The 288,358-nt window shown below is 45.3% G+C and overlaps 1 protein-coding gene across 1 annotated transcript; it reads right to left on the minus strand.

Annotated features, from left to right (window-relative positions):
• Nucleotides 1-3,436: 3,436 nt before the first annotated feature.
• Nucleotides 3,437-136,156, minus strand: PPP2R1B (protein phosphatase 2 scaffold subunit Abeta). The gene is made up of 15 exons (XM_069225003.1): nucleotides 135,986-136,156; nucleotides 110,577-110,667; nucleotides 108,785-108,885; nucleotides 104,852-105,084; nucleotides 104,367-104,514; nucleotides 102,465-102,620; nucleotides 102,197-102,311; nucleotides 92,224-92,294; nucleotides 91,768-91,902; nucleotides 90,714-90,887; nucleotides 81,385-81,445; nucleotides 49,001-49,155; nucleotides 6,034-6,176; nucleotides 5,417-5,508; nucleotides 3,437-4,426 (listed from the first exon to the last, which is right to left on the minus strand). Exons 1-15 carry the CDS (start codon nucleotides 136,061-136,063, stop codon nucleotides 4,410-4,412), a joined length of 1,770 nt encoding a protein of 589 aa, XP_069081104.1. The 5' UTR covers nucleotides 136,064-136,156; the 3' UTR covers nucleotides 3,437-4,409.
• Between the last annotated feature and the right edge of the window lie 152,202 nt (nucleotides 136,157-288,358).

The raw sequence follows: 288,358 nt of genomic DNA on the forward strand, positions 1-288,358 counted from the left end.
ATGATGTGTAGAACTGGCTTAGTCTTCCCCCCACTGGTGTTGTGTGAAGGGGTTGTGTGACTTGTGAGTCACTGTTTATTTTGAGGGGTTTTGGGACCTTGAAATTTTTCCCTGTTTCTTGCGAATTGGCCCCCTCTGTATTGTCCCCGAAAACCTCCCCTTTGATATTGTCCCTGGTAGGTTGGTGGTCTGGTTTGTGAGGTGCTGGTTTCTGTGGGTTGACCTCGAAACCCTCCCCTAAAAGTTGTTATACGAAATGTGCCAAATGTGCCTCTGCCCTGCGGGGAGTAGAGTGCGCCCATGGCTTTGGCTGTATCGGTGTCCTTTTTTAATTTTTCAATTGCAGTGTCGACCTCCGGCCCAAACAATTGCTGTTCGTTAAACGGCATATTGAGCACAGCCTGTTGTATTTCGGGTTTGAACCCAGATGTGCGCAGCCATGCATGCCTCCTTATGGTGACTGAAGTATTTATTGTCCTTGCAGCTGTATCCGCTGCATCCATGGAAGATCGTATCTGATTGTTCGAGATACTTTGTCCCTCTTCCACCACCTGTTGCGCTCGTTTCTGGAACTCCTTGGGGAAGTGTTCGATGAGATGTTGCATCTCATCCCAATGAGCCCTGTCGTATCTCGCCAGAAGTGCTTGCGAGTTGGCGATGCGCCACTGATTTGCTGCTTGTGCTGCAACCCTCCTTTCCGATGCATCGAATTTGCGGCTCTCCTTGTCCGGAGGTGGTGCGGCGCCTGATGTATGCGAGTTGGCTCTTTTACGAGCTGCCCCCACAACAACTGAGTCTGGTGTCAGTTGTGATGTAAGAAAGACAGGGTCTGTGGGCGGAGCCTTGTATTTTTTCTCCACCCTTGGAGTTATGGCTCTGCTTTTAACTGGCTCTTGAAATATTTGTTTTGAGTGCCTTAGCATTCCGGGAAGCATGGGAAGGCTTTGATAATGGCTATGGGTGGAGGATAGGGTGTTAAAGAGGAAGTCATCCTCAATCGGCTCCGAATGTAGCGAGACATTATGGAATTCAGCTGCCCTAGCTACCACCTGTGAATATGATGTACTGTCCTCAGGTGGTGTCTGTTTAGTTGTGTACGACTCTGGGCTATTGTCCGATACTGGAGCGTCGTAGAGGTCCCATGCATCCTGATCATCATGGCTCATTGTGGTATGAGCTGGTGAGTGTGTTAATGGTGGAGTTTGTGCCGATGATGCATGAGTTGATGGTGGTGGAGTTACCTTCTTTACCACCTTCGCTTGTGGTTGCTTGTCTCCTTGCTGGAAGTCAAGTTTCCTTTTCCTTTTGATTGGGGGGGAAGAGTGCCAATCTTCCCTGTATCCTTTTGAATAAAGATCCGCTTTTGCGTGTGATCTGGCTGAATTGGTTGTAATTCCTCCTCAAACCTGTGTTTTTTTAGTTGAGAGGACAGTCCCTGTTCCTCTGAGTAGGAACCAGGTTTCGGTTCGGTTGCCGGGCGTTTCGGCACCGAAACCGTTTCTTTTGATTTTTTCGGCTCCGACAAGATCTTTTGTTTTTTCGGCGTCGTGCCCTCTCGGTGCCGACCAACTTCGGAGCTGCTGTGTCGGTGCCGAATTTTTTCGGCGTCACTCTCTCGGTCCCGAGAGTGCTGCGTGCCTGTATCTCGGCCGGAGTCGGATGTCTTCGACAGCAGCTCGCCCTTTTTCACCTACTTTCCGGGTTAAGCCATGGCCTGTTGGCGGTGGCGTCCCCTGGGCTTTGTCAGTCTTTTCGTGTGATGTTTGTTTCGACGTCTTACTCACGGTTGGTTGTTCTTCGACGTCGAATTCTTCGGAATCCGACTCGTGGATGGAGAAAGATTCTTCTTCCTCCTCCTCGAACCGTTGTTGTCCTGTCGGCGTGGACGCCATCTGCAACCTCCTGGCTCTTCGGTCTCTGAGCGTTTTCCTCGACCAAAACGCGCGACAGGCTTCGCACGTATCCTCCTTGTGCTCGGGGGACAGGCACAAGTTACAGACCAAATGTTGATCCGTATAAGGATACTTATTATGGCATTTAGGACAGAATCGGAACGGGGTCCGTTCCATCAGTCTCGATGTTGCACGCAGTCGGGCCGACCAGGCCCCGACGGATGTTCGAAATTACCCCGAAGGGCTCCCGAAGCTTTTCAAGATTCGGTGTCGATTGGTTCTAACTACCCCGATACCGAACGAAACAATACCGACGAAGTTTCCGAGATCCTGACTAACTTTCCGACCCGAAACACGGAGCGAAAAGGAACACGTCCGAACCAGACGGCGGAAAGAAAACAATCTAAGATGGAGTCGACGCCCATGCGCAATGGAACCGAGGTGGGAGGAGTCTCTCGGTCTCGTGACTCGAAAAGACTTCTTCTAAGAAAAACAACTTGTAACACTCCGAGCCCAACACCAGACGGCGGACTATGCACAGCATGTGTATCTGCAGCTACACATGCCACCGAACCTATGTTTTTTCAGAAATCCCTGCCCTTGCTACAGTTTCCTCTAATGGTGCAGGCATTGTTAATACTGGTGCAACTCAGGCTGGACTGGCCAAATAGTGTCTACTTAGGCACTTACCTAATTGGAACAGAGTTGGCTACAGGTTTCAGCTGTATCTTAGCCACCAGGACCATAAGCCCCCACAAACAGCGCCTCCCACGAGATCAAACTCTGCTGATGGATACGTTTTGTAAGACCAGTTAAAAGTAATGTCGTCTTACAATCATTGATGCAGGGGAAAATAGTTCAAATGCAACACTGTGTATTGCAGCGATTAGTCTCCAGGGAAGAAAATGCTGAACTATGAAAATGCAAAACATGCCAGTTCTTCCAATTTGATTACAGAGCTAAATTTGAGTTTAAAAAAAAGTCCGTATCCGTCACTGGACCAATAAATAGGGGAATTTTGACAACGAACAGCCCAAACTCAAACCCTTCCACTTAATTTCTAGTATTGACTGTAGACACTGTCTCTTAAGAGTGATAGAGAAACCTCTAAAAATAAATTTCAGTAAACCATAACCCAACTGCGTCTTTAAAAAAAAAAAAAAATAGCACTTAAACATCCCACATGAATCTTCACAGATTGTGTAAAAACATTGCCCTTTGATCTCAAAGGGCATTTACCCTCAAGACAAATTGAGATGGTTACAATTACACACAAAGCTTGCTAGTGTATACGACTGGCCACAACTGTAAGTCAAGACTGGCATGCTCTACTTACACCTTTAAAACCTACACAGCGAGAGACGACGGACTCCAGAATGAGCAAATTTAGGCTACATTCAAAACCAAGGTATCAGATCAGTATGCAAACGTCAAAACGACTGCTGAATGTTTGTGTTTACCAATGCAAGTCAAGACACTCCGTAAATAAATTGTTTGGCCTGTGCACATCAGAAAGAACATTAAATAAGTTCTACTACTCAATATTTACATACGCAATGGCAATTTTATTTCATATATTAATCAAAAACCTACTAAACCAATTGACTTTAGATTTGCTAAGGGTCCCCAACACAGCTATCGTCATCTATAGGTTGACACGTGTGTTACAGTGGAAATTTCTGAGTACAAAGACAATAGTCATGCCTGCATGAGAAACCAAGGACAAGGGGCTAGTGACACTATAGGTTCATCAAATGTTAGGGTATTTTATTTAAGAAAAAAAAAAAAAAAAGAAACTTAAAGGACGTATCCCTTTTGGGGGAAAAAAAAGTGCTGCCACCATATAAAAACATTTGGCACAGTACTGATATCTAAATGACAGAACTTTAAGTATTATTCAATAACTCTATAAAACAGGTACAACAATTCACATTGATTGCATGAAATGAACTTCTACTGAGCCACCTCTTCTTTTTAGGGCATGAGAGCCTTTTCCACACCAAGATAACCTGCGACAAATCCTGGGATAAACCAAGAAGTTTAATTAATGAGTAATTCACATCTTAGAGGACCTAAAAGGTTAATTTATTCTTTCATGTGTTGGGCATGCTAGCGAACTGAAAATGGCAATATAAAAAAAAAAGCCAATAAAACTGCAACTCATAATATACATACATGCATCCGTCACTATTCCTCGTTCACCTGAATGCTTCAACAACAAGCCACCTGTTACCCTCCAGCAAGAACTATAGGTTAGCATACAGCATGTAGTTCAAGATTCAGGGTGGCCGAGATGCACATGATCCTAAGAGCTTAAATAAAGGTTTTTTTTAAAAAGTCTTTAGAAGAACAGCATCATTGGGAACGGAGTTCTTGTAACAGTAGTTGCCATTTGTTTCCATGAGCTGTTCAGGGGTTGGGAGGGTGGAGGAGGGCGGTGGGAGCTGCAAGTTGAGGTCTTCTCCAGAAATCCTCAACAGGTTTGGAATGAGAAGATGTAATTGCACATCCCATCTGTTACGCCAAAACGAGAACTACAAAGAACAAGAATAATTGATCAAATTTACAAAAGCTTCAGCACCAACTACAAACGCCTAAAAAGGCAGACAGTCAATTAGACAGCATTGGAATATGAATATGTACAGGTCAAAGAGATAAACAGCCCATAATACTGTACAAGTTCCAATAAGAAAAAAAAAAAAAAAAAAAAAAAACTTTAAGACAGCGGAAGAGCTTCTGAACATCGAGAAAATCATGGGGTAAGAGGGGCATAAGAGGAGAGAGCAGATTTTCATCACTTGGAAAATAGAGCAGCAAGTAAAACAAGCCTTTTCCTACCATACGACTGGAAGTAGTTATTTAATCCCTGTCAAATCCATGAAGAAAGTTACCATAGTGTAGTGGTGACTTGTGGGAGGAGAAAAGGGTCTGGCTAGCGCAGCGACAGAAAAAGGGGGTTGAGAGAAATGTAATACAATTATAAAAAAATTAAAACACAACACAAATTTGTTTAAAAACCACAACCTTAATTCCATGCCAAGCTGATCTGCTCCTCCGTCCTCTCGTAGACTGCAGGCAGAGGCTCCCAGCCTGCTTTACGGCCAACCCAGACAGTAGGGCACTCCCAGGAACACTGGGAGCCTGTGCATGCTCTCTCCAGCCCGGCAGCACAGTGCCAGGTTGGAGAGAGCGCGCGCACACACTGCACTTGTGCATTTGGCCGGCGTGAGACGGCTGGCCAAACATGTGCTCTGAGGGGAGTACACTGCACTCCCCTCAGTGCTCATCATAGTCCGTGGCTTGCCCCTTTTAATACAAAATGACAATAAACTGTTTTGTATTAAAGGGTTTGCAGGGGCAGGGGGAGGAGGGGGGGGGGGGGGGAGGGGGAGGGAGGGAGACACTCTACTCCACCCTGGTGGATGACCAGCCCCTGCCGTAGTGCATGTCACTATGGATGGGAAAATTACCAATTTGTGCGCGTACACAATATCACAATCTTTAGAGCTATGTAGAGTACTCACCACTCATTGCTTCTTGCGCAAAGTATTTGACATCCATGTCTTCGTCCTGCCCCAACTTCTGCAGCACTGGTTTCACCTCTGCCTGCAGTGTACTGTTAGAGTAAAAAAAAAAAAAATAACACAGCAATAAAGACAATTTACCACACAAAGAAAGATTAAGAAATATGCAGTTAAAAACAGAACAAGCTATAAAATGTCTACCTGGCTGCTTATAAGAGCAAGAAAAAATTTATTTAAAAACAGACAGCAATGTCAGGAAATTCTAATGCAAAAGAAGTGTGCACTATTAAAGATGCAGTTTTACAGAAAGAAATATCACACTGCAGGTAGCGTGAAGTTTTGTAATTATTTCATATAGGGAACAAAAATACCTAAACAACCTTAAAGAATGGCTTTAAATGGTTGCAAATAACACTCCCAAAAAAAAGTGTACCCTACAGCAACCACGATGGTAGCTGCCTTCCACAGATGTCCCTAAAATAGTTACTTGTAGGCTTTTCATATCCCCCTATGATTCCCCCCGCCCCCTAAAACACTTTAAAAAAAAAAAAAAAAAAAAATAGAAACATGCATGTCACCCTAAAGAAACATGGCTTTCAGCTTAGTGGAAAGTTTACCTGCCATCTAGTACTGGCCCAATTTTCTGCAGTGATTTGGCCACGTTGAAGCGAACATTCGCTACCTGGTCTTCAGCCATTTTCAATACAATGGGCAGCATCAGCTTGGTGGTTATGTCCTGTCCACAAGTTTCAGACAGTGCCTATAGAATATATAGATGAAAGGTTACAGACTGGATGAAAGTCACGAGTCCCACTCAATGAAACGAATGGGAAAAAGCAGGCTAAGTCATCCACCAACATACCTAGCTGTTGGATCCCCGCTCCCTATGTTTACATTGCAAAAACAGTTCAAAAGGCCCAAATGCACCCTTTACCTCAAACATTACACTCTGAATCGGTCACTAACATCTGACAAGGCTCTAAAAGTGATTGGCCCTTTGCAGAGAAAAAAAAAACAAAAACACAAAAAGAGTTTTTACTGACTTTCTGTATCTAGTTACATATCAAGAAGCAACGTAGTTTTAAAGTCTAAGCAACGAATGTAGGTGAACCTAAGAAATGCATTTTTAAAAAAAATAAATCAAAGAGTTAACTAAAGCAAAGGCGAACGGAATGGACTAGACACTTGCATCACCACGCTAGGTTCTTCAGTGTTTCACTCGTCACTGGCTTGCACTGCTATCGCAGTCATTTGACTCCCAGCACTTCCCTCCCATGCACAATTTTAGCCCATCTCTACTTCATCATTAACCCCCTATACATGTGTCACAGCAATCTTTCACCACCCCACCCACATGTGCTCTTGTTTCACACTTAAGCCTTCACCCAGGGGCGGCACCTCCGTTAAGTCTCTTCCCTACCCCCCCTTACCCATCAGCAGCTGCAAAACCTTTACCAAAAAATGATAAATTGAATTTATTATCGTTATCTGGGAAGGGGGGCACTGGGTGACGGGCATTGAGGGGGAGAGGTGAGTGGACATGTATGTTTGGACGGCCGTCCCATGCATAGTAGGCTCTCTACAGCCCAGCAACACAGTTGCCAGGCTGGAGAGAGCAGGCCCAGGCTCCTAGTCTGCCTGGGAACACCCTGGTTGGGCACTCCCTTCCAATCCTGACACTGCTCTCAGCAGCGTCCGGATTGGTTGCAGGGCAGGCTGGGAGCCTGGGTCTGCAGCCTGCGATGGAGGAGATTGGCATGGCAGCGAGTTAAGGTGTTCTTTTTTAAAAAAATGTATCCTCCCGCGCGCACCTCCCCTTCCGCACCTAGGTACTGCCTTCACCCTTTTTTTCTTCATGCAGCGACATTCGGCCACAGAATATACACATGGAAAACCCATTATTTAAAAAAGTAGGATGCAACATTAGCAGTTCATAAAAGCATATGCGTTTGCGAAAGAATGTTTAATTATGTCACCACGAGCAGAACATTCATCTGGATTTGTGGTGTCGACTTAATGGGGTTCATACTTTGTTTTGTGTCAGTTCTAAATAGGAAAAGCCGTTTGATCACCGAGGACCGTTTGGCAATGAAAATGAGTGCATGCGTACCCTTTCTTAACTTTTGCAGTAGGCTATCACGCTCAACCCACTGGCTGGAAAATCAATAGGGAGCTTTGGGATATAAAGATTTATGGAGATTACTTCAGTAAACTGGTCATCTGCAGACATACATAGTTCAATTATTAAGGATTTACATTTAGAAGAGCCCATGCAGCTGACCTAGGAACATTTAGCAACTTTTTTCTCCATACGTAGGCAAAGTCAAATCAAAGACTGTTTCTACGCACTCTCTATGTAAATCGACTTGCCTTACCAGTTTACTATCAAATACAAATAACCTGAGGGGCAAAATAAGAAATGTGCAAGTCAGTTTACTCATTACATCAAACAGTTTCGTATTACAGCCTTCGACGTTGTCCTGTGCAATGCTCCATCCAATTTTTTTGTATGAAAATCATAGGTCAACATGAAGCAAAACCACACTGATCGCTTCTTCAGGGCAACCCTAATTGTGTTACAGTGCCATATAAATGGTGATCTCCACAAGATCATACATAGTGTAAGACAAAAGATACTTTAAATTAAGTTGCAGATGTGTTAATACCGTTCCTAAAAAATAATGACAGTTTTCCAATTTGCAAAATTACGACACCCTTCCTTTAAGGCATCATAAGGCCACTCAAAGCTATACGGGTAATTACATCAAGCTGGCTATATTTTTCCATTATGCTAATCCAATTGTAATAAAAAAGAAATAAAAAAAAATTACGATCTTCTGGTTAAATGCTCATTTCCCCAGTCTGCAGGAGCAGTAAAGAAATGGCAAGTGCAAACATTTCAGACAAAAAAAAAAAAGCAAAAAAAAGCAAAAGGTTTTTATTCTGAAAACACCATGCTACACCACGGGTCACATTTAGAACTCTCTGAATTAGTTATGTACCAGTTAGTTTATATGGTAATTAGATTGGTGTACAGTATACCTTATTGGTAGCCACACTAGAGACAAACATTCTCTTTAAAGGGTCCTACTTTGCTCACATATGGGGTAACAAATATTTAGTAGTAACCGAAACAAAATCATATAGATTGCAGTAGCATGGTCCATACACCAAAAGCAATCTCACCACTGACCGGTTTCTCACAGTGGGAATAAACTGGAACAGAACACCTGGGAGACGTCTGGATTGTACAATTTGAGGTCCTCTTCCAAGAATACAAGTTGGTAGAGTCGGATAAATTCAGGTACCTACAACTGGGACATGCCCCTAGGAGTCCTATAGTAAAGGGAGAGCAACTACCAGAGTTGTCGCCTCTGGAGGACCGTTTACTCACAGTGCCTATAACCGGCAAAGCGATCGCTAAAAGCAGGAAACTGGACAACAACTTCCCTGTTCCGCTGGTGGTGCTAACAGACGACTGGACTAGTGACCTAGGCAACAGACGACAAGGTGGAGCCCACGGTAAATTGTGATTCGTGCCAGTATCAGGCTAGTTTAACTTCGGATTCTGCATAGGTCCTATTACTCTAGGACCCTACTCCCACAAGATAGGAAGAACACAAATATAATTATGCCTCCAGGGGTGTTCCCAGGAGGGCACATCCTTCCATATCCTATGGGAACGTCTGGTGATATACAAGTACTTATGGAAAGTCACAGAGAGTGTCCCAAGTTTTGTATTTGGAGGTTCCCATGGATGCAAAACAGCTTCTCCTGACAATATCAGGGTAGAAGCCCTGGCCCAGATATCGGAGGATCTGGTTAGTGGCAGCTGCAGGGGTGGGCAAGCACAATACTGCAAGAGCATGGGGCAAAGCTGTTTCCTCAAGATTTGAAGACTGGGAGAAAATCTTCGATTGCTGCCAGAAGGCAGAACAGGTAGTTTAATAGTGCAGGGGTGCCCCAAACAATGGGAGAAAGTATTGGAGGCCTGGCGTAATTATAAAGACTACCGACAGGGGGGTAATGTTGCTGGGAGAAAAGATAACTTGTGTGGAGCAGATGTTGGTGAAAGTCATATGAATTGTAATAAGCTGTAAAAGCGCCATAGGTGCGCACCCACGTTCAGCCTTGGCAATGTCGATCTGCATTGCTTTGTAGGACACTTGATACTCCATGTCCATTTCCTATACATTCTGTATGATGAGCAATGTTTCAATAAAACAGAAAAGAATCTCGCCAGTGTATTGTAATATTTAAACAAGGTTTACTATCCTTAAATGGAGGTGCTTAGGCAATTGACCACAAAGGTAGCAAACAGAGCTGTGTAGGGTTCGAAGGTTGTGTTCTTGTTTTGATGATCAAAGTGTGGCTGTCTTATGGGATGCAGCACTTAGTGGTGTGATGCCTGAAGGGGTATGAGAGACAGACACACCTTTATGGTCAGCAGCATGCTGCCAGTCTGGATTGGTTTTGCTGTGCCCACTATGATGTTCTTGTATTTTACAGTCCACCTTAATGGTTATCACACAAGGTTGTCGACACCGAGGTCTTATGGATCCAAACAGCCAATGGTGGAAGGGGAGAAGGTCCAAAATCTGCCAGAATATACTGCATTAATATCATTGTTTCTGTGAATGTAATTAGAAATTAAAGAATGGTCACAGTGTCTAACTAGTGAGGGTTTTCACTGGTGGACCACGTTAGGAGTTTTACAGGTGACCAGCAGTGAGTGGTAGATCGTGTAAAAAAAGATCCCCTTTTGCTGTCCAGATTAGGGGGTAGACTGATGAAATTCTGTGAACGGGGAAGGTTACTGAATTATAAGCGAGGACTATTGTGGATCTGATCGCATTTGGTGTACAAGATCTTTGTGGCAAAGTGTATTATTATGCAATCTGTACTAGTTTAGGGAAAACAGTAGGACCACTGTCATTAGCCTGGTACAGGAAGGGGGTAGGAATCCGAGTGATTTAGCTCACGTCTGGACTGAAATGGAAAAAAAAATGCATAATAAACAGATTGTTTGACAATCGTGTTTGAATGTGCTCTGTTTGGTTATGTTCTTGAGCAGGATGTCCATGTCTTATGAGGATGATCAGAACCAGCTGGCAGGGCACCTATATTGTCATAAGGCACAACTCATGGGTTTAGAGACTGCAGAACAAATGCATCTATACTGGGTTTCTTAGTGCCAAGTAAGAGTAACATTTGCATGAGTAAATCAAGCTGCTGACTGGCATATCTAGAAAATGGATGGGTAGAGTGTTTTTTACGCCTTTTTGAAGTGAAGGAATCCTTTTCAATGGAATGACATTCAGCATGTTAGTTTAATACTCTATATATAGGAGATAAGAGGAAAACTGAATGTTCAGCAAGGGTCCATCTTGCAACTAAGACATGACAGTGGAGGGCATTACAGCACTCCTTCACGAAAGGCAACTTTATGGGTCTTCAATATCACCCCCTGAAGCAAAAAAAAAAAACAAAAAAAAAATAAAACACAATAGAGGGTATTCAAACGGATAAATGAGATAAGACCCAAGGCACCAAAGACAACATTTAAAATATATAAAATAAAGTCTCATTTTTGTTGTGAACGCCTCCATCTGGTCTATCTACTCTCCTCACAAACAGCCTGAGCATAGCTTCATAGCTTAATTACCCAATGAATAACCAGAGTCAAAAAAAGAACACGTTCCTGGAGTCATTCAGATGTCGGATTGCTCCAGACAGGCTATTGTGGTGATCTGAAAAGGTCATCCCAAATGATCATGAAGAATGTTATTGGGTGGAATATTTGAACGAGAACACTAGTCATCTTAAAAACGATTCAAGGTTGGGTTTCCGGTTAATTCTTTTTTAGAAAATTTGAGAATATCTTCAACTACTCTTATTCGCATGTTGTCAAGGACTCTTCCTGTAATAGTTAATTTCATGATTTCTTCATGATTATTTCAGGAATGCTCTTCTATTACTTCACAATGACTAAGCGTTTCTGATTAGCCATTTGACAGGCGGAACTCCAGAACAATTCCAGAATGGTTGCTTCAAGAAGGTCATTTTCTTTGCCTGACAAATTTTCCTCCCAAGGGCATTCCGCTAGACTAACAGTACTGGCAGGTGGGATGTTAACTAGAGGCTCCCATTTAGAGTATGTGTAAGGAAATGCCTCCTTGGCATGGTTACCCCCTGACTTTTTGCCTTTGCTGATGCTATGTTTTGAATTGAATTGAATTGAAAGTGTGCTGAGGCCTGCTAACCAGGCCCCAGCACCAGTGTTCTTTCCCTAACCTGTACTTTTGATTCCACAATTGGCACACCCTGGCATCCAGATAAGTCCCTTGTAACTGGTACCTCTGGTACCAAGGGCCCTGATGCCAGGGAAGGTCTCTAAGGGCTGCAGCATGTATTATGCCACCCTAATAGACCCCTCACTCAGCACAGACACACTGCTTACCAGCTTGTGTGTGCTAGTGAGAACAAAATGAGTAAGTCGACATGGCACTCCCCTCAGGGTGCCATGCCAGCCTCTCACTGCCTATGCAGTATAGGTAAGACACCCCTCTAGCAGGCCTTACAGCCCTAAGGCAGGGTGCACTATACCATAGGTGAGGGTACCAGTGCATGAGCACTGTGCCCCTACAGTGTCTAAGCAAAACCTTAGACATTGTAAGTGCAGGGTAGCCATAAGAGTATATGGTCTGGGAGTCTGTTTTACACGAACTCCACAGCACCAGAATGGCTACACTGAAAACTGGGAAGTTTGGTATCAAACTTCTCAGCACAATAAATGCACACTGATGCCAGTGTACATTTTATTGTAAAATACACCACAGAGGGCACCTTAGAGGTGCCCCCTGAAACTTAACCGACTATCTGTGTAGGCTGACTGGTTCCAGCAGCCTGCCACACTAGAGACATGTTGCTGGCCCCATGGGGAGAGTGCCTTTGTCACTCTGAGGCCAGTAACAAAGCCTGCACTGGGTGGAGATGCTAACACCTCCCCCAGGCAGGAGCTGTAACACCTGGCGGTGAGCCTCAAAGGCTCACCCCTTTGTCACAGCCCCGCAGGACACTCCAGCTAGTGGAGTTGCCCGCCCCCTCCGGCCCCGGCCCCCACTTTTGGCGGCAAGGCCGGAGAAAATAATGAGAATAACAAGGAGGAGTCACTGGCCAGTCAGGACAGCCCCTAAGGTGTCCTGAGCTGAGGTGACTAACTTTTAGAAATCCTCCATCTTGCAGATGGAGGATTCCCCCAATAGGATTAGGGATGTGACCCCCTCCCCTTGGGAGGAGGCACAAAGAGGGTGTACCCACCCTCAGGGCTAGTAGCCATTGGCTACTAACCCCCCAGACCTAAACACGCCCTTAAATTTAGTATTTAAGGGCTTCCCTGAACCTAGAAATTAGATTCCTGCAACTACAAGAAGGACTGCCGAGCTGACAAACCCCTGCAGAGGAAGAACAGAAGACACCAACTGCCTTGGCCCCAGACTTACCGGCCTGTCTCCTGCCTTCCAAAGAAACCTGCTCCAGCGACGCTTTCCAAGGGACCAGCGACCTCTGAATCCTCTGAGGACTGCCCTGCTTCGAAAAAGACAAGAAACTCCCGAGGACAGCGGCACTGCTCCAAAAGAACTGCAACTTTAAATCTGCTCCTTGTAACAAAGACCCCTGCAATTCCCCGCAAGAAGCGTGAGACTTGCAACACTGCACCCGGCGACCCCGACTTGACTGGTGGAGAACAACCAACTCAGGGAGGACCCTCCGGCGACTCTACGACTGTGAGTAACCAAAGTTGTCCCCCCTGAGCCCCCACAGCGACGCCTGCAGAGGGAATCCCCAGGCTCCCCCTGACCGCGACTGTCTGAACTCCATTTCCCGACGGCTGGAAAAGACCCTGCACCCGCAGCCCCCAGCCCCTAAAGAAACGGAACTTCTGTGCAGGAGTGACCCCCAGGAGGCCCTCTCCCTTGCCCAGGTGGTGGCTACCCCGAGGAGCCCCCCCCCCTTGCCTGCATCGCTGAAGAGACCCCTTGGTCTCCCATTGAAAACTGAAGGAAACCTGACGCGTGTTTGCACACTGCACCCGGCCGCCCCCGCGCTGCTGAGGGTGTACTTTCTGTGCTACTTTGTGTCCCCCCCCCGGTGCCCTACAAAACCCCCCGGTCTGCCCTCCGAAGACGCGGGTACTTACCTGCTGGCAGACTGGAACCGGGGCACCCCCTTCTCTCCATTATAGCCTATGTGTTTTGGGCACCTCTTTGACCTTTGCACCTGACCGGCCCTGAGCTGCTGGTGTGATAACTTTGGGGTTGCTCTGAACCCCCAACGGTGGGCTACCTTGGACCAAAAACTGAAACCTGTAAGTGCCTTACTTACCTGTTGAAACTAACAATAACTTACCTTCCCCAGGAACTGTGAAAATTGCACTAAGTGTCCACTTTTAAAACAGCTTATTGTGTTTTATGTGAAAAGTATACATGCTAAAGTAATGATTCAAAGTTCCTAGAGTACTTACCTGCAATATCTTTCAAAAGAGCTATTACATGTAAAATTTGAACCTGTGGTTCTTAAAATAAACTAAGAAAAGATATTTTTCTATAACAAAACCTATTGGCTGGATTTGTCTCTGAGTGTGTGTACCTCATTTATTGTCTATGTGTATGTACAACAAATGCTTAACACTACTCCTTGGATAAGCCTACTGCTCGACCACACTACCACAAAATAGAGCATTAATATTATCTCTTTTTACCACTATTTTACCTCTAAGGGGAACCCTTGGACTCTGTGCATGCTATTCCTTACTTTGAAATAGCACATACAGAGCCAACTTCCTACAGTATGGCAGACACATATTAAACTATTTAAATCCAGACACTGCACCATAACAAGTAAATTGCAAATTACCACAAATTGCGCATACCATTTTGTTTGAGTTATGCATCTGTTAGTGTGAAAGGGTGAAACCTCTCTCCAGATCCATGGTGCAATGAAAATAGTGAGGTAAAATGCACATCCTATTTATATGAGCGGTGACAAGGTGGTGTGTGCGTTCGAAATTGGACACTATGATCAAAACATGGCATCTGCCACTTGTGTATAGCATCAGATGCCTAGGATTAATGCATACATAACAAAAGATGCCCGTCTTTCTGTGTTGAACAATAGCAGCCTTAGTGTAAACAAGGTAGATAGTGCCACATTCTATATCTGATGTTATGTAAGATGGAACCTTTGACAAAAGTCAAACATGACAAAGTTATAGCACAAGACAACACCAGATTAAAAACTGGTTCGTTTATTATAGTTAAGTTAGAGTACTGCTATGTACCATGGTATGATTTCAACACCTAATTAAATATATCCAGTTGATCCTCTACCACTGAACTCTTCATATACACAGCCAAGTCATGTTGAATACTCTCCTTAAGCCTATGGTGCGCCCTAAACTACTTCCAGAAAGGGTGTCCTGATTCTACAAAGAATTACAATGTGATACTTTAAGAAAGTTTGTTCATTTCTAACTGATCTCATATGGTCTTGCAAAAAAAGGAAAAGGTCACTTACCCAGTGTACATCTGTTCGTGGCATGAGACGCTGCAGATTCACATGCTGTACACATCCCGCCATATAGTGTTGGGCTCAGAGTGTTACAAGTTGTTTTTCTTCGAAGAAGTCTTTTCGAGACACGAGATCGAAGGACTCCTCCCCTTTCGGCTCCATTGCGCATGGGCGTCGACTCAATCTTAGATTGTTTTCCCCCGCAGAGGGTGAGGTAGGAGTTGTGTATATAGTAATAGTGCCCATGCAATGGAGTAAATATGTATGTACATAATGTGGTTAAAAGTGATATATTTACAAATTTACAAATGTACAAGTCAAATTTTTCTTAACTTAAAATGGCTACAGGCTCCCGGGGAGGTGGGAGGGCGCATGTGAATCTGCAGCGTCTCATGCCACGAACAGATATACACTGGGTAAGTGACATTTTCCGTTCAATGGCATGTGTAGCTGCAGATACACATGCTGTGCATAGACTAGTAAGCAGTTCTCTCCCCAAAAGCGGTGGTTCAGCCTGTAGGAGTTGAAGTTGTTTGAAATAAAGTCCGTAATACTGCTTGTCCTAATGTAGCTTGCTGTGTTAACACATCCACGCAGTAATGCTTGGTAAATGTATGAGGCGTAGACCATGTGGCTGCCTTACAGATTTCAGTCATTGGTATGTTTCCTAGAAAGGCCATGGTGGACCCTTTCTTTCTAGTGGAGTGTGCCTTTGGTGTAATAGGCAGTTCTCTTTTTGCTTTTATATAACAGGTTTGAATACATTTAACTATCCATCTGGCAATGCCTTGTTTGGATACTGGATTCCCTGTATGAGGTTTTTGGAAAGCAACAAACAATTGTTTTGTGAATTTGTTTTGTTCTATCAATGTAGTACATTAGTGTCCTTTTGATGTCTAATGTACGTAATGAAAATGTCACTTACCCAGTGTACATCTGTTCGTGGCATCAGTCGCAGTAGATTCGCATGTTCTGCAATAGCTCGCCATCTGGTGTTGGGCCGGAGTGTTACAAGTTGTTTTTCTTCGAAGAAGTCTTTCGAGTCACGGGACCGAGTGACTCCTCCTTTTGTCTCCATTGCGCATGGGCGTCGACTCCATCTTTGATTGTTTTTCCCCGCAGAGGGTGAGGTAGGAGTTGAATTGTAGTAATAGTGCCCATGCAATGGAGTGACTAAGTATGCACCTATTTAAGGTTGAGATGATACATATATAAATAATTGAAGGTAACTTCCAAACTGCTACAGGCTCCCGGGGAGGCGGGTGGGCACATGCGAATCTACTGCGACTGATGCCACGAACGGATGTACACTGGGTAAGTGACATTTTCAGTTCGATGGCATCTGTCGCTGTAGATACGCATGTTCTGCATAGACTAGTAAGCAGTTATTTCCCCAAAAAGCGGTGGATCAGCCTGTAGGAGTGGAAGTAGTCTGAAATAATGTTCTTAATACGGCTTGACCTACTGTGGCTTGTTGTGCGGATAACACGTCTACAAAGTAGTGCTTGGTGAATGTGTGAGGCGTAGACCATGTGGCTGCCTTACATATTTCTTGCATTGGGATGTTTCCTGGAAAGGCCATGGTAGCACCTTTCTTTCTGGTTGAGTGTGCCCTTGGTGTAATGGGCAGCTGTCGTTTAGCTTTAAGGTAGCAGATTTGGATGCATTTAACTATCCATCTGGCTATACCTTGTTTTGAAATTGGGTTTCCCGCATGAGGTTTTTGAAATGCAATAAAGAGTTGTTTAGTCTTTCTGATGTTTTTGTTCTGTCAATGTAATACATCAATGCTCTTTTGACATCTAATGTATGTAGTGCCCTTTCAGCTACGGTATCTGGCTGTGGAAAGAACACTGGAAGTTCCACTGTTTGATTTAGATGGAACGGTGAAATAACCTTTGGCAAAAATTTAGGATTGGTCCTTAGGACGACTTTATTTTTGTGTAGTTGTATAAAAGGTTCCTGTATTGTAAACGCCTGAATCTCGCTTACTCTTCTTAGGGAAGTAATGGCGATGAGAAATGCCACCTTCCAGGTTAGGAACTGTATGTCGCAGGAGTGCATGGGTTCAAAAGGTGGACCCATAAGTCTAGTTAGGACAACATTTAGGTTCCATGAGGGAACAGGTGGTGTTCTTGGTGGTATAATTCTCCTAAGGCCCTCCATGAATGCTTTAATGACTGGTATCTTATATAGGGAAGTTGAATAGGTAGTCTGCAGGTATGCAGATATTGCTGCAAGGTGTATTTTAATGGAAGAGAAAGCTAGGTTAGATTTTTGTAAGTGAAGCAAGTAACCCACTACATGTTCTGGAGTTGTGTGTAATGGTTGTATTTGATTAATATGGCAGTAGCAAACAAACCTCTTCCATTTACTTGCATAGCAGTGCCTGGTGGATGGCCTTCTGGCTTGTTTTATGACTTCCATACATTCTTGGGTAAGTTGTAAGTGCCCGAATTCTAGGATTTCAGGAGCCAGATTGCTAGATTCAGCGATGCTGGATCTGGGTGTCTGATCTTTTGGTTGTGCTGTGTCAACAGATCTGGCCTGTTGGGCAATTTGATGCAGGGTACCACTGATAGGTTTAGCAGCGTTGTGTACCAGGGTTGCCTTGCCCAAGTTGGTGCTATCAATATGAGTTTGAGTTTGCTTTGACTGAGTTTGTTTACCAGGTAAGGAAGGAGAGGGAGAGGAGGAAAAGCGTAAGCAAATATCCCTGACCAGTTCATCCATAGGGCATTGCCTTGGGATTGTTCGTGTGGGTATCTGGATGCGAAGTTTTGGCATTTTGCGTTCTCCCTTGTCGCAAACAAGTCTATCTGAGGTGTTCCCCAGAGTTTGAAATAAGTGTTCAGAATTTGGGGATGAATTTCCCATTCGTGGACCTGTTGGTGATCTCGAGAGAGATTGTCTGCGAGTTGATTTTGGATCCCTGGTATAAACTGTGCTATTAGGCGAATTTGGTTGTGAATTGCCCAATGCCAAATTTTTTGTGCTAGCAGGCTTAACTGCGTGGAGTGCGTCCCCCCCTGCTTGTTTAGATAATACATTGTTGTCATGTTGTCTGTTTTGACGAGAATGTATTCGTGAACTATTATTGGTTGGAAAGCTTTTAGTGCTTGAAAAACTGCTAGAAGTTCTAGGTGATTGATATGCAGTTTTGTTTGATGTACGTTCCATTGTCCTTGTATGCTGTGTTGATCGAGGTGTGCTCCCCACCCTGTCATGGAAGCATCTGTTACTACGTATTGTGGCACTGGGTCTTGGAAAGGCCGCCCCTTGTTTAAATTTATGTTGTTCCACCACAGAAGCGAGAGGTAAGTTTGGCGGTCTATTAACACCAGATCTAGAAGGTGACCCTGTGCTTGAGACCACTGTGATGCTAGGCATGGTTGTAAGGGCCTCATGTGCAGTCTTGCGTTTGGGACAATGGCTATGCATGAAGACATCATGCCTAGGAGTTGTAATACCATCTATGCCTGTATCTTTTGTGTTGGATACATGCGTTGTATGATGGTGTTGAAATTTAGAATTCTTTGTGGACTTGGAGTGGCTACTCCCTTTGATGTGTCTATTATGGCTCCTAGGTATTGTTGTACCTTGCGCGGCAGAATGTTGGATTTTGTAAAGTTGACGGTGAACCCGAGTTTGAAGAGGGTTTGTATGATCGGATTTGTGTGATTTGAGCACTGTATGAACGAATGGGCCTTGATTAGCCAGTCGTCCAAATATGGGAACACATGTATTTGCTGCCTTCTTATGTGTGCAGCGACTACCGCTAGACATTTGGTAAAGACTCTTGGTGCGGTTGTTAATCCGAAAGGCAGTACCTTGAATTGGTAATGTATTCCTTTGAATACAAACCTTAGGTATTTCCTGTGCGATGGGTGTATTGGTATATGGAAATAAGCATCCTTGAGGTCTAAAGTTGCCATGTAGTCGTGTAGTTTTAGCAATGGCAATACTTCTTGTAGTGTGACCATGTGGAAGTGGTCTGATTTGATGAAAGTGTTCACTACTCTGAGGTCTAGGATTGGTCTCAGCGTTTTGTCCTTCTTTGGTATCAGAAAGTACAGTGAGTAAACTCCTGTGTTTATTTGTGTGTTTGGCACTAATTCGATTGCATTCTTTTGCAATAGTGCCTGCACTTCTATCTCCAGGAGATTGGAATGGTGTGTTGTTAAATTTTGTGCTTTTGGTGGTATGTTTGGAGGGAATTGTAGAAATTCTATGCAATAACCATGTTGGATAATTGCTAGAACCCAAGTGTCTGTAGTGATTTCCTCCCATGCTTTGTAATAATGACCTATTCTTCCCCCCACTGGTGTTGTGTGGAGGGGGTGAGTGACATGTGAGTCACTGTTTAGTCGCAGGGGTTTTGGGGCTTTGAAATCTTCCTCTATTTCTAGGGAATTGCCCTCCTCTATATTGTCCCCGAAAACCTCCTCTATACTGTCCCTGGTAACTGGACGGTGTGGCTTGTGAGGTGCTGGCTTGTGTGCTTTGACCCCGAAACCCCCCTCGAAAGGGCGTTTTACGGAATGTGCTGTAATTCCCTCTGCTCTGCGGGGAGTAGAGTGCGCCCATGGCTTTGGCAGTGTCCGTATCTTTTTTGAGTTTCTCAATTGCTGTGTCCACTTCTGGACCGAACAGTTGTTTTTCATTAAAAGGCATATTGAGAACTGCTTGTTGAATCTCTGGTTTAAATCCAGACGTTCGGAGCCATGCATGCCTTCTGATAGTTACAGATGTATTAATTGTCCGTGCAGCTGTATCTGCAGCGTCCATGGAGGAGCGGATCTGGTTGTTGGAAATGGCCTGTCCCTCCTCAACCACTTGTTTTGCCCTATTTTGTAAGTCCTTGAGCAGATGTTCAATGAGATGTTGCATCTCGTCCCAGTGGGCTCTGTCATAGCGCGCAAGTAGTGCCTGGGAGTTCGCGATGCGCCACTGGTTTGCAGCTTGTGCTGCGACTCTTTTACCAGCTGCATCGAACTTGCGGCTTTCTTTATCTGGGGGTGGTGCATCTCCAGATGTGTGAGAGTTGGCCCTTTTCCTAGCTGCTCCTACAACGACAGAGTCTGGTGGCAGCTGTGTAGTGATGAAAACCGAGTCTGTAGGAGGCGCCTTATACTTTTTTTCCACCCTTGGTGTGATTGCCCTACTTTTGACCGGCTCCTTAAAGATGTCTTTTGCGTGCCGGAGCATACCAGGGAGCATAGGCAGGCTTTGGTATGAGCTGTGGGTGGAGGAGAGTGTGTTGAATAAAAAATCATCCTCGACCTGTTCTGAGTGGAGGCTTACGTTGTGAAATTGTGCTGCTCTAGCCACCACTTGAGAATACGCGGTGCTGTCTTCTGGTGGAGATGGCTTCGTAGGGTATGCCTCCGGACTGTTATCTGACACTGGGGCGTCGTATAGGTCCCATGCGTCCTGATCTTGGTCACCCTGGCTCATGGTGGTGTGAGCTGGGGAGTGTGATGGAGTTTGTGTTGGTGAGACGTTAATCACGGGCGGAGGAGAGGGTGGTGGGGTAACTCTTTTCACCACTTTTGGTTGTGGTGTCTGTTCAGTCTGGAACTCCAACCTTCTCTTTCTCCTAATGGGGGGGAAGGGTGCTTATTTTTCCTGTCCTCTGCTGTATGAAGATATGCTTTTGCGTATGGTCCACATCAGTTGCTTGTAGCTCTTCCTCAAACCTATGCTTCTGCATTTGGGAGGTTAGCGAGTGCTCTTCTGTATAAGAGCCTGAAGCTGGGTCGCTTGCAGTTTGTTTCGGCATCGAAACCCTGTCTGCGTGTTTTTTTCGGCTCCGAGGTGACTTTTTTCTTTTTCGGGGCCGAAACCTCTCGGCGTCGATCTGTTTCGGTGCCGCTGTCTCGGCGTCGAGCCGTGTCCACACCGGCATCTCGGTGTCGAGGCTTGTCTCCAGCACTTTCTCGGTCCCGAGAAGGCTGCGTGCCGGTGTCTCGACCGGAGTCGGACGATCTCGGCACTGTTTGGGCCTTTTTCGGTGCCGACGGTCGGTCACCGAATTTATGGGTGGAGCCATGGCCGGATGGCAGTGGCGTCCCCTGGGCCTTGTAAATGTTTCTCTGTGTGGTTTTCGACGTCTTACTCACGGTTTGTGTATCGTCGAATCCTTCGGAGTCTGAGTCTTGGATCGAGAAGGTACCTTCCTCTTCCTGTTCCTCGAACTCCCGTTGGGCTGTCGGTGCGGACGCCATCTGAAGTCTTCTGGCTCGACGGTCTCGGAGTGTTTTTCGGGACCGGAACGCACGACAGGCCTCGCAGGTGTGTTCGCTGTGCTCAGGTGACAGGCACAGGTTGCAGACCAAGTGTTGGTCTGTGTAGGGGTATTTATTGTGGCATTTGGGGCAGAAACGGAACGGGGTCCGTTCCATCGGCGTTCTTCAGCACGCGGTCGGGCCGACCAGGCCCCGACGGAGGATCGAAAAACTACCCCGAAGGGCACCGGAGCTCTTCGATCTTCGATGCGGTGTGGAATCTAAGTACGCCGATCCCGAACGCAACAATACCGACGAAAATCTTCCGAAATTAGCTAATTTTCCGTTCCGAAACTCGGAGCGACAGGAAAACGTCCGAACCCGATGGCGGAAAAAAAACAATCAAAGATGGCGTCGACGCCCATGCGCAATGGAGACAAAAGGAGGAGTCACTCGGTCCCGTGACTCGAAAGACTTCTTCGAAGAAAAACAACTTGTAACACTCCGGCCCAACACCAGATGGCGAGCTATTGCAGAACATGCGTATCTACAGCGACAGATGCCATCGAACTGCTCTCTCAGCTACAGAATCTGGTTCTGGAAAGAACACTGGGAGTTCCAATGTTTGATTTAAGTGGAACGGTGATATGAATTTAGGATTTGTTCGTAGAACTACTTTGTTTGTGTATTTGAATAAAGGGTTCTTGAATGGTAAAGGCTTATATTTCACTTACTCTTCTGAGAGATGTGATAGCTATTAGAAATGCTACTTTCCATGTTAAGTACTGTATCTCACATGAGTGCATGGGTTCAAATGGTGGACCCATGAGTCGTGTTAATACGATGTTGAGGTTCCACGAAGGAACTGGTGGTGTTCTTGGTGGGATAATCCTTTTCAGACCCTCCATAAATGCTTTTATGACTGGGATTCTGAATAATGAAGTTGAGCGCGTAATTTGCAGATAAGCTGAAATTGCAGTGAGATGTATTTTAATGGATGAAAAAGCGAACTTGGACTTTAAGTGTAGTAGGTAGCTTACGATGTTTTTAGCAGATGAGTGTAATAGTTGAATTTGATTATTATGGCAGTAATAAACAAATCTTTTCCACTTATTTGCGTAGCAATGTCTTGTGGTTGGTTTCCTAGCTTGTTTTATGACCTCCATGCATTCTTGTGTAAGGTCTAGGTGTCCGAATTCTAAGATTTCAGGAGCCAAATTGCTAGATTGAGCGATGCTGGAGTCTGGTGTCTGATCTGTTTGTGTTGAGTTAACAGATCTGGTCTGTTTGGCAGTTTGATATGAGGCACTACTGAGAGGTCTAGTAGTGTTGTGTACCAAGGCTGTCGTGCCCAAGTTGGTGCTATTAGTATGAGTTTGAGTTTGCTTTGACTCAATTTGTTTACTAGATACAGAAGGAGTGGGAGAGGGGGAAAAGCGTATGCAAATATCCCGGACCAACTCACCCAGAACGCATTGCCTTGAGTGAGCCTGTGGGTACCTGGATGCAAAGTTTTGGCATTTTGCGTTTTCTTTTGTTGCGAATAAGTCTATTTGCAGTGTTGCCCATCTTTGGAAGTAAGTTTTTAATATTTGGGGATGAACTTCCCCATTTGGAGATCTGTTGGTGATCCCGAGAGATATTGTCAGCTAACTGGTTTTGAATTCCTGGTATGAACTGCGTTATTAGGCGAATGTGGTTGTGAATCGCCCAATGCCAGATCTTTTGTGTTAAGAGACAACTGTGTCAAGTGTGTCCCTCCCTGTTTGTTCAGATAATACATTGTTGTCATGTTGTCTGTTTTGACAAGAATGTGTTTGTGGGTTATTATAGGTTGAAATGCTTTCAACGCTAGAAATACTGCTAGTAGTTCTAAGTGATTTATATGAAGCTGTCTCTGCTGAGTGTCCCATTGTCCTTGGATGCTGTGTTGGTTGAGGTGTGCTCCCCACCCTATCATGGAAGCATCCGTTGTGATTACGTATTGAGGCACTGGGTCTTGAAAAGGCCGCCCTTTTTTAAATTTATAGTATTCCACCATTGAAGCGAGGTGTATGTTTGGCGGTCTATCAACACTAGATCTTGAAGTTGACCCTGTGCTGTGCTTGTGACCATTGTGATGCTAGGCACTGTTGTAAGGGCTGCATGTGTAATCTTGCGTTTGGGACAATGGCTATGCATGAGGACATCATGCCTAGTAGTTTCATTACTAATTTTACCCGGAACTTTTGGTTTGGGTGCATGGCCTGTATTACGTTTTGGAATGCCTGTACCCTTTGTGGACTTGGAGTGGCAATCCCTTTTGTTGTGTTGATTATTGCTCCTAAGTACTGTTGTACTTGACACGGCTGTAGGTGTGATTTGTTGTAGTTGATTGAGAAACCTAGCTTGTGAAGGGTTTCTATGACATACTTTGTGTGTTGTGAACACCGTTCTTACGTACTGGTTTTGATTAACCAATCGTCTAGGTACGGGAACACATGTATTTGCTGCCTTCTGATATGGGCTGCCACTACGGCAAAGCATTTTGTAAAAACTCTAGGCGCTCTTGTTATTCCGAAAGGCAACACTTTGAACTGTTAATGTATTCCTTAGATTACAAACCTTAAGTACTTTCTTTGGGAAGGATGTATGGGTATATGGAAATACGCATCCTTGAGGTCTAGTGTTGTCATGTAGTCTTGTTGTTTCAGCAATGGGATCACGTCTTGCAGTGTCACCATGTGAACGTGATCTGATTTGATGTAAATATTCTGAGATCTAGGATAGGTCTTAGAGTTTAGTCTTTTTTGGGTATGAGAAAGTACAGGGAGTAAACCCCTGTTCCTTTCTGATGAATTGGTACTAGTTCTATTGCATCTTTTTCCAACAACGCTTGGACCTCCAGTTGTAATACATCCATGTGTTGTTTGGACATGTGTGTTTTCGGTGGGGCATTCGGAGGGAATTGTAGAAATTCTATGCAATAACCATGTTGGGTAACGGCTAGGTCCCACGTGTGTTATTTCCTCCCAGTTTTTGTAAAAATTGGTTAGTCTTCCCCCGCACTGGTGTTGTGTTGGGGATTTGTGACGCTGAAGCCACTGTTTATTTTGCGGTGTCTTGGGACTTTGGAACTTCCCTCTAATTTTAGGGAACTGTCCCCCTCTGTATTGTCCCCGAAAACTTCCCCTGCGATATGGACTCTGGAAAGTGGGTCTTGTTTGTGAGGTTGAGCGTTCTGTGCTCTGTCCTCGAAACCCCCCTCTAAACTGATTTACGAAATGTGCCTCTGCTCTGTGGGGAGTAGAGTGCCCCCATGGCTTTGGCCGTATCTGGGTCCTTTTTAAGTTTCGATAGCAGTGTCCACCTCCGGCCCAAACAACTGCTGTCCGTTAAAAGGCATATTCAGCACCGCTTGTTGAATTTCCGGCTTGAATCCTGAGGTGCGTAGCCATGCGTGTCTCCGTATGGTGACCGCTGTATTTACAGTCCTAGCAGCTGTGTCAGCTGCATCAATTGCCGACCGTATCTGATTGTTAGAGATACTTTGGCCTTCTTCCACCACTTGTTGTGCCCTCTTTTGGAACTCTTTGGGTAGATGTTCTATGAAATGTTGCATTTCATCCCAATGAGCCCTATCATATCTAGCCAGCAAGGCCTGTGAATTGGCAATGCACCATTGGTTGGCTGCTTGTGCCGCGACCCTTTTCCCCGCTGCGTCGAACTTGCGACTTTCCTTGTCGGGTGGTGGTGCATCTCCCGAGGTGTGAGAGTCCGCCCTTTGCGAGCTGCCCCTACTACCACTGAGTCCGGTGTTAATTGCTGTGTGATGTACACAGGGTCTGTTGGGGGAGGTTTGTACTTTTTCTCCACCCTTGGAGTGATGGCCCTGCCTTTCACAGGCTCTTGAAACACTTGCTTTGAGTGTTTCAGCATTCCCGGTAACATAGGGAGACTCTGGTACTGGCTATGTGTGGACAACAGCGTATTAAACAAAAAGTCATCTTCTATTGGTTCTGCGTGCAGGGTGACATTGTGAAACGCGGCTGCTCTTGACACCACCTGTGTGTAGGCAGTACTGTCCTCCGGTGGTGACGGTCTCGCTGGATAACAGTTGGGACTGTTATCGGATACTGGCGCATCATAAAGATCCCATGCATCAGGATCATCCTGACTCATTCCTGTATGAGTTGGAGACTGCATCATTGGTGGAGTGGCTACCGGTGATGGTTGTGGTGAGCGTTGCGGAGTTATTTGTTTTGCCACCTTTGCTTGGGGTTGCTTGTCCTTCTCTTGGAAGGCAAGTTCCCTTTCAATTCAGATTGGAGGGAGAGTACTGATTTTTCCTGTGTCCTTCTGAATGTGGAGCCTTCTTTGAATGTAATCTGGCTCCCGCCCTCTAGATCCTGTCCGAATCTGTGAGGACAGGCCCTGTTCCTCGGTGTAGGAGCTTGGTTTCAGCTCCGAGGCCGAAGTTTCGGTATCTAAACCTTTTCGAATTTCTTTTTTGGCTCCGAAGACACTTTTTTGCCTTTCTGTGTTCCGATCTCTCGGTGCCGACTCGTTTTGATGCCGCTCTCTCGATGTCGAGATTGCTCTGACCCGGTGTCGAGTCTGTTCTGTGCCGGTATCTCAACCGGAGTCGGATGACTTCGACACGTGTGCCATTTTTCGGTGACGATGGCCGGTCACCTAATTTTCGGGTTAAGCCATGGCCTGTTGGTGGTGGCGTCCCCTGGGCTTTAGTGAATTTTCCCTGAGTTTTGGGCAGGGACGTCTTACTCACGGTTCTCTGTGTCTGTTAGGAATCGATCTCGTCCGAGTCCGAATCCGCGATGGAGAAGGTTTCTTCTTCCTCCAAGTGTTGGGTGTCCTGCCAACGCCATTTGAAGTCTTTTGGCTCTTCGGTCTCTTAGCGTTTTCCTCGACCGAAACGCTCGACAGGCCTTGCAGGTATCCTCTGTGTTCGGGAGACAAAACACAAATTACAGACCAGATGCTGATCTGTGTAAGGATACTTGTTGTGACATTCGGGGCAGAAGCGGAATGGGGTCCGTTCCATTAGCCTTGAAGACGCACTAGGTCGGGCCGAGCAGGCCCCGCCGGGGAATCGAAAACCCCGAAGGGCCACCGGAGCTCTTCAAAATTTGGTGTCGATCTGTTTTAACTAACCCGATACCGATCGCAAACAATACCGCCGAATTTTCCAAGATTTAACTAACTTTCCGAACCGAAACACGGAGCGAAGAGGAACACGTCCGAACCCGATGGCAGAAAGAAAACAATCTAAGATGGAGTTGACGCCCATGCGCAATGGAGCCGAAAGGGGAGGAGTCCCTCGATCTCGTGACTCGAAAAGACTTCTTCGAAGAAAAACAACTTGTAACACTCCGAGCCCAACACTAGATGGCGGGATGTGCACAGCATGTGTATCTGCAGCTACACATGCCATCGAACAAATATATATACATATATAGAAGTGTGATCTTCGTACTATAGATGAAAAAATTCTACTTAACCTGTAACCATGCACTCGTTATTATGTAGTGCTGTAGATTCAGATGTTCCGGCTCCGACTACCTTTGTCTATAATGCAACAGCACATTGGCTCCACCTCAGATGTTTTTCCCAGCTCTGTAGACAACTGTGAAATGGAGTGCAGTGTTGAAGACAGAGTGGTGTTCACAGCAAAGAACGCTAAAGTTCATGGTATGAAATCTGTTGCTTTCAGGGAAGAGTAGGCACATGTGAATCTATAGTAACTGAATGTACAGCACTACACACTGCGGATTGCAACTAAAATGTTTACTACATAGCAAGAATGGTAGTAAATACTGCATGGAATGTAAAGCAGTCCCTCTCCAAAGCGGTGACTAGTGAGCTGATGATGCAAATATCTAAAAATCATTTCTGAAAGCGACTTAGCTAGCCAAAGCCTGTTGAGGTTGAAGGACTTCACCACAATAAAGATTGTGGTTAGTATGTAGTTGTAGGAAGTTGGCTCTGTATGTACTATTTCAAAGTAAGAAACAGCATGCACAGAGTCAAATGGTTCCCCTTAGAGGTAAGATAGTGGCAAAAAGAGAGAATTCGAATGCTCTATTTTGTGGTAGTGTGGTCGAGCAGTAGGCTTATCAAAGGAGTAGTGTTAAGCATTTGTTGTACACACACAGGCAATAAATGAGGAACACACACTCGGACAATTCCAGGCCAATAGGTTTTTGTATAGAAAATGAAAATGTCACTTACCCAGTGTACATCTGTTCGTGGCATCAGTCGCTGAGATTCACATGGTATGCATGAGCTCGCCATCTGGTGTTGGGTCGGAGTGTTACAAGTTGTTTTTCTTCGAAGAAGTGTTTTCGAGTCACGGGACCGAGTGACTCCACCTTCTGTGCTCATTGCGCATGGGCGTCGACTCCATCTTCGATTGTTTTCCCCGCAGAGGGTGAGGTAGGAGTTGTACTATAGTAATAGTGCCCGCGCAATGAAAAATGTAAGTATGTACCTATTAAAGGATTAAGTAATATATATACAAATGTACAAAATTGAAGGTAACTTCTGAACTGCTACAGGCTTCCGGGGAGGTGGGTGGGTCCATGTGAATCTCAGCGACTGATGCCACGAACAGATGTACACTGGGTAAGTGACATTTTCAGTTCGATGGCATCTGTCGCTGTAGATACACATGGTATGCATAGACTAGTAAGCAGTTAGTTCCCCATAAGCGGTGGTTTAGCCTGTAGGAGTAGAAGTTGTCTGAAATAGAGTTCTTAATACAGCTTGACCTACTGTAGCTTGTTGTGCGGATAGCACATCTATACAGTAGTGTTTGGTGAATGTGTGAGGCGTAGACCAAGTGGCTGCCTTACATATTTCTTGTATTGGGATGTTTCCTAAAAAGGCCATTGAAGCACCTTTTTTCCTTGTTGAATGTGCCCTGGGAGTAATGGGCAGTTGTCTTTTTGCTTTAAGGTAGCAGATTTGGATGCATTTAACTATCCATCTGGCTATACCTTGTTTTGATATTGGGTTACCTGCATGAGGTTTTTGGAATGCAATAAATAGCTGTTTAGTTTTTCTGATGTTCTTCGTTCTGTCAATGTAGTACATTAATGCTCTTTTGACATCTAATGTATGTAGTGCTCTTTCAGCCACAGAATCTGGCTGTGGGAAGAATACTGGTAATTCTACCGTTTGATTTAGATGGAATGGAGAAATAACTTTTGGTAAAAATTTTGGATTAGGTCGTAGGACGACCTTATTTTTATGTATTTGTATAAAAGGCTCTTGTGTTGTGAACGCTTGAATTTCACTTACTCTTCTTAGAGATGTAATGGCGATGAGAAAGGCAACTTTCCAGGTGAGGAATTGTATTCCGCAAGAGTGCATGGGTTCGAAGGGTGGGCCCATGAGTCTTGTTAGAACCACGTTTAGGTTCCATGAAGGAACAGGTGGTGTTCTTGGTGGTATAATTCTTTTAAGCCCTTCTATGAATGCTTTGATAACTGGTATCCTATACAAGGAAGTCGAATATGTAGTTTGCAGGTATGCAGATATTGCTGCAAGGTGTATTTTAATAGAAGAGAAGGCTAGCTTTGCTTTTTGTAAATGGAGCAAGTAATTTACTATATGTTTTGGAGTTGCCTCTAGTGGTTGTATCTGATTATGATGGCAGTACCAAACAAATCTTTTCCACTTACTTGCGTAGCAGTGTCTAGTGGATGGCCTTCTGGCCTGCTTTATGACTTCCATACACTCTTGGCTAAGTTGTAAGTGTCCGAATTCTAGGATTTCAGGAGCCAGATTGCTAGATTCAGCGATGCTGGGTCCGGGTGTCTGATCTGTTGGTTGTGTTGCGTTAACAGATCTGGTTTGTTGGGCAGTTTGATGTGTGGTACTACAGACAGATCTAGCAGTGTTGTGTACCAGGGTTGTCTTGCCCACGTTGGTGCTATTAAAATGAGTTTGAGTTTGTTTTGACTCAATTTGTTTACTAGGTAAGGAAGGAGAGGGAGAGGAGGAAAAGCGTAAGCAAATATTCCTGACCAGTTCATCCATAGGGCATTGCCTTGGGATTGCTTGTGTGGGTATCTGGACGCGAAGTTTTGGCATTTTGCGTTCTCTTTTGTTGCAAATAAGTCTATTTGTGGTGTTCCCCAGAGTGTGAAGTAGGTGTTCAGAATTTGTGGGTGGATTTCCCATTCGTGAACTTGCTGGTGATCTCGAGAGAGATTGTCTGCCAGCTGATTCTGGATCCCCGGAATAAACTGTGCTATTAGACCAATTTGATGGTGGATAGCCCACTTCCATATTTTTTGAGCTAACAAGCTTAACTGCGTTGAATGTGTTCCTCCTTGTTTGTTTAGATAATACATCGTTGTCATGTTGTCTGTTTTGACAAGGATGTATTTGTGGGTTATGATTGGTTGGAAAGCTTTTAGTGCTTGAAAAACTGCTAATAATTCTAGATGATTTATATGCAGTTTTGTTTGATGTATGTTCCATTGTCCTCTTATGTTGTGTTGATTGAGATGTGCTCCCCACCCTGTCATGGAAGCATCTGTTGTTATTACGTACTGTGGCACTGGGTCTTGGAAAGGCCGCCCTATGTTTAAATTTATACTGTTCCACCATAGAAGCGATAGGTAAGTTTGGCGGTCTAGCAACACCAGATCTAGAAGGTGACCCTGTGCTTGAGACCACTGTGAGGCTAGGCACTGTTGTAAGGGCCTCATGTGCAGTCTTGCGTTTGGGACAATGGCTATGCATGAGGACATCATGCCTAGGAGCTGTAGTATTGTTCTTGCTTGTATTGTTTGGTTTGGAGACATGTGTTGAATGACCCTGTTGAAATTGTGGATCCTTTGTGGAGTTGGCGTTGCTACTCCTTTTGTTGTGTCTATTATGGCTCCTAGATATTGCTGTACTTTGCTTGGCAGAATGTTTGATTTTGCAAAGTTGACGGTGAACCCTAAATTGTAGAGGGTTTGTATGACTTGATTTGTGTGGTTTGAGCATTGTGTGAGCGAACTGGTTTTGATTAGCCAGTCGTCTAGATACGGGAACACATGTATTTGCTGCCTTCTGATGTGTGCAGCGACTACTGCTAGGCACTTTGTGAATACTCTTGGAGCGGTTGTTAAACCAAAAGGCAATACTTTGAATTGGTAATGTATTCCTTTGAATACAAACCTTAGATATTTCCTGTGTGATTGATGGATTGGTATATGGAAATATGCGTCCTTGAGGTCTAGGGTTGTCATGTAGTCGTGTTTTCTGAGCAATGGTAACACTTCTTGTAGTGTGACCATGTGAAAGTGGTCTGATTTGATGAATGTGTTTACTACCCTGAGGTCTAGAATTGGTCTCAGTGTTTCGTCCTTTTTTGGTATCAAGAAGTACAGTGAATAAACTCCTGTGTTTATTTGTGTGCTTGGTACTAATTCTATTGCATTTTTTTGCAGTAGTGCTTGAACTTCTATCTCTAGAAGTTGTGAATGGTATTTTGATAAATTTTGTGATTTTGGTGGTATGTCTGGAGGGAATTGCATGAATTCTATGCAATAACCATGTTGGATAATTGCTAGGACCCATGTATCTGTAGTTATTTTGTCCCATGCTTCGTAATATTGATGTATCCTCCCCCCCACTGGTGTTGTGTGGGAGGGGTGAGTGACGTGTGAGTCACTGCTTGTTGGTAGTGTTTTTGGGGCTTTGAAATCTTCCTCTATTCCTAGGAAATTGCCCCCCTCTATACTGGCCCCGAAAACCTCCCCTGTACTGTCCCTGGTAGGTGGGCGGTGCGGACTGTGAGGTGCTAGCTTGTGTGGCCTGACCCCGAAACCCTCCTCTAAAAGGTGTTTTGCGGAAGGTGTTATAAGATCCTCTGCTCTGCGGGGAGTAGAGTGCGCCCATGGCCTTGGCAGTGTCAGTGTCCTTCTTGAGCTTTTCTATAGCTGTGTCGACCTCCGGACCGAACAGAAGTTTCTCGTTTACTGGCATGTTAAGCACTGCCTGCTGAATTTCTGGCTTGAATCCAGACGTTCTGAGCCATGCGTGCCTACGGATGGTAACCGACGTATTAATGGTTCTTGCGGCCGTGTCTGCTGCATCCATGGAGGAGCGTATTTGATTGTTGGAAATGTTTTGACCCTCCTCAACAACCTGTTTTGCTCTTTTTTGCAGATCTTTTGGGAGATGTTCAATGAGATGCTGCATCTCATCCCAGTGGGCTCTGTCGTATCGCGCTAGCAGCGCTTGTGAATTTGCGATGCGCCACTGGTTTGCTGCTTGGACAGCAACCCTCTTCCCGGCTGCATCGAACTTCCTACTTTCTTTATCTGGGGGAGGTGCATCCCCAGAAGTGTGTGAGTTTGCCCGTTTTCTGGCAGCCCCTACCACCACAGAGTCTGGTGGCAGCTGAGAGGTGATGAAGACAGGGTCCGTAGGAGGCGCCTTATACTTTTTGTCCACCCTAGGCGTCACTGCCCTACTTTTAACTGGCTCCTTGAAAATGTCTTTTGCATGGCGTAGCATGCCTGGGAGCATCGGCAGGCTTTGGTAGGAGCTGTGGGTTGAGGAGAGGGTGTTAAATAAAAAATCATCCTCTACTTGTTCCGAGTGTAGTTCCACATTATGGAATAGAGCTGCTCTAGCCACCACTTGTGAGTAGGCTGTGCTGTCTTCCGGTGGTGATGGCCTAGTTGGGTATGTGTCTGGGCTGTTATCAGACACTGGTGCGTCGTACAAGTCCCACGCATCCTGATCTTGGTCGTCGTGGCTCATGGCGGTGTGAGCTGGCGAATGTGACGGGGTGTAAGTTGGCGAAGCCGGAGTTACAGGTGGAGGCGAGGGAGGAGGTGTTACCTTTTGTGTTGTGTCTTGCTGAGGAGTAAACTGAAGCGTTCTCTTTCGTTTGACAGGTGGAAGGGTACTGATCTTCCCAGTCCCCTGCTGAATAAAGATACGCTTTTGCGTGTGATCCACGTCAGTGGATTGCAGTTCTTGTTCAAATCTATGTTTCTTCAGTTGAGAAGACATAGAATGCTCTTCGGTATAGGAGCCAGAAACAGGGTCTGATGTCGCTTTTTTCGGCTCCGAAAGCCCTGTCGATTGTTTTTTCGGCTCCGAGGTAACCTTCCTCTTTTTCTGTGCCGAAAATTCTTGGCCTCTATGGTCTTCGGCGCCACTGTCTCGGCGTCGATCGGTGTCGACACCGAACTCTCGGTGTCGATGCTTCTGTTTAGCACTCTCTCGGTCCCGAGGAGGCTGCGTGCCGGTGTCTCGACCGAAGTCGGACGATCTCGACACTGAATGGGCCTTTTTCGGTGCCGATTGTTGGTCACCGAGAATTTGGGTGGAGCCATGGCCGGTTGGCAGTGGCGTCCCCTGGGCCTTCTTTCCTTTTTTAAGGTTTGATCTCGACGTCTTACTCACAGTTCTTGTAGAGTGTAGCTCGTCGGAGTCTGAATCCTGGATGGAAAAGGATTCCTCCTGTTCTTCTTCTGTCTCGAACTGTCGACGCTCTTTCGGCGTGGACGCCATCTGCAGTCTTCTCGCTCGACGGTCGCGCAGAGTTTTTCGGGACCGGAACGCCCGACAGGCCTCGCAGGATTCTTCACTGTGCTCGGGTGACAGGCACAGATTACAGACCGAGTGCAGGTCCGTATAAGGATATTTGTTGTGGCATTCGGGGCAGAATCGAAACGGGGTCCGATCCATCGGCGTTGTCCTCCACGCGGTCGGGCCGACTAGGCCCCGACGGGGTGCCGAAATCTACCCCGAAGGGCACCGAAGCGCTTCGATGTTCAACGCGTCGTCGTATGTGTCTATCTCTAACCGGATCGCAACGATACCGTCGAAAATCTTCCGTCTTCAGCTATCTTTCCGTTCCGAAACTCGGAGCGACATGAACACGTCCGAACCCGATGGCGGAAAGAAAACAATCGAAGATGGAGTCGACGCCCATGCGCAATGAGCACAGAAGGTGGAGTCACTCGGTCCCGTGACTCGAAAACACTTCTTCGAAGAAAAACAACTTGTAACACTCCGACCCAACACCAGATGGCGAGCTCATGCATACCATGTGTATCTACAGCGACAGATGCCATCGAACATATATTTTCTTAGTTTATTTTAAGAACCACAGGTTCAAGATTTAAATGAAAGTTATTTCATGTAGGTACTTTGAATTAGAAAAATAGCATATACAGTTTTCACATAAATGACATGGCTATTTTAAAACTAGACACTTAGTGCAATTTTCAACAGTTCCTGGGGGAGGTAAGTATGTTAGTTTTTGCAGGTTCAAGATTGGGCCCAAGGTAGCCCACCGTTGGGGGTTCAGAGCAACCCCAAAGTTACCACACCAGCAGCTCAGGGCCGGTCAGGTGCAGAGGTCGAAGTGGTGCCCAAAACACATAGGCTTCAATGGAGAAGGGGGTGCCCCGGTTCCAGTCTGTCAGCAGGTAAGTACCCGCGTCTTCGGAGGGCAGACCAGGGGGGTTTTGTAGGGCACCGGGGGGACAAGTCCACACAGAAAGTACACCTTCAGCGGCACGGGGGCGGCCGGGTGCAGTGTGCAAACAAGCGTCGGGTTTTCAATAGGTTTCAATGGGAGACCAAGGGGTCTCTTCAGTGATGCAGGCAGACAAGGTGGGGGGGGGGGGGGGGGGGGGGGGGGGGGGAGGAGGGGGTGGTTCCTCGGGGTAGCCACCACCTGGGCAAGGGAGAGGGCCACCTGGGGGTCGCTCCTGCACTGGAGGTCGGATCCTTCAGGCCCTGGGGGCTGCGGGTGCAGAGTCTTTACCAGGCGTCAGATCTTAGAAGCAGGCAGTCGCGGTCAGCGGGAGCCTCGGGATTCCCTCTGCAGGCGTCCTTGTGGGGGCTCGGGGGGGGGGGGGGCAACTCTGGCTACTCACGGTCTCGCAGTCGCCGGGGAGTCCTCCCTGAAGTTCTCCACAAGTCGAGCCGGGGGCGTCGGGTGCAGAGTGTCAAGTCTCACGCTTCCGGCGGGAAACGCAAGTTGTTGCAAAGTTGCTTCTTTGTTTCAAAGTTGCAGTCTTTGGTGAACAGAGCCGCTGTCCTCTGGAGTTCGTGGTCCTTCTAGATGCCGGGCAGTCCTCTGAGGCTTCAGAGGTCGCTGGTCCCTGGGGAAAGTGTCGCTGGGTACTGTCTTTCGAAGTGGGGAGACAGGCCGGATGAGCTGGGGCCAAAGCAGTTGGTGTCTCCGTCTTCTCTGCAGGGTTTTTCAGCTCAGCACTCCTCTTCTTCTTAGGTTGCAGGAATCTGAGTTCCTAGGTTCTGGGGAGCCCCTAAATTTAGGGGTGTGTTTAGGTCTGGGAGGGCAGTAGCCAATGGCTACTGTCCTTGAGGGTGGCTACACCCTCTTTGTGTCTCCTCCCTGAGGGGAGGGGGGCACATTCCTATCCCTATTGGGGGAATCCTCCATCTGCAAGATGGAGGATTTCTAAAAGTCAGAGTCACCTCGGCTCAGGGCACCTTAGGGGCTGTCCTGACTGGGCAGTGACTCCTCCTTGTTTTTCTCATTATCTCTCCTGGACTTGCCGCCAAAAGTGGGGGCTGTGTCCAGGGGGCGGGCATCTCCACTAGCTGGAGTGCCCTGGGGCATTTTAACACGAAGCCTGAGCCTTTGAGGCTCACTGCTAGGTGTTACAGTTCCTGCAGGGGGAGGTGTGAAGCACCTCCACCCAGAGCAGGCTTTTGTTTCTGTCCTCAGAGAGCACAAAGGCCCTCACCACATGGGGTCAGAAACTAGTCTCTCAGCAGCAGGCTGGCACAGACCAGTCAGTCCTGCACTGAACAATTGGGTAAAATACAGGGGGCATCTCTAAGATGCCCTCTGTGTGCATTTTTTAATAAATCCAACACTGGCATCAGTGTGGGTTTATTATTCTGAGAAGTTTGATACCAAACTTCCCAGTATTCAGTGTAGCCATTATGGAGCTGTGGCGTTCGTTTTTGACAGACTCCCAGACCATATACTCTTATGGCTACCCTGCACTTACAATGTCTAAGGTTTGGCTTAGACACTGTAGGGGCATAGTGCTCATGCACCTATGCCCTCACCTGTGGTATAGTGCACCCTGCCTTAGGGCTGTAAGGCCTGCTAGAGGGGTGACTTACCTATGCCACAGGCAGTGTGAGGTTGGCATGGAACCCTAAAGGGTGTGCGATGTCGACTTAGTCATTTTCTCCCCACCAGCACACACAAGCTGGCAAGCAGTGTGTCTGTGCTGCGTGAGGGGTCCCTAGGGTGGCCTAAGACATGCTGCAGCCCTTCGAGACCTTCCCTGGCATCAGGGCCCTTGGTACCAGTTACAAGGGACTTACCTGGGTGCCAGGGTTGTGCCAATTGTGGAGACAATGGTACATTTTAGGTGAAAGAACACTGGTGCTGGGGCCTGGTTAGCAGGGTCCCAGCACACTTCTCAGTCAAGTCAGCATCAGTATCTGGCAAAAAGTGGGGGGTAACTGCAACAGGGAGCCATTTCCTTACACAGGCTATTACATGTAAAGTCACAAGCCCACATCTCACCTGTCTTGAGAGCACTACACTGGTTACCCGTTGCCAGAAGATCCACCTTCAAGCCACTTTGATTCACCGACAATACTATACATGGAACATGACCGCTTTTTATCAGAAATAAAATAACCACATACATTCAAAGAAACCTGCGCTCAAGATTGCCCCCCGCCCCCCCCCCCACGTTAGAACACCACCATACAAGACTATTAGTGGTACATCCTTCCTTGTTCAAGCAGCCAAACTATGGAATTCATTACCCCCAAATATAAGCTCCACTGATAACTATCTTATCTTCAGAAGACTACTCAAGAGATGGCTCTTTCCTTCATAACCACTATATTCAAAACAGCAATGGACTACATATGCCTGTGCTGATAAATATTTTTAATCTGATGTGTATATTCTAGATATGAATAGTTCTTTAAGAAATATGTCTCACTATGTCATAACAATAAATTATACACATGCTCTTTAAACCGGTTTAACAAATGTATATTTACTCAAATATATACCTGTATGTATGTGTGTGTGTGTATATATACATGTGTATGTTATTCTATGCTTAACATGTTCATAAGGTCATTGCATAGCTTCTAGATAAATTGCTCTATTATATACTTATGAATCCCTGCTCTCGTTTTTATGGCACACTGATCAAATGTTTTATTACATAAGCATTTCGCTATTAAAAATTGAGGAAAGATAAATTTTAGAAAAGTACACTTATTACCTTCAAATATTACAAATCGTAAGTCTGTTTATACAATACTACTTTTCTTCTCATATTATAGCCATTATTTTATTCCTTGAACATATATTCCCTTACTATGTATTTACATATTACTCTAATCTTATTGTACTAGAGAAATTTTAAATAAAAATAAACATCTATAAATAAAATTCAAATTATAAAGTTAAAGTACAAAATTATGAATACATAAATTAAAAAAAATGAATAGAAAGGATTTAAAAATGTATATATAAATACATTTATAAATGAAAATATAAAAACGTACTCATGTAAGCTTTACTTTGTCTACCCATCACCCTATGTCACGTCTATTAATCTATCCTCCATCCCCACTCTGACTCATCCCAAACCCATTCTACTACTTTTGTCTCCAAAATAACCCTGCCTAAGCTCTTCGCTCCTCTTCCACATCTAGCTCACCCCAAACCTGTTTACTACCATGATGTCTCAAACAATCCTTCTAAATTCTACCTCATTTATCTCACCTTTGATTCATCCAAAACAATTCCTGCTGCTATGATCTCCCTAGTCCTTTCCACAGACTCTTCCCTCCTCCATCTCTCCTTTACTCACCCAAGCCTCATCCTATTTCTATAAACCCCCAATTAACACTTCTGGATTCTTCCCTCCTCCATTACTCTAGTCAACCCCACTAACAAACTCACATATCCTCCGCTCAAATTAACTCATAATATTAAAACTGTACTCGTATTTCCCTATACTAACCCACCACTAATTCCTCTTGGGTTCCGGAGTAGTGTGCTACTAGCCGAAAAACGCCGACACTTTGCCAGGGGTAGTAAGTGCTATATAAGCAAAATGTCACTTACCCAGTGTACATCTGTTCGTGGCATGTTGTGCTGCAGATTCACATGCTGTGCACTGTTCCTGCCATCTAGTGTTGGGCTCGCAGTGTTACAAGTTGTTTTTCTTCGAAGAAGTCTTTGAGTCACGGGACCGAGCGACTCCTCCCTTTCGGCTTCATTGCGCATGGGCGTAGACTCCATCTTAGATTGTTTTCCCCGCACAGGGTGAGGTAGGAGTTGTTAAAGTAAGGATACTAGAGGTGCCCATGCAATGGAGTAAATGTGTATGTACATAGAGTATTAAAGTCAACATTTTTACATATATACAATTTCAATGCAACTAAAACGGCTACAGGCTCCTGGGGTGGTGGGAGGGCGCATGTGAATCTGCAGCGCACCATGCCACGAACAGATGTACACTGGGTAAGTGATATTTTCCGTTCAATGGCATGTGTAGCTACAGATACACATGCTGTGCATAGACTACAAAGCAGTAATCTCCGCAAAAGCGGTGGTTAGCCTGTAGGAGTTGAAGTTGTCTGAAATAATGTTCTTAGTACAGCCTGTCCTACTGTGGCTGTGCTGCTAACACATCTACACAGTAATGCTGAGTAAATGTATGAGGCGTAGACCAAGTGGCTGCCTTACAAATTTCTGTCTTTGGTTTATTACCAAGAAGCGCCATTGTGGCGCCTTTTTTTCTAGTGGAGTGTGCCCTTGGAGTAATTGGTAACTCTTAGCTTTTAGGTAGAAGGTTTGTATGCATTTGAAAATCTATCTGGCAATACCTTGTTTGGATATGGGGTTACCTGCATGTGGTTTTTGGAATGCTACGAAAAATGGTTTTGTTTTCCAAAATTGTTTTGTTCTGTCAATGTAATACATTAGTGCTCTTTTTATGTCTAACGTATGTAATGCCCTTTCTGCTACTGTGTCTGGCTGTGGGAAGAAGACTGGGAGTTCTACTGTTTGATTCAGATAAAACGGTGATATGACTTTTGGTAAGAATTGTGGATTTGTACGGAGAACCACCTTATGTTTATGTATTTGTATAAAGGGTTCTTGAATAGTAAAGGGTTCTTGAATAGTAAACGCCTGTATTTCGCTAACTCTAAGTGAAGTGATGGCTATTAGAAAGGCTACTTTCCATGTTAAAAATTGTATTTGACAAGAATGCATGGGTTCAAATGGTGGGCCCATGAGTCGTGTTAACACAATATTAATATTCCACGAGGGCACTGGTGGTGTCCTTGGGGGTATGATTATTTTTAGTCCTTCCACAAAGGCTTTAATAACTGGAATTCTAAGAAGCAATATTGAATGTTTAATCTGCAGATAAGCAGATATTGCAGTGAGATGTATTTTAATGGAAAAGAAGGCTAGATTGGACTTTTGTAAGTGTAGTAAGTAACTTACAATGTTTTGTGTGGAGGAGTCTAGTGGCGTAATCTGATTAGCCTGGCAGTAACAAACAAATCTTTTCCATTTGTTAGCTTAACAATGTCTGGTTGTGGGTTTTCTTGCTTGTTTAATGACCCCCATACATTCTTTAGAAAGGTTAGATATCCAAATTCTAAGACTTCAGGAGCCAGATTGCTAGGTTGAGCGATGCTGGATTCGGGTGTCTGATCTGTTTGTGTTGTGTTAACAGATCTGGTCTGTTTGGTTGTTTGATGTGGGGTACCACAGATAGGTCCAACAGTGTGGTGTACCATGGTTGGCGAGCCCACGTTGGTGCTACAAGTATTAGTTTGAGTTTGTTTTGACTCAGTTTTTTGACCAGATAAGGAATGAGTGGGAGAGGGGGAAAGCGTAAGCAAATATCCCTGACCAGCAGATCCATAGAGCATTGCCCTTGGACTGAGGGTGTGGGTACCTGGACGCAAAGTTTAGACATTTTGCGTTTTCTTTTGTTGCAAATAGATCTAGGTTTGGTGTCCCCCAGCGGTAGAAGTGATCTTGTAGAATCTGGGGATGTATTTCCCATTCGTGAGTTTGCTGTTGATCTCGACTGAGATTGTCGGGCAACTGATTTTGAATGCCTGGTAGGTATTGTGCTATCAGGCGAATGTTGTTGTGAATTGCCCAATGCCAATTTTTTTGTGCTAAGAGACACAGCTGTGACTAGTGTGCCCCCCCCTGTTTGTTTAGATAATTCATTGTTGTCATATTGACTGTTTTGACAAGAATGTGTTTGTGGGCTAGAAGTGGCTGAAACGCTTTTAATGCTAGAAATACCGCTAGCAGTTCCAAGTGATTTATGTGAAGTAGTTTGTTGATTGTCCCATTGACCTTGTATGCTGTGATTGTTGGTGTGCTCCTCACCCAATCATGGAAGAGTCTGTTGTGATAATGACGTGAGGCACTGGGTCTTGAAAAGGCCGCCCTTTGTTTAAATTTGCAGTGTTCCACCATTGAAGCAAAGAGTGTTTGGCGGTCTAGCAACACTAGATCTTGGAGTTGGCCCTGTGCCTGCGTCCATTGTTTTGCTAGGCACTACTGTAAGGGCCTAATGCGTAGTCCTGCATTTGGGACAATAGCTATGCACGAGGACATCATGCCTAGTAGTTTCATCACAAACCTTACCGTGTATTGTTGGTTTGGTTGCATGCTTGATCTTACATTTTGGAACGACTGAACTCTTTGTGGACTTGGAGTGGCAATTGCTCTGTGTGTTGAGTGTTGCTCCCAAGTATTGTTGTATTTGGGATGGTTGTAAATGTGTTTTTTGGTAATTTATAGAAAACCCTAGTTTGTGTAGAGTATCTAGGACTTATTGCGTGTGAAATTGACATTGTTGCTGAGTGTTGGCTTTTATTAGCCAATCGTCCAAATATGGGAATACGTGCATATGATGTCTCCTTATATGAGCTGCTACTACGGCTAGGCATTTTGTAAATACTCTGGGGGCTGTTATTCCAAACTGTAGCACTTTTGATAATGTTTGCCTTGTATTACAAACCTGAGGTATTTCCTGTGAGACGGATGGATGGGTAAGTGAAAATACGCATCCTTGAGATCCAATATTGTCATGTATTCCCCTTTTTTTAATAAGGGAACTACGTCCTGAAGTGTTACCATGTGAAAATGATCTGATTTGATGAAGAGATTCCGTGTTCTGAGATCTAAGAAAGGCCTTAATGTTTTGTCCTTTTTTGGAATAAGGAAATACAGGGAGTAAATGCCTGTTCCCTTCTGGTGATTGGGTACTAGCTCTAGGGCTTGTTTTTATAACAGTGCTTGGACCTCTACTTGTAATAGGTCTAAGTGTTGTGGAGACAATCTGTGCGCTTTTGGTGGAACATCTGGAGGGAATGTTGTGAATTCTATGCAATAACCATGTTGGATAATTGATAGGACCCACGTGTATGTGGTAATGTGTGTCCAATTGTGGTAGTATTTGGTTACCCCCCCCCCCCGATGAGAAGTGTTGGGGTAGTCTGACATTGAAGTCACTGTTTGCTAGGGCTTGGTTTGGAGGGCTGGAATTTCCCTCTTGGGAATTGTCCCCTGTAGGAACCACAAAACCCCCATCTTTGGTATTGCGACTGGTAGGTGGGTTTTGGTTGGGAGGTGGATGGTTCAGATGTCTGTTGTCGAACTCCCCTCCCCCCCCCCCCAAACTTTGGTTTCCTGAATGTGCCTCTGTACTGTGAGGAGTAGAGCGCGCCCATGACTTAGGCCGTGTCCATGTCTTTTTTCATTTTCTCGATCGCGGTATTCACCCCCGACCCAAACAACTGATGTTGATTAAACAGCATATTTAGTACCGCCTGTTGTATTTCTGGTTTAAATCCAGAACTTCGCAGCCATGCATGCCTTCAAATTGTTACAGCTGTGTTGACAGTCCGTGCTGCTGTATCTGCAGAGTCTAAGGCAGACCGTATTTGATTGTTCAATATGGCCTGTCCCTCTTCAACTACTTGTTGGGCACGTTTTTGGTGTTCCTTGGGCAAATGCTGGATGATGTCTTGCATTTCGTCCCAGTGTGCCCTGTCGTAGCGTGCAAGTAGGGCTTGCGAATTTGCAATTTGCCATTGATTGGCTGCTTGTAATGCCACTCTTGCCCGCTGCGTCGAACCTTCGACTCTCTATCAGGTGGTGGAGCATCCCCTGATTGTGAGTTTGCAGCCCCTACAACCACTGAGTCCGGAGGGAGCTGTTGCGTTATAAACATTGAGTCTGACGGGGGTGGTTTATATTTCTTTTCAACCCTGGGCGTGATAGCTCTCCCCTTTACAGGCTCTTGGAAGACCTGTTGTGCGTGTTTGAGCATGCCCGATAGCATTGGCAGGCTTTGATAGGATGCGTGAGTGGATGCCAGAGTGTTGAAAAGGAAGTCATCCTCCACTGGTTCCGAGTGTATTGTTACGTTGTGGAACGTAGCTGCCCTGGCTAGTACTTGCGTATATGCTGTACTGTCCTCTGGTGGTGAAGGCTTGGTTGGATAACACTCTGGGCTGTTGTCCGATATAGGTGGGTCGTATAGATCCCAGGGATCCGCATCATCCCAGTATGTGTGGGAGACTGCGCCATCGGTGTACCCACTAGTGACAACTGTGGTGGTGGTTATTGGTCTCTAACCACTTTGGCTTTCGGTTGCATTTCAGTTTCTTGAAAGGCTAGTTTTCTTTTCGATTTGAGTGGAGGGATGGTTTGTACCCTCCCGGTTTCCTTCCGGATCTGTACCCTTTGTTGCGTTTGGTCATGTTGTTCTACATCCAGATCTTGCTCACATCTGTGCCTTTCTTTGAGCTGCATAGAAAGCCCTTGCTCCTCAGTGTAGGAAGTGCGTTTCGCCTCCAAAGCTGGTTTTTTCGGTACCGAAATTCCTAATGTAATTGTCTTTTTCGGTTCTGAGGAGCTTTTTCGAGGCTTGCTTGACTCGAGAACTCGATGCTGAATTTTTTCGGTGCTGGAATGTCGACCGGAGTCGGAAGTCTTCAGCAAATCTTTGGCCTTTTTCGGTGCCAATGTTATTTGGTCACCTTCCTTTCTATGGGTTGAGCCATGGCCTGCTGGCGGTGGCGTCCCTGTGGCCTTGAATTTTTTGGTGTGACCCTAGGTTTGGGACAGGGCAGGTTTACTCACAGTTTGTTGCACCGTCGAGGGTCGCTCACAGTCGGATTCATCAGAGTCCTTTTCTTGGATGGAAATTCTCTCTTCCTCCTCGACGTCGAGATCTTGTTTTGGCTTCGAAGCCATTTGTAGTCTTCTTGCGTGTCGATCTCTCAAGGTTTTCTTCTATCAAAACGCTCGGCAAGCTTCACAAGTATCCTCTCTGTGTTCGGGCAACAAACACAGGTTACAGACCCGGTGCTCGTCTGTATAAGGATACTTGGCATGACACTTAGGACAGAAACGGAAGGGGGTCCGGTCCATTAGTCTTGGACGACGGGTGTGGTCGGGCCAACCAGGCCTTGAAGAGCGGAAGCCCCGAAGGGGCGCTGAAGCGGTCTTGATGTCGGTGCCGTAAAACGAAACCGGTACCGAACGAGAACAATACCAACGAATTTGATACTTAGCTAACTTTCCCGATTCAAAATACGGAGCGAAGAGGAACACGTCGGAACTCGATGGCGGAAAGAAAACAATCTAAGATGGAGTCGACGCCCATGCGCAAGGGAGCCGAAAGGGAGGAGTCACTCGGTCCCGTGACTCGAAAAGACTTCTTCGAAGAAAAACAACTTGTAACACTCAGAGCCCAACACTAGATGGCAGGAACAGTGCACAGCATGTGTATCTGCAGCTACACATGCCATCGGACATACTATTACAATCATAAGCATAGCTTAAAAATTGGACAAGAGAAAGACCAGACTATTATGGGCTGCAATGGTGGATCAATCTTATATGCTTGTCCCTAATAGGAAATGCTTGCAATAGGTTTCGTCCCTGGCAATTGCTTAGGGTAGCATTCCAAATCCATTGTTCTTATGCCCACTATGCCACTTCAGTTTGGACCTACCCATATGCAAATCAGACTTGACACTGATCCAATAGGATCAGTCCAATCTAACATATTAGGGCAGGTCCTCTTCTGAACCAGAACACAAGCAACCAAGACGGATTTCAACCAGATTAGAGCTCTTCAGTCGGTGTAGCTTGGTTCCAGTGGTACAGTGAGCAAGGGCATAATTTGCATATGGCTGGATGCAAACTGAGGTGGCATGGTGCACAAAACGACTGGGATGCAGTCTCAAGTTGTAAGGAAATGCCTCCTTGGCATGGTTACCCCCCTGACTTTTTGCCTTTGCTGATGCCAAGTTATGATTTGAAAGTGTGCTGAGGCCTGCTAACCAGGCCCCAGCGTGCTTTCCCTAACCTGTACTTTTGTTTCCACAATTGGCACACCCTGGTAAGTCCCTTGTAACTGGTACCAAGGGCCCTGATGCCAGGGAAGGTCTCTAAGGGCTGCAGCATGTCTTATGCCACCCTGGGGACCCCTCACTCAGCACAGACACACTGCTCGCCAGCTTGTGTGTGCTAGTGGGGATAAAACGACTAAGTCGACATGGCACTCCCCTCAGGGTGCCATGCCAACCTCACACTGCCTACAGGTATAGATAAGTCACCCCTCTAGAAGGCCTTGCAGCCCTAAGGCAGGGTGCACTATACCATAGGTGAGGGCATAAGTGCATGAGCACTATGCCCCTACAGTGTCTAAGCAAAACCTTAGACATTATAAGTGCAGGGTAGCCATAAGAGTTTATGTCATGCACGAACTCCACAGCACCATAATGGCTACACTGAAAACTGTGAAGTTTGGTATCAAACTTCTCAGCACAATAAATGCCAGTGTACATTTTATTCTAACATACACCCCAGAGGGCACCTTGGAGGTGCCCCCTGAAACCTTAACCGACTATCCGTGTAGGCGGACTAGTTCTAGCAGCCTGCCACCCACCAGACATGTTGCTGGCCACATGGGGAGAGTGCATTGGTCACTTTGTGGCTAGTAACAAAGCCTGTACTGGGTGGAGATGCTCATCACCTCCACCTTGCAGGAACTGTAACACCTGGCGGTGAGCCTCAAAGGCTCACCCCCTTTGTTACAGCACCCCAGGGCACTCCAGCTAGTGGAGTTGCCCACCCCCTCCGGCCACGGCCCCACTTTTGGCGGCAATGCCGGAGGAGATAATGAGAAAAACAAGGAGTCACTGGCCAGTCAGGACAGCCCCTAAGGTGTCCTGAGCTGAGGTGACTGACTTTTAGAAATCCTCCATCTTGCAGATGGAGGATTCCCCCAATAGGGATAGGAATGTGCCCCCCCTCCCCTCAGGGAGGAGGCACAAAGAGGGTGTAGCCACCCTCAGGGCTAGTAGCCATTGGCTACTAACCCCCCAGACCTAAACACCCCCCCTAAATTCAGTATTTAGGGGCTCCCGAAAACCTAGGAAACTAGTTTCCTGCAACCTAAGAAGAAGAGGACTGCTGAACTGAAAAACCTGCAGAGAAGACTGAGACACCAACTGCTTTGGCCCCAGCTCTACCGGCCTGTCTCCCCCCTTCTAAAGACACTGCTCCAGCGACGCGTTCCCAGGGTCCAGCAACCTCTGAAGTCTCAGAAGACTACCCTGCATCTAGAAGGACCAAGAACTCCAGAGAACAGCGGCTCTGTTCCCCAAAGACTGCAACTTTGCAACAAAGAAGCAACTTTGAAACAACACACGTTTCCTGCCGGAAGCGTGAGACTTTGCACTCTGCACCCGACGCCCCAGGCTCGACTTGGAGAACAAACACCACAGGGAGGACTCCCCGGTGACTACGAGACCGTGAGTAGCCAGAGTTGACCGCCCTGAGCTCCCACAGCGACGCCTGCAGAGGGAATCACGAGGCTCCCCCTGACCGCGACTGCCTGCTTCTAAGAACCCGATGCCTGGTAAAGACGCTGCACCCGCAGCCCCCAGGACCTGAAGGGTCCGACCTCCAGTGCAGGAGCGACCCCCAGGTGGCCCTCTCCCTTGCCCAGGTGGTGGCTACACTGAGGAGCTCCCCCCCCCTTGCCTGCATCACTGAAGAGACCCCTTGGTCTCCTATTGATTTCTATTGCAAACCCGACGCTTGTTTGCACACTGCACCCGGGCGCCCCGTGCCGCTGAGGGTGTACTTTGTGTGGACGTGTCCCCCCTGGTGCCCTACAAAACCCCCCTGGTCTGCCCTCCGAAGATGCGGGTACTTACCTGGCAGACTGGAACTGGGGCACCCCCTTCTCCATTGAAGCCTATGCGTTTTGGGGCACCACTTTGACCTCTGCACCTGACCGGCCCTGAGCTGCTGGTGTGGTAACTTTGGGCTTGCCCTGAACCCCCAACGGTGGGCTACCTTGGACCCAAACTTGAACCCCGTAGGTGGTTTACTTACCTGCAAAAACTAACACTTACCTCCCCCAGGAACTGTTGAAAATTGCACTGCCTAGTTTTAAAATAGCTATATGTCATTTATGTGAAAACTGTATATGCTATTTTGCTAATTCAAAGTTCCTAAAGTTCCTACATGAAATACCTTTCATTTGAAGTATTACTTGTAAATCTTGAACCTGTGGTTCTTAAAATAAACTAAGAAAATATATTTTTCTATACAAAAACCTATTGGCCTGGAATTGTCTCGGAGTGTGTGTTCCTCATTTATTGCCTGTGTGTGTACAAATGCTTAACACAACTCCTCTGATAAGCCTACTGCTTGACCACACTACCACAAAATAGAGCATTAGAATTATCTCTTTTTGCCACTATCTTACCTCTAAGGGGAACCCTTGGACTCTGTGCATACTATTCCTTACTTTGAAATAGTACATACAGAGCCAACTTCCTACACAAGTAATTACCAATGGCCAAGATTAATTCAAGCATTCCACCCATCACTTTTTTGTATACTTCAATGTGACAGGTATACCCAGATGTGGGTCCTGTATTCACTGCACCACTGAAAACAAGCTACATGTGACGGAGGTTCCCCAATCTGAGTGAAAGCGGTCTTGGTTTACTTGTGTTCTGGTTCGGGAAGGAGTTTCCTTGTTTGTTCAGGATGGACTGCTCCTATTGGAACAGGGTTTAAGACTCAATTAAATACCGCTGGGTCGAAACAGTAGGATCTTGTGTGAAAAACTAAGGATGGACTGGGATGCAGCCCCCCCCCAATTAATTACCAGTGGGGGGGGGGGGGGGGGGGAGATTAATTCAAGCATCCTATCCATTACTTTTTTGTATACCTGGTTATCATGGGCATGATGTTCCTGTTTTGGGTTTATTTTGTGACCCAGGGCATTCATTGGGGTGTAGTCCTGATCACCTCAACTGGCCTAAAGGTGTAGATTTCAGCTGTCTGTGAAAGGGAAAAGGGGCTGAAACAATGTCATTTTTTATCAATGAGGTGGTACAAGTTTTGATAGCATGCCAAAACGATGCTCCACCCTGTGCGCTCAGAAAATCCCAATTCTTCTTTTTGCAGATGACTCTCTCCTTATTTCCAAATCCCCAATAGGCTTCCAAGCTCTTATAGACAGATTTAAAATATTCTGTCAGGAATATGGTCTGGAGTTGAATCACAAAAAAAACTAAGCTAATGGCATTTCGCTCTGGAGTGCGGAAAAAATGCACTATTCGTTTAGATGGCGATCTACTGGACAAGGTCAGCTTTATTGACTATTTGGGTGTTAGGCTAACTGACAATTTGCACTGGGCACAACAGGTTAACAAGAGTGCTGGTCTCCTGCAGCACAGTGCTGCATCTGTCCTGTGCTTTTATAGGGGTACGACAGCAAAAACTGTCTCCCCAGCAATTAAGCTCTATGTTGCTAGGGCACAGGGAGCTGCTGTCTATGGTGCAGAGGTTTGGGGCTTCTCCGATAGTAACAGGCTAACAATTGGAGAGAACAATTTTGCGAGGTCTCTATGTGCTTGCCCTTCTAGCACTCCGTTGATTCCATGGCCTGAGAAGGATAGCCGACCTAATTACTTTAAGACCACTTTTATATTGGGTAAGGCTATGGACTGTCCCAGAACTGGATGTTTATAAGACCTCACTTTTAGATCTGCTAAAGTGTTCCAATTCAGCCTCTATCCCCTGGGTCAAACATGTATCCAGTTGGTTCAGTTACTTGGGCCTAGGAGACTTTTGGGAGAAACCCCACACCAAAGTGTTGAAGCGTACATACTGGGCCTACATATGGAACAACTATATCAGCTGTAGATCTCATGGTAGCCTAACAAATCTTTTTATTGACATCAAATGGTACCCGTAGTTTGAATTATATCTAGACATCATACCTGATATTCTAGGCAAAAGCTTATATGCTAGATTTCGCTTTGGGACCTTGCCGCTGAAGACTTTGATGTGTAGATGGGGTGTAAAAACAGTAACTGATATCTGCCCTGTTTGTGGTACAACTTCTGAAACAGTTGAACATTTTATGTTTTTATGTTCAGCATACTCTTCTCCTAGGTCCAAGTGGATTCGTAACATCTGCTGGGAAATGGGAATAAGGAAATGTGCCTTTGCTCTGAGAATCTTAAAAAGTCATTGTTCTAAAGTTTTAATATATGCGGTTAGTAAGTATTTGCTGGCGGCATGGCGTATACGGAATTCTTTTATCAGTAATGTGTCTTAATCATGACTGGACGAGATGAGTAGCGGGGGGGTTGCTCTTTTATTGTTAATACGGGTTTAAATTGGAACTGTATTTATACTCTGATTTTATTATGTATTGTGTATTGCTTTGATGATCTATTGATCGAATAAAGCTTGTGTTATTGGAATGTCATGGAGTCATCTCGGAGCTCAACTAAAGATGTGTTCTCAAAGTGTCATTGTCTAAGCAGACAATGATAAAATGATGCACCAATCAAGTGGCAAAGATCAACAGAGAAATTCAGAAAAATGATAAAACGAAAGATAACATGACAATGAAGAGGCCCATAGCAAAGTGCATAGAAAGCACTGGTTTAAATAAATAAATAGAGGCATATCAGTGTGATGGCCTGTTACTATAACTGAATATGCGTGGTGCTTATTCATGCCTTGCAGTACTGTCCTACATAAGCAGAAAATGGGCATTGGCAACGAGAAGTGAGATAGTTAAATGTATGATTGCAATCTTACTAATAAGCAATCGTGATACCACAGTACAGCATCAAAATTTGGAGCAGGGGCACCAGGTTAGAGGCTTCACACAGTATACTAGATTCCAAGCTCTTAACACTAGTCTCAATACCCCTGCCCCCCACTCACACACGCACTGCCCGTGGGTCAAGGCTTAGACACTGCCCAATAATGGGTTTCAGGCCTCACATTCTTCATCCCCACAACAGTGCTTGCAGTCAGGCTAGAGGATACGCAGACCCTGTCCCTCCCCCACTCTTTAACCTCTTAAGTAAAAGGAGTTCCATTCCCCCTCCAACATTCACCCAAAATCCATAAAACCCAAGTTATATAGCCATAACTACAAGGCCTGCACGCAAAATATTTGAAATAAGGGTGAAAATGAGATATTACCCAGACATGCCACACACCATTTAAAAGGCACAATAAAGTAGGACACTTCATGGGAACCTAGTGTATTCTAGGTACAAAATGTATAAATAGCCCTTCAATTTAAAAAAAAAAATAAAGTTTGACAATACAGAGACAATAAAAGCAAGCCTTGTTGCAGTAGTGGTCTCCTTCAATCTAGGTTCCATAACTTGACTCGATACATACATTAACACAGAATAACGTGGTCATCCTGTGGAGGTAGTTTGGATCGTTGGCCATGGCTAGCACCTTCGGAACAATGGTGTTCTGAGCCCACTCTGCGCCAAACTTCTCCACCAGCTTCATGAGGTTGTTGGTGGCTGCTTCGCGTATTGCGTACACTGAAAAATGCAATTTGGAGACCTAATTAGTATGACATACTGAAAGCGTGTGTTTTAAACCAGCTTAGGCCTTGCCAAGTAAAACTATCCATACATTTTTACCTTATGCTGGAAGCAAGAGTCTCAATACAGTAGTAAACACAAAATAGCCCAGCCGCACAAAGATAAGGCAAAAAACCTTCACATCATTCCACACATGCATAACCAGTATTCTTCTGTTGAGTCTTATGCTTTTTCACAGTGCACAGAAACAAGTCAAAGCACGGAAATTCAGAAGTAAGGTAGTGGTGATGGTGGGGGCAGTCTGGCAGCGTCTTATTAAAAGAATGCACAAAATGGAAAGTGTTCTTGATTCAAGTCTGCCTCCTTACAACACGAACATCTGTAGCCATGGGCAGCCAAATGTGTTTAAGGAGAGTGCAGGGCTTTGATTTAAAACCAAACAGCAAGTTTCCTTTACGAAAAATACACACAAAACAAATAGTTCATTTTGTTGAGTAACAGATTTGTTGAAGAGCTGGAACATCATACACCACTAACTTGCATATAACTGTGGTGGACAGAATATTCTTGTTGGGGGAGGGGGGAATCTTAGTTTATGATCTTCTAGATCAGAACGCCAGCAGGACAGATAGCTCAAGTTGGTCTACTGTTCAATACATAAGCGTGTGAAACCGACGGGTTACTAGTTCAAAACTAATCAGGATTGTGTCAATTTTTTTTCCCAAGACGCTGGAGATTCATCGAGTTGGCTACCTATTTACATGATATGGGCTTGTTCAGACGAATGTTCATCATGCTGTCATTTGCACACGTGACCTCCAAGTAGTTTATTTCTTGCGTGACTTTTGTGGTCTTGCTCTCCAGAGATTGTTTTGTTTTTTTATTGTTACTTTCCTTCAACTTGAAAACAAGCAAAAATGAAAACGTTCGCTTTCCTTCAGCAGAAAAAAATGTTCCTCCTCTATTTAAGAAGATCGTCGGCCATCCTGCCTGCACAGCTGCGTTATACACCTTTGCTGGTGTCCAGGGCGTGTATAGTAATAACTTTTCAAATTATGTCATTTTAGTCCGTGATGGTATGGATCCTTACGGTACTCCTTGTCAACCTCAAAATGATTGGAGGATATAACATAACTGATATAGAAGAGCATGAGATCTTAGGGGTGATCTTCTGGTTGGGTGTATATCGCACTCAGATCTCAAAACAAACTAAAATGTACCTTACAGGTTTCCAAGACAACAGAAATGCCTCTAGGCGCTATCTAGCAGAAATAAATTAGTGTGTTTTCGATATGTAGCAGCACATGCCTGCTGTCCAGTCTAATTGCAAGCACACCCAGCTTTAGGAGAATGGGGTGACCAACTGCAGAGTTAAGAGATTCTGTGATCATGCGTTTTCTCCACTGTGAATCCAGCGATTACACCACTGGTCGCCCGAATTCAGTTGGCAGTGTGCTCAGTAGACCAAAGCTCTTGACCGTTTTGGTATAATAAAGGTTGATAAAAAAAAAAAAAAAAACACGGTGAGGTTGTGGCCACACCGGGTACCTGTCAATCGCAATAAATATTTGGTTAATAAGTGATCCAAAAATGAAAAATCCACCTGCAGCTAAATAATAAATAAATACAAACCCCAACTGACTACCAAAAATAGAAGTGTCAAACAAAAAGGAGTTTTGCAAGATTTACTGTTGTTAAATCTGAAAGAGAAACCCCATACACCGCCCGGTCTGTAAGAGCTGGAAAAGTAATGACGTATGCAACCACAAAGAGGTCAGAGCACACCTTCGGAAACTGGCAGAGAAGTCAAACCTGACCCGCACAGATCAGGAAGTTCATGGGAGGGCTCTTCCAAAGAGCACATTGCAGATCTAAACCCTTTCTGGAATCAGGCTCGAGTACCCTGAACGTTACGTTACCTTTCAGAACATATGTGAAGCTAGGTAGGTTTCTGCACCCATGGATCGATGGGAAGCCACGAATAACAATCGACAGCAGTGCTCACCAATGTGCTTCACGCCACCCCCAACAAGGTATAGGGTTCTCTATCCTCAAAGTCCATTCAAGTCAGGCCCCAAACTCGAAAGGCATAGATATATTTTTTTTTCTTAAAGCACGTAACCTCGCCATTGATCATGAGAGCACAAGTGTGCACAGTCATGCGCAATGAGTCCAACTGCCTGCTAAGTGTACCCAACCAGTGCACAACCCTTGACCAGTACAGCACAAGCTCCTATGATCAATTCCCTTCATGTCACTCTTAAAGCTTCATTGTAGGATCCTCGTGGGCCTGTTGAGATTTAAACAGGCTTCAAGCATGCACACAAATATGAAAATTGTTTTAACAACTGCCACTCCCACCCTTGGAAGAAGAAAAGAAGAAAAAAAAAAAAAAAAAAAAACACAAGCATACACTCCTTAGTGCAGGAGACAGAAGTCTGACAGTCGCTGCACCTTTAGGCAGTTGGGTAGCAGGTGTTGGAAACCTCGGCTCCATGGTACCTACTGAAAGACACCCGTAAAACTGGTGCCTGGGGTACTGGAGGTGTGGGGGTGGCGCACTGCAAATTAGTGTGCTTCGCAAGACCCCCACACCCCCCTTCCTTCTGCTCCTATATCAGTAATGCTGCACAGGTGCAAGGGCTAAAGTGTTTACTGATTTAAATAGAACCACATACTCATGCAGATAAGGCACCACCAACTGTCAAGCTCCAGAATGGGCTATATTAGTCTGGGTGCAAAAGCCCACAGACCTCGGTGGTCCAGTACAAGGAGAGTGGGTGGGTGTGGCAGGCTCTGTGGGTGCAGAACATAAAATTGCTTGACCATCATCTTTTAACACATGTAGGCTTGCCCATTCTGTACCGTTTGAGCCTTGTGATCCTGTGCAAGACCAATTCCTCGTCTGGACCATCTGCCAAAACTGAAAAATTAAGCAAATCTCTTCCACTGAGCATTTCAAAAATTTGGTCGCCGAGATCTTCAGTGCGAGCGATGAACCTCGGGCTCTGTAAAGTGCAATCTGCTAAAGGAAAGGTTTGTTTTGCACCAGTCTTTGTATTCAATGCAACAATGACAATGCACTTTTAAAATAGATTATGAAACCAGGTAGTCTACCGATGAAGTAGTGTGATGTTAATGGGATGGGTTAACGGCTATATCGGATCACTGAATTTATGAATAAAACGTTCGAGGCTGTAGTGAGTGATCGGCAGAGCAGCTTGGGCCTCATCGTCAGCATGCGAGTTCCAGGACTGGTGTGCATACCCTTCCCCTTCGACACGGACACACTGGAGTCAACTTAAAGAATAGCTCTCCTTTCCATACGATAAGAGAGCGCAGTAACATTTTCTGTTAGGCAAAATATGGTGCAAAATTGTCAAAATGCATAAAATTAAGTCCCAATGGACAAGTCACGACAAAGTGCACAAACAAAACTTTCAGGGGGCAGCGAGGCGTCCAGTAAACGCATGGGCAGCCCCCGTCCGCACGAACAAGGTTATCCTTTGGTTTACATCGCATTGGCCTGCGCGCGCGCCGCTAATAGCCACATCTTATGTATGGAGATTGTGTTACTAAGTACATGGCTGGCGCGGGTCCCAGCGGCAGCCGATGCCAACAAACTCCCCAGTCTGCGGGTCATCAGCAGCGCTCTACGCGGGTAGCAGGTACGCAATCATCAAGTACATGATCTACGGAGAAAACACGAGTCTGTGCCAGAGACCACGTCGCGCACGGCGGAGGACGGAAACCACCGCAGGTGCCAAGATAGAAGAGAAGCGCGCGCAGACGCGGTAGGTGGGGTTTATCCAAGCCCAGAGTCCTGCGCGTAGGCAGGAGGTCACGGGACACAACACTGATGGAGACAAAACAGGTTACAGTACACTGCATTAGTGCGAATGACTAACACTACATCGGTTCCACGAGGTGCAAAAGTACGGCCAAGCATCTGTTCACATGTGGAATCCGTGAGAGGTCCACGAGTTGGGTACAGAGAAGGACCTCTGCGCTTTCCAGACTTATCTCCTTCATTAGGAACCTTGTCATCTCAGATGCCCTGGTCATTGATTAAAGACCACCGTAAGCCAGGGTGGGGTGGGTAAACATTGAGGTTCGGCAAATAACTTGAGTTATACCAGATCAGATATAGGACTAGTGCAGTGTCCATGAGCTTGGGACTGAAAGTAATCACATTCAAGGCAGGAAGCAGAGAGCTTCGCTCTTGTAGGAAAATTGGGTTAGGGAGAAATTTGAAGGATGTTGTGAGAGTAATTTGCGTGCTCCCCATCTTACTCTTCCACTGTCTGCTTATCAGTTTATACTAGGGCCTGAGAAACGTAGTCAAGGGCAGATGACCAGAGCGCATCCTACTGGGGAGTCTAGACCAGGAAGGAGTATTGGCAGTAAATCGGTAGGTTTTAAGTGGGGCATGCCGCGCTATTGCTCAGCAACGGCAGTAATTAAAATAAATCTCACTTTCAGGGTCTTACATTAATTCCTTTACCTTTGCAAGTTATGACAGGCCCTCGACAATGTGTACCGGAACCTTCGAGGTAAATCAAGTCGGTGACTTAGTACTAGTTAGATTTGATATGTTTCACTTTTAGCTGTTTTGCATTTGTTATTTTTTAAAAGTTTTTTTTGTTTTATTTTCTGCTGTTACGTTTCCGTTTTTGCAATAGTTTTCACCCACTATAAGCATCTAATGCAACGCATACAGCTAAGTGAGGTGATCCCAGGCATTTGGATAAGTTCAGGAAGTGAATGGGTGCTAAGAGCCCTGGAGATGAGGCTAAAAGCAGGGTGAGTTTCTCAAAGTGCCTCTCACTTTGCCATAAAGGTATTCAGACTACATACTCATCCAATCGTTGGCCTCTTGTAATTTTAACGCTAGGGTGAAGTTGTGGGAAAGCGGTATAAAGCAACAGTCGTAATAAGGACAGTCAAAGGAAAATAAATTATGTGAGGGGAGGATAATGAAGTGGAGGAGACAAAAGTAATTTTAAGAGTGAAAAGACAGACAGAGGAAAATGAGAAGCAACACATGCTGATGGGAAGACGTTCCTAAGACAGCTGTATGGAGGAAAATGGCATAAGTGGCTACTTCGAGCCTGCAGCACTAAGTGATTAATTCAAGAACTGGATATGATATTAATTTATACGTACAGCGAACTGAAAAAAGTAAAAACAAAGTTTAAAAAAAGCCAAACCACTGGCGACAACAACAGGTGTGGCTTTAGTAGAATGTGGTCGTCGATGCGTGATTTATTGAGCTACACTGACAGAAAACGCATACAAGCACCCAAACACTGGAAGGTGGCACGAATAAAAGCGAATGATTCTAGACCACGTTCGAGGCCAGACCCCATGATTACTTACGTCACGCCTCTTGTAGGCCATTACCAGTAACTCTTCTATGGTCTCAGTTCTTTTAGAGAACCCTCATTCTTTTCATCCCACTTGGAGCACCGAAAGGAGGCCATCCCACTCTGCTGCCTATGTTACCAAGGCACTACATCCCTCTCCTTCACCTGTGTGATGCGAATACTGCTTATCCTCCACTCCAAGGGCCTTAAACAACCTCAGACTCTTTGCATTGTTACAAGGGTTCTACCTCGCCTTCACTTCACCTTGTGTCAAGGGCTCTGAGGCCCAGCCCTGGCTCTGACAGCTGGACTTCCATTCCCCTTGTTACAAGGCTTCTTCATTAATCTCCTTTGGCACAAGGAAAAACAGCATCTTTGGGAGACTATACTTACCCTTTGACACAGAGCACTAGTGCCCACCTCGAGGATACTATGTGGACACTTTGATATTGAGAGCGCGTAGATTATATAATCCATATTAACATGAAATGTTTATGAATTCATGTGAGACAATGCTGCATAGAAATTAGAATAGTGATTTTGCTTAATACGTGCACCTGAAATGTGACCACAGGGAGTGGCCGCCAATGTATATGTAGACTAATAATACTGACTAAAAGGTTTATATGTTTAAATAACTTTGTACTAATGATTGCGTTATTGAATCTGTGCTGAAATCCTCATAGGCCTTAAGTTAGCATGAGCTGAAGCTTAGCTTCTTGGCTCATATATTAAATGCATTTTTCTATTTTTCAGTATGCTGACTCACAAAGGGACACGACCCTGCGTGTTTTTTCTTCAAATTAGAAGACAAATGTAACCATGTTAGATCCGTTCTCAAGCATTCACCACTGTGTGCAGAGTAAATGTTATAAGCAAATTGAAACAGTGTAGATTAATGTAATGTACAAGGTCATTCAAATCGGTGAAGACAATGAAATTGCTGACCAGAAGATGTGCAAAGAATGACAGAAAGATGAAATCATACCGGACGTGCCACCTCGGAAGACGTCAATTATGAAGACAAATCAAAGACTTGTAAAATAATATGGGGTGAAGAGTTGGGTTACCTAATGTACTTTCTGATAGGTTAAAGATAGTGGGGTATAACAAATGTCCAATAAAATTTTGGGGGAATGTACAACGGAAAAGGGATAAAAACCCATGTCACGGGGAGTCACTTAGAATTAGGTAGGGAATGCTATTGATTTTATCCAGAAACTGTCACTCTGGTGACTTGGTGGTTTACTTAAAACCATCCTTTGCCTTAGATTTGTCCATGTTACACTTTACCTCCTTATGAGGAAAGTGCCCTTTTGCCCCGGAGCAGGGTTTTGACTGATGGAGAATTGACTGATGTCCTGAAGACGAAGACTGAACCTGTGTGCTGACCTAAACTTTGGAGGGTAATTATGACAATGTAATTGTGATTGGGCTGTTTGCTTTTCCTTTCTAGGTACCAACTGCTTACTTTTGACAGAGACCTTCGATAAATGTTTTCCAAATTAGTGTTCTAAATTGTTTGCATGAAGCCCAACATGCGAATGCTAATCTAGGTTAGGACAGGTGTTCACGAAAACTGATGCAAATAGACAAACGACAGAGATTATGCTTTGTTGAACTGACGCGTTATTGACACTCTGCTAAACTTGATCTATGTTCACGCCGTGTTATGTTCTGATGTTTGTGATTCTCGCTTTAATGAAATCTTATCAAAGTTGCCATATCGTGACTATGCTATTATGTTTCTTGGTGTTGAGATTAACGTATCTGCTTATAGACTGTAATTAATAGGGAATAAAACTAATACAATTCTACTAATCAAGGTGTGGCTATTCATGGCTGAGAGGTCATGGTAGTGTCTTTGAATTGATTAATGACTGACTAAAGTAAAATGCATTGTCGTGATAAATATTGAGGACATTATTGATGTATTGATTGATATATTGATTAGCTATCTCATCCTAAGGTGTCTCTCAACTGGGCCAAAAGATTCATCGGCCTAAAACGAGTCCTGATGTGTAATAAAATATCATAAAGGGACACGTTAGCAATATCAAATTGTTGTATCAAAGGGGGTTTGTATACTGCTGCCTGGTTTACGTGAGACTAGCACTTTCCAGTTTTTGGGAATCTTTATTTCCATGTCAGTGTCAAAACAAAATACATTGCTGCCCAGCAGAGCATACACCTTGGTATCTGCTTGGCCACAGGTTCAGGGGCTGCTCACTGCTTAGCCCTGATTTACTTAGATTTGTGGCAAGTAATGGCAAAACAGTATAATGATCCATCTTTGTTTGGTGGGTACAAGATCCCAATGTCAAATGAGGGGGTACATTAATGGCAAAAACCCAACAAGTGATCCCTGCAAAGGGAATTTATGTCAAAAGGCCAGTATTAGATTTGAACACATGGAGTAAATATGATAAGGATCAAACAAGAGTTTTGTCAAATGGAGCTGTTCTGTCCAGAGCTAGGCAGTTTGACAGATGTTTCTACAATTAAGTCAATCCTATGTGAATTACAAGATTGAACAACGCTAGAACATGCACTGGAGAAATTGAAACCATTTTAGTTCGTCACCTCCTTAAATTTTCACACTTATGTACTCTGGTTTCAAAAATCCATTTAAGCGAAGGCTTTGTGTTGTGCTCTGAAGGATTCCAGGTGCACAGCAAAAGGTTTCAGGATTTGGCCGCAATCAACGAGAAATCTTTCCTGCCAAATGAGACATTTTCCTTAAGGCACCTCCAACCGGGCAAGGTAAGTACAGCACAGAGCCCATCAGGGAGTATGAAGTCCAAGTTCAGTGTCAAAGTCTGGGTTTGCTTCATAGGTAATTCTGTGTATAATTGCTTGGTACCTGGATAGCACTTAGGAGCCAATGCAGGGCACAGAGGATGGGACTAAATTGGTCACAATGAAAGAGATACAAAATGTGCTGCCCTGTGCATTTTGCACAGCTGTGCTCTTAAGAACTTAATGTAGGACTCAAGTTAGATAAAAATAACAGTAATCATGTCTGCAGTGGTTAAGATAATTTAAACAGATGTGTTAATATTAATTAAAAAAAATATATTAGCTGCAGAAATCACATAGTGGAGACGGTTCACTGGACAATCTAGAGAAAGTTTGGTATCAATATGGACTGCCAGATTACGGACCTTTACTGGTTCAAGTGACAGGTCTATTAATCTAGGCCGCAAGTCTGGAATCCATTAGGAGACATCATCTGCCATGAGAAGTTCTATTTTGGTGGGATTTCAATTCGGAATGCGACAGATCACCATCTAACCAGGTAAAGAGATTGTGCTGTAAACTAGATGACTAGGAAATTACATATGCCTTAAAGAGACAATGGTTTTATGATCATTTGGGCTGCTCTCTTTAATTACACCAGAGAAGTCAATAGCTATACACTGATGCAATGCAGATACGGCATACAACGAAAGGGTACTTCGTGTGATACCAAGAAACTTGAGGTACCCTTACTTGTAATATATTTGATTAAGGTTGGTTTGGATGGGAGGGGTGCTGAAATGGAACAATGACGAGTTCCAAACATTATTTAAAAAACAATTGTTGATACACCTGTTAGTACGTATGTTAAGGAGATGAATAATACCCTGGATTACCCATGTATAAGAATATTACACCTACGTGTCTAGTTGGGTTAACTGGTCCAGGTTTCCTTTTATTTATTAACCATTGGAAAATGTTTAGCAATGTTATTCCGAATGATGATTCAAGTGCTCAATGAAGATCCTGGGACGCCTCCCCTTTAGGCTCCATTGCGCATGGGCGTCGACTCAGTCTTAGATTGTTTTCCACGCAGAGGGTGAGGTAGGAGTTGTGTATTATAGTAATAGTGCCCATGCAATGGAGTAAATATGTATGTACATAATGTGGTTTAAAGCGATATATTTACAAATGTTCAAGATCAACTTCAAACTGGCTACAGGCTCCCAGGGAGGCGGGCGGGCGCATGTGAATCTGCAGCGTCTCATGCCACGAACAGATGTACACTGGGTAAGTGACATGTTCAGTTCGATGGCATGTGTAGCTGCAGATAACTGCTTACTAGTCTATGCAAAGCATGTGTATCTACCCAAAAGCGGTGTCTTAGCCTGTAGGATTTGAAGTTGTTTGAAATAAAGTTCGTAGTACTGCTTGTCCTACTGTGGCTTGTTGTGTTGTTAACACATCCACGAAGTAATGCTTGGTAAACGTATGAGGCATAGACCATGTGGCTGCCTTACAGATTTCTGTCATTGGAATGTTTCCTAGAAAGGCCATGGTAGCACCTTTCTTTCTAGTTGAGTGTGCCTTTGGTGTTATAGGCAGTTCTCTTTTTGCTTTGAGATAACAGGTTTGAATGCATTTAACTATCCATCTGGCAATGCCTTGTTTGGATATTGGATTCCCTGTATGAGGTTTTTGGAAAGCAACGAACAATTGTTTTGTTTTTCGAATTTGTTTTGTTCTGTCAATGTAGTACATTAATGCTCTTTTAAGGTCTAATGTATGTAGTGCTCTTTCAGCTACAGGATCTGGTTCTGGAAAGAACACTGGTAGTTCTACTGTTTGATTTAAGTGGAACGGTGATATGACTTTTGGTAAGAACTTAGGATTTGTTCGTAAAACTACTTTATGCTTGTGTGTCTGAATAAAGGGTTCTTGTATGGTAAATGCTTGTATTTCACTTACTCTTCTTAGAGATGTGATGGCAATTAGAAATGCTACTTTCCATGTTAAGTATTGTATCTCACATGAGTGCATGGGTTCAAACGGTGGACCCATGAGCTGTGTTAAGACAATGTTGAGGTTCCACGAAGGAACTGGTGGTGTTCTTGATGGGATAATTCTTTTCAAGCCCTCCATAAAAGCCTTTATGACTGGGATCCTAAATAGTGAAGTTGAGTGCGTAGTTTGCAGATAAGCTGAAATTGCGGTGAGATGTATCTTAATGGATGAAAAAGCTAGCTTTGACTTTTGTAAGTGCAGTAGGTAGCTGATGAGGTCTTTAGCAGATGCGTGTAAGGGTTGAATTTGTTTATTATGGCAGTAATAAACAAATCTTTTCCACTTCTTTGCATAGCCATGTCTTGTGGTTGGTTTTCTAGCTTGTTTTATGACCTCCATACATTCCTGTGTACGGTCTAGATGTCTGAATTCTAAGACTTCAGGAGCCAAATTGCTAGATTCAGCGATGCTGGATTTGGGTGTCTGATCTGTTGTTTGTGTTGAGTTAACAGATCTGGTCTGTTTGGTAGAGGTCTAGTAGTGTGTATCAAGGTTGTCTTGCCCAAGTTGGTGCTATTCGTATGAGTTTGTTTGTTTTGACTCAATTTGTTTACTAGATATGGAAGGAGTGGGAGAGGGGGAAAGCGTATGCAAATATCCCTGACCAACTCATCCATAACGCATTGCCCTGAGACTGATCCTGTGGGTACCTGGATGCGAAGTTTTGGCAATGCCATATTTTCTGTGCCCGGAGACACAACTGTGTTGAGTTTGTTCCTCCCTGTTTGTTCAGATAATACATCGTTGTCATGTTGTCTGTTTTGACAAGAATGTGTTTGTGGATTATTATAGGTTGAAATGCTTTCAGCGCTAGAAATACTGCAAGTAGTTCTAAGTGATTTATGTGAAACGGTCTCTGCTGAGTGTACCATTGTCCTTGGATGCTGTGTTAGTTGAGGTGTGCTCCCCACCCTATCATGGAGGCATCCGTTGTTATTACGTATTGAGGCACTGGGTCTTGAAAAGGCCGCCCTTGGTTTAAATTTATAGTGTTCCACCATTGAAGCGAGGTGTATGTTTGGCGGTCTATCAACACTAGATCTTGAAGTTGACCCTGTGCCTGTGACCATTGTGATGCTAGGCACTGTTGTAAGGGCCGCATGTGCAATCTTGCGTTTGGGACAATGGCTATGCATGAGGACATCATGCCTAGTAGTTTCATCACCATCTTGACTTGTATCTTTTGTTTTGGGTGCATGGCCTGTATTACATTGTGAAATGCCTGTACCCTTTGTGGACTTGGAGTGGCAATCCCTTTTGTTGTGTTGATTGTCGCTCCTAAGTATTGTTGTATTTCACACGGCTGAAGGTGTGACTTGTAGTTGAGTGAGAAACCTAGTTTGTGAAGGGTTTCTATGATACTTTGTGTGTTGTGAACACTGTTCCTGCGTGTTGGTTTTGAATAACCAATCGTCTAGGTACGGGAACACATGTATTTGCTGTCTTCTGATATGAGCAGCCACTACTGCCAGGCATTTTGTAAAAACTCTTGGCGCAGTTGTTATCACGAATGGCAACACTTTGAATTGGTAATGTACCCCTTGGAATACAAACCTTAAGTACTTTCTGTGTGAAGGATGTATCGGTATATGGAAATATGCATCCTTTAGGTCTAGTGTTGTCATGTAGTCTTGTTGTTTGAGCAATGGGATTATGTCCTGCAGTGTCACCATGTGAAAGTGATCTGATTTGATGTAGATATTTAATGTTCTGAGATCTAATATAGGTCTTAGAGTTTGGTCTTTTTTGGGGTATGAGAAAGTACAGTGAGTAAACTCCTGTTCCTCTCTGATGAATTGGTACCAACTCTATTGCATCTTTTTGCAACAACGCTTGGACCTCCAGTTGTAGAAGATCCATGTGTTGTTTTGACGTGTGTTTTCGGTGGGACATTTGGAGGGAATTCTAGAAATTCTATGCAATAACCATGCTGGATAATGGCTAGGACCCACATGTCTGTTATTTCCCCCCAGTTTTTGTAGAACTTCGTTAGTCTCCCCCCCCCCCACTGGTGTTGTGTTGGGGATTTGTGACGCCGAAGTCACTGTTTATTTTGTGGAGTTTTGGGACTTTGGAACTTCCCTCTACTCTTTAGGAACTGTCCCCCTCTATATTGTCCCCAAAAACTTCCCCGCTGGTATTGGCTCTGATAAGTGGGCCTTGTTTGTGAGTTTGTGGGTTCCGTGCTTTGTCCTCGAAACCCCCCCTCAAAACTGATTTCCGAAATGTGCCTCTGCTCTGTGGGGAGTAGAGTGCGCCCATGGCTTTGGCCGTATCCGTGTCCTTTTTATGTTTTTCGATAGCAGTGTCCACCTCCGGCCCAAACAACTGCTGTCCGTTAAATGGCATATTCAGCACGGCTTGTTGTATTTCCGGCTTGAATCCTGATGTACGCAGCAATGCATGTCTCTGTATTGTCACTGCTGTATTTACAGTCCTAGCAGCTGTGTCTGCTGCATCCATTGCTGACCGTATCAGATTGTTTGAGATACTCTGTCCTTCCTCCACCACTTGTTGTGCTCTCTTTTGGAACTCCTTGGGCAAATGTTCTATAAAATGTTGCATTTCGTCCCAATGAGCTCTATCATATCTCACCAACAAGGCCTGTGAGTTGGCAATGCGCCATTGGTTGGCTGCTTGTGCCGCCACTCTTTTCCCCGCCGCATCGAACTTACGACTCTGTCTGGAGGTGGTGCATCTCCTGAGGTGTGTGAGTTCGCCCTCTTGCGAGCTGCCCCTACTACCACTGAGTCTGCTGTTAACTGTTGTGTGATGTACACAGGGTCTGTTGGTGGCGGTTTATATTTTTTCTCCACCCTTTGAGGAGCCTGTGAAAGGAAGGGCCATTACTCCAACACTTGTTTGGAGTGTTTAAGTATTCCAGGTAGCGCGGGGAGGCGCTGGTACTGGCTATGTGTGGACGAGAGTGTTAAATAGAAAGTCGTCTTCAATTGGCTCTGCATGCAGGGTGACATTATGAAACGCCGCTGCTCTTGACACCACCTGTGTGTAGGCGGTACTGTCCTCAGGTGGTGACGGTCTAGCTGGATAACAGTCGGGACTGTTATCTGACACTGGCGCATCATAAAGATCCCACGCGTCTGGATCATCCTGACTCATCCCTGTATGAGTTGGGGACTGCATCATTGGTGGAGTGGCTACCGGTGATGGTTGTGGAGATGGTGGCGGGGTTATTTGTCTTGCCACCTTTGCCTGTGGCTGCTTGTCTTACTCTTGGAAGGCAAGTTTCCGTTTCATTCGTATCGGAGGGAGAGTACTGATCTTCCCGGTCTCCTTTTGAATGTGGAGCCTTCTTTGGGTGTAATCTGGCTCCATTGACTCTAGCTCCTGTCCAAATCTATGTGTCTGCATTTGTGAGGACAGGCCTTGTTCCTCTGTGTAGGAACTTGTTTTCGGTTCTGAGGCCGGATATTTCGGTAATGAAACCTTTTCGGCTGTTTCTTTCCGGTTCTGACAACACTTTTTTTTCTCTTCGGCCTACTGATCTCTCGGTGCCGACTTGTTTCGGTGCCGCCCTCTCGGTGTCGAGATTGCTGACCCGGTGTCGAGTATGCTCTGTGCCGGTATCTCGACCGGAGTCGGATGACTTCGACAAATGCATGCCCTTTTTCGGTGCCGATGCTCAGTCACCTATTTCTTGGGTTAAGCCATGGCCTGCCGGCGGTGGCGTCCCCTGGGCTTTAGTGGTCTTTGCATGAGTTGTGTATCGACGTCTTACTCACTGTTACTGTTTTTGGCGTCTGTTCAGGATCGACCTCTTCAGAGTCCTCGATGGAGAAGGTTGTTTCTTCTTCCTTCACGTGTTTTTGTCCTGTCGGCACAGACGCCATCTGTAGTCTTCTTGCTGTTCGGTCCCTTAAGGTCTTCCTGGACCGAAACGCTCGACAGGCCTCACAGGTATCCTCCTTGTGTTCTGGAGACAAACACAAATTACAGACCAGATGCTGATCTGTATAAGGATACTTGTTGTGGCATTCGGGGCATAAGCGGAATGGGGTCCGTTCCATTAGCCTTGAAGACGCACGTGGTCGGGCCGACAAGGCCCCGCTGGGGAAAATCGAAAACCCCAAAGGGCCGCCGGAACTCTTCAAAATTCGGTGTCGATCTGTTGTAACTAACCCAATACCGAACGCAGACAATACAGTCAAATTTTCACTAACTTTCCTAACCGAAACGCGGAGAGAAGAGGAACACGTCTGAACCCAATGGCGGAAAGAAAACAATCTAAGATGGAGTCGACGCCCATGCGCAATGGAGCCGAAAGGGGAGGAGTCCCTCGATCTCGTGACTCAAAAAGACTTCTTCGAAGAAAAACAACTTGTAACACTCCGAGCCCAACACTAGATGGCGGGATGTGCAAAGCATGTGTATCTGCAGCTACACATGCCATCGAAAACATATATATATATATATATATATATATATATATATATATATATATATATATATATATATATACATACATACATACATACACACACACACACACATATATACATACAGGGAGTGCAGAATTATTAGGCAAGTTGTATTTTTGAGGATTAATTTTATTATTGAACAACAACCATGTTCTCAATGAACCCAAAAAACTCATTAATATCAAAGCTGAATATTTTTGGAAGTAGTTTTTAGTTTTAGCTATGTTAGGGGGATATCTGTGTGTGCAGGTGACTATTACTGTGCATAATTATTAGGCAACTTAACAAAAAAAAATATATACCCATTTCAATTATTTATTATTACCAGTGAAACCAATATAACATCTCAACATTCACAAATATACATTTCTGACATTCAAAAACAAAACAAAAACAAATCAGTGACCAATATAGCCACCTTTCTTTGCAAGGACACTCAAAAGCCTGCCATCCATGGATTCTGTCAGTGTTTTGATCTGTTCACCATCAACATTGCGTGCAGCAGCAACCACAGCCTCCCAGACACTGTTCAGAGAGGTGTACTGTTTTCCCTCCTTGTAAATCTCACATTTGATGATGGACCACAGGTTCTCAATGGGGTTCAGATCAGGTGAACAAGGAGGCCATGTCATTAGATTTCCTTCTTTTATACCCTTTCTTGCCAGCCACGCTGTGGAGTACTTGGACGCGTGTGATGGAGCATTGTCCTGCATGAAAACCATGTTTTTCTTGAAGGATGCAGACTTCTTCCTGTACCACTGCTTGAAGAAGGTGTCTTCCAGGAACTGGCAGTAGGACTGGGAGTTGAGCTTGACTCCATCCTCAACCCGAAAAGGCCCCACAAGCTCATCTTTGATGATACCAGCCCAAACCAGTACTCCACCTCCACCTTGCTGGCGTCTGAGTCGGACTGGAGCTCTCTGCCCTTTACCAATCCAGCCACGGGCCCATCCATCTGGCCCATCAAGACTCACTCTCATTTCATCAGTCCATAAAACCTTAGAAAAATCAGTCTTGAGATATTTCTTGGCCCAGTCTTGACGTTTCAGCTTGTGTGTCTTGTTCAGTGGTGGTCGTCTTTCAGCCTTTCTTACCTTGGCCATGTCTCTGAGTATTGCACACCTTGTGCTTTTGGGCACTCCAGTGATGTTGCAGCTCTGAAATATGGCCAAACTGGTGGCAAGTGGCATCGTGGCAGCTGCACGCTTGACTTTTCTCAGTTCATGGGCAGTTATTTTGCGCCTTGTTTTTTCCACACGCTTCTTGCGACCCTGTTGACTATTTTGAATTAAACGCTTGATTGTTCGATGATCACGCTTCAGAAGCTTTGCAATTTTAAGAGTGCTGCATCCCTCTGCAAGATATCTCACTATTTTTGACTTTTCTGAGCCTGTCAAGTCCTTCTTTTGACCCATTTTGCCAAAGGAAAGGAAGTTGCCTAATAATTATGCACACCTGATATAGGGTGTTGATGTCATTAGACCACACCCCTTCTCATTACAGAGATGCACATCACCTAATATGCTCAATTGGTAGTAGGCTTTCGAGCCTATACAGCTTGGAGTAAGACAACATGCATAAAGAGGATGATGTGGTCAAAATACTCATTTGCCTAATAATTCTGCACTCCCTGTATATATATACATACATACATATACACACACATATTATATATTGAAAATGTCACTTACCCAGTGTACATCTGTTCGTGGCATTAGTCGCTGCAGATTCACATGTTTGGCCCAGTCCGCTGCCTGGTGTTGGGCTCGGAGTATTACAAGTTGTTTTTCTTCGAAGAAGTCTTTTTTGGTCACGGGACCGAAGGACTCCTCCCTCTTCGGCTCCATTGCGCATGGGCGTCGACTCCATCTTAGATTGTTTTCCCCGCAGAGGGTGAGGATGGAGTTGTTTGCTATAAATAGTGCCCATGCAATGGAGTGAATATGTATGTACGTTAAGAGTTTATAATAATTATTTACAAATGTACAAATGTTTAAGATTTAAGATCTACTTCTAAACGGCTACAGGCTTCCCGGGGAGGCGGGAGGGTACATGTGAATCTGCAGCGACTAATGCCACGAACAGATGTACACTGGGTAAGTGACATTTTCAGTTCGATGGCATATGTTGCTGCAGATACACATGTTTGGCATAGACTATAAAGCAGTTACCTCCCCTAAAAGCGGTGGTTTAGCCTGTAGGAGTTGAAGTAGTTTGGAATAATGTTCTTAGTACAGCTTGGCCCACTGTAGCTTGTTGTGCATTTAGTACGTCTACACAGTAGTGTTTAGTAAACGTATGAGGCGTAGACCAGGTTGCAGCCTTACATATTTCGCTCATAGGAATGTTTCCTAGAAAGGCCATTGTAGCACCTTTCTTTCTGGTTGAGTGTGCCTTTGGTGTAATAGGCAATTCTCTTTTGGCTTTAAGATAGCACGTTTGAATACATCTGACTATCCATCTAGCAATGCCTTGTTTAGAGATTGGATTTCCTATGTGTGGTTTTTGAAAAGCTATGAACAGTTGTTTTGTTTTCCTGATTAGCTTTGTTCTGTCAATGTAGTACATTAGTGCTCTTTTGATGTCTAATGTATGTAGTGCCCTTTCAGCCACGGAATTTGGTTGTGGGAAGAACACTGGCAATTCTACTGTTTGATTTAAATGGAATGGTGAGATTACTTTTGGCAGAAAGTTTGGATTTGTTCTTAGAACTATTTTATTTTTGTGTATTTGAATAAATGGTTCTTGTATGGTAAATGCCTGTATTTCACTTACTCTTCTGAGGGATGTGATTGCAATGAGAAATGCGACTTTCCAGGTTAGATATTGCATTTCACAGGAATGCATGGGTTCAAAAGGTGGACCCATGAGTCTTGTTAAGACGATGTTAAGGTTCCATGAAGGAACTGGTGGTGTTCTTGGTGGTATAATTCTTTTTAGCCCTTCCATGAATGCTTTAATAACTGGTATTCTAAATAGAGACGATGAATGAGTAGTTTGTAGGTCAGCAGATATTGCTGCGAGGTGTATTTTTATAGATGAAAAAGCGAGATTCGCTTTTTGCAAATGTAGTAAGTATCCTACTATGTCCTTTGTAGAGGCATGTAATGGTTGTATTTGATTGGTATGGCAGTAGTAAACAAATCTTTTCCACTTAGATGCATAGCAGTGTCTAGTGGAAGATTTTCTAGCTTGTTTTATGACCTCCATGCATTCTTGTGTGAGGTCTAAGTGTCCGAATTCTAGGATTTCAGGAGCCAAATTGCCAGATTCAATGATGCTGGGTTTGGATGCCTGATCTGTTGTTTGTGTTGTGTTAACAGATCTGGTCTGTTGGGTAGTTTGACATGCGGTACTAGTGAAAGGTCTAGTAGAGTTGTATACCAAGGTTGTCTTGCCCATGTGGGTGCTATCAGTATGAGTTTGAGTTGGTTTTCACTCAACTTGTTTACTAGATATGGAAGGAGAGGGAGAGGGGGAAAAGCGTATGCAAATATCCCCGACCAACTCATCCATAGAGCATTGCCTTGTGATTCGCGGTGTGGGTACCTGGATGCGAAGTTTTGGCATTTTGAGTTTTGTTGCGAACAAATCTATCTGGGGTGTTCCCCAAATTTGAAAGTACTTGTTCAGAACTTGGGGGGTGAATTTCCCATTCGTGGACTTGTTGGTGGTTTCGCGAAAGGTTGTCTGCTAGTTGGTTTTGTATTCCTGGAATAAATTGTGCTATTAGGCGAATGTTGTTGTGAATCGCCCACTGCCATATTTTTTGTGTTAGGAGGCACAATTGCGTTGAGTGTGTTCCTCCTTGTTTGTTTAAATAATACATTGTTGTCATGTTGTCTGTTTTGACAAGAATGTATTCGTGTGTTATTATGGGTTGAAAGGCTTTTAACGCTAGAAATACTGCTAACAGTTCTAGGTAATTGATATGAAATTTTGTTTGGTGTATATCCCATTGTCCTTGAATGCTGTGGTGATTGAGGTGTGCTCCCCACCCTGTCATGGAAGCATCTGTTGTTATAACGTATTGAGGCACTGGGTCCTGAAATGTCCGCCCTTTGTTTAAATTTTTGCTGTTCCACCATAGAAGCGAGAGGTATGTTTGGCGGTCTACCAACACCAGATCTTGAAGTTGACCCTGTGCCTGTGACCATTGTGATGCTAGGCACTGTTGTAAGGGTCGCATGTGTAGTCTTGCGTTTGGGACAATGGCTATGCATGATGACATCATGCCTAGAAGTTTTAGCACAAATTTTGCTTGTATCTTTTGGTTTGGAAACATAGCACTTATTACCTTGTGGAATGCCTGCACTCTTTGTGGACTTGGAGTGGCAATTCCCTTTGATGTGTTGATGGTTGCTCCTAGATATTGTTGTGTCTGACACGGTTCTAGGTGTGATTTTGTATAGTTGATGGAAAACCCCAGTTTGTGAAGGGTTTGTATGACATATGTGGTGTCGTTTGCGCATTTTTTTACTGTGTTGGTCTTGATTAGCCAATCGTCTAGGTAAGGGAACACATGTATCTGTTGTCTCCTGATGTGTGCTGCTACTACTGCTAGACATTTTGTGAACACTCTTGGTGCAGTTGTAATTCCGAATGGCAACACTTTGAATTGGTAATGTATTCCTTTGAATACGAACCTTAGGTACTTTCTGTGAGAAGGGTGTATTGGTATATGAAAGTACGCATCCTTTAGGTCTAATGTGGTCATGTAATCTTGCTGTTTGAGCAGTGGAATGATGTCTTGTAGTGTGACCATGTGAAAATGGTCCGATATGATGTAGGTATTTAGTGTCCTGAGATCTAATATTGGTCTTAATGTTTTGTCTTTTTTTGGAATTAGAAAGTACAGGGAGTAAACTCCTGTGTTTTTTTGTTGTACTGGTACTAACTCTATTGCATCCTTTTGCAGTAGTGCTTGAACTTCTAGTCCTAAAAGTTCTAAATGTTGTGGTGACATTTTGCGTGTTTTGGGAGGGATGTTTGGTGGGAATTTGTGGAATTCTATGCAATAGCCATGTTGGATTATTGCTAATACCCAATTGTCTGTTGTAATCTGTTGCCAAGATTGGTAGAATTGGCTTAGTCTTCCCCCCACTGGTGTTGAGTGAAGGGGTTGCGTGACTTGAAAGTCACTGTTTAGGTGGAGGTGTTTTTGGAGTCTGGAATCTTCCCCTACTCCTTGGGAATTGACCCCCTCTATATCCCCTGAAACCTCCCCTTTGGAATGAACCCTGATATGGTGTGGTTCTTGTTTGTTGGCGGGTGGTGTCTGTGGGTTGGCCACGAAACCCCCCTCTAAATGGAGTTTTTCTAAAAGAGCCTCTGCTCTGCGGGGAGTAGAGTGCGCCCATGGCTTTGGCCGTGTCTGTGTCCTTTTTAAGTTTTTCAATGGCTGTGTCCACTTCAGGGCCAAAAAGTTGTTTTTCGTTGAAGGGCATATTAAGGATAGCCTGCTGGATTTCAGGTTTGAAGCCTGAAGTGCGGAGCCAAGCGTGTCTCCTTATGGTGACAGCAGTGTTGACTGTTCTCGCTGCAGTATCGGCTGCGTCCAGTGAAGAGCGGATTTGATTGTTTGAGATCGTTTGTCCCTCTTCAACTATTTGCTGCGCCCTTTTTTGGTATTCTTGGGGAAGATGGTCTACGAGAAGTTGCATCTCATCCCAGTGTGCGCGGTCATATCTGGCCAGCAGCGCTTGAGAATTTGCGATGCGCCACTGGTTGGCTGCCTGTGATGCTACTCTTTTTCCTGCCGCATCAAATTTTCTGCTTTCTTTGTCCGGAGGTGGGGCGTCGCCAGATGTATGGGAATTTGCTCTTTTGCGAGCTGCCCCTACTACTACGGAGTCAGGTGGTAACTGCGAAGTAATAAACACTGGGTCTGTGGGTGGTGGTTTGTATTTTTTATCCACCCTTGGGGTGATGGCTCTTGATTTTACGGGCTCTTCAAAAATTTGTTTTGCGTGCCGTAACATCCCTGGTAGCATTGGGAGACATTGATATTGGCTATGTGTAGCCGAGAGGGTGTTAAATAAAAAATCATCCTCTATAGGATCGGAATGCAGTTGGACATTGTGGAATTCTGCAGCCCTAGCCACCAGTTGCGAGTATGAGGTACTGTCCTCTGGCGGTGACGGCTTTGTGGGGTATGAATCTGGATCATTGTCCGGCACTGGGGTGTCGTATAGGTCCCAAGCGTCTTGATCCTGATTATCTTGATTTATGGTAGTTTGCGCTGGTGAGTGCATTTGTGGCGGTGTTTGTGCCGGCGATGCCTGTTGTGGTGGAGAGGGCGGAGGCGTGACTTTTTTAACCACTTTGGCTTGTGGTTGTGCGTCATCCTTGAGGAGACCGATCCTTCTTTTCCTCATTATTGGGGGAAGGGTTGATATCTTCCCTGTGTCTTGCTGGATGTACAGTCTCTTTTGTGTGTAGTCTGATTCTACACTTTGGAGCTCTTGTCCAAATCTGTGCATCTGGCCACTTATTCCTTGTTCCTCTGTGTAGGATGAAGGTGTGGAAATTTTCGGCGCCGAGAGAGAATCTTTTTTCGGCTTCGGTGCCGGTATCTTGTTTTTGTCTCTCGGAGCCGCTATCTCGGCTCCGAGGTTGCTCCATGGCGGTCCCTCGACCGGAGTCGGGTGTCTTTGCTATGGGCGTGCCCTTTTTCGGCACCTTCGACGGGTCGCCTGTTTTATGGGTCGAGCCATGGCCTGTTGGCAGTGGCGTCCCCTGGGCTTTCGTTTTCTCGATGGTTTTACTTTGACGTCTTACTCACAGTTTGTTGCTGTTGTTCGACGTCGGAGTCTCCGGATTCTGAGTCCGGAACCGAGAATGTTTCCTCTTCGTCGTCGAAACGTTGTTTTGTCGGCGTAGACGCCTGGCTCTTCGGTCCCGGAGTGTTTTTCTGGACCGGAAGGCTCGACAGGCCTCACAGGTATCCTCCTTGTGCTCGGGGGACAAGCACAAGTTACAGACCAAGTGCTGATCTGTATAAGGATACTTACTGTGACATTTTGGGCAGAAACGGAACGGGGTCCGTTCCATCGGCTTCGATGTCGCACGCGGTCGGGCCGACCAGGCCCCGATGGGGGAAATCGAAGCTACCCCAAAGTCTTCCGATGATCGGTGTCGATGTACCTAACTATCCCGATACCGAACGGAACAATACCGACGCTTTCTTCCGAGATTCTGACTAACTTTCCGAACCGAAACACGGAGCGATAAGGAATACGTCCGAACCCGACAGCGGAAAAAAACTATCTAAGATGGAGTCGACGCCCATGCGCAATGGAGCCGAAGAGGGAGGAGTCCTTCGGTCCCGTGACCAAAAAAGACTTCTTCGAAGAAAAACAACTTGTAATACTCCGAGCCCAACACCAGGCAGCGGACTGTGCCAAACATGTGTATCTGCAGCAACATATGCCATCGAACATATATATATATATATATATATATATATATATATATATATATATATATATATATACACACATACACACACACACACACACACACACACACATACATAGAGAAAATGTCACTTACCCAGTGTACATCTGTTCGTGGCATGAGACGCTGCAGATTCACATGCTGTGCATTATCCTGCCATCTAGTGTTGGGCTCGGAGTGTTACAAGTTGTTTTTCTTCAAAGAAGTCTTTTCAAAGTCACGAGACCACGGGACTCCTCCCTTTCGGCTCCATTGCACATGGGCGTCGACTCCATCTTAGATTGTTTTCCCCGCAGAGGGTGAGGTAGGAGTTGTGAATATACTAGATGTGCCCATGCAATGGAGTAAGTATGTAAGTACGTTATGTGTATTAAAGTATTTATTTACAAATTTACAATTTTCATTCAACTTATAACGGCTACAGGCTCCCGGGGAGGTGGGAGGGCAGATGTGAATCTGCAGCGTCTCATGCCACGAACAGATGTACACTGGGTAAGTGATTTTCCGTTCGATGGCATGTGTAGCTGCAGATACACATGCTGTGCATAGACTAATAATCAGTAATCTCCCCAAAAGCTGTGGTTTAGCCTGTAGGAGTTGAAGTTGTCTGAAATAAAGTTCGTAATACAGCCTGTCCTACTGTGGCTTGTTAACACATCTACACAGTAATGTTTTGTGAATGTATGAGGCGTAGACCATGTGGCTGCCTTACAAATTTCCGTCATAGGTATATTTCCTAGAAAAGCCATTGTGGTGCCTTTATTCCTATTGGAATGCGCTCCTTATGTAATAGGTAGATCTCTTTTTGCTTTAATATAGCAAGTTTGAATACATTTCACTATCCATCTGACAATGCCTTGTTTGGATATAGGATTTCCGGCATGAGGTTTCTGGAAGGCTACAAACAATTGTTTTGTAAAACTGTTTTGTTCTGTCAATGTAATACATTAGTGCTTGTTTATATCTCATGTATGTAAGGCTCTTTCGGCTACTGAGTTTGGTTGTGGAAAGAAGACTGGGAGTTCCACTGTTTGGTTTAGGTGGAATGGTGATACAACTGTCGGTAAGAATTTGGGATTTGTACGGAGAACCACTTTATGTTTATGTATTTGTATAAAGGGTTTTTGTATAGTGAATGCTTGAATCTCACTTACTCTAAGAGATGTGATAACTTGGAAGGTAGCCTTCCTAATAGCTAAGTATTGCATTTCACAAGAGTGCGTGGGTTCAAATGGTGGTCCCATGAGTCGTGTTAATACAATGTTAAGGTTCCACAAAGGTACTGGTGGTGTTCTCGGGGGCATGATTCGCTTTAATCCCTCCATAAATGCTTTGATAACTGGGATTCTAAAAAGCGATGTAGAATGTGTAATGTGCAGATAGGCAGATATTGCGGTGATATGTATTTTAATAGAAGAGAATGCTAGTTTAGATTTTTGTAAGTGTAATAAGTAACTTACAATGTTCTTTGCGGAAGCATGGAGTGGTTGAATTTGATTATTGTGGCAGTAGTAAACAAATCTTTTCCATTTGTTTGCATAACAATGTCTTGTAGTAGGTTTCCTAGCTTGTTTAATGACCTCCATACATTCTTGTGTAAGGTCTAAGTGTCCAAATACTAAAACTTCAGGAGCCAGATTGCTAGATTGAACGATGCTGGATTCAGGTGTCTGATCTGTTGGTTGTGTTGAGTTGAGTTAACAGATCTGGCCTGTTTGGTAATTTGACGTGAGGTACTACTGATAGGTCCAGCAGTGTTGTGTACCACGGTTGGCGAGCCCAGGCTGGTGCTATGAGTATTAGTTTGAGTTTGTTTTAACTTAGTTTGTTGGCCAGATAAGGAATGAGTGGGAGAGGGGGGAAAAGCGTAAGCAAATATCCCGGACCAACTGATCCATCGTGCTTTGCCCTTGGACTGAGGGTGTGGGTACCTGGATGCAAAGTTTTGGCATTTTTCGTTTGGTGTTCCCCAGCGGTGGAAGTGATCCTGTAGGATCTGGGGATGTATTTCCCATTCATGAGTTTGCTGGTGATCTCGACTGAGATAGTCGGCTAACTGTTTCTGAGTGCCTGGTATGTATTGTGCTATTAGGCGAATGTGGTTGTGAATTGCCCAATGCCAAATCTTTTGTACTAAGAGACACAGTTGTGACAAGTGTGTCCCCCCCTTGTTTGTTGAGATAGTACATTGTTGTCATGTTGTCTGTCTTGACAACAATGTGTTTGTGGGCTACTAGTGGTTGAAACGCTTTTAATACCAGAAAAACCGCTAGCAGTTCCAAATGATTTATGTGAAGATGTTTTTGTTGATTGCCCCATTGACCCTGTATGCTGTGATTGTTGAGGTGTGCTCCCCCACCCTGGAAGCATCTGTTGTGATAACAGCTTGAGGCACTGGGTCTTGGAATGGCCACCCTTTGTTTAAATTTATAGGGTTCCACCATTGAAGCGAGGAATGTGTTTGGCAGTCTATCAACACTAGATCTTAAAGTTGACCCTGTGCTTGTGTCCATTGTTTTGCTAAGCACTGTTGTAAGAGCCGCATGTGTAATCTTGCATTTAGGACAATGGCTATGCATGAGGACATCATGCCTAGAAGTTTCATTACAAACCTTCCCTTGTAGTGTTGGTTCGGTTGTATGCTCGACCTTACATTTTGGAACGATTGGACTCTTTGTAGACTTGGAGTGGCAATTGTCCTTTGTGTGTTGTGTTGCTCCAAGTATTGTTGTATTTGGGATGGTTGCAGATGTGATTTCTGGTAATTTATAGAGAACCCCAGTTTGTGAAGAGTTTCTATGACGAATTGCGTGTGAAGAAGACACTGCTGAAGAGTGTTGGTTTTTATTAGTCAGTCTAAATATGGGAATACATGCATGTGCTGTCTCCTTATGTGAGCGGCTACTACTTCTAGGCATTTTGTGAATACCCTTGGGGCTGTTATTCCAAACTGTAGCACTTTGAATTGATAGTGTATGCCGTGTATTACAAACCTGAAGTATTTTCTGTGAGGAGGATGGATGGGTATGCGGAAATACGCATCCTTGAGATCCAATGTGGTCATGTATTCCTCCTTTTTTAATAAGGGAACTCTGTCTTGAAGTGTTACCATGTGGAAGTGGTCTGATTTGATGAAGAGATTCAGTGTTCTGAGATCTAAGATAGGTCTTAACGTTTTGTCCTTTTTTGGAATCAGGAAATCTAGTGAGTAGATGCCTGTTCCTTTTTGATGATTGGGTACGAGCTCTATTGCTTGTTTTTGTAGTAGTGCTTGGACCTCTATTTGTAATAGGTCTAAGTGTTGTTGGGACAGTCTGTGCGTTGTGTGGCACATCTGGCGGGAATCTGTGAATTGTATGCAAAAAAACCATGTTGGATAATTGATAGGACCCATGCGTCTGTGGTAATGTGTCCAGTTTTGGTAGTATGTGGTTAGCCTCCCCCCCCCACTGGTGACAAGTGTTGGGGTGTTGTGACATTGAAGTCACTGCTTGGTTTGGTTGTTTGGAATTTTCCCCTTCCTCTGGGAATTGTCCTCTATAGGAACCACGAAACCCTCCCCTTTGGTACTGTGCCCGATAGGTTGGTCTGGTTTGAGAGGTGGAAGGCTCAGATGTTTGTTGCCGAAATCTTCCTCTGAATTGTGGTTTTCTAAAGGTGCCTCTGACTAGTGGGGGGGGGGGGGGGGGGGGGGGGGAGGATAGAGCACGCCCATGGCTTTGGCCGAATCAGTGTCTGTTTCATTTTCTCTATGGCTGTGTCGACTTCCGGCCCAAACAACTGTTGTTGATTAAATGGCATATTTAACACCGCTTGTTGAATCTCTGGCTTGAATCCAGAACTTCTCAGCCATGCAGGTCTGCGAATGGTCACAGCTGTGTTGACAGTCCATGCTGCCGAGTCTATTGCAGACCTTATCTGGTTATTAGATATGGCCTGTCCCTCGCTTGCCCGCTGCATCCAATTCTCTACTTTGTCAGATGGTGGAGCGTCTCCTGACGATTGAGAATTTGCTCTTTTTTTTGCTGCCCCTACAACCACTGAGTTCGGTGTGAGTTGTTGTGTTATGAACACAGGATCTGTTGGGGGAGGCTTGTACTTTCTCTACTCTAGGCGTGATGGTTCTTCCCTTTACAGGTTCCTGGAAGGCCTGTTGCGCGTGCTTGAGCACACCCGGGAGCATCGGCAGACTCCGATAGGAAGCGTGGGTGGATGCCAGAGTGTTAAAAAGGATATCATCCTCCACTGGCTCTGTGTGCATTGCTACGTTGTGGAACGTAGCTGCCCTGGATAGTACCTGCGTATATGCAGTACTGTCTTCTGGTGGTGACGGGTTTGTTGGATGACATTCTGGACTGTTATCCGATACTGGTGCGTCATATAAGTCCCATGCATCAGCATCATCCTGTGTCATCCCAGTATGTGTGGGTGACTGCATTATAGGTGTTCCCACTGGTGACAGTTGTGGTGAGTGCGGTGGGGACGTTGTGGTGAGAACATTGGTAGTGGAGCTTTGTCTCTAACCACTTTTGCCTTAGGTTGCATTTCTGGCTCCTGAAATGAAAGCTTCCTTTTTGATTTGAGTGGGAGGTAAAGTTTGTATTTTTCCAGTCTCTTTTTGGATATGTAACCTTGTAAGGAAATGCCTCCTTGGCATGGTTGCCCCCTGACTTTTTGCCTTTGCTGATGCTATGTTTACAATTGAAAGTGTGCTGAGGCCTGCTAACCAGGCCCCAGCACCAGTGTTCTTTCCCTAACCTGTACTTTTGTATCCACAATTGGCAGACCCTGGCATCCAGATAAGTCCCTTGTAACTGGTACTTCTAGTACCAAGGGCCCTGATGCCAAGGAAGGTCTCTAAGGGCTGCAGCATGTCTTATGCCACCCTGGAGACCTCTCACTCAGCACAGACACACTGCTTGCCAGCTTGTGTGTGCTAGTGAGGACAAAACGAGTAAGTCGACATGGCACTCCCCTCAGGGTGCCATGCCAGCCTCTCACTGCCTATGCAGTATAGGTAAGACACCCCTCTAGCAGGCCTTACAGCCCTAAGGCAGGGTGCACTATACCATAGGTGAGGGTACCAGTGCATGAGCATGGTACCCCTACAGTGTCTAAACAAAACCTTAGACATTGTAAGTGCAGGGTAGCCATAAGAGTATATGGTCTGGGAGTCTGTTTTACACGAACTCCACAGCACCATAATGGCTACACTGAAAACTGGGAAGTTTGGTATCAAACTTCTCAGCACAATAAATGCACACTGATGCCAGTGTACATTTTATTGTAAAATACACCACAGAGGGCACCTTAGAGGTGCCCCCTGAAACTTAACCGACTATCTGTGTAGGCTGACTAGTTTTAGCAGCCTGCCACAAACCGAGACATGTTGCTGGCCCCATGGGGAGAGTGCCTTTGTCACTCTGAGGCCAGTAACAAAGCCTGCACTGGGTGGAGATGCTAACACCTCCTCCAGGCAGGAGTTGTCACACCTGGCGGTGAGCCTCAAAGGCTCCCCTCCTTTGTGCCAACCCAGCAGGACACTCCAGCTAGTGGAGTTGCCCGCCCCCTCCGGCCAGGCCCCACTTTTGGCGGCAAGGCCGGAGAAAATAATGAGAAAAACAAGGAGGAGTCACTGGCCAGTCAGGACAGCCCCTAAGGTGTCCTGAGCTGAAGTGACTCTAACTTTTAGAAATCCTCCATCTTGCAGATGGAGGATTCCCCCAATAGGGTTAGGATTGTGACCCCCTCCCCTTGGGAGGAGGCACAAAGAGGGTGTACCCACCCTCAGGGCTAGTAGCCATTGGCTACTAACCCCCCAGACCTAAACACGCCCTTAAATTTAGTATTTAAGGGCTACCCTGAACCCTAGAAAATTAGATTCCTGCAACAAGAAGAAGGACTGCCCAGCTGAAAACCCCTGCAGCGGAAGACCAGAAGACGACAACTGCCTTGGCTCCAGAAACTCACCGGCCTGTCTCCTGCCTTCCAAAGATCCTGCTCCAGCGACGCCTTCCGAAGGGACCAGCGACCTCGACATCCTCTGAGGACTGCCCCTGCTTCGAAAAGACAAGAAACTCCCGAGGACAGCGGACCTGCTCCAAGAAAAGCTGCAACTTTGTTTCCAGCAACTTTAAAGATCCCTGCAAGCTCCCCGCAAGAAGCGTGAGACTTGCAACACTGCACCCGGCGACCCCGACTCGACTGGTGGCGATCCAACACCTCAGGAGGGACCCCAGGACTACTCTGATACTGTGAGTACCAAAACCTGTCCCCCCTGAGCCCCCACAGCGCCGCCTGCAGAGGGAATCCCGAGGCTTCCCCTGACCGCGACTCTTTTGAACCTAAAGTCCCGACACCTGGGAGAGACCCTGCACCCGCAGCCCCCAGGACCTGAAGGACCGGACTTTCACTGGAGAAGTGACCCCCAGGAGTCCCTCTCCCTTGCCCAAGTGGAGGTTTCCCCGAGGAATCCCCCCCTTGCCTGCCTGCAGCGCTGAAGAGATCCCGAGATCTCTCATAGACTAACATTGCGAACCCGACGCTTGTTTCTACACTGCACCCGGCCGCCCCCGCGCCGCTGAGGGTGAAATTTCTGTGTGGACTTGTGTCCCCCCCGGTGCCCTACAAAACCCCCCTGGTCTGCCCTCCGAAGACGCGGGTACTTACCTGCAAGCAGACCGGAACCGGGGCACCCCCTTCTCTCCATTCTAGCCTATGTGTTTTGGGCACCACTTTGGACTCTGCACCTGACCGGCCCTGAGCTGCTGGTGTGGTGACTTTGGGGTTGCTCTGAACCCCCAACGGTGGGCTACCTTGGACCAAGAACTGAGCCCTGTAAGTGTCTTACTTACCTGGTTAATCTAACAAATACTTACCTCCCCTAGGAACTGTGAAAATTGCACTAAGTGTCCACTTTTAAAACAGCTATTTGTCAATAACTTGAAAAGTATACATGCAATTTTGATGATTTGAAGTTCCTAAAGTACTTACCTGCAATACCTTTCGAATGAGATATTACATGTAGAATTTGAACCTGTGGTTCTTGAAATAAACTAAGAAAAGATATTTTTCTATATAAAAACCTATTGGCTGGATTTGTCTCTGAGTGTGTGTACCTCATTTATTGTCTTGTGTATGTACAACAAATGCTTAACACTACTCCTTGGATAAGCCTACTGCTCGACCACACTACCACAAAATAGAGCATTAGTATTATCTATTTTTACCACTATTTTACCTCTAAGGGGAACCCTTGGACTCTGTGCATGCTATTCCTTACTTTGAAATAGCACATACAGAGCCAACTTCCTACAAACCTCCTTTGTGTATGGTCAGGTTCTTCCATACCCAACTCTTGCTCGAATCAATGTCTTTCCTTGAGTTGGCTGGAAAGTCCTTGCTCTTCTGTATAAGAGCTTCTTTTTGCCTCTGAGGCCGCTTTTTTCGGTACCGAGGTTTCTGTTTGTCTTTTTCGGTTCCGAGGAGATTTTCCGTGGTTTGGTCGATTCGAACTCTGTGTCGAGATCGTTCGGTGCCGGATTCTAGACCGGAGTCGGAAGTCTTCGGCAATTCATTGGCCTTTTTCGGTCCCGATGTTTGGTCACCTTCCTTTCAGTGGGTTGAGCCATGGCCTGGTGGCGGTGGCGTCCTCATGGCCTTAAATGTTTTGGTGTGACAGTTTTGGGCGGGGCAGGTTTACTCACTGTTCCTTGCACCGTCGAGAGTCGTTCACCTTCAGATTCATCCAAGCCCGTCTCTTGGATGGAGATATTCCTTCCTCCTCTCAGATGTCAAGCTGTTCTTTTGGTTTTGACGCCATTTGTAGTCTTTTTGCGCGTCGATCCCTCAAGGTCTTTTTCGATCGGAACGCTCGGCAAGCTTCGCAAGTATCCTCTCTGTGTTTGGGTGATAAACACAGATTACAGACCCGGTGTTTGTCTGTATGAGGATACTTTGCGTGACACTTAGGACAGAAACGGAAGGGGGTCCGGTCCATTAGTCTGGGAGGATGGATGTGGTCGGGCCGACTAGGCCTCGGTGAATAGTGTATATCCCTCCACAAGTGTTTTCTTATATTTGTCTAAAAATTGTTCTTGATGTTTTTAAATCAAGTGTTCAAAAAAATCATGAATTTTACTGTAACCCTGAAGGAGTTCCTAGTGAATGAAACACATTGGCTTTGGCTAAAAGGGAAATTGGCAATAAAGGATATACTAATCCAAACTGTGGACCATCACGGCATCTCTAGAAACTTTGGATGCAGTAACATTACTCTCTCATTAATGTTGGACTACATGGATTAGAGTACTAGGATTATAACTAAAGATAAATTACAAAATAAAAATAATAAGAGTGCTGGGTCACACTATTGAGATTTTTCTCGTCTAAGAGGGAGTTTTAAGGGCTGCATTCCTCAGACTCCATGCCATTAAAAATAAAAAAAAAGTGACACCAAGAGTGTCACTATACCCAGCCTTTTATGGAACATCCCAAAAAACAACTTGGTGCTGCAACATAAGTGTGATTTTAGTTGAAGAAATGTATCCACTTAGGTGCAAGAAGTAGATGTTACAAAGAAGGTGATATGGGCCAGTGGAGATGGGGAAGAAACACTTCAGTAGCTGATCGCAGGTTGTGAAACATCAGGAGGCAGAGAAACTGATTCTGGTCCATCTGAAAGGACTTACCCATTCCCATATAAAGCAAAATATGCAGACTTTCTAGCTTGATGATAAGGGTGCATTGGCGGATGCAGTCAAAGGCAGATGAAAGATCAAGGAAGACCCATGGCACAAGGCCAGAGCCACCTACTAGTCTCCCAAGGCCGTCCAAAACCGATGAAAGGTCCGGTTTAGTGATGCAGCCTGGTCAAAAAACAATTCTGTAGTAGATCCACAGTAATTTCTTTCCACCAGTGCTAGTAAAAAGCCTCTGAGAGCTTACTCAGCCTGGCTATCAGGGAGATCGACCAGAAGTGGTTTAGATCTAATGATAATGATGATTTCTTTGGAAGTGTTTTCACAGCAGCGGATTTACAGGCTGAGGGTGCTAGACGTAAGCTGCGCAAGCTGTGAGCTGTTAAATATGCTTTACATCTGGGAAAAAGCAAAACGCCAGAACAGCTTCACTATTCTTGCTTGGCCAAAGTCGGCCACTGAGCCCAAAAGGAGCAGACTGCAAAGTGGTTACAATTATTTAAAAAATAAATAAAAAAATAAAAAAAAAAAAAAAGCTGACATTAGTATGGTTGAGTAAGAGTACTCACTTTTTCTGGATTGGATTGTTAAATATATAGCTGGTGAGGGGAATATGCGCAGACCATCTGGTAACTAGAGTTTTGCTTTTTTCCTTTGAATTAATAAATTACTGCAAGGTTCAGCTCACCGAAAAGAGGGATATTTGAACAATAAAGCACCACTGTAATTCAACTACATTTCAACATAGAACAGTTAGGAACTTTGTGAATTTGGCGAAAAGTATAGTGTATTTCCTTTTTTAATTTTAAATTTCCATAAAACACTTTGGAAAATGTATTCAGATTTTACGCCTTGGGGCTCTACAGGAGTATCCCTGCCTAGTCAACAGAACTTGAGATCTTGTACTTGTTACAGTATGTCAAAACATAAGTTAGAAATATGTGCGAGCTACTATGAAGTGAATCCAGTGTACTCTTAGATCTTGCAGTGCAGCCACTATTAAACAGATAACCTTTACTCACTTCAGCATTACTCCTCTTTACACACACTTCTCCAAAAGATTTTCATACTGCCGGATCTCATGGATACCCACTGGTACCTTTGTTTGGATTAGCATAAGGCACTCTTTATTTGTGTCAGCAGTGGATCAGTCACTTGTAAGTAACATAGCAGTATACAAATTGTACATAGATGTCGCATCGGGGGGGGGGGGGGGGGGGGGAAATGGATGGCTTGGGACATGTAGGACATGGGCCAAACCAAAAATGCAACTAAACACAAAGGAGGTGGATGCGAGGTCGAAGACTGACTCATACCCACATATGATCTAAACTGTTAAGGGTGCACCCCTGTGTGGACGAACAGTTGTTGGAATGACCTAGAAAACCCATTCATATGGATAAACTACTCTACTGCAAAGGCTACATAAAAGGCAGTTGTTTCGTTGAAAGTATAACTTACCATGATCCACGAGCCATGCCATACACAATGTATTCAGCTTTTCATCAAAAAACTCCACTCCCTAAAAACACAAGCGGTGGCGATTAGTGTGTTGCAGAACATTAAGGTATGTTATTCACAGGACTATAGTGCAAACCATCAAATCCAGACAAACTAGGATTATGAGCGTACTTCATAACATGGATAATATGAGGATCTGACAATTTTATTTTTTTAATTAGAGAGGCAGAACTCTGACCATACTGAGGAATGCTACTTATCTTCACTAACGTCCTGTGGCAGAGATTCTATCTAAATGCAGATTCTTCACCTTTTGACCACTCTCCCAGATGCAAGACTGAACCGGCAAATCTTCAGCAGTACCCCCCCCCCCCTCACCCCCTTCACCCCCCCCAATGCATGCATGGACAGGCTCTGCATCAATATATTTCTGTGCTAGATACGAACTGTGCTGTCCTATACAGGTGCCACCCATGCACATGGACACCAGTTGCCTCCTGGAAACTTCTGCACCCTCAGACATGGAGCCAGTCAGACCAGCTGTGATCAGATTCCAGAAAAAGATAGCCCTTTCCTGCACAGCCCTGCATTTTCTTTTTTCATTTGTGATCTTCAAGAAGTTGACAGCTTAGTTAGCCTGCTCTGGCATTCGGGAACCCGCCAACTGGTATGTGTGACCAGAAACATTTCTTCGGTGGCCTAGCCACATTGAGACAACAGGTTCTACAAATCCACGTAGTCCTGCTTGTTGCAGTAGCATATGGGGGAGGTATTGTCCTCTAGTACCTGCACCAGCTTCCCTTTGGTGAGGATTGGTAGGTTTTCAAAGCCAAGCGGAAGGCTCTCTGCTCTAGAAGGTTGATATGGAGCCGGGCCTCCGTCAGAGACTAGCTGCCCCTGACCTTTACCTCTCCCAGATCGCCTTCCCAACCCAAAAGTGATCCATAGGTCACCACTGAGCTCTGGGTTGGGAAAGGAGAGGCGCCTGCTGCTGACCAAACCACAGTCCGGCAGCCAGCACTGCAGATAGTTTGCGGTCTCCTTTTATGTGGAGAGACCAGTTAACAGAACAAAGTGGTGGGATGGTCAGTGAGGAATTAGCGGTTAGATAAATTCTCTACCAGGAAGAGTTACTGAAGGGAAGTAACCTGATCTTCTGATAAGAGACTTCTAAATGCAGATTCCACACCTTTTGAACAGAAACAATATCTCCTTGGTGGTTCCGTTACTAACTTGCACTAAAAAGTCCTGAAGGACAGACCTAAGTGTATTTCCAAGCAGACCTGATTTTCTAGGCAATAGTGCCTAGTTAGTGATGTGATGTAACAGACTGAGGTATCAAGAACCAGCACCCCACATGCCAATGCAGTGGTAGCAGTCTTGGCCCCAGTAGAATGAGATCAAAAGCCCTCAGGAGGCTGCTTTTTAGCCGGTGCATAGCAGATCTTAATGCAGAGTAGAATCCAGCACAAGATCTTTTCCTGCACAGTCCTGCATTTTTTTTGCTCTGGTGCACACAATAAAGAGCTGATAAATCAGCCAAGGTTCTTTGGTATGATCGACGCAGAAGCTATGAGCTCCTTTAGATCCACTAGGTGAAGTATCTCCTCCTCAGAGTGGTGAGGTGCAAAGAAGGCTGAAGTGCAACATTCTGACCAACAAGAAATGGCGTCACTACCTTTGTAAGAAAGGCGGCTTGAGACAGCAGAGACAGCTTTTCTGGGGAAAACGTGGCTTAGTGAGGGTTAACAGAAAAGGCCTGCTTATGGTCGACCCGTCCCATCAAAGTTACAGCAACAAGAAAGATTGCTCAGAGTGTGAGGTGAGAACCACTGGGGAGGGGCACAAAGGAGTAACGTGAGGACCAAATTTATGTCCCATTTGGACATAAACAGAGAAGGGGGAAATCATGTGTTGTAACTTAGAGAAAACACTTCACAAGAGGTAATTTAAATGATGTCCAGTTCGACAACCGGAAGGTGGCCAAAAGAGCTAACAGGTACCTCTTTAACAGTGCCATAAGCAAGGCCTTGATGGGCAAGAGAAAACAATAGAACTTCCTAGCTGCCAAGATGACATTCACAACATTAGGAGGAACATCAAAAGGTCAACTACTGTTGCTCAATCTCCAATCATGGAGGTGTAGGTTGCGCAAGTTCAGGTACACAATTCTGACCTGCTGCTGTGACTACAGATCTCCAGAAGAGGCAATCTGATCAGAGGACAAATGCTCATGCCATGGAAGTTCACATACCATACTCTGTGCTGCCCAATCTGGGGCAAATAGGGTGACTTAGGCCTGATCAGTTCTGATCTTCAGCACTCAGGGCAGGAGAGATATTGGCGAGAAGGAAGACTGTAGGACACTTCTCCAAGCTAGAGATGCCTTGGAAATTCCATGGAGCAAAAGAGCTGACAACGTTCTTGACGGTAGTGAGAAGAGGGGGGGGTGGGGGGGGGACACATTTGCAGAAAGACCCTGCATACCCCCAGATTAATTGCCATTTGTGAAATGCAAGACGTTGACAGCTTAGTTAGTCTGCTCTGACATTCGTGAAACCCGCCAACTAGTTTGTGTGTGTGACCCGAAAAAGTATTTGGTGCCTAGCCACATCCAGAGACAGGTTCCACAAATCCATCTCGTCCTCCTTGTTGCTGTATCATATGAGGGAGGTACTGTCCACAAGTAATTGCACCAGCTTCCTTTGGTGAGGTTAGGGAGGCTTTCAATGCCAAGCAGAAGTCTCTCAACTCCAGAAAGTTGATATGGAGCTAAGCCTCTGACAGAGAGTAGTTGCCTCGGACCTTTACCTCTCCCAGATCGACTCCCTAACCCAAAAGGGATACATAAGTCACCACTGTGAGCTCTGGGTGGGAAAGGTGAGACTTCTTTTGCGGACCCAATCGCAATCCTGCACCCAGCACTGCAGATCTTTTGAGTATCCTTCGAAATCTGGATCTAACTGGAAAGACTGCTCTGGTGTTGTGCCCACTCGTCCTTCAGATCCTACTGTGTAGCTAGCATAGGACATCTGGTGTGCTTGACTACCATGGTGCAGGAGGCCATCAGTCCCAGCAGCCTGCATTAGCCGGAGATCCAGGACAGAGGTTGAAACATCAGGGTTTTAGCCAGACTGTCCTAGTCTTCTCCGGAGAATAGGTGCAACACTGCACCATGTGCGAAACAGCTCCAAGATGTTTGCCGTATTAAGGGGGTAGCTGACGACTTCCTGGAGAGAACCCACTTTCAACATCCAGTCGTCATAGAACGGGAATACTGGAACCTCAGAAGATGTGCTGCTAGCACCGTCAATTATGTGAACACCTGAGAGGAGCTAACATCATCAAAATGTAGCAAAGCAAACTGAAAATCCCTGTGGCCTACTGTGAACCACAGAAAACCTGTGGGCGTACAGGACAGGTATGTGGCATTAAGTGTCCTGTATGTCAGCGTTACCATCCAGTCTCCAGGGTAGAGTGCAAACAAGGCCTGGGCACGCATCTTGAACTTGTTCTACAGGGAAGCATTATGATGACAAACGTCTAGGATGGAGCCCCCCCCACACACTTATTTTGTGGGCACCAGGAATAAGCAGGAACAACTATAACCAACATATGACACTGACGCCCTCTCTATGCCTCCTTTGGCCAAAACTTTCTTACAGCAGGACGTTTAGACTGACAGATGGTCCTCTGTCAACTGGTCTAGAGATGGTGGAAGGTGCTGATTAATGGCAAGGCAACACCCTACTGACAGCTTGCAGGACTCCATGCCCAAACCTATTGCCTGCACTGTGGCAGACAATGTCTGTCATCCAGGGTGGCTGTGTGCTGTTAAGGGCACAACAAAGAGGCCTGAACAGTGTTGGCGCAGTAAAGGAAATAGACTGCGCTCTCTAGTGGGTATAGTGGCCACAAAACGTCTGGTGAGATTGCCGTACCTGCTGGGGTTGCTGAAAGCCCCTACATAACCACAGAGAGGTCAAAACTGCGGGTGCAGCTGGCATAGGGTAGAACCCCCCCCAACACACACTTTGAAAAAACTGTGGCCCTGCTATCCTTAAGCGCTCTAGGACAGAATCAACTTCATCACTGAAAATACAGTACACGTTAACATGCCTGTCCATTAGGCTAGCCTGGGCGTCTCCCAAAAAGCCAGTGGAACGCATCCAGGCGTACCTGCAAAGGACTATACTGGTGCCAGTAGCCTTACCAAGGGAGTCCGTGATATCCAGCCCTCAGCAAATGGTAAATGTAGCTGCATTTCAACCGTATCCTACAAAATGATGGCAAAGGCTTCTTCCAGAACCAGAGTTACTAAAAAGGCAACAGGCATTTACAGAGTGAAGGGCTAGAATTTTGGATGAAAAGACCCAGGTTCCAAAAGTTTCTATCCTCTTGAAGTACCTGCCAGAGGTGAGAGGTGGGAAATTAGTTCAAATTTACCCTGTTGGCTGAAGCTTTTACCACAAGGCTCTCTGGCATAGCAAGCTGTTCACAGAAACTTTGATCGCCCTGGCAGGTCAATGATGCCTTGCAATCTGGTGAATGATAGCGGGGCCGGAGCAAAGTTCGGCCTAGGTTCCTAGTAGCATTTCGGTTAGTGTATCATTGAACTCTAAAAGAAGATCAGAGCTGGTTTTGGTCAGGCTGAAGTAGCTTGGTCAAAATGTTTGTCGTAACTTTCCCCAAGTGAGGAAGTTAAAGGTCTAGAACTTCTGCCGCTCTTTGCAAAAACATGGCAAGGAGGTGTTGTAAGGAAATGGCTAACTGTTGCAGTTACCCCCCACTTTTTGCCTGATACTGACTTGACTGAGAAGTGTGCTGGGACCCTGCTAACCAGGCCCCAGCACCAGTGTTTTTTCACCTAAAATGTACCATTGTCTCCACAATTGGCACAACCCTGGCACCCAGGTAAGTCCCTTGTAACTGGAACCCCTGGTACCAAGGGCCCTGATGCCAGGGAAGGTCTCTAAGGGCTGCAGCATGCCTTATGCCACCATAGGGACCCCTCATTCAGCACAGACACACTGCTTGCCAGCTTGTGTGCGCTGGTGGGGAGAAAATGACTAAGTCGACATGGCACTCCCCTCAGGGTGCCATGCCAACCTCACACTGCCTGTGGCATAGATAAGAGCCCTAAGGCAGGGTGCACAGGTACATGAGCACTATGCCCCTACAGTGTCTAAGCAAAACCTTTGACATTGTAAGTGCAGGGTAGCCATAAGAGAATATGGTCTAGGAGTCTGTCAAACACGAACTCCACAGCACCATAATGGCTACACTCAATACTGGGAAGTTGGAGTATCAAACTTCTCAGAATAATAAACCCACACCGATGCCAGTGTTGGAGTTATTAAAAAAATGCACACGGAGGGCATCTTAAGAGATGCCCCCTGTATTTTACCCAATTGTTCAGTGCAGGACTGACTGGTCTGTGCCAGCCTACTGCTGAGAGACGAGTTTTTGACCCCATGTGGTGAGGGCCTTTGTGCTCTCTGAGGACAGAAACAAAAGCATGCTCTGGGTGGAGGTGCTTCACACCTCCCCCCTGCAGGAACTGTAACACCTAGCAGTGAGCCTCAAAGGCTCAGGCTTCGTGTTACAATGCCCCAGGGCACCCCAGCTGGTGGAGATGCCCGCCCCCTGGACACAGCCCCCACTTTTGGCGGCAAGTCCAGGAGAGATAATGAGAAAAACAAAGAGTCACCCACCAGTCAGGACAGCCCCTAAGGTGTCCGGAGCTGAGGTGACCCCTGCCTTTAGAAATACTCCATCTTAATTTTGGAGGATTCCCCCAATAGGAATAGGGATGTGCCCCCCTCCCCTCAGGGAGGAGGCACAAAGAAGGTGTAGCCACCCTCAAGGACAGTAGCCATTGGCTACTGCCCTCCCAGACCTAAACACACCCCTAAATTCAGTATTTAGGGGCTCCCCAGAACCTAGGAAACTAGATTCCTGCAACCTTAACAAGAAGAAGGACTGCTGACCTGAAGCCCTGCAGAGAAGACGGAGACACCAACTGCTTTGGCCCCAGCCCTACCGGCCTGTCTCCCCAATTCAAGAAAAACTGCAACAGCGACGCGTCCCCCAGTGTCCAGCGACCTCTGAAGCCTCAGAGGACTACCCTGCATCTAAAAGGACCAAGAAATTGCGAGGACAGTGGCTCTGCTCCAAAAAAGAAACAACTTTGCAACAAAGAAACAACTTTTAAAGGACTGCACGTTTCCCGCCGGAAGAGTGAGACTTTCCACTCAGTATCCGATGCCCCTGGCTAGACCTGCGGAGAAACAACACTACAGCGAGGACTCCCCAGCGACTGCGACCGTGTGAGTAGCCAGAGTTGAACCCCCTGAGCCCCCCAGCGACACCTGCAGAGGGAATCCAGAGGATCCCCCTGACCGCAACTGCCTGCTTCTAAGAACCCGACGCCTGGTAAAGACTGCACCCACAGCCCCCAGGACCTGATGGATCAGACCTCCAGTGCAGAAGCGACCCCCAGGTGGCCCTCTCCCTTGCCCAGGTGGTGGCTAACTTGTGTCCCCCCTGGTGCCCTACAAAACCCCCCTGGGTCTGCCCTCTGAAGACGCGGGTACTTACCTGCTGGCAGACTGGAACCGGGGCACCCCCCCTCTCCATTGAAGCCTATGTGTTTTGGGCACCACTTTGACCTCTGCACCTGACCAGCCCTGAGCTGCTGGTGTGGTAACTTTGGGGTTGCCCTGAACCCCACCCCCCAACGGTGGGCTACCTTGGACCAAACTTTGAACCCTGTAGGTGGTTTACTTACCTGCAAAACTAACAAACACTTACCTCCCCCAGGAACTGTTGAAAATTGCACAGTGTCTAGTTTTAAAATAGCTTATTGCCATTTTTGTGAAAAATGTACATGCTATTTTGCGGATTCAAAGTTCCTAAAGTACCAAAGTGAAATACCTTTCATTTGAAGTATTGATTGTAAATCTTGAACTTGTGGTTCTTAAAATAAACTAAGAAAATATATTTTTCTATACAAAAACCTATTGGCCTGGAATTGTCTTTGTGTGTTCCTCATTTATTGCCTGTGTGTGTACAACAAATGCTTAACACTACCCTCTGATAAGCCTACTGCTCGACCACACTACCACAAAATAGAGCATTAGAATTCTCTCTTTTTGCCACTATCTTACCTCCAAGGGGAACCCTTGGACTCTGTGCATGCTATTTCTTACTTTGAAATAGTACATACAGAGCCAACTTCCTACAGGTGTCATCTTCGGTGGCAAGGCCTGGTGTGGAAAACTAGTCCAGTGTCCGGGGAAGTAACTTGACCACTAGCATCATGGGGGTACAACTGAAGATTTTTCTGACTCTAGTTAGACACACCGCCCTCATCTCAGTCACAGACGACATCAGAACCCTGATGGACAACGGTGAAACAGTGGCCCTCATTCTTCTCGACCTCTCGGCTGCCTTTGACACCGTCTGTCACCGCACCCTAATCATCCCGCCTCCGCTCCACCGGGATCCAAGACCAGGCCCTGGACTGGATCGCCTCCTTCCTCGTAAACCGCTCCCAAAGAGTCTACCTCCCTCCGTTTCGCTCAGAACCCACTGAGATCATCTGCGGCGTACCTCAAGGCTCATCACTCAGCCCGACACTCTTCAATGTCTACATGAGCCCCCTCGCTAACATCGTACGCAAGCACGACATCATCATCACCTCCTACGCCGACGACACCCAACTTATACTCTCCCTCACCAAGGACCCCGCCAGCACCAAGACCAACCTACAAGAGGGTATGAAGGACGTCGCAGATTGGATGAGGCTCAGCCGCCTAAAGCTGAACTCTGAAAAAACTGAAGTCCTCATCCTCGGCAACACCCCGTCCGCCTGGGACAACTCCTGGTGGCCCTCGGCACCGCACCGACCCCCGCAGACCACGCCCGCAACCTCGGCTTCATCTTGGACCCCCTTCTCACCATGACCAAGCAAGTCAACGCCGTGTCCTCCGCCTGCTTCCTCACCCTCCGCAAGATCTTCCACTGGATCCCCGCCGACACCAGAAAAACCGTGACCCACGCCCTCGTCACGAGCCGCCTGGACTACAGCAACACCCTCTACGCTGGGACCACCGCCAAACTCCAAAATCGCCTGCAACGCATTCAAAACGCCTCAGCCCGCCTCATCCTCGACGTACCCCGCAACAGCCACATCTCCGCACACCTGAGACACCTGCATTGGCTCCCAGTCAGCAAAAGGATCACCTTCCGACTTCTCACCCACGCACACAAAGCCCTCCACGACAAGGGACCGGAATACCTCAACAGACGCCTCAACTTCTACTTCCCCACCCGCCCCCTCCGCTCCTCTGGCCTCGCACTCGCCGTCGTCCCTCGCATCCGACGCTCCACGGCGGGTGGGAGATCTTTCTCCTTCCTGGCGGCCAAGACCTGGAACTCCCTCCCCACCAGCCTCAGGACCACCCAGGACCACTCCGCTTTCCGGAGACTCCTAAAGACCTGGCTGTTCGAGCAGCGATAACCACCCCCTTTGTCCCTAGCGCCTTGAGACCCGCACGGGTGAGTAGCGCGCTTTATAAATGCTAATGATTTGATTTGATGAGGGAGCATTTAAAAGCTGAGCAATCTGTGGATACAAGTCTTATCAGAAAAGCCAGGTATACCCAGCCTGGTGGATTTGCATTCTACTGTACAGCGTCAATTGTCATTTTGTTGGCCTAGCAAACATAGTACTAGCTGGAAGTCGCCAGTAGATAGTTATAGTTAGGACTTAGTTTCTATAGAAAAAGCGTTTTTCTGGCTTGCCTCTCTCTTTCACACTGTTTGACGAATCATCCAAAACAACAAAAGAGTGTGAAGGAAAAGGAACTACTATCTGCTTACTTTCCCATATACATATTGACAAAACCAACAGACGCAGGTGTGCCAAAATGGTGCATGAAGCCTAATTCATATGTTCCTAACAGAATCTTTTGTTTCTTTTAAAAGACCGCCTCACCCACCAACCTAGTTGGTCATTCTTCAAGGGGTGTCATCCACCATTTGCGTTGGATCTTCCTGGGGTCCTCCAAATATTCTTAAGCGCTCTCCAGTGCTTGCTTTTAACTTTGCCCTCTGGGGGCGATGTAATAAAGATACAATGGGGGGGGGGGGGGGGGGGAGACTAGGGTGGCCCCTGGGGACCGCCACCCTTCCCGGGGCAACATTGTAGATTATGATGGAGGGCAGTAAAACTATTGAGGAGGAAACTGTATGGCAGAGGCGCAAGTTATAGCTGGAGAAATCCTCTCATTCTCATCACAGATAGCAAAGGTACAAAAACTCACCAGCTGTCCAGCAAGTAGAGGCATGTACTCTATGATTGCAAGTCGAACCCTCCATTTGGCATCCTCGGCCAGCTCCACAATTGCAGGAAGGAGGGACTGAGAGAGCTGGCGAATCCCAATCACTTCATTCACACAGTCCAGATTGGAGATAATGTTCAGCCGCACTTCAGGACACTTAAGAGAAAAAAAATAAAACATTTCGGGCAAAGCAAACATATGAGATTGAAATGGAGATAATGCTGTAAAGTCATATCAGTTCATTTACTACACCAAAAAACGATAAACAAGCATGAGTACAGTATGGAAGTAAGTGGAAGTAGTGAGATACAGAGGGTAAACAGACCGTATTCCTAAATTGTTTTTCTTCTACTGTGCATTGATTGGAGGCTACTAGCAGCCGAGGCTACTAGCAGTCTGCCATCTCATGGATGGGGATATTTTTGGCACTTCCTAGCTCCACTGACCAGCTTTAATTGAGCAAACTTTTGAGTGCTTGCTGCTGACTCAGTAGCACATGTTGAATTCAAACAGCAAGGAATATCAGGGGGCTGGATATAGAAGTGGTTAATTAATAAAAGTGCTGCTACAAGAAGCAAAAAATAATCAACATTTCTAAAATGACATGCTTGTAAGATGAAGTGTTGGATGGATACACTTTTAAGAGCAAAAGATGTCCAAATACATAGTTTCGTTTTTGTTCATCTGTTCACACATTTGAAGGCAGTCCTCTTTTATCCTCTTGATTACCCACAATGTCTAACACTAGTATGAGTTTTACTCTGCATATTCTTGTGCACAGTCTCAGATATCACCTATGAAACTTTACTTTAACCGCACAGAACAATTTTCTCAGTTCGCAAACTAGAAATCCATTCTCTCTCAAGCCCCATTCGCCAGACTTCCTGCTTACTATTCCAGTCAGTTCCCTCCATCTTAAGTGATTCTGGTTACAAGCCTGAGTAGTTTAATTCTGCATCAGTTGTCTAGTCAATCTAGCGACTGGCATTTTTTTTTTGGTTACAGCCAATATATAAAAAAATATTGAGAAGATTACCTCATCCTTCAGTTGAGCCAGGAACAGAGGTAGAAGATGTTCTATTGTGTTATCTTTGCCCAAGATAGTGGATAGTCCCATAATAACAGAGGCTAGGGCAGACTTCACATGCTGGTTTGTGTCAGAAACCAGTTCCTACAAATAAAAAAATATATATTAGATCAAATAATGTAAAGCTTCATTTTCAAAACAACTGTAAGAGGTTTTGCTTTACCTAGCCAATAAAATTCATTTTGAGGGCTGAATGCCAATGTAAGCACCAGAAGTTATATCTGACTGTAGTATTTTTGGAATCAAATGTTTCAGGATACAAAACGCAGACTGAAACACAGGATTGTCCATATTCTAGAGAATCAAGCGTTACAGGAATGAAAGGTCTTATTTTTTTTAAAAACAAGACAAAAACCCACACCCAACACACACTTATCTAGGACTAGGAGACTGAAAGCATCTTACCTTGACATAAGGAAGAATGTGGTTCATAATGATGGTTTCGCGACCATCAGCAGGCAGGTTCTCACAGAACTCTAAAAACACAAAGAAGAAATTTAATTTACAATTTGGAGATACCTGATGAAAAGCGGTCACGCTCTCAGGACTGACAATATGGTACGTGGAAGTAAGACAGAAGGGCAGTTACTCAACAGGGTGGAAAAGGGCCAACAGCATACCATCAACTTTTATAACTTCCAAATGGGGAAGAGAGGTATACTTCATATAGTATCGCTGACCATATTAAGCCAACAATATTAAGCTTTCTCCATATACAATACAGAATGAACAAAACGAGCTGTGGAGTATCAGACACAAACCAGAACCGTAGTGAAAAGAAATGATGTTTTCATACTTTACCATGAACTCTGAGCATATGTACAATTATTTACTCATTAGTCCACATCATTTTTTGTTGACGTCTTTTGATTTAATAAAAATAGGACACATCAGTATAAATTTTACTGACCATTTTGTACACAAGGGCAAAGCATTTCTCACAAATGTAGGACATACTACACACCAATTACAGTTAATTACCACAAAAGTTTACATCTCCGACCCTAACAGCAACAGCACCTCTGGCTAAAGTTAGGAAGTGCTTTTGTAATCCAGACTCTGGACTTCAATTATTTGGAAGTGGAGTAGTCAGAGTTACAAAAGATAGAGGAAATAAAAAAAAAAGGGGGGGGGAGGGCAATTCATTCCTACATGCTATCTAGTTTATGTATAAAATGCCTGCAGGTTACTTTAAATGTACAAGCACAGGAAACACACCCTTGCCTGCAAACTATGTGTTGTATCCAGGATAAATGAGCTAAAACAGGTAGGAGTATATTCCATGTTTATTTCCAAGGTATACAAGAACCACCTCCAGTATTCGTCCCCGGCACCACTCCAACCGCCTTCCTTTTACTCGCCGCACCTCCCGCATTCCAGCCCTCGAGCCCCCATCCAACCCTCAACATTCCACCGACTCGCGAGCCCTCTACATTCCACCCGACTCGCGAGCCAACACAACATACCATCTCTTTTTCCTTTTATTTTTTTTGGGACTTAAAACAAAACTATACTATAACTAACAAAAATGATAAAACTAGGAAAAAACAAACACAAACCTAATAATAACAATATAAAAAAAAAAATATATATATATATATATATATATATATATATATATATATATATATATACACACACACACACACTATAGATCAGCTCTTAATTTCCATGGCACAAACTTGACGGGAAGATCTGTGTGGAAAATTATCCTCATACTGTAAAGCGGACTTCTGAGTATTCACATTACGTAAGTTTTGAACTTGTAAGGAAGAACTCCTATTTGTACACCTGTCAATGTCATTACATGGATTCAATACAGGCTCATCAGGTGACTTCACCACTCTGGAAAGATTCCACCAACGAACATCTTCAACCATAATTGCACTTCCACAAACTTTCTTTACCCTGACAGGCTTCCCAAAACAATCATCACCTTTTCTTACAGACACACATTTTTTTTATACGCACCAAATCTCCAGGGAATCCCTTACACAACTTAGTGGCTTTGATCAAATCATAACTCCTCTTCATACGTTCTTGATCTGACGTCACCTTTTCCCATTCCAATCCTTTTTTACTACCACACAATCCCTTGGTATTCAACAAACTCTTCAACCAAGAGGGAAAGAGAACGGTGGTTGGTTTACGCCCTTTTAAGGCTTCAAAAGGTGACACATTAGTTAATGAATGAGGTGTGGAACGATAAACCCACAACATGGTGCTTACCGCTTCAAAAACGTCGTTATTGTGTCTAGCCCACTTTATACAGTCACCAACCACCCGATTCATCCTTTCAACTAAACCATTTGTCTGTGGGTGAAATAATGAACTCTTCAAGTGCTTAATACCAGATTGCTTTAAAAACTTCTCCATTTCCGCATTAACAAATTGCACACCATTGTCAGAAATAATGATTTCCGGAAAACCTTCCCGCAAAAAGACTTTTTAGAAAATTCACAGCATTAAGCGCTGAAGGAACTGGATAAAAACGAACCTCGGGCCACCTACTATGATAATCCATAAGAACAAACGCATATCGTAAGTTGTGAGGAAGAAAATTAAATGGGCCAATCATGTCAATCCCCAGCTTAGACCACGGTCTAGGAGGAATTTCAATAGGATGTAATGGTGGAGTAGATACTTTTAACCCCTTTTCTGCCGAATTACAAACAAGACACCCCTTGACAAGCAAATCGACTTCTTTGTCCATAGATGGCCACCAATAACTCTCCCTTAACCTCCTTTTAGTCATAGTCACTCCAAAATGTCCTTCATGCGCTATTTTAATCAAACCTGAACGTAAATCGTGTGGGGGAATGCACCTTTCACCCCTCAACAATATCTGATCTTCTATAGAGATCTCATTTGCAACTTTACAAAATGGTTGTACCGGTAAATGAACATTCTTTTCACTTGGCCACCCATTAACTACAAACTCTTTAACTTGGTTTAAAATAGGATCCTTTGCAAAAGCCACCTCCCAATCATATTTAGTATAGGCTCTGGACATCGGTAGATCCACAGAAGCAATAAAACAATCCTCTCTATCGTCCTCAGCATCAACACTCTCCAACTCTCCCACAGGTAACCTAGAAAGAAAATCTGCTCTCACATTGAGCTTCCCCGGTAAAAACTTAACCTCCATATTGTACTGCAACAACTTAGTGGTAAGACGTGCAATGCGTGGGGTAGTGTAATTGTTTTTTTCCCCACCGAGAATGTATAATAAAGGTTTATGATCTGTCACAATAACAAACCTCCTGCCCCAAATGTAGCTCCTAAACTTCTCACTTGCCCAGACACAAGCCAACAATTCCTTTTCTATTACTGAATAATTGACTTCAGCCTCCCTCAACACTCTAGACGCATAGCTGATGGTGACTTCACCATGTTCCGTGTCCTGAACCAGAACTGCCCCTAAACCATATTTGCTGGCATCAACCATAATTTTACACGTTAATGCCGGATCATAGGAGTGTAAAGCTTTAGCATCAGTCATTTCAGCTTTTACCAATTCAAATGTGTCCTGACAGTCCTTGTCCCATTTAAATTCAACACTTTTCCTCAACATATTAGTCAAACACTTCATCTTGGAGGCATAATTCGGAATAAATCTGGAATAAAATTCACATAATCCTACAAATGATCGTAACTCATCTTTATTCTTAGGGGGAAGACATCGACGAACAGCATCCACTAAACCTGGTCTTGGTTTAACACCCTCCGACGAAACAACATGTCCTAAAAATTCAATCTCTTTCCTCCAAAATTCGCATTTCTCCGCCTTAACCACAACCCCATTGTCTTCAAAAATCTGTAATACCATCTTGAGGACTGTATTGTGAGCCTGTAACTGTTTGGCAAAAATCAAAACATCATCCTGAAAGACCACTACACCCTCGACATCTTTCAGCAAAAATGACATGATGCGTTGGAAGACTGAAGCAGCCGAAGCAAGGCCGAAAGGCATTCTACGAAATTGAAAAGTACCAAACGGGGTGTTAAACGCTGTTAAATGCCTAGAGTTTTCGTCAAGAACTCTAATAAGCTGAAGCTAAGTCAATTTTTTAAAACCAGACTGCGCCACTAAGTTTTTCTAGTAGATCACAAATTCTAGGTAAGGGAAAAGAGTCTACCCAAATCTCTTTGTTGAGACTTCTTAAGTCAATACATAAACGGATCTCACCATTGCGTTTGCGAGCAACGACAATGGGAGACAACCATAAACTGGATTCAACCGGTTCAATCACACCTGAAGATTGTAACTTTTCCAATTCTGAATTAAGGTCCTCCCTCAAACTAAATGGAATTGCTCTTAACTTGTGCTTTATCGGGATAGAATTATCTTTAACTTTGATACAATGCCTAAAACCTTTGATACATCCTAAAATTTTCCCAAAAACCCTTGGGAACATTAAATGAAGAGTAGACAAGTTCATATCATCACAGTCTCTAACCACCATTACCTGCTCAGTAGTACCTGGTCTCAATACCATCCCAAATAGACCTTGGTGGAACCAGCCTAAAATATTAAGACCTTTAACAGCAACATACACCTTACCACGGATCTTGCGCCCCTTGAATTCCAACACATCCTCAATGGAACCCTCCAATTCAATCCTCCTCCCTTCATAGGAAACAGGAGCTCTATCAGGTGGAAACAATTTTCTATGACCCCACGTACTATTGAACAGGTCTAAAGTTATCATAGTAATGCGTGCCCCAGAATCCACAAGCAAATGAAGTTTTTTACTCCCCACACAAATATCTACATACGGGTCAACACACTTCTCAAATTCATTCACCGGCAGTTGCTCATCTGTTACAACCACAATCATGTCACGGAATTCATTTTCCAAACACTGATTGGACTCTTCACAGATATCCGACACACTGCTGATATTAACCTTCTTGTCACACTTGACACTCTGACACACTCTAGCAAAGTTGCCCGTACGGCCACATTTGTGACAAATTACATTCTTAGCAGGACACCCTTTCGAGTCTTTCAAATGTGGAACATTCCCACATCTAAAACAAATATTAGTGCGTTTGAAAAACTGACTATTGTTAGTCTTGAATTCTTTGCGTGACGAGACAACACTGACACAAACTTTCTCATCTTCCTTGCGTTGATACGAAAGTTCTTTAAGAGAAATTTGAGCAAGTTCAATGCTTTTAGCTTGCTTGATAACCTCAAGTGAAGGATCACCCATCATGAGTAGTCTTTGTTGAATATGTCTATCATAGCAATTCCCAATGAGTTGATCCCTGACTAGTTGGTCACGAAAAGCACCAAATTGGCACTGTGCACACAATTTTCGAAGCGCACTAACAAAATCGTCTATCGATTCATTTTGTAGCTGGATCCTTTTGAAAAATGTGTGGCGCAAAACAACAAGACTGGGTTGTTTGTCAAATCTCACAATCAGCTTCTTCACTGTTTCCTGATATTCATCCAACTCTTCATTATCAGTCATTTCGATTTCAGGAAGATGTTTCAAGGTCTCTCGGCCTTCAAATCCCAGGGAATGTAATAACAAAAACTTTTTCCTTTCAGGTCTATAACGTGATGCCCCAATGGCTCCCAAATAAGTCTCAAAAGCATCAAACCATTGAGACCAAGCCACTGGTGGCTCCCCAGGTGTTTCAAGAAAAGGAGGCGGAGCCAAGACAGATTGCATATTTATGAAATATAATTAGACAATCTAGTGGTAGAAATTAAATAGTAAAATAAACCACGTACATAGAAACATCTGATGTAATTCTGAAGAGTATACTTATGCTGTTGTTCTGACAAAAAAAAAAAAAACAAGTAGCCAACCTCCTCTTTGGCAATGCTCAACCAAAAAGGTCCGTTTATTTATTTTTTTAGAGAAAATATCCCCTTGTTTTGACAAAAAAACGAGTAACCAACGTCCTCTTTGGCAATGTTCACACAAATGGTCCGTTTTCTAAGGGAAATTCGCCTTATATTCCCTTTATTTTTTTGAATTTTTTTTTTAAATTGACGAAGCGTCCTGAAGTGCTCATTTACGCACGGACGCGTTGTAGGAGAGCGCGCGTGAACATACGAAGCAAGAAAACGCTCGCGGCCGAGGACCGAAGATAAACCAATATTAAATATCACACACACAGAATTGCAAAGATGTTGTATCCAGGATAAATGAGCTAAAACAGGTAGGAGTATATTCCATGTTTATTTCCAAGGTATACAAGAACCACCTCCAGTATTCGTCCCCGGCACCACTCCAACCGCCTTCCTTTTACTCGCCGCACCTCCCGCATTCCAGCCCTCGAGCCCCCATCCAACCCTCAACATTCCACCCGACTCGCGAGCCCTCTACATTCCACCCGACTCGCGAGCCAACACAACACTATGGCTGACTTGCTGCGACCTTCTTGATTTGCCAGTAGTTCCACGGTCAAATCCCACGACAAAGAAATATTGTGCTTCTTGAAACTACACCTCATGGGTTAGTGACGTTCATTTATTTACTTTGATGGATGGCACACAAGAATGTGGCATTTCATTGAGAAAGGGAGAACTGGTACGTCTTGTCGCCATTGCAGCGAGCTAGTGGACTGTTGCCATGGGCACACCCATAGGAGTCCCCCCCCCCCACACCTCCCCTGCCGGAGTGCCAGACGGACGGGGCCTTCGAAGGCTGAGCAGTAAGGAGGGCCTTTCAGGATGGACATACTGACAGTCATTCATGGGTTGTGCGCCACCTCGGAAGGGAAAATAGATGTAGTTACCATAGAAGTTGGTCTCCTGCACAGAGATCTTCGTAGGGTAACAATTGCAGAACAATCACTCACTGAAATGGGTACAGAGGTGTTGAATCTCAAAAACCAAGTAAAACGACTGATGACAGCAACCTAAGTACTGCAAAGTAGAGCCGAAGATGCAGATGGTCGATTGCATAGGAATAAACTGCAGCTGCTGGGCTTACCTGGGAGAGCGAAGTTGACTCAGCTGAATACTTCTTACACTAATGTATCACACTGCAACCAAAAGGGTTGCTGACCATATACTACTGAAAGGGCACACAGAGGGCTGAAAGTAAAGCTACCGACTGGTGCCACCCCCGTCAACAACCCCAGGGCACTCAGACAGGAATTTTAGTTATAGAGACAGACTGTATATTGCAGGCTGTCTGTGAGGCAGGAGTAGTTGCTCCATGAAAATCATAGAATTGCCATCTTCGTGGATTGTATATGTAAAGTGCAGGCTCAGAGAAAACCCTACATAACTAAACAGAAGCTCAAAACTATGAATCTACCATACATGTTAATGTACGCAGCAGGACTCTGGGTGATAGCCTATGGGAAAACCAATTTCTGGAGGATGTATACTCCTGGTTGGAGGTGTAGAACCGTGAACCCCCTCCGCAACCTTCCCCACCCCCCCGCAAACATGAAAAGGAGGCACTATGCTCCAGGCGGAACGGAAGTCGCATACGCTCTGGAAACACATGCTCCTGTAGGATGTGCAGATCGGAAGACCTCCAGAGCAGACTCATGCCCAGAGTGCTGGTGCGTGAAGATGGTACAAGGGTCAGTGAGCAGATAAAGCACAAGAAGAGGGAGCAGTCAATGGACCGGAACACCCCGTCAGGACATCACCACTTGCCGGAGGAGGCTGAACAACAAAAGGAATGACATGGAAGTGTATAACGCTATCTGAATACTAAGTGTAGCTGATATGCTGTGGTATGGAGGGGGGAGATCTGAAAAATAATAGGTTTAACATCCAGCAGAACAGGATTACATACTCAGCAGCGGGACTAAACAGGCAAATGGATTAGCTCTTTATAGGGCAGCTGGAGGGAGATCGTGAGTAGCAGTCTGCCCCTAAGAGACTGGTATCTGCTTGAGACCACCTTCCTTTTACATACTGAAGCAATTAGTTAATATTTGGGTGTTCCTAGGACTCAAAATCTCAGGAGCAGGTGGAATATGCTGGGATGCGGATTCTGACCATTATGATGGGTAAGCACTCGGTTTTGTTGCTTAACTAATATATTTAACTACGGGGGGTTGATAGGAGAAAAATTCAGTATGCATGTTTTATTTTGATAATGACTGACCAGGTGCGGGGGTATAGTGATAAAAAAAAAAAAAAAAAAAAAACACCTTACCTTGGCTCCCACACTGCTCCTCTGCTTGCTCGAGGCGGGCACACACTTCCAGCGTGCCCTGCAGCCAATCCCGACGCTGCTCAAACAGCGTCAAGATTGGCTGGGAGCACCCAGCCAGGGCGCTCCCAGGCAGACTGGAGCCTGTGCAGGCTCTCTCCAGAGCCCTGTGCACATGTGTTTGGCTGGCCCGAGATGGGCAGTCAAAAACACATGCGCTCTGAGGGGGGTGGGGGGTTGGGTGTAGTGCTGAGCACTCCCCCTCAGAGCACATCACCTGTATTTACAGCCAGAAGTACAGTATGCAAGATGTCAGGAGAGGAGCAGAGATGCACAAATTATTATAAATGTGTGGGGTCTTTGGGGGAGGGAGGGGAGGAATAGGGGCAAGCAGGTCATGCCCCGAGAATTCCTAACCACAGACAAGAAATGCAAAGCTATAAGATCATGTTGTGGAATGTCAGGGCACGGGGTGAGGGGCAATGTGGCATGTGACGAGAGTGATATCTTTAATGCGCAGACAGGAGGTAAGCTTATCTTGCTTGCAGGACCCATGTGCAGATACGTCCTTCTACAGGGGATGCTAGAGGGTACAAAAGTCTTTCCCCTGAATATGTATGTCCCTAATAATGAAAATTAAGACTTATTTTACAATCAAGTCCTTACTGACTGACTGAATGGCGTCAGGGACTTCAACTGCCTACTGGATGGAGAATGGATAGGTTGCCCCCAAAGTGATCCACAATGTCAGGTATGGCTGAGGCACTGCAAAAGGCACTGCAAAATGTGTGCTGCGTAGACATCTGGAGAGCAATGCATCTGGGAACGAAGGAATACTCCTGCCACTCTCACGCATGGCACTTAAAGCAGGCTAAATTGGCACTGGGGACAGCAGTGAAAAAACGCTGGGGTACAGCTGGCCACATGCTTGGGGCAATATTTATCAGGCCACTGGTTACTCAAGTAAGAAACTGACAGGCCCCCTATTCTGGCACTGAGAAGAGCAGATGGGACAACTGCAACAGCACGGGTATCGATTAATAATACACTTATGGGTTGAATTTTAGCTGTAAGATTTGGAGATTGCAGTGGCGATGCTGGCAGCATTTCTGGATAAACAAGGGGGCAGACACGGGTCACTAACCGTGGTACACAACAGCCCGATACACAGGTTGGAGAGAGGAGGAGCAGGAAACACGGCCAAAGAACTGTAGCTATGATAAGGGTGGAACACTACGGGGTGCTGGGCGATTGATCGGTATCTGGTATTTCCACAGTTAAGGGAAACAGATGCACAATATCTAAATCCCTGCAAGGGAGGCGGGGTAGCTATGCACTGATGAAGAACACTGGACTGTGATGTAAGTGAACACCGTTAATTGCTTCTTCAATACAGTTCTATGCAAGAGTTAAATTAGTATATATATATATATATATATACACACATACATACATACACACATACACACACACACACATATACATATATACACACACACACACACACTTTTTTTTAAAATAAATATAGGTAGGTCTGCTAAAAGTGCAGTAAAGCCTATAGGAAATTAACACTAATTCCTTTAGCAATTTGTGAACTATCACTAGGACAGTTATCAAGCACATAGCATTAGAAGGTTAGAATTTAGTAAGGAGTTCAACAGGTTTCCATTTGTTTTACATAGTTCAGGGTTTAGTCTTCAGTCAACTCCATTTACCTTGGAGCTGCAATGTTAGAGACTTCCATTCATGAAAGTTCAATGCCTAGCCAGACTAACTGGGGAATACATCAATATGTAGTGCCATAGCAATAAATGCACTGGTGCAGATTATTGCCTATACACAAAGAAATAACATCTCCTGGTTGTGGAGAATTCTATAAAGAAAGACTACACCTATAAAGTAAAGGATTTCAAGAATGCTGTACATGTATGGTAAAAACATATCTATGGCCGACAATCACCATATCGCTCAGTAGAACACCGAAGCAGAGGTGGCTGGAGCTTAATCATGCAAAAGCAGGAGCTGACGGAAAAAGATCAATTACATCAAACTGCAAATACAAGAACAGCATGAAACTCCCTTGCCAAAAACAAAAGAAAAATCAACTTTTGACCACTGTAAAACAAACGGTCAACCTGTAAATTAAAAAATGAACAATTCTGCAATTTCAGAGTCAAGACTGCCTAGGAAAAGGTGACAGGCTAGATTTAAACGTGGAGACAAAAAATACTCACCTTTCACTTTGTGGGCACCAGCAGCTCGCACCTCTGCTTCACAGTCTTTCAGAAGATTCTGAAAAGCTGGGACGAGATCATTCTTGGTTATTTCAGGCCCCACGGCTTTCTGGAGCTGAGATATAAAATCCGATTGCACATTAACAAGGATGTAGGACTCACGGTCTACTCTTTTGCTCAAAGATTTAAATGACTAGTACTTTGACAGTAACAGGCCCTCAAGAACTGTTTTCTTAACCCTAACGTGGACCTAAACTTGCTAGCTCACCTCAGAAAATTTATCTGCCACCATGTACCGAACACGCCATGATTTGTCTTCTGTAGCTTGCCGGAGAGTTGGCATTACCAAGGCCTCTAAATCTTCCTCTGGAAGGAGCTGTGCGATGCTAACACAGGCTTCTACTGCAAGCAGACGCACTGAGTCCTGGAGAAAAACATAGCATGTAAGAAATAAAGCAGAAAAACAAGATGATAATTGCACTGACCACTTAGCACTAGAAATGTACGACGTTAAGAACGGGCACACCATTAAGGTAACAATATATCTATGAAGACCACCACCACAAAAAAAAAAAAAAAAGTCAAAGACCAACACAAAATAAGAAAAAGTGACATAGCAATATGCAGAAGATGCAGAATCAAGGGTAAAGAAAGAATTAACAGAGGACAGGAAAGGACAACAGCTAACAGACGAGTGACCCTTCTCTGCCCTATAAAAAGAAGTGTTCTTTATAAAAGAAAAAATTTAAAAAAACACAATACACAGGCACCACACAAAAAGATAAGTAAACACACTTCTGGTAAAGTGCCATGCAATGCAAAGCCCTTCTTTCTGTTAGAATTACAAACAGCAATTCATCCCATGTGGACAACAGGAAAGTAAGAGCAGAGTTCTGTCAGAGGACGCACTGCAGAAAAGCTACGAAGAGATGGTATAGCTGTGCAAATTAAGTCAACAGCACATAAGGTAGTAGTAAAAGTTTTGAGTGGCAACAAAAGAACGGCCACAAAGATACAGATTTATTAAAAGGAAATTAAAGCAGTTATAAAAATTAGGATTTCAGCAGAATCATTAGAATAGCTTCTAAAAGGTTATAGAACGTTGGTCATTTTGATCACTTCAGCTTCATGGAAAATATTTTTGGTCAAATTGAAAATTAATGGTAGCCAACTACACTGAAAGAGCATCAGGTCAAATGTAAAAAATAATTTGCTTGTTGCCCTTTGAAAACAATGCCTTTCAACAAATACAAATGTTTTCTAAAAAAAAGAATGGCAAATAAAAAAAACCCTCATTATAGCTAAATTAGAATTGCATTAAATTATTATAGTAATAATCTGACCCAGAGATCAGAGAAATCATCTGCAGCAGGAAAGCAGCAAGATTTACTGGAGCATGCTATGCTTTGTTTCCATATTAGTTGATTGCAATTTTGGATACTGCCATTTTACAGAGGCGAATAATCACTGATCACGACACTCTTCCACCCCCCTTTAAATAGATAACAAACACTATTCTGAAGTACAGCCTCACCAGAAACCTAAAACAAAAAAACTCAAAACGGAAGCCTCAGCCAAATCATCTTTTTCTATGCCTTGAAATCGTAAATTTTAGTCTTGAAATATGAAAGTCAGGACTAGGGGAGGTTGGTGGATAAGAGTGAGGATTTTACACTCAATGCTCAAAGATAGCAGTGCTATTGCTATCCTTTATCAAGTAAAAAAAAAAAAGAAAAAAAAAAAAATTGTACAAGATCTCTCAGTTAAGACCAACACCACTTTAACTATGAAAACATAACCCTTGCATGTATGAATATGTGGTGAGAACAAACAGCTTTTACTGCTTAAAGCCACTTTGATGCTTTTCCTTCAGCCACTATTACCTGCAACACAGAAGTTTGGGCGGTGAAGTGGGCACGTTGCTCACAAAAGGTTTGCTTCAACAAGAAAAATAAAGTACAGTAGAAAACCACTATGAAAGACAAAAGTTGGACTGAAATTGAAGAGCAACTCAAACCAGTCCAAAACAACCAACCATACATCAGAGAAGACCATGGCACACAATCCTCTAAAAAGAGTAAGAATTACCAACATGGTCTCTAAGCTGGACCAGATCAGTGTAGGATCAGAGATGCCACTTTTAAAAAGCAGTTTTCAAACAGAAGCTTACCTGTTCGTCCGAAGCCAGATTTGTAAACAGGGGGATTATGTCATTTTTTACATATTCGAGCTCCAGAACCTTGGCAAACTCCCCAAGCTTCGATGCTGCAGCACGTCGCACCATTGGGGTGTCATCAGAACACAAACTGCGGAAGTGTCTGTAGAGGGGGGGATTGGGGGGGAGAAGATAAGCAGCAAATAAATTTAATTTACCTTTTTAACCCAAACCTAGGGGTTTCAGCAAAACAGATTGAGCCTAAGGAAACAACAATGCCCAGAAAAAGTGGTCTAGTTAGTGCAACAGTGTATGACGAGACTGAGTAGAAAAAAAGATTGAATATCCGATTGAGTTGAAGTATATAAAAAAAAAAAAAAAAAAAAAAAAAAAACACAGCATGCATTACCATATGCTTTTTAGTATTTATACAAAAATAAAAAAGGGCTTTGGATTGCTGGTTTAAACTCATGACTACTGAAAAACACTTTCATACGCACTGCCTGATCTCTGCTTTTACAGTGCTGGAAACACGTGGATAGCACACGCTAAATAGGCCACATGCAGAGGTCCGTGAAGTGAACCAGTCACCACTTGCAAGGCGCTTGACCAGTGGCACAAAGTGTGCCTCCAAGTCCACAGGTGCATGCTCGTGGGATATTTTCCTCAAAGAGTCCACTGCCTTGTCCCGAACAACTGTTTCTTCTACGGTGGCCAAACTCTCCAAGGGAGGCTGCAAGAAAGCACAAGAGAAAAAGTAAAATTATTTCATCATCAAAAAGTGCCTGGACGGCTACAAGTGTATTGTTTATACAAAAACCTAATCCTCTCACCGAGCGCAACAAGGTAAATCAACAAGACGTCGTCGCCTAGAAGGCCAGTGAAGTCTGCTGTTTGCAGAGCAGCTACAAAACATGATCACAGTGCGTCCAGCTACTAGATATCCCACAAAGGAAATCAGGCTCTTGGGGATTTTATAATTCGAACATTGAGAACAACAAGACCAGAAAATATAAACGACGAGTGACTACCAAACTGATGTATGCCCATAATGAAAGAATGTAAAGGTTGCTCAGAACTCCAGGAATGAGTGGAGTCTTAAGAGGGACCATCCAGTGAATGACACCCCAAGCAGCCTCCGGCCTTAAACAGATAAAGACACATCCTAAAATTTGATTTGTTGGCGGTGTAGGCAAGGCTACATTGAATTTAAAACACTGCAATGTTGAGAGCTCCATTAAGAACAACTGGTTGGCTCAAGGCTAATAATAGCTGGAACAAGCTTTCTGCTCCAACATTCAAATGATTGTTTCCCCCTTTTTAAATTTAGATCATTCTATCAGCAGTGCCTGTGTCTTGGGCCAGTAACTCTAGTTCAGGGCCTTTAACTGGTATATCCACAGGCAGTGGGCTATACTGTTATTTTTTCACCGAGGGCCCCATTAACCTACTGAGCAATTCAGCTAAACCGCAACAATGTAGATGAAATGTTGGAAATGTCACTGGGAAGAAATTGGAAGGTATGATAAGGAAGGTGTGGCGTTCCAGGTGGGCATCACTTCTGCTAAGGTACATGAAGGTAGCTTATAAGACACTTGTTTATAACACCAGTTCAGTCTAATTGCTGCTTAGAGACGTATAGTCAATGATACTGCTCACAGTATCAAAAGCACAAAAAGATCAAATTTACAGGTGCTTCCAGGCACGCGAGAGAAAACCAAGCATTTCAGTCACACATGGTTATTAGAACCAAATGAAAGCAGAAAGTGTCAAAAAAACGTTAAAAAGTGATCAACCACAACATTGCTCACACAAGCAACAGGTATTTGTAGGAATAACATCATAAACACCTGAAGAAGAAAAGAAATAAATGTGGAGAAAAGGGTGGTCAGCAAAGAAGGGAAGTGTGGTTGGAGGCTTCGTCCTGGGAGATTAAAAATCAGATTCAGGGTCTAGGAAACATTACTTCTCAATCACAGAATGCAGTCTTTATTTGAGGACTACTAGAGATAGGGTTAAACTAAAAAGTAAAAAAAAAAACTAGACGTTATTAAAAACAATAAGTGCATATTTTCGTGACCCACGCCATGTTAGCAGTAACCCATGCATTGCTTCAAATTAGTGGTCTATTCAACTCCCACGGAGTCAAAATTCTGTTGTGATCATTCTAAAACAGCAGGACTTGATTTTGCTGAACGCAGCAACAGCTTGCTGTCTTACAACTTCCATTTTCTCATGCAGGCCCATATACATCTGCCTACATTTGACTATTTAAGATATATACGACAATATGGTAAACTTTTGGTTAATGGTATCATTTAAATGTAGATCCGAGACCTCAAAATAAAGACCAGTCCTTTGGATTCTGGGAGATATGGGCTTGCTTTCTTTTGATCATTGATCAACAACAGCAACAATAAGAATGAAAAAGCAGAACTCATCTTTTACATAACAGCAACAATGAGACTGAAAGAACAGGTAACTAAGTCGCTATTTCCCAACTCAGTGTAGACCGTATATTTAGCCTGGTAAGAAGGTAAATGCGAGATGGCCTAGAAGGATTGCAACTGTTCCTTTGCAGTTTGGAACCACTCCTCTATTGCAGGTTCATTAGCTTCCTGACCTTGGTGAACGCTCCTTGGAGGAGGGGTGTTTTATGTAGCACAACTATAAACATTTGGTATTTTTAGATGACCGTGGCTAATGTGTCTCCTTCATAATCTACATGTGGAACCTAGTAACTGGAAGATGGCAAATTCTCATGTATTTTTGTTTTTTCTTCCAAATTTATCAGCGTGTGTAATAACGTCTGTTGTAAACGTTATATCAAATAGTAGCCATGTAGTGAGGAAGTTTTTTTACTTCGCCACTCCTGGCTTTAGATGGTGTATGGATCCACATACACTGAACCGGCCGGCGTGTTTCACTCTGTGCATCTTGACGTAGTGAGACATTAATACACATCCTGAATAATTGGAATAAGGGATATTAAATGAACACTGCAATGTTGAGAGCTCCATTAGTTTTTTTTGGGTGTTTTTTTTTTTAGGTGGAGAACACTGAAATGTTGTTGGGGGGAGTTGAAAGAAACAATATTCACCTTTTTGGTCGTAACATGAATAATTACGTTGGTGTTGCCTTCCACATTATATGGATACTAAATTAGAAAACCATTTGTGAAACTTACAGTGTGTGATTGTATTCTATGTGTATCCGTGTTTCCCGTGTTTCCCTTGTTTTGTAACCTATGTGAGCCCTGTGTCATCTGCACTGTCACTTGTTCAAAATGCGACAAAGTCCATGTAAGAGAATGAATTGAATATACAGATCAATATGCGCACAATATCGGTTGGCGTCTAATATCAATGTGGGGGATTCGCCTATGTGTGTGTGTATATATATATATATATATAGAGAGAATGAATTAAGTTTCAATAAGTAATTAACAGAGGCTTGCAGATTTTTGGGGGTGTAATGAATCCCACCTGACGATTGTTTTTTGTTCAAACAACTCATTATATGGCAAATTACACTTTGTTAAAGCAGCCATGATGTGATAATGGTACTTACAATGTTTTGCAGCGAGTTGGCACAGTTATCTATTCATGTATGTTTGGCCCTAATCTCCTCAAAACCAATAGGCCTCAACCTTTAGACTCATTTACTTTGCCAATGGTTTTGATGATCCAGTGGGGAGATAAAATAAAGCCAGGCTGAGATTTGTTTGACAGGGCAGTAGCACAAGAGGTGTAGACGAGGCAGAAAGCAAAACCGCACACGCACTCATGAGTACAAAAACAAAAAATAGTTCCCTAAAAGTGAGTAGTGGAAAGATACGGTGAGCCATGCAAAGAGGTGGTAAAAGAAGCAATGCTTCAGGAGAGGGACAAACACAAGCATAACTAGGCAAGCCATCAAATAGGCCAGCATAATGACAAAGCCAACCAATGTTAGGCAAAGGGCAGGCTGTAAACCTACTATGTTTTTGGTAACCCCACATAACAAGACACATTATGCTGTCAGGTAGGTAATAAGCTAAACAAAAAAAAGGGGGGGGGGGGGGGGTATTTCCTACATTGTTTCTAGACACAGCACAGCTATGAGCAGCTCTTTCACCTTAAAGGGATACAAACTCAAAACTCCAAACAAATTTGAGCTCCTTGTCAGATAGGACGCAGAAGGAGATTTGAACTCAATGTGAGGTGTGCGCTTACAACCAGCCCTACTGTTTCCACTGGTAACCCGTAGCACAAAATCCAGCTAGGAGGTTCACACATGTAAGGCAAGACATTCTGCAGCTCGAACGTGGAAAATGGTTTTGAGGTGGTGTTTTTCTACAGCTTTCACAGGAGGACAAACTGCAGCAGTCAAATATGTTTTTTTTTTTCCCCCCACAAAAAGGTAAATCAAATATTTGACTGGGCAATTCTTACCAGCAGGCAGTGGACAAACTCTGGACCTCCAACGAGGACTGTGAAACTCCCAAGCTGTTCAGCAAGAGCCAATAAGACCTCATCTTCATCGTAAATAGTATCTGCAAAGCACAAACAGTTACTCTTGAACAGGTTGCAACCAATTTACTTTTATATGACGTTGCACAATTTGAACATGCATTAAAGCTTATCATGCTCTTTATAAACTACATTAATTGTTCAATGTAAAGAAATTACGGTTGAACTCTATGTCCCACGTTCTAAATTAAGCATCACAAAGTTCTCCTCTTAAAAACGTGAATATTCCAGCATTTGGCTTTCAACAAAAGGGGGTGGCATTCGCCTCACTTGATGCTCAGGACTTTGTTTAAAGTTAAGGGCTACAATAAATCATGTATATTGTGCCCTTTGAACATGCAGGCTTAACACCCTGCAGCACAAACACTTTGGCTATCAGTTTGCAGTACAACAGTACTAACCTGCAAAAAAGGTTTGCAGCTAATTAAAGATTGTCAAACTAGTGTATACTATTTGTTAATGCAAAACCTTTACTATTAAAATCGAGCACCCTTAAGGAAAAGTATTTTGCTGTGATTGTAGCATTACTGACAAGAGGTTCCAGCATGAAAACACGCCCACGATTGCAAAATAACTTGAGGCTGCTCATAATGTTCCCAGAATACTACTAGTTAAAATGCAAAAACACAAAGAAACCTGAAAGGACGACTGATGTCAGTTTGCTTTCTAAACAAAACGTACATGAAAATAGCAACATGGAAAAAAAAAAAAAAAAATCTTTAGCTAAGCTCTTGTGCCACTTTGGACACCATTTTTTGATGCACCATTTTGTAGAAGTTCTTTGATGCAGGCCGGTAGTAAAAAAAACAAACAAAAAAAAAAAAAACACACCACACACACACACACCTTACTATGATGGGCTGACATAAAAATAAATTCAGACCCTTGCGTAAATAAAGTCACAAAGGGCACCCACAACTATATGTACATGCATGGATGAAGATTTAAGTGCCACAGGAACTCACAGGATTTTAGAGAGGTAGCCTGGCCTGGAAGCCATACTCCCAGCAAATTTATTAATTCTATTTTTGCACGAAGAATAGATGGAATTATATGCTCGTGCAAAAAAAATAAAAAATTGCTGAGCACTTCCTAAAACAGTTTCCCTACACCCTCTTTCCACACCATGGAAAAATAGCTGTACTACTGCCCTTATAAGAAGAAAATGTCAAACGTTTTCCAGTTTTGGAAGAGATTGGAGAGTACTTGATGAACACCCTTAAACATGCAGGTTTGTTGGTGTGCACAAACTGAGATGAAGTGCAAGCTGGGGAACTACAGTTTGCCACCTAATTCCACCCTCTGAATTTGCAGAAAGGTGGTAAAATCCGAGCCTTGTCAGAATCCAAACCCTGCTATATTATGAGCCTTAGCATAATAAAATGAGATCAAAGATCTGCTATAATGAGGTAGTTACCCATAATTTGACACCTTACTTCATAAGGAGTAAAAAGAAACAAGGGGAACTTTTTTTTTTTTTTTTTTAAATAATGAGATTGGGAGGGAAGAGGATTTATGAACCTTCCAGTTTATCTTTTTATTTTTAAAGATAATCATTCAATAAAATTCCTTACACATGCTTCAAACTACCCCTCATTTTAAAGTATAGTCTTGACTACCTTCATGGCTAACAAAGTTAGATAACCTGTGGACAGTGAGGTAAACTGTAGTAAATTAGCTATTGTACCCCTCGGTTTAAAAAGATTTTACGTACCAGTAAGAAAAGGAAGGAGTTCGGTTCGAGTTCGCTCAACGCCCAATGCTAATGCAATGGTTGAGAGTTTCTTGATACTGTTGAGACGTAGCTGTGGAAAGAAAGGAACAAGTGAACTTAAAACCCCAGAGCTGTTAGAGATTAGTATACGAACTGGATAGGTAAATGGTTGGGCGTGACAAACCAGTTAACTTCTTGATTGTCTGTATAAAAGGACACTCATTGCTTTAGTCACTTAAAAAAAATATTGTAAGCACTCATTGTGAACTCGGTCATCTGCCAGTCACAGTTCACCTATTTTGTTACATGCCAACATACACGGAACACATCCTTAATTGAAAAGGAACAAATCGGGTTGACTTTAAACAAAATAAAAACAATTTTTAAAAAGTTAGAAGTAACTGTGGTCACAGAACAGCGCAATAAGTTAAATAAACCATCCGACGAGGGCTAACATTTTACCAAATAATTGGGGAAGGTACACTTGTGTGGCTAAGCATATGAAAACATATTACATATCCAGCTAAGCGTATACAAACAGTTTTGATTTGCCCATAACTGCTCATTCAAATGAGCAACAACAAAAAATGAGTACAGATTTAAACATCTCGACCCTGCTGGGGTTTCAAGACAGAAAGCAAAGACGTAAGCGTTTATAGAACACAGAAGCATACAAGATAAGAATGATGATGCTGCCCAAAGTAACAGTTCTTCATAATTAAAACTAATTTGGAAACTGTCAGGTTTGGAAAAAAAGAAGGAAGGCAACTATCCTTTCCATCAAAGATTTTGGAATTGAAACAGTTATGGTACATGCGAGTTCAAGCGTTTCAAATTACTTAATTTCTGAGATAATTTACCAACTCAATAAGGGGATATCTTATGAGCGTTACCTCTCAGTGTACCCACCATCTCTACCGCCCACAAATATGTAAGCTCCACCAACTGCTCCAAGTAATGAGCTGCACAGTGACTGCAAAGATCAACCAGGACAATGTATTGGCCTGCAGTCACCTTTTCAGCAACTGGCAGAAATTTCAACCATCTTCACCTCACAGTAAAGCTGACTTTTAAAGCCTGTATCAGCAACTACCTGTTAATCAGTTTGGCACCATTCTGTATTTTCATTAATCATTTTGTATTTTACACCAAAAAGGTAAACCAATTAATTTGACTGGAAATTCACTTTGCAAAGTAAGAATCAGGAGAAAATCCCAAATCATTCGATAAAGAGGAAAAATTAGGTTAAAAAAAACACACGAATGAATCACACAACATGCCATCTTGCTGAGATGATACGGTTATAAGCCAACTCAGTTTAGGTTGTGTAAGGCTATCTGTATTTAACCACAGATTCCATTTTGACCACGGACTCCATTTTATGCTTAGCTTCAAATGCAGTCACATTGGTGGCACAGGTATTTTTCCATGCAGAGCTTGTTAACGTGTTTTCACTTTCTCAACAGGAACGGGAACACAACATGAAGGATGCAACATTGATAAGGGTGTATAAGGATGAGAATGTTTATGGCAGAGAAGGGTACAGCTCGGTGTTGGAAATACACCTTGGGATATGTCCAATCTTTTTTTTTTTTTTTTTTTTTTTTTTTTTTTTTTAAACACTGACCCAATACAGCTAGTGCTTCACAATTTACTCACAGGGAGGGGGATTACTGGTACCAACCTCTTAAGTTTTGCTTAAAGTATATGAGGTGGGGAAGCTTGGCGCATAGGTAAAAGGAACTCATTCCTGAGGGGGGACGCATTACTCAAGAAAATCAGTCTGAAATGCCTGCCGTCTCAGCTATTCCGGGCTTCATCGCTTGACGTTGGCAGACATGGATGATGTTGGATTCAATCCCCATTGTGATGCATTTTTAATTCTTAATAATCTAGCTTCATTGTGGGCATGCATAAATATACTTATTCACTGCATGTACCTGAATGGTTGATATATTGCATTTTCCCTCTTTATTATTATCCAACTGCTGCAATTGTTTTAGCAGCAGCACGTGTTGCTGCATTCAAATTAAGTGCGCATGTTATTTTCATATATTTGAGACCTGGGAAGTGCCTTAATAAATTCATTACTCAGACTAAGTGCTGCATTCTTCAGCTTTGTTCCCATTTAGTTTGAAGCAAAGCAGAACAGGTTGCCAGCATGGAAAAGATCAAGGTTTTTTTCCAAATACTTGCACTACAATTGAAACACTTTACTCTCTTTACAGAAACAGTAACATACTTCTGTTTTACAGTACATGAAAGGGAAATTAAAGTTTGGTCAAAGAAAAAATTGCTTATTGTTGGACAAATACTTGGTTGAGTATGCATCACTGAGGTCATGGTCTTTGGACACCTGGACGTTGCAGGGTTTACATTACTTTAAAAAACACAATGTGTGCAGGCAACCAAAGTTACTGCAGTTCTGACATCTATCATCATGCAATAGATGTCCCAAGATTCAGTCCGATCTCATATTAGCATTTAAATGTGACAGGCTTTTCAAGGAGTTTTCAAAAGAATGGGAAATTAATGATTGGACAGTCATCTGTGAGGACCCTTGGGTTCAATCCAGGCTGTCCCTGGGTGTTGCATTATCTGTCTGGACCTGAGAGCATCCAGAAAGGAATTGCAATTAAGGGTTGCATTGACCATGTTAAGTAGAGGCATTCAGACACTGCCTTCGATTGCCTCAAAGAGAATTGCATGGCATTTGTCGCTGTAAGAGATGACCAATGATTTGAGGAGTTATAATTCAGTGCTATCTCGCTCACAGAAACTACAAGCATGACTGGGATAACAATACAAATTATCTGGTGACTCTATGCAATTAGTTTTTTTGAATAGTAGGCATTCCACCTAGCTCCATAATTAGATCATGGTCATCTGGAGTCAACTGATGACTTACTCAGACACAAGACCATATATGTAAACTGTCTTAGAGGCTGTTGCTACAAGGGAAATGTTATAGTCTTCAGCCTGTAAACCGCACTGCTCTTGAGTTGTTAAGTCATGTTAAGCTACTGCACTAAGAGTAGCGCAAGTGCAGTAACAGCAGCGATTAGTTGCAATGTCGAGAAAGCTTAGCATAGCTGAACACAGACTAAACCTTATTGACCACCTTGCTAATTGTTCCACCAGCACTCCAGCAAAAGGATGCAAGAAGGAAAAGAGACTGGAGACTTTGGCAGTGCCAAGAAAACAAAGTCTACCAGAATCCTAGGGGCAGTAACAGTGGTGACGTCCCATCACCAACAGAGATGCAATTAGAGGGGCTCCTTTTGGGTAAACGGTCAGAATCACCATGGCAATGTTTGGTTAGGTTGTACTGTTGGTGTGCCATAAAATCCAGTCTTTATAAGAGTTTGAGTGGTGGATAAGGCATGGGGTTACGTGTATACACAGAATGACTGAAGAGTGCCCTTCTACTGCTGGGGACCTTGTATAAGGTGGTCTTGTAGTGCAGGGCCTCGGAAGCACATGGGCCACTCAATGAAGCTAGGTTTTGTTGCATGCATGTTCACCCCCCCCCCCATTTCTGTAGCCTGACCAATAAACTGCAGTAGACTAGCTACTGGCTATCCCATGTTTTGTGGAGCGAAAGGGGCTAGTGGGGCTTAGCCTTCAAAGAGCAGACCCTTTCTGAATCAGGGCCCCTTACTCGTCATACCCAACCATGGCATAACTTACAGTGGATGACACTACTTCACATAAACACTGAAGCATTTTGTAGTTAAAAACTATTTGTAAACCTTTCCACTCACACAATTCATACTACAACTCCTAAATGCCCCTTTGCTGGGGGTATTTAGACAACAGCCCCCCCAAGTTCAGATTATGCTTCCCCCATCATTATTTTTTCAATCTTTAATTTAACCACCCACTTCTAAGTTAGCATTTTTCTGTAATCATTTCTTTCTATGGTTTGGTGAGATGATCATCGTTAACATATCCAAGTATCCTTTAAAATGCAATGTCTTGACATTTCCATTCATAAAGTCTAAGCTGCTTATTTGAATTACACCAATATACTGGCTAAAAATGTAAGCTGTACTGCCCAAAATAGGATTTGTAAACATTTCAATGATATTTAGAAAATGAAAAATTGTTTACGCAATCAACAAATATCTGTACAGTGCCACACCTGCACAGATATCATGTTTAAGCAATGCATAGTTAGAAACATTCAGTGCCCTTGAACTTCGGGCAATGGCCAAGACCTGACAAACGCATGAAGAAAATCTTCTGTCAGAGGTGAGAAAAGATATGAATCTGGCAATCTAGGACAGTTTACTCTTTGTAGATACTGTACATCACACTGATGTGATCCAGTAGAAACAATTCCAGCACCAGTATTTCATCGTTTGACAATCATTGCTACTACTAAACACTCAGAAAAGTACAACTTTGAAGGATCACTTCTCGTCACTTCACGGTCCGCTCTTAGTGCTCAATATCCCAGACTTGTTGTCTGAAGGGAAAGTTGAAGTTGAGTTAGTGAAAGATTGCCAAAAATCCAATATCCTTTTCATCACTGTCCAGTTTGCATGGAAGCCAGTTGCAAGCCTACTTTCTTTCACCTCTAAATTTAGACTGTTGCCCATTTAAAAAATAAAAAATCCACTTCACATGAGCCCTAGGTAAACTAACTGTGGCCTAAGTTTTGGTAGCATTAATGCACAATGGAAAGCAAAACAATTTCTCCAAATATGGTGCTCAAATATATATTGCATCCAATTTTGCCCATCATTTAAAGACCAAGCGTGCAAGCTCTCTGACCTGTTGTAATCCATCTCTGGGCTTTTAACAACACCCACTACACATCCATCACTATCACTCATTCGTGGGCTTGCCTTTCAAAAATCCTTTATCATTGGTAAATGCTTTACATGTGTCCCTCCTTGGGGCAGTTTTGTTACCGCCTTGGCCATCGACCCGGTTACATGGATAATTGCACGGTTGCCGATATGTTTGACTGAGTGAATGTATTTTTCCGTTTGTGCATCTCCTTCGGGCTCATGGTGGCCTTAGTGCTTTGATTAGGCTCTCTCATTTCAACTGTTTTACTTTTCATTTTCAATTTAAGTGGCAAGAAAAGTCCAGTTAGAGCTGTTAATGTTGTAAATTCCTAACTCAAGCAAACGCAAGACCCATTCCATTGCAAATGCTTGTTCCACCTTGGCATGTGGCTTAGTCTCTCAGTCACTGATTAAAAATAGCAGTATGTGCGTTTAGATTTAGTTTTGTTTGTGGCATGACATGCAACTGTGAGGCACCTCAACTATGATACTCCCAAGAGGCCACTGTGAATGGACAGAGGATGCCTTAGTTTGAAAAAAAAAAAAAAAAAAAAAAAAAGTGTATGTACCAGCTATAGTTTGGGCAAGCGTTCTATCCTGCATTCATCCCATCATGGAACAACAGTGCCTCTGGTAAAGCATCAAAATGTCTGGGACCATGCTAAGACCTTAGCTGCAACCTAAGGGGAAGAAGCGGGTCTTCAGAAGTTTACTCCCCAAAGTGCATGTAAGCTGTTCAATAGCTACCTACCAAGGAGTTTTCCCCCTGTACGAGTAGGAGGTATGAACGTTATAATTGGCGTACCTTCGGGCCTTCCGGAATAAGGCATTATATCTGGTGAGAAATTTAATGTGCAGCCATGCACTGCCTTAAGGTGCAGTCACAGTAAGTTTGATGCTATGATTTTTCTTTGACAAGAGAGTATACAGTTTTGGCAGTGGGAACAAAATGAACACTAAATCTCTATTTGAGTAAGGGTGGTATTATGTGGTTTGGGATTCTTCAGGGTTTTGGGGGGGGGGGGGGGGGGGGGAGAGGGGGGGGGGGGGTGAATTGGCTGCACCGCAATTGATATTACAATAGTCCAGCTAAATTGTCACCACTCACCACTACAACAGCCGGGACTATTTTGGGAGGAATAGCAGAAGGAAGTATTCTACAAGCTTGTCATAGGTGAAAGAGCACGACATGCTTGGAGACAGCATTTATAGGAAGAGTGAAGGAGAGTGGTCACTAAAACAATTTTTGAACCACAGGTTTACAAGAGCCTGCCTATTTTATTGCTGGTGTCCTTCTAGTCTTCATTTTTCAAGAGACTGCTGAGTTAGATGTTTTTTCCCCCAACGGCACCAAGAAACATTGCATATGTTGAGCTAAATAAACACAATTAACATAAAACACAACTACCACAACAGGTTTCTTCTGTATTGGCCCTGCAAATCAACCTATATCATTGATCCATGAAAGGTTATGAGGAACAGAAGCAAAGTGCTGAACACTACTATAGTGTTCTATTTTTTCATAATAGTGATGCTGAATAGAAAGTTGTTTGAAGGCTGAACGGGGAGAAGAGAGTGGTTGAGGGTGGATGAAGCAGTGGCCTCTGAATGTTGCCTAACGTTCTCTGAATTTATGGTGTTGAATAAACGCCTTTCAAAACTCCAGCCTTCTGACTTACTGCAAATTGATGGCAAAATGTTTCCGAATCACCAGAGGTCATCCCGACGAAGAACCCATGTACTCATCACTGGCAGTAACACAGGGCCTGGAAGCTCAAAAGATGGAGCTTATCTTTCTTTTCACCCGTCAAAAGGTGCAAAGCCTACGCACTGAGTGATGAAAACACATATTTCAGGTTTGAGTCTACAGTGACTCAAGTTGACAGCCCTCACTACAACATAAGCTGTCTGTTGCAACACACAGCCATTTCACATTGGGACGCATGCAGACTCCCCATCTTCTGTTGTCGAGAATTTACGATCAATGTCAACCTCAACTGTACTGTAAAGTCATATGGTGATGCACACACCTCTTTAGCGTGTGTAGAGAGGCGCCCACAATCGAGGTAGAGTTAAGCAGTCTATTAGACAGCAAGGAGCAGTACATCTATCTAGTTCCTCTGCAATCACAAACTGCCAGACCTCTTTATAAACATCCACAACATTCCAGAACCCAACTGTCCCCTGGCAAACAGCCAATCCAGATGCCACACATCTTCTCCATTAAACATAAATACAACCCAACACCATAGTGTATATGTCAATACACAGAAATAGCATTATATAAATAAGTCTTAACTTAAACAGCATCTAAATAAAATCCTAAGCGGACTTAAACTAAGAGTAATGCATAACATGCTCACATCTAGTGAGCTGTAAGCACAATAATATACATGTATCACAGCACTAACCAACCAACCACAAAGTCTTTATATTTAGCAGTAAATATAGATGGCCTGTATTTGAGGATTGGTAAATCAAACGTCCTCAACATATTGGATTGGAAGGTTCACGCTAACCATTCCCACTGGGAGCCACCTCTGAATTCCCTACAGGTTCTGTGTCTACCCCAACTCTATTGTCGGACCTTATTTGTTGATCATTCGACACTTAAACTGAACTAAATTGCTGTCTTGTGCATTATATCCTCACGCACAACTATGCTCATTCTCCTCCCACAACCACACATTCGGTGTTTGATGCTAAAGGAATAATCTTCCCTGTCTTATTTCCATGCTAAATTCTGCAACTTACCAGTCAGACAAAATGCCACATTTTCCCATCACTTAAGGCTGAACATCTGACTTACCAGGGTTCAGCAAACTGGTTACTTCCCTTTTTAGTGATAATCCCCAATTTGACTCTCACCCACTCACCTTGTTCCAACTTCACTACATGGTTCCTGTCATAGGAACCCTTGTACACCTCCTGCGCTCTTCTTAAGTTTGCACCCACAACTATAGAAGACCATTTCCTGTACAACTTCCTGGACACACATGCTGTACTGTCCTTTATAAAAACTGTTCTCTTCCTTTCAAAATCTTGAATGATCTAGATCCTGTTAAGGTTGCAGTAATCCAGTAAGCCCAAGTCATACTGTTCAACACTTTCCCCCCCACCCCCCAACACCCCACCCCCCCCAAATCAAAACCTATGACAACACTATTTAAATGTTCTACTGTGCCACTGCCTACAGGGTGATACACCGGTATCTCTGTAGCAGCACTTTCATTACTAGGTAAAAAAACAACCACATTTCTAGTATTAAACAGAGGACTATTATCACTGATGTAGGAAGTTGGCTCTGTATGCACTATTTCAAAGTAAGGAATAGTATGCACAGAGTCCAAGGGTTCCCCTTAGAGGTAAGGTAGTGGCAAAAAGAGATAATACTAATGCTCTATTTTGTGGTAGTGTGGTCGAGCAGTAGGCTTATCAAAGGAGTAGTGTTAAGCATTTGTTGTACATACACACAGGCAATAAATGAGGAACACACACTCAGAGACAAATCCAGGCCAATAGGTTTTTGTATAGAAAAATATATTTTCTTAGTTTATTTTAAGAACCACAGGTTCAAATTCTACATGTAATACTTTGCATGAAAGGTATTGCAGGTAAGTACTCTAGGAACTTTGAATAATCACAATAGCATATATACTTTTCAAATAAAACACATATAGCTATTTTAAAACTAGACGCTTAGTGCAATTTTCACAGTTCCTAGGGGAGGTAAGTAATTGTTAGTTCTTGCAGGTAAGTAAACCACCTACGGGGTTCAAGTTTGGGTCCAAGGTAGCCCACCGTTGGGGGTTCAGAGCAACCCCAAAGTTACCACACCAGCAGCTCAGGGCCGGTCAGGTGCAGAGTTCAAAGTGGTGCCCAAAGCGCATAGGCTTCAATGGAGAAGGGGGTGCCCCGGTTCCAGTCTGCCAGCAGGTAAGTACCTGTGTCTTCGGAGGGCAGACCAGGGGGGTTTTGTAGGGCACCAGGGGGGACACAAGTTAGCATAGAAAGTACACCCTCAGCAGCGCGGGGGCGGCCGGGCGCAGTGTGCAAACAAGCGTCGGATTTGTAATAGGAATCAATGGGAGACCAAGGGGTCTCTTCAGCGATGCAGGCAGGCAAGGGGGGGGGGGGGGGGGGGGGGGCTCCTCAGGGTAGCCACCACCTGGGCAAGGGAGAGGGCCTCCTGGGGGGTCACTCCTGCACTGGAGTTCCGATCCTTCAGGTCCAGGGAGCTGCAGGTGCAGGGTCTTTTCCAGGCGTCGGGATCTGGGAGTCAGACAGTCGCGGTCAGGGGGAGCCTTGGGATTCCCTCTGCAGGCGTCGCTGTGGGGGCTCGGGGGGGGGGGGGGGACGACTTTGGTTACTCACAGTCTTGGAGTCGCCGGGGGGGTCCTCCCTGTAGCGTTGTTTCTTCACCAGTCGAGTCGGGGTCGCCGGGTGCAGTGTTGCAAGTCTCACGCTTCTGGCGGGAATTGCAGGGGTCTTTAAAGTTGCTCCTCTGGAAACAAAGTTGCAGTCTTTGTTGAACAAGGCCGCTGTTCTCGGGAGTTTCTTGGTCCTTTTAGAGCAGGGCAGTCCTCTGAGGATTCAGAGGTCGCTGGTCCTGGGGAAAGCGTCGCTGGAGCAGTTTTCTTCCGAAGGGGGGGGGGGGGGGGGGAGAGACAGGCCGGTAGGGCTGGGGCCAAAGCAGTTGGTTCTCTCCGTCTTCTCTGCAGGGTTTTTCAGCTCAGCAGTCCTCTTCTTCTTAGGCTGCAGGAATCTGAGTTCCTAGGTTCAGGGGAGCCCCTAAATACAGAATTTAGGGGTGTGTTTAGGTCAGGGAGGGCAAAAATTGTAATTTTAATCGTATTTATATAGCGCTTACTACCCCTGACGAGGCGTCGAAGCGCTTTTCGATGAGTAGCACGCTACTCCGGTACCCAACAAGAATTAGTGATGGATTAGTATAATTTAATAAGGAGTACAGTTTTAGTATTATTATGAGTTAATTTGAGTTGCGGATATGAGAGTTTGTTAGTTAGATTGACTGGAGTAATGGAGGGGTGGAGGAGGAAAGAAATCCAGAAGTGTTAATTGTGAGTTTATCCTTCATTTACTCAATCCAAAGGCTTGAGATGAATAAAAGGGGGGCGGAGGGGAAAGAGGATGTGGAAGGGTTAGGGAGAGCATAGTAGCAGGGTGAGATGAATGCAGGAGAATTTAGTAGGGTTGTGTGGGAGGTCACAGAGGTAGAGTGAGGTTTGGTGAGTTAGATGTGGGGGTGGAGGGATGAGCTTAGGCAGAGATATTTAGGAGATGAAAGTGGTCGAAGGGATTTGGGATGAGTCCGAGTGAGAATGAAGGATAGTTTGATAGAGACATGACATAAGAGCGATGAGTAGATAAGTGTGATAAAAAGAGAGCAGAAATTCATAGAAACATGCCAGGCACAGAAACAACATATATACACATATATATATATATATATATATATATATATATATATATATATATATATATATATATATATATTTATACACACACACGACTATACACACACATCTGCACATACAATACATAATTAGAATCATGGGTAAAAAACACTTAGTCGTCCATCCATCATCCTGGTAAAAAGGCGGGAACTCCCCCACCTACCTCGAGGGTGGACGGGGCGTGGCCCAGCGGGCGGAGCCCACAGGTGCTCCACAAAGGGAGAAACCCTCCACTCTGTCTCCAGCAGAGGAAGACAGAAACCGCGCGTCCCAGTCAGACACAGACCACGCTCCAGCACATCATCAGCTCACCTCCAGGAAGGATTCCAGATCCCCTCCGCCATGGGATCTCTGAGCGCACAGCCCCGCCCCGCCCCATCCCTGCTAAGCCCAAGAGCCAGGGTGGGCCGTCCTTTCCAGAAGGTGAGCTTCAACCGCGGCATCTGCCGCGTCCACATTGTACACTAGGGTACGTGATGGGCCACGGGGGCAAAACGTCTTCAGCAACCTTGTGTGCCCCCGGCAATGTCATTGCCACTAGTGCGTCCCCGCGGAGATGTCCTCGCGCCCCTGCGCATCAACAACGCACCACGCGAGTCGGCGGCAAACGCAGTGGGGTCGCCTTGGAAAGCTGTCCATCATCCTGGCAAGAGGCGGGAATTCCCCTACCTACTTCGAGGGTGGACGGGGCGTGGCTCAGCGGGCGGAGCTTACAGGTGCTTCATAAAGGGAGAACCTTCTAGTCTGTGTCTCCAGGAGAGGAAGATAGAACCCGCGCGTCACAGTCAGATACAGATTACGCTCCAGTACATCATCAGTTCACCTCCAGGAAGGATTCTGGATCTTTTTCTGCTATGGGATCTCTGAGCGCAGAGCCTTCCTTCATCTTTGCCCAGCCCAAGAGTTACGGTGGCTTGTCCTCTCCAGAAGCTGAGCTTCAACTGCGGCACCTGCTACGTTTATATTTGGAAGTGCTTCTTTTGAGGTTTAGTTTCTGTAAAAATGCGCATCGTCGCCTACCCAACCGGGGTATTTTCTACGAGTATGTCAGTAAGCGTTACCTAGCATGTTTTATACGCCCCGTTTATATTGTACACTAAGGTTACGTGATGGGCCACGGGGTAAATGTCTCCAGCAACCTTGTGTGCCTTTGGCAGTGTGATTGTTACTAGTGCGTCTTTGTGGAGATGTCCTCGTGCTTCTGCGCATCTACAACGCACCACCGGAATCGGCGGTAAACGCAGTGGGGTCGTTTTGGGAAAGCTGTCCATCATCCTGGTAAGAGGCGGGAATTCCTTTACCTACTTCGAGGGTGGACGGGGCGTGGCTCAGCGGGCAGAGCTTACAGGTGCTTCATAAAGGGAGAACCTTCTACTCTGTGCCAATGGCTACTAGCCCTGAGGGTGGCTACACCCTCTTTGTGCCTCCTCCCAAGGGGAGGGGCTCACATTCCTATCCCTATTGGGGGGGGGGGGGGGGGTCCTCCATCTGCAAGATGGAGGATTCCTAAAAGTCTGAGTCACTTCAGCTCAGGTTGCCTTAGGGGCTGTCCTGACTGGTCAGTGACTCTTCCTTGTTTTTCTCATTATCTCCTCCGGCCTTGCCGCCAAAAGTGGGGGCGGGCAACTCCACTAGCTGGAATGCCCTGTGGTGCTGGAACAAAGGGGGTGAGCCTTTGAGGCTCACCGCCAGGTGTTACAGCTCCTGCCTGGGGGAGGTGATAGCATCTCCACCCAGTGCAGGCTTTGTTACTAGCCACAGAGTGACAAAGGCACTCTCCCCATGTGGCCAGCAACATGTCTCGAGTGTGGCAGGCTGCTAAAACCAGTCAGCCTACACAGGTAGTTGGTTAAGGTTTCAGGGGGCACCTCTAAGGTGCCCTCTGGGGTGTATTTTACAATAAAATGTACACTGGCATCAGTGTGCATTTATTGTGCTGAGAAGTTTGATACCAAACTTCCCAGTTTTCAGTGTAGCCATTATGGTGCTGTGGAGTTCGTGTTTGACAGACTCCCAGACCATATACTCTTATGGCTACCCTGCACTTACAATGTCTAAGGTTTGGCTTAGACACTGTAGGGGCACAGTGCTCATGCACTGGTGCCCTCACCTATGCTATAGTGCACCCTGCCTTAGGGCTGTAAGGCCTGCTAGAGGGGTGACTTATCTATACTGCATAGGCAGTGTGAGGTTGGCATGGCACCCTGAGGGGAGTGCCATGTCGACTTACTCGTTTTGTCCTCACCAGCACACACAAGCTGGCAAGCAGTGTGTCTGTGCTGAGTGAGGGGTCCCCAGGGTGCCATAAGATATGCTGCAGCCCTTAGAGACCTTCCCTGGCATCAGGGCCCTTGGTACCAGGGGTGCCAGTTACAAGGGACTTACCTGGATGCCAGGGTGTGCCAATTGTGTGAAACAAAAGTACAGGTTAGGGAAAGAACACTGGTGCTGGGGCCTGGTTAGCAGGCCTTAGCACACTTTCAATTCAAAACATAGCATCAGCAAAGGCAAAAAGTCAGGGGGTAACCAGGCCAAGGAGGCATTTCCTTACAATTTAGCAGTGTCTTAGGAATAGCTTCTCTAAGAAAACCTCTTTCAGGGAAAGAAATCACTGTTGCAGAGGCAACAGTGTCACACACAGAAACTTCTGGCCATTTTGAGTGTAAATCCAACAGAACAATTGCAAACTTAGAAACTCTCTTGGAATCTATAACGGGACCTAGAATGTGGATACCCAAATCTTCAAATGGATTGATCGGATTTTGCCTGTAACTCAAAAAAAGGAGAGAACAGAAACAGATTTACCGCCTTCTGCACACATGACTTCACAAACCTTTCAATCTCAGTATCAATGCCCTGCCACCAGTCAAGGTTTTTGCACATAGTTTGGATTTGACAATACCCATGTCCTCATGCATGATACCCAACATCTTCAAACTGAGACTCACAGGCGGTGCAATTTTGTTGCCCTTAAAGACAAAAACATAATCATTTATAGATGACTCATCCCTTAGTTCCGAAAAAAAAGGCTTGTATCCATCCGAATTTTTTTTCTTGTGGGCAACCATCAATGTACTTCTTTACAGTACTTAAGGTACCATCCTCATTAGCCAATTTCCAACCTTCACTCCCAACAGCGTCATTACACCCAGAGACTGAAGCAACTCTATACTCATCGGATTCATTTCTAGCGTACTCATTCAACATTACTATTTTTATGCCCAGGCAAAATTTCCACATCAAAAACCTAATCAAGATGACGCAAAGTTAGCGTTGCCATAAAGGGTGCTGCTTTCATCGCACCATATGTACTTAATACCTTTAAGAAAGGTTTGTGATCTGTACTCAACGTGAACATCCCTCCCCATAAAACAGCCTGAACTTCTCCACGGACCAGACAGTTGCCAACATCTCTTAATTACTGAAACATTTTTCCTTCAGCCGTGAGGCAAACAATATAGTGCATTTGGACTCATCTTCTAAAGTTTGCATTAATACCGCATCTAGGCCGTTGCCACTTGCATCTAATAAAACATAAAGAACAACATTGGCAGAGACCAGGATGCAACAATAAATCGTACTAATCAGCAATGGAACAAAACGGTCACAATTTAACACCCTCACAATGGGCATTATCAAGACACCTACACTGCATGATGAGAACAATGAAGATGATTTTCTCACCATCATGGGGTGAATCAATAGAAAAACATTCAGCTCTGCTCAAAAGAATCAGTGCCTCCCAAAGAGACAGTCTGAATCTCTTTAGAGCTCCAGCTAAATTTCATGAGGTAAAACGTGAACCTTGAACTAGTGCCCATTTAACCACATCGAAAATCAAGACAGCAGTCATTATCTTTCTACATGCGAGAACCAGAACAGTATCCTAGGGGACCAGTATGCAAGAGCTACATAAATACACAGTAACAATCCATATGTTAGAGAATATATCAAGTCACTGACAGGGACCTCATCTTTTTCAACCTATTTGTAGCATCAATACACTTCAAACTCTCCACAGCATCGTTGTTCCAAACATAGGCTTCAACACGCGCAAAGTAGTTCACACACCACTCTAAGAATTGGAAACAGAAGTGAGCACATCCAAGATAGCTGTGGGGCACCCCAAGCATCTACCGAATCACTGTTGATCTTCAAATCCCATAAGAATTAGAGTGTACTCCCAGCTGGCAAGGTAACAAGGACTTATCAATACTCAGATGATGGACAAAGCCCAAAAAAGGTTTTATCAGGAAGCAACATCGACAGTCAAGACCTGCTGTCCATTCAGCTCTGCAGTTTGTAGACTTACATTTACCAACGACATCAAGGGATTTTTAAAAAAGGCAGGCCCAGGCACCAATAAAAGTGATGGGCGTGGTAAATCCCACAGAATAGATTACAACATGTCAAGAAGAGCAGCGCTGCTATGCTCGAAGAAAAAGAAGAAGGAAGAGGAGGAGGAGGAGAAGCTTTCTTGATGTTTACCTTTGCGCTTTCCTTACAGTTTAGGGCACTGTGAATTACTCCAATTTCATGGGATGTGTCAAGTTATTGACTTGTCAATGGGCCTTTATAACAGATTTCACTATTCTCGTTCATTGCCTTTCCCTTCACCTGCTCCATATGCATATGTAGACGTATTAGTGTGTAATGGAAGGTACTCTGTCACTCTAAAGCCCAGAACGTGACAACATTATAAAATCATGCAAGCTGAAGCACTCCGTAAGTTCACAGAAGCAAAGGCATTACTGCGAAAAATGGGATTACAATACGGAATGCTATTCCCTGCGTGGCTGCGGGTGGACATGAATAGCAAACAACGCATCTTAAAACACTAGCAGACACCCTTGAGTTCTGTAAATAAAAACTGTTGAAGACCTAATGTGCCTACAAGGACCACATAAGACCGAACGTACAAGTTACTTACCTTCGGTAACAAGGTATCTGGTAGAGACATATTCTAGTTGCAGATTCCTTACCTTAGAATTTGCCGCAGGCGTCGGACTGGATCCAGAGATTTTTCTTTGAGCAATAAATACCCTTGCACGTCGGTAGGTGGCATCGGTCGACTCCACGGGCATCGTTGGCATCATAGTCACCATGATGACTTCAGGAGTAGTATAGACGCCGCCTCAACGCAGTGACGTCAGTTGCTTTTCAATTTGCTTTGGATCCTCATAGTGAATTCACATCAGCTAAAAGGTGGAGCGAGGTCATATCTCAAACCAACCCCCTCAGATCAGAAAAGCTTAAGGTAGAGACCCTTCATCTACTCCCAAGACACAAAAGGAGAAGATCATAACCAGCACCTCCATTCCTCTAGAGGCATCAATTTACCTCAGGAAGGGGGCCTTGTAACACTCTTAGTCATCAGAAAACCCTACGTATAAACTTCTGGAGTTATCTGCCACTTTGCCCAGTGTGCCCAAAATCTGTCCCTTTTCTTTAATGAAAAACCCTGTTCTAGTTGGCACAAGTTTGTAACTGAGCTCTTCCATTCTTGTACGGTTGGGGCCAAGGAGGAGATCCATTTTAAACAAATCTCACGGCGCACCAAGAGAATTAAGACAAATAACGTGGTTTTTTTTTTTATTTTATTTTTTTAAAGGCATTACCTTAGGAGTCAGTTCTCCTTCGCCTGCTACTCCAAATATTATCAATAGCAGGTTTACCTCAACCCCCACACTTATCACCTGCTTGATTTCCTTACACACATCTTGCCAGAACCGACATCACTGGACACTGGCAAAACATATGAATGTCATCTGCTCTTTCCTCACCGCAACAAGGGCAAATCTTCTTACTCCTCCCAAGAGCAGTCAGCTTCTTTGGCGTCCAATAAACCATTTGCAAGGTGAAGAGATTATGTTTCTTTAAATATGCAGATTTCACCACATCCCATAACATCGTCATGGATGCTTGCCAAAGAGTGGTAACATCCAGTGGCAGAAAATCCGTTCCCAACTTCTTCTCAGGGAAAGGGGGAGATTTCTTTCATGCTTCTAGGAACATCCAATACCACCAAGCGACCTCCTTGAAAAGGGTATGTCTTTGTGACAGTCTCTTCTCCCACACGTTCTCCTCTTGCCCACCCACTTCCTTTGGTAACATACTAGCCCAACTTGCCAGTTGATAATACTTAAATGTTGAGAAGACGCCTCCTAGTCTATCACTAAGTACTGGCCAGGGTAGCAAACCATTGTTCTCCAGGTACTGGCCCCACTTCTCCAACCCACTCTTCTTTAAGGGGATAGATAGCTTGTCCTGCAAAAATTCCGGAGTACCTAGTGAACACTAGATTGGTGTCAATTTACTGTAATAAGATATTCCTGTTAATTTTTGAACATGGAACCATACTTTACATGCCGCCCCCAAACACTTCAACCTTATCTTCTTGAACTTCGGGTGGCCAAATTTAAACAAAGCACTCCCCTGCTTCCAGAAGCTAACTGGTCAGAGCCCTAAACATTGTGCTAAAAGACTTGCATTCAGTAAACTTCTCACATTTTTGACCTGAAAAGCTAAATAGTACTTGTAGAAACCAGGACTCGCTAATCCTCTATTTCTCTTACATAATTTTTTTCAAGCAATGCGAGCCCCTTTTGATGACCACACAAATGAGGTTAATTCTCCTTGTAACTTTTGAAACCAGGCCTGTTTAAAGACATCAGTTTCTTTTAACTACTCTCCACACCAAGGCGCAGAGCTGCTAAGATCACTGAGATTGGTGCGCCAGTGCTAAGGACCTAAAGTGGGAATCCCTGTCCCTAGAAATCAGTTTGCAAGCGGGCGGATGGGTGGGTCGGTAAGGAATCTGCAACTGGAATATTTTGCTACCAGATATTTTGTTGCCAAAGGTAAGTAACTTGTACATCTGACAGAGACTTCTAGTTGCAAATTCTTTCCCTTAGAATAAATACCCAAGCAATGCCATCCTCGGAGGTGGGCTGCGAACCAAGATCATACTAGAAAGTTCTGCAGGACTAACCAACCAAAGTAGCCGCCCTGACGGACCAGACTGTCAAGGCAGTGGTGTTTAGCAAGCGTGTGCAGTGACACCAACGTAGCTGCCTGGCCGATATCCAGGACATGAACTCCACATGCTAACGCAGAAGAAGCAGCAGTCACTATGGTGGAATGAGCGCTCAAGCATCAGGGGGTTGCTTCTTGGCCAGAGTGTAGCACATCTTGATGCAAAGAAGTACCTATCGAGAAATGATAAGTTTTTGCACTGCCTTCCCTTTCTTTCTTCGGAAATCTTTAGTGCAATTAAGCTAGAACAGCAACTTGGCCCAGTCATTCCTGGTCTTCTTGAGAACTCTAGGCAGAAGTGGTATAGGTTGAAAGGAGACCAGTTACACTAAAGACAAAAAGCGTCTCCAAGCGAGTGCTGCCTTAGAAACTCCAACGTGCAAAACAGCTGACACTGCACATTCTCGGTGGAGGCGAACAGATCTAACGAAGGCTCTCTCCACTGCTGAAAGAGACTGTGCCCCACCTCTGGCTGGAGATGCCATTTGTGATCGGCTGTGCATCAACAGCTGAGTTCATACGCTCTGGCGTTGAGAGAACCCGCCAGCTGTTGAACCACCAGGGTAACACCCATATGTTCCAGCCATGCCCAGAGACATAATGCCTCCTGACAGAGGGTCCAGGACCCGACTCTGCCCTGTTTGTTGCAGTACCACATGGCAGTAGTATTGTCCGTGAAAACCTGCACTACCTTCCCTTTGAGAGGGGGAAGAAATGTTTTCAACGCAACCCTGATCGCCCGGAGTTACAGAAGATTGATATTGAGCCCAGGCTCCGCCGGAGACCAGAGGCCTCGGATCTTCGCCTCTCCCATGTGGCCGCCCCAAACCAAGAGCGAAACATCTGTCGCTAAAGATAGGTCTGGTTGGGGAAGGGATCTGCTATCGAACAAATACGGATTTGAAAGCCACCACTGCAGGTCTTTCACAGTCCCTTCTGTGATCTGGAACACGTCAGAGATAAGTCCCAGTGCCGAGCCCGCATATGCCATCTGGCATGAGTCACTAGCAGGATGCAGGAGGCCATGAGGCCCAGCAGCCTCAGAGTCCGTCTCACCGAAACCCAGGACAGAGGCTGAAAGATCGGAATCATAGCCTGACTATCTTGGACTCGCTTTTCGGGAGGATAAGCCTGAAACTGAAGTGTGTCCAGAACATCTCAGATGAAAGGGAGCGTCAGAGTGAATCAGGTGTTACTTCGGCACGTTTAAGGTGAACCCCAGCATGTGCAGGAGGCTCGCTGTAGTCTGAAGTTGGGAGATGACTTTCTGGGGCAAGTCAGTCTTCAACAGCCAGTCGTCGAGGCAGGGGAAGACAGACCCGTAACCTGCGCAGGTGAGCTACAACCACCGCCACTTTCGTGAACAGCCGAGGGTCACTGGTAAGGCCGAAGGGAAGCACGGTAAACTGAATCATAGGTAACGTCTGTGGGCAGGCAGGATGGGGATGTGGTAATAAGCGTCCTGCAAGTCCAACTCTACTATCCAGTCTCCTGAGTCTAGGGAAGACAGAACCTGAGCCAGTGTGAGCATTTTGAATTTCTCCTTCTTGAGGAAGTAGTTGAGGTACCGAAGGTCTAGGACAAGACATAAGCCCTTGTCCTTTTTCGGCACCAGAAAGTAGCGGGAATAACAGCCACGACCTACTTCTGGCACAGGGACCTTCTCTACAGTTCCCTTGGCCAAGAGAGCCGCGACTTCCTGGCGGAGAAGTGCCAAATAATCTTCCGGGAGATGGCTGAGTGATGGAGGCATGGCCAGTGGGGCAGATTCAAAAGGGAGGGAAATAGCCCTTTCGATCAATCTGCAAAACCCACCTGTCCATAGTGATGGATTTCCAGCGGGGCAGGTGATGGCGTATCCTGCCGCCAACTGGATCGGAATAAGGGGACAGACCTTGAGGGTTTGGAGGCTTCAGAGGTGGAGGGGGTAGACCTCTGGTTCCCTGTCCCGCATGGGATTCCGCATCCCCGGCCACGCAGTGGCTGAACAGCATGGGTGGCACGGTGGGGGACACAACAAGGAGCCACTTCCGTGGCCACGAAAGTGGCGAAAAGCAGACTGCTGAGGGCGACAGGCAGCAGAAAGACCAAGGGACCGAGCCGTAGGCCAGGAATCCTTGAATCTCTCCATTCACTCTCCGCTTTGTCTCCAGAAGAGATTGGAGCCATCAAAGGGCATGTCCACGAGAGACTGTTGGACATCGCCCAAAAAAAAAAAAAAAACACACACACCAGAAGTACGCAACCAGGCATGGCATCTCAAGGCCACCGTCATAGCAACCGATCCGCCCGGAGAGTCCGTCGTGTCCAGCCCACATCGGATCGTGAACTTCGTCGCATCTCTCCCATCGATGACAGCTTGGGAGACGATAGCACAGCCCTTCTCCGGTATCTGCGGCAGAACTTGCGCAACCATATTCCACAAAGAGTGGGTATAGCAGCCCAAAAGGCATGCGGTGTTCACAGACACCAGCGCCAAGACTGAAGAAAGTAAACAACCTCTTCCCAAATTGTTCCAGCCTTTTTGATTCCCTAACCGGGGGTGCGAAAGGGAATGCCCCTGAGGAAGAGGAAGACTGGATGACAAGACTCAGGTGTAGGGACAGGAATTTAGGGTCATTCGGGGTGGGCCAGTAGCGGCATGCGATAATCCTAGGAGCCTGTGCTGTGTTTGGACCAACTACCCAAAAGGACATCAGTGAGGGCTTCATTGAATGGCAAAAGGGGCTCAGAAGTGGAAGCCCACGGTTGAAGCATCTTGGTCAGGAGGATGTACCTGACATCTATTGTAGTTAAGCTCAAGCCCAAGGACCTTAGACGCCGTACTGACCACCATAGAATAAGTCACTCCTTCCGCCGTAGCCACAGTAGGAGGAGACAGCAATTCTTCCAATTCCTGTGCCCAGTCCAAAGATGGGTCATTCTAGTATTCATAAGGGTCCAGGGAACCCTCAAATCCTTCCCTGAATTCGTACCCATGGGTCAAAAAGCCCAAATCCAACCTAGAGTGATTAGGTCCAATCGAAGACAGAGGCGGCGGCCAATGCCGCTCAGACTATCATCAGGGATATGGATCGGGTCAACGTCGATAGAGAGCACTACCGACATCGGGTGCGTCAGCAATCGAACAGACACCAATGAAGCTCTCAGTGGTGCAACCAGCGTAGGTGCGGGACCTCCGTGGACGGAGCCGAAGCCGATGGCGCGGAAACCGAAGGCCCCTCAACCAAAAATGAGGCACATGGCCCTCAAAGAACTCCAAGTTGGACGGGGTAGGTCTGGCTCCTGGAAGCTCGGAGCGGACCCAGAAGTACGCTCCAAAGACAGAAGCCTTAAGCGTTGATGTTCTTCCTGCGTCGCATCAGCCGAGCGACTGGGCGAAGCCAAAGTGTGATGGGACCGCTTCGACATCTTTTTCTTACATATACCCAAAGATTTGGAGTAAGACTAGTGGTGGTGGCTCTGCGAACTGTCTTGGGACCTTCATCTCGAGACAGACCGGGACCTACGCGAAGTCGAGCGTCAGGCCGCCATGAGCTTGAGAGAACGTGCTCTCAAGGCCTTCGGGTGCATGGCCCAGCAGGCGGAGCACACCTTTGGGTTGTGTTCACGCTCCAGGCACCACAAACAAATCTGATGTGGCTCGGTCACGGACATCATGAGGGGACATCCTCAACACACCAAAAAAACACCTCAACAAAAGGGTCGAAATCAGTCAAAAAGTGACCAGGGTACCGCTCTCCGGATCAGCGCATGGCGTGGAAAGAAAAGAACTGACGTCACTGCACTGAGGCGGTGTCTATGTACAACTCCCGACGTTATCACGACGACTACGATGCCAACGACACCCAGAGTTGACTGATGCCACCTACTGATGCGCAAAGTATTGCTCTAAGAAAAATCTCCGGATCCAGTCTGACGCCTGGGGGAAATTCTAAGGTAAGGAATCTGCAACTAGAAGTCTCTATCAGATACCACCAAACTCTCAAGATTCACATAGCATGGACCTCTTCCCGGCAGAGTGATGAATGGACACCACCATGCGCACTGCCTGCATGATGACCACTACTCTATACATTACAGCTGCTAAACGGAGTTATTCTTTTGTTTGCTAACACAGCAAACAATGTTATAAGGCTCATATATAATACTGCTATAATGCGTATCCTTAAGATGTGAGGAGATGCTTGCCATGGCGTTGTCACCCTCCATGGCAGATGCCACACGTTGTTCATGGGAATTTGAGTTTTGCTCGTTAAGTAATTGGGGTTTCACCTGCCAACTTATTTCAAGGTGTGTGTGGGGGAAAATCAGGAACTTGCACACAGATACACAATGTCAATCACATCGTTTTGTTAGTTTTGCACAGACTTTCTCTATTTGTATTGCATCCCCTCCACAAGCACATTTAAGCTGGTTCACCAAAGACCTAGCAGGCAGTTCGCCCTAGATCAGGGCTCGAAATATCTACTCCACTCCTCCCTGTGGCAAGTTTTATTTTATAAGGTCGAGATATTTTTATATTTCACTTGACCCTTCTGGCAGGTGGACAAAGAACAGGTGTTCTGTTCAGTCAGTTAGAATTAAGATGCCTTTAAATCTTATTCTTGTCACATTTGCTCTGTGTTCAGAGACAGAGGTCAAAAGTCAGTTTGTATTCTTGCAATGCAAATACTTTTCCTTCTGACTGCAGAGTTCCGGGATTTTAAAAGGTGAATTGTCTGACCTATGTGAAGTGAAAGGCTTTTGGTAGAATGTTTTTCCTAACACACAAGGTTTATATAACTAAGTCACATTACAAACATTCCAAAATATATTTCAGAAGCTGTGAAAGACCACTTTTGTACTATGTGATGAAAAACAAAAATTGTAATAGGATGAAAAAAAAAAAAAGTCAGAACACTTTACTTGGTAATATGCAAATGATAAAATGTTTTCTGAAAACCAGTTTTCACACATTATATAGCTTGACATAAACCTGCAAATTAGAGGGAAGATTTTTTGGACATTTCTTGGAAATGTACTGTCTGTAAATGACAGTGCACTACCACATCATGCTTTAGTAATATATTTATTAAAAGTAAGTGTTTGAACAAACTGAGAAACTTCTGGCCTGATGGCAAATCTATTAGTAAACTAAGAGGCAAGTCATGCATGGATCATGTGCACTCTATATGTGGTCCAGATTTATTATACAGGAAGCAAACTTTTAGTATATTTAATCAAACAAAAGAATTTTCTTTTTTTTATTTTTTTTTTATTTATTTTTTTTAACAGCAGAAATGCCGAACTCAATTATTTTAAGGTGCGCTCATTTGTGAGAATGAAGAAGGTGACTGTAAAATACAATATTTGCCTCAGATCACACAATTTGAGACCTTTTTCCGGATCAAGTACATTAGTTAGATCAAGTAGTTTGTTCAAGCTATTAGACCTGCAGGTCTAATAACATTTTTATGATTTTTCGAGGCCTGTAAACGCCACTTCTATTTCATGGAACACTCCTGGGCTAAATAACCTCCACCAGGCTAAACAAGTGCTACGGTAACTCAGACATGAGGCAAACATCATTTTTATAGGAGACACACCTCCCCTCCACAACCTGCACTCAAGTCTGCGGCCAGTTCGGGCCCACACAGGTTTTACTCCAGATATTAATTCCTATGACCGAGGGGTCTGCATGTTAGTGCAAAGAAATCTACTGTTTCACCTCCACACAACCTACAAAGACCAACAGGGTAGATATGTACTGGTGGTGGGCTCACTGTAAGGCCACGGCATACTATTGGTAAAGTTTATAAACCAAAACACAGAATTCACCATCTCTTGCTATCCCACATTGAACAAATGACAACAGATCACATTGTTATAGGTGGTGCCTTTAAAATGACTGCTGACATGCGATTGGACACGCTGGCTCAAAGCCCCACCATGAAAGCCTGTTTGTTGCATGTCCTGGAGAATACCTGTGAGACTTATGGATTGCGCAGCCCGTGGAACTTGCGACAACCACACGCCACCACTTATATTTTTTACGCTGCTCCACTCAACACGTGGACCCATATAGATTACTGGCTAGTATCCACAGTGATATCATTGTAGGTTAATTCCATTAGATATATACTGCACGTCCATGAACCATGTACACAAACTAGTTCACAACAAATTTATGTGAGACACACGGACCATTTTGTGTTGCAGCTGCTCCAACACCCTCTGAGGGCTCAAGTCACCTCATGCCCCTTAGAACCAAAAGACTTCCAACCCCTCAGCCTGCTCATCAAGGACAACGAAGGAGGCAAAGTAGTGTCCTGCTTGTACAACACGCATATTTGGATCTCTTCCCTAGCCAAGATATTAAGCGGTGCACTGCCAGCGAGTTAGACGTAGGACACACAATCACTGACAAAATGTAACAGCCTGCTGCACACAAACACGCTTGGTCTCCATGAACCACTGACACAAACTAGTTCACTATAAATTTCTGAGACGCGTGTATGTTACTCCGGCAGACATGGCCAAAATAGACTCTGCACAACCATCACACTGTCCCAAATGTTCTGCACCCCAGGCCGACTTTGCCCACATTAATTGGACATATCCCAGAATAGCACAATACTGTAGAGATGTCTTCACTCATCTATCATTGATAATGACAATGCACTAGATCGACACCCACTACTGGCACTCCTAGTCCATGTGGCCTGTTGAAGAAAATTATTATTATATATATATATATATATATACACTGACACACACACACATATATATATATATATATATATATATATATATATATATACACACACTGACACACACACACACTTATACCTATCCACATGTATGTCCCTATAGATATGATATTTTTGTTCCAAGTCACTCCTCCAATATCTGAATCTGGGGTTTTGCTGTGACTGCACGTATTATTAACATATATAACTGCCTGACTTATATGCTTCAGGGCAGAAATTGCTTGCAAGACGTAATACTGGGATGGGCTTCTGCCTTGGCATGTCTATAAACCTTGGTATCTCAAGAAACGTTTAATCTGTGGCAGAGCCTTGCCTGGTGTTTGTGTTTTCCGTGCGTCACTCTGAGGAGGGCTGGTAAAGCAGTTTCCCCTAACATGGCCGATGTCTTCAAGTCTGTCAGACAATACACAGCGATTGCATAACTGCAAAATCTCACGACACTGGTGCAGTAAAACCTAACCAACAAAAGGAGCGTAGATTTGCAGCCTATTTTATTATAACACCACTAGCGAAAGTGTAGGCAGAGCTTCAACTTACCCAGTCATGCCCCAAGAACGTTTGGCAACCTCTCCAAGACCATCGGGCCTCCAATAACCCTGCCTCACAATTATGCACAGACTGATCTACAGTCTATAAGCACTCTAATACAAGTATGTCCCTGGAGACGTTTTATGCCCACTCTACTGCATTTTGAAGGGATATACCATTTTGAACGACGTAATACTGGTTTTGTAATAAACTGCACCATCTTTCAGCAACTAATATGCAGATTGTGCCGGTTTACTTTGTTTTACATATAAAATACAAATAGAGTTAAAAAAAAAAAAAATCATGCAAGCTAGACGATCGGTATCTATAACCCCATTTTCATTAGATTTGTCAAGCTCTCTTTCTCTTGCATTCTGAGAAAAAAAAAATCTTAAGCAACTGCTTGCAATAGCCACACACACAATTACATGAAGAACTACCAAACGTCATTTAAAGGTAAGTATCCTGGCACACCACAATGTATCTCATCTCTTGTGCAACACCCCGTAGGTTTTCAGCTAGGTTTCTGCTTTAAAAATATCCTTGTAAGTTCTATTGACAGCAGTTGGTACTTTAACCCTGGAAACAAAAAATGCCCGAAATATAATTATGTGTTAACGATTTCACTGACAATGAGTGCCGACACTGGGCCTCATTCATTCCCTCACACCAATGCCAAACACGGAGGTATCCCAGGTGAGGCCAGGCCACACCCCCAATAGACTCCACCTCCCCCAAGAAGGGCATACCCTTTACTGCAGGCCCTGAACCTCGGTAGATCGACTTTCTCTGACCCCTCTTTTTTCCTGAAGGATTACCTGCACATCCTCATTCCGCAGTTCGTCGATGAGAACGGCGATAGGGTAAAGCGAATCGTCTCCGTCGGCACCAGCCATCCTGAGCCCAAACGAACAGCACCACTTCCGGCCGCACAGAGGAAGACGCGGGGTCTCCGAGAGGAAGCGGCAGACGGAGCAGGGGCGGGAACTAGTCTGCTGCCAGGGGCTTCCTCTTATGGGCGTAGACGTAGAACTAAAAGTACTGCCCTGATTTGAGAGTCACCGACAGCGGCCATGTTGGAAGTGAGCTGTTTGGGCTTTGGACCCGGGCAGCATTCTAAACAGTATACGTTACTAGTCTACTGGAGAAAACATTATCTTTGTTTCTAAACCTTTTCGACACCTTACAATATTTACAATTAGGGGCATAAGTGAAGTAGTTTGATTATGAACAGTTTATTCTTTTTATTTTAATCCCATTAACGCATTATCTTGTGTTTATTTATTACAGTATTTTTTATTTTGTTTTTTTTACAGCCGTTCAATTACTATTTGCGTTTTCTTTTTGCCACTGCTTCTGCCAATTGTGCAATTCTAATATGAGCGACCTATCTCGCACATCATAATAAAGGCTGTTACGAGAGGCGCGGCTTAAATACCCTTTTCAGTTATTCCAGATGCTCTGCTAAAATGTGATTAAAACGGTAATAAAACGAGAACAAATCTACTCTTCGCTACGCTAAAGGGTATAGTGTTGTGAAATGTTTTGACAATTTTAGTAGACGTATATTTTATGAAACAAACGTTTGATTTATCAGCAGGCATATGTAGAAAGACATGTAAAATAACTAGTATTTGGTCGTTTGCATCTTTGTTTTATTGTGCAGTCGTTCAAGCGACGTTGGTATTAAATACATTACAATGCATATTGGGGAAAATAGTTTACACATGGTTGACCTCCTAGCTTCGCTTACATTTTTTGAAGGCTCTGTCTCCCCGTGTCCTTCTTCTATATCAACTCTGCATAGAGCTTGACTTTTTTGTTAGTCATAGACGCTTCTTATCCGTGTTTATGGTGATACATCATAGCTGCCAAGTTTTCAAGTTGCTTATGCGTGACATTCAATGTTTTAGATGTACTTATGAGTGACATTCTACACCCAAATTTGCGGCACTTGGAGTGACACATTTTACTCTGTGTAATACACATTCTAAACCAGGGGTATCCAACCTTTTTAGGGTCGCGCATGCGTTTCGTAGGGAGACTCTTTTGTATTTATAAAAGGGCTCGGAGCCCTGTCAACTTCACATCAGTGTTTTTTATTGGTTGGTGGGTTTCCCTAATAAAATCTGCTTGCTTTCATTAGTCGAAGGCTAATATGGCATGCCTTTTCCGGTGGCTAGTCCTCCTCCAGCGCAGCGACCAAGTACAGAAAACATGCGAGGCTCGCTGTTTTCCATCGGGCTCGTGGACTTTTTTTTCTCTAATTTACGAGCCCGATCTCGCTTGGCAGAAGTCGAGCGCTTTAAGTACTTGATTTCACTTTTTCGGGTTATGTACATAAATGCACTTTTGCCCGATAGGTGAAAAGTCGGGTTAGGAGTTTACAACGCAATCAGCTCTAACATGAGCAAACGCGAGACCCGATGCATTGTAAATGCTTGTTAGTAATGGGAGCTACTGATGTTCAATGAAAAATACTCCGAGCTGCAAATATTTGAATGTGGTAATAAAAGTCACATCAGACAAGATTGCATTAGTTGCCACCCAATGAGAAATTACAGGCAGTGATCACCTCAGTGTATCAGGCAGGGTTGCCATGAGCAACGTGTAAAAGTCTTTATCAATTTGGACTGCCTCTACATTGTTAATACAAGACATACACAAGTCTATCCAGTAACTCATGATTTATCACTCAAATATCAGCATTAAATATATTAAATATATTTTGGAAATGTACAACTTTTTCTTCCGAACATCAAGTTATGAGTTCTGAAAAATACACACAATTTCATCATGATTAAACTCTTTTAAATTTTGGGATGCATTAATTAATTCAACCAAACATACATTTTTAATTTACTAGACTGCAGTTCACACAGGGAGACTACTCACAAGTAGCTGGAGAGCTAACAGTAGCTCACAAGCTACTCGTTGGAGATGCCTCTTTTAAACATTAACTTGCATAGTCACAGTGCTTTCTCAGTCACAGAACGGGACCACATAGCACTATAAATACACAAGTCACTCTATCTATCTATCTATCTACCTATCTACCTGTAGGACCATGTTTTAATAGAAAAAGCGTTTTTGACTTGTCTATGTCTTTGGCACCGTTTGCCGAATCTTCACAAAACTTTCCCATAAAAGTGCGCTAGTGATTCTTGTTGCGGAAAGTTTTGAGGTGATATGTCAAGCGGGAGCTGAGAAAAGGGGGGGGGGGTGTTTCCCATGTTAATTCCCATAGGAGTTTTGAAAACGACTACAGCCCGAACTTCTGGACTAAATTATGCACCCACTCAAAGACCCACTCAGAGTCACACGTCCACTCACAGAACCACTCAAACCGCACACACCCACTCTCACACCCAGACAGACACTCAGGGACACACTCTCACACCAATTCTCATACCCAGAGAGACAGACCCTTCAGCCGTGTGTAGGAGCAGAATAGGGTCATGTGGCCAACCCCCGCTGTGCACAGAAATCCTATTTCGTAACTATAACGCCCCTGTAACTGTTGCTTTGTTTTCAGCAAAAAAAAAAATATATATATATATAGATATATATATAGAGATATATAGATTTTTTGTCTTTTGCTCCCCTCCAGGAGCCTCTCTTCTTTACAAAACTAACTAAAGGTCCCAAATAGAAAAGAGAAAAATGAGGCGGCACCACCAAAAATAGAGTTCAAACTATTATTTCTTCATTTATTTACTCATAAAGTGCTCAGTGCTTGTAAGAATGTAAAAAAAAAATATAAATTCACTTAAAAAAAACAAAGGTTACAGGGATGGTATAGTTAGGCTCACATTGTGAACTTACTAAACCATAAAAATTCACCTGTTATAGTTAAAGTTATCTCAAGTAACTATAGCTCGTGTCCTAAGGTAACTATAGCTTGCGACCCGCCCATGAACTGTCAGATTCCCCACTTTCTTACTGCCTTTCTGAGACCAAAACGGGGTACGACTTTGGATCTCGCCAAGATAGGGGTGACCTCTTCCGGTAGCCAGCCGTAGTGCTGCTGACAATGTGGGTGTCGAAGCAGACCGTGCCTTCTTGAAGGCGTCCCAGAGGAAAAACCACAAGGGAGAAAATCCTCTAAGCAGGAACTCCAAGGAGCAGGAGAAAGGGCATCAGGAAACCAGGACTTCAAGGACTGGAACAACAGAAAGTTGAGAAAAAACAAGCAGGAGCAATTCCACAGGAGCAACAGCAGGCGCGAGGACCACCACCAGCAGGAAGTGTTGCAATGCAAAGAAGAGAAGAACCCAAGCTCATTATATACCAATGGACAGGATTTAACAAACAGGAAAAAGAGAAAATGCCACATTGAATTGGCAAAGAGTCATAGAAAAAACTAGACAAAATGCCGTCTTGAAATGGGAAAAAGAAAAAGGAAACAGTGCATGCTGGGAAAGGAATAGTATTCTGGGATAGAGAAAATCTGTCCTCAACATCCAGGGGAAAGAATTTGCCCAAGAACCCAAGATCAGGTAAGCAATGTGCGTTCTGGGGAACACCTGCAACACAGGAGCAGAACTTGAAGTATCTACTGCAAGAGCCGCATCCTGACCCTGGGCCGCCCGGCCTTTCCATCGGAAAGAGTATAGATGCTGCAGGTAGGCATGTGGCCTGCGGCAGGCCTGATGGGCTGAAAAATGGACCGCAGGCCAATATTGTAATGCGTGGGTTGAAAACCTGCCCGCGGAGTAACAGTAGGTCCCTCTGAAGCTCCTGGCTTGTCTGGAAAAAGTTGGAAAAAACAGCAGACAAGAAAGGGAAGAAGCATCTTCCCAGTTTTCAGTATGTCTCAGTTCATGAAAGTATCTGCTTCTCATCTTTTATAGTTTAATTTCTTCCCTCCTGTTTTGCTTCACTAATGACCGAGATGAAACACTCATGCACTGACAAAAATCTCTGGAATGCGCTTCTTAGTCTAAAGAAGACATTTATTAACCCCCAAGGCCCAGTTTCTTGGAACCCCCAAGGCCCTGTTTCTTGGAATCCCCCCCCACCCACCCATCCCTGCCCTGTTCTTGGAATACCCACCCAACCCAGCCCTGATTCTTGGAACCCCCAGTGCCCTGTTTCTTGGAATACCCACCCACCTACCCTGCCCTGTTTCTTGGACCCCAAAGCCCTGTTTTTTGGACACCCACACACCCCAGCCCTGTTTCTTGGAATCCCAAGACCCACCCACCCGGCCCGTTTTTTTGGACCCCCAATAGCCCTGTTTTTTGGACCCCCCATGGCCCTGTTTTTTGGACCCCCAACGGCCCTGTTTTTTGGACCCCCATCCACCCACCCACGCCCTGTTTTTTGGACAAGGGCCCTGTTTTTTGGACCCCCACCCACCAACCCCGGCCCTGTGCAAGGTTCTGCAAGGTTCGTAGAGGAGATTAGCATGCTGAAAGCACACATTTAAAAATGTTCACAGCAATGAAATGAAAACATGTACAAATGATTCTCCACTGCAATATACACAGCAAATATATGTATCTATATTACAATGCAAAGCAAAAAATGAATTAAAAATGATTCACCATGACGCATGGGTAATCTGAGTCATCTCCCTCCTGATCAGCATCAGACCACCAGATCCCAGAATCGATCGTGGAGAGAGAGAGAGATCATCAATTATCCTCACCGGAAGGATGACACACCTCAGCATCCTGAGCATGTCCAAGATCTGAGTCACTCCCTGGTCCATCTGGTCTCAGCCTCTTATGTACTTTAAATAAACAAGAGAGGAGAATTCTAGAAACATCCTCCCCCTCCAAAAGTGTATTATTAAAAAAAACGCTGGTTGCTTTAGGTCAGCTTTGAAAAGAACACATTGGGAATTGGCCAAAATCCCAAGGTGCCTTCGATCAAAACAAAACCGTTCCCTGCCATCCTAGTACATTCTTATCAGCCTGAGCCTTGGTTAGAAAGAACACACAAACATGCAGAATAAAAACATGAGCATGTTGTATAACGTAAGCATGGAAAAATACTTACAGCTTTTAATGTGGCGGTGGCTAATGCTAAAATAAAGTCAATAGGCAAAATTAAGTTGGTGGTCACTAATGTGATGGTGTGCTGCTAGGCTAAGAGCAACGTGGAGTCAGTGGTCAAAACACAAATATCATTACACTCCACCCTTTTGACCAATGACTCATATACCCTATAGTCCTAAAATCAACTTATTTTTTATTTTTTACTTTTAAAACATTACAAACAAATTAAGTATGCATTGTACACAGCAACATAATGAAATGACAAGTGCAATCACTATAAAACAATAGAAGTGTGATTAACTTATTGATCATTCAGGTATTATAGTAAGCTAAACCAGGCACACCTACAATAGAAAGACTTAATCTTATATATTCTGATTGGGATAGTAATTGAATCACAGTCTGCACTTATTTGAATACTGTCTCTAGGATAACGAGTCTGTGTAGAGTTAGATGGAAACATCATGAGTCCTAATCAGGTAAAGGTACACCGTCCATCTTTAATGTTTGCTGGAATCTAGGTAAAAGTGAGGTTTCCATATGAGAATAGTCAGCCAACTGGCAACTTAAACATGTTTAATTTGACTGGCAGCAGTCACCAGGTGATAACAAGCATGTGGTTTGTTCCATTAGATTTGCAATCAAACAGGTTGATAGGACAGCCATGGTACTCTGCATTATTCCCATGCAGAACTTTGATCTGTGAAGCATAACATGCGCCAAATGGATCCATAGGTATTGCCCTTCCAAAGCAGCAGGGGTGTTGCGCAATATGATCAATAAATAAGGTTCAGGTTGGGACTGCTGTCCCTCCTGACCCAACACGCACACTTCCGAAGGAAAACAGCACACTCTTGGTCAGAGGCAAGTCGTAGTATGATCTGTAAAAGAAACAAGTATGATCTTTCTTTCAAATAACATATGTCAGTTGAAATGTGCTCCCATTTTCCCTGGACTATAATTTCTGCACGTTCTGGAGGGCTGTTTGGGTATTCCACCCACACTTTGGCACCAGGGTTATTGTCAGTTGAACCAAAACATCTTTCTCCACATACTGTCAGAAGGGCTGGGGCAGTCCCCTTCCTCACCAATCCTCCATACCCTGGAATTATGACAAGTTGGGCAAGTTTATAAGCATGTATGTCAAGACCTGCAGTTTCTGGTGTGGCTCTGTAAGGAGCTGAAGCTCCAGGTTTTATTTCCCAGTACACAATGGTGTTGGTGGCCACATGTGGTAGTATCAGGGGTGTTCCAGCATTTTGTAATGGTCTGTTATTCAGAATCTGGAGGGCTTCATTTAAATGCTCTCTCCAGTTTTTCAGAGTTTTATCAGATGATTTTTTAGTCCAGGACCCCAGGGACACTCCTGTTCTTCTCTGTTTTTGCCACTTGCTTCAATCTACATATTGTCCCGGGATAGTTACATGCAACACAATATCTGCTTCCTGCACTGTCCACAAGTCTAAAGCTTGTTGAATTGCTTCTTTTGCTAAATCAAAAGCACACTGCTGCTCTTCACCCAATTCAAAATCATGTTTTTTTCTGATCACTTTGTACCAAAGGGTTAAGATTTTTCTCAGATGAGGGTCATGATGTCTCAAAAAATCAAACAATCCCATGAATCGCTGTGTGTCTTGCTTAGTGCGGGGAGTGGCAAACTCCAAAGTCTTTATTTTTGCCTGTAGCAACACCTCTCTATGTCCTGGATTCCACGGAATTCCTAGAAACTTCACATTTTGAAATGGTCCCTGTGTCTTGTCTGAATTAATCATCCACATTTTACTATGCAAAAGCTCCATGAATATATCTTTAACATCCTTCACTTGTTGCTGGGTGTAATCTTTTAAAGAATGTAATTTCTGTGGGCTACTCTGTATTTTTCATCGAAATATTGGCTGAGCACGAACTACGTTCTGCTCATGTAGCTCACACTGCCCCCCCACCTTTTTTAACCTCCTCATTACTGGAATGTGAAAAATCATCTTTCCCTGTGACAGCTTGGTAGATATCAGCCTTATCTTGTTATAACTTATTCTGACAAGACAGCATAGTTACAGTATTTATTGTGTCTATAAGTTGTTTCTCTAATTTCTTATTTTCATATTCTAACTGCTTACACCAAATAAAAACATGTACAAATGATTCTCCACTGCGATATACACAGCAAATATATGTATCTATATTACAAAGCAAATAATGAATTAAAAATGCATCATCATGAGGCCTATCCCGGAGACCACTTTTCAAGGTGTCATCAGACAACAGGATGGGCCAGTTTTTCTTTAAAATTTTGAAGACATCTGAGCTTACAGTACTGTAAGAGGTTATTAGGCTTATTCCCTTTTTTCCCTTAGTGGCCTTCCCTGGTATGGTGTTGGTTAGTAATGTTAGTTACGTAGTAATGTTGTTCTATCAATCGTGCGGATTTTCCTATGTGCCTTGTTCCACAATTGACCTAATGTTATTTATAGCAGAGGTCTCACTCTGAGAAATGAACTATGCCACAGCTTCTTACCTAATCTCACAAAAAGTAACTGGATACCACGACCACCACCTGGGTTCTATAAATGTGGTCAATGTACCATTTGTGACTACACCATTGACAAAACCAAGTATTTTTGCTACAACACCGGTGGTACACATCACATCAAACATTTCATAAATTGCAACACCAGATTTGTTTTGTACTGTCTCATATGTATCTGCAAGTTTATCTATATAGGCAGTACAATCAGACCCTATAAAGAGAGATTACAAGAGCATGTTCGAGCAATCAAAAACAACAACAAAGAATATCCATTTGCCGTACACTTCAACACGATTCATACACAGCAAGACATACACAACATCAGAACACATGGTGTTGCCACTCTGGGCGGATGTGCAAGGGGTGGTAACAGGACATTATCACTTAGACAACTAGAAAGCAGGTGAATAATTAAGTTTCGCGCAGTTGAGGAGGGTCTGAACAAAGAAAAGGATTTACATGTCTTCCTGTGATCACACTGCGTAGGCTTTCACTCTATGTGGGCAACAGCTATTGATGTTTGTTTGTCATTATTGGAATGTGATGTGGATGGTGTGTGAAGTTCATATATATGTTATATCAAAAACTAAGTGACATTAGTGTATTTATATCTGCCAGCCAATTGTGGAACATGGTACTATGGATATTGGCGACATGACTATTTGTGGTTACAAAATGTACCTTATGTATACATTGACGTGGTTTGGACAATCAAGGTAACAGATACATGTATTATGTACTGGTCTATGTCTATATGAACATTTTGATGACCTACCCAAAAACTTAAGAATTACCTGTTTGTATTAATATGTTTGTCAATAGTAAGTTACTATTACATTCTTAGGAATTATTGACTATCATAGGACACCAACGGTGTAATATTTGGGCTTTCCTCCATCACTTTATCTTTCCAACTGACAAACCTTACTGAGAATTCTAGATTTAAACAGCTTTATCTTCTGTTACGTTTTACCACTACAAGATGGCAGCCACCAAAAAGAAAAAAGAGGGCACTCAGACTTTTGTCCTCTTTTTGTTTTCAGCACACTTTCTCATTAGAAAATGCGCGGTCACACAGTACTAGCGTAGAAGAATTACATGCTTTGAAGCAAATACGCATACACGGACGGATGGACGGGTAAGACACACCTAATTATATTCTCATGCGTACCGTTCGTCTCTCATGCTAGCGTTTGGACATGCAGTATACATACTGGCAGCGTCCTTTATGAAGAGATCTTTTACAAATAGAACGGGCGAGGTCACAGAGCATTAATGCGCGGAGTCGCTCATCTTAGAATACTATTTGCACGGTCATTGCATATCGCCAGAGCATGTTATCTGCTCATTTTAAATAGCAATCATGCCGGACATACATGGTCTGGTTTTACTTGGTCTTGGTACAGATTAGTGCGCACGTGCACATACTAATAACACCACATCTTTCGGCTGAGTATGGCGTACATTAGCTGGCAACGGGCGGAACTTTCTCGTGACTTGCCAGTATATAAAAACAAGGGGTGTAGCCACGGATGAGTATATTTTTTCCAATCCGGCTCATCACAATTGTTTTTTTAAACAAGGGTCATTCTTTTTGTTAGAACGCTACTCACATCAAATATGCTCAAATTTGACTTTTCTCATTTACTCCAAACTAGTGACCAGGGCTAGTATTAACTCTTTTTCCCGCACTCTTTCTCTCTCACCTTTAGACTTATTATGGTCCGGATACAACTATTGATTTAATTCAGAACTGCACCTATGAATTAAACATGAAGTACTTTTACAGACGAAAGGATTCCTCTCTGTGATTAATAGATCATAGACATAAATGACATATATTGAATATCACACATTATATCAGTAAGGTATGTCCTTATAAACAAACTCCTATTTCCTATGCACTACTCTCATGGCGGTCACGTCAACATATAGGCTTGCACTTCTTATGATGAACAATTTAATTCTGAATACACACTTATTTGTATGTGCCCTCTCACCTAGTGTATCTTATCTTATGAGGAGCACCAATCAGTTTTCTTTGTGTGTTTACCCTACACTGTGGTGAGTGCAATGGTATGCATGTAAAATGTAATTCTTTCTTTGGGCAATCTATACAGCCAAATACTTGGACTTATCACACTTCGGGTGTTAAGTTAAAAACATCACAACAAGACGATTGGAACTATGAGTTAGCTTACTATTGTATTCAAACATTGTTCCACAGCCTTGAAAAAGTCGTTATCACGACGAAACACGTGTCGGCTGTCTTCACTTTGAACACTTTGGCGGATGTTACAACGGACAAACTATATGGAAGAATAAAGGACATTTTGAAATATTTGGATGTGCAGTGGTTCCTTTTGCTCAATTTTTCCCACAATACTCTGTCCAAAATTACCCAGCCAATTTTTCACTTTAGTAACACCTTTGCCAATATGTTCCCATGCCCCTGGCTCTTTCAGAACTTTTAAGTCTAAATTTGAATATGTCAGGTTCTTAATAAAATGTATAATTCCTTTACTATTGTCAAGTAAATATGTGCAACAATGTTTCACTTTTAGGATCCGGCAGACTCCGCCTTCCTTTGCTAAAAGTATATCTAACGCAAGTTGGTTCTGGAGAACCATAGAACGTCCCACAGCCAATTCCAGGAAAATCAGTCAGCATATTATCCACAATAGTAGACAACATTCTATTTTTTATGGCATTCAGAACAACTCCTACAGCAGGAATAATTGCTCCAAATATATCCCTGATTATTTCAGAATAAGTTGCTCTTTTTGATCTTGGTCTTTGCAATTTAGATGTGTCATATGTGTCATCTATATTGTCAATCTTGAAAATCTTCGAAAACACCACTTCCAAATAACAAGTCCCATACAATTCCCTTGGGAGATGAAAATAAGCATTCTTTCCACAGATGTAATATGCCCCAGGAATCACAGGATCTTGTCCATTTAACATAAAGTCCCATTTATTTTTAAAAAGAAATACATGTCTGCAATCACTAGTTCCAATAAACTTGGTATCAGTTCTGGATTGAGGTCTGTAAATACAAAGCTTTCCTACATGTTGAAAATCTAAAGCAACCTTCTCTTGTGTTTTAGTTTTACTAAATGCCTAGTCATTTCTAAATGTCCTCTTCACTAGCTCTTTTTCTATCTTCTCCTTCAAAGCTTTTCTCCTGTCATCAGTTTGAGCTACAAAAGTTTTTTCTACTAGCGAAAGAAAGCATGTCACATTACTGCAGTGAGCATAAGCAGTACCAAATGTTAGTGTAGGCTCAAAGAAACCTCCCACAATATCAATATTTCTCTCTTTAGCGATGTTACTCAAGTGTTTATTAATTGTAACAAAAGAAAACACTAGATCAAAATTAGAATAGAAATATTGTATGTACTCTTGGCTGTAAAGCCTTGTTAGTAAAAGACTGCAACTAATTTCATATGTTAATGGCAAGCAATGTTAAGTAATTCCATCCTACGCTGATGAAGGAATTTGCGTGAAAACATAACATTCTCTCACATTCATAGTTTCAACATATTCATACAACAAGGGATAGAAAACATTAGAAGAAAGATCTCTCTGTGAGTTGTCTATGTGCAAGTATTTCTCATCTCTGTTAAACTTTTCTAACTTTGAAAGTGTAGTAGTCTCTGAAGAAAGTGTATATTTAGTTTCATCCTTGCTAGAAACAGTCATACTCACAATTAATAACAAACTTGCTAGCGCACATAAAATTGTTAATCAAACACACATACATTTGCAACACCTATTGTTTTTAACACGACTGTGATTGTTATCCATGAACTGTAAAGAATCAGAAAGTAGAAGAAAAATAAAAATATTTAACTATGCAGCCAAAAATCAAAAACAAAAATAATTTTCAGTCTTCTTTGCAGTTTTTTACAGTATCTTCCAGACTTTTTCCAGAACTTTGTCAATTCCAACTTAGCAACTTGTCAAAATCAGTTTCAAAAGTCTTTTTCAGTTGATCATATTCTATTGTTCAGTAATTATAACGTTTAGTGTATAATGTCTCTCTTATTCAGTCGGCAATGTAGTTTCAAATTTTAGTTCAAAAGCAACTTAAAGTTCCAAATATTGATCTGGAAATTCACAATAAAAATAAAAAAGACAAAAATTCACGTTGCCACTCACCTGTTGTAAAATATGCCCATTCAGGACATGAGTATTTTCGACTAGCGACTCCTTTTCTTTTTGATCTCCGATTTGTACTTATTTCTCCTTCACTCAGATCTTCATCTATATCTGCTCTTTTTGTTGTGTCCGACTCTTCATTTATGGTTGAAAGTACATCTGGAACCTTTTCATTTGTTTGCAATTTGGGCCACTTATCTACTTTTACAGCTTTTCTTGACAGTGTTGTTTGCAAAACTGGACTTACAACTCACCTTGATTCGACAGGATTTTGACTTTGACTTGATGTACCTGCATTATTAGCTAATTCAGAAGGGGTCAAATCTGTATGACTTTGATTCAACTCAACTCCATTTTCAGCTGATTCAGAAAACGCGATTTGTTTCAACTGATCTTCCCAATCGTCTGCTTCTGGGAGAGTCCTCCTCTGACTTGACTCTCCTGCTACATTTGCTCATGCACACACAGATCATTTTCCTCTAACAGAGTATCCTGAATATCAGGTCTAGGTTCTGTGCAAAATTCAGTAATCTCTAGGCAGTCATGTTCAACTTCTTTCAGTTTCTCAATTTCAGTATTGTCAACTGGGAGCAAGGTTGCTGGGTTAAGCAACGTACATCTCTTCAGAGTAAGGAAAGCCTAAAATGAACAGCTCATACTTTGTGAGCCTTGCATTTGTCAAATATTGGGTCTTTGTTTGGTTGAGCAAAACCTCAACAGAATGTGGGACAAGAACAGTTAAAGGATGTCCCATGATAATACTCTCACATTGAGGGAGTGACAAACTAACCGTAGCCACAGTCTGCAAACAGCCAGGTAAAGCTGCTGTGACTGGGTCCAAAGTAGCAGAAAAATATGATACAAGGTGATTTACACCACCATGTACCTGTACAAGGACAGAAAGGGCACAGAAATCACGTTCATGACAAAATAACATAAATGGTTTTGTGTAGTCAGGCATTCCCAAAGCTGGTGCCCTAAATAGACCCTCTCTCTCAACTCAATAAAAGCTTTCAGACAAGCTCCATCAAAAGACATTGGGTCATTTATATCTTTGTGGGTCAGTCTCTGCAATGACTTTGAAATAATAGAAAACTTGGGGCTCCACTGGCATCAGTAATTCACCATCCCCCAAAACATCCTGACATCTCTTTGTGCAACTGGAGGATTAATTTGCAAAATAGCTGTAACTTTTTCTCTGGACACATTCCTTGCACCTTTTTCTATTTGATGTCCCAAGTATACACTTCTTTCTGAGAGTATTGTAATTTTGCTGGGGAATATTTATGTCAGTTTTCACCCAAATGATTCAATAAGGCAATAGTATCTTGCCTGCATGCTTCCTTAATCTAACTCTTCTTCATTTTATTAGTTAAATCTATTTAACTCAAGTGTTTCCGCAATTGTTTCATTTAATTGTAATTTAAGTCTCCAGGTTCAATGAATTTCCTTCTTCAGCATTTGATTTTGCCTCACTCATTTTTAGGCACACTCTGTGGAGTAATACATTGAGTCTCTGGAGTCATCTAAAACAAATTCAAATCAAATCTGACTTTCCCAAATTCTGTGAAGTCCTAGGATCATTTGTCAGTGGACCTGTCTTGTCAAAAGTCTGATTCATTGGAGACATGACTCCCGCAGTAACATTAAGGGGGTGATTCTGACCCCGGCGATCTTAGACCGCCGGGGCCAGGGTCGGCGGGAGCACCGCCGACAGGCCGGCGGTGCCCCGCAGGGCATTCTGACCACGGCGCTTTGGCCGCGGTCAGTGCAGGAAAACCGGCGGTCTCCCGCCGGTTTTCCGCTGCCCGTCAGAATCCTCCAAGGCGGCGCAGCATGCTGCGCCGCCTTGGGGATTCTGACACCCCCTACCGCCATCCTGTTCCTGGCGGTTCGCCCGCCAGGAACAGGATGGCGGTAGGGGGTGTCACGGGGCCCCTGGGGGCCCCTGCAGTGCCCATGCCCATGGCATGGCATGGGCACTGCAGGGGCCCCCGTAAGAGGGCCCCGCAAAGTATTTCAGTGTCTGCAACACAGACACTGAAATACGCGACGGGTGCAACTGCACCCGTCGCACCTTCCCACTACGCCGGCTCCATTCGGAGCCGGCGTCCTCGTGGGAAGGTCGATTTGCCCTGGGCTGGCGGGCGGCCTTTTGGCGGCCGCCCGCCAGCCCAGGGCAAATCCCAAAATACCCTCAGCGGTCTTTTGACCGCGGAGCGGTATTTTGGAGGGGGAACATTGGCGGGCGGCCTCCGCCGCCCGCCAATGTTAGAATCACCCCCTAAGTCTCTCCATCTTTCTGCGTTTGAATGAAAAAGATTCTGTACACTACACTCATTATTTCCCAGGGCATAGAATGGTACAACAGGACCAATAGTAACAGGTATTGTTAATGCTTCTGGACTGAATTGAACATTTTGATTTCTCGAGTAAATTACTCCAGAACTCCAACCTGACAGCAAGACAGCAAGAACTTGACTGTGATATGGTTATATGTGTGTACCTCGGCATTGTCTGAACTTGCACTGTAGCCATTGAACTAGGTGTAGACTTCACCTGAACCATCATTGGTTTCTGGTAAATCTGCGATATTTGTGATGGGTGTACTACTGATACTGTCATACTGTGTGCAGAACCTACACCAGGAATTGTAGGGTAGACTACAGGTAGCTGAGTTACAGTGATAGTAGGAACATTAGTTGCAGCCTGTACTTGAGTCTGTGTTACTACAACTGGTACTGGTGCAATGGGACCGGTACTAGTACTAGTACCTGGACTTGTCTCTTGTGCTGCATATGGTGGAGGACGACTTCGCAGTCAATTTTAAATTCATCATCATCTGAATCATCATTATAAGTCAATGATTTCCTACCCTCATCTGACTTCGACTCATCTTTAGAAGAGTTCTTATTCTTTTTCTTTGTCTTTTTTCTGACACTGCTCTCTTTCTCTTGTGTAATCACAGGAAACATCCCAATTCCCTGTAAAGTTTCAGCTCTCCAAAATGTTTTCTCATTATCCCACATTGCCTTTAATAATGTCTTCTCAACTTTTCTCATTGCCCTCTCAAATTTAAATTTCTCTTGTTGTCTGGCTACTAACTCCCAAATGGCTAATGCTGCAAATTGTGCTGCTCTAGAAGGAAGTTTTAATTCCCTTGACCAATACTAGATGCTTGTGCACTCAGGAATCACTAATATCTGTCAAACTAACACTCCTTTTGACACTCACCTTAGGAATACCATTTGTCAACCACGCCCAATTGACCAACTAAACAGACAAATGACAACAACAACTAAGTGCTTGCTACCCTTGTACAATACTCCGGAGACTTAGACCACGCAGGGTCCATATACCAACAACTACGTGGGCAATTTTTGAGCACAAAGCACCACACCCAATTAAAGTACAATGACTTCCCTTATATACACCCTTCGGAGTATGCACATTCCCTAACAAACTACATTGGAGTACGCAAACTCCCTATTTCTCTCAAACATCACAATTCACCTGCGATTTGCTGAAGCGCTGCAAGCGCAAACCCTATCAAATTACACTAAGAACACTGGAAACATCTTCAAACAAGCATCAGCAACACCAAATTTCATCCAAAGAAGCACTGGCAAAATCAAATTTCAACAAGCACTGGTAAAACCACATCTTCCAATTCTTTCCAAATTATATATAACTATTGAAAACAATATGTTTCCCTCCTAATGAGACAAAACCATCCTCTGCTACCAAAATTGTGGGCATGTCCAGCCTTATATTTCTTTTGATAATTTATGTATAAGTGACACATATATGTTAACTATCAATAACCCTTAGAGGTCGACATAAATCTTTGGACTCAGATTGGAGTGTGATAACATCCTAGAGCGACCTGAAAAGCCTCCGCCCCATCTCTCTCCTGCCTTTCCCAGCCAAGGTAATAGAGAAGACCGTCAACAAACAGCTGACCACCTTCCTGGAAAACAACAACCTGCTCGACCCTTCACAAACCGGATTCCGAACCAACCACAGCACGGAAACTGCCCTCATCTCAGTCATAGACGACATCAGAACCCTGATGGACAACGGTGAAACAGTCGCCCTCATTCTCCTCGACCTTTCGGCTGCCTTCGACACCGTCTGTCACCGCACCCTAATCACCCGCCTCCGCTCCAACGGGATCCAAGGCCAGGCCCTGGACTGGATCGCCTCCTTCCTCTCAAACCGTTCCCAAAGAGTTTACCTCCCTCCGTTTCGCTCAGTACCCACCGAGATCATCTGCGGCGTACCCCAAGGCTCATCACTCAGCCCGACACTCTTCAATGTCTACATGAGCCCCCTCGCCAACATCGTACGCAAGCACGACATCATCATCACCTCCTACGCCGACGACACCCAACTTATACTCTCCCTCACTAAGGACCCCGCCAGCGCCAAGACCAACCTACAAGAGGGTATGAAGGACGTCGCAGATTGGATGAGGCTCAGCCGCCTAAAGCTGAACTCTGAAAAAACGGAAGTCCTCATCCTCGGCAACACCCCGTCCGCCTGGGACGACTCCTGGTGGCCCACGGCCCTCGGCACAGCACCGGCCCCCGCAGACCACGCCCGCAACCTCGGCTTGATCTTGGACCCTCTTCTCACCATGACCAAGCAAGTCAACGCCGTGTCCTACGCCTGCTTCGTAACCCTCCGCATGCTCCGCAAGATCTTCCGCTGGATCCCCGCCGACACTAGAAAAACCGTGACCCACGCCCTCGTCACGAGCCGCATGGACTACGGCAACACACTCTACGCTGGGACCACAGCCAAACTCCAAAATCGCCTGCAACGCATTCAAAACGCCTCGGCCCGCCTCATCCTCGACGTACCCCGCAACAGCCACATCTCCGCACACCTGAGACACCTGCACTGGCTCCCAGTCAGCAAAAGGATCACCTTTCGACTTCTCACCCACGCACACAAAGCCGTCCACGACAAGGGACCGGAATACCTCAACCGATGCCTCAGCTTCTACGTCCCCACCCGCCTCCTCCGTTCCTCTGGCCTCGCACTCGCTTCCGTCCCTCGCATCCGCCGCTCCACTGCGGGTGGGAGATCTTTCTCCTTCCTGGCGGCCAGGACCTGGAACTCCCTCCCCACCAGCCTCAGGACCACCCAGGACCACTCCGCTTTCCGGAGACTCCTAAAGACCTGGCTTTTCGAGCAGCAGTAACCCCCTCTTTCCCCTAGCGTCTTGAGACCCGCACGGGTGAGTAGCGCGCTTTATAAATGTTAATGATTTGATTTGATTTGATTTAGAAATCAACATTAACAATACCAAATCAATAAACATCACTTTAAAATTTGGTGTCAGTCATTTATATGCACTATGACCTGTGTGGCCATGAATCAGCACCAATTTAATAAAGTACAAACATTTATTGCCCTTTAGATTAACAATGCTAAGATCACGTATATCAAACGCAAGACCAAATGATATTAATACAGGAACAATACAAGCTGACCAAATATTCAAAAGAATATTGACATAGACAGAATATTTATCAATAAATATTCAAGAACTACCATGCAGAATAACAACAATAACAGATAAATGTCTGCAACAGAATGCATCTTGTTCTTGCAGATGAACAGTTTACAATCAAATTTTATGATAACAGTCAGATTTAGATTTTGGCATCCTTAACTATCACTCTAATTCGATAAGCATGTTTGGACCTCATGCAAAAAGAAAAGAAGGCAAAAATTTATTTGGAAAACATCTGACTATGGAGCTAACCATTAACAGCGGTTGGACTTTCTAAAGAGAGAAAACATAAAAATCTGCAAGAAAGAAAGATGCACATTTGATTATTCCTCTCATTAATGGATCAGCAAGCAGTGATGTCTTCCTCAGTGGAGCATCTAGTCTTCATTGTACCGCATCAGTATTATGAATGGGGAAACAGTTCAGTAAAGTTTGGGTCTATCGTATTGTAGTGTAGCCATTTTTAATGTAGCTTTCTGCGCGTTTCCTCAAAGTATTAGGCCTCTGTGCACTCTGCCCTAGATGCATTTTATTTAGCTTCGCACTGTTATTTTACAATAACCAGTTTCACGGTCTTGTTTTATTTTCTTCTATCACACTGTTTAGCTTACTTCAGCACTGAAGTTCTCAAACAATACATTCTTGCTCGCTCTGTCCTTCAGTCAAGGATACAGTCTGGTACATTGCCGATAGACGTGGTACAAGTTTAGTCTTTAGGATTCGTAGAAAGTACACATTCTTACGTAGGGAAGTTTCTTAGAACATCGGCGTGTTAGTTATAAAAACACTTCCTAGTCCTGGTACACGTAGGAGGGAGATTCCGACCAGGGACCCACAACTAGATGCTGACTGCCCTGTTGCAGATGCTGATCCCGATCACAGGCCTTTGCTCAGGTATGAGGGTCGATGTCCTCCCCGGGGAACCTGAAAGGCAGGGTTAGAGCTTAACATGCTGTGCTCAAAATAGAACTTAGAGGAGAGAACGTAATCTAGTTGCACTATGATAGCATTATTCTTATGTTTCACTCTCCTCGTTACTATTTCAATCCTACTGTGTTGTATGGTTCTGGTTATTGCGGCTCACGCCTTGTTATCTAAAATGCAGTTGTTTTATTAAACCAATCTTTAAAACTTAAACTGCCTTTGTCATTTATATATGAGACCACACTGTGTATGAGAGAACTGGTTGGGACCTGAGTGACCATGACTTCCCTGGGAAGCACTAAGATGTCATGCATTTGGCTGCCCAATTGTCTCTTCCCTTTGGGAGAGATAAGGCACTGCTAGTTAGCCGGAGCTCAACCCGGATTTGGGGTGACAAGGGTCCTTCACCGTGGGTTAGACTTAGTCCCCCACAAAGTGAACGATCTTGCCGCCCAAAAATCCAGTAGTCTCATTAGGATAATGAGAGCCTACGCAACAGTATGTGAACTGATAGATTCATAGACAAAGAGCTAAGACATCTACACAGCACTGAAGTTAAATGGAATCTCTCTCACATCGCCCAAAGTTTTGTTATAATAAAACCCTAGAAATCAACCAACTAAGATTCTATTGGTCAGACTATGGGGTGGTTTAGGTCAGAACCAATTAGAATTATTTCACGTTTCAGAAGCATCTTTTCTTCATTCTCTGCATTCACAATTGGCTCATCTTCTCTCACTGCAGTCACCAGTTTCTGAAGTAGAATACATTTGTTGCAGGTTATACATAAGCACTGAAGACTATTGTTCCTGAGTACACATTATCTCATCCCAGGAAGACAGACAAATGTTACAGTATAAGAACATAACTTTTCCACAGTGAGCAAGTCACACAGGATGCTTACAGAATCATCAATTTGCAGAGTTAACACTTTTAAAACATTGCCTCTGGAAAAGTACCAAAACGTGAGCCCCTTTTAAAACCAATGCTAAAACATGAAAAATAAAACATTTCATAATATTTCAACTATGACTGCTTTTAGTACATGTTAATATACAATTTTCAGTACATTTAATTATGAATAAACAAAATACATTTTCATTAGACAGTTATTTATGTCGGACCACATTGTGGCTGACACCAAGGTGATCATATTTTCCAAACCACACGTTTTTTAGTTTAACCTTTTTATACAAGTTATTTCATTATGTTTTAGTGTTACCATTTTTATTAATAATGTTCACACTCGAACAACACCTCTCTTCCTCTTTCAGCCTTGGCTAAGAAAATGGGGCCCCTTTTATAAAAAATAGGATCTCGATACACCTGCCTCCCCCCCCCCAACTTGTTCCCTGATCTGCAGCTTGCAGAGCAGATGAAATAGCAGGGCTGCCCTCATGGCAGAAATCTGAATAGTCATGTTTGAATTCTGGTTCCAGTCCCCACCAAGCGAGAGATTCACCTTGTTGCGAGTAAGCGCTCTAGCCAACTGCTAAATATGTAAGTTTCATGCTTTGTCGAAGGTTATGATGGTGGTTAAAGATAAGGTACTACAGCAGCTTTCTCTCATTCATTGACTTGACCCTGAGCCGCCCGCTCACCCTCTGCATCCGACACACCGTGCCTAGCAGTGTCTGAAGGTATATACATGTTTATGCAGGGCTTCAGGTTGCAGGGTGGCATACTACGTCTCTTCCAAACTTGAATATAAAGCACATAAACATTCAGCTTTGATCATACATAGCCTGAACAGTTTCTTTCACAAATACAGGCTTTTGGTTGTCGAGTTGGTTGTGGCTGTGGTCTCAAACTGTATCGGAATCTTCCCCTGTCTCTCCATCTGTCATGTTATGGGCGTACCCCGCTTTGGTTGCCAATAGCATGGCTTTGATTAGCTCTTTGGTGGTTGTGGTCAAGCTGGTATTCAATGATGCAGAACTCAATGTTTTCTCCCGCTCACCGAGCTCTGCTTGTACATCTATATCTTGTCATGGTTATTGGCCATCAATTTCATTACAAGACCAGAGGATATCATTATGCTTAAATTCCTTTAATGCCACTCCAAAGCAGCACATTTCAAAGATAAAAGTGCATCAAAAACTAAACATTCCAGAATAGAACTTTACATCTTATAAATAGTCTCTGAAATATTACCTAATACCTGTTTATTTTAATATTGTTTTTGAGGTTTTTTAGTGTGTTACATATAGGTTTTAACTGGATGTTTTATTTTAAAATAATTGATTCCATACTTCAGTGTTAGGGTAAAGATTCTTTAGAGAGTAATTCTTAAACAATACACTTTGGTTTATATTTTCGGCAAACAACTTATATTTCAATCAAGGTGTTGTGAAGGCTCATTCTCCTGTGCAGCTTTTAATTCTGGCCCATGACCTGTGTTGGGTGCATGTGCTCATTCTGGCAGGAGCGCATGGTTTCCAAAAGACCTTGAGTTTGACCGTGAGGTGGATGCAGAAGCTTGGCAGGTTTCTGTTTGAACCGCACATGTCATCACAGATTAGAGGAAACCCATCAAGGGCCACCAAATAAAAATCATTGTAATATTTGGCCGTCGTATTTGTTTGGGGAGTTTTTCGTAGGTGCAAACTCAATAAATGGAAGCGTGCTAACACACATTTGTTTGTTTGACAGTTGGATCAGTTACAAATAGCGTGTTATGAGGAGACTAGTGTTGGATGGTTTAGGACCAAAGCAAGTGAATATAAATTGATATAGTGTGCAATGTAAACAGGAAATGTTTAATTTAGATAAATAAAGAGGGTGGCTGATTCTGAGGAAGGTTCTATGACAATTCCTGAGGGAAAATTTAGTGAAGAGATTATAAGGAAATTAATTAAACATGAAATTAAACTTTATTTACAAGTCTCTCTTAAGAAGGTCCTTGGAATAAAAAGAAATCAGATCCTGATAATGAATTTTGGTCTCTTTCTGATGGTGAGTGAAAGAGTAATAAAAGCCAAGGTAAGAGTGAGAGAAAGACTAAACATATGAATGATGGGTCTAAGGGCAGGAAAACGTTGGTTGGCCCTCGCACCAAAAACAGTAAAGGTGCCCTATGTGACACAGCAATAAAGATGTTCTTAGTAACAGAATAAGAAAGGCGTCCTAAGAGCCGCAAAGAATTTACAGAGTATAGATGTTGATGATATAAATGAGAACTTTTGTGTAGGAAGTAAGGAAACTTTGAATGAATATATCCTTGATTTGGATGATGATAATGAGTTCAGGGAGGAATGTTTGTATGAAGAGGAATTACCATCTACTTCTAAAGACACCACAATGAATCCTTTGGGGGAGAAGATGTTTTCTCCTTACAATATTCGCCACCCCAGAAGTGCTGATTGGTGGCATCTGGATCATGTGGTGCAATTTATAAAAAAAATGGATAAGAAATCTTATAGACAAGGAAGTAAGAATACATTTTGCGAGCGGAAGGCTCAACACCAGTGACACAGGAGAAAATCTGCCTCACTCCAAATTTAGATACTGAGGTGATTACATTTCTTTTTGAGTTGGGCAGAGATCCTCGTAAGGGTCTAGAACGCTCTCTGAAGCACTGTCACAATAAATGTTTTAGATGTTATTGGATCACTGGCACGTATACTGGACATGGCTGAGGAAGCTTACATTAATTAAACTCCTATAAATCTGGAGTTACTGGGGGGATGGAGCCAAATAGCAATGGTCCTTTTAGAAAATGCTAACGCAGGATTAAACACTGAAAGAAGGAGAGCAATTTTATTTAAACAAATTTCAAAACTGGATGACCTTGCTGTCAAGGAAACAAGCGAGAACCCAAAAGGAAAACTATTTGGGTAGAATATGACTAAAAACCTAAGTAAATATGTGTCAACCTTTGCAGCCTTAGAAACGGTACAGGTCAACATGGAATGTATATTTAGCAGTAGTTTTTTGGGAAAGACTGGCAGAAGGGGACTTTCTTCTGGCTGCGGAGTACAACGATCCCACTATGCGAACAGAGGAGGTAGAGGATATTATGCTGGAACCACAACTTCCTTCTACCCACAAAGAGGGGGATGCCACAGAGGAAGAGGAGTTAGAGACGGAGGTCAAGGATCTTCGGGTGAGTACAGTGATTATTTCTGTTTTATGTCTGAAGAAAAGTAGGAGGACGTTTGATGAATTTCATAAAAAAATGGGAGAGAATAACTCAAGATACTTGGGTACTGAATACTATTCAGGCTTATGAAATAGACTTCTTAGAAATGCCTTTTCAAATCAAGGAACCAAGAGACTTGGGCGGTCATTCTGACCGTGGCTGTCGGCGGTCGCCGCCCGCCAAGCGGTTCCCGCCGAAAGACCGCACCGCGGTCAAAAGACCGCAGCGGTCATTCCGGCTTTCCCGCTGGGCCGGCGGGCGACCGCCAGAAGACCGCCGGCCGGCTCAGCGGGACAGCCCCGTCAACAATGAAGCCGGCTCAGAATGGAGCCGGCGGAGTTGAAGGGGTGCGACGGGTGCAGTGGCACCCGTCGCGATTTTCACTGTCTGCTAAGCAGACAGTGAAAATCTTTGTGGGGCCCCCAGGGGCCCCACAACACCCGTTCCCGCCATCCTGGTTCCGGCGGTGGACACCGCCAGAAACAGGCTGGCGGTAAGGGGGTCGGAATCCCCATGGCGGTGCTGCAAGCAGCACCGCCATTGCGGGTTCCCTAGGCCAGCGGGAAACCGCCGGCTCCCCTTTTCTGACCGCGGCTTTACCGCCGCGGTCAGAATCGCCCAGGAAGCACCGCCAGCCTGTTGGCGGTGCTTCCGCCGCACTCCGCCATGGCGGTCATGGACCGCCAAGGTCAGAATGACCCCCTTGGTGTTGAGCAAGGACCAAGCTATTTTTGTCAAGGATGAGATCTCAAACATGTTAGAGAAAAGGGCAATTGTGAGAGTGAATGTAGAGAACAAAGTCTGTAAGTACTTTGTTTTTAGTGGAAAAAAGAACAATGGTTGGAGACCTGTAATACATTTGAGAGAACTCAACCCAACCTGTTTTTGGCTTACATGCACTTCAAGATGGAGGGAATCCATCTCTTGAGAGACATGCTGTTAAGAAATGATTGGTTAGTGAAGCTGGACCTGAAGGACGCTTATTTTACAATTCCAATGTCAGACAGTCAACCAATTTATTTGGCAGGGTCAGGTATATCAATTTTGTTGCCTTCCTTTTAGTCTGTTTTCCACACCTTGGTGTTTCACGAAGGTGAAGATAGCAGTGGTGTCTTTTCTGCGAGAGGTGTATGAATGATCGTCTATCTGGACAACATTCTTTTGATGTCTCAAAGTATAGATTAGCTTCTCAAGGATATGCACAGGACAAATAATCTTTTAAAAGGTTTAGGTCTTTTGATAAACTAAGAAAAGTCTGTTCTCTTACCTTCTCAAAAGTTGAGATTCCTGGGATTTATGAAGGACACATTGAATTTTGTGTTAAGTTTGCCACAGAAAAAAGTAGACAAGATAAAGAATGAAATCCGTTATGTATCAAGAAAAGATGTTTCACATTGAGGAAATTAGCTAGATTAATAGGTTTACTATCCTCGTCAATACAGGCAGTATTTCCAGGTCCCTTACATTATCAAGCTTTACAGAGAATGAAGGAAGGAGCACTTCGTTCTGGGCTTTGGTATGGGGACAGCATAACTTTGGATTCAGGAGCAAAGTCAGAGCTGACATGGTGGTTGCAGAATTTGGAGGCCTGGAATGGCCGTGCAATTATCGGATGCATTCCAGATTTTGTGTTGGAGACAGATGCCAGTCTGTCAGTTTGGGGTGCACACTTGGGTGCTCAGGAGACTGGTGGTTCATGGTCAAGAAAAAATAAAGTATTGTACATCAGTTGTTTAGAAATTAAGTCAAGTCTTTATGTGCTCATGTTTTTCAGAGATGTGGTAAAAGGCACATCAGTGCTTCTGAAAATGGACAATGTGTTAAAAATGGGGTTTCTGGTGGGCTAGGGTATGCACCTAAGCTAGGCAGAACCCACCCACTCTAGTCAGGGCGAGGGAGTTATACACCCAAGATAACCCCTGCTCACCTCTTGGTAGCTTGGCACGAGCAGTCATGCTTATCCCATAGGCAATGTGTAAAGCGCTTGCACAACACATGTGACACAATAAATGCACCACAAAGAAAACACAACAAAAAGTTATAAAAAATAAACTGTATTGTATAAAACATCATTAGACCAAACACAACATGTATGAGTAATACCCTGCTACACAAGCGGTTGTCAGAACATCACACAGGTTACTAGTACTCTGCAACTATAAGCAGTAGGCAGGTAAACATATAGGTTACTGGTTATTCTGCAACACAAGCAGTAGTCAGGTTGTCATTATTTTTTTGTTTGTCCTCATATTTCTTAAAGTACTTTCATTATGACCTGACCCGGTATGTGTTCTAATCCCTGTTGGATCAGGCCAAGGCCAGCCTCATCCGGAAGACCAGTAATGTAAGGGTGGGACTGACTGTATGCCGCCCCTTCATTTGAAATAATCCTTGGACAATAGACTTAAGAGCTAGTACTCGGCGAAAACCAATTCACCCAGGAATGCCATAATTCTTTAGCATTTTTTAATCCAGTTCTACAGAAATCTATTGACAAATTTTCATTGCGACATTCACCCATTCCCACCAGGTTGGAGGAGTAGAAGAACAGGTTGTCATTATTACCACAAATGTACATATCACAATCAACATATCACCAGAGATGCTAAGACATCATCATGAATACACATAGCATGAAAGCATTCCTATTAGGCACATGTCAGGCACCCCAAAATACACCTGTCATCGTGAAGATATTTTGACAGGAATGCCAACACAACAGTAGGAATGCACATAAAAGGGGACATATCATGAACACATTTCCATACTGTTTTCGTCACAGGCTCAGTTACCATGCCCCTCCTGGAATGTATAACCTGAACCTACACAAAGCCCTCCCCAACATGACATGCACAACATGTGATGGGAACCCTCAGGCAGGTTATACCATAATATTCAGCAGGCCTCGAGGGCATAACATCCTGGCGTTAAAGACCAAGCGTAAGGAGGTAACCACCCTACGGTTGCTCCGATATGAAAGTTACAGCACCGCTGCGCTTCTGAGCCGCATGTGCTCCGTCCCCTCAGGACCTCCAGCGCCTCGGGTTACTTAAGAGAGGGTGAGTTTGGGCGACAGGACCCGCGGGACCTCCGTCGAGGTTCTCATCCTATTCCGGCCAGCCAGCACACACTGCCACAAACAAATAAAATACAGCCCTTTCCTCAGGCTGTATGAACTGGAGTGCACGGGGAAGAGGGAACACCACCCAGCCCCTGAAGACAGAAATGGTTGCATAGGGCTGCAGGGCCCCAGCAGGCAGACAAGCTCAAGGGTTCACAGGCAGTGGCAGACCCTCTCAGTAACCTAGCAGGTCACAGGTCAACAAAACAGCATGGCAGTCCCAAGGCAGTTCTTGGCAAGCCCTTCCAGAAAAATCCAGTGTCCAGTTCAGTAGTCTATTAGTGTCTAAAAATATGGGGAAAGACCCTCTGTACTCATACTCCTTTTGCGCAGTCTCCACAAAAGGGGGAGAAGGGTTCCAACCAGTACTGACCAGTTCCAGGAGTGTCCCCTTTCTCCTCCAGCACTGGCTCCGGACATCAGTAGGAGGTAAACAAGCCCTTTGTGTGAGGTGAGGGCACAGCCTTTACAAATGCAGATGTGCCCCACCTCTCACCCTCTCAGCCCAGGAAGACCATTCAATATGCAGATGTATTCTTTTGACACCTCCACCCTGTCTGAGTACAGGCTGTCTGAAAGGTATACACAAAGCCCAGCTGTCACTCTAACCCAGACGTGAATTGGAAATAAGCTGCAAAATACCAGAGTCATAAGCACAGAGAAATGCGCACTTTCTAAAAGTGGCATTTCTATAATGGTAATAAAAAATCCACCTACACCAGTAAGCAGGATTTCTCTATACCATTACAACCATACCAAACATGCCTATGCTACTCCTCATAGATTAGACAATACCAGCTAGACATATGTTAGGGCATTTCCATTGCAATCCTGTGAGAAAGGCAGCACTCAAAGTAGCGAGGAACTAAATAGGCTGTTTGTCACTATCAGGAAAGCCCACACAACGAGGCACATGTTCTGCCTGTTACCCACACAGCACCCTGCCCATAGGTCTAGCTAGGGCCTACCTTAGGGGTGATTTATATGTAGTAAAAGGGGAGTTCCAGGCCTGGAAAGTAAATATAGATGCCAGGTCCTGGTAGCTGGCCTGAGACTGTTTTGAAAGGCTACTTCTGTGGTTGCCGCAAGCTGTGCTTCAGGCCCACTAGTAGCATTTAATTTACAGGTCCTAGGTATAGGGATACCACTGTACAAGGGACTTGCAGGTAACTTAAATATGCCAATTAGGTGTAAGCCAATCATACCAAATTTAGAAGGGAGAGCACATGCAATTTAGTACTGATCGACAGTGATAAAGTGCTCAGAGTCCTAAAGCCAACAGAAAGAGATCAGAAAAAATAGGAGGAGGAAGGCAAAATGTTTGGGGATGAACCTGTAGAAAGGGCCAGGTCTAACACAATGTTTCTGCAGTGGCATATATAAATTGATTAGGGGGCTGTCGATCCTGTGGACTTTCAGAATGGGCAAAGGAGCTTTGGATTTTTTTTAGAGTACAGGATAGGTCTGAAAGCAGAATATTTATCTGGAAAGGAAAATGTGTCTGTAGCTTGGAGTTCAAGATTTTTTAGGGATTGCACAGGTGGAAGCTATGTCCCAAAAAAGTTTCAGGAACTGAATGTCCTTTGGGGTCCGTTGGATATAGACTTGTTCGCAAGCAGATTGACTTGTCAGTTACAGAAGTATTTCCGTTGGTTGCCAGACATGGGAACTTTTGCAGTAGAAGCATACCAGCACAGTTGGAAAGGAATTAGACTTTATGCCTTCCCTCCATTTGCCACAATTCAGAGGGTTTTACAGAAGGTGAGAAGAGAGACATGCATTCTGGTGTTAATAACTCCATTTGGACATCTCAAGCATCGTTTCCCTTGTGACTTTCCTTTCTACTGACCAGAGAGGCATGGTCTTTTCTTAAACGTAGGAGGGGAGGATCATTTTATGGTATAGTCAGGGGTTTTGAACCTTCTTGCTTGGAAGGTATCAGGAGATCTTCAGATGTGTCAGGTCTTTTGATGAAAGGCTGAAGAATTATTTATAGGATTTAAAGTTCTATTCTGGAATGTTTAGCTTGTGATGCAATTTTATCTTTGAAATGTGCTGCTTTGGAGTGACACTAAAGGAATTTATGCATAATGCTAACCTCGTCTTTAACTAAATATAGATTCTCTTTACACTACATTATGAGAATCGACATTCTTCCCAGCTGTGATTGTTGTCCAGTTGCTTCAAGAAAGGCAGGCTACAGGATATATGTTCGGATCTATGTTTGGCTATTACCATGGATTCTTTAATTTGCGTTACTGTTGATTGAGCACTTTCAAAATGCGTCTAAAGCTTCCTATCCGTATAACTGTCTTTTTTTATTTTAAGGACCCCCATTTTCATTTTGGTCTGTGGTGCATGGCTTTTGTGGCTGGGTATTGATTGATTCTCAGTTTCCTTTGTTGACTGGCCTACACGTCTGTGATGAGAGATTGCCAATGGGGTGTCATTGGGATATTGTCTAAGAACATCTGCTTAGCTTGAGCACTACAGGTTATGTTATGAGGGGTGTTCCTGTAATTTTATACCAACTAGTCCCACTCGCATTCGTCACCCAGTTCTATGCTAACCTTTTTGATCTTAATCATGTTCACATCCCTAGTAACCTGAGAAAGTAGGGGTGTTATCTTCTGATGACATAGCCCCAGGCATTCCAATTCTGATTAAAATATATGCTCCTGTAATATGGGGTCCATTGTCACATTTGGCAGGCTTTATTTAGGCTGCTAGGATTTTCCCTAGCATAGGTCTGTCATTGCTAAATGAAGAAGACAACACAATTTCTGCCACTGGATATTTTGTGTGTTGGTTGAGCATTGACTCATGACTCATCGATTGGGCAGTGATGGAGTGCCTTACGGTGTGGCATCCCGTCTGTTACTACTGGTGCCTCCAGTGGTTGGACACATATGACAGTTGTTGATTGTCTTCCTAGAGCATCAGTTCCTGGAACTCCACTTTCTCCCTTTGCCATGCCTTCATCTTGGCTATCCCTTGGTTCCACTGGTGTACCTTCTAAAAGATGTTGTTCACCCTAAGGATAAGACCACTCTTTGCAACGCTCACCTCATGTCTGACGTGCCATAGTATTATCAAGGTTGCTTGGATGGACGTGTATCTAAACTTGATTCCTGTGAAGGAGTCTGTACACAATACCTTTGAGTGGTTAATTAAATATTACTTTAGGTTAAAAAAAACATAGGAATTTGTTGAAAAAACTGAACGTTACAGACACTTTATAGTTAGGAAACAGAATTAAAAACACCTCAGAAATTCACTGAAAAAAACAAAAGGTACAAAGACGTTATAGTGAGGTTCACATTTGACACACACAAAACCATAGAAATTCAGAAGTTATAATTATACATATTTGAAGAAACTATAACTCGTACCGTAAATTAACGTCAGGCCTCAAGTTATAGTTTGTTCACATAAGTATAACTATAATGGCTGAATTTCTATGGTTTTCTATGGTTTTGTGTGTGTTAATCAAACTGCCAAAATGCATGACCTTTAGCCGTGCCCAGCGGAGAGTGACCAGACCCTGCAGCCAACACAGCCACATGCACCCAACTCCACGCCACTCACGGCCTTTAGTTGTGTGCGGCAGAGGGTCTTTCAGGGTTGGAGTTACACATAAATTATTCAAAACAGAAAGAGAGAACTCTGGGTAGTTCCCAAGTTTAGCTGGAGAGCAGCTCCAGTAAGGGGCACCCTGCAGCACCAGCACCACTCTAGATTTGCTCACCTCAAATGTCTCAAATTTGGTATATGCAACTTGGCATGGCGGGGCGTGAGTTATAGTTACCTTAGGCGGCCAGTTCTAGGGACAGATTTAAGACCATTTCATTTTGGGAGTCTCTAATTGTGATTCATTGCAGATCGCAATTGGAGATTTCCAAAATAAAATGTACAAATGTGTCTCAGACACATTTTGTGATTCCCAATGGGGTTGCAGATTACCTACCTCATTAATATTCATGAGGTAGGTCGCAATTTGTGACCCCATTGGGAATGGCCGCACTCCCTGGGATGGTGGCCTGCTGGGGACAACAGACCCCCATGTCTGTGACTACTTTAATAGCATTGGTATATACCAAAATGAATTTTTTGGGTCGCAAACAGACCTATTCTATGAAATGGGGTGTTTGCAAGCAGAAAATAGCTACGTACATCTGACCTTAGCTACTTTAAGGAATTCTAACTGCTGAATTTCTCTGGTTTTGTGCAAGTAAATTCGGAACCTAACTATAACGTCCCTGCAACCTTTTGTTTTTTTCAGTGAGTTTCTATGGTTTTTAAAATTCTATTTCCAAACTATAACGTACATGCAACCTTTGTTTTTTGCAGTGAATTTCTATGTTTTTGTAACGCAAAGTAATTTTCATTACTTTACGTTGATCCAACCACTATTGGATCATTAGGCCGTGTGTGGTGGGGGTTGGCCACGGAGCCTGGCATGCAGCCAGTCCCTATGTCCAACTCCCCCTAACCACTCAACCCAGTACTGCACTTGGCCCTTGGCCATGTGTGGCAGGAGTTTGCTGCAGAGCCTGTCTCTCTGGGTTTGAAAATAGGTGTGAAAGGGTGTCTCTTGGTGTAAGAGTGGGTGTGAGAGTGTCTGTCTGGGTGTGAGAGGGTCTATGTGGATGTGAGAGTGGGTGTAAGAGTGTCTGGGTGTGAGAGTAGGTGTGAGAAAGTGTCTCTGGGTGTGACAGTGAGTGTGAGAGTGTCCCTGTGAGTGGGTGTGTAAGCGTCTGAGTGAGTCTGTGAGTGGGTGTGTGAATGTCTGAGTAAGTCTGTGAGTGGGTGCATGAGTGTCTAAGTGGGACTGTGAGTGACCTCTTGAGTCTGAGTGGGTCTGTGATTGGGTGTGTGGTTGTCTGAGTGGGTCTGTGGGTGGGTGCGTGAGTCTCTGATTGGGTCTGTGAGTGGGTGCATGAGTGTCTGAGTGGGTCTGTGAATGGGTGCATGAGTCTCTGAGTAGGTCTGTGAGTGGATGCGTGAGTTTCTGAGTGTGTCTGTTACGGAGTGCATGAGTGTCTGAGTGAGTGTTTCAGTGCATCAGTGAGTGGGTGTGTGAGTGTCTGTGGCAGTAACTGTGTGAGTGACTCTGCCACAAAGGAAACTCACCTGCCCTTTTACCCAACAAAAGTCCACAGCTTTTCATGAAATATCTACCCAAGTGGAGTTCTTTCAGCCTCCTTGGATAAAAGGACTGTGTTATAGAGCACAAAGAAATGTCACCAGTGACCTTGTGTGCCTTTTGGCAACGTGATGTTCCTCTTGCCTGTGTGACGAGGACGACAGCATGGATGGTTTATTACCCTGGCCCCTTCCTTCTCATTCCGCACCACGAGATGCGCTTGTGTTTTTTTGCAGACTACTTGGGACACCTGTTCCTTTGAAGCCTCTACAAGTATACGGGCTGAGGAGGGACAAGGCTTTGTGTGTGATGCCATACAGCCTCTTGAAGAATGGTGGCCTGGAGTCGGCGGCAGGACCGTCCCGGAAGCGAGGAGGGCAGACGTACGTGCGAGAGAGTATCTTATAAAGAAAGAAAACACTGTGGGGAACAGACCCAGAACAATGCCCAACAGCGTAAGAGGATTCAGAAAGACCCAGCATCCCATTTGAGGTCTCCAGTGAGCCAGATGAGATCCAGAGGAGTAAGACGGGAGGTCACCATCCACTCGCATCACCCGCCACACTCCAGGAGGAGCGTGGCTAGCCCAGGTACGGGGGCGTCTGCTGGGATGGATTGGTGGGTGGAAAATGTGTAGTTACGGGCTGGGATCGTTCTGACCAGAGAGGGGTCATCTGTCTAAGAAATGAGTTCTCCATTTGGTTAAGGAGATGTAAGCGAGAGTCGCATGCCCCATTAGTAATAAAAAAAGAGAATAATAAAATAGCGGCAACACAGTGGTGGCATAGGGCAAATCCGTGATTGTACCCCCACACCCTTCCCCATCATACAGCTACAAAATAAGGAATATACACTTACCTGTGGCTCTTTCCTCTTCTCTCTGAGGGGCGCACAAGCCATGGTGGTCCAGTCCTGCCAACACTAGGCGGAAGAGGGAAACTAAGAAAATTACGATTTAAAAGTACAAAAAGGAGAAAAAGCAAAAGAAATAAGAACAATAATAAAGAAACCAATAAGTAAATAACCTAGGACTTGGAGCATATAATTTATTAATCTACATAGCCGTTTGCCAGACCATGTAACAGTCTGTTTCACTAGAATTCTGTAATAACATGAATCCTCCTATAGTGAGGCCAACAAGACTACAAAGAAGTAAATCTTCACCAAATCATGGTGCTTCTTCTTATCCATATGAAGTAAGTGGTTCTCTGTTTAGTGGAGATGTTCTCATATTCTTCAGTGTCAAGAACGCACCATCAAAGTCAGCGCGAAACGCACTGAGAGGCCCTTTGGGTCACCTTTGTAGTCTTATTGTCCTCCTATAGGAGGATTCATGTTCCCACAAAATTCTGGAGAGAGACGCATGAGTAACAATCACATTGCCAAACGCACACAAGGTCGCGGGAGACATTTTCTCATGCTACATTAGGCAGCTGTAGCCAGCTTCGTTGTTTAAGTGTTGGCAGCCAATCAGCACAGGGACAGCTGGATCCACCAAAGATCCTGGGCCCTAGATGTCTATATTTTCTAATTACTCCAAAACCATAAAAAGGATTTGCACGAAATCACAAAAAACACACTTTCTGGACCAAGAGCTAGCTTTCTGTGAAATTTGGTGTAATTCCGTCCAACGGTTAGGGCTGCAGTTGTGTTCAAAACACCTACGGGAAAATGCATAGTGAAAATGTGTTTTGGGGCCACCCCTTGCTCTCGGCCCCCCCCCTTGCCAGATCATTCCGAAACTTTCAAGATGGCAGATTAATCTACCGAAGTATAGGTGTTGAAAATTTTGGGAAGGTTCATCAAGTAGTGTCAAAGTTATTGACAAAAAAACACTCCTCCTATGGAAACTAGGTTCTAACTATAACTATGTACTGGCGACTGCCAGTAGTGCTGGACCAGCGGGTGCAGGACCCACTCAAATATTAAGAACGCTACCTCTGCAGAGTGAATACTGACAACAATGAGAGAAAGTCCGCACTCCAGGATGAAGTGATCTTCGCAAAGTTTTATTATAACTGTCTCATGCGTATCGACCAATCCGGTCTTCCTCCAGAGCCACGTCTACTGTGAAAGGATGCCCCAAGTGCTTTAAAAAATACAACCAAACATGTGTAATAAACATAAACAAAATACTCCAGAGGTGAAGATGCCCCAATTGCCCACGTATTTGAAAAATAACTAACAATTGAATCGCAACCCAGTTTGCAGTCCACAGAATATTCACAAAATATTTTTTTTTAATTATTACAAAATGTATTTAAAATAAATACAGAAAGTATATAAACATGCACTGCTTATAATCAGTCCTATTGAAAATACAATGTGCTCAGTGGCCAAGTAGGTGCGCATAAACAATTGAACAATACTCAGTCACATATTACAACTTGTTTTGATGTCAAGTGACATATTAAGAACACTAATTGGCAACATAGGAGAATACCAGCAACAATGAAATCATTAAAAGCACCCAAAGCCCTTTATCACATCTGAAACGATACCTCAAGAAATACAATACTGTGATACATTTACCATGTGCACAGAAACAAATTTTCCAAACCCTATTACAATTATTAACAATAACAATAAGGAAAGTAAAAAAACAATATTTTCTTTTATACAAAGTCAGCCCCACCTCATAGAAAAGAGAGAAAAGATGAGAGCAGAGATAAAAGCAAGAGGGACAACAGAACAACAGTGCAATGACTGATTCACAATAACAAACAATAATTTATATCAACATGAATACTGTTCCCTAAAAAATAATTTCAACCAATATGCACAAATATCTCCTCATCAAGGATGAGTCCTCCTGGATGATTACTCCCAAACAAAATAATGTATCTCAAGTCCAATTCTCTGAGAGTTTGTTCTCTGTCGCCACCTCATGCAGACAGGTGCGCTCTGTCAACACCAAAGAAGGAAAGTTCCTCATTACTGGAATTATGCAATAGGGTAATTTGGGTCATGGTTTTTAATAGCACGGAAATGTTCAAGGATCCTTTTCTTTACTGCAAATATTGTGCTACCTACATAATACAAGTCACAAACACATACCAAAATGTAAAGAACAAAATCTCTATTACAATGAATACATTTTTTGATAGTAAACATTTTTCCTGTTGGTAATGTGTAATTTTTCTTATTAGTACTGTAGGTACAAGCTTTACATTTGCCACACTTTTGTACTTTGAGCCAATTGCTTTTACCCTCCTGTTCATGAGTGAAATGACTATGAACCAAACAATCCTTCAAAGAGCTGGTTCTTCTATATGTGATCATTGGGTAGGGGCTCACAATCTTCCCAATCACCTGATCTGATTTTACCAAATGCCAGTGCCTGCCCAAAATGCGTCTGACATTGTTTGATTCACTGTATATGTAGTGATTAGTCTAATCTCATTCCGGCCTTAATCTTCCTTTTTCGCTATCAACAGGCTATCTTTGGTAAGGTTTGCCACCTTGTCATATGCTCCCTTGATCACATTCAATGGATAACCTCTGGCTCTAAATCTCTTCACCATGTTATTTCGCTCCATGTCAAAGGCAGCTGCTGTACTGCATTTGTGCTTAGCCCGGAGTAACTCACCATAAGTAACTCACCTCTTAAGTTTTGGTTGATGGCTGCTGCGGGCATGTAATATACTATTTCCTGCAGTGCTCTTTCTAAACAGGTTAGTATGCATGGTTTCCCCTTCCACTCTCACCATCACATCCAAAAACTCAATTTCTGTTTTGTGTATCTTATAAGTAAACTTCAAATTCAAATCATTATCAACAATAAAGGTAAAAAAAACACTCAGTTTGCTGTGTGGGCCATCCCAAATGACAAACAAGTCATCAATATACCTCATCCAAAAATGTAAATGTTGTGCTCAGTCCTTTTTTTTTCTCTGTCCAAATGTGTTCAGCTTCTCACCAACCCATAAAAGATCAGGCATAGCTTGGTGCAAAGCAACTTCCCATAGCAGTCACGGTCAGTCAGTTGCCTGTCCCGTGGCTGCCAAACAGAAAAAAGTTATGGTCAAGACAAACCCGTAGTATAGTCAATAACATTATGGAATGATCATATAGATATAATGGCCTTTCCCTAAAAAACATACCCACAGTCTTGTATGCCTAAATAATGATCAATACATGTGTAAAGGGATGACACATCTATAGTCACCAAGGTATAATCAGATTTCCATGGGATACCTTGTATTTCTGTTATAAAATCAGTGTTGTCCCTACAATATGAAGGTAAATTAAGTACATCTGGACATAAGAAAAAATCCAAATAAGTGGATGCATTCTATAATAGGCTGTTGTTGGCTGAAATAATTGGTCTGCCCCGGGGATTGAAAGAATTCTTGTGGATTTTGGGTAACAAATAAAAACAAGGAACAGTAGGTTTGGCAACCCTCAAAAACTGATATTCCTCAATATCCCATATCCCTTTCTGATACCATTTCGATAAGTATGTGTGAAAAAGAGATAAAGTATCCCTCTATGTACTCATGTCAGACCTTTCATAGCAACCAGAAAGGTCCAATAGTTGCCTAGCTTCCTCTTGGTCTTTTGCCACATCCCAAAGTACCACATTACCCCCTTTATCAGTGGGTTTGATTGTGAAGGAAATATTTTTACTAAGAGAATTCAATGCCTTCCTTTACCCTAAAATCAAGTTACTGGCAAAAAACAATTGTGGCTGTTTTTCCATAGCTTTATAAGATCCCTGATTACCACCTCCAGAAAACAAGTGATTGCATCATAGGGAATATTGGGATTACATTTGGATTTGGTTTGAATTGGCTATTACTGTACCTATCAATCTCCAAACCCAAATCACAAAGTAATTCCCTTTAACAAACCCAATCCTAGTTTCCACACACCAGACCCTCAATGCCCCAAATACACAAGTTGTCAAACAATTGTTTTTCCACAACCATAACACAGTTCTTAGCAGCATATTTCAATTTGTTACGTTGTTGGGTAAACACCTTCAGTAACTTCAACTTTCTGATGAAGAGAAACATGTTTACAATAATCAAAATTGACCATCGGGCAAAATGAAAACCCCAACTCTAGGACCCATCGCTCATCATTATTAAGCTCCTAGGTTGAAAGATTAACAATTGTACGATTGTCCTCACCCATTATTTGCCCGGTCTGTTATGCAGAGTGTTCCTCCCATGCGACAAGTCATCTTGACCTTTTGTTCCTACCCCTCCTCATTTTTCTTCCCCCTCGTTTCCTCCTCCTCTTCCTCTTCCTCTTTGAGTCTTACGACGAGGGCCCTGATTTGCTTGTAATAAAAAGTATTCCTCAAGTGTTGTAAATGGTGCATGATCCGACTTGCCCGCTGCCTGATGTTTCTCCAAATCAGAGAAGTTTCTGTGCTGGATTCCGAGATCACCAACTCTTGTTTTCACAATGAATCAAGTTGTATGAACTTCTGGCTTGCCACATCATATTTTTTTACCAAAGGTCAGAATCCTGTCAGTAGCATAATCTATTTTATCCCTCAGGAATTTGCTTCTTTTCTTTACCTTAATTTCCTTCTCATATTTCGCAAGCCTAACTTCCAACTCTGTCATAAATGTTTGAATTTATTCTTGTGAAGAATGTTTATTAAACAATTCTTTTAATTTATTAATCTCTTCAGTAAATTGCTAAAGTTCAATGGCTGCATACTTTGACAGGAGACCCAGTATGTTCTTACATGTAGCTGCCATCAGGTCAGACCATTCCTCCAATAGTTTAGGGTGAGGGCTTTGATATGTTGGGGTAATCAAAATTCTTAGGCCCCACTGGACCCTCCCACCTCAATATAATTATCTAGAGACATCAGTCCCCAACAACTATTGATTGATTTATATATATATATATATATGTATATATATATATATATATATATCTTTATCCTTTTTGTCGGCCGCTGCAGCGCTCCATACCAAAGAGCGTGTCGGCTGTATGCTGAGTCAGCACTCTCCTCACCCTCGCAAAAACCTCAAAGCAAGGACGCTGACACTGAAGGTGCTTTCAGTGTGATTTTATTAAAGTGCTCTAGTGCTACCAACTTGATGCATTTCGGCTGTATTACAGCCTTGCTCACAAAACGGAGGTGCTAACTTTCTTTTCCCTTATAACAATGGTCTTTAATGTTGCCTCCCCCCTCCGGAAAAAATAAAAATCACTGGGCCCCCATCAGAGTTTTTCACAAGTATTCTATTAAATTGGCAATGTTAAAATATGTTTAGACTTAAACATTGCAGTTAAGTTCTGTTACTGTTTAAAAATGCAATCAAATACATGTTCTGCTGCTCGAGACCAGATAAATGGTTGTCCCTTCTTTAATAAGGTGGTTTTAGGGACCACTATTTGTGAGAATTGTGGGATGGAGTGCCTATAAAGATTGGTGAAACCAAGAATCTTTTGAACATCCTTAACAAATGTAGGGGGTTGGCCATGAAAGAATAGTGTCTACCTTTTTGGGGTCCATGGTAATGCCGCTGGATGATAAGTGATATCCAAGGAACTTTACTGAGTCAGTGCAAAAGGTACATTTTTCTAATTTGGCATATAGGGAGTGTTCAAGTAGACATTGCAGAATTGCCATAATGTGCTGAGTATGTTCCTGCTTATTTTTAGAACATATCAAGATGTCATCTATATAGACAGTGCAAACATCTAGTAACTCATGTAACACATCATTGATAAAGTATTGGAATGCCGCCAGGGCACTGCAAAGCCCAAAGGGCATCACGGTGTATTAGAACAAACCAAACTTTGTCTGAAATGTGGTCTTCCTTTCGTCTTCTTCCTTGACATTGATCAGGTGATATGGACTGCACAAGTCTAGCTTGGTATAAATAATGGAGCCCAGGCCTTGGTCCAGCAGGACCAATATCAGAGACAAGGAGTAATGATTTTTCAATGGTTGCTTTATTAACCATTCTGTAGTCAATACAAGCCTGCAAATGCCAAGAAGGAACAAGGTGACGGAATGGAAGAAGTAGAATGTCTTATAAACCCCAAATCTAACAACTCATCCAAATACTTGCGCATTTCAGGTTCTGTAAATGCATGTATTCTACTGTAAGGAATGACTGCTCCAGGAACTAGGTCTAACCAAAAATCTTAAACCCTATTGGGTGTCAACTGATTTTCTTTGACTTGGTTAAGGACGTCTTGGTAATCCTGATATTCTTCTGGTAGAATAGTGAAAGAAAGGTAATTGGTTGTGGCACAATAGGGGTGTGTCACAGGACAGTGGATGTCTTGGTAGCACGTGGTCATGCAGAAGGGGGAGTCCGAGGTGACTGTTCGAGAAACCCAATCACCTTTAGGCTTATAGCATTCCAGCTAGGGAATACCAAAAATAACACCAAAGGTGGGGGTATCAATTAAGTCAAAGGTTGCATCTTCTGTATGACCATTGTCACATAACATGGTTAGTGGGTTAGCGTGAAACTGAATAAGGCCAGAGGACAAGGCTGAGCCATCAACTGCCTTAACTGGTTCGGGTACTGCCTTGGTAACACCTGACACTCCCAGCTTGGCTGCTAGGGCCAGATTAAGGAAGTTACCGGTAGCACCTGAGTCTATGAGCACTGACAGACTTTGGTGGTCATTACAACCCTGGCAGACGGTGTTAAAGCGGCGGTAAAACCGCCAACAGGCCGGCGGTAAAAAAATTGGAATTATGACCGTGGCGGGAACCGCCAACAAAGACAGCCACTTTAACACTCCGACCGCCACATCGGTACAGACAAACAGCGCGGCGGTCACCGCCAACAGACAGGCGGGAGACACTGTACCACCCACAGTATCACAACCTACCAATCCGCCACCTTTTCCGCGGCGGATTCACCGCGGATAAAAACACGGCAGAAACAGCCATTTCAAAGGGAAAACGCTCACCCCTACACACCCCACGAGGAAGAGGGTCTATATGGAGCCGGAGCTCCATATTCTGCCAGCGATAGTCTTCCTGCTCCTATACGAGGATCATCAACGCCGGGGGCGAAGAGCACGGTGAGTACTGCACCTACGACATAGGGGAGGGGGGAGGCAAAAAACAGGGACACACACAACCAACATCCCAACCCCCACCCCGACCCTCACCCACTACAACACACACACCAATGCATATCTATACATTTCAGTAACACCCCCTAAACCCCCCAGAAGAATGCAAACACAAAAGGAAATGAGTTGAACCATTGTAATATATCAAAATACAGGAAGCAAATATATACATATATACACTATCAACAAAATATACACCACGATTAGTAGTGCAGGTAATGCACCATTCATTGTCCGTGGACCACTGGGCCCAAAATGCATGGGCGAGGCCCACACAAGATACCTGATCAAAACGGAGAGAACACTGCTGGGGCATCAGATAGAAATAAAACAGGCACCTCAGGGGGAAGGGAAGGGGGGGCACCTCAGCCGGATGAGTGCACCACACCAGATCAACGAGGGGGCTCCATGCCCATTGATGTCTCCTGGGGAGTGCAAAGCCACAGTCTCTCAAGTCACTGCAGTGGGTGGGTTGCCCACTGTACCATCCTGGGGAGTGCAAAGCCACAGTCTCTCAAGTCTCTACAGTGGGTGGGTTGCCGACTGTACCATCCTGGGGAGTGCAAAGCCACAGTCTCTCAAGTCTCTGCAGTGGGTGGGTTGCCCACTGTACCATCCTGGGGAGTGCAAAGCCACAGTCTCTCAAGTCTCTGCAGTGGGTGGGTTGCCCACTGTACCATCCTGGGGAGTGCAAAGCCCAGTCTCTCAAGTCTCTGCAGTGGGTGGGTTGCCCACTGTACCATCCTGGGGAGTGCAAAGCCACAGTCTCTCAAGTCTCTGCAGTGGGTGGGTTGCCCACTGTACCATCCTGGGGAGTGCAAAGCCACAGTCTCTCAAGTCTCTGCAGTGGGTGGGTTGCCCACTGTATCATCCTGGGGAGTGCAAACCCACAGTCTCTCAAGTCTCTACAGTCGGTGGGTTGCCCACTGTGCAATCCTGGGGAGTCCAAAGCCACAGTCTCTCAAGTCTCTACAGTGGGTGGGTTGCCCACTGTGCAATCCTGGGGAGTGCAAAGCCACAGTCTAACAAGTGGATAATAGTCTCCACTGGTTCTGGAGGGAGCATTGTGCCCAGAGTGCAGCACACACCCCGTGACGGTCCAAGTTGCGTCACTGCCCCTGCCGCAAATGGGCTAGCAGTGCATTCCATGTCGGTCTTTGCCCTGTTCAGCGGGCCCTGGCCTGTTCAGCGGTGCTTGCGTTGCCAGTGTCAGACCTGTTCAGCGGTGCATTCCATGGCAGTCTTTGCCCTGTTCAGCGGTCCCTGGCCTGTTCATCGGTGCTTGCGTTGCCAGTGTCAGACCTGTTCAGCGGTGCATTCCATGGCTGTCTTTGCCCTGTTCAGCGGTCCCTGGCCTGTTCAGGGTTGCTTGCGTTGCCAGTGTCAGACCTGTTCAGCGGTGCATTCCATGGCGGTCTTTGCCCTGTTCAGCGGTCCCTGGCCTGTTCAGCGGTGCTTGCCAAGGCTGTCCTTCATTGCCCAGCAGGGCTGTGGCTGGCGGTCCTTCATGGGTCAGCTGGGCTGTGGCTTGCGGGGCCTTCCTGGCCAGCTGGGCTGTGGCTGGCGGTGGCCTCCTGGGCAGTGACTCTGGGGCTGGCGGTGGCCTCCTGGGCAGTGACTCTGGGGCTGGCGGTGGCCTCCTGGGCAGTGACGATGGGGCTGGCGGTGGCCTCCTGGGCAGTGACGATGGGGCTGGCAGTGGCCTCCTGGGCAGTGACGATGGGGCTGGCCTCCTGGGCAGTGACTCTGGCGGTGGCCTCCTGCCCAGTGACTCTGGGGCTGGCGGTGGCCTCCTGGGCAGCGGGGATGATGGCGGTCCTCCCCGCCGTGCTGCTCCTCCCAGACTTTGGAGATTTCTTCTGCCCCTTCCCCACCTTGGGAGGAGTCACAGCTGAGTCGACACTCCCCCGGGACCCTTGTGAGCGGCTTTGCTGGCTGGAGTCTTCCCCCTCTCCCGCTGGGCACTGTCCAACTTCTGGTGCTTCACAGGGGGGGGGGACTGGCTGTGCTGTGGCTCCGTGCCACACTGGCTGTCCTGGTGGCCGGTGCACTCCACATACCTGTAACAACAGGCACCACTGGTCCCAGAGATTTTTTGGCTGAGGTGCTAGTACAGGACCTATGAGTTGGATGGGGGGTGTGGTGGGAAATAGGTTAAGGGGGGCCAGGAAAAGTTTTTGGTAGACACTGGGACAGGTAGATGGAGGGGATTTGGGAGTGGAGGAAGAGGAGGTGGTTGTAGGAGGTGTAAGTTTTGTGGATTTGGGTGCAGGTGCATGGGCTGGAGGCTGTCGTGAGGTGGATGGCTGTTGGGTGGGTGTGTGCCTGCGTTTGTGTATCTTGGGAGGGGGCGTCACAGACACACTGGTAGAGGACACAGGGGATGTGTAAATGGGAGTGGCGGTGGTGAGTGCACGTGAGAGGGGTGTGGTGGTGAGTGTGCTGGTGCAGGACGTAGTGGCTGTAGTGGTAGTGCATGCAGGTGTGAGTGTAGACGAGACTGGGAGGGAGGAGGGAGACGAGGAGGAGGGGGACACAGTGGAGGCAGTAGATCTTGGTGTGTCTGTATGTGTGTGATGCTTGCGTGAGTGCCTGTGGGATGTGTGGTGCTTATGTTTGCCTGAGCTTCCCTTGTGTGTTGACGTGTGTGGAGGCTGGTCCTTAGGTGTGCTTGGGATAGGCTGAGGTACAGGGGATTGGATCGGGGTGGAGGAAGTTGGAGGGGGGAGGCTAGACACAGGGACAATGGCTGCCATCAGTGCTGAGGCCAGAGTTTGCAGGGTTCGATGAAGGGCAGCCTGACCAGAATGAATGCCCTCCAGGAATGCATTTTTGTGTTGCAATTCCCTTTCTACACCCTGGATGGCATTCAAAATGGTAGACTGCCCAACAGTGAGGGACCTGAGGAGGTCAATGGCCTCCTCACTGAGGGCAGCAGAGGTGACTGGGGCAGGGGCTGAGGTGCCTAGGAGGAAGGTGATGCCCACCCTCCTGGGTGAGCAGGCACGGGGCGAAGGCTGAGGGGCTGCTGGGAGGGCGGTGCTGGTAGGGGGGGTGGCGGCTGTACCTGTAGAAGTGGGGGGCACAGATTTTGCTGCCACCACAAGGGAGCTCCCATCGGAGGACGAGTCCGTGTCGCTGGTTGCAGATCCTGTGACCGCCGTGGTGCTCCCCTCGCCCTCCATCCCACTGGTGTATTCTGAGTCCGTGGTGTGGGCCTCCATGGCCATGTGGGATGCAGCTCCCTCGTGCTCCGGTGCCACTGTACCTCTGCCTGATGATGCTGATGGACACAAGAACAGGGAGACCACAAAAAGGGGAGGGACAACAGAAGAAAGACAGGTTGAGTGCATGGCTTACCGCTACCGTTGGCGGACAATACAGACACAGCAGCCCCCTGCACTACGTCGCGCTGTTGGGCTCTATAGATGCAATTCCTGGAATATGGCCTACATGCCTATGGTCGACATCTGCACACATAGATGACACAGGGGCATGAATACCTGTACTTGGCACTCTAAAGAGGTGAGGTGGGGTGCCACATGGCCTGCATTACGGAGGGTCCTAGCCTACGGAACTCGCCCTGGCCTAGGGAAACCCACAGCCCTCCTCCCCCACCCAGACACCTTCACTGTGCGCAAAGTCCACTGAATGATAGTGTACTCACCCCCTTGTGTCTGCTGTGATGCCCTCAAGCGCCCATTCAACTCAGGGTAGGCCACCGCCAGGATCCGGAACATCAGGGGGGTCATGGTTCGACGGGCATCCCTCCCACGTTGGGAGGCCATCCCCAGCTGAGCCTCCGCCGTCTTCTTGCTCCAGCGGCGAATGTCCTCCCATCTTTTACGGCAGTGGGTGCTCCGTCTGTGGTGGACCCCCAGGGTCCGTACGTCCTGAGGTGGGGTGCCACATGGCCTGCATTACGGATGGGCCTAGCCTACGGAACTCGCCCTGGCCTAGGGAAACCCACAGCCCTCCTCCCCCACCCAGACACCTTCACTGTGCGCAAAGTCTGCTGAATGATAGTGTACTCACCCCCTTGTGTCTGCTGTGATGCCCTCAAGCGCCCATTCAACTCAGGGTAGGCCACCGCCAGGATCCGGAACATCAGGGGGGTCATGGTTCGACGGGCACCCCTCCCACGTTGGGAGGCCATCCCCAGCTGAGCCTCCGCCGTCTTCTTGCTCCAGTGGCGAATGTCCTCCCATCTTTTACGGCAGTGGGTGCTCCGTCTGTGGTGGACCCCCAGGGTCCGTACGTCCTTAGCGATGGCACGCCAAATATCCTTCTTCTGGTGGGCGCTGACCTACATGACATGTACAGGGGAAGAAGAGAAGTCATTAGCAACTGCACCGTCTAAGTGATTGGCCCCCATCCCTACCCTTGCCATGTGGCACATGCATTCACAGTCCTTCATGCACACAGAACTGTGCCCCCTTCCTTGTTACAACCAGCCCTCTCCACACAGGCATAGCCCATACAACATGCTCCCTGTGTACTTACCTATTGTTCTAGAGGACCGTAGAGTAGCGTGTACTGGGGGAGGACCCCATCCACGAGCTTCTCCAACTCCTCTGCAGTGAAGGCAGGGGCCGTTTCCCCAGACGCACGAGCCATTGTCTCTTCCAGACCGAGGTCACAGCAGCACTTGCAGTGTAGGTCCTCTCCTGTCGAAGATCAGGTATTGAGTGATTGAACAGATAGAAAATGGCGGTCACGTCCGCGGCGGTCACGTCCGCGGCGGTGCGTACCATCACCGCCGGCGTACATCGTCATTGGCTCCTGGGACCCATAGGGTCCAATGTTAACCAATGCAGCATTGCGCTGCGGTCTTCGACCACTTACAGCGACGGTGTACAACGCCAGCGCAGTTACCTCACATCCCATTGTCCCACTTTAGAGGTGAGGCAGCCACCATTTCAGGGGCCCACATGCCCTAATTACCAACTGCGTCACACAGACCTAGGCCTTGTCGCACAACACAAATACAGGCCACATTTTGTGTATGAATGGTGTTCTGTGTAGACTGTGGGTACATACCTCTGAGTTGTTTGACTCTGTGGTCGCTGTTGTCAATCCTAGGCACCGTCTGCTGGGACATGTGAGGAGATGGCGGAATCCTCCGGTGTACCGACCGCTGGTGGACCTGTCGACAATGGAGGAAAGACATTTGATCATCACCTACAGGTTTGACCGTGCCACAATCCAGGAACTGTGTACCCAGTTGGAGCCAGACCTGATGTCAGCAATCCGCCATCCCACAGGGATCCCCCCTCAAGTGCAGGTGCTATCAGTGCTCCATTTCCTAGCAAGTGGGTCATTTCACACAACAGTGGCCATGGCATCAGGGATGTCCCAGCCTATATTTTCAAAAGTTTTGTCCAGAGTGTTGTCTGCCCTGCTGAAACATATGCGGAGCTACATCGTTTTCCCTCAGGTGGAGGATTTGCCTACAGTGAAAGGTGACTTCTATGCCCTTGGACATATCCCTAACATCATAGGTGCCATTGATGGGACCCATGTTGCTCTGGTCCCCTCCCCACAGGAGTGAACAGGTGTACAGGAACCGGAAGAGTTATCATTCGATGAATGTACAGATGGTTTGTTTGGCAGACCAGTACATCTCCCAGGTAAATGCTATGTTCCCTGGCTCTGTGCATGACGCCTACATCCTGCGGAATAGCAGCATCCCTTATGTGATGGGTCAACTCCAGAGGCACCGGGTGTGGCTATTAGGGGACTCTGGTTACCCCAACCTGTCATGGCTACTGACCCCAGTGAGGAATCCCAGGACTAGGGCAGAGGAACGTTACAATGAGGCACATGGGCGGACTAGGAGGGTGATCGAACGCACCTTCGGCCTCCTGAAGGCCAGGTTCAGGTGCCTGCATATGACAGGTTGATCCCTATTCTACTCACCAAAGAAGGTGTGCCAGATCATTGTGGCCTGCTATATGCTTCACAGCTTCGCTTTGCGACGACAGGTGCCTTTTCTGCAGGAGGATGGTCCAGATGACGGTGTTGTGGCAGCTGTGGAGCCTGTGGACAGTGATGAGGAGGAAGCAGAGGAAGAAGACATTGACAACAGGGACTCAGTTATCCAGCAATATTTCCAGTGACACACAGGTGAGAACACATTCCTGCCTACTAGAAGTACTTTCACACCTCTACCTCTATCCTGTCTTTCGATTTCAACCAGTATATGGTAACTGAGTTATACATTTCCCTTACGGTTTCACAGGTGTGGTTTACAATGTGTGTCATCTGCTTAGATTCTCCATTGACTTGAAATGTGTGACATAGGTATGTTGACATTACATTTGAAAACACATTTTGTCACTGTCATTGCTAATACACATTTTCTAAATCACAGACTGACTCCAGATTGTGTTGTGCTTCAAGGGTGTTTATTTAAGTGCTAAATATTGGAGGGGGGTTGTAACATGGTGAGGGGTGATGGTGGAGGAATGTCCATGGCAGAGTCCAGTCTATTAGTCTCACAGGTGCATTGCCCATATGGGCATAGGAAGTAGAGCTGGGGCAGTTTAAATATGGACAGTGTTACAAAGTGGGACAGTGGGATGACAATCAGGGTGGTCTCATTACTTGGCGGGGGTCTTGGCATCGTGCTCTGTCTTGTTACTCGATCTCAGGGACCGCTTGTGGGGTGGTTCTCCATCTGCAGGGGGTGGGGTGCTGGTGTGGTGGTCCTGTGGCGGTGCCTCCTGTCCACTAGCGCCGGCGGAGGTGGTGGGCAGTTTATCGTCCATGCTAGTGTCAGGGGCCCCTTGGAGTGCCACAGTGTCCCTCCTGGTGTTGGGTATTTCCTTCAGCACCCCTACGATGGTGCCCAGGGCGGAGCTGATGGTTCTGAGTTCCTCCCTGAACCCCAAATACTGTTCCTCCTGCATGCGCTGGGTCTCCTGAAACTTGACCAGGTCCGTTGCCATTGTCTCCTGGGAGTGGTGGTATGCTCCCATGATGGAGGAGAGGGCCTCGTGGAGAGTGGGTTCCCTAGGCCTGTCCGCCCCCTGTCGCACAGCAGCCCTCCCAGTTCCCCTGTGTTCCTGGGCCTCCGTCCCCTGGACCGTGTGCCCACTACCACTGCCCCCACGCCCCTGTTGTTGTTGGGGTGGTGGGTTATCCTGGGTTCCCTGTACTGGTGGACACACAGCTGATTGACGTGTCCTGGGGACGGAGGTATAGGCCCGCTGGGTGGGTGCTGTGCTGGTGTTACCAGAGGGTGGAAGCTCTGTGGTGGCCTGTGACTGGGTGTGGGGAACCGACTGTCCCGAGGCCCACGATGGTCCGGGCTGGTCATCTGGATCCAGTTGGACAGAGCTGCTGTCATCACTGTGGGCCTCTTCTGTGGGTGGGGTGGAGATGTCTGGAGCCTCCTGTCTGGTGGCGTTGGGTAGTGGTCCTGCAGGGGTGTAAAAGCATGATTATTGCATCTGTGTGTGTCATGGTGTGCAATGGGTGGGTGACCCTGTACCCCAGTGCTAGCATTCCTGTGTGGGGGCTTGTGTGATGATGTTTGAGGGGGGTGTTATGGGTATGTGCAGTGGGCATGTGTGGCATTCTGTATGTAGAACCTGTATGTAGTACCTTCACTAGAACCTGGTTACGGAACCTGGCAACTGTCACTAAGAGAGCCTAGTGATGGTAACCAGGGGATCTGACAGTTAGAGCAGAAGCAGAGAGAAGGCTTGTGTTGGATGGGGTGTTTCACTTGACTCTTAACTTGAATAAATGACAACGGATTTCATCGTAAATGGTGTCACCCCTCATCATTTCATTGGCGACGAGGTAGAGGAACCTATCAACATTTACTTCACAAACCTTGTGAAGTGTCAACACCCCAACACCACTGGATTTGTAAGTTGTGTGAAACCTCACCTGTTTTCGATGGACTCTGGCAGCTTTGGTGAAAACACCATGACGACCCGACTTGTTTGTGTGGCAGAGACTTAATTCTCATTCCAGGGCTGGCCAGGCATCGTTTGAATCAGTATAGCACAACTTGTCCAACTTACCTTCAATGCTGCTAATCTCCGTGATTCTCTGTGCTGATCTCCGTGAAAGCGTGTGGTAGCATCTAATTTTGGTCTGGCCACATCCGGAGGTGCGAATCCTGCTCGGTAGGCGGTTCAAGATCCGACCGTCATCTTGGCAGACTTAACCGTTACTTCTACTGTCGACTGCTTTCGGCTACTCTCAGCAACTCCTGCAGGCCGCGAATGTAGCTCAGCGCGGCCCGTAGTGTCTGGACTTTGCTTAGTCTGCGGGGTGACCCGGTCCCACAGCAAAGCGCCATGTGCTGCCGTAGCGCCTGGAAACCTAGGTTTTCCTCTCACGCGCTGCCGCTAATGGGCAATCCGCCAGGACGGTGGTGTAAAGACTGAGACGTCTGCAGGGTACAACCGGGCATGATAAGAAAACAGTGACAGCAAACCTTGTATTGAAATATTATTTAATAGTATCATTCACCATGCAGAATGTAACTTGTCCTCCATTTTTCTTACCTTCTCCTGGTGAACCACAGATTCCGTGGAAGAAATTAAAAGGTGTATTTGCACATTATGCAAGAGTTTATGGCACTTCATTGAGTGCTGAGCGCAAGGTGTCACTCTTGTTACACTGTCTAGGGGCGGAAGGCCAGGAGGTTTTTGAGAATCTTCCTGAACTTTCTGTTGATGATGCGAGTGAGCTCAATGACTTTGAGATTTGTATCAAAAAAATAGATTTGCATTATTTACCTAAAGTTTCAACAGTTTTAGAAAGGTATCACTTCGGGAAAAGAGCTCAACACCCAGGTGAATCTGTAGAGGAATACATCACAGTTCTCAGGAAATTAGCCTCGTCATGTAGTTTTGGGAGTAATAAAGAGGAAAGGTTAAGAGACCAGTTTATGTTGGGTTGTAGTATTGAGAAAGTAAGAGAATCTTTTTGGAACAAAGATAATCCTTCTCTGAGTGAAGTGATTGTTATTGCTAAAATGCATGAACATAGTTCAGCTTTTGTTGAGGAAATTAGGAAGACTAATCTTATTGAAAGAGAGAGTGATGTACATCTTGTCAATCATAAGAGGAACTCACAAGAGAGGATGAAATCTCAGAGGTTGGTCAAAGAAAGTTCAAAAGTCAATAAGGAGAAAGAAAATTTCCAGGGAAGGTGTTATAGGTGTGGAGAACTTGGTCATTATGCCAACTTTAAAGGCTGTGTTGGGTGGAAAGCTTCTTGCAAAAAGTGTGGTAAGAAAGGACATGTTACTTCGTGTTATAGGACTGTAGACATAAAGAAAAAGAGGGTTCAGGAAATAAGTTTAGAAGATGATGATTTTCATGAAGAATTTGTTTTACAGGTCAAAAAAGGTAACGGTGGTCCAATTGAGTCTGTACAAATTGATGGAGTAAATATTCCCATGATGTTTGATTCGGGAGCAAAAATTACACTTATTCCAAGAGTTCTATTTGAAAAACATCTCAGAGCTTCGGTGAGGCTTTTCAAACCTGATATTTCACCTAAAGGGTATGGTGGAAAACCTATTAAGTTATTAGGTTACTTTATTGGCTCAATCCAATTCAAAGATAGGTCTACAGTTGGTAAGATCTATGTTTCCATGAGAGGTGATTCCCTTATTAGTTGGTTTCACCAGAGAGATCTAAAGGTGTATCTTGACCCCAATGAATCTCCATCTGTAAGATTGAAAAATTATGTGTGCATTGATTCGGTGGAACATAATGGGTATATCAATGTTATCAGTCCGAGACCATCATATGAACAAGAATTTCCAAACCTGTTTCAAAACAAACTTGGATGTATGAAAGGTTATGTACATAAAATTAAGATGAAGAAAAATGCCATACCTATGGTCAGCAAAGTAAGAAGTGTACCTTTAATGGTCAAAGAGAAAATTAAAACAGAATTAGATAAGCTTATACTGAATGGTATTATCAAAGAAGTGGAATCCACTGAATGGTTGGCTCCAGTGGTCATGGCTGTCAAAGCCAATGGCGAACCAAGACTTTGCATTGATTTAAGAGAATTAAATAAGTGTATAGTGGTGGATCATTATCCTTTGCCTAACATTAATGAAATGTTATCTTTATTAGGAAGTGCAAATTGTTTCTCTTCTATAGATTTAACATCTGCCTACCACCAGATCACTTTACATGAAGACTCTCAAGATTTGACGGCATTCATCACCCCTTTTGGCAGTTATAAGTTTATTCGTATGCCATTTGGCATGGCTTCGGCTGCAGCTGTTTTTCAACGTGCCATGGAAAGACTGCTAGGAGGACTGCAAGGTATCAAAGTATACCAAGATGACATTCTTGTATATGGTAGAGATGAGAAAGAACACAATGAAAGAGTACGCCGAGTCCTTCAGAGACTTGAAAAGAGCGGTTTGACCTTAAAGGCAGGAAAATGCAAATTTAATCTTCATGAAATTGATTATCTTGGTCACAAAATTTCTTCCAAGGGTATTGAACCCAAAAAAGAATTGGTTGATACCATTATTAATTTTTCTAGCCCTTCCTCAAAAGATGAGGTAGTGAGATTTCTTGGCATGGCTGAGTTCTACAGTAAATTTGTGGATCATTTTGCTGACAAAACTATATGTATGAGAGAGTTAGTGAAGAAAGGTGTAACTTTTGACTGGACTGATGAGTGTGAAAAGCAGTTTGTTTCATTGAAGCATAGTTTGAAATCTGCTGCTAGTTTAAATAGTTTTGAACCAGGACAGCATACAGTAATAATGTCGGATGCTAGCGTCAAAGGACTTGGGTCTGTCTTGATACAAACACATGGTGGTGTTGAAAGAACAATACTTTTTTTTATCAAGGTCCTTGAAGGGGGTAGAGTTAAACTATTCTGTTATCGAAAAGGAGGCGTTGGCTATATTTTGGGCGGTGAACAAACTAAGGAAATTTGTTTGGGGTAGCAACTTCTTGGTAAGAACGGACCATAAACCATTAAAAGAAATCTCTGAAAAAAAAGAGTTAGATGCTGTGTCTGGTAGAATCAGAAAATGGGTAGTAGCCTTGCAGGAATTTACGTTTGGTGTTCAGTACATACCCGGGATTGAAAACAACCTCGCAGACTGTTGTTCGAGGTTAGTAAACGACAATATGGAGTCTGAAGATACCTCCATGTATTGTGGAGACGACTTTGATGTGTGCATGATCAGGGATGGCATAATTAAGGAAAGTGACTGGATATTGGAGTTATTAGGTGATGAAGTTGTACAGAAAGTTATTTAAAAAATCGTAGATGGTTGGGATGGTACTGAGAAGAATGATCAACAGTTATGCGGGTTTTGGAGAGTCAGAGATGAGTTATCAACTCATGGTGATTTCTTATTGAGAGGAACGAGGCCTGTTCCTCCAAAGAAGTTGAGAGATGAATTAATTTCCATGGCTCATGAGAGCCATCCTGGTATTCCAAAACAAAAGAAAGGTTAAGACTCATGTATTGGTGGCCAGGTATGGACTTGTCAATTGAAAGATGTGTTAGGGAGTGTGCAGAGTGTTCCAATGCAGACAAGACTTTAACTTGTAGAACTCAACCCATGAAAGTGAGGGAGCTACCAAAAGAACCTTGGCAAGAAATTTCGTTGGACATTTTGGGTCCGATTAGATATTCGGGCTCTGATAAATATATAATTGTATTAATGGATATGTATTCAAGGTGGGCCGAATTCAAAATCACTACCTCTGTTGAGACATGCGATGTAATAAGTTTTCTTAATGATATTTTCGATAGAGAAGGGTTTCCTTCCTCTATTCTGACTGACAATGGTGTACAATTGGTCTCACAAGACATGGAACGCTTCTTGAGTGAAAGAGGCATTAAACATAAGAAAACTTCTCTTTACCATCCTGAAACCAATGGAATGGTAGAGAGGTTAAATAGAGTATTAAAATAAACTATTCAATTGGCTTTGGCGAATAATAAATGTTGGAAAGAGGAAGTGTCATGTAAAATCAGGATTTATTGATTGACCCCTCATTCTGTTACAGGCTTTTCACCTTTTGAGTTGTTCAGAAGGAGCAAACCAAACACATTGGTGTGTCCTTCATGGGTTAATGACAAGGTGGGTTCGAAATCTGAAACTGTATGTAATGATAAGTTGAAATGTTTAAAAGAATCAAAAATAAATTCTGACAGAAAGATTAGATTTGATAAGCGCAGAGCAGTCAAGAAAGTGGTGATTCAAGTAGGTGATCTTGTCAAGGTAAAGAATCCTCGTTTTGGTCTTTCAAAAGAACATTCAAAATTCTCTAGACCACTCGAAGTTAAGAAAGTTCTGGGTAATGCTGTAAGAACTGAGGATCACAAAGTATGGAATGTTGGAAGAGTGGTCAAAGTGAAATCTGCTTGTGGGGAAGGTATATCTGTGAGTGATGATGTAGCGGGAAAACATGGTTTTGTTGATGATCATTTTTCACCAAGGAAGTCTTCAAGAATTATCAAGCGTCCTTAAATTTTAGATGACTTTGTTTAGTGCTTATGTTTCCTTATTGTAGGTGTTTTCATGTAAAAAGTTCTCATTTATAATCAGATACTCTTCATTGTTGTTAAATTTAATTTCTCCTTTTGTTAATGAAGGGAGGGAGATGTGTGGCATTCTGTATGTAGAACCTGTATGTAGTACCTTCACTAGAACCTGGTTACGGAACCTGGCAACTGTCACTAAGAGAGCCTAGTGATGGTAACCAGGGGATCTGACAGTTGGAGAGGAAGCAGAGAGAAGGCTTGTGTTGGATGGGGTGTTTCACTTGACTCTTAACTTGAATAAATGACAACGGATTTCATTGTAAATGGTGCCACCCCTCATCATTTCAGCATGCTTTAGTGATGGGTGTCCATGCTTTGGTGTTGCATGCAGGTCTTGGTGTTGGGATGTGTGGTTTGTGTTATTAGTACATTAGTGAGGAGTTGGAGTGATAGGGGAGGGGGTGAGGGTTGGGGTCTGTGATAGCATGCAGGTAGGGTGGGGGATGAAGTAGTTAAAGGTTTGACTTACCAGAGTCCATTCCTCAACCTACTCCTGCAAGGCCCTCAGGATGCAGAATCTCCAAGACCTGCTCCTCCCATGTTGTTAGTTGTGGGGGAGGAGGCGGGGGTCCTCCGCCAGTCCGCTGTACCGGGATGTGGTGTCTTGAGACCACAGAACGCACCTGCCCCGTACGTCGTTCCACCTCTTCCTGATCTCGCCCCGATTTCTTGTGTGTTGTCCCACTGCGTTCACCCTGTCGACTATTCTTCGCCATAGCTCCCTCTTCCTTGCAATTGAGGTGTGCTGCACCTGTGCTCCAAATAGCTGTGGCTCTACCCGGACGATTTTCTCCACCATGACCCTGAGGTCCTCCTCCGAGAACCTGGGGTGTCTTTGCCCTGCCATGGGGTGGTGTAGGTGATGTGTGGGGTGGTGTATGTGGTGATAAGTGTGGTGATATGTAGTGGTGTGTGGTGTTTTGTGCGTGGAAGTAGTGTGGGTGATGGTCTGGTGTGCCTGTGGATGCTTGGTAGTAGTTTGTAGTGTCTCTCTCTGGCCTTCTCTCTGTAATTGTGGTCGTAGGGGTTTGTGGGTGATGTGGGTGTGTGCTTTATATTGTATTGGGTATGTGGGAGTGGTGTGTGTATGTGTATCAGGTGTGTGTATTTCGAATTGTCCAATGTGGCGGTGTTTTGTAGAAGTGTGTGTATTTTGAGCACGGCGGTGTGTACCGCCAATGGGATACCACGGTTGAAAGACCGCTGCGTGGATTCGTGTGTTGTGATAGTGTGGGCGTATTTCTGTTGGCGTGATGGTGGAGGATTTGTTTTCGCCAGTTTATCACTTACCTTTGGTGTGGCGGACTTGTGTTGGTGTCTGAATTTTGTCGGATTCCGAGATGTGGGTCATAATAGCTGTGGCGGAATTCCGCGGCTGTGGCGGTGGGTTGGCGGTCTTCTGCATGGCGGTAAGCGGCTTTTACCGCCAATGTTGTCAATTCTGAGGGGTTAGAATGAGAGTTACTCTAATGGTCAGGTGTCTAGGTATACGGTTTAGGACATTAGTCAATTATTGGGAAATCTGGTGAAGGGACCCTCTCAGAGAGGCGATCTCAGTTCTCTCCGAGTGCATTAGTTTTCCTGCTGCAGTTCAGGAACACTCAAATTAGAGACCGCTTTTTCCTTTTAGGTTTACCTGTGAAGTGACCGGATTTACCATAATATAGCCACAGATTGGTTTTATGGCACTGTTCCTTCTCTTCAATAGATAAGGAACCTCTAACTCCCCCAATTTGCATGGGTTCTGGATCCTTTGCTTTTTCTTTGATTTCGTTTATATCTGTTTTTAAAACAACTACCCTGAGTTCCCTCCGTGGATGTTCAGATTTCTTTTCTCCTAACTGATGATCTAGTCTCATTACTAAATTAATAAATAAACTATTTTTTAAATCATCCCTCAGGCCTCTGTAAAAACAAAGTGAGGTATGTTCTTCTCCAGGCCATCTAGTCTCAGTAATTAACCGCTTGAAAGTAGTAATGTAAGTGAGGAGGTCCTTTGACCCTTGTCATAAATGTAATAATTTGTTATCACAAGACTGGATAAAAACATGTTTTACAAACATACATGTTAGGGCTGCCTTAAAGGCAGCAAAAATATTTAGGATGAGATATTTTTTTTCAATAAGTGGAAAAGACCAATTGCTGGCAAGATAGGAAACTACAAAAGCTACCTTAGCAGCATCAGATGTAAATATTTGAGGTTTACACGAAAACTGCAATTGGCATTGGCTCATGAAAGCAGCAAACCGAGAACTATCCCCAGTGAATTTTTCAGTGTTGGCCAACGGCACAGATGTCAGAGTGGTCACAGTTACATGTAGATTGCGGTCAGAGGGATTAGCAGAAGTGGAAGTAGAGTACAACATTTTGGGGGATTAATTATGGCCCTTGGACCTGAGGGATCCCTCAATTGCATGAAGGATGTGGAACATGTTAGGGTCTCCCTGAGCTCTTGATTCTCGGTTTGTAATTTCAGGACTTGTTCCTGTAAATTTTGTACTAGAACTACCAACTGCTCAGTAGGGATTAAGGGCCAGATGTAGTAAACTCGCAATTTGCAACTCGCAAAATTGGATGCAGAAAGGTGTCTCAGACACCTTTTGCGACTCGCTATGGGGTTGCAAAGACCCACCTCATCAATATTCATGAGGTGGGTCGCAGTTTGCGACCCCATAGCGAGTCCCTGCACTCACAGAGATGGTGGCCTGCTGTAGTCAGCAGACCTCCATGTCTGTGACTGCTTTGTCAATAAACCAGTTTTTTTTTCTTCATTTTGCAGACCCAATTCCTTAAAGGAAAATGAGCTGCAAAATGAAAACTAAACCGAAACCATTTGGTTTAGTTTTTTTCAGAGTAGGCAGTGGTCCATACCTGCTCTGAAAAAATATTTTTTTCGGCATTCACAAAGGGGAAGGGGTCCCCATGGGACCCCTTCCCTTTTGCGAATGAGTTACCACCAGTGTGACACTGGTGGTAACTGCGAGTTGGTTTGCGACCGCATTTGCGGTCACAAAGCAACTCTGAATGGCGATGCGGTCGCAAATAGGAAGGGAACACCCCTTCCTATTTGCAAGTTGCATTCCCAAATTGCGAGTCGGTACCGACTCGCAATTTGGGAATGAGCATCGTGTTCGGCCTTTTGCATGCCACAAACTGCGTTTTTTGCAGTTTGCGACATGCAAAAGGCTTCGTACATCTGGCCCTAAATGATCTAAATCAGTTACAGACACGTGGTCCATGATGACTTCACCCCAAGGGAACTTTAATGTTGTGGCTTGGCCTTCTGTTCTGTGCAAGCCACTTACCTGAAATCTTTCGATGGGGAGATGAACATTAACAAATCCCAGTGAGGACTAACGTGACCACGATGAAGAGGATGTTGCTCTCTCGCAAGTCCTCAAGTGGAGGGGGGTTTTGGGAAGAGAAAAAAGAAAAAAAATACCAGCTTCTGCTTCGTGTACTGCAGAATCAGACTGCTGGACCCTGGGTTACATGTCATGTTGTGCGCCGGAATTCTGATTTGTAGTTACAATGTAAATCATTTGTTCTTGGTACCATACTAATTTTAGGAATTGTGGTGTGTTCTTAGGTGGTTTTACCCTGCTAGAGTTTTCATGAATCAAGTTTTCTCGTGATTTTCCCATAGAGGTTATGGAAGGTGCACCAGAAGTTAAATGAGAGCATATTTTCTGTAATTTCATACTATCGTTCTTAGCCAAATCAGAATGAAGTCAAACAATCACAGTAAAGCATGTACTTCCAGCAGGAGCTGCCTGTGAGTTGCTTTCCGTGTGTTTTACTGCAGCCTGCCAAAGTGCTCTAAAGAACAACTAAAGTGCTAACAGTCTTACAGAAGTGTGGACTACACAAAGCGGAAAACCGGCGGGAGACCGCCGGTTTTCCCTTTCTGACCGCGGCCAAACCGCCGCGGTCAGAATGCCCTTGAGAGCACCGCCAGCCTGTTTGCGGTGCTCTCGTGGTCGTTGACCCTGGCGGTCAATGACCGCCAGGGTCAGAATGACCCCCTCTATCTGAAAACATATAGCCATAAAAATAATTATTTAGATTTTTTTTTAAATACATATATTGACAAAACCTTACCTTTTTACAGCTATAGTATTCATTGTAAAGACATTTGAAAACCTATTCAACTAATTAAAATTACTAACTGTAATTTATTCGACCGATTACAGATAGTAATTTTAATTAGTTGAATTAGTTGAAAAAAAATAACTTTTTTATGGGTATATTTTTGCGGGTCATGGTTGAGGAAATAGTCAGGGTAGAGCCACAGATGTTTGGAGCACAGGCCCAGCAGATTACCATTGCCAGGAAGATGGAGCTAAGACGGAGGATCGTGAACAGGGTGAACGCCGTGGGACAACATCCACGCACAAGGGACGACATAAGGAAGAGGTGGAACGACCTGCGGGGAAAGGTGCGTTCCATTGCAGCAAGGCATCAGCTTGCCATCAGGAGGACTGGCGGTGGACCCCCACCTCCTCCCCCACAGCTGACCGCATTGGAGGAGCAAGTCTTGGCAATCCTGCACCCAGAGTAGCCTGAGGACTGGACAATGGTGAGTCAACATTTACTACTTATCACCCCCCCATACTTGCATGCCACCATGACCCTTCACCCTGACAACCATCACCCCACCCCATCCTACACAGTGCACCACCCCAATTACCAAAATGAAATGCCAAGCCCTGCATGCCATACCAACTGCATGCACATCCCTTCCAGCCCTGCATGCACACCCACAACCAATGCATTCACAGCATAGAGAACTAACAATCCCACAATCCATCTCCATACACAAAAGTAAAGGTGTCAGGGCAACAGCAATAACACTGGGGAAGCTAGTGATGCGGAATATGTCACAGACATGTAGCATAATACATCACTTACATCACCACAGGTGCCCCAGCCAATGTCAGCGGCGAGGAGGTGCCACAGCTACCCAGTCCCCCAACAGAAGATGCCTCCAGTGATGACAGCAACTCAGGAGCTCTGGATCTGGATGAACTTCCTGGCCCATCTGTTACCACTGGTCAGTCGGCTGACCCCATCCCACACCCAGTCCACTACAGAGCCTTCCCCCTCAGAATCCAACACCACAGCTGCCACCCAACATCCCCAGGCCTCTGTCCCCAGGACACGTCAATCAGTAGTGTGTCCACCTGTACAGGGACCCGAGTCCTCACCTCATAGGCAAGACAATGAGGGTCCAGGGGTCAATGGGAGTGGGTACACCATTCAGGGGATGTTTGGAGGACAGCTGTGCACCAGCACAGGGGGAGAACAGGCACAGGGAACCGACTGCCCAGGAGGCACTCACTAATGTCCTGGAGGCATAACATCAATCTCAGGACAAGATGGGTCAGGTGTTAAACATCATGCAGGAGAACCAGCGGCTGCAGGGGGAACACCACCAGGAGATCAAGCATGAATTGCAGGCCTTGAATACCACCATGGTCTCCATTGCAGGGGTGCTGGGTGCCATGGCCAACATCATGAGGGAGTACACAGCGCACCAGCGGCCCCTACCACTAGCCAGTGTACTGAGCAGCCCTCCACATCTGCTGCTGCTAGTGGACAGGAGGCCCTGCAACTGGACCCACAGGCCACCAGCACCCTTCCCCCTGCAGAAGGTGAACTACCCGCAAATGTCCCTGTGACCCAGACAGACACCAGAGACAGTTGCCAAGACCAAGACCACCGCCAGGAAATGAGCCCCTCCTGAATGTCCCCCTTGTGTTCTGCTGTGTCACCTTGTCCACTATGAGCTGCCATTGCTTCCCTTCCTATGGCCCCTTATACACTGGACCTGTACAACAAACAGACTGTCCCACTACAGTGGATTTTTCCCAACCATCACCCCACTCTATTGCACTTTGCCATGTTATTTTTGTAATTCAAATAAACACCCATGAACACAACTTGAGTAATAGGGCTTTATCCGAAGTAAAATTACAATGTTTGAAGTGTTTTGAACTGCATGGTCCTGTGCAAATGTCCAGTAATATGTTGATCCATCCTACATATGTGTCTCAGCAGTCTGTACACATCAAAGCATCACAGTGTTGCAACCACACCAAAATCTGAAATATGGGAAGCCATAGTTGACAGTCATTTGGGATGCAAAGTCAGTGACTGGCATTATGCTACAGCCACACAGCACAACATTTAAAAGGAGAAATGTTTAGTTCAACAGTCTTACCTGAGTGTCATTGGAAGTATTGGTGTATCATATGTGTCCTGTTGTCCACATCCTCCTACTCTTCCTCCTCCTCACTGTCCTCAATGTCCACTTCTGCCACAGGTGCATTGTCACCCCCTTCCTCCTGCAGATAGGGCACATGGTGTTCGAGGGCCAAGTTGTGCAACATGCAGCACACAACAACAATCCTACAGACCTTCTCAGGGGAGTAGCATAGGGATCCCCCTGTCAGATGGAGGCACCTGAACCTGGCCTTCAGGAGACCGAAGGTCCTCTCAACAATCCTCCTGGTAAGCCCATGAGCATCATTGTACCTATTCTCAGTCCCTGTTATCAGATTCCTAACAGGAGTCAAGAGCCAGGACAGGTTTGGGTAGCTGGAATCACCTGCAAGAAGTGGGGGACACACAATAGCTTTGCACAATGGCAGGGGGTATGACTCCTGAAGGCATACATTGACATACATTGGGTGGGGATTTGGCTCACTTATAAGCCACACTCTGTGCCTCTGTAGTTGTGCCATCAGCTGTGGAACGCTGCTATCCCTCAGGACAAAGGCATCATGCACCGACCCAGGAAACTTGGCAGTGACATGGGAGATGTACTGGTCAGCAAGTCACACCATCTCGACATTGAGTGAGTAGAAACTCTTCCTAATTCCAGTACACCTGTTCATTGGCCCAGGGGGACTTTCCACAGGACCACATCTCCACAGTGTGTACTGCTGTGGCCTGTGTGTAGAACCTGCCATGGCCCGTGCAACAGGGAAAGTGCCCCAGCCTTCATGTCAGAGGAGTTGGAGGGGCTGTAGGAAGGTAGCCTCTTTCTAGCCTTGTTACCCCCACTTTTGGCCTGCTTGTGAGTATATGTCAGGGTGTTTTCACTGTCTCACTGGGATCTTGCTAGCCAGGGCCCAGTGCTCATAGTGAAAACCCTATGTTGTCAGTGTGTTTGTTATGTGTCACTGGGATCCTGCTAGCCAGGACCCCAGTGCTCATAAGTTTGTGGCCTATATGTGTTCCTTGTGTGGTGCCTAACTGTATCACTGAGGCTCTGCTAACCTGAACCTCAGTGTTTATGCTCTCTCTGCTTTCTAAATTTGTCACTGCATGCTAGTGACTAAATTGACCAATTCTCATTGGCACACTGGTACACCCATATAATTCCCTTGTATATGGTACTGAGGTACCCAGGGTATTGGGGTTCCAGGAGATCCCTGCTAAGACAGGAGTCATTTCAATGGGGGTTGTGCGTCAAAAAATGGCGCAAGTCCGGTTTGAGGCATGATATTTGCCTCAGTCCTGACTTGCACCATTTTTTGACACACAACCCCCATTTTACCCTACGCCGGCTAACGTAATTCCTTAAATAAGGCGCATGGCACGTAGGAATGGTGTTAGCCGGCGGTAAAATATTTGACGCACGCCAGCGCCGGCGCGGGTTTGTGTCAAAAAGTATAAATAGGGGCCCTATTATTTTGACTCAGAAGGCATCCACGATTGGGAGGAAAAATAAGGTTACCCGTAAGGGCTCATTGTCCCTTGCCCTTACTGTATATAGAGCTGCAGTGATGCCAGCGTCTATTAATGGAGCTCAGATTTGGGGCAATGTGGATGCAAGTACTCTTACAAAGGCTGAAAGCAAATTTATTGGGGCCCTTTTTAATATACCAGTGAGTACCCCTCTTATACCTGTAAGATTTGACCAAGCATTGCACCATATCCACCTGGTTACCGTGCTTAAACCCTTGACATACTGGGTCCAGCTGTGGTCAACTGAGGCGTTAGACCCATATCGGGAATCATTAAAGAAGCTAATTGTATGTGAATAGGAAGTCCGAACCCCCTGGTTGAAGCATGTTAGAGATCTGCTCGTTAAGCATGGAATAAGTGAATTATGAACTGCCCAGGTGAGATAACGAAAACTGATACACAGCAATTGAAGCAATTGTTTTGGGGAAATGTGGTACAACAGATCTGGAAAGATTGCTCGGAAGGGAGTCTAACGGCAGTTTTTGAAGCATAAATGTCTACCCAGTTTTGAACCTTGTATAAATAGAATAATTTTTTTCAAGCAAAGCGTTTATACGTCCAATTTAGCTGTGGTATTCTCCCTCTAAGGTCTCATACTTCGAAGTGGGGTAACTCAGGTTGCACCACGAACCATTGCCCACATTGCCCACTGGCTGAAGAGAAGAAGGTTAACTTTATTTTCTTCTGCCCCTACTACTGACTGGCACCAACTAAATGGATTAACGCGGTTTGCAAACTCGAGGATGTTTGACATTATTGGGAGGCAATAAGGATTTTAAAAAGCAACACAAAGGAACAAAAATAGTGTTTGTTGTCTCACGCTACTTATTTTGGGCACGGAACTCACGAGCAAAAAGTCTTGCGCCCACAGAACATGATTAACAAGTAGCTACGCGTGGACATTTTCATCCTGTAAACACTTCTGACATAATGCAAGCTATACTGTCAGTCATAATGTAAATTACTGGTATTTACCAATTCCTATGGACTATATGAATTGGTATTCATATCGAGTTTATAAAGGTTGTTTTATAAAATGATATTAAGTTTAAGTAAGGTTGATGTGACAACTGTTGAAAAATTACCTTTTATGTATATTGAATTTTTCTTACCTTTTAACTTTTTTATATATATTTATTTATAGATATAATAATATTTTGTTGATTATTTTTATTACTTGTACTGCTTACAGCCAAAATAAAGTTATTACTACTACTACTATCAAACTGCCAAAAACAAAAGTCATTTTGGTTTTATCCTGGGTATGCACTAGATTGGCATGTCTTCATATAGGTTTGGACAATAGAGTAGGTTGTTAAAAGTTATGCAACAGAAGTAAAATGCACGTTTTGGAACAGAGAGTTTAGCCGTTTGCAGTGGGCAATAGGAGACGAAGTAAAACCTTAACAGCTACATATGGAAATTATTTGATATGTTTTCGAAATTGAGTTTTATTGTAAGGTTTAAACACAAGAAGTACGTGTACAAATATATTTAAGAGTTGAAGTATGAATGTTAAAAATATGCTATTAAAATTATGCCTTTGATATTAAGTTCTTGATGTACATGTGCGAATATATTCAATAGGTTGGTATTTATGGCCCTCATTACGATTCCGGCGGGCGGCGGAGGCCGCCCGCCAGAATTCCGCCCTCCATAATACCGCTCCGCGGTCAGAAGACCGCGGAGGGTATTATGAGTTTTTCCCTGGGCTGGCGGGCGGTCTCCAAAAGACCGCCCGCCAGCCCAGGGAAAAACTCCCTTCCCACGAGGATGCCGGCTCGTAATAGAGCCGGGGGAGTGGGAAGGTGCGACGGGTGCTGTTGCACCCGTCGCGTATTTCACTGTCTGCAAGGCAGACAGTGAAATACATTTTGGGGCCCTCTTACGGGGGCCCCTGCAGTGCCCATGCTGTTGGCATGGGCACTGCAGGGGCCCCCAGGGGCCCCGCGACTCCCCCTCCCGCCATCCGGTTCCCGGCGGGAGAACCGCCAGGAACTGGATGGCGGGAGGGGGAGTCGTAATCCCCAAGCCGGCGCAGCAAGCTGCGCCGGCTTGGAGGATTCCTTGGGGGCAGCGGGAAACCGGCGGGAAACCGGCGGGAGACCGCCGGTTTCCCTTCTCTGACCACGGCTAAGCCGCCGCGGTCAGAATGCCCCGCGGGGCACCGCCGGCCTGTCGGCGGTGACACCGCGTCCCGCGGCCCTGGCGGTTACAAACCGCCAGGGTCGTAATGAGGGCCTATATGTACTGTTTTATATTTCTAACAGCTGTGAAGAAGCGCACAGTGCAAGAAACGTGTATATATATACACACAAAGGAGAAGCAGGGTAATTCCCAAGTTGAGGTGGAGAGATTCTCCTGTCTATGGAGCACCCTACAACACCTCCACTCCTCTGAACCTGCTCACATCAAATGTATATTTTTCTAGCAGAAATTAGCACAGTGCCATTCATGCAAGCCAGCGAGCAACAAAGCCTTTTGCCATTTTTACAGCAAAGTCTTTTAGAAAAGTATTTTAGCATGTGTCATCCAAGCCGAGCTGAACAATGACAAAAGCCTTTTGCCACTCAAGGCACAGTATTACAGTTTTGGATTGGTAAACTACCATCCAAGCTAATGTGGAATGAATAAAAGCAATTTCTGACAGGTGTTTCAATCTAGAGCTCATCAGAGAGGTATAGATTTGTCCAGGCAAAAAGGTGCACCCAGAGTAAGTCAAGACAGTGCCCTTTCAGGCCTTGAGCGCTGCAGAAATTATGCAACAAAGGAATCGGGGAGCTCTGGGTAGTTCCACTTGATAACAATAAAGAGTACACTGTTCCTAACAAAAAGAGGGAAACCCACTGGTTTAGGAGCAAGAGCCCTCACACATCCATTCGGATGTCATGCTTCATCACGGGCGCTGCAATGTCTGACGGGCTCCCCGTGAGGGGGCTCTTTGCCGGAGATCTTTTATGGTCACTGCAGTGGTAGAATATGTGAAACTGAAACCTACAGGCAGGCAATAGCTCAAGACAGGAGAGAATTAAAATTGGTTCTGTACCCCATCAATATCCCTCTTTAATAATCAACAAGGGGTTAAGACCAAGATTAAAAACAGCTCGAAAGTGATATGATGAGAAGTAATGCTCAAACAATTTCTAGGATGATAGGGGACCGGGAAATTATCACGTAACCCCTAGATACTGGTCAACATGTTTCGCGTCTAGCGGTCTTAACAGATCCTATGACGTGTCTTCAGGACCAACAAAAACAAAGAAACTTCTCCTGTGTCACAAGGAACAAAGGGCCAGATGTATGAAAGCTTTTTGCATTCGCAAACGGTGCGAATGCCCGTTTGCGAATGCAAAAAGCCATTTCAGAATGTATGAAAGACATTCTGAACGCAATCTAAAATAGCAATTCCTTAAAATTGCGACCCTGTTTAGACAGTTGCAAATTGCGACTCTCTAATAAAGAAATCGCAAATAAGGATTCCTTATTTGCAATTTCTAAGCACATGTAAGAAGCAATTCCTAAATGCGATTTGGGCATTTAGGAATCGCTATTTACCACCAAGTTGAACTTGGTGGTAACCATGTGCAAATTTTTAAAATGCATTTAAAATGTACATGTAAAGCACACATGCCCTTTTGGCATGTGTGCACCTTACATGTTGCAAAAAAATATTTTGCGGTGCAGAAGAGGGGACCTTAGGCCACCAGCACCCTGGGGTTTTGCATTTCCAAAATTGCGATTTCCAGTTAAGAAATCGCAATTTTGGAAATGCAAAAAAATCACAGATATGGGCCTACAGGCCCATAGGTGCAAATGGGGCCGGTATTGCAATTTGCGATTGGGTAATAGCATTTGCGATTTTTAAGAAATTGCTATTACCAAATCGCAAATGTGATACATTGCATTTTGCGATTCAGAAATAGCGATTTCTTAAAAATCGTTATTTCCGAATCGCAAAAGGGATTCTTGGTACATCTGGCCCAATGTCCCTTTTGAGGTATATCTCAATCAAGTAAGTCAAACAATTACAACGCTGTCACTTACATTGAAGCGTACTGTCCAACTGGTCAACTAAACACACACAAGTCACCCTGCAATAATGAATAAATTAAATTGAAACAACGAAGGTATGCAATGTTAGTGCAAACGTGACTTGTGCTAATTAGGTGCGCACAATTGGTAAAAACCACAATGCAAGGTGTAAAAAAAAAAAAGGGAAGTGAGTTTACCATCCCCAACTGTAGGAAGGGCTCCTTGGGAGGTACAAGCCTGGGACTGTCGCTACTAATTTCAAAGAAAAAGGAAACCAAACATGCATAAAACTGCTATAGGTCATGCCAGTAATCAAAGCCATCCTGTAAGTCCAAAAGGCAGACATCATCAGGGCAGGGTATCGTAATACACAGTCACTGTAATGCACATATCTCTTATTTAGTATCAGCAAGTTATTCAAAGCTGGCTTAAAGATATTTAAGGCGTGCTCGAAATACACAAACTATATGCAAAAGCCACTTAGAAGAACTCGTGGCCCTTAAATGTTAAAAATAACAGCTTGTTGGAGTCCTTATTACTAATCACACCATCAGGAGTGAAAAATAAAACAAATCGTATGCCCTAACGCTCGCTGTAAAGATTTGGAGATGCCCAAAAGACAAAAACCTCTCCGACCAGGGACGCAAATTAATTCACAAGGGTCGAACTACGGCCCCGCATATCGAGCTCAGACACATTAAAACCTGTTGAGGAGAGGGTTGGCAATGTACTCACGTCTGTCCGCGTCGGTCCCAACTTCTGGCACCTACCCCAGCTATAGGAGAAGACAGATTCCCAGGACCTTCGCGCAGTGAGTTCTCCACTACCTGTAGCGTTGCCTCTTGTGGTATATTGGTGTAGAGCGCCTCAACATCGAGGGTGATCAACCCATGGACCTCCTCTGTGCTGTTAATAGTCTCAATGAGATTCAAAATATCTTTCGTGTCTTGTAAATAGGTGGATGTACCTTTAACTAGTGGCTGCAGGAAATGGTCACAAAAGATGGACAATGGTTCAAGCACTGAACCAATCCTAGATACTATGGGAGGTCCTGGAGGCGGTAGTTTGCCTTTGTGAATCTTGGGCAAACAGTAAAAGTAGGGGGTCCGGGGGTTGGAAGAGTCCAGAAATGCCGCCTCCTTAAGGGATATCCAAGAGTTATTCAATGGTTCGTCAATCATAGACCTAATCTGAGACTGAAGTCTGGGTGTAGGATCCCTGGCAATAGGTACATAGTAAGTGGAATCACTCAGAAGGCGCAAACATTCTTGTCTGTAATCGTCAGTATTCATTATGACAATTGCTCTTTCCTTATCACCCTGTTTAATAACAATACTGGAGTCATTGGCTAATGTCCCTAGGGCTTTTCTTTCGGCCGTCGAGGTATTGAAAAAGGGATGTCTAGGTCGTAAGGAAGACAGGTCTGACAACACTGCCTTCTCAAAAGCAAGGATCACGCAATGAACAGTTGAGGCTGGAGGAACAAACGTAGAGGGCAGTCTTAACCCGGAATCTGTAGATGGAGGATCATCTGGCTTGTTTTGAAAGAAAAAATGTAACAGAATTTTGCGGAAATTTTTTGAAAGTTCACAATTGAGTCTGAAGAAATCTTTTACAGGGGTAGGAACAAACCCTAGGCCTCGATTAGGGACGTGGGTCTCCTCCTCAGACAGGAGTTTGGAAGATAAATTCACCACTAAGTTCTCGGGGTAGGTTCTTGCCCTGACTCCTGGTAACCATTTGGGGTTCCTCCCTGGCCCATTGCACATGTCTGCCTCTTCCTCTCCTTCTGCCTCTTCCTCTGCCCCGTCCGCGGTCTAAAAAAGGCATGTATGGCATCATAGGACGTGGTTGAAAGAAAGGAAACGGTGATTGCCAAGACATTGGATGGTTCGCAGGGAAAGGAGAGTAATTATAGTAGGGCTGCAGAGGATTGTCATCTGTGCTCCATCCATCTGAGGAAGAGCTTTTACTGTTAGAACGTGGTTTTCTGGAGGATGATTGTGACTCATCTGATGAACGGGACTGTGTGTCTACTTCAAAGTCCTCTTTGATGTAAGGGTAGACTTTCTTTATGTTTATCAAGTGGAACTACCCAGAGCTCCCTGATACATTTCTTTGCATCTTTAATCAGGGAGCTCTGGGTAGTTCCACTTGATATACATATATATGTATATCAAGTGGAACTACCCAGAGCTCCCTGATTCCTTTCTTTGCATAATTTATGCAGCATTTAAATCCTGAAAGGGTACTGTCTTGACTTACTCTGGGTGCTCCTTTTTGCCTGGACAAATATATATATATATATATATATATATATATATATATATATATATATATATATATATATATATATATATATAAACTTTATCGACCTATATTCTACTCAGTGTTGGCCGGCACTGGTTAGTTATAGTTAGGATCGTGTTTTCATTGGAAATGCCTTTTTTGTGTTGCTAATTACTTTGGAGCTGTTTGATGAATCTTCACAAAAATTGTGCACCCTGGTCCCTTTAAGAGGCCTCTGGGGATTGGGTCCCCAAGGCCTGAAGTGGCTTGGGGAAGGCTGCGCCACTGGCTTGGACACAGGCCAAAAACTTGTGTGCGTGAAGTTGGCTTTACGAATGGTAATAAAATATTACTTTACATTGAAAAATACTAGAAATTCACTGAAAAAAAACTTTAAAGTCAGGTTATTGTTAAAGTCAGAAGGTAAAAAAGGAGATGTGTTATGATGTTACTGACATTTTCATCTCGCTATAATGTTACTTTAACCTTTGTTTTTTTAGTGAAAAAATAAATAAATATATATACAAACATACATAAATATATGTACATATGAATATACACACACACACACACATATTTGTGAGAAACTATAACCCCCATCTCCTTCTTCATCTTATTATTTTCTGATGTACAGTTTTCCACTTCTTAAATACGCAATTCAAAATACTTGATCGCCTCAGTCTACATCTACTTGGCACCTTCCCAGAGATGTTGTGCCCCCTGAATATCAAATCAACAATATCCATGGACAGGATATTGAGGACAGAATAGTAAAAATAAAATATTGACAGGTAAGTAAGTCAAGATTTTCTATACCTACCTCCACATAAATCTACCTATGCGGTACATATATCTTCAAGGTACATAAATGTGGAGTTAAGAAAACATGTCCTTTTTTTTAGGAGTGGGACTGCAGATCCGCCTTGATCCCATAAAAAAAATACAGTGCCATGATGCAGAGGTTTCTCTGGGACCCCGCCCTACAGGCCTAGTATGCCAGGGTATGCATACTGAGCACTATATATGTTTTTTTTAGCCTTTATTCAAGATAAGAGACCGGTTCCCCGAGTTCTAAAATGAATTTGTTGATTCTGTGGTGCAAATATATATATATATATATATATATATATATATATATATATATATATATATATATACACACACATTTTGAACTGTAATTTCTCAAAAACTACTGAAAGGATTTACACCAAATCACAAAAGCTAACTTTCTGTGTGAATGGGCTCCTAGGCGTGGGATTCCTTTAAAAAGTGGAGCCCGTAGCCTTTAAGGCTACACACTGCACCACTGGAAGCTGCTCGTAGTTGAAGCTTTCCTGTGTGCGGCCATACTTACCTGACATCCAGCGTTCTTCCAGCATCCTCCGATCTCCAGGAACCTTGGAGTTGTTTTCACCGTGTCCGTCTTTATTTCCAGCATTGGGTCACGTCAGGCTTTGCCTCTGCACTGCTTCTGTATCGCCATCGTAAATTCCTCTGCACCCTGCAAGAAAACATAAGGAGACAATATATTAAAAGCCAGCATCTCTCCTTGGGCGTAACGCGCTTCTTGAGTAAAAAGTACATTAAAAGTCACTTATCTGATTATGGCTTGGCTGGAGTTATCAAGATAGACACTTTAGAACTTGAACATGAAAGACCTAAAAAGAGGTATGTAGGTTCAGTTAATGTATCTATTTCTCATCCTTGCAACCTTTGCAGTTGTTTTATCGGAATGCTATGCATTACATTCATGTATTTGTTTCTCAGCCTTACAACTTTTTTGTATTTAATTTATCCGAAAGCTTTTTTTTGGTTCGAAGCAAACTAGTTTAGCCTGAATTGGGAATTGTTGTTAAGGCTTGTTAATGCTTACGAAAGGCATATTTGTATGCTTTCATCTACAGAATTGTGGATATATTTAAGTTATTTAGGCCCATATTGATACTTTTTTAGCTCCGCATTTGCGGCATTTTTTGACGCATAAGCGTCGCAAACTTACAAAATGCAATTGCATTTTGTAAGTTTGCACCGTTTTTGCGTCAGAAAGCGGTGCAACTGCGGCGCAAAATAAGTATAAATATGGGCCTTAGATTTCTGCAAGTTTTCTAAAACTGTGTATCTAGCGCACAAAATAGCAAAGGCATGTTCAATATTCAACTGTGCAGAATGTGCACCTAAGATAAGATGGGCATGCTAGAATCACAAGTGTCTTTGGGGGTCATTCCGACCCTGGCGGTCCATGACCGCCAGGGCCGGGGACCGCGGAAGCACCGCCAACAGGCTGGCGGTGCTTCCTGGGCTATTCTGACCGCGGCGGTAAAGCCGCGGTCAGAAAAGGGGAACCCGCCGGTTTTCCCCTGGCCCAGGGAATCCTCCATGGCGGCGCTGCTTGCAGCGCCGCCATGGGGATTCCGACCCCCCTTCCCGCCACCCTGTTTCTGGCGGTTCTTACCGCCAGGAACAGGATGGCGGGAACGGGTGTCGTGGGGCCCCTGCACTGCCCATGCCACTGGCATGGGCAGTGCAGGGGCCCCCTAACAGGGCCCCACAAAGATTTTCACTGTCTGCTTAGCAGACAGTGAAAATCGCGACGGGTGCCACTGCACCCGTCGCACCCCTGCAACTCCGCCGGCTCCATTCGGAGCCGGCATCCTCGTTGCAGGGGCTTTCCCGCTGGGCCGGCGGGCGGCCTTTTGGCGGTCGCCCGCCAGCCCAGCGGGAAAGCCAGAATGGCCGCCGCGGTCTCCTGACCGCGGAGCGGTCATTCGGCGGTGACCGCATGGCGGGCGGCGACCGCCGCGGTCAGAATGACCGCCGCGGTCAGAATGACCGCCTTTGTTTTGTTAAAGATAGTGTAAGTACATTCCTTGAGTGACTAACTACACCAGACACATGGAGGAGGGGATACAAAGTACCCAAAAGTATTTCAAACGACAACCTAGGTCGTAGATTTACTCTTAATGTCACTCTTGTACTAATTAGCATTTTTTTACTTCTAGGAAGAAAAAAGTGCAAGGAAAGTAAGATGACCAGAAGTAGCAACCTAGTGACAATATCTTTCTCCTTCTGTCCCAGCTTCCCGGTGGGTCATGTTTGACTTTAACTTTTGTTGAGACTTCTTGGCCTACAAGGAAGTTGAGAACTTTTTTTTTTTGATAAAGACATTTTTATTGATTTGCAGAGAATTAAAACATTGATATTTACATACATGTAACTGGGTGCCAACGGGCACGTAACGGGTGGTCAACCCCAATGTCTCGGCCAACACAGTAGAACAGGAATTTGCACTGTTTTGTTAGAGTGGTCTGGCGGGTGACCATCACCGGCTAGAAGGGAAAGGATAGGCCCACGCCAGCCCTCCCCGATGTAATGTTATTCGGGGATGTGGGAGGGATTCACACTGCGGTCTCCCATTTCCCCCAAACCCTATTATATTTGTTTGGGCAGCCTCTGGCTTCATACACCAGTTTTTCGCGCTGTACGCACCAGTCCACCTCTCGTCGCCATTTAGACAGAGCTGGTGCGCCTCTGGCTTTCCAGTCAGCTGCTATGTCTCTCTTGGCCACTAGGCAAGCCACCCCAAGGAAAATTCGGTCTGGTCTCATTAACCCAATATCTCCCATGACCCCCAACAAGGAAGGCCCAAGTGCAATCTCTATGTTTTTCTGCAAGACCCCGGAGATTTCCCGGATGACCGCCCTCTAGTAAGCTGCTATAACTGGGCACTCCCAGACCATGTGGTAGAAATCGGCTTCTGGATTCGTGCATCGGGGGCAGTTGGCTGTGGGCCGGAGACCCGCTCTGTGCAATGTGGTAGGTGTGAGGTAAGTTGTATGGAGGTAGTAGGTTTGTATCAAGCGGAAGTGAGAAGCCATTGTTAAGGTTTGTGGGGCCATTAGAGCCTCCTCCCAGTCCCCATCTTCCATAGAACCCATCCATCCCTCCCACTTCCCGCGGAGCCCCTCCAAGGAACAAGCAGTATTGGCCACCAAGGTGCTGTATATCTGGGAGACACCCCCTTTGCCCAGGTTCCCCATCAGTGCCTTAACCTCCATAGGGCTGTACTCAGGTATATTGTCCCCTGCCTGGACATGTACTAGTAAGGCGTGGTGAAGCTGGAGATATTTGTGAAATTGTGTCTTGTTTAGTGAAAAGAGTTTCTGGAGGTCCTCAAAGGATCGAAGATGTGACCCGTCCCAAACGTCACCCAGTGTGGAAATACCTATGTTGTCCCATTTCTGGAATCCCTCTAGTTTTGCTACCTCCCCCAAGTGTATCCCGTGCCAAAGCGGGGTCTGCCGGGTGAGGCGTCCCCACCACCTCGACACCCTCTGGGCCGCCCGCCATCCTAGGAAAATCACCTTGGTCACATCTGGGACCTCTCGGGAAATCGGGCCTCCATACAGGGTATCAAAGATCCGAGGGTAGCTCAACATCTGGAGCTCTAGTCGAAATGCCGGGTTGACCATCCACCCCCCATCCAGTCATTAATCACGAGCAGGTGCATGGAGAGGTAGTAATAGTGGATGTTGGACAAGCCTAGTCCCCCGTCGTAGACATCTCTCTGGCAGGTTTTGAGTGCCAGCCGGGGGCGGGTGCTGTTCCATATGAATTGGCGCGCTGATGAATCTACCTTCCTGAACCACCTCATGGGGATAGGATGTGGGAAGTTTTGTAATAGGTAAAGGAGCCTGGGAAGGATCATCATCTTATAGAGTGCTATTCTTCCAAGCAAGTTGAGGGGGAGGGTCCTCCACCGCTGGAGGTCATTTTTGATTTTTCTAGTTAGTGGTGTGATGTTGAGTTCCCATGCTAAATCGGGGAGTAGTGAGACGTGTATACCCAAGTATTTAAAACTATTCCTCCGCACCGGGATGTTTTGTTGCCAGTCCACACAGTCTCTGGAGTGGTGGAGGGGGATCAATAAGGACTTGCTGGGGTCCAGAACCAGGCCCGAGGCCTCTGCGAAGAGGCCCAGGATTTGTAGAGTGCGGGGGACACTCTTGGCTGGGTTAGAGATGTACAGTAGGACATCATCAGCGTATAATGCCACGCGATCCTCTGGGCAGGCAGGCCAGGACCAGCCCTCAATCAGGGGGTCTCCTCGTAGAAGTATCGCCAAGGGTTCTATTGTGAGTGCGAAGAGTAGAAGGGATAGCGGGCAACCCTGTCGGGTGCCACGGCCAATGGGGAAGGGGTCAGAGACCACCCCATTCACCTGAACCCAAGCCGTTGGATTAGAGTAGAGTAGGCTCACCAGACCTTGGAATTTAGGCCCAAGCCCGTTTTTTTGTAGCACGAGTTCAAGGTAGGACCAATCTACCATGTCAAAAGCTTTTTCGAAATCGAGTAGAAGCAGAGCCAGGGGGGTACGGGACAGGGTCTTATGGTGTGCCAAGGCCAAATGTAATCGCCTAATGCAGTGCCTGGTGCTGCAGGTGGGCATGAAGCCACACTGGTCAGGATGTACCAATGTGGGCATTGCCTCTCTCAGTCGGGAGGCAAGGATTGAGGACAGGACCTTGATCTCGGTGTTTAGAAGTGAGATGGGTCGGTATGCCGAACAGTGTTGCGATGGGGGTTGGGTCTTGGGGATCACTACAATTGTAGCCTGGCCAATCCCAGAAGGAAAGCGGCCATGTCGCTCAGCTTCCTCGTACATAGTGAGCAGGTGGGGACCCAGAATATCACCGCATTTATTGTATAATTCTGCTGGGAATCCATCAGGCCCTGGAGTCTTGGCCGAGCCCAGGCTGGTAATCGCGCTGGCGATTTCCGCAAGGCTGATAGGTTCGTCCAACCTGTTTCTAGTCGCTTGGGATACTCTGGGAAGGGTTATTTCATTTAGAAGGGGTGATTCCTTTTCAACGGTGTGCGTAGTAGGAAGCAAAGCTTTGTGCGATTTCGATGGGAGTTTTGGAAAGGGAACCTGAGTCCTCTATGATTTCAGGTATAATTCTATTAGCCAGAGGATGGGTGGCCAGCCAATGTAAAAGCTTCCCATTTTTATCCCCCATCCATATACTCGGGCCGCTGAGGCGCTCCACATGTGCTTCGCAGACTCTAGCACTAGTTGCTTGATTTCTTCTCTAACAATGGCGAGTTTTCTCAGGCTAGAGGCCGACGTTGAGGTCGTTTGTTGGCGCTCCAGGTTTAGCGCCTTAGCCTCCAAGTCAGATACTCGTGAATTTCGAGCACGTTCACGAGAGCGGAGGAGATATTTGGCGTGTCCCCTGAGAGTGGCCTTGCAGGCGGCCCATATTGTACCTGGAGAGTGGACCGATCCCAGATTTAATTCAAAATATTGAGTAAGGTGGTCCCTAACCTCAAGGGTGTACTCGTCATCCTGTAGGTACCATGCATTCAGGCGCCACACCGGGCGCCTGGTGGGATCCGGCCCGCCCAGCCGGACTCGCACCAGTGCATGGTCTGAGACCCCCGGGGTAGTATCTCCGCCCCAGTGACATTGATGATGTCTAGGGCGGGCATAAAGACGAGGTCAATTCTGGAGTGTGACAGATGGGCGGCAGATGTGTGTGTATATTGGCGTTTCCCAGGATGCCAGGCCCTCCACACCTCGCATAGGCCAAGACCCTCGGCCCAGTTACCAAGACTCGAGGCCCGGCTGGATCTACCAGCAGTAACTTTGCCAGATACACGATCTGGCATCCAAGATTTGATCCAACCCTCCAAGAGTTCAGAGGGCTTGTTGTCTTCTGCGCCTTCCGGGAATCCAATAAAGCGCAGGTTGTTACGTTTTGACTTGTTTTCTGCATCCTCCGCACGGCGGTGCAGCTCACCAGTTCGAGTCTGCAACTGGGCCACCTTGGTTCTAAGGTCTGCTAATTCGTCTTCAGTTTGGGAGACCCGGCTCTCCACATCGGTGATTCGGTTCACAGCATTTCTGAGATCTTGCCTAATAAGGCCCACATCCACTCGGACCTCCCCAATCCTGGTCCCCACGGCGGATTGTGAAGATTGAATTGCTTGGAGGATGGCACTCACACCGTCCGGTGCCGGACCCCCATTAGCTGTGTCTCCTACTCCCCTGGGGCCTGCCGGCGTCGTGAACTTTTCGATTTTTTGCTGGGATGCCGGGTGTTGTTTGTGTGCTCTGTCCTTCCCCATCTCATCCCACGGAGTGAGGGTAGACTTGTGTTGTCCTCTGCGGCGATCCCGCTCAAGCTCTGGCGATTTAAGTGCTCATGCGCCACCGGGGACCTGGGGGGGGTATTCCAGAGGAAGGCCGTCGAAGGTCCCAATTCCCGGCTTGGAACCGGATCGTCACGCGGGGAGGGGAGGCCCCGGAAGGCCACCGGGTCTGTGCAGGACTCCGTCCAGAGCTACTCGTTCAGGCTCACCAGGGGTCTCCGGATGCCAGGGGAGGAAAGGACAAGGGGCGGGGTGCCCTTTCTCGCCGGCGCCCCACCGGCTTGCGTGCGTGCGGGAATCAGCTCTCTACCTCCTCGGGACCAGGCGTGCCCCCCTAGGTCTGCACCCATCTCTATCAGGTCACGTATCATTTCAGTTAGAGTTGGTGCTCGGTCAAACCTCCCTCTAGTGGGCCGGGCCAAGGGCGGCACCGCGTCCCGAGCCCAGCCGCAGCAATGGTCAGGAGAAAGTTTCATCGGTAGGGGAATCAGGGCCACCAGACCCACTTACCCCCTCCTCCTTCTGATGTCCAAGGGCGCCAGGCCTCCTCTGTTTGCTTCTTTCTTCCTCCTCACCCCTCCTCCTCACTCAAGGGTGGGGCCCTTGCGCTCGCCCGGAGAGCTTCCTGCTCCGCTCAGAGCGATGCCGTCTGATGAACCGGGTTGCACCGGGACCACCTCTAGTGCGCTGTCCACGTTGGCCCGGACCCGGGGGGCCTGCGGCCGTAGGCACGCGCGCTCTCCATGCGGCCGCCTCGCCGCCCAGCTGAAGTTGGGGAGTCTTCTCTCTAGGCGGCTTGCGGACCGCCTCTCTCCCTCGGCCGGCCGCAGCGGAACCTCCGCACCCGGCGCCCTCGGGGTGGGGGGGCGGAGATGGCTCGGCTACCGGAGATCCTGACCCGCGGGTCGAGGCCGAGTCGCCTCTCCAGACCACGGGGGCTCGCGCCTCAGCGCGTGACGTCGACTCCTTCTGCGCCGTCCTTGGCGCCTCGGGTCCCGGGCGGCCGCCTCAGAGGGCCGCGGGCGTAGCCTCACCCCCGCCGGGACGCTCTGGCCACGGCTGCCATGTTAGCTCCTGGGCCAGTTGCGCCGCGAAAGGCGCCCGGGGCACACCTCTCGCCGCCAAACCCCTCAATAATGTCCGCAGGGGGCAGGGAGTCCGCGTGGACAACCCGCGCAGCACCACCAGGATGAAGGACCGCGATTTCCTCGGGCGGATGATGGAGGGGTCCAGAGCACTCTCAGAGTGCGACCGCCATCTTGACGTCCGAAGCCACGCCCCCGAAGTTGAGAACTTTTATTGTGGTCATTTCACTCCTGCAAAAAGAATCCTGGTGAGAGTCTGACATGGGCCAAGATCTAGCTTCTGCAAAATTTTGGGTAATTCTGTTCAGCCATTTTTGCAGTATTGCTGTTCAGTTTACCTATGGAAAATTGCATGAAGAATATGCATATCGGTAGCCTCTATTTTCTTGGCTCCTGCTTGATAGATCACAGCTACATTTTCCAGGAAGTAACTGAGATGGATGAGATTTGGCCCGTATTTATACTTTTTTAGAGCCGCATTTGTGCCGCTTTTTGACACAAAAGCGGCGCAAACTTACAAAATACAATTGCATTTTGGAAGCTCGCGCCCCTTTTGTGTAAGAAAATGATGCAAATGCGGTGCTAAAAAAGTATAAATATGGGCCTTTGTTTGCAAAGTTCTGTAGAGGTTTGTCAAATGGCACCAACGTTTGGTTTAACACAAGCTTTATTCGGTCATAAACCATCAAAGCAAAAAGGAAAAAATACAGGATTCATATAATACATATACAATAAAACCAGAAAAGAAAATAATAAATAACAGCAATAAAAATATCATTAATTATTAACAATTGCCTGAAGCCCAACATCTGACAAGCTGGGCGAATCCACTTATGACGGGGAAGGGTTACGCTGTTCAGAAGAATATAAAAGGTTCAACTGTTTCCAAGGCAGTTTTACAACATGGAAATAATCTAGTTTCCAGCAATGGGCTCTGGCTGTTAACAAAGGCCAATAGTGGTAAACACCCATAACGAAAGCGAACATACAAACTCTTCCCCAAAATGTTAGGGATCAGATCTAAAAAGGGCTCAAACTCAGGGTACCATTTAAAACCAAGAAAAGTATTAGTCAATCGTCCATGTGCTGAACCAAGAAGGTAGTTGTTTCTGACATGAGACCAATATGCTTTTTTCAAGGACAGTTTATGGGTCTTCTCTAAATCCTTTGGGTTCTCCCAATAATTCCCAAGGCCCAGGATACAAACACACTTAAAAACATGCCTGAACCATGGAATTGATGTCACATTGGGTCTTTTTAAAAGATCAAGAAGAGAATCCTTATAACTAACAAGGGGAGTCGTCCAAATTCTTACCCGAAAGAGTAATGGTTTTAGAGCTATCACATCAGAGATGCGATTGAAACCGAGATCTAAAAAAATGTGTATCAAGGGGTTAGTACCTTGTCATGCAAGTAATGCTTTAGCAACATTATTCTCACCCACTGCTAATTTAGAAGTCTTACAAGAGCCCCACACTTCAGCGCCATAAGTAGCGGCATTCTGTGCTTTGGCTATATAAATCTTTATGGCCGGGGAAACCGCTTTGGTAGTTATACTCTTGTAAAAACGCAGAATGGCCCCAGATCTATGTTGAAGAAGGCACACACTCTTATTAATCTGATCTTCCCAAAGCAGTTTGTTAGAGATCCTTACGCCCAGGTAGTCTATTGAGTTTACTTCCCCCAAGGGATCCTCAGCTAGAATAATAGTACATCTCTTGGCTGAACGAGATCTAAGTACCATTAATTAGGTCTTACCAGCATTTAATTCCAGCCCATAGTCAGTACAAAAGGTCATGAATTTATCCACAAGGATCTGGTGACCCACTGGGGTCTTGGAAATAAGAAGGGAGTCATCTGCAAAAAGCAGTATAGGAATCTTCTGCTTGTTCAAGGATGGAGCATCGTTTTGGCAGAAAGACACAGCTTGTACTACCTCATTTATATAAGGTGAATAAGGTGGGTGCCAAAACACACCCTTGACGAACCCCTGCTGAATAGCAATATGGTCTGTCAATTCACCCTGATTACCCCACCTCACCTGAGCGTATGTGCCCTCATGTAATCTCTGTAAGAGGTGAATTATGTTTGTTGGGGTGCCAATTTTATATAAAACATCCCATAATTTCCTTCTGGGGACCATATCAAATGCAGACCATAGGTCCATGAAGGCAACATACAGTTTTTGTTTGGCAAGCGTTACATATTTCCAGTATAAAAGTGCCAACCTAAAAATCTGATCCATAGTGCTAGTTTTGGGGCGGAAACCTGCCTGAAGTGGGGACATCTTGTAGCAGGAATCAACCCAATCTAAAAGCCTTCCCAAAAGTTGTTTCACAAAACTTTTGTAGAGATTATCAATAAGGCTAATAGGTCTATAATTGCCAGGGGAACTGACCACTCCCTTTTTATAAATAGGAACTATTTCAGCCCCTTTCCACGTACTGGGTATTAAGCCCCCTGCTGCTATTGCATTACATATCATATTTATATAACTAGACCAAATCACTGGCTCAGACTTATATAGATCCCCTGGTATCTTATCTGGGCCTGGGGCTTTGGAGGATTTCAAGGAGGTAATTGCGGATAACGTTTCCTCTAAGGTAAAAACTATATTGCCGTCTTGTTTACACGCATCCATTCCCAGGTCACCAAATGGTGAACTCTACAGCAAGCTGTTGGGAGTAGAAGATACAAGGGGAAGAATCGCATAGCATAGAGTTTAGCAAAATGGTCAACCCAGCTCTCGGGTTGAATATGGGTTCAAATTATATTCTTGCTCCCTCTCGGCCTATCAGATAGCGCTTTCCAAAAGGACATATTATTATTCAATCTGGCAGCATTCAACAAGTTCTGCCATGTTAGATCGTCCTGAGTTTTCTTGGCATGTGCTATAACTTTATGATAGGCTAATCTGGCTGTTCTAATCGCCCCCTGGGAGCGGGACACAATAGATTTTTTCAGTAGATGTTTGGCCTTTGAACAATCTTTGTCATACCATTCTTTATTGTTTGATGTGTGACCAAATGACTTAGTGGGAGTTCTTTTGTAAAACAAATGTTGTAGCTTATTTATCAATACCTCATGGATAGTAAGGATTGGAATGTCGACAACCTTATGTCCCCCATAATCTGCCATAACAGCAATGAACAATTTATAGATCTCCCTGATCGTATATGGGTTGGACAGAACTTTTGGCCAACTGACACGAGTGAGACTATTGCTCAGTTGTGGCTCAGGGACAACAGTATGATGGGTTTTCAGAAACCTCCTGAAATCTACACTATGGCCCTCATTGCAACCTTGGCAGTAAATCCTGTTTTCCTCCGTGCAGAAGACCGCCAACCTACTGCAGCGGCCGCAGAATTCCGCTACAGGTATTACGTCCCACAGCTCGGAATCCGCCACAATACAGACACCCACACAAGTCCACCACACCAAAGGTCAGTGATAAACTGGCGATAACAAAACCTCCACCGTCACGCCAACAGGAATACGCCCACAGTATCACAACCCACGAATAAACGCGGCGGTCTTTCAACCGCGGTGTTCCATTGGCGGTACACACCGCAGCGCTCAAAATACACACACATTTACAAAACACAGCCACATTGGACAATTTGAAATACACACACCTGATACACATACACACACCACTCCCACACACCCAATCCAATATAAAACACACACCCACATCAACCACAAACCATTACTACCAATTTTTTTAAAGAAGGCCAGAGAGAGACACTACCTGAAACAACACCAGCACCCACAGACACACAACACCATCACTTACACAACATCCACACACCTCAAACAACACACACTAACACATCCCCTCACACATCACAACAGACACCACCTCACACATCACCCACACCATATCATGGCACCTCAACGACACCCCAGGTTTTCTGAGGAGGAGCTCAGGGTCATGGTGGAGGAAATCGTCCGGGTAGAGCCACAGCTATTCGGATCACAGGTGCAGCAGACATCCATTGCTAGGAAGATGGAGCTATGGCGGAGAATCGTCCACAGGGTCAACGCAGTGGGACAGCATCCAAGAACATGGGATGACATCAGAAAGAGGTGGAACGACCTACGTGGGAAGGTACGTTCCGTGGTATCCAGACACCAGATTGCCGTACAGAGGACTGGCGGTGGACCCCCACCTCTTACCCTACAACTACCAACATGGGAGGAGCAAGTCTTGGCAATAATGCATCCTGAGGGCCTTGCAGGCATAGCAGGAGGACTGGACTCTGGTAAGACATATCTTTACTATTTTATCCCCCACACGCCACCTGCATGCCATCACATACCCCCACCCTTACCCTCACACGCTTCACCCCAACAACCCACAGATACCCCACTAACATAACCCACACATCCTAAAACCTAGCCCTGCATGTAACACCAATGCATGGACACCCATCACCAAAGCATGTCCAGTACAGAGACTCACTCATGCCCCAAAATCACCAATCACACAAGGACCAAGCCAATAAAGCAAGCACAGGAGTAGAGGGTCACTCACCCATTGCACAAGATGGCACACACAGATACAATAACTATGCATTTACAGCCCAACAGGACCCATACCCAATGTCACCGGACAGGAGGTGCCAGACATATCCAGTCCCCCCACAGAAGAGACCCACAGTGATGTCAGCAGCTCTGCACGCCTGGATCAAGATGACCAGCCCGGCCCATCAGGGACCTCGGGACAGTCGGTTCCCCTGACACAGTCACAAACCACCACAGAGCCTTCCCCCTCAAGAAACACCAGCACAGCACACACCCAGGGGATCCATCCCTCTGTCCCCAGAACACGTCAATCAGCAGTTTGTCCACCACTACAGGGAACACAGGCAACCCCACTATCACAGGACGATCAGGGACCTGGGGGCAGTGGGCACACACTTCAGGGGACAGAGGCACAGGATAACAGGGAAGCTGGGAGGACTGCTGTGCGACAGGGGGAGGATAGGCCCAGGGAACCCACTCTCCATCTCCATGAGGCACTCTCCAACATCATGGGAGCTTACCACCATTCCCAGGAGACCATGGGCACGGTACTGGCCAAGTTTCAGGAGACCCAGCGGCTGCAGGAGGAACACTACCTGGGGATCAGGGAAGACTTGAAGTCCATCAACACCACCCTGGTCACCATTGCAGGGGTGCTGGCAGACCTTCTCAACACCAGGAGGGACACAGTGGCACACCAACGGGCCCCTGACACTAGCCTGGATGATGAACAGTCCTCCACCTCTGCCGGCGCTAGTGGACAGGAGGCACCGCCACAGGACAACAGGACACCAGCACCCTACCCCCTGCAGATGGAGAACGACCCCGCAAACGGTCCCTGAGATCCAGGAACAAGACAGAGAACATTGCCAAGATCCCTGCCAGGAAATAAGACTCTCCTGAATGTCACCCTTCTGTCCCACTATGTCACTGTGGCAGTGGGTGAGGCGATAGTAAGGAAAACTATGCGTAGTTAGGGTTTTAAGTGGTCTCTTTATTGTTCTAGTTGTGTCTGACAATACTTCTGTACATATATATATATATATATATATATATATATATATATATATATATATATATATATATATATATATATATATATATATATATATATATATATATATATTATTAGTCCTTTAATCCTAGGTTGTTTCTTCTCATCCAGAATTCCTCTTGACAGAGGAAGATATTCCACGTGGATCTCCCAAAATTGGACCAGAAAACAAGTGGAATGGAAAATAGGGTAAGTGTGGGGACTTTAGGTTTGTAGAGTTCTTGTAGAAAAAAAAAAAGAAAAGAGAGAGAGAGAGTACCCAATCTCCAGGAGTCAGTGATATTCTGGGGTCAGACTGGAAAGGGGAAGTCACCTCCGTGTGCTTTATAGATAGGTAGTGGTATAAGTTTGGTCTTCTGTTGTTCTATGTCTCCTAGATCTTCTATATAGTAATATTAGTTAAGAGCTTCCCTTCCCTCTCCTCCTCCCCGTTGTCCTCTCCCTCCACTCCTCCCACCCCTCTGTTCCCTTCTCTCGTATCCCTCTCCCTTCCCGAGTTTAATCTGACTCTGTCCTTTAGAAAGGACCGTACCTGGTATAGCCACGTCCCTCCTGGGACGTGGCGGGATTCTCTGCCTTCTGTATCTTCCTCTTTGGTCGGGGTCGCGTTGGCACCGCACGTCTTCGGGCTTTCTGTTGGTGTAGGTACTTCGTTCTTCTCCTCGGTTCCGCTTTCGTTCTTCTCCCCTCCACCTCCGGCGTCTTCCATATATGGAGCTCCTCCTCTCTGTAGTCCCTCTTCCATTCTTATGATTTCGGGAACCCGGACATCCGGGTTCCCCGTGTGTGCGTCCTCGTTGCCTTGGCAACTGTGGTGTAGCTTGGGAATCCGCCCAGTAGGATTCCCGAGGTCTCCGTCATCGTGATGCGTGTGAGGAAATCGGGACTCCGCTCCCGATTCTTCCTGTCTTGTAGCCGGTACTGCCAGCTGCCGGCTACAGTCACCCTGTCCATCCTTAAACTGCCATTGCTCAACTTCCTATGCCCCTTTGGACAATGCACTTGTGAAACAAATAGACTGGACTCTGCCATGGACATACCTCCACCATCACCCCAGCCCATTTTACAGCCCCCTTTACTTATTTGCACAGGAATAAACACACATCAATCACAAAACAATCTGGAGTCAGTCTGTGTTTTCACAAATGTGTAATTGCAATATCAATAGAACATAGCAATGTCAATTTACTTGTTCACTTACCAATGTAACACAGCTGTAGGCCAGGAGTAAACATAGCAGAGGGCACAAAGTGGGACCCAGATCTGTGAAATGGAAAGTCAAAGAGACATGTCAGGGTCCATACACTGAGTGAAAATGACAGACTTATGCTAGCTCCAACAATAGTATGAGATGTGGGAAGCAGTAACATCTTCTTACCTGTGTCTCACTGGAAGTATTGCGTGATGATGTTGTTTCGGTTGTCGATATCCTCTTCTTCTGTCTCCTCTTCTTCACTGTCCACAGGCTCCACAGCTGCCACAAGACCACCATCTGGCCCATCCTCCTGCAGAAAAGGCACCTGGCGTGGCAAAGCCAGGTTGTGCAGCATACAGCAGGCCACGATTATCTGGCACACCTTCTTCGATGAGTATTATAGGGAACCACCTGTCAGATGGAGGCACCGGAATCTGGCCTTCAGGAGGCCGAAGATGCGTTCGATTATCCTCCTAGTTTGCCCATGTGCCTCATTGTAGTGTTCCTCTGCCCTTGTTCTGGGATTCCTCACTGGGGTCAGTAGCCATGACAGGTTGGGGTAACCAGAGTCACCTGCAAATGTCGAGGGACAACTGTTAGACACACACTAACCCTTAGGGACAACCCCAGACCCAGACACCAACATCAACTGTATTGGGACCTTGCCCTCACCTTTTAGCCACACATGGTGCCTCTGGAGTTGCCCCATCACATAAGGGATGCTGCTATTCCTCAAAATGTAAGCGTCATGCACAGAGCCAGGATACTTGGCATCGACATGGGAGATGTACTGGTTTGCCAAACACACTGTCTGCACATTCATCGAATGGTATCTCTTCCGGTTTCTGTACACCTGTTCATTCCTGCAGGGGTGGGGGACAAATGCCACATGTGTACCATCAATGGCACTAATGATGTTGGGGATATGTCCCAGGGCATAGAAGACACCTTTCACTGTGGGCAAATCCTCCACCTGAGGGAAAACGATGTAGCTGCGCATGTGTTTCAGCAGGGCAGATAACACTCCCGAAAACACGTTAGAGAACATTGGCTGGGACATCCCTGATGCCATGGCCACTGTTGTTTCAAAAGACCCACTGGCCAGGAAATGGAGTACAGACAGGATCTGCACTAGAGGGGTATCCCTGTGGTATGGCGGATAGCTGACATCAGGTCTGGCTCCAACTGGGCACACAGTTCCTGGATTGTTGCACGATGAAGTCTGTATGTGATAATTATGTGTCTCTCTTCCATTGTCGACAGGTCCACCAGGGGTCTGTACACCGGAGGATGCTGCCATCTCATCACCTGCCCCAGCAGACGTGCCCTATGGAGGAGAACAGCGAGCAGAGAGTCATCCAACACTGAGGTATCACAATGTGTTATTTGCTGAAACGTTAGTAATCCGCTATGTGCCGGTATCTGTCTGTATTCCCGGCCTAGATAGGTGTGACACAGTTTATTTCCATGCCATGTGGCCCCCTGAAATGGTGGCTGCCTGACCTGTAAGGTGGGACAAGGGGATATGAGGTAACTGCGCTGGCGTTGTACACCATAGCAGGGGGCGGTCGAAGACCGCGGCACAGTTCTGCATTGGTTAACATTGGGCCCTATGGGTTTCAGGAGCCAATGACGTTGTACACCGGCGGTGATGGTACGCACCGCCGCGGACGTGACCGCCGTTTTCTGTCTGTTCACTCACTTGATACCTGACCTTCAACAGGAGAGGAATTTTGGGTTCACAAATTACGCGGTAAGGCTCGTTTCACAGTCCAAAATATATATTTATTACACGACGACCCCGTTCCGGCTGCCTCTGTCTCCAACCGCCTTCCTTCTCCCCGACCCCACATTCCAGAATCTCGTCACCTGGAGACAGTCGGAACATTCGGAACCCAGCTTACATTACACAATACAACACATCCCCAATCCTATAACATATTTGATAACACTTACTAACTATATTTTAAACCTAAGTAATACCACATATCTAAACCTAATGCTAACATACTTTCCATATCTAAAACCTAATGCTAAAATATTCCTTATACACGTCCTTCTAATATCAATTACATACACTACTATCCACATATAAAATCTTTAAGTAATCTCGACGGCTCCTTCACTCTGACACTGGATCTCAACAGCTCCTTCACTCTGACACTGGATCTCCTGTACACCTTTCTCTCCTTGTCCACCTGTACTCCATCTTCCTCTTCCCTGTCATCCATCTGTATCCCATTCCCTTTCACTTCCTTGAATGGGATGAACTCATTCGCATTTTTCTTCTTTTGTAGCCAAACATTTACTTCCACTTCCGAACACCCCACAATCCTTCTTGCATTCCACCAGTTACCATCTGACAACTTAACACAGTTTCCTTTTACATCTAACACCCTCTTCGGCTCCGACAACTTGGATTCTCCTTTTTTTGACGCACCACCTACCATTACTCTCACCCATTCCCCCTTCTCACTTATTTTTTGTTTCCTTATGATCTTACTGTTATACTGTTATGTCTTGATACATATTGTTGTTGATAAGTCTTTACCCTTTTTCTGATCTGCTCATGATTAACCACCATTTCTTTATGACTTCCCATCCATGCCGGTACTGCCATTGTGCATGGCTTCCTCCCCTTCAACAATAAAAATGGAGCCTCGCCTGTCACACTATGAGGTGTTGTTCTGTAATTCCATAGCATATCCCTAATTTGAGACTTCCACAAGACATTGTTGTACAACGCCAGCGGCATACTTTCTCCCAACACTCGTTTAAATCTCTTGATCAAGCCATTACCTCTCGGTGGTATACTGGTGTCCTACAATGTTTAATTCCCCATCTCTTGAGAAAACTCATAAATTCACCCGAAGTGAACTGTGGTCCATTGTCGCTGACCATTTCGCCTGGACACCCTTCCCTTCTAAGTATTTCTTCACAAAATGTAATTACATTACTTGCCTTCACTTCCCTCACAAATGCCACTTTTCCAGCCCCCTTGGTAGTGAACATGTCTATTAAAGGTTTGTGATCAGTCCTTAATTCAAATTCCGTGCCCCACACATATGTCCGGAAATGCTGTACACTCCACCAGCATACCAATGACTCTTTTTCCACCGTCGAATATGTTGGCTCGGCTCCTTTTAATGTTCGTGACGCAAATGCTACAACTCTTTCTTTTCCTTCATGTCTTTGCCACAGCGCCGCTCCCAAACCGTAACTGCTAGCATCCGCTGCAATTATCATCTCATCCTCTGGATCAAATGGTTTAAGTGTGATGGCTTGAACTATGGCTTCCTTAATTACATCAAATGCCTCCTGACACTCCTTGGACCACTTAAAATGGCATCCCTTCTTCATCAAGTTCCTTAACACGTGTACCTTTTCCGCAAAATGCTCTACAAACTTTGTATAATATTCGGCTAGACCCAAGAATGATCTCAGCTGCTCCTTATTTTGTGGTGCCGGAGCTTTTGCTATAGCATCCATCAACTTCTGCTTAGGTTTTACGCCTTGATGATTCAACGTATGTCCAAGATATTCCACCTCTTCCACGCCGAATTTGCACTTGTTCTTACTTATAGTAAGTCCAGCTTCCTGTAATTTCATTAATACCTCAGCCAGTATTTTATCATGTGTCTGCTCATTCTCTCCCCATACCAACACATTATCCTGGAATACCAACGTGTTCTGCACATTATTCAGTATTCCTTTCATCACTCTTTGGAATACTGCCAAGGCAGTTGCCAGGCCAAAAGGCATCCTCACAAATTGGAATGCTCCCTCGGTTGTGATGAAGAATGTCAAGTGTCGTGATTCTTCCATCAAACACTCCTGGTGGTACGCACTCGATAAATCCAGTGTCGTGAAATATTTCCCTTCTCTCACACTGGCCAACATCTCATTTATTCTTGGCAATGGAAACCGATCAATTAAAATATTGTCATTCAGATCCCTCAAGTCCACGCACATGCGGATCCTACCATCAGGTTTCCTTGCTATTACTATCGGACTTAGCCATTCGGACGCTTCTATCGGTTCGATTATACCCTCCTCACACAACCTACAAAGTTCTTCCTTTAATTTATTTCTTAGTCATATTGGTACCATTCGTGCCTTATGTACTTTCGGTACTGCATCTTTTTTCAAAAGGATTTGGTGTTCAAAATCCTTGAGACGACCCAGTTTATCCTTAAACACCACAGGAAACTTCATCACCCACTTTCCTTCCGTACTTCCTTTTGTTAATAGTACTTGTTCTGGATGATTTGGATCTAACATCACCTTCAACGCCCGTTGCTCTCTCCATCCTAGCAATGATTGTCCTTGTCTTACAACATATACTTTCGCTCTCGCTTTCCGGTCTTTAAATCCCAAATCTGCCTTCAAATAACCTAAAACGGGAATTTTACCTCCACCATACCCTTCCGGTGACACGTCAGTGGATTTAAGTTTGTTGTTTCTCACATTTCTCCATTCATGTTCATCAATTAGGGTAAATGGTGGACATGAGTCTGCCCACATATGTATTTGTTTACCATTCACCTCAATAACACATTCTGGTGGATTATACTCGTTGGTCCAATGCCCTTGCTGGATGCACACCACGTGGTTCCATTTTCCACAGCCAACAGTTCTAATTCGTCTTCACTCGTACTACTTTCTGTCATTCCATTTTTTGTTACTGTATTCACTGCCTTTTTGAATTTGCGTTCACTGACCATCCTGCACACTCTTGCAAAATGTCCAATTTTCCTGCATTTAAAACATTTGGGGCCATATGTACGAACACTTTTTCCCATAGACACAGAACGGGTAAAAACCTTTGCTACATCTGGCCCTTGGTGTTTACGGCCGGGCAATCTTTTGCTTCTGCTAGATGTTAATGCTTCCGCATCTAAAGCATTCTTTTCTTTTCCCATGACCTTCATCAAACTTATTTGTACTTTATTTTTTAAGGTACCCCACCTCTCCTACTACACTTTGTTCTGTAGTGTGGTTAGTTTTACGTATTCATTGCGCTTTAGCTTCAGGCTTTAGGCCTTTGTGCACTTTGCCCTGAATATATTTTATTCATTTGCTGACAGCTTAGAGCCTCTGTGCACTTTGCTCTACATGCTTTTTATTAGGCTTCGTACTGTTATTTTTCAAATAGCCAGTTCTACGGTGTTGTTTTTTATTCATATCACACTGTTTTGCCTACTTCAGCACTGGAGTTCTCCATAACATATTTACTCTGTGCTTCAGTCAAGGATACAGTCTGGTACATTGCCGATAGACGTGGTAGGAGTTTAGACTTGGCATTCCTGCGTAGGGACATTTTGTGATCACGATGACATGTTAGTTATAAAATCACTTCCTTGTCCCAATACACGCAAGAGGGAGATTCCGACCAGGGAACCACAACTAGACGCTGACTGCCTCGTTGCAGATGCTGAACCAAGATCACAGGTCTTTGCTCAGGTATGAGGGCTGATGTCTCCACAGTGATTCTAATAGGCAAGCTAGAAGCTTAACATGCTGTGCTCTAAATAGAACAAGCAGAGGGAGAGTAGAAACTGTTAGACAATATGATAGCTTTGTTCTTATGTTTTACTCTCCTGGTGACTATTTCAATCCTACTGTGTTGTATCGTTCTGGTTATTGCGGCTCACGCCTTAATATCTAAAATACAGTCCTTTTATTAAAACATTATATAAAACTTATACTGTCTTTGTCATTTGTATATGAGATCATATTGGAAATAAGAGAGTTGGTTTGGATCTGAGTAACCACGACTTCCCTGAGAAGTTCCAAAGATGTCATGTGCTCGGCTGCCGAATCATTCCTTCCACATGGGAGGAATAAGGCACTGCTAGTTAGCCGGAGCAAAAACCGGATTTAGGGTGACAGAGTTCTTTACACGTGGGTCAGACTCAGTCCCCCACACCGTTATCGATCCTGCTGCCTAGAAATCCAGTAGTCTCATTTAGAATAATGAGAGCCTATGCGACATGGCGCCGCCAACGTTTGGTCTGGCTCTAATGATTAGGTCCGACTGACTCTCTTGGTTTCATATATATTTTGACTCCTCGGTTCCGTATACGGAGACGTCCGTGGGGCTGAGGGTTTCCGCCGCCACGAGATAGGTGCTTCCTATTGCTTAGTGGTTGGTTGTTCAAGCTTGAACTTTGAAAGGAAAACCCCGATATTGGTGTGCCTTCTTTGACCTGGAGTTATGTTTTATAAATGGCGAATCCCAATGTAGTGAATATCGCAATCAATATGCGACACTCGCTCACAGGACATCTGTTGGCACATGGGCTGACGGTCCAGGGGGGTCCAGTCACTTTTGTGGTGGACGCCCATGCAGCCTATAGAACTGAACTTTTTTATTCTTGGGTCGGATTTCCAGCAGTGGATGGGGGTACAAATACTTTTCACAAATACACTGTTGCGAATGTCCCTGGACAATACAGGGCTTACGCTTACTTAGAAATACCTCTATCTTATCAAGAACACCATAATTGGCTTGATGACGCCCTCCCACACACAGTTGCACAAGTTAGGTTAGGTCCACTGAGTAATGATGGTCCTACCTGGCCTTTATTGGCTACATATACACCTCATCCTGCGGTTGCTCAATTGGCAGTGGTTGAAGTTCGTCGTTTATATACAGAATTAACGGCTGCATATAGACGATTAGTTCAGTTTGTCATGCAGACATTAAATACTAATGCAGCGCGTGCTGCTCCGGCGCACTCACAAGCAGTGGTTCCGGGAATCAATCCGGCCACTGTACACTCAGTTATGGGTAAAGTACTGGCTAAACGAGAGGAGACTCCATTTTGGCTGGCGCAGAAAATTAATACGCTGGAAGCAGTATTTCCCCATACGGGACCTCAGGATAAACATAGAATTTTGACGATGTGTTTGCCGTATGGGATGGTTCCTCCAGTGGACCTTTGTAATACCTGGGGCACGGTGTTTGCCGCGCTCTACACAACGGCACACGTTACACCGACTTTAGCTAATTTACCGGACGTGCTTAAACAAATTCAAGATGAATATGGGGCTGCCCCTGCCTTAGATTTGAGCATGCAGTTGCTGGGCAATTTTGCCACAGTTTCTTCTATTATTTTGAGTAATCTCAAGGGAGAGGCAGTAGCACTAGCAGTGCGAATGCGTCTTCGGGATGTTCCGATGCTTAATCAGGAGCGGGAACTTCCGAGAATAATAGCGGAAACATATTCTAGTATTGGTCGAGATAGCCTAGGTGCTAGACCATAGAAACCCCAGTTACAGGGTAAAAATAATAAAGATAATGCTAAACAGCAACAACCTGAGGGTTCGAAAAAGCGCTGGGAAAAGAAACAGCAAACACCTAAAAAAGATGGTGGGCAGTCTCCGCAACCGGAGACCCCACAGAATAAGTATAATCTCAGGAATAGGGATACTTTGAAGACGCCTGATAGATATCAATATACTGATACACGCCAATCTCGTTCCTTTCAGGACTCCTCGGAAAAGAGAAGTGAGAGAGGTGGGTGGTCAGAGCGGAGAACGGAGTACGTGAAACCGAGACAGGATTCACAACGCTCGGCGGAGGTTTCTATTAAACAAGAAGAGAAACCGCTGCAACAAAAACAGCAATTTAAAAAGAAGAAAGTGGCAGCAGTCTCAGTTAGACATGCCGCTCAAGAAGAGAGTTCTCTTGACGAACAAGACATGGGCGTTAGCACTGCTAGACAGCGCGGCAGAGGTCACAATAGTTCGCCGGAGTCTTCTAGAGCATCTGGAGGTGAAAGCAACTGATGACTTCATACAAGTCGAAACGGCGGATATGCGAGTCTCTGATCCTGATAGAGTATATCAAGTGACTCTGCGATTGGAAGGGGACATTGACCGCATTGTACATGCCATTTTTTGGGACCATGTGGTAAAATCATATGATGTTCTGCTGGCCGAACAGGATTGGACACCTGACTTTTTTCGCGACTGCCCGGTTGGGCAGGAGGTTATTACACCTTCCTTCTCACCACTTGTTCCGAGAGAACTAGCGGACTCCTATAGTAAATCATGGGCTCTAGCACAGGCTCCCGCCCTATATAGAAATAACGTGGGGTGGGACAGACAATCACCTTATCATGTAATTCCGATAAAGGGCGAACCTCAGCCACAACCGCAGTATCCTATCAAATTTGAAGCAAGGGCATCGGTTAGGAAAATTCTTACACAATTGGAGTACCAGGGTGTAATTGAGCCCTGTGTCTCGCCGATAAATAATCCCTTATTTCCGGTTGCTAAACCGGACCATTCATATAGGATAGTGGTGGATTACCGACATTTGAATAGTCATACACGCACATATGCAATACAGAATTCACATAGCGCAGCGCTCATGAATAATATCGTACGTAAGAAGTACAAGACAACATTAGATATCTCAAATTGATTTTTCTGCCAGAATATAGCGCCCGAGAGTCGGGACTATACCTGTTTCAGTGCGTTTGGCTCTCAGAATTTTTTTTGTCGTTTGCCTCAGGGGTATAAGAATAGCCCAGGACTGTTTTCGGCTCGTGTAACTGAAATGCTGCATGAGTTCGACCCTGAAGCGTTATCATATGTTGATGACATATATCTGACAGATGATGAGATTCTGCAACATCTAAGGCGTGTATCGCGCATTGTTGTGGGGTTTGCTGATATTGGCTATAAGTTTAATTTTAAGAAATCAAAGATTGCCTTCCTCAGCGTCATTTTCCTGGGATATGAATTGTCGAGTGAGGGCAAGAGCTTAGCGCCACATTTTTTGGAGAAATGTGCTTTATTGCAGCCTCCTAATACGGTTCGGAAGCTCCAGTCATTGTTGGGGTTTCTGAATTTTGGCAGAACTTACATTCCTGATTATGCGACGCGTATAAAACCCTTATACGAGTTGATTCGCCCAAATTTTTCGAGTAGATTTTGGACGATTGAACATACACACATACTACGAGAGTTACAGAGTGATCTCTTAGACGTTAAACACTTACACACACGGGACAATAAGACACATTTAGTCATCAGGGTGATACCTGGGGCTGTTGGGTTTACTTATGTCACCTTTAATGAGGGGGAGACAGTCCCGATTGCATACAAATCTCATTTGTATTCTGCTGCAGAACAACGATTTGCACAGACTGAGAAAATTCTCACTGCAGTACAGATGGCTGTTATTAAAGAAAGACCGCTGGCCCAGGGCCAACGCATTATTGTCGTTTCCCCAATTCCGGCCTTAGAGGCAGTTACAAAAGCAAGTGTTCCAAATTCGAAAGCTTTGCACCCGCGATGGATACAATGGGCTACGTCTTTGACAGCCACTGATGTAGATTACGTATTTGACCCTAAACTGCAGACTCAAGAATTTCTTCAATATGAAATGGAATACCCTGTTCCTGCTGGTACGTTGCCAATTGACCAATATCAAGTGGTCATGTATACCGATGGCTCAGCGCAACCAGCGGTTGGGACTAAACAACAGTATTCTGCTGCATGTGCGGTGGCGAGCGGCACTATGGAGGGGGAAGTGTTCTGCCCCCAACATACTTATACTTAAACCTTGGGAGATTGCACAGCACAGCTGGCTGAGCTCAAAGCTCTATTGTTAGCGTTGGAGCACGCGGATCTGGCGATTTTAACCTTGCTGGTCTGTGACTCCTACTACTGTGTACAGTGTTTCAACGAATATCTACACTATTGGAAGATGAATGGGTTCAGAGATTCTAAAGGCAACATCATTAAACATAAAGGGGGTCATTCCGACCTCGGCGGTCTTTTCAATAGACCGCCGAGGGACCGCCGTACGGAAGACCGCCAGTGCTGGCGGTCTTCCGCATGGGCCATTCTGACTGTTGGCAGCGCTCTGCCCGTTTCCGGACGAAGAGCCGCCAACAGCCATACTGGCGGCAGGCGGGGAAGTGGAGGTAGCTCCACCTCCACCGCCACGCCAACAGAACACCGCCCAGCGAATCACGACCTGTGATTCGCTGTGGCGGTGTTCTGTTGGCGTGTCGGTGTCGGCGGAGCTGCCCATTCCCTCCCGGAGGATCACCAGGAACAGGTAAGGTGATCGTCCGCTAGGGAAGGGGGGTGGGGGGGTGTTGTGAGTTGTGTGCGTGCATGGGGGTGTGCGTGTGTGTATATTGAGGGGGCGTGTGAATGCGTGCATGAATGCGGGGGGGTGTGTGTATGTGCATGAATGCGTGCATGAATGCGGGGGGGTGTGTGTATGTGCATGAATGCATGCATGAATGCGGAGGGGGGTGTGTGTATGTGCATGAATGCGTGCCTGTATGTGTGTATGTGTGTGTATATGTTGGGGATCGGGGTGGGGGACGGGGGTCCTGCAACCTTTTGGGGGTGGCAGGGGTGGTAGGGGGGTAGGGGAGGGAGTCGGGGTGGGGGTTGGGGGTGGGGGAGACCCCTATCAGTGCCAGGGAAGGGATTCCCTGGCACTGATAGTGCTTACCGCCATGGATTGCATGGCGGTCCCCAACCGCATGAAATCCATGGCGGTAAGCCAGGGTCAGGCGGGTTGGAATACCGCCAGCGGTATGTGACGTCCGCCGGGCTGGAGACCCAGGTCTCCAGCCCGGCGGTCGTTACCGCCGTGGCGGTCGGAACAGTGAAGAGGCGGCTGACCATGGCGGTAACCGCCATGGTCAGAATACATGATAAAAGACCGCCAGCTGCCGCTTCACCGCCAACCGCCAGGGTCAGAATGACCCCCAAAATGTTGTGGGGTAAGGTTGCGGATCTGAAGGAAACGCTTCCTAACGTCCATGTTGTGCATACACTTGGACACCAGCGCGTTGGAATACACGTTGCTGGGAATACTTTGGCTGATGAAGCCGCGAAATCGCCAGTGGCTGTCGCCACTGTGGCCGCAGTGACTCGTTCGAGTTCCAAACCAGACACAGAAATTTCGGCTGCCATAAGGGCTACGGTTGATGGCACGCCCTATCCTAAAGGATTTCCTTCTAAATATAGTTACTGCTTGAATAGTGCGCTGAATGCTGCTGTTACAATTCCAGGCATTGGTGTACGTGAAATTCCCAATAAAATTGAGAGACCTCGATTAATTTCTGCAGCACATGAGGGGGTGGCGTCTGCACATGCTGGTGTGGCTGCCACGATTTCACTTTTACAGGCTCGTTACTGGTGGCCTGGTCTCTATAAAGAGACGAAGCAATATGTCCTTTGTTGTGACGTTTGTCAACAAATTAAAGCATCGCCGGCTAGACGCCCGCAGCAGACGCCCCTTCTGATTTCAAATAAACCATTGCAGTGTGTGTATTTGGATCATTGTGGTCCACTGACACCAGATGGTGCATACAAATATATATTGGTTGCTGTTGATTCGTGCTCCAGATTTGTGTGGGTATGGCCACAACGCTCGAACTGTTATTAAAGATTTGCGCATCTTTGTCGATACATTTGCAGTTGCGGCTTTTCATTCGGACCAGGGCCCTGCTTTTGCCTCTAAGGCATTCAGGGACACCATGGCTTCGTTGGGGGTCCAACTCCAATTCTCGTCTCCATTTCATCCCGAGGGAAATTCTGTCGTGGAGCGTTTAAATCGTGATTTAAAGCAATCCTTTACGGCCAGGGTTATAGGTACGGGTCGTGGTTGGCTAGCCCACCTATATGGAGTACAGAGAGCACTTAATAACTTGCTTAGAAGGTCACTGGGGGGTCGTACTTCATATGAGTGCCTGTTTGGAACACGAATGTATGTTCCTGATCTAGATGGTCCTGGTGTGGAGGCGGCAGATACGCCCTTTGACATAAATGATCGTGTCACTGTTTTGCAGGATTTACAGGAATTCCGTGAAGATAACTCTTCTGCCAGTGCTGCCTCCTCAGGAATTAAGGATGAGCCAGTAACGCCTACTGGTTGGATACCCAGGATTGGGGATCTAGTGCGTGAAAAGGTTGCAATTAAAAAAGAATTTGGTCCTTCTTATCGAGCACCTGTCCCTGTGTTGGGGGTAAGCGGCACGAGAACTGTGATTTTACCGCCGCTGCGAGGGGCCAAAGGAAATCGCTTTGTTTCCATTGATAATGTCAAGTTACAACATGTGGCCGATTCTGCACAGCAGACCAAGAGGGACACCCAGTAGTTCCGGAATCCCTCTCACTACTGGGGAAGAAGTCCAGCTGCAGGTGATTTTCACCGACACTGTTTCCTCTCCGAGCTTGGGGAGGGTGGATGATGATCTTGCGATTGTTCCACCGACGACGATTAATATGGAATCTTTTGATCAAATTGCTGTACGTTCTACTGATGTTTCTGAACATGTGGTTTATAGCGTGCCAAGGCGAGAGCCTCCATCTGCTTCTTTGTTCACAGTTGCACCTTTTGCTAGAACTGCTTCTGGCTGCTTCAACGACGCTGATAATGATGTGTCCGGCTCCTCGTCCTCGATGTCCTCTGTCCACGGTCCACGACGGCTGCTGGGTTGGCTTAAACGCACATATTTTGTTTTTCCTTGGAACTATTTTTGGCTGTTTTTGGCCGTGATGACTCTTTTATTATGGTTAGGATTTGTGGTTACTTTTTTTCTGATAATACATGGTAATTTTCTTCCTGATCGATCTGACATTGAGCACGTGGAGACTGTGTTAAAACCGCATTTTTCGTCTCATATGGTTCGAAGAGACTTGTCCACTGTAAACATTTCTGCAATACCAATTCCGGATGGGATTGTGTGGGATAAAGTGATGTTTGATATATATGGTCCCACTGAATTGATTCAAATACCGTATGTCCTCAAGTTGTCAATGAATGATATTGTTATACCTGGCATTGTTTCTGATGATTGGGATGTGAAGACAGTAGATTCTATGCTAACGGATTTGCAATATTATACTGTCTATGACGATGAAGATGCTTACCAGTTTAGAGATAATCATGGTGACATGTTTTGCTACAACTATTAAGGACACCACTTTATTCATAAAGCTAGTAGCCCTCAGTCCATGTTTAATTATGTGCAATGGGAACATTGCTCGACTCCTCCACAAGGGAGTTCGAAAACGTATTATGATAAATTTGCATATTTTTCTGGGCATGATCAACGGAATGCTAAGTCCTACTATTTTAACCCCTTAGCTGCTGGGCCTTTTCCCCCCCAGTGCTGAGCCCTTTTTTGGCTATTTGGGGTAGTTCGCGCTTAGGGCTTCATAACTTTTTGTCCACATAAGCTAACCACGCCAAATTTGCGTCCTTTTTTTCCAACATCCTAGGGATTCTAATGGTACCCAGAGTTTGTGGTTTCCCCTGGAGGAGACCAAGAAAATAGCCAAAATACAGTGAAAATGTTGTTTTTTCCAAAAAAATGGGAAAAAAGGGCTGCCGAAGAAGGCTTGTGTTTTTTTCCCTGAAAATGCCATCAACAAAGGGTTTCTGGTGCTGAAATCACTATCTTCCCACCTTTCAGGAACGGGCAGACTTGAATCAGAAAACCACATTTTTCAACACAAATTTGGCATTTTACTGGGACATACCCCATTTTTACTATATTTGGTGCTTTCAGCCTCCTTCCAGTTAGTGACAGGAATGGGTGTGAAACCAATGCTGGATCCCGGAATGCTAAACATTTCTGAAAACTAGACAAAATTCTGAATTCAGCAAGGGGTCATTTGTGTAGATCCTACAAGGTTTTCCTACAGAAAATAACAGCTGAAATAAAAAAATATTGAAATTGAGCTGAAAACAACAGCCATTTTTCTTTATGTTTTACTCTGTAACTTTTTCCTGCGATGTCAGATTTCTGAAAGCAATATACCGTTTTGTCTGCTGGACTCTTCTGGTTGCGGGGATATAAAGGGCTTGTAGGTTCATCAAGAACCCTAGATACCCAGAGCCAATAAATGAGCTGCACCCTGCAGTTGGTTTTCATTCTATACTGGGTATACAGCAATTCATTTGCTGAAATATGAAGAGTGAAAAAGAGGTATCAAGAAAACCTTTGCATTTCCAAAATGGGATCAAGATAAGGTTTTGAGGAGCAGTGGTTATTTGCACATCGCTGAATTCCGAGGTGCCCATACTAGCATGTGAATTGCAGGGCATTTCTCAAATAGACGTCTTTTTTACACACTCTCTTATATTTGGAAGGAAAAAATGTAGAGAAAGATAAGGGGCAATAACACTTGTTTTACTATTCTATGTTCCCCCAAGTCTCCCGATAGAAATGATACCTCACTTGTGTGGGTAGGCCTAGTGCCCGCGACAGGAAATGCCCCAAAACACAACATGGACACATCCTATTTTTTTTATAGAAAACACAGCTGTTTTTTCCAAAGTGCCTACCTGTAGATTTTGGCCTCTAGCTCAGCCGGCACCTAGGGAAACCTACCAAACCTGTGCATTTCTGAAAACTAGAGACCTAGGGGAATCCAAGGAGGGGTGACTTGCGGGGCTCGGACCAGGTTCTGTTACCCAGAATCCTTTGCAAACCTCAAAATTTGGCTAAAAAAACACATGTTCCTCACATTTCTGTGGCAGAAAGTTCTGGAATCTGAGAGAAGCCACAAATTTCCTTCCACCCAGCGTTCCCCCAAGTCTCCCGATAAAAATGATACCTCACTTGTGTGGGTAGGCCTAGCGCCTGCGACAGGAAACGCCCCAAAGCGCAACGTGGACACATCCAAATTTTTGGAAGAAAACAGAGGTGTTTTTTGCAAAGTGCCTACCTGTAGATTTTGGCCTCTAGCTCAGCCGGCACCTAGGGAAACCTACCAAACCTGTGCATTTCTGAAAACTAGAGACCTAGGGGAATCCAAGGAGGGTTGACTTGCGGGGCTCGGACCAGGTTCTGTTACCCAGAATCCTTTGCAAACCTCAAAAAGTGGCTAAAAAAACAAGTTTTCCTCACATTTCGGTGACAGAAAGTTCTGGAATCTGAGAGGAGCCACAAATTTCCTTCCACCCAGCGTTCCCCCAAGTCTCCCGATAAAAATGATACCTCACTTGTGTGGATAGGCCTAGCGCCCGCGACAGGAAATGCCCCAAAGCGCAACGTGGACACATACAAATTTTTGGAAGAAAACAGAGGTGTTTTTTGCAAAGTGCCTACCTGTAGATTTTGGCCTCTAGCTCAGCCGGCACCTAGGGAAACCTACCAAACCTGTGCATTTCTGAAAACTAGAGACCTAGGGGAATCCAAGGAGGGGTGACTTGCGGGGCTCGGACCAGGTTCTGTTACCCAGAATCCTGTGCAAACTTCAAAAAGTGGCTAAAAAAACAAGTTTTCCTCACATTTCGGTGACAGAAAGTTCTGGAATCTGAGAGGAGCCACAAATTTCCTTCCACCCAGCGTTCCCCCAAGTCTCCCGATAAAAATGATACCTCACTTGTGTGGGTAGGCCTAGCGCCCGCGACAGGAAACGCCCCAAAGCGCAACGTGGACACATACAAATTTTTGGAAGAAAACAGAGGTGTTTTTTGCGAAGTGCCTACCTGTAGATTTTGGCCTCTAGCTCAGCCGGCACCTAGGGAAACCTACCAAACCTGTGCATTTCTGAAAACTAGAGACCTAGGGGAATCCAAGGAGGGGTGACCTGCGGGGCTCGGACCAGGTTCTGTTACCCACAATCCTTTGCAAACCTCAAAAAGTGGCTAAAAAAACAAGTTTTCCTCACATTTCGGTGACAGAAAGTTCTGGAATCTGAGAGGAGCCACAAATTTCCTTCCACCCAGCGTTCCCCCAAGTCTCCCGATAAAAATGATACCTCACTTGTGTGGGTAGGCCTAGCGCCCGCGACAGGAAACGCCCCAAAGCGCAACGTGGACACATACACATTTTTGGAAGAAAACAGAGGTGTTTTTTGCTAAGTGCCTACCTGTAGATTTTGGCCTCTAGCTCAGCCGGCACCTAGGGAAACCTACCAAACCTGTGCATTTCTGAAAACTAGAGACCTAGGGGAATCCAAGGAGGGGTGACTTGCGGGGCTCGGACCATGTTCTGTTACCCAGAATCCTTTGCAAACTTCAAAAAGTGGCTAAAAAAACAAGTTTTCCTCACATTTCGGTGACAGAAAGTTCTGGAATCTGAGAGGAGCCACAAATTTCCTTCCACCCAGCGTTCCCCCAAGTCTCCCGATAAAAATGATACCTCACTTGTGTGGGTAGGCCTAGCGCCCGCGACAGGAAACGCCCCAAAGCGCAACGTGGACACATACAAATTTTTGGAAGAAAACAGAGGTGTTTTTTGCGAAGTGCCTACCTGTAGATTTTGGCCTCTAGCTCAGCCGGCACCTAGGGAAACCTACCAAACCTGTGCATTTCTGAAAACTAGAGACCTAGGGGAATCCAAGGAGGGGTGACTTGCGGGGCTCGGACCAGGTTCTGTTACCCAGAATCCTTTGCAAACTTCAAAAAGTGGTTAAAAAACAAGTTTTCCTCACATTTCGGTGACAGAAAGTTCTGGAATCTGAGAGGAGCCACAAATTTCCTTCCACCCAGCGTTCCCCCAAGTCTCCCGATAAAAATGATACCTCACTTGTGTGGGTAGGCCTAGCGCCCGCGACAGGAAACGCCCCAAAGTGCAACGTGGACACATACAAATTTTTGGAAGAAAACAGAGGTGTTTTTTGCGAAGTGCCTACCTGTAGATTTTGGCCTTTAGCTCAGCCGGCACCTAGGGAAACCTACCAAACCTGTGCCTTTCTGAAAACTAGAGACCTAGGGGAATCCAAGGAGGGGTGACTTGCGGGGCTCAGACCAGGTTCTGTTACCCAGAATCCTTTGCAAACCACAAACAGTGGCTAAAAAAACAAGTTTTCCTCACATTTCGGTGACAGAAAGTTCTGGAATCTGAGAGGAGCTACAAATTTCCTTCCACCCAGTGTTCCCCCAAGTCTCCCGATAAAAATTATACCTCACTTGTGTGGGTAGGCCTAGCGCCCGCGACAGGAATGGATCACACAAGGGTCAATGGTAGTCATTGCTTGAGGTCTACTGTTAACCCTGGAGTGATTCATTCCTGAAGCATGCACTAGGCGCAGGCACACAAGTGGGGTTGTGTTTTTATCAGGACAAGTGGGGAAACACTGGGTGGTAGGAATTTTGTGGATCCCTGCAGATCCCTGGACTTCTGCTCATTGAAATGCAAGGAAAATGTGTTTTTTAAGCACATAATGTAATTTCAAGGGGATTCTGGGTGAAGGAAAACTGGTGAGAGCCATGCAAGTCCTGCACCCTTGGACTCCCCTGGTACTAGTTTGTTAAAGTTAACCCACCACTCACACTGGTTGGTTTTAGCACCTCCAGAAATTATGGTTTCAAAGCATGATTACTTATCAAAGTATCTGAATATTGAAACCAAGCCTTCTGAAGGTGGGCCATAAAGCCGCGTCCAGGCACCAACCTCTTTATGGTCCATTCACACGCCATTCACGCACAACAAACAACCCTTTCATATCGCCAGCCACGGGCCCAATCCAATCAATCACTCCACTCACATTAACTTACCGCTGCCAGACAAGGGCCCATCACATTCACACGCCACAGAACGGAATAAGTTTGACTACATTTTACCACCTGTCAAGTAACTGCCTCCTTCTTCCTTAACATTAAAAATAATGCATGTGTAACAAACCTTTACTAATGACTCCTGTGACAGCCACCTGAGGCTCAGGAAGACATGTTTTTCATGCGCCTTTAACGCACTCTCTGTGCTAAATCCAACTCCTTCCAGTTTGTGGATGCAAGTTGGGGGTGTCCGAGTATGCCGTACAAAGCGATTCCTCGAACTGAGTGTGCATATCTACCTTTGAAACTAAGGGAGACATGCTGGGGATTTCTCATGCTGTTACCTAAAGAGAAGGTCATAGGCTACCTGCCTCCTTCTTCCTTAACATTACCAAATGCATGCGTAACAAACCTTTACTAATGACTCCTGTGACAGCCACCTGAGGCTCAGGAAGACATGTTTTTCATGCGCCTTTAACGCACTCTCTGTGCTAAATCCAACTCTTTCCAGTTTGTGGATGCAAGTTGGGGGTGTTCGAGTATGCCGTACAAAGCGATTCCTCGAACTGAGTGAGCATATCTACCTTTGAAACTAAGGGAGACATGCTGTGGATTTCTCATGATGTTCCCTAAAGAGAAGGTCATAGGCTATGGAAAAGGGTAGTGTTGGGTACATAGGGGAGTCCATGAGAACGTAGCATATGTCCCAGCAAACATTATGTGCAGTGATGTGACTATAATGCACTTATACAGCAAACTGAACATCTACTAAGTTCTGATGGAGGATGAACATGAAAAGCAGGTCAAACACTGACCTATACAAGTCATTCTCCTTCAGTGCTGGGATGGCACCAATGGGTTTGAATCCATAGGTGTAGATGATGTATATCTGTACTACCTTTACTATCTGCCTTCTACCTGTGCAATAACCCTGTGAAGGCACTCCTACCATAAGCTTTCCTTACCCATCCATGTCTCTGTTCTCATCAGAGTCCTGGCTAATCCTGTATAATAGCCAAGTGAACCTATACTAGTTTGTGGAAGCAAGTTGGGGGCTTCCAAGTATGCCCTACAAAGTGATTCCTCGAACTGAGAGAGCATATCTACCGTTGAAAGTAAGGTAGACATGCAGGTGAAGAAAGGGTACTCCGTGGCAATGTGGCATATGTTCTGTCCACTAGTATATGCAGTAGGGGGAAGAAAATGCATGTTAATTGAACAGAACACCGACCACGCCAAAAGGAAGTCCATGATGAAGTAAAATTCTGTGGCTCCTTGCCTAACGAAGCAGTGGCCCATGGACGTTCGGTATCCATGCACTGCCACTGAAAGGATTACCCAACAGCAGCTCAACCTCAGTCGATTTCCCAGAACTTTGCTTTAGTATGATAAAACGTAAAGCAAGTAGGGATACAGAGGCCTGGTTGTGATGGACACTGGGGACAGTAATACCGACTCTCCTGCCGCTTTCCATGCTTTGAGCACACTTTACAGCGACGACATGGACGATCCTTTTTGGGTGTTTTAGGTATGCGATCAGCAAAGTGTCGCTCCTGCAGCCTTGCCACATCCTCCAGAACATATGAGGTGGAGGCTGCTGCTTCTTCTGTAACAGCAGTGAGGCTTTCAATTACAGACAACTGGAAGTCAAGGAAAGTCATGAGTCTTCCTGTTGTTGTCTGACGGTAAACAACATACGCATTATATGTTGCCATCTGAATCAGGTGGGTAAACAGTTTCTTGTACCAAGTGCGAGTTTTACGACACGCATTGTATGGTTGAAGAACCTGGTCGTTCTTGTCCACTCCACCCATGTACTTATTGTAATCGAGTATACAGATGGGCTTGTGGACTTCGGCCATCTGACCCCAAACCGTGATGGGAGAAGTGCTCTCATCATGAATTGTAGTGAGCACGTATACATCACGTCTATCTAGGAACTTGACTGCGAGCAGTTCGTTAGAACGCAATGCAGTACTCTGTGATTTCTGGAGCTTCTTGCAAACAAGCTCCCGTGGGAATCCTTTGCGGTTACAACGAACTGTACCGCAGGCCACAGTGCCAGCTTTGTAGAGCTCACTGAACAGCTCTACTCCTGTATAGAAATTGTCCACATAAAGGTTAGAACCTTTGTGAAGAAGTGGCTGGACAAGTTCCCATACAATCTTACCTGTGACCCCTAACACGGGAGGGCAACCTACAGGGTTTAGGGTCGAATCCTTCCCTGTATACACTCTCAGGCTGTACACATAGCCACTAGAGCTCTCACACAGCATGTACAGCTTTATGCCATAGCGAGCTCTTTTGCTCGCAATGTACTGTCTGAAAAGCAGCCGTCCTTTGTACAGGATCAAGGACTCATCGACTGCTATATTCTTTCCAGGAGTATATATCTCTGGAAACATGGCAGACAAATGTTCCACGACAGGCCGAATTTTGAACAACCTGTCATGATCTGGATGGTCCCGGGGCAATGCAGCAGAATTGTCATTGAAATGCAGCATGCGCTGCAGTAGCAAAAAACGATCTCTGCTCATGCATGGTGCGAAGATGGGAGTTACCCAAACCGTGCGAGTCGTCCAGTAGGACTGCAAGGTGGGTTTCTGTACTAACCCCATTTTGAGCGTAAGGCCCAAAAATATCTTCAACTCCGCCAGCGAAGTGGGAGTCCACTGGCGTGCCCTAGAACGGGGCCCTAGAGTGCCTCCGCGCTCCCTCAGAAATTGGTCTGCACGCAAATTTGTTTGCTGCACAACTTTCTGAAGAATGTCAACATCCAAAAACAGATAGATGTAGTCGACTGGCAAAAAGTTAGCTGTATCGACTTTACATCCAGCGTCACCAGTAAAAGGTGGAATTTGGGGCTGAACCAAACAGGGGGGCTGCCAAGAGAGCACTCTCTCTGTGCTTGCGGCAGCAAGCACGTGCTCTCTGGGTTCGGCTAACCCAATGTGGTCCCGCTGCCCAGAATGTGCTTGCGAAGGGACAGCACAGATGTCGTCATTGTCTCCTTCAGACTCACTGGAAGAGGTGTCGTCAGATGGGACTCCGCCGACTGAAAAATCACTCCCAGAATCTGCACCATTGTCCTCTCCCTCAGATGCTGTCTCAGTGTCTGCTGTCTCAGTCTCTGAGCCTACATCAGAACTGTCCTCCATAACCCGAGCTAGGGCTTGATCAGCAGTCATCCAACGAGACGCCATCTCTGCAACTGGCTAAACTGTCCCTCTAAATTACTAGCCTACGTAGAAGGCAGATAGTCACAAAATTGCATGTGGGTATGTTTGTTGTGTACAACAGGAAATGTCGCTTCTTCTCCAAATCTGCAGATTTTCTGAAAACACTGAAAAAAACAAAAAAAGAATGTATTACTTCACCTTACCACACACCCGGTGCAACAGTCATTTTTGGTGCTCTGCCTCTCATTACCTCCTCTTCTAATTCCCTCAGTACTACCCAGCAAAAGTGCCACTCATATCTCCACAGTCCCCCTGGCATTACATTTGTTTTAAAGCGCAGGTAACGCTTGCCTTTACTAATCCACTGCCACTACAGAAAAGACAAGCATGCATGCATATATATATAGTGTGAACAAGATTCTCACCCCACTCCACGAGGTTCAAATTGACATCTTTTATTGCAAGCAACAGCCACGTACGCGTTTCCACTCTCAAGGATTCTTGATCACAGTAAATGAGTCCCTCTTTTCTTTCATTGTTTATACTTGCGATAAAACATGTCAATTTGAACCTCGTGGAGTGCGGTGAGATTCTTGTTCACAAAATATTTTCGAGGTTGCTCTCCTTCATCACTGAGCACCGGCAGTGGAGTGCACTGCGCAACAGTCTTTTTAACCAATTTGTGTTGCATATATATATATATATATATATATATATATATATATATATATATATATATATATATATGTTTAGAAACAAAGTGGTTGAAGGGTTGCTGGGCGGCACACTCCACTGCCGGTGCCCAGTGACAGAGAAGACCAATCTAGAAATTATCTAATGCCGAAAAATTTCACCGCACTCCACGAAGTACAAATAAAAGTGTATTTTATTGCAGTCAATAACCACCAACGTGTTTCAACTCACCAAGGAGTCTTGATCACGGTCCTCGTGGAGTGCGGTGAAATTGTTCACCATTATAAAACAACACACACAAGAATAACAAGCATTTACAATGTAATGGGTCTCCCATCTGCTCGAGTTAGAGCTATTAGCGTTATAAACTCCTAACCCAACTTTTCTTGCCACATAAATTGATAATTGAAAGTTAAACTCTTTCACATAAGAGAGCCGATTCACATCGTCACGGCCACCATGAGCATCATGTGAAGAGTTACACAAAAGGAAAAGAAGTTCGCTCGCAAACGTAACAGCAAAAGTGCAATTAGCCATGTACCAGGGGCGATGGTCAAGGCGGTAACAAAACCTCCCCAAGGAGGGACAAAGGTAAATCATTTTCCAATGTCATCAAAGGATTTTTGAAGGGCAAGCCCACGAACGAGTGGTAGTGATGGGCGTGAGGTGGGCGTTGTTAGAAGCCCAGATACACACCAACAAGTCAGAAAAGCAGCACATGGACGCTGCAATGCTTGTCCTGAAAAACAAAAATATATATATCTATATCTATATCTATATATATATATATATATATATATATATATATATGTGTATACATATATACACATATGTATGAGAGAGAGAGAGAGAGAAAAAACACGACACTCGTCACAATCCTTTTTTTTTATACATGTGTGCTTGCCCTTGGCAAAGCACGCATGTATAAAAAAAAAATTGGCCCCATTGATGGTCACCCTAAGGGCTGACCACCAAAAATGTTTTTTTTTTTTTCTTTTTTACCCTGGGGGGGCGATCGGCGCCCCCAGGCAAAACTACATGTTTTTTTTTCCCCCCCCTGGGGTCGGCCCGTGTTCCAAGGGCCGACCCCGCCATTTTTTTTTTTCTTTTTTTTTTAATTGTGGGGGGCGCGATCGCCCCCCAAAACTGTGTAAATAATTAAATATTGCCCCCGGGGGGGGGCGGCCCGTTTACGAGGGGGCCGACCCCCCCCAAAGAAGATCCCTGGTGCCTAGGGGCGTTTCCTGCCCGTGGATCGCAGCCGCGCTGCGATCCACGGCCAGGAAACAGTGCCAGGGAGGCATCGATGGAAAGGGGAGAGCCTCCCCTTTCCATCGATGCCTCCCTGGCATCTGGGGAGGCCGTTTTGGCCTTTTTTTCCCCACCGGAGAAAGAGAGAACGCTTACCTGCTTCTCTCCTTCTCCGGTGGGGAAAAACTGTGACGTCAGCGCGCCTTGCGGCGCGCTGATGTCATAAGGGGGCGGGAGGGGGGTGGGATGGAGACGCGGAAGCTCTTCCGCGTCTCCTAAGGTTAAAAAAAAAAATAAAGAAAAACAAAATTTAACCCCCTCCCTGGTGTCGCCCACTGGTCGTGACCCGAACCAGGGAGGGTGTGTGGGCGTCAGCCAGTGGCCGACGCCCGCACCAAAGAGGTTAAAGTTGCACCGTATTCTAATAAGCAAATGTTATTGACCGATACTAAATTGCTGTATTCAAATTTGTTTGTATCTAAACTTTCGGTCGAGGGGTATGAATACTGGTTTAAAACTGTTGTCTTGAAAAGTGTTTGGGGTTCGAAAAATTGGCAGATGCAAGGCAGGGATACGTTATTTAGAGCATGTATTATCCCTGTGCAGATGATTTTCCTCAATGACACAGTACAACAGACTAGCTGTTTGGGCTAAGCGACGATTAGGGAGTTGACTTTGCCTAGTATACCTGTCCCTTCTAAATTAAACAATTGGCAACACTATGTGAATGCTACTTTTAGTGAATTTACACATTGGGTCCAGAATGGTACGCTTAACGTTTCATCGTTACATCCAGGCGGGTGGTTATTATGGCCTGTAGACACTAATGTGTGTCATCAATGTTTTGTCACCTCTTCAGGGGGGTTCAGGACTAGTAGGGCAGACCCTCGTTACGTATCACCAGAACATGCTGATATTATAACTACATACAGTGTGGGGAAGCTTTGTCAGCAATGGTTGAAGTCGTCCACATTGGATGCAGTTAAGTCACATCTCAAGTTACTGTCTAATGATACTGATTTACAAGATTTTTTGTCAGGTCCCAAAGTACCACGGAAGAAAAGGTTCTTATACGAAGTTTATAATGAGATTTGGAAACTTTCACAACAAGAGGCTGCAGCCCGGTTGAGGCAGATTGATCAGGAAAATCTGTTGCAGACTTTGGGGGTGATTCTAACTTTGGCGGGCGGCGGAGGCCGCCCGCCAAAGTTCCCCCAACAGAATACCGCTACGCGGTCAGAAGACCGCCGCAGTTATTCTGTGTTTCCCGCTGGGCTGGCGGGCGACCGCCAGAAGGCCGCCCGCCAGCCCAGCCGGAAACCCCTTCCCACGAGGAAGCCGGCTCCGAATGGAGCCGGCGGAGTGGGAAGGGTGCGACGGGTGCAGTAGCACCCGTCGCGATTTTCAGTGTCTGCAATGCAGACACTGAAAATCTTTTAGGGGCCCTCTTATGGGGGCCCCTGCAGTGCCCATGCCATTGGCATGGGCACTGCAGGGGCCCCCAGGGGCCCCAGGACACCCCTCACCGCCATCCTGTTCCTGGCGGTCACGACCGCCAGGAACAGGATGGCGGTGAGGGGGTCGGAATCCCCATGGCGGCGCAGCAAGCTGCGCCGCCATGGAGGATTCCTCAGGGCAGCGGAAAACCGGCGGGAGACCGCCGGTTTTCCGTTTCTGACCGCGGCTGTACCACCGCGGTCAGAATACCCTTGGGAGCACCGCCAGCCTGTTGGCGGTGCTCCCGCGGTCCCCGGCCCTGGCGGTCAATGACCGCCAGGGTCAGAATGACCGCCTTTGTCTGTTGTTGATAATGGCATGCATACCCTTTCTGACCGTGTTTACACGATTGACAGCATTGTTTCCTCTGCCATTGACATTATTAAATCGGACATGTCTTCTTTGTATCATGGGCAGAGTCAAACGCGGTCCATCATGCAGCTGGGTTGGACTCTTCAGACCTTGAAGGCGGGTCACGTTCCATGGCAGCACGTTCGTGCCAGAGAGATCTTTATCTCTTTTAATTTGACTCGTCAACAACAACTGATGGCTAAAAAGGAAGCAACATATGTTATGTTAAATATTGAGAAATTAGAGAAACTGCCTTTCACGGTAGCTGAGATTCCGTCAGCTGATTGGTTGATTCATGGGGTTATTAATTTGCCTATCTCCACTTTGCAATTTACTTTTTGTTTAAAGCACATTCCGGTGGGTAGATATGAACTATTGGGAGACAGTTACATACACAAGGTGTGGGAGCTTCCCTTTCAGTACAGATGTGTTAATGGTTTGAAGGAGGTTTTTCTTAGCGGCAGTGAATGCGAAGCTTCTGTCAGCCATTCAATGGTCTGTAAACAGCTGTCCTTGCACGGGGCGTGTAACGCTTCGATTGCTAACTTAGCTCGTTATCTGAAGGGAGTTCCAGTCCCGGTTATTAAAAACACTTTCCAGGGGCTTTCTAACGGCAGTTACATTGTTCTTAACAGCGAACGCTGCTGTGGCTTGCGTGCCGGAATAGTTTACATCGTCGTTGTCAACAAGGCCGTTACGTGCTGCGGGAATGTGTTGTTTCCCCCCACTCAATTTAGGGAGGTAGCGGACATCTGGCCTCATATTGCTACTTCCAAGGTTAATTTCGACAAGTTGAGTCGGCTAAAAGCTTTATTGTTTCAAAAGCATGTGGCCCTTACATCTGCTAGCGAGACCTACGCACTTCAGGTGGCAAGGTCATCGGCGGAGATACAGTCCCTTTTGAATACTAACTTTCCAAGTCACTTCGGTGAACTTGTGGGACGTATATTTAATGCATCCAGCACTGCTGGTATTGCACATTTTTTCAAAGCCGTTGGTGTTGGTTTTGCTCACACCTTCTCTTCCATATTCGGTTTGATACCTTTGGCTATACATTCTATTTTCGGAAGCGTTTTTGGGGGTTTCCCGATTACTTTGGCTTTATTGGCTGCAGTCTTGCTGTTGTTGCTATTTTTTCGCAATGGCTGTCCCGTCACGACGAGATCCTGTATTGCTACTCCCGTCAGCGCAGCTGTGCCGTGAACGCATGATGCAGCATTTTGGAGCAACACTCCTGGGACATTTGGAGTGTGACTGGTCTCTGTCATTCAGACCGGTTTTGGATTGTGTGCAACCCGTGTTTCGATGCCTTTGGTGCTCGTTTAAACATGCACTGGCTCTCTGTCTCTCACTGCAGCACCCTCCAATGGTCGATACTGATCTGTTGATGTTCCCGATTAGGGCTCATTCCCAGACTTGTGTACTACGGTTGCGCTTGCTTCGTGAGGCGGTTTATGAGATTCCCTTCCTGGAGGAAGATGGTATTGTCTCTTTCATAGGCCCTGCACGGGGTGCCGCCCTGAATGGGTTTGGGGCTTTGGATCACACCTGCTCCATGGTACTTTGTGGCGTGGATCTTCCGATATTGACATATATCGAAGTGGAGGAACTCCTGCGTTCTGTTGCTTCTGTCTGACGATTGGATTTTTGCGAAATTGACACTATATTGAATTTGGCTTTATGATCACATGTTATCTAAATTTATGACTTTGTTGTCTTCTCACCTTGTCGAAATAATTGTTTTAGATATTGTTTATATTTGGGGCGTCCTTTTATATTGTTGGAACCACTTGCTACCGACAAGGGGAGGGTGTAGTGTGGTTAGTTTTACGTATTCATTGCGCTTTAGCTTCAGGCTTTAGGCCTTTGTGCACTTTGCCCTGAATATATTTTATTCATTTGCTGACAGCTAAGAGCCTCTGTGCACTTTGCTCTACATGCTTTTTATTAGGCTTCATACTGTTATTTTTCAAATAGCCAGTTCTACGGTGTTGTTTTTTATTCATATCACACTGTTTTGCCTACTTCAGCACTGGAGTTCTCCATAACATATTTACTCTGTGCTTCAGTCAAGGATACTGTCTGGTACATTGCCGATAGACGTGGTAGGAGTTTAGACTTGGCATTCCTGCGTAGGGACATTTTGTGATCACGATGACATGTTAGTTATAAAATCACTTCCTTGTCCCAATACACGCAAGAGGGAGATTCCGACCAGGGAACCACAACTAGACGCTGACTGCCTCGTTGCAGATGCTGAACCAAGATCACAGGTCTTTGCTCAGGTATGAGGGCTGATGTCTCCACAGTGATTCTAATAGGCAAGCTAGAAGCTTAACATGCTGTGCTCTAAATAGAACAAGCAGAGGGAGAGTAGAAACTGTTAGACAATATGATAGCTTTGTTCTTATGTTTTACTCTCCTGGTGACTATTTCAATCCTACTGTGTTGTATCGTTCTGGTTATTGCGGCTCACGCCTTAATATCTAAAATACAGTCCTTTTATTAAAACATTATATAAAACTTATACTGTCTTTGTCATTTGTATATGAGATCATATTGGAAATAAGAGAGTTGGTTTGGATCTGAGTAACCACGACTTCCCTGAGAAGTTCCAAAGATGTCATGTGCTCGGCTGCCGAATCATTCCTTCCACATGGGAGAAATAAGGCACTGCTAGTTAGCCGGAGCAAAACCGGATTTAGGGTGACAGAGTTCTTTACACGTGGGTCAGACTCAGTCCCCCACACCGTTATCGATCCTGCTGCCTAGAAATCCAGTAGTCTCATTTAGAATAATGAGAGCCCACGCAACAGTTCTTTATTGTCCTCCTGTGTATTGAGTTCTTTAACATATTGCGTTGTGCTTTCCATATGTCTTGTGACTTCCATTGTTCTATCCCAGGTGGGATTCTTTAAACTTAATAACTTCTCCTGAATTTTTGTGTCTTTCAATCTATTTATGAACTGATCTCGTATGATCTCATCATTTAAATCTCTGAATTTACAAGATATCGCCAATCTATGTAAACTATTCACATACTGATCTATTGTTTCATTTGATTTCTGAGTGTACGAAAAAAATCTGTGTCGTTCCACTACTATATTTATTTTTTTCTCCATAATTTTCTTCCAATGCTGTCATAGCACTTTCATAAACATCCTCTTCTTGGTCCGAGTCTCCTCCTTGTGTACTTTGTGATGGTAACGTTTTTAATACTTTCCTACCTTCTACCCCTAGGCAATGCTTTAGAATCGCTAGCTTCCTCTTTTCCACATACATTTCTCCACCAATGGCTTCCAAATATGTGACAAAGGCCTCTTTCCAGTCCTCCCAGGTCATGCAGGGTTTTCCTGGTAGTTCCAAAAATGCTGGTGGTGGAAATATAGCTTGTGTTGCCATTGTTCTCCTTACTCTTTTAAAAAGAAAATATTTATACTTCAATTTTATGTGTCTCCTGTATTGTTGAATTTGTATCAATCTATAATACTGTTATTGTGTTTAAATCCACTGCGTTTCAATTACTATTTATTCTTGGCACATTCAGATTAATTAATGTCATTTCTCTTTCCTTCTTTCTTTTTTTTTCTCTGATTTGTCATTGCCGCACACGCGTTGCTAAGCAAACGCGCGCATCGGCTATTTACACTTGTTGCACGCACTTTGGTACTGCATCTTTTTTCAAAAGGATTTGGTGTTCAAAATCCTTGAAACAACCCAGTTTGTCCTTAAACACCACAGGAAACCTCATCACCCACTTTCCTTCCGTACTTCCTTTTGTTAATAGTACTTGTTCTGGATGATTTGGATCTAGCATCACCTTCAACGCCCGTTGCTCTCTCCATCCTAGCAATGATCGTCCTTGTCTTACAACATATACTTTCGCTCTCGCTTTCCGGTCTTTGAATCCCAAATCTGCCTCGAAATAACCTAAAATGGGAATTTTACCTCCACCATACCCTTCCGGTGACACGTCAGTGGATTTAAGTTTGTTGTTTCTCACATTTCTCCATTCATGTTCATCAATTAGGGTAAATGGTGAACATGAGTCCGCCCACATATGTATTTGTTTACCATTCACCTCAATAAAACATTCTGGTGAATTATACTCCTTGGTCCAATGCCCTTGCTGAGTGCACACCACCGTGGTTCCATTTTCCACAGCCAACACTTCTAATTCGTCTTCACTCGTACTACTTTCCGTCATTCATTTATTTTTACTGTATTCACTGCCTTTTTGAATTTGCGTTCACTGACCATCCTGCGCACTCTCGCAAAATGTCAAATTTTCCTGCATTTAAAACATTTGGTGTTTACGGCCGGGCAATCTTTTGCTGCTTTTGGGTTCACAAACTACGCGGTAAGGCTTGTTTCACAGTCCAAAATATGTATTTATTACACGACGACCCCGTTACGGCTGCCTCAGTCTCCAACCGCCTTCCTTCTCTACGACCCCGCATTCCAGAATCTTGTCACCTGGAGACAGTCAGAACAGTCGGAACCCAGCTTACATTACACAATACAACACATCCCCAATCCTATAACATATTTGATAACACTTACTAACTATATTTTAAACCTAAGTAATACCACATATCTAAACCTAATGCTAACATACTTTCCATATCAAAAAACCTAATGCTAAAATATTGCTTAAACATGTCATTCTAATATCAATTACATACACTACTATCCACATACAAAATCTTTAAGTAATCTCGACGGCTCCTTCCCTCTGACACTGGATCTCGACGGCTCCTTCACTCTAACACTGGATCTCCTGTACACCTTTCTCTCCTTGTCCACCTGTACTCCATCTTCCTCTTCCCTGTCATCCATCTGTATCCCATTCCCTTTCACTTCCTTGAATGGGATGAACTCATTCGCATTTTTCTTCTTTTGTAGCCAAACATTTACTTCCACTTCCGAACACCCCACAATCCTTGCATTCCACCAGTTACCATCTGACAACCACACAGTTTCCTTTTACATCTAACACCCTCCTCGGCTCCGATAACTTGGATTCTCCTTTTTTTGTCGCACCACCTACCATTACTCTCACCCATTCGCCCTTCTCATGTATTTTTTGTTTCCTTATGATCTTACTGTTATGTCTCCATACATATTGTTGTTGATACGTCTTTACCCTTTTTCTGATCCGCTCATGATTAACAACCATTTCTTTATGACTTCCCATCCATGCCGGTACTGCCATTGTGCATGGCTTCCTACCCTTCAACAATAAAAATGGAGCCTCTCCTGTCACGCTATGAGGTGTTGTTCTGTAATTCCATAGCATATCCCTAACCTGAGACATCCACGAGACGTTGTTGTACGACGCCAGCTGCAGACTTTCTCCCAACACTCGATTAAATCTCTTGATCATGCCATTACCTCTCGGGTGGTATACTGGTGTCCTACAATGTTTAATTCCCCATCTCTTGAGGAAACTCATAAATTCACCCGAAGTGAACTGTGGTCCATTGTCGCTGACCATTTCGCCTGGACACCCTTCCCTTCTAAATATTTCTTCACAAAATGTAATTACATTACTTGCCTTCACTTCCCTCACAAATGCCACCTCAGGCCACTTAGAATAATAGTCCATCATGCCTATTGCAAACCTCTCCTGACAACCCAAACATTCAAACGGCCCACAGATATCAATAGCCACCCGTTCCCATGCTTTCTCCGGTATTCTTTGCGAACTAATCTTCGTTTCCAACAACACATGCGACTTGTCACTGCACGTGCACGCAATGCAATTCCTTACATATCTTTCCACGTATTTGTCCATACCCAGCCACCAGTAATCTGCACAAACCTTTCTTTTCATAGCAGACATGCCCCCATGCCCTTCATGCATCAACACTAACACTCTTTCTCTCAAACTTTCCGGTACCACCAATCTGTCTTCTCTCCTCAGCACTCCATCCATGACTGACAACTCTTCCAATACCTGCTTAAATTCATTCATATCAGCATATATATGTTTTCTCTCCATTTCTCCCATCATCGGTAGTGCTTTTACAATCTTACTTAGCAACACATCCTCCCGAACAGCAGTTATCCATTCTTCTTGACTTATAGCCCTCCAAGTTTCTGAGATGTCTGCCACCACCCATTCGTCTTCAACAATTTTATCCTCTTCATCCACAGGTAGTCTTGACATACAATCTGCGTTAATATTTCTTTATGCCCGGTACATATCTCATCTTAAATGTATATTCCTGTAATCTATAAATCCACTTTGCCACTCTTGGGGTTGCTTTTCCAACCCCCTTGGTAGTGAACATGTCTATTAAAGGTTTGTGATCAGTCCTTAATTCAAATTCCGTGCCCCACACATATGTCCGGAAATGCTGTACACTCCACCAGCATACCAATGCCTCTTTTTCTACTGTCGAATATGTTGGCTCGGCTCCTTTTAATGTTCGTGACGCAAATGCTACAACTCTTTCTTTTCCTTCATGTCTCTGCAACAGCGCCGCTCCCAAACCGTAACTGCTAGCATCCGCTACAATTATCATCTCATCCTCTGGATCAAATGGTTTAAGTGTGATGGCTTGAACTATGGCTTCCTTAATTACATCAAATGCCTCCTGACACTCCTTGGACCACTTAAAATGGCATCCCTTCTTCATCAAGTTCCTTAACACGTGTACCTTTTCCGCAAAATGCTCTACAAACTTTGTATAATATTCAGCTAGACCCAAGAATGATCTCAGCTGCTCCTTATTTTGTGGTGCCGGAGCTTTTGCTATAGCATCCATCAACTTCTGCTTAGGTTTTACGCCTTGATGATTCAACGTATGTCCAAGATATTCCACCTCTTCCACGCCGAATTTGCACTTGTTCTTACTTATAGTAAGTCCAGCTTCCTGTAATTTCATTAATACCTCAGCCAGTATTTTATCATGTGTCTGCTCATTCTCTCCCCATATCAACACATAATCCTGGAATACCAACGTGTTCTGCACATTATTCAGTATTCCTTGCATCACTCTTTGGAATACTGCCGAGGCAGTTGCCAGGCCAAAAGGCATCCTCACAAATTGGAATGCTCCCTCGGTTGTGATGAAGGATGTCAAGTGTCGTGATTCTTCCATCAAACACTCCTGGTGGTACGCACTCGATAAATCCAGTGTCGTGAAATATTTCCCTCCTCTCACACTGGCCAACATCTCATTTATTCTTGGCAATGGAAACCGATCAATTAAAATATTGTCATTCAGATCCCTCAAGTCCACGCACATGCGGATCCTACCATCAGGTTTCCTTGCTATTACTATCGGACTTAGCCATTCGGACGCTTCAATCGCTTCGATTATACCCTCCTCACACAACCTACAAAGTTCTTCCTTTAATTTATTTCTTAGTGATATTGGTACCACTCGTGCCTTATGTACTTTCGGTACTGCATCTTTTTTCAAAAGGATTTGGTGTTCAAAATCCTTGAGACAACCCAGTTTGTCCTTAAACACCTCAGGAAACTTCATCACCCACTTTCCTTCCGTACTTCCTTTTGTTAATAGTACTTGTTCTGGATGATTTGGATCTAACATCACCTTCAACGCCCGTTGCTCTCTCCATCCTAGCAATGATCGTCCTTGTCTTACAACATATACTTTCGCTCTCGCTTTCCGGTCTTTAAATCCCAAATCTGCCTTGAAATAACCTAAAACGGGAATTTTACCTCCACCATACCCTTCTGGTGACACGTCAGTGGATTTAAGTTTGTTGTTTCTCACATTTCTCCATTCATGTTCATCAGTTAGGGTAAATGGTGAACATGAGTCTGCCCACATATGTATTTGTTTACCATTCACCTCAATAACACATTCTGGTGGATTATACTCCCTGGTCCAATGCCCTTGCTGAGTGCGCACCACGTGGTTCCATTTTCCACAGCCAACAGTTCTAATTCGTCTTACCTCGTACTACTTTCTGTCATTCCATTTTTTGTTACTGTATTTACTGCCTTTTTGAATTTGCGTTCACTGACCATCCTGCACACTCTCGCAAAATGTCCAATTTTCCTGCATTTAAAACATTTGGGGCCATATGTACGAACACTTTTTCCCATAGACACAGAATGGGTAAAAACCTTTGCTACATCTGGCCCTTGGTGTTTACGGCCGGGCAATCTTTTGCTTCTGCTAGATGTTAATGCTTCCGCATCTAAAGCATTCTTTTCTTTTCCCATGACCTTCATCAAACTTATTTGTACTTTATTTTTTAAGGTACCCCACCTCTCCTACTACACTTTGTTCTTTATTGTCCTCCTGTGTATTGAGTTCTTTAACATATTGCGTCGTGCTTTCCATATGTCTTGTGACTTCCACTGTTCTATCCAAGGTGGGATTCTTTAAACTTAATAACTTCTCCTGAATTTTTGTGTCTTTCAATCTATTTATGAACTGATCTCGTATGATCTCATCATTTAAATCTCTGAATTTACAAGAAATCGCCAATCTACGTAAACTATTCACATACTGATCTATTGTTTCATTTGATTTGTGAGTGTACGAACAAAATCTGTGTCGTTCCACTACTATATTTATTTTTTTCTCCATAATTTTCTTCCAATGCCGTCATAGCACTTTCATAAACATCCTCTTCTTAGTCTGAGTCGCCTCCTTGTGTACTTTGTGATGGTAACGTTTTTAATACTTTCCTACCTTCTACCCCTAGGCAATGCTTTAGAATCGCTAACTTCCTCTTTTCCCCATACATTTCTCCACCAATAGCTTCCAAATATGTGACAAAGTCCTCTTTCCAGTCCTCCCAGGTCATGCAGGGTTCTCCTGGTAGTTCCAAAAATGCTGGTGGTGGAAATATAGCTTGTGTTGCCATTGTTCTCCTTACTCTTTTAAAAAGAAAATATTTATACTTCAATTTTATGTGTCTCCTGTATTGTTTAATTTGTATCAATCTATAACGGGATTCCGACCCGGTTTCGGCCGCCAGGAACAGGATGGCGGTATGGGGTGTCGTGGGGACCCTGGGGGACCCTGCAGTGCCCATGCCAGTGGCATGGGCACTGCAGGGGCCCCCTAACAGGGCCCCACAAAGATTTTCAGTGTCTGCCATGCAGACACTGAAAATCGCGACGGGTGCAACTGCACCCGTCGCACCCCTTCCACTCCGCCGGCTCCATTCGGAGCCGGCATCCTCATGGAAGGGTGTTTCCCGCTGGGCTGGCGGGCGGCCTTCTGGCGGTCGCCAGCCAGCCCAGCGGGAAACCCAGAATAACCGCGGCGGTCTTCTGACCGCGCAGCGGTATTCTGGCAGCTCCCGCCGGCCCTGCGGGTACCGCGGCCGGCGGGAGTCAGAATGACCCCCTTGGTGTTTACGGCCGGGCAATCTTTTGCTTTTTTTGGGTTCACAAATTACGCGGTAAGGCTCATTTCACAGTCCAAAATATGTATTTATTACACGACGACCCCGACCGGCTGCCTCTGTCTCCAACCGCCTTCCTTCTCCACGACCTCGCATTCCAGAATCTCGGCGCCTGGAGACAGTTGGAACAGTCGGAACCCAGCTTACATTACACAATACAACAAGGACCTACACTGCAAGTGCTGCTGGGACCTGTGTCTGGAAGCGAGGATGGCTACAGTGTCTGGGGAAAGGGCCCCTGCCTTCACTTCAGAGGAGTTGGAGAAACTAGTTGTCACCGGGCGTCCATTGTTTCGGTTACAAATGGTAGCCCCGGGCCAACGGAGTCATACCCCGGGGTTACCTACAAAAGAACAGCCGACCCGGAAGAGGTCTCTGACCTGGATATCTGGGACGTGGCAGCAGCGATAATAGAGGAGGAGAAGCCAGAGTGGGTGTGTCCCGACAAGTCTGAAGAAGACCCGTGGAGTAGGACGGAGACGGAGTGGAGAACGGCGCCTGGAGCGGAAGAAAGAACAGAATCCAGGGAGGAGGACGCCAGCGAGAATGCAAACGACATAAGCAGGGACCCCGAGACCGCGGGAAGTCTGGAGAAGGGTCAGAAGACCCCAACGGAGACACCGAGGAGAAACGAACAATGCCGCCATGTCCCTGGAGGGGCGTGGCTTACACAGGTTCGATCGTGCCTTAGATTAAAGTTCCTGCCTGAGTGAATAAGGGGTGGGAGCAAGCGAGAGTGAGTCGAGAAGGGGTTGGCGGAAAGGATTAAAAGAAGGGGACACTTTTCTTTAATTCCCCCCTGGTATCTAATAGCACAAAAGGGGGTGGTGAAGTGAACCACCCTCATATACAGTAGAGAGAGAGAGAGACTCCTGTACATGGAGAAAAGGGTGATTCACTATACATTTATTCCTCTCACACCCCTGCACTCCTACCCTTCCACACCTCTACTAACCCTTATAACCCTTCAAGCCAACACCTGCACTTACCTGTTTTTCCCATTCTTTTCTTTGGGAAATCGGCCAACATCCTCTGGGGACGAGTTCCTGTTTCCTCCCGACGACCATCCAGATGGGATCCTGACCACCAATTAGAACGCCCTAGAGGAAATAAAACCCATGTCATTTTCTTTACTGGATAAAGGAAGAAGACAAGACCAAAGACATTTCCTAAAGAGAGACCACATATAAAGTGAAGGTTCCACTTAAATATATCCCAAATAAAAGGAAATTGAAACCAAGGTCGCTGCCTACAGAGTAATTTGCATACCCAAAACCATAGAGAGTGGGAACCCACTACACTAGTGGATGGGGTCCTCCCCCAGTACACGCAACTGTACGATCCTCCAGACAAACAGGTGATTACACTGTGAGCATGCTGCATGGGCAAAGCCTGCTTTGAGTGGTATGGATGGAAGAAAAATGGGGAAGGGGGGCTGAGGCCTGTATGTGCGGATGGTGAGTGTGCGTCAGGGCATGGGTGGGAACTGGTGGGCAATGACTATGACAGTCTGGACGGCTGAGTAATTTCCTTTCCCCCTGTACCATTCCTCTAGGTCAGTGCCCACCAGAAGAAGGGTATTTGGCGTGCCATCGCGAAGGACGTCCGGAACATCGGGGTCTACCACAGACGGAGCACCCACTGCCGTAAAAGATGGGAGGACCTGCGCCTCTGGAGCAAGAAGACGGCGGAGGCCCAGCTGGGGATGGCCTCCCAACGTGGAAGGGGTGCTCATCGCACCATGACCCCCCTGATGTCCCGGATCCTGGCAGTGGCGTATCCGGAGTTGGATGGGCGCATGAGGGCATCACAGCAGCCACAAGGGGGTGAGTACACTCTCCTTCAGCTGACTCTGCATGCATAACGAGGTGTCTGGGTGGGGGAGGTGGGCAGTGGGTTCCCCTAGGCCAGGGCGAACTTGGTAGGCAAGGTCCCTTGTGAGGCAGGCTATGTGGCTCCCCAACCCCACTAGTGGTAAGAGCCATCTAGACCTAGTCAGGCTCCTGTGACTTCCAGGTGTGCAGCAATTGGGGTTAGGCCTCGTCCCCCATGGGCATGTGAAATGTCTAGGAACTGTTAGTGCATGGCGTAGTGCAGAGGGCTGCTTCCTGTGTGTTGTGTCCGCCAACGGTAGTGGTGTTGCATGCACTGAACATGTTTTTCCTCTGTCTTTCCCCCCCTTTTTGTGGTCTCCCTGTTCTTGTGTGCAATAGCATCATCAGGCAGAGGAGCAGTGGCACCGGAGCAGGAGGGAGCTGCAACCAAGTTGGCCCTGGAAGGTGAAGCAACGGAGTCTGAAGCCACCAGTGGGACGGAGGGCGAGGGGAGCTCCACGGCGGGGACAGGTGCATACACCATTGACAGTGACTCCTCCTCTGATGGGAGCTCCCTTGCGGTGGCGGGCACCTCTGTGCCCACCACATCAACAGGTACAGCCGCCACCCCCCTACCAGCACTGCCCTCCCAGCAGCCCCTCAGCATGTGTCCCATGCCCGCTCACCCAGGAAGGTGGGCATCTCCTTCACCCCAGGCACCTCAGGCCCTGCCCCAGTCAGCCCTGCTGCCCGCAGTGAGGAGGCCATTGACCTCCTGAGATCCCTCACTGTTGGGCAATCTACCATTTTGAATGCCATCCAGGATTTTGAGAGGCATTTGCAACAAACAAATGCATACCTGGAGGGCATTCATTCTGGGCAGGCGGCCCAACAGAGAACATTATACAGCAGTACTTCCAGTGACACACAGTTAAGAGACTGTAACTCAACTTTACTTTTCAGTAATCTTTTGGACATTGTACATGGCAGCCTCTTACACTCTGTTTATGGACACTGACTGTACCCTTTGGATTCTCTATTTTCAGATCTGTGTGCCCCATTCACGCTCCTGCTATATGTACTGCTGCCCACCAAAGGTCATCCTGTAGTATATTTCACTGAACATATATGTTGCAATGCTTTGATAATGTACTAATACATTTTTTGTATGGTATTTATTTCAAGGGTGTTTATTTTTGTTCCAATAAGTATGGGGGTATGTGCAAGGGGCTGGGGTGATGGTGGAGGAATGTCCAGTTAGAGTCCAGTCTCTTGGTATCACAGGTGCATTGTCCAATGGGGCATAGGAAGGGGAATAATGGCAGGTCAAGGTGGACAGGGTGACAGAGTGGGACAGAAGGGTGACAATCAGGCGAGTGTTATTTCCTGGCGGGGGTCTTGGTAATGTTCTCTGTCTTCTGCCTGGATCACAGGGACCGTTTGGGGGATGGTTTTCCTTCTGCAGGGGTGGGGTGCTGGTGGCCTGTTGATCCTGTGGCAGTGTCTCACGTCCACTTGTGCCGTCGGAGGTGGAAGGCTGTTCCTTGGTGTGGCTAGTGTCAGGGGCCCTGTGGTGTGGCACTGCCTCCCTCATGGTCTTGCCCATGTCAGCCAGCACCCCTGCAATGGTGACCAGGGTGGTGTCAATTTTTGTTAGGTCGTCCCTGATCCCCAGGTACTGCCCCTCCTGCAGCCGCTGGGTCTCCTTCAACTTGGCCAGTACCTGGCCCATGGTCTCCTGGGAATGGTGGTATGCTCCCATGATGTTGGAGAGTGTCTCATGGAGGGTTGGTTCCCTTGGCCTGTCCTCCCCCTGTCGCACAACAGTCCTCCCAGCTTCCCTGTTGTCCTGTGCCTCTGTCCCCTGAACTGTGTGCCCACTGCCACTGACCCCAGGTCCCTGATCGTCCTGGGTTTGCGGGGTTGCCTGGGGTCCCTGTAGTGGTGGACACACTGCTGATTGACGTGTCCTGGGGACAGAGGTATGGGCCCGCTAGGTGGGTGCTGTGCTGGTGTTTTCTGAGGGGGGAGTCTCTGTGGTGGGTTGGGACTGTGGCAGGGGAACCGACTGACCAGAGGTCTCTGATGGGCCAGGTTGGTCATCCAGATCCAGGTGTGCAGAGCTGCTATCATCAGTATGGGCCTCTTCGGGGAGGGAGGCTGAATGTAGCTGGCACCTCGTCTCCGGTGATGTTGGGTAGGGGTCCTGTTGGGATGCAAATGCTTTGTTAATGTATCTGGGTGTGCCATCTTGTGCATGGGTGTTTTTCCCTCTATGATAGTGCTTTCCCTGTCGGCTTGGTCTTGTGTGAGTGGTGATTTTGTGGGCTGGGTGATTCTCTCTATTGGGCATGCTGGGTGATGGGTGCCCATGCAGGTCTGTGATGGGTGTCAATGCATTGTTGTTGCATGCAGGGCTTGGTATTGGGATGGGTGGGTTGTGATAGTGGGGTATATGTGAGGTGGTTGAGTGATGGGTGTGAGGGTAGGGGTAGGAGTTTGTGATGGCATGCAGGTAGGGTGGGGGGATGAAGTAGTTAAGATTTGACTTACCAGAATCCAGTCCTCCTGCTACTCCTGTGAGGCCCTCAGGATGCATTATCGCCAAGACTTGCTCCTCCCATGTTGTTAGTTGTGGGGAAGGAGGTGGGAGTCCACCGCCAGTCCTCTGTACAGCAATTTGGTATCTTGAAACCACAGAACGCACCTTCCCCCGTAGGTATTTCCACCTCTTCCTGATGTCATACGTGGTCCTTGGGTGCTGTCCCACGGCGTTGACCCTGTCCACGATTCTCCCCCATAGCTCCATCTTCTTTGCAATGGGCGTCTGCTGCACCTGTGTTCCGAATAGCTGTGGCTCTACCCGGATGATTTCCTCCACCATGACCCTTAGCTCCTCCTCAGAAAACCTGGGCTGTCTTTGGGGTGCCATGGATGTGGTGTGAGTGATATGTGTGAGGATATGTGGGGTGATGTGTGGGGTGATGTGTTGTGGTGTATGCTGTGATGTGCGTAAATGGTGGATGAGTGATGGTGTTCTGTGCCTCTGATTGAGTGGGTGCTCCTGGCTTGTCTCTCTCAGTTGGCTATCTTTCTTTTCATTGTATGGGGTTGTGGGTAATGTGGGTGTGTGTTTTATAGTGGTGTGAGTGTGTGGGTGTGGTGTGTGTATGTGTGTCAGGTGTGTGTATTTTGAATTGTCCAATATGGTGTAGTTTTGTTTGAGTGTGTGTATTTTGAGCGTGGCAGTGTGTACTGCCAATGGTTTACGGCGGTTGAAAGACCGCCGCGTTGATTCGTGGGTCGTGATACTGTGGGTGTATTCCTGTTGGCGTAACGGTGTGGGTTGTGGTACTGCCAGTTTATCACTGACCTTTGGTCTGGCGGACTTGTGTGGGTGTCTGTATTGTGGCGGTATTCTATGTGTGGGTCATAAAACCCGTGGCGGATTACTGCCATGGTCACAGTATGTTGGTGGCCGTCAGCACGGCGGTAGGTGGCATTTACCTCCAGGGTCGTAATGAGGGCCTAAATATTTTACAGGACATCCAATAGAAAGCCAAAACAAGCTAGCTAAACACAAGACCCAAATGAAATTACAAGCTTACAAACACAGAAGCTGTGAACTTATGTACCAAACTGGAGATTTAGTATGGCTCTGTACTCGTAACATTACCCTAGCAGGTCCCAGAGAATTGCAACCATGTTATCTAGGACCTTTCAAGATTACAGAAGTCTTAGGATCAGTTACGATGAAGCTTCAACTACCTCCCGAACATACGATAACCCAGCATTTCATGTATCTCTGTTAAAACCCTACCACTCAAACTCCAAACCTGACACACCACCCCCTCGAGTCAATGGGAATTTGAGGTACATTGCATTTTACATGCAAAGCAAATCCATTGTAAACTGTATTATCTGCTAGACTGGAAAGGATATGATCCTTCTGAGCATTCTTGGGAACCCGCATCTTTCGTTCACGCCCCTCATTTGGTGCGATAATTTCATCTGTTAAATTCTTTGAAACCACACTCAGTACATTGGCCTTTGGGGGGAGAACTGTTGGGGGTACACTAGCACATCCTAGAGCTTCATTACAGTAAGATGATTTTGCTTGCAACATTCAGACTTATTTGGTTATATAATTACATCCTTGAATATCAAGTTTGCAATAACAAATGCTTGTTAAATGTCTCATTTATTATAACCATTGTTTGTTGATTATGCACATTGTATTCTATCTGCTCCAGCTGTAACTACCAAAACATATGATCTTCACAATGTGATCTGTATTGAACATGTGCCACAATCAGGACAATAATTGCTTATTTCCTTAGCAAGCAATCAACTGCCAAAAAGCACATGTGCACATTTACTATTTAAGGATGCTTGTGAATCTGAGGCATTGCTTGGCTTCGTACCTATTGCTCTGCTCACTTGTTTCCAGTCGAGTTCCTTGTTCTCCAGCCTGCCTCCAGTTGAGTTCCATTGTTCCTTGTTCACCGGCCTCTCCCAGTCGAGGTCCAGCCTTTCTCATCCTCCGGACAGCCTCCAGTTGAGTTCCAGCGATCCTCGCCCTCCAGTCGGCTTCCTGTGGAATCCCAGCTCGCCTCTTCTGTCTTCTGCTAACGATCTCATATTTCCTTTAAAAAAAGAGTAAATAAGAAAGGTTTAAAACCCAGTTTAGGTTCTTCTGAAATTTTCAAGCAAGTAACTTATTTTCAAGGTAAAGAAAGATTAATTGCTTAAATGACACAAAACCGAGCTCTGTCTTTTAAATAATGTATAACAATAAGAATTAGCATGATTTATCGTTTGGGTTGGAATCCAAAATACTGCTAAACAGACATTAAGGAAAGACGTATTTCCTGTAACAAGTGCTCCCCTGAGAATTAGGAGATTGGAAATAGAGCACGTTCATCAGAACTATTGTTCGCAAGAGATTGCGTCAGAACGCAAAGAAGCCCTTTAGTCAAGATGTGTTTTTGAGTTTGGCCATTGCTTCAGAGACACTGAAAGTATTGTAAAAATAGGAAGAGACTTATTGGGCCTTATAGAAATGTATACATTGTGTCAACAATAACTGACATAATGCAATGTACAATAACGTATGCAAGTTCAATGTATTAATGAAGTAATTCTTTTGCAGCCCAAAATCCTAAAAACCAAGATCCCAGCATTTTGAGAAACCAGAGTCTTGACACCCAACACAGCACGCAGTCTGGGGTCTAACAGTCCAATTCTGCAGTCCACTAAGCAAAAGCTGGTATTTGCTCTTTTTCTCTTCCCAAAACCCCTTTCACCTTCTGGACTTGCGAGAGGGCAATGTACTCTTCATCGCAGTCATGTTAGTCCTCACCAGGATTGAGGAATTATCATCGCCCAATCAGAACTCCTGGAGTTCAGGTGAGTGGCTCACACAGAACAATAGGTGTGCATGCTGTGCGGTAGTGGGCCAGGGTTGTAGGCTAACTTCTCATGCTGCCCGTGGTTCTGCTGGTGCCAGCAGACTGTCTTCCCTCCTGAGGTGAACTTGGCCACAGTGCATCTGGCACAGTACGGTACAGCACAAAACCTTTCATCAAAAGTAACCTGTTTGTCTCAACATAGCAAGACGCTGCTGAGCCGTGCGAAAGACGCCAAAAACAGGGCCTGTTGGAATAACCTCCATTTCATTGGATTTCCAGATGGGGCTAGGCCGCAGAAGCCTTTGTTGAACAATGGATGAGATCTTGGATGGACCCCAAAGGGTTATCCACTTGTTTCATTCTTAAGCAGGCCCATAGATCTCTGGCCCAAGGGCCTCCACCAGGCCCCACCACTCCTGCATGCCACCACCGAGGAACGGAAGTATCCAGAGGCCAAGATAGGCACATCAGGATCCTCATCACACCGTTGACTGGGTGACTGAGGCTAAAGGGAGGATATCGGAGCTGGAAAATACGGTACAAAACCTTTCGTCAGATGTAACCCGTTTGTCTCAACGTAGCAAAATACTGCAGGACTGTATAGAAGATAACCTCTATTTCACTGGATTTCCAAAGGGGGCAGAGGGCTCCGTCACGGAAGCCTTTCTTGAAAAATGGATAAGATCCTGGATGGACCCTGAAGGGTTATCCTCTTGTTTCATTCTCGAGCGGGCCACAGTTCCCTGATCCAAAGGCCACCAACCAGGGTCCACCATTCCCGCCTGCCATCGCAGAGGAATCAAAATGTCTGGGTGCTGGTGTGCCTCGGGTGATCGAGGCATGATCTGGCTGGCTTCCCAATGGTTCCTTAGTCCTCCCAGCAAGCGGGGGCTGTGGAGGAGGCCTGCAAGTGGTGCTTGCACAGGTGTGGTCGGTGAACGACCTGTACTCAAGATGGCAGGCTGGGAATAGAGTGCTGAGATGCGGCCCTGCGGGCGCTAGTTTGAAAGGACACCTGACGTTCCTATCGAGATGTGTAATGATTTCTTATGACAATACCAGGTTGGTTCAAACATGGCGCAAGTCTTATGTTCCTGTGAAACAGAAGACATGAAATATACACCTACCGTGTATTCTTCTCTACCCTGCCAAGCTTTGAGTCATTGATAAGTATAAATTTGTGTTTTTTGAGTGACAGGAGGAGGCCAGGACCTGGCTCACTGAGCAGAGAATGCTGTCATCTAATCCACCACTGCAGTAGCAGTTGGGCACTTCGTCTACAGCAAAGAGCCGCAGGCTGTTAGGGGTGAAAGGAGAAATGCATTGAAAGCGGTCACACCAGCAAGGGGAAGAACAATCAGATGTGGAGGGGACCTCAGGGTGTGAGGGGGAAAAGGCTCCCTTGCGGTGTTGCAAAATGGCTACACAACACCGGCAGAGGGCCTATGCCCCAGCTCCATCCTGCTTCTGGCATGGATATGGACAGGGACACCACAAAAGGGGGAAACTGAAACCAGGTTTCTGCACACTAGCTCATCTGTATCCTACGAAATCCTGTTGCCAGCCAGGATTTCTCTGGGGCAGTGTAGCATCCTACCCAGCCTGGTACCTGCCAATCAATACACCACATATGGAGGTATGTATTACATGTCTTTATTCTTCTGCGTGTAACCACAAACTCAACATTCTTAACCTGCATTCATTTAACCATGTTCTATAACTTGGGTCATCATTCTGTGCAGTCTTTCAGGAGCTAAAAGGCTTCCATCAAACACACTCATAAGACACAACATCTCCCCGTGTTGAATAAAAAATTACAATTATTTACAACATATACATATTATAACTCTTTAATGAGTCTTCTTGGCGCTTTGATGATTTGTCCCGATCGTGTCTTCGGAAACTGGGACTCAGTAATCAGAGTGTCCATGATCTGCTTTGGTGATGTAGGAGCAATAGCAGTCTGGGACTCTCCAGTTGTCGTCTCTGAAGCAGCCTCTACATTGACATCAATGTCCGATGAGCTTTGAGCTATGTGTTTGAACTGCAAGGAGTCTCGCGTGATAGATTTTCTTGGATGGTGGGCAGTTACATTGTGCCCTTTGCTGGCTACAACATAAAATGGCACGGAATCAAAGGAGCATCAGATTTACATCTTTGTGGTTGACGGATGAGCGCTCGATCTCCTTGTGTGAAGACAACGTTCTATGCATGTCACTTCTTGATGGCATAGGCTTTCCTTTTCATTTTACGACTCAAGTCTGTTGTAAGTGTCTGCATATCAGCTCTGGATCTGGTGGTGGTCTACAGAGATAACTTGGTCATCATGGCTCTCCTGAACATCAACTTTACAGAGCTTTCACCTGTGGTTGAGTGAAGAGTTGAACGTAAGCTCGTTAGGTAGAATTCAAGACAGTCTTGTGGTTGAGCTTCTCTAATGCAGCATGCTGAACAGATTTCTTTAATGTTCTTATGAAACTTTCAGCTACCCCGTGGCCAAAGAGGTGTGCTCTTCTGATGCTTTACATTAAGTAGATTGAGAAAGTCTCTGAATTCTGTACTGTTAAAAGGGGGGCCATTGCCAGTTTTAAAAATTGTAGGAATGCCCCATGTAACAAAGATGCTATCTACACTCTCAATAACTCTGTCCTGAGTGATAGACGAGGAATCCTCAGGTGACAGGGCTTTCATTCTCTTGAACTTGTTCATCGAGATGAAGAATCCAGACTCGATCTTGGAGAGCTCATTTAGTGGCAACGAATTCCATGATGTCCTTCGTGGGCCACTTCACTCACCTGCTGTTGCAGACTCTCCGGCATGACAATTCTTTAACCCCTCAGGTTAATTCCTTCTGTTGTCGCGGACAGTTCATCTTTGATATTTTCTACTTCTGATACTCACTCTCTCTGGTAAGAGGTCGAGTATCTCCATTTTATGACTGATGTGTAATAAAATCTTTTTCGTTTTAACATGTCACAATATTGACTAATGGCAGTGACAATTTGTTCCAATGAAAAGGCAGCTGGTGTGTTTGATTTCACAATGAAGTTTATGTAGGCAGCCGTCATAGATGGGGTACCCTGACACCATAAAGGCAATCTTAGGTAGTAGTCGGCAAGGTTTTCATCTTTTCCTAGACGATGCACAATTGTGTTGTTGGCAATCGCAGACCCCAACGTTCAATTCATGGAGGCATCTTGTCCCTTAAATTGCCAAAGAAAGCCAGCGATGCTAGATGATCTGTCGATCTGTGACAAGCGTGAAAGGTTTCCCATACAGGAACACAAGGAAATGTTCACAAGCCTACACCGCTGCTAAACTTTCTTTTTCAAGTTGTGAATAAGCGCGGTCAGTCTGGAACAAACTTTTACTTGCATAGGCCACAATATGTCTTTGAGCATTTGGCTGTCCGCTGTACTGTGCAAGGATAAAGTATAATCTGACTGGGCTTGCATCAACAAAAACTTCTGTATGTAGCTTTGGATCAAAATATGCCATTTCTGTGCCATTTTCAATAGTTTGTTTAATTCTCTGAAAACTGCTCGCATTCATGTAATGAGTGAAATTAAACTTTCTTTTTCATCAACTACCTCGATGGGGCACTAACAGTGGCAAAGTCAAGTATATACTTGGAACAGTAACTGGCCACGCCAAGGAATGAACGTAACATGGAAACATTTTGTGGGGGACTGGCAGTTAACAACTCTTGTACCTTTGCTGGATTGGGTGTCATGCCCACAAAAGAAACAATATGGCCAAAAAATGTATCTTTGTTTTACTGAATTCACATTTCTCAAACAGTTTAGTGTTAAACCTGCATCAACAAGTAAACAACACACTTGCCTTAGGGCTTTGTCATGTTCCTTCTGTGTATCACCAAAAACTAATATGTCATTGCCATAATTGAAGGCGTTTACAACAGGTTGTCTGATAGATCTAATGACAGCTTGAAAAATCTCTGCAGCTGATGACACACCGAAACCTAGGCCCTCTTTACGAGTCTGGCGATCCTAAGACCGCCAGATTCGCAGTGAGGGTCGGACCCCCGGTGCAGTGGAAAGCACGGCGGGTGCTGCTGCACCCACCGCACCGCCACATTGCTGCCAGCTCGTAATCAATGTCAATGTTAAGGCCCTGTTCACTGCAGGGCCGGCGGGCGAAAAAACTGTTTCCGCTCGCCAGCCCTGCAGGGAACTCGTAATAGGGTCGGTGGTGTTCTAGCCACACTAGTGGTCAGGTGGCAACACAAGTTTGGCGGGCCACCTCCGCTGCCCACCAAACTCATAATGAGGGCCTTAGTCTTTTGTATCGAAACAGACTTATATGTGTAGAGAAGGTTATAATGTACTTACAATTATCCTTGAGTTCCAACTGATGACATCCTTCTTTTAAATCAAGGCGAAAGTGGATTTTCACACCATTCAATTGTGTTATTATGTCAGCAATGTGGGGACCTGGATGTCACTCTCTTTCAATTGCCTTGTTCGCTTGACACATATCCACGCAGCTGCGTACTGCTCCTTCAATGTACTTTTTGAGCACTACCACTATAGGAGAATCCCATGGCGTTGGACCAGTAAAACATTCAAGGATATCATGCTTAAGTAGTGATCCAAGCTCCTTTTCAACAGCTTCTTGTAAATGAAATGCAATTCTTCTTTGTCTTTGAGCAACAGGACAAACATCCTCATTTACATGCAATTCTACTTTCGTAATCTTTTGTTTTCCTAACCCATGAAATAATGTAGGAAATTTACTTACTATTTTGTGATGAGCATTTGTATTGGAGTTAACTGATAGCAGTCCCAAATCAGCAGCTATGCTGAAGTTGAGTAAACAGCCACTTGATGCCGTACCTTGAAGTACGTGAATAGGCACTTGCACTTTTGTGTTCTCGTTTTTTTAAAAGTCACCACGAATGAACATTTACTTTTCAAAGGTGTTGATGCAGCCCAGGTGCACACTTTTGTTTTCAATGGCATCATTCATGGTAGTGGATAAAGTTCCTTATAATTCTCCTCAGGAATTAATATTTATCGATGCACCACTGTCGATGATGAAAGTTATTGCACAACCTTTTACTTTCAGTGTAATCTTTGGACAATGTTTGAATGACTCGGATGCTTTTTCATGTTGACTTTTCTTTAACTGGTATTTCTCTTCACATGCAGCCGGTCCAACCTGGGCCCATTTCTTTGAGGTAAAAATCTACATTGTAAAATCATCTTTTTCATTTTCACTCAATACTGATACTTCCGAACATTTCGACAATGAGTTAGATGATGACCAACTTCGTTTGGTGTCGATTTGTCTTAACTGATGTTGTCTCTTGGCCTTGTGGACGCACGTTGAGTGTCTGCTGGAATGTTTGATCAGCCATCTCATCTTCTTACCATGACCCACTTAATTTTTCCTTCGCCTTGCAAACCATTACAAAATTGTTACCTTTATGACAGTCTTTGCATATCTGTCCAATGGTAGAGCATTTACCTTTGTGTAGAAACGATAATACACTTCTGAAGCATAACTTTTTTTTCCACTGAGACATCACCTTGTGCCCTTCAGCATTTGGTTTCTGCTTACTTTTAATGTTCATGACTGACTCACTTTGGGCACCTCTAGCCTCAATGTCATCTGAATTAATCTGAAATGCATCCATCGATAACTCTGAGACGTACTGCTTCTTTGGCATTGAATTCATTGAATCTGCAGTGTTTTATGAGTGTATCTAGTCTCTCAACACATTCATTTATGGTTTCACCAACTCTTTGTCATTCTTAACTGAAAATTTACCTATCGTAGTCCGCATTCAGGACTGGATTCAATTTGAGATTTAGGGCTTCTTTAATTTGACAGAACGTACTTTCATCAGCTTGCAGCATTTTCTTAATGACTTCTTTTACACCCTCACCAGAAAGATTCTTGAGGTATTTGATATTTTTTTCTTATCTGTCTCTTCTAATGCATCAATGAAATCATGAAATGTCTCTAAACAAACAATTCATCTATTGCCAATATTTTGCCTTTTGCCAATATCGACAAGTGGTGGTGGTTTTCAGGAAACCGGTGGCACTGTAACTGTTCACGGGATTAGCAGGCACTGGGCATGAATCTCTCTCCGGTTCCACCTGGTGATCTTGCTGAATTGGTTTATGCACATCATCTCTGAGGGCTTATGACCTGCTGGCCTCTGGATCCTCTTTTATGGTCCGCGGAACCGTGGCCTCTTTCTTAGTCTCAAGAGACTTCTTGAGTTGTGCTGAGCCGCCACCCAGAAGCTTTGGTGGCATGCTGCTTCAAGTATTGGACAGTTCAGTAAGCACAACCACTGTTCTTCTTGGGTCTCCTCACCCGTTGCTGAGATAATCAAGCTCTTCTTTTAGAGGCTCAGGTAACTGTAAATACAATATGGTTTGTTATCAACCATTCTGTCAGCTAGCGCTCTTTCCTATTTGTAGCCACCTTTAGTATTATCACTCTAATGCCTCTGTAACTTTATATTGCATACTAGCGCTGTACCTTTCTCTATGGCCTTGGTCGTAGTTCATTGATCAATGATGTGTAGACTTCTCAGTGAAGCTTTCTTTATCATCAAATGCTTCACATTGGCTGGAGTTGAGCTTTGACTCACCATACGCCAACCGTTGATTCAACACTTCGAAGAAGGCACACGTAGCACGCACAAGCAGTTTGCTTGGATAATGGCAAACTCTCTCGGAGAGCACTGGCAATCTTCGGTAACACATCGCCTATCTCGTCACCAGTTGTAGCATCTTTCCCAGCCTGGGAAACCGCCAATGAATACGCCACACACGGAGCTATGTAATACAAGTCTTTATTCTTCTGCATGTAACCGTAAACTCAACATTCGAAACCTGCATTCACTTTAACATGTTCTAACACTTATGTCAACATTCTAGGGAGTCTTTCAGGAGCCAAAGGGGTTGTTAAGTATGCCACATCATCTAAGTACACTGCTCCCTAGTTAATTCTGTAGTTTGGTCGGGGATGGGCGACAAATGCATCTATAGGGTGGGAAGCATAAGAGATGGGGGTATTTCGGTGGAAGAGGGTTTGCTTTTCAGTTGCAAATGTGTGTTGTGGTTTATTTGTTTAGCTGTTCACTCATGCTTAGTGCTACACACAACCACACCTGGCCCTACTTGGGGCCCCTTGGGGGAGGGATGTTGCTGAATCTTCTAGGAATCCTCTCTGAAGCTTCAGTCTCACTGTTATGTCATGACCTGGAATGTCAATGGCTGTTGGAGAGTATTAAAAGGGGGGCTGTACTTCAATTTGTGCATAGACACAACCCTAAAATCTTTTTGCTTCAGGAGATCATTCTGAGGGATCACAATTGCCACTTCCTAGCATGTAAGGGCTATGATAGGGTGTACCATGCAGGTTACACTCGTGGTCCCCACGGAATGGTATCTGGTACATATCCCTGGAGGGCTCTTTGGCAGGCAGCTCATACATCATCATAAGTTTTTATGTCCTGCTAGCCACTCACCAGTCCACCCTGGCCATGCTCAGGAACCTAATAGCGGTTATGGAGTGACCATTGTGGGGAAAGGGACTTCAACAATGTAATGGGGAGGCCGGACTGGCACAAACCCCAGGGAGGGTCACAAAGGCTGGGGAAGACTCAGGCAGAATGGGCAGCCAGGTTGGGGCTCAGAGAATCATGGTGCATCTGCAAGCCTGGTAAACAGGCATATATGAATGCTTTGGCTGCGCATGGCTTGTGGTCCTCTATAGATTATTTGTTTTTTGATCTGTTACAAACTTCAAGGTCGCAGATGCTACCCCGGAAGATATCTGGTCACTCCCCGGTCCTTACCCATAAGGGGGCCCGTCAGTTGGGAGACTCCCCCATATGGCGGCTCAACACCTGGCTTCTGGTAGATGAACCATTTGTGGATCATTTATTCACTAAGTTGAAAGTCTTCCTAGATCTTAACAAGGACACATGGCCTCAGCGCAGGTTCTCTGGGAGTCATGTAAGGCTTCCACAAGAGGGATAGCCTGCGCGTACACTAGAGGGGCGGAGCACGAAAAGTGGGCCCACATTACAGAACTAGAGGCTTCAATCTTGGAGTGTGAATGGGGGGGTCCGGATGAGCTTACAAACCACAGATGGTTCCAGCTGGCAATAGATAGCACAAAGCAGAAGTGTGTGTGGGAGGACAAATCGAGCAAACGTCTTCACTGTCTGGTCACAAAGGAGGTCAAGGCTGAGGTGATACCCAGAATTAGGAATGAGGCTCCACACCTCATTGAGGACTCCCAGGGGATCGCAGAGGTGTTTGCTCACTACTATGAATGGCTGTATGAGGCCCAAACCTGCACAGAGTGTGAATCGACAACCCTATTGGTCACAGATATTCCAGTGTCCTGACTCACAGCAATAGATAGGAAAGTTTTAGAGCAGGGGATTACTCTAGATAAAGTTGGTAGTGCCTTGGCAGAGCTCAATACTGGGAAAACACCTGGGCCGGATTGCTATCCAGTGGAATTCTTCCATAGACTCTGGCTGGATATTCTTTGGCCTGTTTCTGATTTGTTCCTTTAGGCAATTGCCAATGGCCATTTCCCCCTGATGTAGATGTAGCAACGATTGTTGTTTTGCCTAAAGCAGGCCACCCTCACAGTAACTGTGCATCGTTTAGACCCATCTTCCTCATCAATATTGAGATTAAATTGCACATAAAGGTCCTGGCAAGGAGGTTGGTACACATCATTCACCACCAGGGGCACCCAGACCAATGTGGCTTTATCCCAAGCTGTAACACTAGACATTGCATTCAAAGGGTGTCCTTGGCATTGGATCGGTTTAGGGCATTGGGGAAGGGGGGGTCAGCAGGCCTTCTTCTGATTGATTTCAAAAAGGCATTTGACACTCTCCACTGGTCATTCCTAGAGGAAACTCTCACTAGGATGGGATTCAAACCCAAGTTTTGAGCTTATCTCAAGGTCCTGTTTAGCGGACCTCAGGCCCAAGTGCGTATTAATGGGGTGCTGTCTACCAGTTTCCCATCAAAAGGGGCACCAGGCAAACATGTTCACTCTCCCCCCTCTTGTTGAGCTTTTGGCAGCCTGGACCTGCAGCGCTGTGCAGGTTTGTGGGTTTGACTGCTGCTGACGTATAATTATATTTGTTCAAGCCAGCGGAAACAGGAAAATGTCCACGGCTCCTTCATATACTGCAAATGTTTGGAGTGGACTCCAGATTGAAGGTTAACTGGGATAAGTCCCTGTTAGTGCTGTTATGGGGAGACAGTCGGGATGAGGGTTAGCAACCCCGGGTCCTGATATGCCGCCTTGGTTTTTTGTATCTTGTAATTCATATCTCATGGGAACAGGGCCTCACCTGGAGCTTTAATCTTGCTCCACTGACACAGTGGATTTGAGAGGATATGATAAGATGGGAGAAGGTCCCCCGTAATCTTTTGGGCAGGATAGCCCTTTTCAAAATTATGATCCTCCCGAGTTTGAAATATGTCTTCCAGACACATCCCTAGGGCATGGGTTAATGTATTGGTTGAAATGGGGCACAGACTTATTTGGGCCAATAAGCCACGGAGGGTAGCACTGAGCAAATGCGTCCCATCAGTTTATATTGGGCAGCTCAACTAGTGCCTATCAATGAATGATTGCATGGGGTTGGGTAAACTCAGCATATCGGATTGAATTGTCCCTTCTATGCTTAGACACAGTGACAGCCGTACTTTATGGCGCCCCCATCCCTGCGTCCCAGCCTGAGGCTAACCAGGTGGTGTTTTGGCCGTGGAGAGCAGCTCTGTGCTGGACTGGCTGAGATTGTATGTTAATGCTCGAGACCCCCCTGTGGGAAGGTAGATGGTATGCTCATGTAGCATATTTACAAGGCTTTAGGAGCTAGAACCCCATAGGAATCCCCAAACTTGGGGATGTTTAGGAAAGGGATCACATCTGAGCATTTCAGGACTTGAGCACCACATTTCAGATGCCTGCCACCCAATTTTATAGGTATCTACAGCTCTGCCATGCACGTAATAAATACTGTGGAGATTTGGATGGGGTCCCCGAATATAGCCCACATGAGCGGCACTTACTTTTGACCCGGTGTGGGATCTAGCAGATTTACAGAACTCTTGTGGTGCACTCACCTGACCTGTTAAGCCCCCTGAAAGAGAGGTGGGAGGTATGTGTGGGTGAGATAAATAAGGCATATTGGCATGATGTGTGTATGGCTCCTTCGGTACTGGCAATATTGGCATGACTCCAATTGGTACAGTTCAAATACTTGCACCAGACTTACCTTACTACTTACCTTATTACTTTCCAACTAGTGCCACAAAGGAAGATTCTTATCATAAGGTCTGGTCCTGTCCATTTATAAACATATACTAGGCTGCCAGGGTTCACACATACACACACACACTCATAAACACATATCTCTCCCTGAACCACATACTCCATTTCAACATAACCCTTTCAGAAATCCTTAAGCCATCACCGAGCATTTATCAGCCTGAAGCCCATAATCAGGCCTATTATGAAATGATGTGCATATTTTGTTAGTTTTGTAAAAGAAACCTATAGAACTGCAATAATGTGTGTGTCTGGAAGCATAATTAGAATCACATGTGCCAATAGGTCTAAAGTGAGGGGTTTATAGATGTGATGAAACTACAGCCCCCCTCTATGGATTTCTCAGAATTACCTAACCACTCATACCACCTCTACATTAAAATATTAGAACATCTGATATAGCTGCTCCCATGTTGGATTGGAGCCAATTAAATAATTTGTTTTTGAAAGACATAAAATCATTTTGGTGGCCTGCTTTAAAAGTGAAACATGTTCTTAGCACCATCACATAGGTAGCCACTAGAGGTGGTAACAAATATCCAGCATTTGTGCCAACTATTTTATTAGCAGGGGGAAAGGTTGCTTCTGATACAGACCCGTCAGAGGAACCCCCTCTTTTTGAACCAACTGGATTTGGTTTGTCAGATTGCTATAACTAAGGAAAGTTGGTGCTTTCAAGAGATGGGATGTGTTAAGATTGTTATCAGGTATGAGGGACCAAGTATAAGTGGCCTGGGTGTCAACATCTCTGAAAACAGGTTTCATCCTCAAAAACAACACTAAAGGCCTGATTTAGACCTTGGCAGTGTTGCCACCAATCAGCTGTAGCGGTGGACCCAAAAACACTGTCAAATCAATTGTGTTCCGCCTGCTGTGTTGCCGCTGAGCCACACCACAACAGAGTGCTCTTCCTAGCTGTCAGGCTTGTGGGTTCCCGCCAACCATATTTAGATGTTACAGTACTGCAAGCGGTGTACTGCTGATGGATTTCTGACAGAGGGAGGGCGTCACTAGACCCAATGGACACTGGACAATGGCAGTGGCTATAGAATGGAGGTAAGTCTCACACACACACACACACACACACTGTACCTTAGCCATATGTGCCCACCTGCACAACACACAATACAACACACCGTGTGCACACCATTATCCATTGCCATTCCAACACCACACAACATGTACATGCTGAAAACACACATTTCCATACATCCATGACACAACACTCACACACACCATGGACACTGCACCCACACACAAGATAACCACAATGATCAACACAACTATGCACTCATCTACCCAAACACACTCACACACATGCACAACTACACACATCTCAACAACGACCCCCAGACAACAACACTCACCTGAATGTTGCACACACCAACACAACACACAACCAAACATACACAACATCAGACCCATATGCAAGTGTCACACATACTGACACAAAGACATCACCCACTCCAGCTCCCTCCACCTCAACCAGTAAATTGCATCGCACACATACATACAAGAGCAGACTCACATACACTACGGGAAGCAAAACATTACAGGTACAAGTCCTCTTGCAATGTGCTCGTATGGACACATTTGACAAGAGTGATTGTGCCATCATTGTGGTGCCAGCATTCATTAAGGTAATGAATACTGACAACAAAATGGCAGGACTGTATGTGTGCGACATGAGCCTTGTAGCAGTGTGTCCCCATCCATGAGTGACCCCATTGTGTTCCCAACATATGCATTTCACAGTAATTTAGAAACATTACTGTGATGCAGTTGTCCTGAGCTCATGTGCAGTGCCCACACAACGTACACAGCGAATGCAAGTTACCTACCTTCAAGTCTGGCAACGGGGGGGTTGTGTTTTCTCCGTGGTCTGGTGGCAGCAGCAATGGAAGTACTTGTCCAGTCAAAAACGGAAGTGGAATCGGAATTATTTTGACATTTTTACCTCATTTCCCCCCCAATCCACCAACTCAGGTGTGGAGGTCAGACTGCCACAGTTGGCATGGCAGTAAGGCACATCCAAATCTGCATGGCGGTAAAGGTGGCTGGAATCCCACCGCCAACCACCATTTCTATGGTGCCATCAACATGAGTGGAGTTTCTTGGCGGAGGCGGCAGGACTATTGCGGGCTTTCGCCTATGGGACTGCCAATGTCTAAATCTGGGCGGTGGATCACCAAGGCAGCAGACGGGTTTTCAGTCGGGAACTGACGGCGGGACTGTTACTGGCAACATCTAAATCAGGCCCTAAATATTTCATTTTTGAAAATCTACTGCAAATCAGATTAAGCCAGGGCCAAATTTGGCACATAGATGCTTCAATATCATATCACAAACATTTTGAAGTTGCTGATATTTAGACAGAAAGTCCTTTCAAGTGATTTAAATTTAAAAAAGAGTAAGGGGCTTTGTAAGAGTCAACCAAGGGCTGTTGGCTATAACATATATTGAGTGATCCAAAACATTCTTGGTGCCTTTTATGCTTCTACTGTGAATTGGTGTGGGACCTCCTGTCACTACCTCCTTTATAACATTTTGAACAGCATTTATGCTAGATCATTATAAGCAATTTCCACACTAACCACCCCCATGGACTTTAGTAAACAGAATCAATAGATAATGGTCTGTTCTTCTTGCCTATGGCTCCTGCTTGTGGAAGGAGACCACCTTTCACTTCCCCATCTTTTTTGGAGATTTACACTTTAGAGATTTTGAGATAAACTCTGAAACCAAGAAAGTAGACCTAGTCACTTTCTTTGCAAACGAGCCCATCCTTGGCCAAACCCATGCATGGTGTTATTAGCACCTTATGTCTCCGTTGCACTAGAGAACCCTGGGAGCTGTGGCCTCCTCAAATAATCTCGACGTCTGAGAAGGTGCCACCAAATCCACTTCGAAATCCGATGCAGTGAATGTCCTTAGTCCTTTATAGTGAGAGCTGTAATGGACAGGCCTGGTCAAAGGTATCAGCTGCACTAGAGGACTTTGAAAGCTGTGGTCTCCCCACAGAAACTCCTCATCTGAGAAAGTGGCCCTAATCCAGTTCTGCATTGTGCTAATGTGTATTGCTTTCAGAACGTTATGTCGTGGAAATGGGTTAATTCAGATGACTTTGCACTGAACAGTACATCTTGCAATACTCTGAAGAGAATATCTGTTTTCTCCCAGTCCATGTAGCGGTTGTGGAAAGTGAGCCAATGTATCCCAAAAATCACTTCGAATTGAGGGAGGACAATGCTGCCTAATCACACCATCTCACGGTGCCCATGAGGGTGTACTGTACTGTTATTAACTCAGTGCTAGGAGAGCCTATATCTGAATAAAGGTATCTTTCTTCTTTTGCCCAAGCATCTTCAGGTTGGAAGATGAGCAACTGGGGGCACTGTAGATGGCATGTGAACTGGACATTTGTAAGATTCCGTTTGCCCTAGTGTTTGTCAGAACATCTACCACCACCCTTTTGTTTGAGAAGGTAAAGTTTCAACAGTAAGGTAAGGTGTGGTACAGAGGGATGAAGCACATTGGAACCCGGGCACTGCCACCCCCACACTCTTGCCGCAATAGAGACAGAGGTCACATTTCATCTCTTTTTTCTTCCAGTCAAGAGTCCTTTTATCCCCCTTATTTGCATCAGCTCTTCATGGTTTTCTTTTTGAGTTATACTTCCATTCCACTGGCCTAGAGAGGAACAAATATTGATCCTTCCTTGTTCCGCTTCTGCTTACTGATCCAGTGATCGAATCATTAAACTTGATCTATGAAGTCTGGACATATAGAATGCTAATGCTCGTTCTTGACTATGGCAAAGTTCAACTTGTCCAAAATCGGTAAAACATTAAAGCTTCTTTTTATTCTGGCCAGTTTGCCTCAACCACCAAATAGTTGAAACATGTGAGACAGCTAGTGAGATCCCGGCCTCATGGCTTGAGATCCATAAGCATAATATAAATGGACTGAGTAATGGATTATCTGTGAAAACACGGATAAACTCAGTGAAGAACGATCCCATCTCAGAACAAATAGTGCTGTGTTCTTTGTTTAATACGATGGCCCAGGATGAAGCATTTCCCCTTAGAAATGAAACTGGGAAAGCTAACTTAGTCTGTGCATTAAGCGCCACAATACCGGGGGTGCAACCAGGTGAATGGACAAGCATCCACCGCTCATTCACAGCCCTCCAGGCCTTCCGTGAACTAGTGGATCTGGTGTCCGCCGCCCTGGGGTGAAAGACCTGGATTGGGCACCTTAAAAGTTACATTGAGGCCATGAAAGAGATGGAGGACACCATCAGATGGTCCCTCCTCCTTCATTGTGCTGGTGAAGAGATCTACTCTTTAAGCACCTGCCTGGAATGAGTGCAGATGTCGACTATAATGCTGCTATCAGGGCATTCAGTGTGCATTTTAATCTACAACTGAGTCCATACTTCATATGGTTCAAACTGACGCAGGTCCACCAAAGGGAAGGGCAAAACCATCAACACTTTCTATGCACGATCCAGTGAAATGGCAAGCATGTGCACCAATGACGACCAGGCTAAGGAAGTTCAGTACTAAATCATACACAGTTGAAAGTCTGCTGCGCTCCGGCAGCTCATTCTGTGTCAGCCTGGCATCACCCTAGAGAACATTCTGATTCTAGCACACCCTCACAAACGTTTGGCCTCTTGAGCTGATGCCATGGAAGCAATACTGAGAAAGACATCAGGCCTTCCACTCTCCGGGGTGCCGAAACAAATAAAGACAGAATTGATTGATGCCAATCAGACATGGCCTCTTGCACGAAGGACCAGTACAGCAGACTGGGGCTCCAGTGCAAGCTGTCGGAACTATGGGGCAGAAGAACACTTTGTAAGGCAAGACATGCTCCCTGTGTGGGAAGGGAAACCATTTTGCCGTGAATGACGCAGTAGATGGAGAAGCCGCCAATTGAAAGGGAGGCAGACTCCAGCTTCAACTATCCAAACCCTGGCTTGGACAGTGGTGAGAGACTCTGACGCAACACCCAGTCACAGTGGGAGTACAAGGACAGAGACACTGGCACAGAGGACGAGGAAGATTTCCTCCTTATCTTCTTCATGTCCCCACTAAGTGGCTGCACACAGCTGACTTGTGAAATCTGCATCGCTGGCACATAGGTCACAACTCTCATTGATAAGAGTCCGCCTTGATCCACTACATAAGCTGTCACCGACTGTTAACCCTGGCACCCTTGGCATGGTTTCCCTTTTCTTTTTGCCTCTGCTTCCTGTATTTTTGACTGTGAGCTGAATTTCGTTTTTGCTGGCTTTGGTACTCTGGGTACTTTACCACTGCTGACCAGTGCTAAAGTGCTAGTGCTCCCTGTGTAAATTGTGATTATGATTGGTTATCCCTGATTGCCATATTCGATTTACTAGTAAGTCCCTAGTAAAGTGCACTAGAGGTGCCCAGGGCCTGTAAATCAAATGCTACTAGTAGTCATGCAGCATGGATTGTGCCACTCACATGAGTAGCCCTGTAAACATGTCTCAGGCCTGCCAATGCAGTGTCTGAGTGTGCAGTTTTCACTGCCAATTTTACATGGCAAGTGTACCAACTTGGCAGGCCCAAACTTTCCCTTTTACTACATATAATTCACCCCTATGGTAGGTTCTAGGCAGTCCCATGGGCAGGGTGCAGTGCATTTAAAAGGTAGGACATGTACCGGTGTGTTTTACATGTCCTGGTAGTGACATACTGTCAAATTCTGTTTTCACTATTGCAAGGCCTATCTCTCCTATGGGTTGGCATGGGGATTGCCTTTAAATATCTTTTAAGTGCAGTTTCCTATTTGGAGTAGATAGAAATATGGAGTTTGGGGTCTCTGAACTCACAATTTAAAAATACATCTTTTGGTAATGTTGTTTTTAGATTGTCCGTTTGAAAATGCCACTTTTAGAAAGTAGGCATTTTCTTGCTTAACCATTCTGTGCCTCTGCTTGGCTGCTGAATCTATGTCTGGGTAAGACCGACAGTTGGGCTGTTTGTGAATTCATTCTAGACAGAAACACAAAGGGAGCTGCGGTGTGTCCTGCATATCCTGATGAATTTTCTTGGACTAGAGTGGGAGGGAGGAGCTGTCACCTGCACTTGAAAGGGCTGTGTGGCTGGGGCAGAGCAAAGAAGAGGCAGGGTCTTGTGCACTACAAAGACTTCCCTTTGAGGTTTGCCTAATTCAAAGGCAGAAATTAGTATAAGTAGTGGACCCAAAACCCCAGTCTTTTACAAAACTTCTGGATCAAGAGGAACTTCTGTCGAGGAGAAGAGCCAAAGAGCTGTGAGAAGGAGTACTGCCCCTTTGCTGTGTGTGCTTTCCTGGGTTGGCTTGCAGTTGCTGCTTCTGCCTTAGAGAGGACAAAGACTAGACTTTGCTGTGTATCCTGCCTGTAAAGATTCTCCAAGGGCTTGGATTGAGCTTGCCTTCTGTTAAGAAGTCTCAGGGGCATCAAAGACTTCCTCTGGCAGCACCTTGACTCTCTTGCTGAGACCCCCTGACTTGCCAAGTGGTGCCATATCCAGTCCCTGGGCCACTGGAAAGAGAAGCTGGCAGAACCTGAGTGAAGGTCCACGCATCGGAGCAGAGCAGCAGAATAATCGAAGCAGCACCTGCCTCACGGTTGTAAAGTCGATGCAGCGTCTGCCTTGCGGCTGCAGAAATCAGCACATTGCAAGCTCAGCGCGGATCCATTGTTGCTGTGTGTCCAGATTTCCCACGCATCGTTCCTGGGCATCCCTTCTCTGCAAAAGAAGAATTCACACATTGCTTACCCAGCGGAGAGAGAATCAACACAAGACCTCACTTTTAAGTAAGGAATCCATGCATCGCTTGCTTTTCTGATGCACGGTCTTCCCTACAGCTTTATTTTTGATGCATACCAGGTACTTTGTGTGAAAACAAGGCATCCGTTGATTCTTATTGATTAAAACTCTTTTTACTTTAAAAGTGGATATCTTTACATGTGTATGTTGGATTTTTGTTGTTTTTGTCCCGTTTGATTTAGATAAATATTGGCTATTTTTCTAAACTGGTGTGGGGTCTTTTGCTGGTGTTTTCACTGTGTTGCTGTATATGTTTGTGTAAATACTTTACACAGTCCCTCTAAAAAAAGCCTGATTGTTTGTGCCAAGCTACTAAAGGGGTGAGCAGGGGTTATCTCCGCTGTGTGTCTCCCTTACCCTGACTAAAGTGAAGGCCCCTAATTGGACAGGGTGTAAACTGACTGCCAACTAGAGACCCCATTTCTAACACCAACCAAAACAAAAATCAACACCAGCAGAAGCCCATTCTCCTGGCAGGCTCTTATGGAGTGGTGGAGCAACATGCTCATACAGAAACACCAATGAGATTTCAGTACAAAGAAGGGGGTGGGAAGACACTGGTAGGATGCCACACAGCCGAATTCCTCGAACTCGTATAATTTGTGCATTCTATTCAGGCGTCACAGACCAGCCAGCTCCTTGTACGGTTCCTGTACCTGTTCCAAGGGCTGGGATGCCTAAGCCTAAAGGGGCTCCATGATACTCCGGTGAAACTCCACATATATAAATTGGTCAAGCCGATGATGCTTAGACACAGGAGGATACCTTTCCACATCCCGCCGCTGGTGGAGTAGGAGCTGGATGAGCTGAGAATGCCTCAACGTTATCAAGAAGGTGTCAAGGCCCCCGCATTGGTCTTGCCCATGGTGATAGATTCAAGCAGCCTGGAAAAATCCGGCTATGCATCGATATGCACCACCCCGATAGGGCAATCAAGAGGGAGAGGCACATCACCCAAACCATGCAGGACATTGTGGCCAACCTTAACGGAGCCAGGTGACTCTCGAAGCTGGACTTCAAGCCCGGCTATCACAAGCTACCTGGACCATGAGAGTGGTACATTGCAATGTTTTCAACCCACTTGGGTCTCTACCACTACACGCTTGAACTTTGAAAACTCCACAGCTGCAGAGGTGTTCCAGAACACTAGCAAAGCAACACTGTCTGGCCTTTGAGGTGTTATGAATATCAGCGATGATATCCTGATGTACTCATCCACAATAGAGGAACATGACCCTCACCTGCTAGATACTCTGCTGCGCCTCTGTGATCACAGACTCACACGGCAAAAAGACACGTTCTTTGAGTCACAGATAGAGTTCTTTGGCTTTGTGCTTCCAAAAGATGGCCTAAGGGTGGACCTGAGGAAATAGGAGGCCATTCAGCATGTCTCAGCACCCCACAAAGCCATGGAGGTGCGCAGCTTCCTGGGCATGGCTATCCATTTGGGCAGTTCCTGACCAATCTGGTGACCATTTTGGAACCATTGAGAGCACTCACAGAGGTGGCAGCCAAGTGGGAGAGGGGCCTCGAAGGAAAAAACGGCATTCACTAATGAGCAGCACCACCAGGAACTACTTGGCCCCGAAGAGGGTCAGGGATCTGATTGTTGATGAGAACCTCATGGGTCTGTCGTTTGTGTGTACGCAGGAGCAAGAACTAGGTGTGTGGGCCCTGCCTAGCATTCACACTATCGGCACCATTGTTATAGGATTCTGGGCTACTTTGATGAAATGGAGGTTATGAATCAAATTCTTTACTTTCAATTTAGGAGAATTGATTGCCTAAGATTACAAATACAGATCATACAAGAAAAATATTTTGTGTTGTTATCTGGCTGTAGGTGTGAAAATATCTTTGAATAGCTGTTTCTCAGTTTTATACCTACACAAAAAGAAAATGTTGATGAATTCAATATAGCAGTCACAAAGCTTGAAAAAATCTTTTGAAAGTCAGAAAAATCGTGTGGTCAGGGGGTTAAGGTCCTGAGGAATCAGTGATGACTTTGAAAGTAATTGGTGTCACTGCTAAGCAGAGACCGAGCCCCAGATTTATCAAAGGATTGCGTTGCCCTTGTGCCATGCAGGGTGACACAAGGGCAACGCAGTCCTTTGGTCCTATTTACCAAGCCACGCTAGGGCACCTTGTGTGGCTCAGCATTACTTGGTAAATCTGGAGTAATAGAAGGCAGCACAATTCTCTGCCAGGAAAGCTTTACATGGATGGAGACTACCCACCAATGCATTTTTGACACATTCCCAGATTTACCAACACACAAAAACCTGGGTATACACCACCTTCCCAATAAAGGCGCAACAAGGGGAAATATCTTTATTTCTCCTGGTATTTTCCTCTTTCTAAATGTATTCTTCAGCAAGCTTAGAAACAGGAAAACACCTCTTAGGATTGTGTTTGTGCAGGAATGTTCCCTTCCTCCACGAAAACAATCCTGCCTATGAGTCAGGCACCCTTGTACCATGGAGCAAGAATGTCTGCATTGGCGCTAGGGAGCATATAGTGTGCCAGTACAGGGAGAGGGCAAGAATACACCTTATTTTGGTAAATATACCACATTCCTGCTCTCTCTATTTGATGCAGCGCAGTGCAGTAAGTTGTCTTGCTGTGCCGAATGCTAATAAATCTGGCCCCGACTTTGGGCAGTGTATTTCCAATAAAGGGTCAAGTGCATCTCTTGGCATGTAAAAATCACGTCACTGAATGAAAATAGGCATTGCCAAAATCACTCAGGCATGACGAGGTGATGCTAAGTAGTTTGAATAAACAGCACCAAATGGCTTCTTCTAAGTAGTGGTAGTTAGAGAGAAAGAACATATTTTAAGTGGAAGAGGAGAGAAGGTGGCTGGGTCTCAATAGTATGTCAAACTAGGAAAGAACTGCATTTTACAAGTGTTGTTTCACAACACTTATGGCAAATACAGCAAGCATTGGCAAAGCCAATAAGTCTCGCCTTTTGACTGCCAATGTGGACCTATTGCCTATTCCTTTTGCTGATTATGTGCAGCATGGGCAAACATAAGTGAGAAAAAATCACAACGACACGTTAGTCTGCATGTGTCGTCACTCATGCATATGTGTCATGACGCTACGGCAGCCCATTGTGATGAATTATACGCGCACATGCATCACTCTGTATGCTCGCACATGCTGCATGACACAACCACCATTTCTAAATGTATCTACACTAAAAGTATGTTAAATATGCGTCTGTTTAAAAAAAGAGCAGCCGAGCACCAAATTGCAGCTGCAAGCCCTCCGAAAAGGAAATAAAAGTAAAAAGTTGCAACCGGGAAAGGTAGGAGAAGAACGGTGGAATGGAAAGGGGTGTGGTAGGAGAAAATGCCACGAGAGGTGAGATGAACCGCAGATCAGGTTGGTGGGGCAAGATAGGATGTGGGAACTGCTTACATTTTTAAAAAAAAAAGACACAACCAAAAACCAAGCGGGATAATCAACAACAAGCTTGGTAAAGAGTGGTAAAGCAGCACACGGGGGAGAGAATGCTAAAACACATACATTTACGTGGCATGCATTCGCAAAGAGTGCTAAAGGAAAAAGAAAAAAGTGGTCTCTGAAGGTGAGCAGTGGAAAGATATGTCATCTAATTGAAACAAGTAATGCTCCAGAGGATGGACAAACTGAAGAAGAGGAAGGAAATCCATTAACTATAAAGCAAGCAAATGAGATGAGAAGAAATCCAAATGGTAAGCAAAGCAATGCCACAAAGCTTCCAATAGGTATTAGTGTTAAAGCTGTGCAGTCGGACAATAATCCAGGTGGTGTCGCAGAGTCATTTATTTCAGCAGTCTTTGTAGGAGTGGAAGAAGAATGAATGTAAGGTTTGTGGAGAACAGACATGTATTGGAAAACATGGTAGACTTAGCAGAGAAGTGTCAGTAATCAAACAAAATTGGGAAGGTTCTAGTACTTTATGTACTTTTCGTGAACGACAGGTTACACGTGAGGAAGGGCCTATTGAGGAGCGCAGAACTAAAGTGTTGGTTCGGAGCCAATGGACAAGTTCTCTAAAAAAAGTGACGTCTCAAAGAATGATTATTTTAAGAATTATTTTCCACAAAATAATGTGAAACGTATTTTTCAAACACATGGACTATACCTGTCTGACAGAATTTGACAAAATATTTGGAGTTGCGCGGTGGAGTTTTAAACCATTTATACTACAGGAATTGGAAGGTCAAAAATGCCAAGTTCTGCATGGTTGATGGTCTTAAAATTAAATTAGTGGTAGATTTTGAAACTACGATTACTACTGCTGCCGAGAATAAGTACTAGAGATTGTCATGAAATAAACTTTTGTTATGCGTTGATATGTCACTCATGACATTTAAAAAAAATGTATCAATGCTTTTTCAATATTCCATGTTTACATCTCACCAAGAGTAAAATAGGGGTACAGAGGAGGAATGCACCCACAGAGAGAGTGGATTATAATCAGCACTTCATCAAGAATATATGTCGATATCAACATCAAGAAAATGAGCACTCAGTATTAGCTAAACCAAATGTACATACATGTTTCATAAAAAGTAAAGATACGGTCTTCTAACTCATACATGCTTAATGCACAGCGGATTATACAATATAACAATACAATACAACATATACAATTTATACAATACATTATAATAAACTGACTTCCAAATCATCTCAAACAGAGAGTGCTGAATAAATGCATTTACTTGAATTCTAAAGTGCTACGGGGGACACATAGCAAGGAATGAGTTATATTCGACAGGTCATTAAGATGAAATTTGAATTCTGCATCCCCTGAAAGCATATGTACTTAATTCATTTCCTTTCTCTCCTCTACCTCTGTAACCACCCCTCCCCTATCTTTTCTCCCCTCCCCTCTACCTGACTCCCCCACCCTCCGCTTTCCCGCCGCCACCTCCTGCTCGGCCCCGCCCCCCGCTCCCATTCGTCGCCCCCAGCTGACCCCTCCTCCTCCCCTCCTCCTTCTTATGGCGCCCGCTGCGCGTCAGAGTTAGCGACCCTTGACCCAAGGGTAGGTTGCTCCCCCTGCCGCTGCAGCTCCATCAGCCCAGGCTCCTGACACCTCCCAGCAAGACCTGCTAAAAACAGTAAGTACTCCCCCCGCCCAGCCCCGCGCTACTCACCACTCTTCTCCTGTACCTCTGTCTTCTCTCTCCGCACCTCTGCTGTCCTTCTTCCCTTCGCTCTCTGCTCCTCTTCTGCAGCCCTCTTGCTGCGTGTTCTGCTCTTCCTCGGCCCCGCTCCTCTTCCTCACCGCGTTCTCTTCCTGCTTCTTTCTCCATCTGTGGTCTTCTTCTGTGTCCTTCTTCTGTGTTCTTCATCTGTGTCCTTCTTTTGTGTTCTTCATCTGTGTTCTTCATTTGTGTTCTTCATCTGTGTTTCTTCTTTTTCCTCTGCACCCCGTCCCGCGTGTTCTCTCTTCTTCTGTGTTCTTCTTCTGTGTTCTTCATCTGTGTTTCTTCTTTCTCCCCTGCACCGCGACCTGCATGTCCTTTCTTCTTTCTTCATCTGTGTTCTTCTCTGCACCCGACCTGCGTGTTCTTTCTCCTCCTCTGTACTTTCCTCTGCGTGTTCCTTCTCTTCCTCTGTGGCCTCTCCTCATCTTCTGGACGCTTCCCCTCTGCTTCTCAGGTCTCTCCTCTTCTGCCTGACTCTTCTTCTTCCTGACTCTTCTCTCTTCTCTCCGGACTCTTCTCCTCTTCTTCTTCACTCTTCTCTCTTCTCTCTTGACTCTTCTCTCTTCTTTACTCTTCTTCTTGACTCTTCTCTCTTTGGTTCTTGACTCTTCTCTTCTTCTTTACTCTTTTTCTTGACTCTTCTCTCTTCGGTTCTTGACTCTTCTCTTCTTCTTCACTCTTCTTCTTGACTCTTCTCCTCTTCTGTTCTTCCTTTCTCCCCTCTACCTCTGTAACCCCTCCTCCCCTATCTTTTCTCCCCTCCCCTCTACCTGACCCCCCCACCCTCCGCTTTCCCGGCGCCACCTCCTGCTCGGCCCCGCCCCCCACTCCCATTCGTCGCCCCCCTCCCGCCCCCAGCTGTCCCCTCCTAACCCCCTCCTATCTCTTATGGCGGCCGTGCCGCTGGCGCGCCGAAGACGCGCCAAAGGCAAGCCTGTCTGCGCCCGTCCACGCCTGGACCGCACCCAGCGTCACGACCCCTGGCCCCCAGCACTCCCAATCCCCACAGCACCGCTACGACCCCTACACCCTCCACGCCCTCAACCCAGGGCGCTCCAGTACCTGCTTCCAAGCCAACCCTAAATGCACCCATGGACCCTTCGCATGCCTCACCTGCAAACTCACCTTCCACCGCGAAACCACCCTGTCCGCCAGCCCACGTGCCAACAACCACCTCAAATGCATCCTGATCAACGCACGCTCCGTCCACAAGCACGCCGTTGAACTATGGGACTTCCTGGACTCCACCGCACCGGACGTCGCCTTCATCACTGAGACCTGGATGAACGCCTCTTCGGCCCCCGACATCGCCATAGCCATCCCCGACGGCTACAAGATCTCCAGGAGAGACCGCTCCAACCAAGTCGGTGGAGGAATCGCCATCGTCTGGACTCCATCAACCTCACCACCTCCAACGAAGAAACCCCCCTCGCCGCCGAACACCTGCACTTCCAGATACACACCTACCCCAGGACCACCCTCAGAGGAACACTCATCTACAGACCCCCTGGACCACGCGCCCTCTTCAGCGACTCTATCACTGACTTCATCTCCCCACACTCCCTTGCCTCGCCGGACTACATCCTCCTCGGTGACCTCAACTTCCACCTGGAACCGAACAACGACCCCAACACCACTGCCCTGCTCGACAACCTCGCCAACCTCGGTCTCAAGCAACTGGTGAACACCCCCACCCGCATCGCCGGACACACGCTCGACCCCATCTTCTCCGCCAGCAACCACGTATCCTTCAGCCACTCCTCCGTAATACACTGGACCGACCACAGATGTGTCCACTTCACCTTCCAACGCAAGACTCGCCACCTCCGCACACAATCCATCCCACACCGACATTGGAACAAAATCCCCGCAGAACAGCTTCTCTCCACTCTCAGCGACAACCAACCCACCTTCTCCACCGACCCCAACGACGCTGCCCTCAGCCTCACGCATTGGATCACCAACTGCGCAGACAACCTCGCTCCCCTTAGACGCCTCCCAAGACAGACTAACACCAAAAAACCTCTCTGGTTTACAGACACCCTCAAGGAATCTAAAAAAAACTGCCGCACCCTCGAGAAAGCCTGGCGCAAGGACCACACCGCAGAGAACATGTCTGCCCTCAAGAACGCTACCCGCGAACACCACCAACTGATCCGCGCCACCAAAATAAATTCCTTCACAGACAGACTGGACAAGAACACTCACAACAGCAAAGAACTCTTCAACATTGTCAAAGAGGTCTCCAACCCCAACGCCAACACCAATACCATCACGCCCTCACAAGACCTCTGCAACTCCCTCGCCACCTTCTTCCATCGTAAGATCACCGACCTTCACGACAGCTTCGGTCACCAGACCCAGCCAACCACCACAGAACCTGCAACCCCAGCCATCACCCTCAACGCCTGGACTCACATCAACACGGAAGAGACCAAAGCCACCATGAACTCCATCCACTCCGGTGCCCCCTCGGACCCCTGCCCACACTTCATCTTCAACAAAGCCGACGACATCATCGCCCCGCATCTCCAGACCATCATCAACAGCTCGTTTGCTTCTGCCACCTTCCCCGAGAGCTGGAAACACGCCGAAGTCAACGCCCTACTGAAGAAACCTACGGCGGACCCCAGCGACCTGAAGAACTTCCATCCCATCTCGCTCCTCCCCTTCCCTGCCAAAGTCATAGAGAAGACCGTCAACAAGCAACTTACCAACTTCCTTGAAGACAACAACCTACTCGACCTCTCTCAGTCCGCATTCCGAGCCAATCACAGCACAGAAACCGCCCTCATCTCAGTCACAGACGACATCAGAACTCTGATGGACAACGGAGAAACAGTCGCCCTCATCCTCCTCGACCTCTTGGATGCCTTCGACACCGTCTGCCACCGAACCCTAATATCCCGCCTCCGCTCCACCAGGATCCAAGGACGGGCCCTGGACTGGATCACCTCCTTCCTCTCCAACCGCTCCCAAAGAGTCTACCTCCCACCTTTCCGCTCAGACCCCACCGAGATCATCTGCAGCGTCCCACAAGGCTCCTCGCTCAGCCCGACTCTCTTCAATGTCTACATGAGCCCCCTCGCCGACATCGTACGCAAACACAACATCAACATCACCTCCTACGCCGACGACACTCAGCTGATACTCTCCCTCACCAAGGACCCCACCAGCGCCAAGACCAACCTGCAAGATGGAATGAAAGACGTCGCAGAATGGATGAAACTCAGCCGTCTGAAACTGAACTCAGACAAAACGGAAGTCCTCATCCTCGGAAACACCCCGTCCGCCTGGGACGACTCCTGGTGGCCCACGGCCCTTGGCACCGCACCAACCCCCTCTGACCACGCTCGCAACCTCGGATTCATCCTGGACCCACTTCTCACCATGACCAAACAAGTCAACGCCGTATCATCCTCCTGCTTCCTCGCCCTTCGCATGCTCCGAAAGATCTTCTGTTGGATCCCCGCCGACACCAGAAAGACAGTGACCCACGCCCTCGTCACGAGCCGCCTGGAGTACGGCAACACCCTATACGCAGGAACCACTGCTAAACTCCAGAAACGTCTGCAGCGAATTCAAAACGCCTCCGCCCGCCTCGTCCTCGACATAACCTGCAACAGCCACATCTCCGCCCACCTGAGACACCTGCACTGGCTTCCCGTCAACAAAAGGATCACCTTCCGACTCCTCACCCATGCACACAAAGCCCTCCACAACAAGGGACCCGAATACCTCAACCGTCGCCTCAGCTTCTACACGCCCACCCGTCAACTTCGCTCCGCCAACCTCTCGCTCGCCACCGTCCCTCGCATCCGCCACACCACGGCAGGTGGGAAATCCTTCTCCTACCTGGCGGGCAAGACATGGAATTCCCTCCCCACCAACCTCAGGACCACCCAGGACCACCTCGCATTCCAGAGGCAACTCAAGACCTGGCTCTTCGAGCAGCAGTAACCCCATCCCCCTAGCGCCTTGAGACCCGCACGGGTGAGTAGCGCGCTTTATAAATGCTTGTGATTTGATTTGATGGTAAGCAAAAAGCTATTAAAAGAGCTAGGTCCAATACCTAAAAGTGCAGTGTCTATGCCCCCAACAACCTATATTAAGATCTTCATATCTTGAAATGATGTAGGAGTGCATTTCTTTAAGAAGTACCGCACTGTAAACATGCAAATATCTATTACAGATGCCTTCCTGCGATATCGATAAAGGGCTTCATGATACTCTTAAAACAACCAGTTGGAGATCCCCTGGCCTTCTGGCAGGAGTTTACCCAATCTGACAGGGGCCCCCAGATTTTTTCCTCCGCCCCTTCCTTTCTGCTCATACAGAGCAGACTCTAGACTAAAAACTGAAAGAAAGCACCCTTGCCATTGTTGTAAGGAGTGGGGGTTGAGGATCAAGCCATGCTGGGGCGATACAGATACAATATACTGCCATAGCAATAAATATAAAAAAAACTCTCCACCTCTGGAATCCACTGACTCCTGTACCCCTAACAGCATAAATTGTGGGGCCAGTACCAAATTGCTATATAAGACATTCACCTAATATTTAGAGATCTCTAATCTAAGTGCATCTAGCTGTGGACATATTCAAAACATATGGCAACAATCAGCCTGAAGGGCTTGATAGCGTGGACAGTGTGTCTCCTCTGAGCCGCCCCCATTTAGCAATTTTGCTGGAATTAAATGTGAATCAAAAAATGTTTTGAAATGCTGTGCCCGAAGTCCCGTGGAGCAAAGTACAGTGCAGCTATATTCCAGAGACTCATAAAAACTGAGGTCACTGTTATCGAGTCTCTGCTGTCACTTCCTAATTTGATTCTCAAGATCGTCCAGTAAACCAGAGCACAGGTTTGAATAGATAGAGCTGATCGTGCACGTCAGACCCTAACAACAGCTAAAGAAGCGATGCCCTAGAAAACCCGACAAAACCCTGTGTTTTTCTGTACAAAAATCATGGATTTGCAGATACTTGAAAAAGTCCCTGTGATTTAAATTTAATCTAGCCGGAGCTCCTTAAAAGATGACAAGTTCCGTCCTTTGAAGAGATCCTCCAGTTTTGAAAGCCCTGTCTCTCCCACCTTAGCAGACAGGCATTATGAAATATGTCTGCCAATATTGAATTCCTCTGTAATAGAGTGGGCCAGTTAAGTCTACCGAGTACCTCTTTTTTCGATAGGCATCCCAGTTCCTGAAGGCTGCTCCTAGCACTTCGAACCAAACTTTTTTATAACTGGGTTCCACCAACCTTAAAAAGCATCCCTTAACACCTTGCCCATTTAGCAACTCAGAAATGGAAGGTGCGTGTTCTATGGACCCTTGTGCCCTATCATTACTTCCTATGAGAGGTCTCATGAATTTAAAAACAGTGAGCAGCTGTTACAACTTTAGGTAAGGGAGAGCCCATCCTGCTCCTTCCCTGAGTAGGGTCAAATACCTAATCGCCCTCCTCATTTTACCATATGACCAGTGTTGGAGTCTAGCTTTTATAATCAAAATTAACATGAACTGCTTGCAATTTAATATACACTGATGCCGCATAAAAAATGTATTCATGTGCTTCTAATGTACGCGTTTGAAATGTGTCCACGGGGAGTGGCCCCCAATGTATATGTTGGCTAATAAATTTGACTAATAACGAATTAATGATTTACTAATGTGTGAATTTATACCAGCTTTATGAATCATGTAGTAAGGATTTGCTAATTTAATCATTAGGCCTTAGTTAGCAAGAGTCTGGGCCTAGCTGCCTGATCTCATATTAAATGTGTTTTTCTAATGTGTAATGTGCTGTCTTCCTAAAAGATGTGTAGCTGTACTTTTCCAGAAGCTGGGGATGTGTGTATAACCGTAGTAAATTCTTTCTCATGAGACCCGACTTGCTCAAGGAGACATTTTTGTTGAATGCAGCAGTGTAATTCGCAACAGGTACAAGGTCGCCCAAACTGGTTAAGACAATGGAGCTACTGACTAAAGCAAGGAGTGTTACTTTTTCTACCTAACATTCTACCCGTTGAAGACGTAAATCACAGGAGCCAATAAACTGCATGAGAACTGTCCTAAGTGAAGATTTTAGTATGGCGATCAACGGATCATTGGATAGAGATAATGATGCATCAAATACTGACCAATGGGAAATTAGAGACTTCTCTGGCAAATTAAATTTAACGACGTGTCACAAGGAAAAATTAGCCATTTCTTAGCCAAATTTTAGCCATTCTCGCCGTTACTTGTGGATATTACTTTTGTCCTTACTTTAACCATCCTCTAGTTGCCCGACATTTACTTCTCCTCCTTATGAGGGAAGAACTTTCTGCCCTAGTGTAGGAAGTTGGCTCTGTATGCACTATTTCAAAGTAAGGAATAGTATGCACAGAGTCCAAGGGTTCCCCTTAGAGGTAAGATAGTGGCAAAAAGAGATGATACTAATGCTCTATTTTGTGGTAGTGTGGTCGAGCAGTAGGCTTATCAAAGGAGTAGTGTTAAGCATTTGTTGTACATACACACAGGCAATAAATGAGGAACACATACTCAGAGACAAATCCAGCCAATCGGTTTTGTTATAGAAAAATATATTTTCTTAGTTTATTTTAAGAACCACAGGTTCAAATTCTACATGTAATATCTCATTTGAAAGGTATTGCAGGTAAGTACTTTAGGAACTTTGAATCATTACATTAGCATGTATACTTTTCACATAAAACACAATAAGCTGTTTTAAAAGTGGACACTGCAATTTTCACAGTTCCTGGGGGAGGTAAGTTTTTGTTAGTTTTGTCAGGTAAGTAAATCACTTACAAGTCTTAGGTTTGGGTCCAAGGTAGCCCACCGTTGGGGGTTCAGAGCAACCCCAAAGTTACCACACCAGCAGCTCAGGGCCGGTCAGGTGCAGAGGTCAAGGAGGTGCCCAAAACACATAGGCCTCAATGGAGAGAAGGGGGTGCCCCGGTTCCGGTCTGCCAGCAGGTAAGTACCCGCGTCTTCGGAGGGCAGACCAGGGGGGTTTTGTAGGGCACCGGGGGGGACACAAGTCCACACAAAAAGTACACCCTCAGCGGCACTGGGGCGGCCGGGTGCAGTGTAGAAACAAGCGTCGGGTTTTCAATGGAAATCAATGAGAGATCAAGGGATCTCTTCAGCGTTGCAGGCAGGCAAGGGGGGGGCTCCTCGGGGTAGCCACCACCTGGGCAAGGGAGAGGGCTTCCTGGGGGTCACTCCTGCACAGGAGTTCCGTTCCTTTAGGTGCTGGGGGCTGCAGGGTCTTTTCCAGCCGTCGGGAAATGGAGTTCAGGCAGTCGCGGTCAGGGGGAGCCTCGGGATTCCCTCTGCAGGCGTCGCTGTGAGGGTTCAGGGGGGACAACTTTGGTTACTCACGGACTCGGAGTCTCCGGAGGGTCCTCCCTGAGGTGTTGGTTCTCCACCAGTCGAGTCGGGGTCGCCGGGTGCAGTGTTGCAAGTCTCACGCTTCTTGCGGGGAGTTGCAGGGGTCTTTAAGTCTGCTCCTTGAAACAAAGTTGCAGTTCTTTTGGAGCAGTGCCGCTGTCCTCGGGAGTTTCTTGGTCTCTTGGAAGCAGGGCAGTCCTCTGAGGATTCAGAGGTCGCTGGTCCTGGAGAAAGCGTCGCTGAAGCAGGGTTCTTTAGAAGGCAGGAGACAGGCCGGTAGGACTGGAGCCAAAGCAGTTGGTGTCTTCTTTCTTCTTCTGCAGGGGTTTTCAGCTCAGCAGTCTTCTTCTTCGGTAAGTTGCAGGAATCTAAATTCTTAGGTTCAGGGAAGCCCTTAAATACTAAATTTAAGGGCGTGTTTAGGTCTGGGGGGTTAGTAGCCAATGGCTACTAGCCCTGAGGGCGGGTACACCCTCTTTGTGCCTCCTCCCAAGGGGAGGGGGTCACATTCCTATCCCTATTGGGGGAATCCTCCTTCTACAAGATGGAGGATTTCTAAAAGTCAGAGTCACTTCAGCTCAGGACACCTTATGGGCTGTCCTGACTGGCCAGTGACTCCTCCTTGTTATTCTCATTATTTCTCCTGGACTTGCTGCCAAAAGTGGGGGCTGTGTCCAGGGGGCAGGCATCTCCAGTAGCTGGAGTGCCCTGGCGCATTGTAACACGAAGCTTGAGCCTTTGAAGCTCACGGCTAGGTGTTACAGTTCCTGCAGGGGGGAGGTGTGAAGCACCTCCACCCAGAGCAGGCTTTGTTTCTGTCCTCAGAGAGCACAAAGGCTCTCACCGCATGAGGTCAGACACTCGTCTCTCAGCAGCAGGCTGGCACAGACCAGTCAGTCCTGCACTGAACAATTGGGTAAAATACAGGGGGTATCTCTAAGATGCCCTCTGTGTGCATATTTTAATACATCCAACACTGGCATCAGTGTGGGTTTATTATTCTG

This window comes from Pleurodeles waltl, chromosome 3_1 (assembly GCF_031143425.1).
Source record: "Pleurodeles waltl isolate 20211129_DDA chromosome 3_1, aPleWal1.hap1.20221129, whole genome shotgun sequence".
In the NCBI taxonomy this organism is placed as follows: Eukaryota; Metazoa; Chordata; class Amphibia; order Caudata; family Salamandridae; genus Pleurodeles; species Pleurodeles waltl.

Bases quoted from the DNA above. Each gene is read 5' to 3' on its own strand.
- PPP2R1B (XM_069225003.1), bottom strand. From the start codon at position 136,063: ATGGCTGGTGCCGACGGAGACGATTCGCTTTACCCTATCGCCGTTCTC. The intron at 102,621-104,366 runs GTAAGCTTCTGT...GTTTTTCTCCAG, and splicing joins ATCTGGCTTCGGACGAACAG to GACTCAGTGCGTCTGCTTGC. The intron at 91,903-92,223 runs GTAAGATGCTTT...TTTTATTTGTAG, and splicing joins ACATTCTTCCTTATGTCAAG to GAACTGGTTTCTGACACAAA.